This window comes from Hydractinia symbiolongicarpus, chromosome 3, assembly GCF_029227915.1.
Source record: "Hydractinia symbiolongicarpus strain clone_291-10 chromosome 3, HSymV2.1, whole genome shotgun sequence".
Classification (NCBI taxonomy): domain Eukaryota; kingdom Metazoa; phylum Cnidaria; class Hydrozoa; order Anthoathecata; family Hydractiniidae; genus Hydractinia; species Hydractinia symbiolongicarpus.
In genome coordinates, this window is record NC_079877.1 from 19577962 (window position 1) to 19832193 (window position 254232).

The 254232-nt window shown below is 36.1% G+C and overlaps 14 protein-coding genes and 2 long non-coding RNA genes across 24 annotated transcripts; 8 read left to right on the top strand and 8 right to left on the bottom strand.

Annotated features, from left to right (window-relative positions):
- Positions 1-24774: 24774 nt before the first annotated feature.
- On the bottom strand, positions 24775-26369 carry LOC130636121 (cilia- and flagella-associated protein 68-like). Its single transcript, XM_057445745.1, has 3 exons — positions 26058-26369; positions 25054-25144; positions 24775-24978 (listed from the first exon to the last, which is right to left on the bottom strand). The coding sequence occupies exons 1-3, from the start codon at positions 26262-26264 to the stop codon at positions 24845-24847; spliced, it is 432 nt and encodes a 143-aa protein (XP_057301728.1). The 5' UTR covers positions 26265-26369; the 3' UTR covers positions 24775-24844.
- Positions 26370-26383: 14 nt separating this feature from the next.
- On the top strand, positions 26384-71637 carry LOC130636118 (cilia- and flagella-associated protein 91-like). 2 transcript variants are annotated; one of them, XM_057445737.1, is made up of 18 exons: positions 26384-26545; positions 43778-43854; positions 43966-44123; positions 44211-44300; positions 45957-46013; positions 46521-46699; positions 46768-46834; positions 47003-47113; positions 48586-48743; positions 49267-49533; positions 49661-49830; positions 49996-50067; positions 50200-50346; positions 50481-50573; positions 50667-50795; positions 61455-61603; positions 61696-61787; positions 71275-71637. In XM_057445737.1, exons 1-18 carry the CDS (start codon positions 26479-26481, stop codon positions 71373-71375), a joined length of 2184 nt encoding a protein of 727 aa, XP_057301720.1. In that variant the 5' UTR covers positions 26384-26478; the 3' UTR covers positions 71376-71637. The 2 variants fall into 2 exon arrangements, with proteins under 2 accessions (XP_057301720.1, XP_057301721.1); XM_057445738.1 differs by lacking the exon at positions 26384-26545 and adding an exon at positions 42698-42872.
- Positions 32800-35177, bottom strand: LOC130636123 (uncharacterized). The gene is made up of 3 exons (XR_008982221.1): positions 35062-35177; positions 33018-33072; positions 32800-32835 (listed from the first exon to the last, which is right to left on the bottom strand). It is a non-coding gene; the product is annotated as an uncharacterized LOC130636123 (long non-coding RNA).
- Positions 35454-40971, top strand: LOC130636122 (uncharacterized). The gene is made up of 2 exons (XR_008982220.1): positions 35454-37430; positions 39914-40971. It is a non-coding gene; the product is annotated as an uncharacterized LOC130636122 (long non-coding RNA).
- A 5372-nt stretch (positions 71638-77009) lies between the features above and the next one.
- Positions 77010-78893, top strand: LOC130636119 (caspase-7-like). The gene is made up of 2 exons (XM_057445739.1): positions 77010-77166; positions 77512-78893. The coding sequence occupies exon 2, from the start codon at positions 77516-77518 to the stop codon at positions 78767-78769; it is 1254 nt and encodes a 417-aa protein (XP_057301722.1). The 5' UTR covers positions 77010-77166; positions 77512-77515; the 3' UTR covers positions 78770-78893.
- A 1120-nt stretch (positions 78894-80013) lies between these two features.
- Positions 80014-157675, bottom strand: LOC130636120 (mediator of RNA polymerase II transcription subunit 4-like). Of its 4 annotated transcripts, XM_057445741.1 has the most exons (11): positions 153408-153685; positions 151979-152156; positions 146349-146424; positions 137704-137758; positions 137506-137621; positions 137364-137421; positions 136986-137072; positions 109964-110125; positions 109804-109877; positions 86750-86900; positions 80014-80300 (listed from the first exon to the last, which is right to left on the bottom strand). In XM_057445741.1, exons 3-11 carry the CDS (start codon positions 146397-146399, stop codon positions 80149-80151), a joined length of 906 nt encoding a protein of 301 aa, XP_057301724.1. In that variant the 5' UTR covers positions 146400-146424; positions 151979-152156; positions 153408-153685; the 3' UTR covers positions 80014-80148. The 4 variants fall into 4 exon arrangements, with proteins under 4 accessions (XP_057301724.1, XP_057301726.1, XP_057301723.1 ...); XM_057445743.1 differs by lacking the exons at positions 151979-152156; positions 153408-153685 and adding an exon at positions 156792-157675; XM_057445740.1 differs by lacking the exon at positions 151979-152156.
- A 15456-nt stretch (positions 157676-173131) lies between these two features.
- On the top strand, positions 173132-177091 carry LOC130636125 (uncharacterized). 3 transcript variants are annotated; one of them, XM_057445749.1, is made up of 2 exons: positions 173132-175702; positions 175772-177091. In XM_057445749.1, the coding sequence occupies exons 1-2, from the start codon at positions 175480-175482 to the stop codon at positions 176011-176013; spliced, it is 465 nt and encodes a 154-aa protein (XP_057301732.1). In that variant the 5' UTR covers positions 173132-175479; the 3' UTR covers positions 176014-177091. The 3 variants fall into 3 exon arrangements, with proteins under 3 accessions (XP_057301732.1, XP_057301730.1, XP_057301731.1); XM_057445747.1 differs by having other exon boundaries at positions 173160-175702; XM_057445748.1 differs by having other exon boundaries at positions 173160-175665.
- Positions 177092-179550: 2459 nt separating this feature from the next.
- Positions 179551-182804, top strand: LOC130636124 (uncharacterized). Its single transcript, XM_057445746.1, has 2 exons — positions 179551-180524; positions 182736-182804. Exon 1 carries the CDS (start codon positions 179578-179580, stop codon positions 180373-180375), a length of 798 nt encoding a protein of 265 aa, XP_057301729.1. The 5' UTR covers positions 179551-179577; the 3' UTR covers positions 180376-180524; positions 182736-182804.
- Positions 182805-188002: 5198 nt separating this feature from the next.
- LOC130636917 (uncharacterized) lies at positions 188003-188594 on the bottom strand. Its single transcript, XM_057446768.1, has 2 exons — positions 188480-188594; positions 188003-188400 (listed from the first exon to the last, which is right to left on the bottom strand). The coding sequence occupies exons 1-2, from the start codon at positions 188592-188594 to the stop codon at positions 188003-188005; spliced, it is 513 nt and encodes a 170-aa protein (XP_057302751.1).
- A 2954-nt stretch (positions 188595-191548) lies between these two features.
- Positions 191549-192115, bottom strand: LOC130636918 (uncharacterized). The gene has a single exon (XM_057446769.1). It carries the CDS (start codon positions 192113-192115, stop codon positions 191549-191551), a length of 567 nt encoding a protein of 188 aa, XP_057302752.1.
- An 18590-nt stretch (positions 192116-210705) lies between these two features.
- Positions 210706-216881, top strand: LOC130636127 (eukaryotic translation initiation factor 3 subunit F-like). The gene is made up of 8 exons (XM_057445752.1): positions 210706-210937; positions 214594-214673; positions 215229-215366; positions 215483-215574; positions 215671-215746; positions 215822-215882; positions 216243-216356; positions 216779-216881. The coding sequence occupies exons 1-8, from the start codon at positions 210743-210745 to the stop codon at positions 216857-216859; spliced, it is 837 nt and encodes a 278-aa protein (XP_057301735.1). The 5' UTR covers positions 210706-210742; the 3' UTR covers positions 216860-216881.
- A 3902-nt stretch (positions 216882-220783) lies between these two features.
- LOC130636126 (uncharacterized) lies at positions 220784-222247 on the bottom strand. The gene is made up of 2 exons (XM_057445751.1): positions 221350-222247; positions 220784-221204 (listed from the first exon to the last, which is right to left on the bottom strand). Exons 1-2 carry the CDS (start codon positions 222199-222201, stop codon positions 221025-221027), a joined length of 1032 nt encoding a protein of 343 aa, XP_057301734.1. The 5' UTR covers positions 222202-222247; the 3' UTR covers positions 220784-221024.
- A 4568-nt stretch (positions 222248-226815) lies between these two features.
- LOC130636129 (eukaryotic translation initiation factor 3 subunit F-like) lies at positions 226816-234964 on the bottom strand. 2 transcript variants are annotated; one of them, XM_057445755.1, is made up of 9 exons: positions 234835-234964; positions 232808-233011; positions 229024-229103; positions 228331-228468; positions 228123-228214; positions 227951-228026; positions 227815-227875; positions 227341-227454; positions 226816-226918 (listed from the first exon to the last, which is right to left on the bottom strand). In XM_057445755.1, the coding sequence occupies exons 2-9, from the start codon at positions 233000-233002 to the stop codon at positions 226838-226840; spliced, it is 837 nt and encodes a 278-aa protein (XP_057301738.1). In that variant the 5' UTR covers positions 233003-233011; positions 234835-234964; the 3' UTR covers positions 226816-226837. The 2 variants fall into 2 exon arrangements, with proteins under 2 accessions (XP_057301738.1, XP_057301739.1); XM_057445756.1 differs by having other exon boundaries at positions 232808-232871; positions 234873-234960.
- Positions 232813-240917, top strand: LOC130636128 (eukaryotic translation initiation factor 3 subunit F-like). Of its 2 annotated transcripts, none has more exons than XM_057445753.1 (9): positions 232813-232941; positions 234765-234969; positions 238630-238709; positions 239265-239402; positions 239519-239610; positions 239707-239782; positions 239858-239918; positions 240279-240392; positions 240815-240917. In XM_057445753.1, exons 2-9 carry the CDS (start codon positions 234775-234777, stop codon positions 240893-240895), a joined length of 837 nt encoding a protein of 278 aa, XP_057301736.1. In that variant the 5' UTR covers positions 232813-232941; positions 234765-234774; the 3' UTR covers positions 240896-240917. The 2 variants fall into 2 exon arrangements, with proteins under 2 accessions (XP_057301736.1, XP_057301737.1); XM_057445754.1 differs by having other exon boundaries at positions 232829-232871; positions 234873-234969.
- Positions 240918-245927: 5010 nt separating this feature from the next.
- On the bottom strand, positions 245928-248313 carry LOC130635446 (uncharacterized). Its single transcript, XM_057444778.1, has 2 exons — positions 246472-248313; positions 245928-246326 (listed from the first exon to the last, which is right to left on the bottom strand). Exons 1-2 carry the CDS (start codon positions 248257-248259, stop codon positions 246147-246149), a joined length of 1968 nt encoding a protein of 655 aa, XP_057300761.1. The 5' UTR covers positions 248260-248313; the 3' UTR covers positions 245928-246146.
- Positions 248314-248351: 38 nt separating this feature from the next.
- On the top strand, positions 248352-251814 carry LOC130636130 (F-box-like/WD repeat-containing protein TBL1XR1). The gene is made up of 10 exons (XM_057445757.1): positions 248352-248405; positions 248494-248620; positions 248751-248817; positions 249098-249195; positions 249471-249531; positions 249775-249896; positions 249985-250059; positions 250165-250262; positions 250590-250755; positions 250954-251814. Exons 2-10 carry the CDS (start codon positions 248525-248527, stop codon positions 251164-251166), a joined length of 996 nt encoding a protein of 331 aa, XP_057301740.1. The 5' UTR covers positions 248352-248405; positions 248494-248524; the 3' UTR covers positions 251167-251814.
- Positions 251815-254232: the final 2418 nt, after the last annotated feature.

The window sequence follows — 254232 nt, forward strand, 5'->3', positions numbered from 1 at the left end:
AGTCCATTGAGACTAAAAGGTCTAGACCAATGATACCATGAGCAGTCTCGTGGAACTAAGTGATTAACGTGTAAGGCCTTCATTAGGCGGCAAGAGGCCATAGTACGGCTTTTAGAAGGCTATGCTCGTAGTTGACGTTGATATAAGGCAATGGCGCCATGGAAAACGACTTGGGACGTTGTAGATCATTATGACTGCAAGGACTAAACCCATGGCAACCTGTGCGGCCCCTTGCAACGACGTATTTTATGTGTAGGGCCTTAATTATGTCGTAAAAGACCATATTACTGCTTTTAGAAGGTTATGCACGTAGTTGACGGTGATATAAGGGTATGGCGCTAGGGAAAATGACTTTGGACGTTGTAGTCTTTTGAGACTGAGAGAACTAGACCAATAGCAAGCTGCGCGGACATGTGGAACCACGTAATTCACGTGTAAAGCCTTAATTAGGCTGCAAAAGGCCATACTACGGCTTGTCGAAGGCTATGCACGAGGTTGCCGGTGATATGAGAGCATGGCGTCAAGGAAATCGACTTGGGACGTTGTAGTCCATTCAGACTGCAAGAACTAGACCAATGGCACCATGCGCAGACTCGTGGAAATACGTGATTTTCGTGTAAGGCCTTTATTAGGCCGCAAAAAGCCATATTACGACTTTTAGAAGGCTATGCACGTAGTTGACGGTGATATAAGGGTATGGCGCCAGGGAAAATGACTTTGGATGTTGTAGTCTTTTGAGACAGTGAGAACTAGAGCAATGGCACCATGCACAGACTAGTGGAAATACGTGATTTTCGTGTAAGGCTTTAATTAAGCTGCAAAAGGCCATACTACGGCTTGTCGAAGGCTATGCAAGCAGTTGCCGGTGATATAAGGGCATGGCGTCAAGGAAAACGACTTGGGACGTTGTAGTCCATTGGGACTGCAAGGACAAGACCAATGGCAAGCTGCGCAAACACATGGAACCACGTAATTCACGTGTAAAGCCTTAATTAGGCCGCAAAAAGCCATAATACGGCTTTTAGAAAGCTTTGCACGTAGTTGATGGTGATACAAGGCCATGACGCCAAGGAAACCGACTTGGAACGTTGTAGTCCATTAAGACTGAAAGGTCTAGACCAATGATACCATGAGCAGTCTCGTGGAACTAAGTGATTAACGTGTAAGGCCTTCATTAGGCGGCAAGAGGCCATAGTACGGCTTTTAGAAAGCTATGCTCGTAGTTGACGTTGATATAAGGCAATGGCGTCATGGAAGACGACTTGGGACGTTGTAGATCATTGTGACTGCTAGAAGGCTATGCACGTAGTTGACGGTGATATAAAGGTATGGCGCCAGGGAAAATGACTTTGGATGTTGTAGTCTTTTGAGACAGTGAGAACTAGAGCAATGGCACCATGCACAGACTAGTGGAAATACGTGATTTTCGTGTAAGGCTTTAATTAGGCTGCAAAAGGCCATACTACGGCTTGTCGAAGGCTATGCAAGCAGTTGCCGGTGATATAAGGGCATGGCGTCAAGGAAAACGACTTGAGACGTTGTAGTCCATTGGGACTGCAAGGACTAGACCAATGGCAAGTTGCGCGAACACGTGGAACAACGTAATTCACGTGTAAGGCCTTTATTAGGCCGCAAAAGCCATATTACGGCTTGTCGAAGGTTATGCAAGAAGTTGCCGGTGATATAAGGGCATGGCGTCAAGAAGAACGACTTGGCATGCTTTTAGTCTATTGAGACTGCAAGGACAAGACCAATGCAAAGCTGCGCGAACTCGTGGAACCACGTAATTCACGTGTAAGGCCTTTATTAGGCCGCAAAAGCCATGTTACGGCTTTTAGAAGGCTATCCACGAAGTTAACGGTGATATAAAGGCATGGCGCCAAGAAAAACAACTTAGCACGATGCAGTCTATTGAGAATGAAAAGACTAGACCAATGATACCATGCACAGGCTTGTGGAACCACGTAATTTACGTGTAAGGCCTTAATTAATCTGCAAAAGGCCATACTACGGCTTGTCGAAGGCCATGCAAGCAGTTGACGGTGATATAAGGGCATGGCGCCAAGGAAAACGACTTGGGACGTTGTAGTCCATTGAGACTGCAAGGACTAGACCAATGGCAAGCTGCGCAAACACATGGAACCACGTAATTCACGTGTAAAGCCTTAATTAGGCCGCAAAAAGCCATAATACGGCTTTTAGAAAGCTTTGCACGTAGTTGATGGTGATACAAGGCCTTGACGCCAAGGAAACCGACTTGGAACGTTGTAGTCCATTGAGACTGAAAGGTCTAAACCAATGATACCATGAGCAGTCTCGTGGAACTAAGTGATTAACGTGTAAGGCCTTCATTAGGCAGCAAGAGGCCATAGTACGGCTTTTAGAAGGCTATGCTCGTAGTTGACGTTGATATAAGGGTATGGCGCCAGGGAAAATGACTTTGGACGTTGTAGTCCTTTAAGACAGAGAAAACTAGACCAATGGTACCATGCGCAAACTCGTGGAAATACGTGATTTTCGTGTAAGGCCTTAGTTAGGCTGCAAAAGGCCATACTACGGCTTGTCGAAGGCTATGCACGAGGTTGCCGGTGATATGAGAGCATGGCGTCAAGGAAATCGACTTGGGACGCTGTAGTCCATTCAGACTGCAAGGACTAGAGCCATGGCAACCTGTGCGGACACGTGGAACCACGTAATTTAAGTGTAGGGTCTTTATTAGGCCGCAAAAGCCATGTTACGGCTTTTAGAAGGCTATCCACGAAGTTAACGGTGATATAAAGGCATGGCGCCAAGAAAAACGACTTGGCACGATGCAGTCTATTGAGAATGAAAGGACTAGACCAATGATACCAAGCACAGGCTTGTGGAACCACGTAATTTACGTGTAAGGCCTTAATTAGTCTGCAAAAGGCCATACTACGGCTTGTCGAAGGCCATGCAAGCAGTTGACGGTGATATAAGGGCATGGCGCCAAGGAAAACGACTTGGGACGTTGTAGTCCATTAAGACTGCAAGGACTAGACCAATGGCAAGCTGCGCAAACACATGGAACCACGTAATTCACGTGTAAGGACTTTATTGAGTCGCAAAAGCCATATTACGGCTTTTAGAAGGCTTTGCACGTAGTTGACGGTGATATAAGGGCATGCCGCCAAGGAAAATGACTTTGGACGATGTAGTCCTCTGAGACTGAGATAACTAGACCAATGGCACCATGCGCAGACTCGTGGAAATACGTGATTTTGTGTAAGGCCTTTATTAGGCGGCAAGAGGCCATATTACGGCTTTTAGAAGGCTATGCATGTAGTTGACGGTGATATAAGGGCATGGCGCCAAGGCAAATGACTTTGGACGATGTAGTCCTTTGAGACTAAGAGAACTAGACCAATAGCAAGCTGCACGGACATGTGGAACCACGTAATTCACGTGTAAAGCCTTAATTAGGCCGCAAAAAGCCATAATACGGCTTTTAGAAAGCTTTGCACGTAGTTGATGGTGATACAAGGCCATGACGCCAAGGAAACCGACTTGGAACGTTGTAGTCCATTGAGACTGAAAGGTCTAGACCAATGATACCATGAGCAGTTTCGTGGAACTAAGTGATTAACATGTAAGGCCTTCATTAGGCAGCAAGAGGCCATAGTACGGCTTTTAGAAGGCTATGCTCGTAGTTGACGTTGATATAAGGCCATGACGCCAAGGAAAACGACTTGGCACGTTGTAGTCCATTCAGACTGCAAGGACTAAACCCATGGCAACCTGTGCGGACCCGTGCAACGACGTATTTTATGTGTAGGGCCTTAATTATGTCGTAAAAGACCATATTACTGCTTTTAGAAGGTTATGCACGTATTTGACGGTGATATAAGGGTATGGCGCCAGGGAAAATGACTTTGGACGTTGTAGTCCTTTAGGACAGAGAGAACTAGACCAATGGTACCATGCGCAAACTACGTGATTTTCGTGTAAGGCCTTAGTTAGGCTGCAAAAGGCCATACTACGGCTTGTCGAAGGCTATGCACGCAGTTGCCGGTGATATAAGAGCATGGCGTCAAGGAAAACGACTTGGGACGTTGTAGTCCATTCAGACTGCAACGACTAGAGCCATGGAAACCCTTGCGGACACGTGGAACCACGTAATTTAAGTGTAGGGCCTTTATTAGGCCGCAAAAACAATATTACGCCTTTTAGAAGGCTATGCACGTAGTTGACGGTGATATAAGGGCATGGCGCCAAGGCAAATGACTTGGCACGTTGTAGTCCTTTGAGACTGAGAGAACTAGACCAATGGCACCATGCGCAGTCTCGTGGAAATACGTGATTTTCGTGTAAGGCCTTTATTAGGCCGCAAAAAGCCATATTACGACTTTTAGAAGGCTATGCACGTAGTTGACGGTGATATAAGGGCATGGCGCCAGGGAAAATGACTTTGGATGTTGTAGTCTTTTGAGACAGTGAGAACTAGAGCAATGGCACCATGCACAGACTAGTGGAAATGCGTGATTTTCGTGTAAGGCTTTAATTAGGCTGCAAAAGGCCATACTACGGCTTGTCGAAGGCTATGCAAGCAGTTGCCGGTGATATAAGGGCATGGCGTCAAGGAAAACGACTTGGGACGTTGTAGTCCATTGGGACTGCAAGGACTAGACCAATGGCAAGTTGCGCGAACACGTGGAACAACGTAATTCACGTGTAAGGCCTTTATTAGGCCGCAAAGCCATATTAAGGCTTGTGGAAGGCTATGCCAGCAGTTGCCGGTGATATAAGGGCATGGCGTCAAGAAGAACGACTTGGCACGTTTCTAGTCCATTGAGACTGCAAGGACAAGACCAATGCCAAGCTGCGCGAACTCGTGGAATCAAGTAATTCACGTGTAAGGCCTTTATTAGGCCGCAAAAGCCATGTTACGGCTTTTAGAAGGCTATCCACGAAGTTAACGGTGATATAAGGGCATGGCGCCAAGAAAAACGACTTAGCAAGATGCAGTCTATTGAGAATGAAAGGACTATACCAATGGCACCATGCACAGACTAGTGGAAATGCGTGATTTTCGTGTAAGGCTTTAATTAGGCTGCAAAAGGCCATACTACGGCTTGTCGAAGGCTATGCAAGCAGTTGCCGGTGATATAAGGGCATGGCGTCAAGGAAAACGACTTGGGACGTTGTAGTCCATTGGGACTGCAAGGACTAGACCAATGGCAAGTTGCGCGAACACGTGGAACAACGTAATTCACGTGTAAGGCCTTTATTAGGCCGCAAAGCCATATTAAGGCTTGTGGAAGGCTATGCCAGCAGTTGCCGGTGATATAAGGGCATGGCGTCAAGAAGAACGACTTGGCACGTTTCTAGTCCATTGAGACTGCAAGGACAAGACCAATGCCAAGCTGCGCGAACTCGTGGAATCAAGTAATTCACGTGTAAGGCCTTTATTAGGCCGCAAAAGCCATGTTACGGCTTTTAGAAGGCTATCCACGAAGTTAACGGTGATATAAGGGCATGGCGCCAAGAAAAACGACTTAGCAAGATGCAGTCTATTGAGAATGAAAGGACTATACCAATGATACCATGCACAGGCTTGTGGAACCACGTAATTTACGTGTAAGGCCTTAATTAGTCTGCAAAAGGCCATACTACGGCTTGTCGAAGGCCATGCAAGCAGTTGACGGTGATATAAGGGCATGGCGCCAAGGAAAACGATTTGGGACGTTGTAGTCCATTGAGACTGCAAGGACTAGACCAATGGCAAGCTGCGCAAACACATGGAACCACGTAATTCACGTGTAAGGACTTTATTGAGCCGCAAAAGCCATATTACGGCTTTTAGAAGGCTTTGCACGTAGTTGCCGGTGATATAAGGGCATGCCGCCAAGGAAAATGACTTTGAACGATGTAGTCCTCTGAGACTGAGATAACTAGACCAATGCGCAGACTCGTGGAAATACGTGATTTCGTGTAAGGCCTTTATTAGGCGGCAAGAGGCCATATTACGGCTTTTAGAAGGCTATGCACGTAGTTGACGGTGATATAAGGGCATGGCGCCAAGGCAAATGACTTTGGACGATGTAGTCCTTTGAGACTGAGAGAACTAGACCAATAGCAAGCTGCACGGACATGTGGAACCACGTAATTCACGTGTAAAGCCTTAATTAGGCCGCAAAAAGCCATAATACGGCTTTTAGAAAGCTTTGCACGTAGTTGATGGTGATACAACGCCATGACGCCAAGAAAACCGAATTGGAACGTTGTAGTCCATTGAGACTGAAAGGTCTAGACCAATGATACCATGAGCAGTCTCGTGGAACTAAGTGATTAACGTGTAAGGCCTTCATTAGGCAGCAAGAGGCCATAGTACGGCTTTTAGAAGGCTATGCTCGTAGTTGACGTTGATATAAGGCCATGACGCCAAGGAAAACGACTTGGCACGTTGTAGTCCATTCAGACTGCAAGGACTAAACCCATGGCAACCTGTGCGGACCCGTGCAACGACGTATTTTATGTGTAGGGCCTTAATTATGTCGTAAAAGACCATATTACTGCTTTTAGAAGGTTATGCACGTAGTTGACGGTGATATAAGGGTATGGCGCCAGGGAAAATGACTTTGGACGTTGTAGTCCTTTAAGACAGAGAGAACTAGACCAATGGTACCATGCGCAAACTACGTGATTTTCGTGTAAGGCCTTAGTTAGGCTGCAAAAGGCCATACTACGGCTTGTCGAAGGCTATGCACGCAGTTGCCGGTGATATAAGAGCATGGCGTCAAGGAAAACGACTTGGGACGTTGTAGTCCATTCAGACTGCAACGACTAGAGCCATGGCAACCCTTGCGGACACGTGGAACCACGTAATTTAAGTGTAGGGCCTTTATTAGGCCGCAAAAACAATATTACGCCTTTTAGAAGGCTATGCACGTAGTTGACGGTGATATAAGGGCATGGCGCCAAGGCAAATGACTTGGCACGTTGTAGTCCTTTGAGACTGAGAGAACTAGACCAATGGCACCATGCGCAGTCTCGTGGAAATACGTGATTTTCGTGTAAGGCCTTTATTAGGCCGCAAAAAGCCATATTACGACTTTTAGAAGGCTATGCACGTAGTTGACGGTGATATAAGGGCATGGCGCCAGGGAAAATGACTTTGGATGTTGTAGTCTTTTGAGACAGTGAGAACTAGAGCAATGGCACCATGCACAGACTAGTGGAAATGCGTGATTTTCGTGTAAGGCTTTAATTAGGCTGCAAAAGGCCATACTACGGCTTGTCGAAGGCTATGCAAGCAGTTGCCGGTGATATAAGGGCATGGCGTCAAGGAAAACGACTTGGGACGTTGTAGTCCATTGGGACTGCAAGGACTAGACCAATGGCAAGTTGCGCGAACACGTGGAACAACGTAATTCACGTGTAAGGCCTTTATTAGGCCGCAAAAGCCATATTAAGGCTTGTGGAAGGCTATGCCAGCAGTTGCCGGTGATATAAGGGCATGGCGTCAAGAAGAACGACTTGGCACGTTTCTAGTCCATTGAGACTGCAAGGACAAGACCAATGCCAAGCTGCGCGAACTCGTGGAATCAAGTAATTCACGTGTAAGGCCTTTATTAGGCCGCAAAAGCCATGTTACGGCTTTTAGAAGGCTATCCACGAAGTTAACGGTGATATAAAGGCATGGCGCCAAGAAAAACGACTTAGCAAGATGCAGTCTATTGAGAATGAAAGGACTATACCAATGATACCATGCACAGGCTTGTGGAACCACGTAATTTACGTGTAAGGCCTTAATTAGTCTGCAAAAGGCCATACTACGGCTTGTCGAAGGCCATGCAAGCAGTTGACGGTGATATAAGGGCATGGCGCCAAGGAAAACGATTTGGGACGTTGTAGTCCATTGAGACTGCAAGGACTAGACCAATGGCAAGCTGCGCAAACACATGGAACCACGTAATTCACGTGTAAGGACTTTATTGAGCCGCAAAAGCCATATTACGGCTTTTAGAAGGCTTTGCACGTAGTTGCCGGTGATATAAGGGCATGCCGCCAAGGAAAATGACTTTGAACGATGTAGTCCTCTGAGACTGAGATAACTAGACCAATGCGCAGACTCGTGGAAATACGTGATTTCGTGTAAGGCCTTTATTAGGCGGCAAGAGGCCATATTACGGCTTTTAGAAGGCTATGCACGTAGTTGACGGTGATATAAGGGCATGGCGCCAAGGCAAATGACTTTGGACGATGTAGTCCTTTGAGACTGAGAGAACTAGACCAATAGCAAGCTGCACGGACATGTGGAACCACGTAATTCACGTGTAAAGCCTTAATTAGGCCGCAAAAAGCCATAATACGGCTTTTAGAAAGCTTTGCACGTAGTTGATGGTGATACAACGCCATGACGCCAAGAAAACCGAATTGGAACGTTGTAGTCCATTGAGACTGAAAGGTCTAGACCAATGATACCATGAGCAGTCTCGTGGAACTAAGTGATTAACGTGTAAGGCCTTCATTAGGCGGCAAGAGGCCATAGTACGGATTTTAGAAGGCTATGCTCGTAGTTGAAGTTGATGTAAGGCCATGACGCCAAGGAAAACGACTTGGCACGTTGTAGTCCATTCAGACTTCAAGGACTAAACCCATGGCAACCTGTGCAGACCCGTGCAACGACGTATTTTATGTGTAGGGCCCTAATTATGTCGTAAAAGACCATATTACTGCTTTTAGAAGGTTATGCACGTAGTTGACGGTGATATAAGGGCATGGCGCCAAGGCAAATGACTTGGCACGTTGTAGTCCTTTGAGACTGAGAGAACTAGACCAATGGCACCTTGCGCAGACTCGTGGAAATACGTGATTTTTGTGTAAGGCCTTTATTAGGCCGCAAAAAGCCATATTACGACTTTCAGAAGGCTATGCACGTAGTTGACGGTGATATAAGGGCATGGCGTCAAGAAGAACGACTTGGCACGTTTCTAGTCCATTGAGACTGCAAGGACAAGACCAATGCCAAGCTGCGCGAACTCGTGGAACCAAGTAATTCACGTGTAAGGCCTTTATTAGGCCGCAAAAGCCATGTTACGGCTTTTAGAAGGCTATCCACGAAGTTAACGGTGATATAAAGGCATGGCGCCAAGAAAAACGACTTAGCACGATGCAGTCTATTGAGAATGAAAGGACTATACCAATGATACCATGCACAGGCTTGTGGAACCACGTAATTTACGTGTAAGGCCTTAATTAGTCTGCAAAAGGCCATACTACGGCTTGTCGAAGGCCATGCAAGCAGTTGACGGTGATATAAGGGCATGGCGTCAAAGAAAACGACTTGGGACGTTGTAGTCAATTGAGACTGCAACGACTAGACCAATGGCAAGCTGTGCTAACACGTGGAACCACGTAATTCACATGTAAGGCCTTTATTAGGCCGCAAAAGCCATTATACGACTTTTAGAAGGCTATGCACGTAGTTGACGGTGATATAAGGGCATGGCGCCAAAAAATATGTCTTGGCACGTTGGAGTCCATTTAGACTGCAAGGTCTAGACCAATGGCACGTAATTCACGTGTAAGGCCTTTATTAGGCGGCAAAACGCCATAGTACGGTTTTTAGAAGGTTATGCACGCAGTTGACGGTGATAAAAGGCCATGGCGCCAGGGAAAACGACTTGGTGCGTTGCAGTCCATTGAGAATGAGAGAACCAGATCAATGGCACCATGCGCAGACTCGTGGAAATACGTGATTTTCGTGTAAGGCCTTACTTAGGCTGCAAAAGGCCATACTACGGCTTGTCGAAGACTACGCAAGCTGTTGCCGGTGATATAAGGGCATGGCGTCAAGGAAAACGACTTGGGACGTTGTAGTCCATTAAGACTGCAAGGAGTAGACCAATGGCAAGCTGTGCAGACACGTGGAACCACGTAATTCACGTGTAAAGCCTTAATTAGGCCGCAAAAAGCCATTATACGGCTTTTAGAAAGCTATGCACGTAGTTGATGGTGATATTAGGCCATGACGCCAAGGAAACCGACTTGGAAGGTTGTAGTCCATTAAGACCGAAAGATCTAGACCAATGATACCATGAGCAAGATCATGGAATTACGTGATTTGCGTGTAAGGCCTTTATTAGGCGACAAGAGGCCATAGTACGGCTTTTAGAAGGCTATGCACGTAGTTGACGGTGATAAAAGGCCATGGCGCCAAGGAAAACGACTTAGCACGTTGTAGTCCATTGAGAATGAAAGGACTAGACCAATGATACTATTCGCAGACTTGTGGAACCACGTAATTTACTTGCAAAGCCTTAAATAGGCCGCAGGAGGCCTTTTTTGGCTTTTATAAGGCTATGCATGTAGTTGACGTTGATATAAGGTCATGGCGCCAAAGTAAACGACTTAGCGCGTTCTATTCCATTTAGACTGCAAGGAGTAGACCATTGGTAAGCTGCCGGAAATGTGGACCACGTAATTCCGTGTAAAGCCTTAATTACGCCGCAAAAGCCATAGTACGGCTTTTAGAAGGCTATGCACGTAGTTAACGGTGATATAAGGGCATGGAGCCAAGGAAAATGACTTTGGACGATGTAGTCCATTGAGACGGAGAGAACTAGACCAATGGCACCATGCCCAGACCCGTGGAAATACGTGACTTTCGTGTAAGGCCTATATTAGGCGGCAAAAAGCCATATTACGGCTTTTAAAAGGCTATGCTCGTAGTTGTCGTTAATATAAGGTAATGGCGCCATGGAAAACGACTTGGGACGTTGTAGATCTTTGAGACTGCAAGGACTAGACCCATGGCAACCTGTGCAGACACGTGGAACCACGTAATTTAAATGTAGGACCTTAATTATGTTGTAAAAGACCATATTGCGGCTTTTAGAAGGCTATGCACATAGTTGACGCTGATAAAAGGCCATGGCGCCAGGGAAAACGACTTGGCACGTTGCAGTCCATTGACAATGAAAGGACTAGACCAATGATACCATGCGCAGGCTTGTGGAACCACGTAATTTACGTGTAAGGCCTTAATTAGGCGACAAGAGGCCATAGTACGGCTTTTTCCATTAAGACTACAAGGACTAGACCAATGGCAAGCTGCGCGGACACGTGAAACCACGTGGCTATGCTCCAGTTGACGTTGATATCAGGCAATGGCGCCATGGAAAACGTCTTGGGACGTTGTAGATCATTGAAACTGCAAGGAATAGACCGATGGCAACCTGTGCGGACACGTGGAACCACGTAATTTAAGTGTAGGGCCTTAATTATGTCGTAAAAAACTATATTACGGCTTATAGAAGTCTATGCACGCAGTTCATGCTGATATAAAGCCATGACGCCAAGGAAACCGACTTGGCATTATGCAGTCCATTGAGAATGAAAGGACTAGACCAATGGCAAGATGCGCGAACACGTGGAACCACGTAATTCACGTGTAAGGATTTTATTAGGCCGCATAAGCCATAATACGGCTTTTAGAAGGCTATGCACGTAGTTGACGGTGATATAAGGGCATGGCGCCAAGGAAAATGACTTTGGACGATGTAGTCCATTGAGAATGAGAGAACCAGATCAATGGCACCATGCGCAGACTCGTGGAAATACGTGATTTTCGTGTAAGGCCTTACTTAGGCTGCAAAAGGCCATACTACGGCTTGTCGAAGACTACGCAAGCAGTTGCCGGTGATATAAGGGCATGGCGTCAAGGAAAACGACTTGGGACGTTGTAGTCCATTAAGACTGCAAGGAGTAGACCAATGGCAAACTGTGCAGACATGTGGAACCACGTAATTCACGTGTAAAGCCTTAATTAGGCCGCAAAAAGCCATTATACGGCTTTTAGAAAGCTATGCACGTAGTTGATGGTGATATAAGGCCATGACGCCAAGGAAACCGACTTGGAAGGTTGTAGTCCTTTAAGACTGAAAGATCTAGACCAATGATACCATGAACAAGATCGTGGAATTACGTGATTTGCGTGTAAGGCCTTTATTAGGCGACAAGAAGCCATAGTACGGGTTTTAGAAGGCTATGCACGTAGTTGACGGTGATAAAAGGCCATGGCGCCAAGGAAAACGACTTAGCACGTTGTAGTCCATTGAGAATGAAAGGACTAGACCAATGATACCATTCGCAGACTTGTGGAACCACGTAATTTACTTGCAAGGCCTTAAATAGGCCGCAGGAGGCCTTTTTTGGCTTTTATAAGGCTATGCATGTAGTTGACGTTGATATAAGGTCATGGCGCCAAAGTAAACGACTTAGCGCGTTCTATTTCATTTAGACTGCAAGGAGTAGACCATTGGTAAGCTGCGCGGAAACGTGGACCACGTAATTCCGTGTAAAGCCTTAATTAGGCCGCAAAAGCCATAGTACGGATTTTAGAAGGCTATGCACGTAGTTGACGGTGATATAAGGGCATGGCTCCAAGGAAAATGACTTTGTACGATGTAGTCCAGTGAGACGGAGAGAACTAGACCAATGGCAAGCTGCGCAGACACGTGGAACCACGTAATTCACATGTAAAGACTTAATTAGGCCGCAAAAAGCCATAATACGGCTTTTAGAAGGCTATGCACGTAGTTGATGGTGATATAAGGCCATGACGCTAAGGAAACCGACTTGGCACGTTGCAGTCCATTGAGAATGAAAGGACTAGACCAATGATACCATGCGCAGGCTTGTGGAACCACGTATTTTACGTGTAAGGCCTTAATTAGGCGACAAGAGGCCATAGTACGGCTTTTTCCATTGAGACTGCAAGGACTAGACCAATGGCAAGCTGGGCGGACACGTGGAACCACGTGGCTATGCTCTAGTTGACGTTGATATCAGGCAATGGCGCCATGGAAAACGTCTTGGGACGTTGTAGATCATTGAAACTGCAAGGACTAGTTCGATGACAATCTGTGCAGACACGTGGAACCACGTAATTTAAGTGTAGGTCCTTAATTATGTCGTAAAAGACCATATTACGGCTTTTAGAAGGCCATGCACGTAGTTGACGATGATAAAAGGCCATGGCGCCAAGGAAAACGACTTGGCATGATGCAGTCCATTGATAATGAAAGGACTAGACCAATGATACCATTCGGAGGCTTGTGGAACCACGTAATTTACGTGTAAGGCCTTAATTAGGCTGCAAAAGCCATAATACGGCTTTTAGAAGGCTATGCACGTAGTTGACGTTGATATAAGGCCATGGCGCCAAAGTAAACGACTTGGCACGTTGTATTCCATTTAGACTGCAAGGAGTAGACCAATGGTAAGCTGCGCGGAAACATATACCACGTAATTCCGTGTAAAGCCTTTATTAGGCGGCAAAAGGCCATAGTACGGCTTTTAGAAGGCTATGCACGTAGTTGACGGTGATAAAAGGCCATGGCGCCAAGGAAAACGACTTGGCACGTTGCAGTCTATTGAGAATGAAAGGACCAGACCAATGATACCTTGCGCAGGCTTGTGGAACCACGTAATTTACGTGCAAGGCTTTAATTAGGCTGCAAAAGGCCATACTACGGCTTGTCGAAGGCTATGCACGTAGTTGACGGTGATATAAGGCCATAGCGCGAAGGAGAATGACTTTGGACGATGTAGTCCTTTGAGACTGAGAGAACTAGACCAATGATACCATGAGCAGGATCGTGGAATTACGTGATTTACGTGTAAGGTCTTTATTAGGCGACAAGAGGCCATACTACGGCTTGTCGAAGACTACGCAAGCAGTTGCCGGTGATATAAAGGCATGGCGTCAAGGAAAACGAATTGGGACGTTGTAGTTCATTAAGACTGCAAGGAGTAGACCAATGGCAAGCTGTGCAGACACGTGGAACCACGTAATTCACGTGTAAAGCCTTAATTAGGCCGCAAAAAGCCATTATACGGCTTTTAGAAAGCTATGCACGTAGTTGATGGTGATATAAGGCCATGACGCCAAGGAAACCGACTTGGAAGGTTGTAGTCCATTAAGACTGAAAGATCTAGATCAATGATACCATGAACAAGATCGTGGAATTACGTGATTTGCGTGTAAGGCCTTTATTAGGCGACAAGAAGCCATAGTACGGCTTTTAGAAGGCTATGCACGTAGTTGACGGTGATAAAAGGCCATGGTGCCAAGGAAAACGACTTAGCACGTTGTAGTCCATTGAGAATGAAAGGACTAGACCAATGATACCATTCGCAGACTTGTGGAACCACGTAATTTACTTGCAAGGCCTTAAATAGGCCGCAGGAGGCCTTTTTTGGCTTTTATATGGCTATGCATGTAGTTGACGTTGATATAAGGTCATGGCGCCAAAGTAAACGACTTAGCGCGTTCTATTTCATTTAGACTGCAAGGAGTAGACCATTGGTAAGCTGCGCGGAAACGTGGACCACGTATTTTACGTGTAAGGCCTTAATTAGGCGACAAGAGGCCATAGTACGGCTTTTTCCATTGAGACTGCAAGGACTAGACCAATGGCAAGCTGGGCGGACACGTGGAACCACGTGGCTATGCTCTAGTTGACGTTGATATCAGGCAATGGCGCCATGGAAAACGTCTTGGGACGTTGTAGATCATTGAAACTGCAAGGACTAGTTCGATGACAATCTGTGCAGACACGTGGAACCACGTAATTTAAGTGTAGGTCCTTAATTATGTCGCAAAAGACCATATTACGGCTTTTAGAAGGCCATGCACGTAGTTGACGATGATAAAAGGCCATGGCGCCAAGGAAAACGACTTGGCATGATGCAGTCTATTGAGAATGAAAGGACCAGACCAATGATACCTTGCGCAGGCTTGTGGAACCACGTAATTTACGTGTAAGGCTTTAATTAGGCTGCAAAATGCTATACTACGGCTTGTCGAAGGCTATGCACGTAGTTGACGGTGATATAAGGCCATAGCGCGAAGGAGAATGACTTTGGACGATGTAGTCCTTTGAGACTGAGAGAACTAGACCAATCATACCATGAGCAGGATCGTGGAATTACGTGATTTACGTGTAAGGCCTTTATTAGGCGACAAGAGGCCATAGTACGGCTTTTAAAAGGCTATGCTCGTAGTTGACGGTGATATAAGGGCATGGCGTCAAGAAAAACGACTTGGGAGGTTGTAGTCCAGTGAGACGGAGAGAACTAGACCAATGGCAAGCTGCGCAGACATGTGGAACCACGTAATTCACATACAAAGACTTAATTAGGCCGCAAAAAGCCATAAAACGGCTTTTAGAAGGCTATGCACGTAGTTGACGGTGATAAAAGGCCATGGCGCCAAGGAAAACGACTTGGCACGTTGCAGTCCATTGAGAATGAAAGGACCAGACCAATGATACCATGCGCAGGCTTGTGGAACCACGTAATTTTCGTGTAAGGCCTTAATTAGGCTGCAAAAGGCCATACTACGGCTTGTCGAAGGCTATGCACGTAGTTGACGGTGATATAAGGCCATAGCACCAAGGAGAATGACTTTGGACGATATAGTCCTTTGAGACTGAGAGAACTAGACCAATGGCACCATGCCCAGACTCGTGGAAGTACGTGACTTTCGTGTAAGGCCTTTAATAGGCGGCAAAAAGCCATATTACGGCTTTTAGAAAGCTATGCACGTAGTTGATGGTGATATAAGGCCATGACGCCAAGGAAACCGACTTGGAACGTTGTAGTCCATTGAAACTGAAAGGTCTAGACCAATGATACCATGAACACGGTAGTGGAACTACGTGATTTACGTGTAAGGCCTTTATTAGGCGTCAAGCGGCCATATTACGGCTTTTAGAAGGCTATGCACGTAGTTGACGGTGATATAAGGCCATAGCACCAAGGAGAATGACTTTGGACGATATAGTCTTTTGAGACTGAGAGAACTAGACCAATGGCACCATGCCCAGACTCGTGGATATACGTGACTTTCGTGTAAGGCCTATATTAGGCGGCAAAAAGCCATATTACGGCTTTTAGAAGGCTATGCACGTAGTTGACAGTGATATAAAGCCATGGCGCGAAAGAAAATAACTTGGCACGTTGTAGATCATTTAGACTGCAAGGACTAGACCAATGGCTAGCTGCGCGGACACGTAGAACCACCTAATTCACGTGTAAAGTTTAAATTAGGCCGCAAAAACCATAATACGGTTTTTAAAAGGCTATGCTCGTAGTTGTCGTTAATATAAGGCAATGGCGCCATGGAAAACGACTTGGGACGTTGTAGATCTTTAAGACTGCAAAGACTAGACCCATGGCAACATGTGCAGACACGTTGAACCACGTAATTTAAATGTAGGACCTTAATTATGTTGTAAATGACCATATTGCGGCTTTTAGAAGGCTATGCACGTAGTTGACGGTGATAAAAAGCCATGGCGCCAGGGAAAACGACTGGGCACGTTACAGTCCATTGACAATGAAAGGACTAGACCAATGACAGCATGCGCAGGCTTGTGGAACCACGTAATTTACGTGTAAGGCCTTAATTAGGCGACAAGAGGCCGTAGTACGGCTTTTTCCATTGAGACTGCAAGGACTAGACCAATGGCAAGCTGCGCGGACACGTGAAACCACGTGGCTATGCTCCAGTTGACGTTGACATCAGGCAATGGCGCCATGGAAAACGTCTTGGGACGTTGTAGATCATTGAAACTGCAAGGAATAGACCGATGGCAACCTGTGCGGACACGTGGAACCACGTAATTTAAGTGTAGGGCCTTAATTATGTCGTAAAAAGCTATATTACGGCTTATAGAAGTCTATGCACGCAGTTCATGCTGATATAAAGCCATGACACCAAGGAAACCGACTTGGCATGATGCATTCCATTGAGAATGAAAGGACTAGACCAATGGCAAGATGCGCGAACACGTGGAACCACGTAATTCACGTGTAAGGCTTTTATTAGGCAGCAAAAGCCATAGTACGGCTTTTAAAAGGCTATGCACGTAGTTGATGGTGATATAAGGCCATGACGCCAAGGAAACCGACTTGGCACGTTGCAGTCCATTGAGAATGAAAGGACTAGACCAATGATACCATGAGCAGACTTGTGGAACCACGTAATTTACGTGTAAGGCCTTAATTAGGCCGCAAAAGCCATAATACGGCTTTTAGAAGGCTATGCACGTAGTTGACGTTGATATAAGGCCATGGCGCCAAAGTAAACGACTTGGCACGTTGTATTCCATTCAGACTGCAAGGAGTAGACCAATGGTAAGCTGCGCGGAAACGTGGACCACGTAATTCCGTGTAAAGCCTTAATTAGGCCGCAAAAAGCCATAATACGGCTTTTAGACAACTATGCACGTAGTTGACGGTGATATAAAGGCATGACGCCAAAGAAAACGACTTGGAACGTTGTAGTCCAGTTAGATTGAAAGTTTCAGACCAATAAAATCATATGAGGCTCGTGGAACTACGTGACTTACGTGTAAGGCCTTTATTAGGCGGCAAAAGGCCATAGTACAGCTTGTTGAAGGCTATGCACGTAGTTGACGGTGATATAAGGCCATAGCGCGAAGGAGAATGACTTTGGACGATGTAGTCCTTTGAGACTGAGAGAACTAGACCAATGATACCATGAGCAGGATCGTGGAATTACGTGATTTACGTGTAAGGCCTTTATTAGGCGACAAGAGGCCATAGTACGGCTTTTAGAAGGCTATGCTCGTAGTTGACGGTGATATAAGGGCATGGCGTCAAGAAAAACGACTTGGGAGGTTGTAGTCCAGTGAGACGGAGAGAAGTAGACCAATGGCAAGCTGCGCAGACATGTGGAACCACGTAATTCACATACAAAGACTTAATTAGGCCGCAAAAAGCCATAAAACGGCTTTTAGAAGGCTATGCACGTAGTTGACGGTGATAAAAGGCCATGGCGCCAAGGAAAACGACTTGGCACGTTGCAGTCCATTGAGAATGAAAGGACCAGACCAATGATACCATGCGCAGGCTTGTGGAACCACGTAATTTTCGTGTAAGGCCTTAATTAGGCTGCAAAAGGCCATACTACGGCTTGTCGAAGGCTATGCACGTAGTTGACGGTGATATAAGGCCATAGCACCAAGGAGAATGACTTTGGACGATATAGTCCTTTGAGACTGAGAGAGCTACACCAATGGCACCATGCCCAGACTCGTGGAAGTACGTGACTTTCGTGTAAGGCCTTTAATAGGCGGCAAAAAGCCATATTACGGCTTTTAGAAAGATATGCACGTAGTTGATGGTGATATAAGGCCATGACGCCAAGGAAACCGACTTGGAACGTTGTAGTCCATTGAAACTGAAAGGTCTAGACCAATGATACCATGAAGACGGTCGTGGAACTACGTGATTTACGTGTAAGGCCTTTATTAGGCGTCAAGCGGCCATATTACGGCTTTTAGAAGGCTATGCACGTAGTTGACGGTGATATAAGGCCATACCACCAAGGAGAATGACTTTGGACGATATAGTCCTTTGAGACTGAGAGAACTAGACCAATGGCACCATGCCCAGACTCGTGGATATACGTGACTTTCGTGTAAGGCCTATATTAGGCGGCAAAAAGCCATATTACGGCTTTTAGAAGGCTATGCACGTAGTTGACAGTGATATAAAGCCATGGCGCGAGAGAAAATAACTTGGCACATTGTAGATCATTTAGACTGCAAGGACTAGACCAATGGCTAGCTGCGCAGACACGTAGAACCACCTAATTCACGTGTAAAGTTTAAATTAGGCCGCAAAAACCATAATATGGTTTTTAAAAGGCTATGCTCGTAGTTGTCGTTAATATAAGGCAATGGCGCTATGGAAAACGACTTGGGACGTTGTAGATCTTTAAGACTGCAAAGACTAGACCCATGGCAACATGTGCAGACACGTTGAACCACGTAATTTAAATGTAGGACCTTAATTATGTTGTAAATGACCATATTGCGGCTTTTAGAAGGCTATGCACGTAGTTGACGGTGATAAAAAGCCATGGCGTCAGGGAAAACGACTTGGCACGTTACAGTCCATTGACAATGAAAGGACTAGACCAATGACAGCATGCGCAGGCTTGTGGAACCACGTAATTTACGTGTAAGGCCTTAATTAGGCGACAAGAGGCCGTAGTACGGCTTTTTCCATTGAGACTGCAAGGACTAGACCAATGGCAAGCTGCGCGGACACGTGAAACCACGTGGCTATGCTCCAGTTGACGTTGATATCAGGCAATGGCGCCATGGAAAACGTCTTGGGACGTTGTAGATCATTGAAACTGCAAGGAATAGACCGATGGCAACCTGTGCGGACACGTGGAACCACGTAATTTAAGTGTAGGGCCTTAATTATGTCGTAAAAAGCTATATTACGGTTTATAGAAGTCTATGCACGCAGTTCATGCTGATATAAAGCCATGACACCAAGGAAACCGACTTGGCATGATGCATTCCATTGAGAATGAAAGGACTAGACCAATGGCAAGATGCGCGAACACGTGGAACCACGTAATTCACGTGTAAGGCTTTTATTAGGCCGCAAAAGCCATAGTACGGCTTTTAGAAGGCTATGCACGTAGTTGACGGTGATATAAGGGCATGGCGTCAAGGAAAACGATTTGGGACGTTGTAGTCCATTAAGACTGCAAAGATCTAGACCAATGACACCATGAGCAGGATCGTGGAATTACGTGATTTAATTGTAAGGCCTTTATTAGGCGACAAGAGGCCATAGTACGGCTTTTAGAAGGCTATGCTCGTAGTTGACGGTGATATAAGGGCATGGCATCAAGAGAAACACCTTGGGAGGTTGTGGTCCAGTGAGACGGAGAGAAGTAGACCAATGGCAAGCTGCGCAGACACGTGGAACCACGTAATTCACATGTAAAGACTTAATTAGGCCGCAAAATGCCATAATACGGCTTTTAGAAGGCTATGCACGTAGTTGATGGTGATATAAGGCCATGACGCCAAGGAAACCGACTTGGCACGTTGCAGTCCATTGAGAATGAAAGGACTAGACCAATGATACCATGAGCAGACTTGTGGAACCACGTAATTTACGTGTAAGGCCTTAATTAGGCCGCAAAAGCCATAATACGGCTTTTAGAAGGCTATGCACGTAGTTGACGTTGATATAAGGCCATGGCGCCAAAGTAAACGACTTGGCACGTTGTATTACATTCAGACTGCAAGGAGTAGACCAATGGTAAGCTGCGCGGAAACGTGGACCACGTAATTCCGTGTAAAGCCTTAATTAGGCCGCAAAAAGCCATAATACGGCTTTTAGACAGCTATGCACGTAGTTGACGGTGATATAAAAGCATGACGCCAAAGAAAACGACTTGGAACGTTGTAGTCCAGTTAGACTGAAAGTTTCAGACCAATAAAATCATATGAGGCTCGTGGAACTACGTGACTTACGTGCAAGGCCTTTATTAGGCGGCAAAAGGCCATAGTACGGCTTTTAGAAGGCTATGCACGTAGTTGAGGTGATAAAAGGCCATGGCGCCAAGGAAAACGACTTGGCACGTTGCAGTCCATTGAGACAGCAAGGACTAGACCAATGGCAACCTGCGCGGACACGTGGAACGCCTTGATTTAAGTGTAAGGCCTTTATTAGGCGGCAAAACGCCATATTACAGCCTTCAGAAGGCTATGCGCGTTCTTGAAGGTGATATCCGGTCATGGCCCCAAGGAAAAGGAGTTTGGACGTGGTAGTCTGCTAAGACTGAAAGGACTAAACCAATGGCAACCTGCGCGAACACGTGGAACCACTAGACCAATGGCAACCTGCGCGAACACGTGGAACCACTAGACCAATGGCAACATGCGCGGACACGTAGAATCACGTGATTTACGTGCAAGGCCTAAAGTAGGCCGCAAAAGGCCATATTACGGCTAGTAGAAGGCTATGCGCGTAGGTAACGGTGATATAAGGCTATGACGTCAAGGAAACCGCTTTGGGACGTTGTAGTCCTTTGAGACTGAAAGGACTAGACCAATGGCAACCCCCACAGACAAGTGGAATCACGTAATTTACGTGTAAGGCCTTAATTAGAACGCTAAAGGCCATGTTACGGCTTTTAGAAGGCTATTCACGTAGTTGACGGTGATATAAGGCCATGGTGCCAAAGACAACACTTGGCACGCTGAAGTCCATTGAGACAGCAAGGACTAGACCAATGGCAACCTGCGCGGACACGTGGAACTATGTGATTTAGGTGTAAGGCCTTTATTAGGCGGCAAAACGCCATATTACAGCCTTTAGAAGGCTATGCGCGTAATTGAAGGTGATATGCAGTCATGGCGTCAAGTAAAAGAACTTTGGACGTGGTAGTCTATTAAAACTGAAAGGACTAGACTAATGGTAACATGCGCAAGCACGCGGAATCACGTGATTTACGTGCGAGGCCTTAATTAGAAGACGAAAGGTCATACTACTGTTTTTGAAAGGTTATGCACGTGGTTGGCGTTGATATAAGGCCATGACGCCAAGGAAAACGAATTGGGACGTTGTATTCCATTGAGAAAGCAAGGACTAGAACAATGGCAACCTGCGCTGACACGTGGAACCACGTGATTAACGTGCAAGGCCTTAATTAGGCCGCAAAAGGCCATATTACGGCTTTCAGAAGGCTATGCACGTAGTTGACGGTGATATAAGGCCATGGTGCCAAGGAAAACACTTGGCACGCTGAAGTCCATTGAGACACCAAGGACTAGACCAATGGCAACCTGCGCGGACACGTGGAACGCCGTGATTTAGGTGTAAGGCCTTTATTAGGCGGCAAAACGCCATATTACAGCCTTCAAAAGGCTATGCGCGTTCTTGAAGGTGATATCCGGTCATGGCCGTAAGGAAAAGGAGTTTGGACGTGGTAGTCTACTAAGACTGAAAGGACTAGACCAATGGCAACCTGCGCGAACACGTGGAACCACTAGACCAATGGCAACATGCGCGGACAAGTAGAATCACGTGATTTACGTGTAAGGCCTAAAGTAGGCCGAAAAAGGCCATATTACGTCTATTAGAAGGCTATGCGCGTAGGTAACGGTGATATAAGGCTATGACGTCAAGGAAACCGCTTTGGGACGTTGTAGTCCTTTGAGACTGAAAGGACTAGACTAATGGCAACCCCCACGGACACATGGAATCACGTAATTTACGTGTAAGGCCTTAATTAGAACGCGAAAGGCCATGTTACGGCTTTTAGAAAGCTATGCACGTAGTTAATGGTAATATAAGGCTATGACGCCAAGGAAAACGACTTGGGACGTTGTAGTCCATTGAGACTGCAAGGACGAGACCAATGGCAACCTGTGCGGACACGTGGAACCACTAGACCAATGGCAACATGCGCGGACACGTGTAAGCACGTGATTTACGTGTAAGGCCAAAAGTAGGCCGTAAAAGGCCATATTACGGCTATTAGAAGGCTATTCACGTAGTTGACGGTGATATATGGCCATGGTGCCAAGGAAAACACTTGGCACGCTGAAGTCCATTGAGAATGAAAGGGCTAGACCAATGATACCATGCGCAGGCTTGTGGAACCACGTAATTTACGTGTAAGGACTTAATTAGAACGCGAAAGTCCATGTTATGGCTTTCAGAAGGCTATGCACGTAGTTGACGGTGATATAAGGCCATGATGCCAAGGACAACACTTGGCACGCTGAAGTCCATTGAGACAGCAAGGACTAGACCAATGGCAACCTGCGCGGACACCTGGAACTATGTGATTTAGGTGTAAGGCTTTTATTATGCGGCAAAACGCCATATTACAGCCTTTAGAAGGCTATGCGCGTAATTGAAGGTGATATGCAGTCATGGCGTCAAGTAAAAGAACTTTGGACGTGGTAGTCTATTAAAACTGAAAGGACTAGACTAATGGTAACATGCGCAAGCACGCGGAATCACGGGATTTACGTGCGAGGCCTTAATTAAAAGACGAAAGGTCATACTACTGCTTTTGAAAGGTAATGCACGTGGTTGGCGTTGATATAAGGCCATGACGCCAAGGAAAACGAATTGGGACGTTGTATTCCATTGAGAAAGCAAGGACTAGAACAATGGCAACCTGCGCTGACACGTGGAACCACGTGATTAACGTGCAAGGCCTTAATTAGGCCGCAAAAGGCCATATTACGGCTTTTAGAAGACTATGCACGTAGTTGACGGCGATATAAGGCCATGGTGACAAGGAAAAAATTTGGCTCTTTGTAGTCCATTGAGATAGCATGGATTAGACCAATGGCAACCTGCACGGACACGTAGAACGACGTGATTTTCGTGTAAGGCCTAGAGTAGGCCGCAAAAGGCCATATTACGGCTATTAGAAGGCTATGCACGCAGTTGGCGATGATATAAGGACATGGCGTCAAGGAAACCGTTGTGGGACGTTGTAGTCCTTTGAGAATGAAAGGACTAGACCAATGGCAACCTCCACGGACACGTGGAATCACGTAATTTACGTGTAAGGCCTTAATTAGAACGCGAAAAGCCATGTTATGGCTTTCAGAAGGCTATGCACGTAGTTGACGGTGATATAAGGCCATGGTGCCAAGGAAAGCACTTGGCACGCTGAAGTCCATTGAGACAGCAAGAACTAGACCAATGGCAACCTGCGCGGACACGTGGAACGCCGTGATTTAGGTGTAAGGCCTTTATTAGGCGGCAAAACGCCATTTTACAGCCTTCAGAAGGCTATGCGCGTTCTTGAAGGTGATATCCGGTCATGGCCCCAAGGAAGAGGAGTTTGGACGTGGTAGTCTACTAAGACTGAAAGGACTAGACCAATGGCAACCTGCGCGAACACGTGGAACCACTAGACCAATGGCAACATGCGCGGACACGTAGAATCACGTGATTTACGTGTAAGGCCTAAAGTAGGCCGCAAAGGACATATTACGGCTATTAGAAGGCTATGCGCGTAGGTAACGGTGATATAAGGCTATGACGTCAAGGAAACCGCTTTGGAACGTTGTAGTCCTTTGAGACTGAAAGGACTAGACCAATGGCAACCCCCACGGACACGTGGAATCACGTAATTTACGTGTAAGGCCTTAATTAGAACGCGAAAGGCCATGTTACGGCTTTTAGAAGGCTATGCACGTAGTTAATGGTAATATAAGGCCATGACGCCAAGGAGAACGATTTGGGACGTTGTAGTCCATTGAGACTGCAAGGACTAGACCAATGGCAACCTGTGCGGACACGTGGAACCACTAGACCAATGGCAACCTGCGCGGACACGTGTAACCACGTGATTTACGTGTAAGGCCTAAAGTAGGCCGTAATAGGCCATATTACGGCTATTAGAAGGCTATTCACGTAGTTGACGGTGATATAAGGCCATGGCGTCTAGGAAACCTATTTGGGACGTTGTAGTCCTTTAAGACTGAAAGGACTAAACCAATGGTAACATGCGCAAGCTCGCGGAATCACGTGATTTACGTGCAAGGCCTTAATTAGAAGACAAAAGGCCATATTACACACTGTTTGTAAACTGAATAAATAACCTTATTTTGCAGTTTAAAATTGTTTTTAAGGAAAATGTATTATGGGCCCGAGAAATTTGTCGCACAGTGCAGAAGGTCCCCGTAGCGTTAGTTCGCAACGCACAGAAAGTCCTCATAAGTCGTAAACACAAACACACACATACACACACTCACACACTCACACACGCACACACCCACACACACACTAGGCGTATTAATATATAGATGTACAGTGATGACCCAGCGGCTTAAAATACTGTATTGGTAAAATCCATAGATCCGAAGATGTTGTAGACTAGAAAAACTCATTTCTGCCCTCGATAGTTGGAACGAGTGTTAAAACCACGAATAAAGTTTATAAAAAATTTTATAGTGTGTTATTAAAAATTGTATACACTCGTTTGGTTCGAAACATTACGCTAGCTGCTCATTACTCTGGGATCTTTATAAGCAGCCATGGAGGTACTTTCGAAGGTATTGTAGTGTTGTTTAAAATGTAGCGGATCGAGTTCTGGTTGATGACGGGGGAATGTGCGAGGCTCACAAGGAGCTTCTAAAGAATAATAAAATTGGGTAACGTGTCTGTTTTTTGTGCCTCAGCATGCTACAATAAGCCAGTTTATATTACCTCCAAGTAGCTTGACTTGTGTCGGCACTTGTTCGATGTTTTTATCAGCTTTGAAATCTGATTTATTTGTTGAAACAAAGTAATGGCTGAACTAAAATAAAATTAGAATAAATGCAAAATCATACGGCATGAAGACTTAAAATTACTTTCCTCGAACTATGGTTTTCACCAGTTTAAATTTCATAATATTCAAATGGTAAAATCATTGTGGCGAGTGAACATACCAGTGTTTGTTAAACCAACAACATATCATTATTTACTTCAGAAATTAATTAATCAGACAGATCCGAACTACGGAAAGGAAGACATAATATCCCATTAATACCTGACATGAAATATGTTTTAATGCAGTTTTATAAATTGGAGTCTTGCATATCCCCGTTCACACCAATGTAAAACATGTTTAGTTGGAAATAGTGTTATAACCTACAAAGATGGAGGGACACGCTGCAAAGCGAAATAAAACCAGAAAGAAAAAAAGCAAACTTTCCAGAACCCTTCCAGAAACCTGTCATAACAATGTGGCCTGGACCAGACAAACGACGTTAGAGATAATTAAAATTATCATATTCTTTACATCCCAAACTAATTTTTATCGTAATTTCGCTTATACTGAACGATTTTTATAAAGTACAGGATAACTAGGCCTTAAGTTGTTAAGGTACTTTTTGGCCTTCAAGTTGTTTAACTGGTTGCTTAGCAACTGCTTTACCGACGACCAAGGGGTGGATATTACATTTTAAATTTTTTAGATTGCCGGAAAATGATTTTAAAAGCTTTTCTTCATCTGTTTTTCGCCACACATCCTTAGGGAATGAATACAAGGCCTGATTTTCGGCACAATTTAAGGCCTAGCCTTAAATTGTGGCGAAACTTGTAATCTTGCACGCATGTAATTTCAGAACATTTGTTTGTGCGAACAATACGCCTTCAGGAAAACTAAGCTCAGACAGAAATCGTGATAACTAAAGTCAAGTGACTCAGACTAAAATATTGGCTGTTACCTGCGAAGGAATAGTTTTATTTTTGGCTAAATATTTGACATCATATCTTTCTTCGTTCCAATTTCCAATCAAAGTATCTGATTTGAATCCTGTTTCATTTGTTGTACATCTCCAACCAAATTGCTCAAATTTATTTGCATCAAATAAATCATACACCTCTCCATTTCCTGATGCAGACATATGGGTAAATGGTGGAGGTTTTGCCATTTTAAAACTGGGCTATATAGCTATAGTATCTATGTTGTCACTTTCTTGTTGTTAGAAAAAATTGCGACCATGTTTGTTTGTTTACACGGTACCATTATAGATTGTTCTACGCCACCATAACAACATGTTCCTCATGTAATGGCGTAGCCAGAGGACTGAGGGTAAACAAATTGTAGCCAACATTTAGTTTTTTAACACATAACTTTATACCAAAATGTTTGTGACCAGAACAATTACAAAGCCTCCAGCTCAATCATCAAGGGCGCATGATTATCTTTACGGTATGTTTCTTCATTTTTAAAAGTTATAATACTCAACGTTACAATTTTTACTTTAATGTTGTTAAAGCTCGTCTTAACATCAAGTGGAAGGAACGTTAACTTTAGTTGTGCAGTCACTAAAGCAAAAATCAACAGCTTGTCTTGTAACCCCTTTAATGAAAAAATTGAATTGTTTGCCTTAAATTCCTGGTTTTGTAATCAAGCTAGCTAGCGATGTACTTGTTATTCATTCAGTGTTATATTATAGAACACAAACAAGATTGATTTTTATTGCACAAAGTGAAATTGTATTAAATATAAATCAGTAAACTAAAACGTTTGGCAGGGTTGTCACACCTTCTTAATACTCCGCAATTCTCCTCAGTCTTAAAAAGTCTCCCCAAATTTCAACAAGTCTCCAAAAGTAGATGTTCAAAAAATCTTTAAAAATAGTAGTTTTTAACAATTTTTTCCTCAATTCTCCTCAATTTACCTTTATAAAACTAATACAGAGCTAGCTAGAAAGTCTAGTTACATAGACCTTTTTTAATGTTAGATCCAGAGGGGTTTACCGCGGTAAGCCCCTTTGGATCTAACAACCGCGTGGCAGGCAGAAAGATTTTGGCAAAAAACTGCCACAATCATCAAAAAAAAGGAGCTTTGAAAAACAGATTCACACTGCCCTTGGTCAACACGGGATTTGGCAAAAAATCCCTTCCGTTTAGAGCTGCAAAAGTGTAGAATAATCTTCCAGACCAAGTGACTTGTAATGGAATTCTGCTTTCGTTTAAGGCTTCCATCTCTAATGTATTTGGAAAATTCTAATGGAGATCACTTTTCAATTTTTTTTTTTAATTCTTTTTTTTTTTAATTTTCACAGATTATAAAATATGGTTCTACGTTTGATTGAGCTGAGGCAGTCTAAGGTTTATAATTTTTTTTGTTTCTTTTTTGTTCTAGTCGCCTCCAGTAGAAACAACCAATTTTCTATGCTAGCCACTTTAAATGTTTATTATTATTATTATTATTATTATTATTGTTGTTGTTGTTGTTGTTGTTGTTTTCACACCTGAGCACTTAGCGGGACATGCATGTGTATTTTGGAACACTTAGCGGGACACGTTCATTTGCCGGGACATTTTTTGTCCCGCTAAATGTCTTAGGCTAAAACAACGTAGTTTAGTCTAATTAACACGTTTTCATAGCTTAGACGATGTCCCCCTATGTAGCAAATTTCGCTACAACAGACTTTGTAATTTGAAGCACTTAGCGGGACACAAAGTACAGTACAGTCCAGATGTAAGCGTACGCGTACGCTCAACTTGCAAAAATAATTGCTTTCATTAAAAAAAACAATAGGATAGCGAGTTCCTTTCAAATTGCGCGAAAATAATTGCTTCGTGTTAAAAACAAAAGCATAGCAAGAAACATTGTTTAGAAACAATACTCTGCGCGAGAATAAATTAAACGCGAAGGCCATTAAATTTTAATTTTTTTTAACAACGAAACTAATTATAGTAACGCGATTTTAATCTTATATATTTAAAATCACAAGCTTTTACTTTCAAAATGCGATCTAAAAAAACATTTCTATCGCAGTTTTTCGTTTTTAAACTTTTAAAATGCGATCTAAAAAAACATTTCTATCGCAGTTTTTCGTTTTTAAACTTTTAAAATGCGATCTAAAAAAAAATTTCTATCGCCGTTTTTTGTTTTTAAACTTTTAAAATGCGATCTAAAAAAAAAAAATTTTATCGCTGTTTTCCGTTTTAAAACTTTTATAATGCGATTTAAAAAAACATTTCTATCGCCGTTTTTCGTTTTTAAACTTTTAAAATGCGATCTAAAAAAAAAAAATTTCTATCGCCGTTTTCCCTTTTAAAACTTTTAAAATGCGATTTAAAAAAATATTTCTATCGCCGTTTTTCGTTTTTAAACTTTTAAAATGCATTCTAAAAAACATTTCTATCTCAGTTTTTCGTTTTAAAACTTTTAACATGCGATCTAAAAAAACATTTCTATCGCCGTTTTTTGTTTTAAAACTTTTAAAATGCGATCTAAAAAAAAATATCTATCACTGTTTTCCGTTTTAAAACTTTTAAAATGCGATCTAAAAAAACATTTCTATCGCCGTTTTTCGTTTTTAAACTTTTAAAATGTAATCTAAAATAAAATTTCTATCGCCGTTTTCCGTTTTAAAACTTTTAAAATGCGATCTAAAAAAACATTTCTATCGTCGTTTGTCGTTTTTAAAGTTTTAAAATGCAATCTAAAAAAACATTTCTATCGCCATTTTTCGTTTTTAAAGTTTTAAAATGCAATCTGAAAAAATTTTCAATCTTTGTTAAAATAAAATAATTTCTATCACGTAAAGGCTTTATTTAACCCGCGCAACCAACAATGCCTTGTCGCTAGTCTATTTAGTTTCCACGCAAAACCTTTGTTTAATAAAAATATTAAACAATGGCTCTTCGTGTCACATTGATAGAGTTGATAACATTTGCAATTATGCTATTGGGAATAGTTATGTTAATACTATTTAACAATAGTTAAGCGCAGTTATAATAAGCTATTTTTTCTTCAATAATCTTTTGTTTATTACGCGCAAGTTAATGACTTACAAGACTCGCAAGATAATTAATAAGAACAAAAGACAAACAACTACCGCCTCCGAGAAAAAGGTGTGAAACTTGAGCGTAGGCGTACGCTTACATCTGGACTGTACTGTAGGTCGCCCAAAAATCAAAGATGTTGATCAAAATGTGTTATATCTGGTATAAAATGGTTGTCATTGATAAAAGTAAAATTTGTATTGCAGCAACATTAGTTAAAACAGCTTTAAATATTTTACAACAAATGCCGGTATATCACGCACATATCGGGACATCTTATGCACTTCGTCATGAAAGCACTTAGCGGGACACAAAATTTAATATTTACATTTGAACTAGTAGAATAATAGCTGCAATATTTCACACTGAATTTAATTAGTTCCAAGCAATCTAGGCCTATTGTCACCGTTTTTAACATAATAAGTATTATTTATATTTATAATACATGTCATGGCTTGAGCCAGAACTTTCTTTGAGTGGAGCAACCTAAGTTCTCAAGTATTTAATTTCAACCCTATTTTATCTGGGGGTGTTAAAACATATTATGACATTAAGAATTTTCGAAAGAGATTGATACCTTAGACAAACTTAAAACAATTATCAAGAAGTATAAAAGATATTATTATTTTTACGCTAACAGCGGCGCTCATGGAATGTGTGAAAAACTTACCCCTGATGTTTAAATTCTCTTTATTTCATTTTAGTTCTGCTCAGATGTAAAACGTTTTTATTGCCATCTCGCTAGCGAGGATAGTATTGCTTTCCCACTCCTAACTAACTAACAATATGGGTGACTACGTCATCATCAGGCTTTTTTACACAAATTTTCTTTTAGAGAAAGTACCTTCTGGGGATTCGAACCCACGACCTATTAGCCAACTGAGCCATTACATCTTTAGTAATAAACTTTAATACGACGGCTTTACATTTATCGTTTGCAAAACCGGTTCGACGGCTGGCAAACTATGCCGCTAAATGCAAAGTTTTTTTGGATTTTTTTGGGCAAAATGATTTCTCTTAACGAAAAATATTGGGGTGTGTATCAAAATTTCTAAGAATAATTCTAATGAATTTCCTTATTATGAAATTTTATAAGACCATTCATTTCATGAGAATATTCATAAGAATGGCCAAAGGCTCTCAGAGGTATGACGCCTAAAAATTTTACATGCAGGTGCCTAACAGATAAATATAAAAAGTCAGTAAGTATCCTTTGTTTAATGAACAAGAATTTATTATTGTACTTTTTTATTATATATTTTGACATACTTTACAACAACTGAAGTATACACAATGCTAAAGTTTCTTGTCATTGCTATATTACAATCCTTCTTTCCCTTTACTCACTTTAGGTAAATTTGCATTCTTTTCCGAGTTCTTATAGAATATTACGATACATTATCATTAAGCAGAACATTATATCGCATTGTTTTATAAAATTTCCTGTGTCCCGCTAAATGACCATTTTGACATAATTTACAACAACTGAAGTATACCCAATGTTAAAGTTGCTTGACACTGCTACATTACAATCCTTCTGTCCCTTCATTCGAATTAGGCAAATTTGCATTCTTTTCCGAGTTCTTATAGAATATTACGATACATTATGATTAAGCAGAACATTATATCGCATTGTTTTATAAAATTTCCTTTGTCCCGCTAAGTGATCATTTTCACACACTTTACAACAACTGTAGTATACCGAATGTTAGAGTTTCTTGACACTGCTATATTAAAATCCTTCATTCCCTTCACTCGCTTTAGGTAAATTTGCATTCTTTTCCGAATATCACGATACATTATGATTCAGCATAATATTTTATCGCATTGTTTTATAAAATTTGCTGTGTCCCGCTAAATGACCATTTTGACATACTTTACAACAACTGAAGTATACCCAATGATAAAGTTTCTTGACACTGCTATATTACAATCTTTCTTCCCTTAATTCGAATTAGGAAAATTTGCGTCCTTTTCCGAGTCCTTCTAACATAAGACGATATATTATCATTACGCAGAATAATATATCGCTATGTTTAACAAAATAAGATGTGTCCCGCTAAATGATCATTTTGACATACTTTACAACAACTGAAGTATACCCAATGTTAAAGTGTCTTGACACTGCTACATTACAATCTTTCTTCCCTTCAATCCCTTTAGGTAAATTTGCGTCCTATTTTGAGTCCTCGTAAAATAGGATGATAGATTTTAATATTGTTAACTGAAATATTCTGAATGTCAAATTTTTTAACACTGCTTAATTGTAATCTGTCTGTCAAAGGCTTGGCTGTTTGTGCATTAATTCCGTTTACGTGCGCCGTTAACTTTGAAACACAATGAAACGGACATCCTTCTACAATCGAGAATAGGCTAAAATAACAGTATAAACATCGTACAAAACAGCTGTTAACGGAATGAATGCAGTGTATTAAAAAAACAGTCGACGAAAGTAGGAAAATTAATAAGGTTTTAGGTATACCACATTCATGGTAAACCACAAATTTTACCTTATGTTTGCCACAGAATATTACCTCTTTAAGTAAACCACATTTTCTCATTTTTTTCTTATTTTAATCAGGAATGGTATAACTTACTACTTGCAAAGTTTCATGAAGTAAATCACGTTTTTGCCATTTTTATGAAGAAAAAGGTAAACAAATTTCAAAACCTAACAAAATGGCATGTATATTTGTAATTGATCGCTATTTTGAAAGAAATATTGACTTTGTTTATTTGGATAATCAAGTTTAAGACCTTGTGGCAAGCTAACACTGTTTATCTCAATTAATCAGTATTATTAAAATGGTATATCTTGAAGATTTCAGCTATCAACAGAGATAATAAATATGAGAGTAAAATATAACGTGCAGTATGAGGCTATCCTCAGAAACCAAAAACGCGATGCCTGTTATCTGGAACAAAGTCTAATAAGTTTAAAAAAACAACAACAATAAAGTAAGCCCAATAAATATATTTCGTTCTAAGAACAAAATCCATTTAAATTACCCCTTTTAGAAGGTTTTGTAAACATCTATGTTACAGAAAGTTTAGCTTGACTGCATTATGATCACTGAAATAGACATTAACGATAAGGTCTCGACGTCAAAGGTGTTTAGAACACGGATATAGATATTCTGAAATAACGTGATTTTTTCTATTGTATACAAAAATAAAAATCCAACGTGGCAAAAAAACGCAATAATTTGCAGGAATGTGCCGCGCCGCAGGAAACTGCGTTTTTAGTGTGAATTTTTCTTAATCACCTGACAATGGTGGGCGTCATTTTTTTATGTTCGAAATTGTTTTTTAGGCTTCCTAAAACAAACTATATAAGAACATAAGTGCCCAAATTTAAGAACATGGTAAGATTATTATAAGGCTTTATGAAGCTCGACTACAATTTTTTTTTAATAAAAATATAACCAAAATGTAAATCCAAGTACTACACCTATGTAGCAATTATCACCGAATTACGGTAATACCCTGAATTACAAAAACCTTGCCTCCTGCTAAATAAGCACCCCTGTGTAATTAGGCGCCCCCTTTAATGGCTTAAATTAAATAAGCTCTCTACCCGCTTATTCGTCATTTACGGTAAATTAAGAACGTCTAAACAACATTTATAGGCTGCATTTTGAAAACGTAAAAAACATTACAAACCTTTCTTCCATTTCAATGTCCGTATAACAAGAATGTCTAAAGTAAAAAAATAAAAACATTTTAAATCAGTTTTCTGAAAAGAAAGAAGCTTTAAGTCGATGTCTTCGAGATTGATCTACAAAATTTGGAAATTCTATGATATATACAAATCTTTTTATTTAAAATTGAACTTCTGAAAAAGTTTATTGAATGTTTTAGTATTTGGGCGTTATACGTACCTTTTCGCTCAATTTTTTGAAAATGCCGACAGTGGATGTTTTGATAAAGGCTGATCTAAAAAAGAAAAAACATTCAAAAAATGAGTAACAATACAAATGTAGCACAAACTGAGTTAACACCAGGTTATTCAATCATTGTCTCTTTAATGATTTAAAAAGAGCATTCATGAAAAAGAGACAAAACAATACTTTATGTGATGTAGAACGTATATAATTCTTTATTTAACAAGATAATTATAAAATATAGTAATTATGTACCAGACATAATTATTTTAGCATTTTGAGTAAAACATTGATAGGAATAGTAAAATTTGGTTTTAATAGGATATTTTACAGTATTTAAGCATGTATAATTCAATTTGCGTTAGTGTCAATCTTTTGCGTAGCGTGAAACTTATTAATACAAATTGCCATTTTGGGATGTTTGTGCGAAATAATTAATGCGATTCACACATAATTTCCACCCTTTTTTATTCTACACTCTTTTGTTCTCATACTTTTTTTATATCTGTAAAAGTTGACAATGGACATATTTTCAAGAGTCTTTGCCAGGGACGGTGGTTGGAGAAGCCCCCTGTTCACATGAATCAATATTTATTGAAACTCTAAAGGGCAAAAAGTGTATTTTTTGCCTGGTAAGTTTGTCCATACACAGCATATTTATCCCTTATTCATCCCTCCATCCAATTTAAAACCATCAAGAAAGAAAAGTATATAGTGTTTACAACATATTTCACAAGCAAGAAAGACTAATACAAATTATGATTACTTCAGAAAATATTTGATTTTTTTAGTTATACTCCTTTAAATATATTTTCTTGCAAGTTTAAATCTGCTTTCATTTTAATAGGGTCATGTTTTTTTATAAGAACGTCTAAATTTCAGCAGATGTTTATGTTCTTATTTTTACGCTTTTTCGGCGTCAAATGTTCCTTAATTGTAATATATTTAGCAATTGTAGACTCATTATTTTATTCTTATAGTCTATGAAGTTATTCAGGTTGAGTACTTTATATGCTCTTAATTTTTGGCAAAATCTCAGCCTAAACGTTCTTATAAACCGGGTTCTTATAAAAAACGTGTACGAAAACAAACCCTAAATATATAAAGTCAAACATCAATCTTTCTAATTTAATGTATTTTCTGTCGGCGAAAAAATTGCAACGTGAACTAGCATTTGCTTGCTCTAAGTTAGCAAACTTGTGTTTCATGTCGCCAATTTACATCATGTCTGTGATAATATGCTACTCTATACACGAATACCAGATAAAATCAAAGATAAATTTATTAGAAATTGAAAACAAAACTTTCGTAGATTTAAGTCACATCCAACTTCAATAAATAATAAATTGTGAATACATATCGACGTGAATCAAGTGGTTTTGTTAACACCTTGGCATTAGCCGCGGCCAATTGCAGAGTGTCGACGTGAATTAGAAAGGCTAACCTTATATATATGTGGTCTGGATTTTATCAGCTTATGGAAAAACATATATGTACGTTAGGGTTATTCCTCTAGGTTTACAATTTGGAAGGTTATAAAATTTAAATTAGCCAGTAAAGACAGTTCAATAAAAATAGTCGTATCTAAAATAGCAACAAAAATTTGGGTAAAAAATAGCGGGACATGACATAACAACAATTACCTGTAGGAAACATAGCGGGACACGCTATAGCGACATGTTTTATCATTCTTTATGCCGAAAACTGATTTTGTTCGTAATTGCGAACAGCCCACTGTATAGTTATTTAAGATATCTCCAATAGAAAATGTGTCCCGCTATGTGTTTGAAAAACACATCACACATTATGTCCCGGTAAGTGCCTTCGTGCATGTATTTTTGTTGTTGTTGTTGTTGTTGTTGTTGCTGTTGTTGTTGTTGTTGTTGGACGTGGTGGAATAATTCTGACATTATGCATATGTATTTCAATTATTAGCTTTTTGATGGAATATTTCGGACTTTTTAAGTTAGATTAAATAATTTATTTTGTAGATGATCGCTTATGTTTACCACAAAAAAAAGCAAAATTTATTATTACATACAGTACAGTCCAGATGTAAGCGTACGCGTACGCTCAAGTTTCACACCTTTTTCTCGGAGGCGGTAGTTGTTTGTCTTTTGTTCTTATTAATTATCTTGCGAGTCTTGTAAGTCATTAACTTGCGCGTAATAAACAAAAGATTATCGAAGAAAAAATAGCTTATTATAACTGCGCGTAACTATTGTTAAATAGTGTTAACATAACTATTCCCAATAGCATAATTGCAAATGTTATCAACTTTATCAATGTGACACGAAGAGCCATTGTTTCATATTTTTATTAAACAAATGTTTTGCGTGGAAACTAAATAAACTAGCGAGAAGGCATTGTTGGTTGCGCGGGTTAAATAAAGCTTTTAAGAGATAGAAATTATTATATTTTAACAAAGAAGGAAACTTTAATTTTAATAGAAATGTTTTTTAGATCGCATTTTAAAAGTTTAAAAACGAAAAACGGCGATAGAAATGTTTTTTTAGATCGCATTTTTAAAGTTTAAAAACTAAAAACGGCGATAGAAATGTTTTTTTAGATCGCATTTTAAAAGTTTAAAACGAAAAACGGCGATAGAAATGTTTTTTTAGATCGCATTTTAAAAGTTTAAAAATCGAAAAACGGCGATAGAAATGTTTTTTTAAATCGCATTTTAAAAGTTTAAATCGAAAAACCACTATAGAAAAGCTTTTTTAGATTGCTTTTTAAAAGTTTTAAAACGAAAAACGGCGATAGAAATGTTTTTTTTAGATCGCATTTTTTTTAAAAAACCATAGCAGCATCTAATTATAAAAACTCAAACGAATTTTATTTTAAAACTCATATACGAATTTAATACAATGTCAAACGATTTTCTTTTTTTTTAAACCATACGCATCTAATTAAAATCTCATACGAATTTTTTGTTAAACTCGTACGAATTTAACTCATACGAATTTAATTTAAAACTTATACGAATTTAATTTAAAACTCATACAAATTTTTTTAAACTCATACGAATTTAATTTAAAACTCATACGAATTTAATTTAAAACTCATACGAATTTAATTTAAAACTCATACGAATTTAATTAAAAACTCATACGAATTTTATACGATTTTAGAAAAATTTCATACGAATTTAATTACTGTATGGCAAAAGAAAATTCGTATAGCATATACGAATTTTTTTGATACGAATTGCTACGAATTTTGTAGATGACCCCTAACTCTAGTATAGCAGGATCACGCATCCAAGGTGCTGGCGCTGGAGTGATTGTGTTTCAAATAAGTGGAACATGTCTGTCAATACATTCTTTCGTTAAATCGTTAAAAATGGAGAGTTTTTCTTCTGAAGCATAGACGACATTAAATCTTTCACATACAAATTTGCATCAAATGTTTTAATATTACGGATATACCTATAGCACTTTTTGAACCAGTCTGGTCTAACGTTAATAAAGATATACGTTCCATCGTGGTCACTCACTTCGTCTGCCGGTAACACGTCTTGTACTTTAACTTTGCTAGGGTTATTTGTCCAAATATGGTCAATACACGCTTTTTGTCTTGTAGGTTTCGTTATATGTTGATGTAAGTCCTAAGACTGCAACATGTCCAAGTACTGTTGACTTATATTTTGTTCTTTAAATAAGTCAATGTTCATATCTCCAGTCAAGATTATTTGTCCCTGTCACATGTAACTTACTTTACTTAGTAGACTATTACCTTTTCTAACCACAGTTCTTGTTCGTGAATCAAAAACTTGGGTTGGTATATTACTCCAACTAATATATTGCTCTGACTGTTTCGACCTTTGACCTTAAGTGCTTTTTTAATAAATCTGAGCCAGCTTAGACTTAAAAACGTTTGGATTTCTTTTTGTGAGTCCAGTGAATTGTTACCTTTAAACTCCTTTTTTAATTTTACATTCTTTAGTACCTACAATGCTAGAAAACTATAACACCAAGTTAACTATGTAACATGTCAAAACTTCGCAAAATATTCTTGCCATGTCTGTATAATGCATAACTGCTTTTGTGAATTGATATTATTTTTTTCAAGGTAGTAACTCATAAGCATCTGCTATTGTGCTGGTATTTAAAAGCCGAAGCCTACCAGTTAAGTTCGTAACTATTTAAAAATTTGTAGAGTCCACCATATTTCTCATTTTTCTTTCGTTCATAATAAATTAAAACAGCAAGTTTGAGTAGACATATATATTCGATTGAAAATAATGAACAAAGGATATATAACATATTTTAGAAAGAAACAATCTTTCTTTATAAAATGTACTTTAGTGTTGCCGTAATTGACCCGTAACTATGAATAACCGCTTACGCTTGAAGAAAGTCCAGGGTGTACATTCATAAAAAGATAAAGCTAAAATTAGACTTAAAGGTACTGTCCGATTAAAAATCAACTAAAATTTTGACAAAAAATTCTTATTTGGAACTAATTTCTATAAAATAATTAAATAATTATTTGTTTTCTTTCCTAACACTAACTGAACAACATCTCATTCTTGTTTACAAAAAAGCATGCGGTCTCTCACTTCGATTGTTTATATGGATGGCGGATGATAGGCACTAAAGCGAGGCTGAAATAATATGTCGCGTGTGACGTATTTACCTGGAGCGCGCCGAACTGACCAAAATAGATAAAACGTGGGCCAGGGCTGATATTTTATTATATGTTTAAAAATTTTGGTAATTTTACCCCCTGAATTGTGAAAGACCGCTTTTTATGAATTATTCATATGGAATTAAAAAATCGAAGGCGAGAGATGTGTCTAGACCTTAAGGTAAACACACACTGTGCTAATTCTGTACGAACCTAAGTAAGAAGCTTTCGCTAATAAAACTTGAAGTTCAATATGACTTTAGCCTTAGGGTTGCATAGTTGTTTCAGCTACTCTAAAGACAACCAATCAATAATCAAAAATTAGTTTCCTCTTCGCTAGATGTCCCGCCACAGAGAGATTAGACTCAGATCGCACATTCAGTAAGGTTGAGAGGCAGAATAATGTCGTGGTGCGCTGTTGTGAATTGCACTAACAACAGTCGAAAAAAACAGGATAAAATTTTTTTTTCGCTGCTCAAGGATCCAAAAAAAAATCTTCCGTATAAGGAAAAACCAAAAGTCAGAGAAATATCTGAACGGAGGAAAGAAAAGGATGTTAAGGAGGTGAGTGGGGGCTGGTAACTAGGTGGTCGTTCGAAACTCTCTGTCATGGAGTGCCACCAAAGATGTTCACAGCGTACTCTTCAATAAAACCACCGCTCGGAATTCTTCGTGTTCCGTAATACATTTTTTATCTGAAAAATATTACAATATTACTCAATCACACTCGCATCTAAGAATTACTCATGAAGGAGTAGAAACTTTTATACCATGTAATTGAAAATATTTAATAGAGTCCAGTCTTTTTCAGGAGAGGCGTGCGATCGCACGCGCACGCCTTGGCACACGCCTAAATCGTTTAAGGCGTGTGATTAATCGCACGCCTGAAAAATAAATATTGAGTTTTCAAAATCAACCTATAAAATCCATAGATCTCAGAAATTATTGAATAGTCCTGGTCCTTTTAATCCACGAGCAAGCCTATTCATAGCCAACCTGACCATCCTAGCTAATTCACCGACTCCTGACTTAGTTAAAAGAACTACGTAGACATAAATCTCTTTTGCCTGGCCCCTTCGTCGTTGGTAACCAGGTCTTACACAAGAAATCCAGCCATGCGGTTCTTAACTAATGCGGAGGTGAACGCCGACGGAGCACGGATGAAGCAAGTCTGCAAAACTGCACTTACAGGCGGAATAGACATTTTATCATGGATTTAATTGTAGATAATTTTTTCATTTGACAAAATAATTGGAAACCATAGCAGGTCCGAATTTAATGGATTTTTTCTTTATGCCTGTAAAACCGAAACCCACGGACGGTATAAATTTTTTTCTGTAAAAATTTTGTTTAAGTGTAGCTGAACTTTTTGAATGAATTTTGAAGTTTTATTTAAGCCACATGGATAAAGATTTTTTTTAATTTGAAAACAAAGCATATTTTTGCCTATTTGCTTGTGAAAAATAAACAATAAATATAAAAATGACAGTATAGTCATGCATACTATTTCGGACATGTAGAAAAGGAAGTTAGGATTGAGAGAGTCGCTATACCAGTACACGCTCGATCATCGTGTTTGGGGTTCACGATTTAAAACGTCCCCCACTTTTCTACCGCAAAATGAATGCGCAACAAAAATAACCTCGGAGCCCGTATCGCAGGCGTAACATTCTTTGCACGTGCGTTTTACATCGCACGCGTTACTTGATTTACACGTGCGAATCATCGCACACCTACTCAAATATTCCTGAAAAAGACTGAGAGTCTGTCTCGTGACAGCAAAAACATTCTACACTTCAGAGGGCATCCTCTCACATTTAGGAGTAGGAGCAACAAGGTTTCCAATATTATGTTCGTCTACGTCTTGAAAAGTCGGAACTAGCTCATCATTCGCTGTTCTTTCCGGCTCGAATTGAAATCTTAGAACCTGCGAATTATTTTCATTCATTGCTATCTTCATGAAGAACTTTTTTAAACAAAGGAAAAAAATTATAAATAAACATTTAGTCGTTCGCCTAATAAGAAGCCAGGTAACTACGTCACAAGCAAAAATGTGCTGAATAATGAATTGACCCAGTCCTTTTGCCGCGTTCGAAAGTTCATGAAGATGGTAGGCTAGTGCAGCAAGATTAAAACAAACAAACGATGGTGTTAAGTATTGGATAAATCTTTGTTGTTTAAGAGTGCAATCTTCGTTATTTTTGATACTTAATAAAATAAAAGAAAAGATATTGTTTTTTAATCGGACAGTACCTTTAAAGCGAAAGAAACGCAACTAGTAATCCCAATGTAATATTTAATCGTTGTTTCAATAAACACCCATTACGTTTAATTGGTCATTTACTGCACTTAATATATAATATTGAATAAAGGATAATATTATTTCCACTTCTTTCGCCTTATTGGCTTATTGATTTGCTTCGGCATCTCCCACAGTGGCATCATCCTAAAGTAAAAGTGAATGAATGAATGAATTAATGAATACCTGAATTACGCTTGATTATAAGAGAAAGGGATATAACATTCCAAACTATACTCACGAGCATCTCCAAAGTAAATGGTCTTTTATAGTTGTTCTAAACACAAATTACCATATGTTTAACCAAATTTATTACAGAGGATGCTACGCACTTTCTCAAAACAGTATAATTTTATGACATAATGGTGCAGTACAACGTCAATGAATTGATCATTGCGTTAGATATGGAGTGCTAAAAATTTACCGTGTTCAAATATAACTTTGAAATCAGAAAATTATAAAGAAATTAAGATATCTGGCAATAAATTAAAAAATTCTTAAACAACCTACCAATTTCCTCCAACTAAGCCTTTATTATTTTTCCATAGCTATACCTATGAAAAAATAATAAGAAGAAAACAATAATAACTAATTCTTTACAAAACAAACAACTGAGCGAGAACTAGGGAGGAGTATTTTCCAGTCTCATTTTTATTGCTCAGCTCTGATTGCATTCAAGCATCACAAATGTTTTTTATCTGTAATGAAAGTTTGTTGTGTGATTTTATATGAGTTTAAAAATGATATTATGTCGCACAAAGAAAAGTTTGTGGACTTAATTGTTGTTGGTATTATGTGGAGACACAAACATGTGTTTAAGCGGGAATAAAAGTTTACACGTTACTAATGTTCAAAGTTAATCTAAAGTGTTAAAAAAATGTGCTCCTGACCAATAATCCTTAAAATTCCCTAATTTGATACCTGAATTTAGAGTACGTATGCAAAGAAAGATAAAGCTAAATAAAGGGATTAGTGCTTTATATAAACCGGTTGTCTTGGGTGGATCATTAGAAATGCAAATGAATAAATAAATACCTTATTTCTGTACCAATATCTATTTTCTTATTTGCAAAAAGACAAAGGTAAGGACTTCCTGCAAAGTATTTTACTCTCACTGTACTATTTGCATAAGACTTTCCACTGTCGTTGACATATTTGCCATAGCGTGTATGCTCGTTTGTAGCATCAACACTAAAATAAATAGTTTCGTTTTTAAGCATACAGACTCATGTTGAATTTTATCTTGATTGTTTTATTGAAATTAAAAAATCAGATTTTATCATACCTTTTTAAATTAAATTTGTTTAATTTTAATAATTAAATGTATTTATGTTTTTTTATAAGCATAATAAATTTTTAGATGAGGCTCGGCAATGCTTAAGTAAAGGCTGAAGATATGCTTGCGGTATTCTTATTACGATAAAATCTGTATTTCCGAAAATGTGAAAATCCTTTACAATAATGGACGAGTTCACAGTTTCAGTTAAACATTGTTTAAATAGATTATTCTTTTGTTACAATGCAGAATTTAAAAAAGGAAGTAAACTGTTATGAATTACAAAGATTCTGAGTGAAGAAAAATAAACTAACTTTTTGTAAAAAGTTAAAATTTCTTTGCAAATATTATGAATATGGTTACTACTAGCAACATACTTAATTTTCTTCCCCTGAAATTATTTCTTTATAAAACGAAAAAATTTTGATATCGGAAACATGCAGAGATTGAGCACAAGCAGACAGGAGGCCGAGACGGTACTATAATAAAATAAGTGAAGAAGAACAAAAACAGGAGGAGAGAGTCATTACGAAACCACCAAAGCATCCGGGAAGGGTTGCACAGGGACACAAGTTGGCGGCACTGATGAAGAAGAGGAAGGAAGAAATGAAGAGCCTATTGTCAAAACCTCTTCTGCGGCCAGTTCCGTACAGTCGATGGTTAATGTCTACATATATAGTGTAGGGACCCTGGCCGTGCTTGCCATAGGAGTGGGCGTCTGGTATTATGGTGATTAGTAAACACGCCTCCATTTTATTCCCCTGTGGGATAATGGCCCTTTGGCAAGTGTTGTAATTTGATCGGGCTGCACAAGCCTTTTATCGTCCTCCCTTTTGAGTGCTAACTTATTCACCTCCTGGGTGTATACCGCATGGTTCTTGTTTTGAATCAGCACTTGGCTCTCGTAGACGTCAACGCCCTCTTCCAGACACCGTTGATAGTCATCAAAGGTGATGGATTTTTTGGTTATGCATCTCTTCACGCCCTTCGCTTTGCGATCACCGCCTTCTTTGGTAGGGCTCTTGTAGGCATATAGCTTGACCCTCAGGGTGACGAATTCGGGCATGATTTTCCCTGCTAATTCATCCTTCATGAGGCCTACAACCTTCTTATTTTTCCCTATAGGGAGAGGCTTACCATCATCTGGATTATAGTCTTGAGCCGGTCTGGCACATACTTCAGCAGCCAGGGCTTCTTTTCAATGGCCCTGTTGCACATGTCTTGCGTCTTGAAACAACTCATTTATATATACAGATTTCAACAAAGACAGAGGATTATTGGACGCATGTCCCATGTCTTGAACTGGTCTGGGATAAACCAGAATATGTTGGGTATGCTTTTCAACAGCCTTATTGCACATGTCCCGAAGGGCAATATCAGAAAATTACTCATTTTCTGTATGATATGGCACTGATTATTAGGGACTAGGTCTTAGCTATGCACTGATTATTAGGGAATAACCTTTGATAGGCATGGCTCAACACCGCATGGTAGTGGATTGGCGTTGATCAGTTATGCTTAACTGTGGCGTGCACGTATGTGCGACTGTGCTTGGAGGAACGTTTCCCTATCTCTGTGGCAATTGTTGAAGGCATGGTCAATGTAAATTCAACAGACAAATTTTACTGAATAAGCAGTACATAAGGTAAATTTTTGTTAAAATTTAATGAAAATCATCAGATGCGTTTCTGTTCTGTAATCTGTTTCTGTTTCATGAAATTACCCGCAATGGATTCTTTCTAACCACCTAAATTTTGTAGAGAGAAAACGTTTTAGCTAACTGATTTTTAATTGAATTTTCCACACATCACACTTGCAAAATTTTCAATCCTTGAACTACTGCACATGCGAAGCAAGAAAAATAAATAAGTAACTTATATACATTGCTTTATTCTAGAAAGAAACTCATTCTTTTTGCAAAATCAGTAATTTTAATACCATTTGAAGGGTTTCTTGAATAATGTAGAAGCTTAATTGGCTGATTTGTTATTGCTTTTTGTTGACATATTTAACAATGCACTACAACATTACCGATTACAACATTTTGCGTGTTAAAATACCTACCATTTTCAAAATATATCTAAATAATATTTTTATTGGTAATTTGGTAATTATTTTTGTGGTCAATTATGAGAATTTTAATAACTGGCAATTCATCAAATACTATTCACAAATATTTTTGAAAGTATACACTTTTACATCATTCTGGAAAATCAAATCCTGCAAACAAAATTTTATGCAACCAATGCAACATACAAAATTAGGAGCATGCGAAAATTAATACCATTAAAGGTAAGTTCAAGTGTAAAGTTTTGCACAAGTGATATAGCTTTCTCTGCTGGACTAAAACCTTGACAATATTATTAGTGTAAAAAGTGTTGTTTATTTGTTCATAATAACTCTAGGAAATAATGGTGCTGTAAAAGTGGTAAAAGAAGTATCTTGTTATCAGCGAGATGTATCTATTGCTTATAATATGCCAAGTGGCTACTGTTGTCACCACAATTACCATGACTTAATTATTTGTTTTACTTCCTTTTAAATATTTAGATCCTCTGTATACATTATCAAGTGAACGTGATCATGCCCGCACAACTTTTAGAGCGAACAGAAATATTGCTCGCATCGTAAGTCTATTACACAAACTCATTCCTTCTTAGTCTGAAATGATAAAATTTCCGTTGTTACTCTTTATCTAGAAAACCAATGCCTTAAAATGTTTTATTGTTATTTTGCAGCGACGTATTCCAGAATTTACCGATATGTTCAGTGTTCTACCTCATTATCCAAGTAGTCAAGTCCGAATCGATACTACTGATCCTGTTCCAAGTTTTATTCCCAGGCAATGGAGAGGATACAGTGAACAAGCCAGAGAGGCTCTTATTAGATATAAAAAGTAATGTTAAAGATCAAATACTTTTTGTTGAAAGACCGTTTTCATAGACCAATGATCTTACCTTTGATTGTACAAACCTAAATTTAGATTTAACTATGATCCTAGCATAAAGGTCCCACTTAAAATGTATGAGAAGGCAGATGTGTCAGGAAAAGACAGATACAAGTTTTTCAGAAGGTAAGTATTACAGAAAATATGTATGTGCATTTCTTTTTTTTATCAGAAACAAATTAATGCTTACTACTGGACAAAGCCTGTGGAAAAATCCACTTGGGCAGAAGAACATTAGAAAAGAAACGACCTGACATCAGCAATAAAATTTGTTTACCCGCTACCTAAAGGCTGATCAAGAAAATGTATAGGATCGTGTGCTTTTGGCGAAGAAGAGATATAAAGGTTTAAAGAGATATTAAGGTCTAAAGGTCTTTTTGATTACGTCATCACCTGTCTGTTTCAAGTCGAACGTATGTTTGTTGGTATCGATTCTGACATAAATAAAAAATTTTTAAAAGGTGAAGACACCACTAAACATGCTGCTGTTTTTACGGAAAACGGAAACAGAGCAAGATTAGGCATCTATCAACTATTTTGATAATGACAGTGGTAAACTTCTAAGGTTGTGTAGGTTATCCTCAGAATTCACTTTTTAGTTAAAAGCCGTTTATATACCTTGAGTGTACAAATTTCACGAGGATTTATTTTCGCGAGCTAAAAAAACTGCATTTTGTGAGGATTTATTTTCGCGAATAAATGGTTTTCGAAAGTTTCGCAAGGATTTATTTTCGCGAATTGAGGATTTATTTTTGCGTAACAAGCAAAATATGGTATAAAATATATGTCAAATGCGCCTGGAATGAATGAAACTCATCCTCGTCCCCAGAGCTTGTTGCCTATCCTAAAGTCGCTGGCGCTTATTTTGACGGCTTAACAAGACCCTGGCACCGCTGCTTTTCATAAGCAGTATATTGGCTACTATAAATAATTAATTAGTTGCTCGATGCTACAAATTTTCAGCCCAGAAAAACAATTTAATCGAATCCTCATTCTTTACGTGCACACGGCGAGGACGATGGATCTTGGTTGTTGATGTTTTTCAGTGCTTGATTTTGGGAAGTTTTATTTCAAACCAAGTTACAAGTTATCTGTTCACCTTAAAACTAAATTTGTATAGCGATGAAATCTTTAAAGAAGCATTATTTATGAAAATATGTGGTAAATGTGTGATTTTTATAATTATTTTGATATTATACTTTGGAAAAAAATGGTGAAAAGCAAAAGAAAAAGGATTTTTAAGGAAAATTTTGCGAAGATTTATTTTTGCGAATCAAGGCTTTTCAAAAATTTCGAGAGGACTTATTTTCGCGAATTCCCCATTTGGTAATACTTCGCGAGGATTTAATTTCACGAATTTGGGCAAAATTAGCGAAAATCACGAAAATTTCATCTCGCGAAAATATGTACACTTACGGCATTTAAAACTTTCCTAACTTTCTAGGCCATCTTAATTAAGTTATTATGGTAAATCGATTAAGTATCAAACATAATGTTGCCTAGCTTAACGGATCAACTATGTTATTGGATTCCAACAATATGAGGCTCAAATAATTCATGACTAGCTTATTTACAATTCTCTTAGCGTTTAAAGGAATCAGTTTCCCCCAAAAATGCCTATTTATTATTATTCGATTGTTTTGTGTTTTAAAGTTATGAATACTTTTGAAATGTAGAAATATCTTTTTTTTAAAGTGTGAACGTTTCGCATATTATACTCTCTGATGGTTACAGTTCCGTGTTTTGTTAGTTTTTGTTAAGTAATTTTTCTTTTTCTTTTAGACCGATTATACCATTCTTGCAACAAGTTACTCCCAATGTAGTTCTTCATGCGGACAGGTATATATATACATGTAAAGCTGGCAGAGTGGCTTCCCTAAGATATAAATAATTATTTAGAGTCACAAAATTTCGCAGTTTTGGGGGAAAAATTTTACTCTCATGAAATAAAAAATTTATTCATTGACAAAGAAGAGGAGGAGAAAGAGAAATATATATATATATATGATTAAAGCCTGGCGGGAATGGCAGTTTTGACTCTGCCTTGGGAGGGGGGGGGGGGTATGTTAGCTTGGGGGAGCATTGTATCCTTCAGTTTTGCAAATTTGTCATGATTGGTGCAGCAAGTTTTTTAGACCAGTGATTAAAAATTCTTAGATATTGTCAGGGGAAATTGATTATTGGCTTGATTGCCTGGTAAAAATTGTTCAACGGGACCGAGGGGTGCAAGAAACTATGGGGGGGGGGGGGGGGAGGGCAAGCCAGTTTAATTGGAGGGGGTTTTACCTGGGGGGGATTGAGGGGATGGAGGAAACTATGTATTTTATTCTTTTATATTTTTTATAGCGATCCATTTAGCAGGACAGATGTTATTGCGGAGAGAGGAACAACACCACTTACTAAGAATAGGCATGTGCAAACAGATTACAGAGATAATGAAACACAGACAGATGCTTACACTCCAGAATATGTTATTCGACCAGGATCGAAACCAGAACTTTTAACCCTAGCTACGTTATCTTATGGTGAGGTTTGACTTTTACATTAGGATCACATAATTTACTTTTCTTCGTTTTAACGCGATTTTATGTAGGTCATGGCTTGCCAGCTGGCTTAGCAGAAGTTGAAATGATTGAAAGAGCACGTGCAAAGAGGGCTTGGTATATTATTATTGTTGCTTTTTCTACTCACCTTCATCCTCCTTTTCTTCATCATCATTCTCTTCCTCCTCCTCTTCTTTGTCAATGAATAAAATTTTTATTTCATGAGAGTAAAATTTTTCCCCCAAAACTGCGAAATTTTGTGACTCTAAATTACTTATATCTTAGGGAAGCCACTCTGCCAGCTTTAAATGATCTGGAAAACTTAAAATTAAGAAGAAAAATGATGGACGAACAAGAGCGAAAGGAATGGGCGTTTAGAGAAAAAGAAATTGAAAAGTTAGCTTCCATCAATTATAATTATATAGTACATGCTGTATGTCTTGTTACTTTTGTCATTTGAAGGAAAATTACATGTTCGCGTTTTTCCCCTTTTCTTTTTCATTTTATTAATAGGCTAATTCCGTTGATTTGTCTTTCAAATCGCCGAAAACTGCATGTATCAAATGCCAATCGTCATTCTTTGAGGCCAAATAGCTTTGAAACGACTTTATATCTTGCATGGGTACCTAGGAACAACCTGGGTCCAAAATAGGACTAATTTTCTAAGGCTGGGTCAAACTACCCGCTTGGGAACAGACAGGTTGTTGACGTCGGCAAAAAAGCCTTTAAATTTCAATATCTTCGCAACCCTTCGTCAAAAGGACACAATTCTATACATTTTCTTGATAAGCGTTTCAAGCTCTACACAATGAAGGCAATGCATAAACAATTTAGTGAATTTTGACGTCATCAAAATTCGAATGAATACTCGAGAACGCGAACATCTCGTTAGGTCTTACAAATGCTGTATCAAAGGAAACCATCATTAACTGTTTCAAAGAAAGCAAAGAGTGAAGATGACACAGATGAACAAGATGCGGGTGAAAGTACGGCACCAACGGGTTCTTTAACAAATAAAATCAGAGATGCGCTGGAAACGATGAAAGACCTCTCTATTTTCAGTATACATGGCTCTCTTGTATTGAAAGTGGAAAGCTTGTTAGTCCGCGAGCAGGTTAAAAACCTTAACCAAAGCTTTGAGCGAATTTTTTCTTTAGAAAATAATAAAAAATGCAAAAAGCTTCCAAATTCACCTGCCTCTGTTTTCCCGTTTTCTTAATTTTTTTGAAAAATCGAACTCTCGATAGGTTGAACTTTTTTTTAAGGTCTCGTGTGTAAGGTTCGAATTATCGAGAGTCAACTGTAGTTTTTTATTATTTCCCTCGAAGTTTAACTCTTTTCAAAATGGTATTTTTGTGTTATTATTGACTTGATTACCTTTTACCATGAAAGTATGATACTCGAATTGTATGTGTGTTTATTTAATTAAAACTAGTAATAGCGCGGATTAGTGTTTACTCTTACCGTAATGCTTCGAATAAACACCCGAGGCGTTTATTAAATTTTTCGATTTTAAGAGGGGCGTCTTTTCGAGGGAGGCGCTTAAAAGGGGGACATGTTTAATATTTTTTTTTCTTCTCTTTTGTGGATGGAATACATATACATCAATAACGTCGTCTTCGATTATAGTAAGAGCTAGTACTGCGTTGACCATATGTTCTATTTATATTTCATATGGGTATTTTTGAAGATCCTTGCAGCAAGAGTTTCATATATTTAAATAATTGATTTTTAAGCTAGAAAGCCGTTTGCTCTAATATGTTGTGATACTGCTATTCTTTTTTTTCTTCTTGATGCTTCAATTGATACCTGCATTCGCTCTTTCATGTTTCGTTTCCAGTTTTTCAACTTTTGATATTCTTTTGTAGACTGCAAGAAGCTAAACTGAACCTTTTGGAAAGTCTATTACAAGAACGCGAGGAAAGATACAACGATTTAAACACGAAAAGGCTTGATAAGCTTTGGTCGGAAAAACAACAAAAAAAAGATACAAAGTTTGATAAAATACGTGCAGAACATATAAAAAGTAAGTGGAAAAGTAAAAGGATAAAAAGGGTGAGAATAATTAATGATCAAAATGTTTAGATCAGGTCGGATTAATCAGTGCGAATCAGCAACATTGCTAGTTAGTTTGGAATCTATTAGTACAAATTGCAATTTTTTTGGCGTTTATGCAATTAGTGCGATTTTCACCCAAATTTGCACTTGTATATGCCGCACGTTTTTATTTTGCACGCCTTAATTTTAGTTTTTATACCATTAAGGTATTTTCGGTAAAATGTTAACTGAAAAGTTTTTCCAAAATAAAGAATTACATTTCAACAAGTAGCTCTCAATGTGATGTTTTTTATTTGAAGTTTTATTTTCTATCTTATTCTTGTACTGTTAACTTTGTGTCTTCTTCTGTCAATTAGATTTGAACGGGCTTTGGTCTTAATCTCCTGTAAAGCCATGTACCCCTTAATCAAATTTACTATTTTGCTATGTAGATATACCACCAAATCGTCTATTATGCTACCAATAAAATAATCTTGCTAATTTCTATTCAGTGATACGAAAATTGCTTCAAAAACGACAAAAAGTCGAGGGAAAATTTGAACGCCGTAATATTTTAAAGGAATATGCTGACCCCGGATCTCAAGCTTATGCACCGTTGTCTCGTATTGGTGTTTTCATGGACCGTGGCTCTGAGAAATACAAGGTCAAAAGTCGTTATTTAACTACATATCAAGGTTTATTAGAGTTGGAAAACTCTTTACCGGATTATATTCTAAGGCCGAGAATACAAGCACCGAAACCAAAATCAGCGAGCAAAGGTATTTAATGATCCTTCGTGATGTTTGAATCTTCTTACGCTATGTTATTCGCCAAATGTTCTCAGTGTTGCAATTGAGGGTTTTGTGTTTTTGGTGCGTAAAAGTAGGAAATAACATTTTCTTATAGGTGCTTATGTAAATCGCAGACAACGGCGCCACCACGAATTGGAAGAGATTGCAAAAGAGCTTGAAAATGCAAAGAGAGAGAAGGAACCCCAAAAGCCACTTCGCTATTTAGAGAAAATAGAAAAACCCATTTCTAGACCTCCCACACCATCTGTTAGTTTACCTAATGAGGTATTTACTTTTCTCTCTGACTTCCTGCAAAGCAACAAACGTCTTTTCTCACGCATGAACAGATATACTTGAAAATGTTTGAGAAAATCTTTAGTCCTATCTATTTTATGTAGTTTATGATTTGTGTTAAATTCTCGCCCTATTTATTACTTTTTATTGTTTTAGAGAGAAGAAAAAATAGAACTTGCTATGATATACTTACAAAAAGTCATTAGAGGACAGGCTGTACAAAATATGGTATGTTAATTGACACTCAAAATATTCCAATTTTAAAGTTTGTCATTGTGCATTTTATTATGTACTTCCACCATTCATTAGATTATCCTAGCTCAATAAATCCATTTTTTTGCTTTTAATTTAAACGTTTAGATGCACGATAATATAGAGAAGCGTGGCGAGTTGATCAATGAACTTCGTAGCACACATGCTTTGCAGCAAGCTGAACAAGCTATAAAAAAACAGGAGAAGAATAAGAAATTGCAAGTACAAAGACAAGAACGGATAGATAATCAACAGGTAAGGTATCTCTGCTCTTAAAAAGTACATTGAGTTCGGTCATAAGCTTGTTCTTGAAGTTATAAGGATTCACTGTTTCTAACCTTCCAACGCGCGTGGAAATCGAAATATTGATGCAATATTGTTTGTTTTAGGAATCGTTTGTGGATGAAATACTGGATCACTTGGAAGGTGCTTGCTTAGGAGACATGCTCGATTTTCTAAGTAAGGAACTAATACGATTTCAGGTAAGATATTGTTCCTGTGTTTCTTTTGCCATGGTACCGTTCAGTTGTTTTGAGATAGCGTTTTCTTGCCCAATTGAGTTGCTTTTGTTGCAGGAGGAGCGTCGAATTCATGCGTTTGCGATGCTAGCAGAAAGACAGAGAAGGTTACGCGAAGCTGAAGAAAGTGGAAGAAGACAAGTCGAGGAGAGAAGAAGAAAAGAAGAAGATGAAGTTTTTAAACAGGTGCATTTTTTTCCATTTAAAACCAAAGCAGAGCATTTCTAAATAATAATTAACCAAACGGACCACCTAGGAGACAACTTAAAGTTACTTTTATGATGTTTCTTCACATGCAGGATTTTAACCTTAAAGCCAGACCAAACGGACCACCTAGAAAGTAAATTAAAGTTACTTTTATGATGTTTCTCCACATGCAGGATTTTAACCTTAAAGCCAGACCAAACGGACCACCTAGAAAGTAAATTAAAGTTACTTTTATGATGTTTCTCCACATGCAGGATTTTAACCTTAAAGCCAGACCAAACGGACCACCTAGAAAGTAAATTAAAGTTACTTTTATGATGTTTCTCCACATGCGGGATTTTAACCTTGAAGCCAGACTAGGTGACCTTAAAAACTGTGAGATATAAATATTTACAACAACATTTCTGTCTGGTTATGATACATTGTCTCTGTTTTCAGGTGAACTTGAATTTGAGTCATTTTTAACAATTTCGGCTAGTTACGAACACCCTATACGAACACCCTATTTCTACTAATCTATTTTGCGCGTGTTTATTTTCGCGCAATAGAGAGGAAAATTCATGGTCTACGCAAAAATTAGTATGTGCAAAGATTAATACGAGTACGGTAGATTATAATTTTGGCGGTTAAATATTGTTATTGAATAACTGGCAACATATCTTACGCATAGAGTTAATGCAGGCTATATCGTTTATGCCAGTGGGATTTAGCTAAGTTAAGCACAAAATGGTATCTCTTTGCAAATTTACGCGATTACAAATCCGTTAGGCGTTTTTTTACTCTTATTTCAATGTGAACAAAACTTTTCGCATATTTACATTTCCGGAATGTCTTATGTATATAAATAAGAATTATTTTTTTACATAAGAATATCGTTATTCGCTTTAATGTGAACCTAGCTCTAGTATACTTAAACCATTTGTGTACCAAATTTGACACAGTAGCAGAGATTAAGCTTGTTTCAATATCGATTTCCATTCCGCAAAATACAAAGCCGGAAAAATCATACAGTGGACCCTCTCTATCTTGACTACACCCTATCTCGAACTTCTCTTCATCTCAAACAAAAAGCTCGGTCTCTTGGAAATTTACGCAGTCTGTGAGCTAATTTTATCTCTTTGTCTCGAACTTCTCTATCTCGAGTTTTTCTCTATCTTGAACAAAGATCTTGGTCCTCTCTCTATCTCGAACTTTTTTCCCGTTTAAGAGTACATTTACACAACAAATAGAACAAAAATGTTTGATACTTGAAAATTCAAATGTAAACAAAATGTTGGAATTTAAAAGTTCGATTGCAATCAAAGTAGTACGAAATGAAATGATTGTGTTTTGAAGCAGGAAAGCTTCGTAAATCCAAGATGTTGGCTGTTAAGAGGAAACTAAAAAGCACAAAAATAATACAATTGAAAAGGAGACGACAAACAAAAAAGCATCCGAGAAGTCTGGAATCCCGAAGAATACAATATCTACCTGGATAAAGAACAAGAAAAAACTGTTCAAAGGGCTAAAGCAAAGCTCTTCCGCAGCAAAGAAAATGCGAGGTTGTGATCATGACCACAAGTGTACCAGGCTTTTTTTTGAAATGGTTTTTACTTTAAAGAAGCCAAATTGTTTTGATTGGTGATCCAATAGTAAAAGAAAAAGCGCTCCAATTTGCAGAAAGTTTTAATTTTCCGACCTTTAAAGCCTTAGATTGATGGCTATAAGGTAAGAAAACAGAATGTACTGTAAAATGTTCTCGTTAAAAATCTTTTTTTTTTTACAAAAATTTAAATTCTTCAGTCATCTTCTGCGGTTTAATATCTCCATCATGGGCTTTTGTCCTGATCAGTGCAGAATACAAGGCACCTGCATTCCATTCCATCAGCTAGATTCACTTCCTAGGGATTAGCACGAAGAAAGTAAAGAACTGTTTTTGTAAACCTTCCATTTTTCCCCTGAAGGTAGATGTCAAACCACTTATTCATCCTTTTGTCACAGCGACAGCATATTTATCGACCGGGTTATCTGATTCAATTTCACCATATACCTGATCTTGTAGAACTGGTGCCCAAACCCTTTTATAAACGTGACAATTTGTTAATATAGGAAACAATATCAGTGGAAGTCACAACGATTATTAGAATATCCTTTGTCTCTGTAATATCTTTCTCAGTTTATATATTCTGTGATTGAAAAACATTCGATTTAAGAAATGACATTCGGACCACGAACGTTTGATTATTAGGGCCGCTTAACACCGGTTTTTATATATTCTTCAGACATAACATTTCGTTGAAAGTCATTGGTGGTGAATCCAAGTCCGTTACACCAGAGGTGACCAGCTCTTGGTATTATGAAACAACATTACCAACAGTTCTTTCAAAATATAAGTTGGAAGATATTTTCAATGCCGACGAGTTCGGCCTTTTTTAACAATCTCTTCCCGATAAAACCTACTGCTTCAAAGGAGAAAAGTGTTCGGGTTGAAAAAGCAAAGTCAGATTTACTGGAATGGCAGCAGCAAGTGCAACAGGACAAAAACTGTCCATGTTTGTGATCAGGAATTGGATGAGTGGTGAGATCTTTGAAGAGTGTGTAAATCGACCGAAAGTTTCGTTCTAATGATCAAAAAATTGCTCTTATCATTAACAATTGTCCAGCCCACCCATCTTCTCAAACTTGACCAACATTTAACTCATATTTTTGCCCCCTAATACGACCTCTATTCATCAACTGCGTCATATGCAGCCTTATCGTGGAAGGGTTGTACGTTTGTTATGTAGAGCCTTGGTGAAAAAAAGAACCATGTCCAAAGATTTTAATTTTGCAAGCAATGAAGATACTGGCTGATTCTTAAGAGATCGTAACCAAAGGAACCATCATCAACTTTTTTAAGAAGGCTTGAGTTATCCCTACTGTTCAAACAGGCTGCCATTAATGATTCAGATGATCCGTTTAAAGATCTTCAAGAGAGCTTATATGAATTGAGAAAAGCAGATTCTTCGATGGTGCCAGATTGAGGTTACAGCCACTGCTCTAATGAGTTTGGACGACGATGTTGTTGCAACTGCACCTGAATTTAGAGATCAACAACAAGGTAATGAGGAAGATAGCGATGATAAAATTTCGGTTAAAGAAATAATAGATACTGTGGTAGAAAAGCCGTCGAGATCGGCTATTGCGTCTGCCATTGACGCCTTGAAAGATACCGCCATGTTCCGCGACGAAGGCGAGCAGATGAAAACACTTATCATAAATTTGGAACGATCATATGAAAAAGAGAAGTTGCCTAAAACAAAGAGACATAACAGACTTTTTAAACATGTTTAAGGTTATCTATATGTAATGTTTCAAAGTTTTGTAACATAAAAATTCTCTTAGCATTTATAACTTGAAGCCTAATACATCTTAAGAAGTCTTTCGTAATCAAACCTGCTTTTTTACTAAAAAATTCGATTTTTGAGTTAACTTTCTTTATCTCGAACTTTCTCTATCTCGAACAAAAATCTTGGTCCCTTGCTATTATGAGATAGAGAAAGTCCAGTGTACTAACATGAGAACGAGGTTAGTTTAGAGACAAATTTACTTTTCCAGAGAAGTGATGCACATATAGTTTGTTTACCTTTCTTAATTCTAAAATTAAAGGGGCTAAGTATAAACTTTTAGTAAACGAAATGGGACACGGCAATTAATTTATACACATTGGGCTTTTTAAAGTTGCTGGTTTACATTCTTTTCTGGTGTTCAGCTAGCTAAATTGATTGATTTGGATTTTTATATTTTAGCTACATTAGCATTGGTTACTAATAGCTAGTTGGAGCTCTAACCAAAATTGTTGACTTATACACTTTGTTTGTTTCTTTGTTATTGAATATCTTTTATTTTAAAAACATTTGTAAATAACATTGTGATCTGGCTATCCTGAGCATATTGGGTTGGTGGTATTAGGTTGAGCATTGGTCTTCATCATGTTATATATTCAACAAAATGTAATAAGAGCAATGCAATCATCCAAAGTAAAAGCATGCTTACTCATAAGTTCCCTTGAGCCTTGATTTTAAAAAAGTATTGCCTGTGAGAAAGTTACAGTTGCAGCTACAGATAATTGTTGCTGTTTTTTAAATTTAAGAAATGTTCTGTCAATAAGTATATAATATTTTTTCTATAAGTATTGCAAGATTGTTATCTCACGTCGGGTATTATTATGTGTATTGTCATTTATTTGTACTTAAAAGCAAAGTTCAACAACTTATGTAAAAATAATTTTTTTACAAATCTGATGGAATTAACATAAAAAATCTTTGTATTATACTTCTTGAGTTTCTGAATTTAAGCATTCTACTGTGAGGGCGATACTGTTTTTATAAAGAAAACTATTTATTTTTATCAAATAAGGCACATGTTGTTTCCATGCAATACCATATTTGGTCAGTTAAACTGGGCAGCACTCCCTAGCATATGTTTAATACTTGATCGATTTACCATAATAACTTAATTAAATGGCCTGAAAAAGTTAGAAAAGTTTAAAATTTATATAAACGGCTTTTAACTAAAAAGAGAGTTTTAATTTTCAGAGGATAACCCAGACTACATAACCTTCGAAGTTTACCACTGTCATTAGCAAATAGTTAATAGGGGCCTAATCTTGCCCTCTCAAGTTAATTCCAAAGAGAATAAGAGTAGTTTTAAGAACATTAAATCTATTTTATTAGATAAGAGAGCTACCACTACACCTACTACATATTTTTATTTATGCAAATGTGTGACCTGTGACAAAAACATTTTCGTACAGCAGCATGTTCAATAGTGTCTTCACCTTCTGAAAATTGACTTATGCCAGAACTGATACCAACAAACAATTTTTAGTTAGTATTGTAGGTTTATTATTCCTTGAACATGTTCAAGAAACGATAAAACTACAATACTAATATGAATCTAAACAGACAAACCGAAACAATAAACAACTTGGGGTTACTAAGTACACTGGCTTGAGCCATACATATGCTTATTATAAAAGTATACTAAATGGAAAGATATTAGCAGGGGAGCAGCACATTCCTGTGTGCATAACTAAGATTCTACCTATATAACATCTGGCTAGAATGAAAAGCTGGGTAACTTTTTTAGTAAAATAATTATAGCCCAAGTAAACGTATTAGATCTTACGAATGCAAACTTTTTGGAGGAGTAAGAAACAAGATGTTTGTTGGCTATATAGCTATATAGCTAGCCAACGTAGCCATAAATACACACTTAATATTAATAAGTATTCATAATATTTGTCACACTACCACTACTAATAACCTCTATGTACTTTTATCCACTACGATTCTTCCCATGTGCCAGATAAAAATTATAAACCAGCATTTGTTGATAACTAAGGTCAGAACAGCAGGTAAACAATTTGGCATCCTCAACTTTATCTAAACTAACCTCGTTTTTATGCAATGTTTTGATTTTTCGCCGCCACAGCTAATCTTGAAAAGGCGATATTGAATAAGGCTTATTCTAACCAAGTATTTGATCTGATTATTTTTAACGACAGCTAGGGAGGTTTGGGAACATTTATTTCTCAAAATTAGATCAAGCATGCTTCAGATTGATATAAGGATGTCCTTATATCAATCTGAAGCATTCTTGGTACAAGAAGTATCTAACTTTATCAAAATTGATATTCTATCAAAAAAGGTTTATCCCAGAAAATGGTTAATTTCCTAAAGTCGGAAACTATTCTTACAATGGAAGTTTGTTTTAGCTTTATTTTATCCAAGCGGTCTTAAAAGGTGTCATACCAAGTTTACTGAAGTCATGGCCTTTAAAAAATTGTCCATTGTAGCCTGACAGTTTAGAATGGTTTTTTCTAATTTTGGTATGTATTCTGCCTACGACAACATATTTCAACGGTTAGCTGGTTAGAAAAAGACACAAAATGGATTTGTTTAGTATTTAAAGGTTTGTCTAAGATGTTCTTACATTTCATGACCTGAACGCGGCAGATATGGACAATTTCCGAAGTGTTAATAGTAGGGAAAGGGGTAGATTTTCGATTTTTAATATTACGGGCTGTAATGATATGAAGTAGGGGTTGGGCGGGGGTGACTTAAGAGTATCAGAAATCAACCACCATCGCGACTACTTGTTTTTAATATCAGATGTCGTCATCTTTCATCTTTTATAATAATACAAAGGCTGTATCTGTGAAACAGACATAGTGGATGTGTACGTTTTCCTTTTATGTAGTCGAAAAAATGATGTCTCAAAAGTTAAATTTTCTGACGTTAAAAACACTAATTAAACGTCAATATCTTATATTAAATTTTAAATTAATAAAGCCAATATACGTTAGGAAGAAGCAATCAAAATGACGAAAACAGAAAAGATTAAGAAAGTCTTTTTAGCTTTTTTTTGTTTGGTAATGTAAATTTAAATTTACGAATAAACCGTTATAAATAATAATAAAAAAGTAAATACAATGCACTTAAAATTTGGAGGCTCAATAACTTGGAAACGATGTGAGTCTACAGGTTTCTTAATTTTTTTTGTACGTTCAGGGGACTTTGCTAATGTTAGCAAAATTTTTAAACCGTTATATCTCCTTAAACGCTTGTCAAAAGTACGTGCTCCTATACATTTTGTTGAACAGCGTTTCCAGCTCTACACAATAGAGGCAACGTGTAAACGAGTTTCCAAATCTTTTTTGTAAATGGACGGTTCATTGCTGACGTCATCAAAATTTAAATCACGGTACTTTTTTCATTGTTATCCTGCCTAAGTGGAATTTTTTACAGGCCTTATCGGCTAGTCTATATATATAATACGAAGCTTCCGTGTGTCTGCCTGTGACTTTTACAAGGTGGATGTCTCAATTGTTTACCGACAAATTAGCTATTTATTGCCGTTAGTACATTAGTTTGACGTCAAAAATTGAATTATCATCAGTGAAGCCATTGCATTGCACTTTTATGTTTAAGGCTTAATAACTTGGAAACGGGTGGAAATAATTGACGTCTTCTCCGGCGTGGGTAACTAGGGACCACCTAAGAACAATTTTAGGCCAATTTTCCAAAGCTGGGTTAACCCACCTGTTTCAGGACCAACGGGTTGTTGATGACGTCATCTAAAAAACCTCAATATCTCTTTAACCGTTCTTCAAAAGGACATGATCCTATACATGTTCTTGAGCAGAGTTTTAGCTCTATACAATGGAATTAACTGTGAATCAAATTTCTAAGAAATTTTTTTATTATTTTGGCGTTTTTTTGCTGACGTCAGCAAAATATTTAAACCCAAAATCTCTTTAAACGTTCATCGAAACCACGTGACCCTGTACATTATTTTAAACAGCGTTTCAAGCCCTTCACAATAGAGGAAACGGGTAAAGAAAATTCTAAAATAAATTTTTTGTGTATTAACGGATCCTTGCGGGACGTCGTTAAACTTTCAGTAATGATTCTCTTTTCCATTGTTCTCCTGCCTAAGTGGATTTTTCCATGAGATTTATCGCCTAGTCTCTTATAATAATAACCGTCTGTCTGTCTGTTTAGGACTTTTGCAAAGTCAATTTTACTTTTTACTTTTAAGTCTATAAAACATTGCCTAAAAAATTGTTCTGCATTTTACCAAACTTGGACGTTAAAACAATAGTTTAATAGAAATTCTCTATAATAATAGACGTCGTCTGTTTGTTCGTGCGAATTATAGCTAACGTTATCCCTTTGATCTTTTTGCGATTTTTAAAAACCAGGGGGTTGTTTAATCGAAAATCTTATTATTGATTAAAATATATTCAAGAAATTAATTTATTTCCTTAAATAATTTAATTACTTTAATTTATTAACCTTAATTAAAAAAAATTAATTAAGTGGTTAAAATGAATGCATTGTTTTAATACGCCATTTTTAATAATAATTACCCCCGTGATCTCAATCGCCAATTCCGGTCAGGAATAGGCGATTGAGATCACAATAAATAGGACAGTTTTACTGACCGTTTGACTTTATTTTGACCGCTCGCACGTAGTATACCAATCAAAATGCCTGATTCTTTAAAAAACCAATCCAAGATTTTCGCGGGCTGAAAATGCCAACGAAGGAACATGATGACGAAGGTCATTTCGGTTTTGAAAAAGCTTTTTATTTTGTAATATTTGTTTTCTATATGTTTTTACATGTTAAGATAAATATATTGTCGCGTTTTTTAGCCATGTACAAATTTTAAACGCACCATTTTTAGGATTTTTGGCTGGGAACGAAGATTTTTAGGGAGCATTCTACAGCCAGCTAGCTAGCTAGCCTTAATTATTACTATTCAGTTAGGTATAACAGCTTTTTATCCTAGCCAATATCATTTATTTTATGTTAAAGTTGTGTCTATCTAACCAGCTCCTTAGCTACCTCTCGATAAAAATTGAAAGTAGCCAAATGTATTTTTTTACCTGTACTAAGCGCTCAGCTCGGAGTGATATATTTTTTGAACATTCACCGGGAACATTCTCCGAAAAATAAAAAAGGTTGGCCAGCTGTTCTTGGTATGACGGGGTAACAACGAATTGCAATCTGTGTTTTTATTATAGCTTAAGTTTTCGAAAGTTATTTTTTTGGAAAATATATTGCACCGGAAACACCATAAAGTTGTGTGCATGTCAATTGACTTACTACATACTATATAGCTGTACTAAAGCGCTTTACCTGAATGTGTGGCATAGTTGAGGGTTCTTATTAATAACTCATCCGGGCGTTCTACGGTGGGTACAGTTACTTGTGGCTTAACCCGGCTTTTCAACGAGTGTATCCTGTGTTTTGTAAACTAAAGCTACAATATAGTTTTTTTGAAAAGCGTATTAAGCCTAAACGCATGTGCGACACGGTTTACCTGTACTAAGCGCTTAGTCCAGTGTCACGATTAATTTGTTACCGTTTACTGACTGTTACTACTGACTTATTTTGCAAAAAAAAAATAATACTGACCGATTGTTTTTGCTAAGACGGGGTAACAATGGGTTGCAAACTGTGTTTTTATTTCAGCTAAATTGAAAAATACATTGCACTCGAAACACTAGAATGTTGTGTGCGCTTTACTCGATTCACTACATACTGCATACCTGTGCTAAAGGTTGCACAGTTACTTGTGGCTCAACCAGGCTTTTCAACGCCGGGTTCCCCGGCTAGTATATGTAGATTAGTGAAGCCATTGTTAAGTTTAACGCTAAATAACTTGTAAACCAGTGGAAATAATTGACGTCATGTTGTGCGTGGGTAGCTAGGGACTACCAAGGCTCAAATTAGGACCAATTTCCTAAAGCTGGATCAACCCACCCGTTTCGGAACAGACACGTTAATGATGTCATCAAAAACCCTTTAAATACCCATATCTCCGTAAAAGTTCGTTGAAAGTACATGATCCTATACATTTTCGTAATGGCTAATCAAAACCGCAGGATCATATACATTATTTTGATCAGCGTTTAAAGCTTCACACAATATATATAACAAATAAAACAATTGTGAAATAACATCTTTGCGCATTGCTGACGTCATCAAACTGACGCATCTTATTTATTTCTTTTTGCCTAAGTGGAATTTTCCTTATCGACTAGTGAAGTTTAATCCTGCGCAAACTTCGAAAATAATAATAAATAATATGTCTTTGTAGACAAGAAGAAGAAGCATATAAAATAAAAAACGTCTATTAGGGTTATTTCATAAATTACGAGGAATAAAATTTTGAAAAGGAGCTGGAGTTATTTCTCATAACTATGAACTTCTTTTTTCAAGAAGAAAAATTGTTTTTTTGAGTTAATTTCTTCGATCATTATAGATTGTTGCTCATATATTTTGTCTGTATGTACGCGTACGTATGTCCATTGTTGAAAAATCACAATGTTACGCCGTAACCCATCTGTACCTAAATAATCTACCTACAATACGACACAAAAATTATGAGACAAACTGATTTTTTTGCAAATTTTTATCCCCCTCCCCCAATTCAAGGTTGAGGGTAGTAGCTGCCTGTGCCGAGCGAGTCTCCAGTAAGGCAACATTGATGCAGGGGGGGGGGAGGGGATGGAGAACCCTTATTTTGACTTATTTTTGGAGTTTCTCAACATATTTTGTGGAGGGTTGTAGCTAGGTAGATTTCTGAATATGCACTGGATGAATACAATTCCATATCTACCACTGGCTAACCCACAACCAACATTTAGAAGTGGTTCTAGCTTGCTATCTGTTTTCACCGTTAGCCATAATAAAACGACAGTGGCTACAAGTCAAAAAGGTTAAACAACTAAATGCGTTTAACTACTTTCACAATTTCGCGAATGGATATTTTCAATAAATTACTAACGATAGTGGTAATTATTTTTATTTCTCTGTTGTTCTGAACAACAGAACTTTTGTTTTTTAAACTCCAGTCTAATATTCTTGTAAACCATAATTTTATAATCGAAAAAGCGTGCAACACAAGATTACCACTATTCATTAAATGGTTGAAAGCATTTCGTCCTTTATCAACATCATAGTCTATGTCCCGAACATATTTATCGGAGTAATCGTTATCTCTGTAATTGACGTAAATGCTCTCAGGAACTGTGCAGGGAGTCACTGACTAATGACTCTCCTCTTCTACAGATAAAGATGTTTTGCTTTAATTATCACCTAGGTGATTGGTGTACACCAAGAAACTGTAGATATTTACCTTACTGATATAATCAACGATGCTATCGAGACTACCGCAGATGAACAAGCAAGACAGGAAGTTAAGCTAATAGCTGAAAAAATAAACCAGATTGCGTATGAAATGGAGACGTCGTAAGTCTGAATATTATGTTTTCTAAAAAGTTTGGTATCATTCGATAACAACGAAAAAACAGCATAATTACTTTCGGCCGTACTTTTCATAGAATGACTCAATTACAAGGCGAAGAGATTGTGGCCGAACTCGTGACGTCATTTTTGCTCCCAGAAGTGGAACGAATCAGCATGCGAGAAAATGGTAATTTTATTTTGCTTTGAAGTTAATTGTTCTGTTGATTGTACGTTGTTTTTCTAATACGAGGGAGCTTTCGCACATCGGTTTTGCGACGGACTGTGTATTCCAATCGATAGGGAATTTCTAATCGATCAGGAAATAGTCGACCCGCGAAATTGACCTGCGCCGTCTTTCTTTTGGCTAGCATTTTAAGACCAAAACAAATTTAGGCTTATATGTTTAATTCAGCAGGTCCAAATATCAATGTAAAATGCGATAAATCTAAATGATACTAAAAAAAGTCTACGTTTTTTTCATTATTTTCTTTAAAAAAAATAAAAATAAAAAGCCAGTGAATTTTTTTTGTGTCTAACTTGACAAAGGAAGTGACAATACATATATACATATCTCTTTAATAATAGCCGTCGCCGGTATGTCTCTGCGCGGACCCTCGCTGAGTTAGCGAATAATGTCAGGGAAACACGAATATCAAATGCAGCGTATTTTTTTATCCACTTTGTTGCGACAGGTAAATTTAAAGGACAGGCAAACCCGTGGATTTTTCCACGGGCCGACGACTAGTCTCTTTAATACTTTAAAGGAAGAAAATTTCGCAGAAGAAACTATTGCTGAAGAATCTTTCGCGAGGCGAAAAAATCGCGAAATCTTTGGAATTTACTTTCCCAAATGACCCATTTGGCTATATTTCGCGAGAATTAACTTTCGCGAATGACCCATTTGACTATGTTTCGCAAGAATTAACTTTCGCAAATAAGGTAAGCTAAAAAAATTTTTTTTTTAATGATTCAAAAAGAAAACTGTTTTTATTCATGTCTATAGATATCGATATTTTTTAGACTACTCCAGGGTGATAATCGATTATAGCTCTGGCTGCCGCTTTAGCCAAAGCTCTTGTTATAAGGGTACCGCGGGAGCTCCTTGACTTGATGTAAGATTGAACCATCGCGTCAAGGTCACCTAAAAGTAAAGGGTGACCTGTTGGCTTGGTGTATCTTTTTAAAGAGTACTGACTTGACGTTTTTCCTTGGTAGCTCTTTTCACTTCACTGATGACTCTTGTTTTAAAAGTACGTACTGTACTCTCTTTTAATTTGGGTTATTTTGATCGAAATTTGCGCAATGCAGCAACAATTCCATTTTTTCGAGCGTTATCACCAATCTCATATCTGCTTTCGTCCGTCCATTAGTTGTATCTCCCTCGACCTTTCAAATTTTCTGTTTCGTTGATGATAGCCTGAACATCGATAGCTCAAGTCCAGTCCCTGATCGTATTTGTGCCATAGCTGAAAAAAAATATAAAATCAAAAAATTATAAAAAAACTGAAAGGCTGTAAATTTATAATTAAAAAAAGCAAAACACCATCCAAGTTTTAAAAAAATTATTCAAACAAACCCGTACATACCTTTCTGGGAAAGGGTATCATCATATTCAGTTGTGCTTTTTTTCCACCAGGTGGCTCGTTTTGTTGTTTTTCAAGTAAAGCTTTCTTTTTCTCAGCCTTTCGAAGAAGCGACATTTTGTTTTGTGTTTTTACTTCTCACTGCATATAATACTGTTTCCACATATAAAGCCAAATTTAAAAAAATAAAAATCCTGAAAAACCTGAAAACGATAACAAATTTGTAAAAAAACACAATGCCCCCGGATTTAAAAGCTCCTTTCCTCTTTGAAATTGACAACAAAGAATCTGAACGTCTGGCTATTCATTTCACAATATAAACAGACACTATAGCCGTCGTCTGTCTGTCTGTCCGCGAAAGCAGCGTCCTGTTACGGAAACACGAAATTTTTAAAATACCAATACCAAATGCAACATGTTTTTATATATTGTCACGTTTTTTTCAAATTTCTTCTGGAAAAATCCGCTTCTAGTTTAAAATAACATGAGAAAAAGAATAGAAAATTAAGCAATTTTCAGAATGCACATGTTTATCTAAAAACATCACAACACATGCTGGAAATTTTAATGACTGATATAGCAAGAAGGTCCGGCACAAACATGGGCTTCGGAAAGATGAATAAAGTTGCCACTCGTATTGTAAGAACCCGGAGAAGTGGAAGTTTTACTAAGTGGAACCATTTACCCCGATCCCTTGGATTTGCCTTATCAAACTCTCCTAATTTCTTTGGGTAAGTGGAACCCCGGATAAGTTGAACATTTGCTACGTGAAACTAGTTTTGCTAGTTCCTTGAGCCAAATTACGCCCTCGTAACTGGAACTTTTGCTCGATTTTAAAAATTCCCACGTTCGAACGTGCTTTTTGTTACATTCAAATTTAAAACTAACGTGTGTTACAAATTACAGCTAATTTTTTGAAGGCAACATGGCTTCCGTACAGGCATCGAAAAGAAAGATGTGATATAAAAGTGTTAGATAAAGCATATTCACTACACAAAAACATTCCTATTTCTGCTATCATCACCAAACTAAAGCTTTTGAGTTCGCAAAAGGTATGGTTGGATCGCTGGAAAGAACGTTTTAACGTTCGCTTCAACACAGTGTTTTTGTGGTTTAAAATCTTGTTTCGCCCCGCCCCCTAAACTTACCCTCAAGGAAGTAAATGTTTGCATGGGTAATTTCGTCAAAAAAGTATACATTCTCCAAAGTCTTTGCTTTGAAAAGTATTTGTTGCTGTCAATAGACTTTACCCCTATTTTTACCAGCATAATTTAAAGTTAAATCCTTAGTCATCGATAAAGGACCTATAACATTACGGACTTTCTGTTGGATTTTTCCCAGAGCTTCTCTTTTAATAGATCTTTCGCAAAAGATCAAGCTTTATGACTTCGTTCTTGTTTGACGGACTGGATTTTTCATGAGGATGGCATCCTTAAGATCACTATCCTTTATAAACGTTTTAAATTGCTCATTAGCAAAGTTCGCCATTTTATCAAGCATATCGAAAAAGTGGGATGCGACATGCGGGCTCAAAAAACATCATCGAAATAAAATAATGACTGCGCCAATGTTATTTTTTCTCGCCATGGATTTAACGCACGAAAAACTCAATAATGAATAAATACATTTTCGTTTATTTTTAACAGACTTAACAAAGTATAACGAAAAATAACAGAACTTTAACAAGTTCAAAAAATGTGAATTATAAAAAACACAAAGGATAAGGCGACTTCGCTTTGAAAAATTTTAAATGTGCAGAGTGGGTAGAAAGTAGAAAGGATATCCTTCGAAAACGGATTACTTTTTGCTGGTATCAATTAGTACGAATAATAACCAAAAATTAATTTCTGCCCTTCTGAAAGGATTTGAATTTTAAAAAAATATTGCGAAAACCTAATCCTCACGAAAATTATTTTCTATATTTCCTTTTGTTTATTTGGTCGTTTGATGGGAAGTCAACCAATAACACCAAAACACCAATGGGAATCCATACTAATCGATATTAACGAAACAGAAAAGTAGATAAAGGTAAATTTACAATCCAACTGACCGCAACAATGTTTTTTGTCTGCTAGTCAGATGTGGCTTCAAGTCTTCTGGAACAGTTATGGAAGTCAAAAAAAAAAATTTGTCATGTTTAGACAGGCACGAGTGGTTGAAATGTTAATATACTTGGTAAAGTCGGGTGATTGTGTCAGTTCCTTCGATTTCGGACTGACGTATATTCTTTTTGTTTTTTGAGACTCTTCAGGTGGACTGTTTGCACAGTACTTCCCACCACAACCGTTACAGCTTGAAACATGTGTTAAAATTTTAACAGCGTCAGTATGTAGCTGTGTGGATTTGGATCAGGGTGTAACAGGTGGTATTAGTTGTAAGTGTGGTGTGTGTATCGTTTGTGTTGAGCTGAAATGAAGTGCTAGTAGTTGTGGTAGTTGAAGAGGACACAGAAGTTCTTGCAATCTGGTTGAATGTTGCCGTAGTTTTTGTTGGTTGTAAAGAAAAAAAAATTTTTATAACCGTGGATATTTTGTTCGCCTTTCCTTTTCTTCGCTGCGTTGCTTTGATTTCGTAAAGAAACTAGAATATTTAATTTTCCCGCAAGTGGTGCAACTTAGACTTTGACCTTCCGTTCTCAGTAGAGAAGCGTACAGACAATGCTAAAATGGAGAGGCTCTTTTAAGAGATTTACAGTTTACCTTGAGATGGTTTTTCTTTTGTTTTATATATCAGTATTGTATTTTAAGCCTGTTAAACTTTGTTTTGTAGCAAAATTATATACCTTAAGGGAATTAATTTTTGCGGGATCTTAATTTCGCGGGGTTTTTTTAGGAAATTTCGCGGAAAAAAGGGAATTTAATTTCGCGGATCAACATGATTTGGAAATTTCGCGGGAATTTAATTTCGCGGATCCAAATTTCGTAAAATTTTAAAAGTAAGAAATACGAATTTTAGTAACTCTTAATATATCTTTTCTTTAACTATCCGCCATATCATCCTCTAAAATAGAAAATATATTCCCAACGTCATCCTCATAATCAGAATCACTATCAAGATTGTTTTCATGTGTGTACATGTCTCTTTCAAGACTATTTTCCTAACGATCTTCATTTTCGAATGAGTCGCACGCTAGGAGGGGATCAATATCATTAAAAGGATCGATGTTGGCCAACTCTCCTAACCCTTTCTTTACAGCAGCTGATATTCCAGTAACTTCCCAGGCTTTTAAACATACAGCTTTTTCAGCAGTTGCAGTCATGTGATCATACATTTCTATAATCCACTTAGCGTGCAGTGGTTTAACGAAGGAAAGTTTCATACTGACATTCATGTTGTTTAATTCATTTCCGTCGTCCAGAGCACGAGTAATCTGGTCTCCATACCATAGCGTGAACTTGTTCTTCATCATTCGTTTCACATAGCCATTGGGTCCTCCTTGCACGTCAAGAGGCTGAAACAGGTAGGTGAGGTTAGCAGGGACCTTCACGAGAAAAATATTGTTTTCTCTCAAGACGTCCTGCACTAATTCTGTCATTTGTCCCTTAAAAACATCCATTATTAAAAGGGCAGGATAGCAAATATGGAGATCAAGGGAACGTCGTTCTTTTTCAACGAAGGTGATGATAATTTTCTCTAGCATATTCAACGATTCTTTCTCATTACTGTAATGTTTCTCGTTTGCACTAAGAAGAAATTCAGGTGGGAAAGCTACAGCAGGAATACTTTTTGAAGTTTTCCCACCATAAATAAGCTGAATCGGGAGGAAATCACCACTCAAAGTAATTGCAAATGTAGCAGTTATCGTTCTTTTGTCTGTTGAGCCAGCGATTGACACGGTCTTACTTGTTACATCCAGGTACAAACTTAGTTGGAGTTTGGTCCAAATTAATTAGAGAGACGGAGGAATTTGGTTTTCTTCGATTTTTTTGACAATAGAATACAAGTATGATTCCTCTATTTCCTTTTTCAACTCCTCCGGTATTGACACTTTGCCGGTCGTTGCTAGCATGCCAGGTTGATAATTTAAGAAAAATAGTTGGACACTTACCTAGAGAGTTCTCACGTGCTACAATATTCCTACTCGATCGAGGTGGAACCGTTAAAGGCGCGTAATTACCCTGTAGGAAACTTTTTTTAGAGGTGCCTATTTTATTGTAAAAATTAAAAGATATACATAAGAAAACATTATCCTGAAGATTTTATTGAAAACTGACAAACAGAACATGTTCAAATGTTTCATAGAAATAACAAACTCACCCCAATTTCTCTTCACCTACAGAACCGCCATTGCATTTCATTGCACGAATCATGCGATAATAAACGCATGGAAAAATCGATCACATGGTTGCTGGATTCATGCCATTACAGAAAAAATATGAATAAAGGAGAGCATCTGTAGCTGTGTTTCCATTGTAATGCTTTTATAAATGTATCCACAAAGTTCCGAACATGATAAATCAGATAAATCAATCGAAGTTTCTGTGTTATTTTCTTTATTATTTATACGTTTTAACTCACTGAAATCAGACTTCTTTGCAACACTGACCACTTCTTGTAGTTGTTTCTGAAGACAGCTTCGCCTCGCTAGCTGTTTTACTTTTTGATTATTTTCCTTTGTTCGAACAGTTAGTTTTTTCCTTATGGAGACATTATCAGATCTAGACAATTAGAATACCTAAATTTTCAGAATTTCCCCTTTCATGCTCTAAATTTAATTATCTCCATAGTGCTTCAATTATCTTCAACTATCACAATGAGCATTCTCCCCCGTTGTTTTTTTTTGGCTTATAATATGCAATAATCCCGGTCATGCTAATAAAAAAAGAAAGAGTGTGATAAGCATTCTTTTAATAATTAATAACCACGAAGCAATGCTGTGATTTCTTCTTTCTGTTTTGTTTTGTGTGGTCTCCAAAAACAATGGCGAAAAGAATAGAAGAAAATTAAATCTAAGTGGAGAAAGTGATCGGATTTTTTTACGCGCGGCCACTTTTTTAAACAGAACCAAAATTTCTTTCCACTTTTTGATGCCATGTTTTACAAAGAAAAACAAGCCAAAAGGAACAGCGTGAACGGAGCCTACCATTATGACAATTTTGTCGAACTCCATCTCAGTGCTCATTTAAAGATAAGGCCGTTCGTTTACCTACGGTTTCACACGAACATTTTGCGACGGCCCGCTTATTAGACGAGAATAAGAGATCAACAAGATCGTCAAATATGGCGACTGGAAAAAAACCCAATAAATTCAAGATATTGAAGTACCATTATTTCCATTTCTAGTAGGTTTTATATCCTCAAATTTTCAGGAAAGTCATAACTCCGTCTGAACTTTGAAATAAATAAAAAAAATGTATATGTTAATTTTTTTCTATAAGGGTGATTACGCGCCTTTAAGCTGAGTAAAAAACATCACTTTGGCAGTTTAGCTGGATGAGAAAATACATGTAGCTAGCTAGCTAATCTTGCCAACATGCACACAGGCAGGCATAATAAACCATTACTTAATAAAAAAAATCTTATTTTTTATTCATTTCTTTACTTAAAAAAAGGTGCTTTTCCAAAAGTATAGTTTTAGTCAGACCAGCTAAATGCATTTTCCAATTATTTTAAACAACTGATGTGACTGCTTAACAAGTTTAAAATTTTGTTAGTCTGTCATAAATGCAAAATTTAGCCACACCATTCATAGGTAGAAAAATGTCATGTTTCGAAACAAATTTTGTGTCTCAAAACACCACAAAGAGGATTTACAGCTGAAAACATATGAACCAAAGAAAAAGAGGGGTCATTCAAAAATTACATAATGCCTGAGGGGTTATCATATTTGTACCGCACTGTTACGAAAATTTTTATGTATGTCAGATATTTTTAGTTATTTTAGTGTACGATCTACATCTTGAATTTGTTTCTTGCCTTTTGATTTACACAAAAGTACCAAAAATGCCATCTTGTGTGTGCTTAATATATATATGATATATCTTCTCATATTAGAGAACTAGTTTGCCTTTGGTATGGAATGAATATGAAAATAAGTAAAAAAAGGTCTTAAAATTTTAAATATTACGTAAAAAGGGGTGTGTGTGGTACTAGATTTGTTAAATTGGGTTACAAGAGAGAGGTGGGTAGTCGTAAAAAATGACTAATTTGGGTGGTAGCTAGGTAATTATTGAATGGCTAATGCTATACAACATATAAAACATTTAAGTGACCACTCATACCGGGATAAAAATATGCTGATTTCATCCCGGGGTGAGGCTCACGTGTAAACACTTTTCGTTTAATCCCGGGATGAAATTTCATCCCGCCTGCGTGTAAACGTGGTCTAAGGCAATTTTTATAATCTGAAGCTGCCTACATATTCCAGAAATTATTCTACCCTTCTCTTCACTCACTTGTTTTTTTTTCAATAGGATTCAGAACGCCACTAAAATAAAACCTTTTTCTTTATAAACTTAATTTGAAATCTAACAATGAACTACACATGTTTTTTTATAAAAAATTTTTTATAAGAAAATGAGCCTTAAAAACCTCAAAATCCCAGGAAAATTTTAAGAAAATGCCCAGACTAAAATAACAAAGGAAGTTTTTTTTTCATTAATAAAAATAGATGCCTTAAAACAAAGGAAATATATTTTGTTTACAAAATGTAGCCAGCGAAACTAAACTATATCAAAGTATTATGTAACCTGCTAATAAAACAGCACAACTTCTTTTACAAACTTTAAAGACGCTGGTTGCAGTTACCAAGATAAAATTTCTTGTATATTTTACTCGTGAAGCAATACAATATGTTGTACGTTTTCTGTTGCTGAGACATAAAATTTCTGGCCGCTAAAGTTCCGCCATTGTTGATCGCATAAATTACCGTATGACGTTTTGCATAATCTGACCATATATTGGCCAAAATCGCTCAACGAGACCAAAGTTTTTTTTTTGCCGTCTGTTCTCATATCAAAAAAGGCCTGGGGACGAGGGTGCCAAAGTTTGGATATATAGTATTTTTGGAAAAGGGTATTACGTATATAGTGGATGTGCGACACGGTATAATTGTACTAAGTGCTCAGCCCAGTGTTAACGTCAGACTTTTCTCTATTTAACGGAAGGTGCAATACAGTTTTTTTTTCGGCAAACATATAACACCCAAAAACCATAATGTTGTGTGCACTTCACTCGATTTAGTTACGACATACTGCATATATATCTGCACCACTAAAGCGCTCCACATAAAGTGCGGCACAGTTTACGGTTCTTATTATTCGCTCCACCGAGTGTTTAACGCTGGGTAACACCGTTACTTGTGCCTTAATCCAGCGATTCGCAGCCGGTTTCCCCGGATAGTAATACAACTACTATTCTCTTATAGCAAGAAAGTTCTTGCAAAAAAGCTCCATTGGCATTATAAAAATCTTACCTGTGTAAACTGTTTTATCCCAGTGCCAGTTGAAAAAGCAACCTCCGCCATGTTATAATTTAAGGTGAACAAACGCATGAAATTGAAACTATTTCGCGACAGCTTCCTCCTATGGCGGTCGAATATGTTTTGGGAATGTGCGGACGCGTGTTTCAGATTGTCTCTAAAATATTATCAAGTTCTTTTAACAAGTTTCAATTCCATCTTTTTATTACTATTTTTACAACTGGGCCACCCCAGTTTTTTGAAGTACTTTTTTATTACATCCCGAAATGGCTGATTACCCAGAGTATTCTTTTTCTTGTGATTATGCTAAAAACAAGCGTTGATTCACGATTTTTTCGTTAAGAGACTATACAAAAGTAGCTCTCATAAATTGAACTCATCCCGTTTTATTTTACCCTTTCTAAAACCTTCTGCGTTTTTTTGATGAAATTAATTTTTTTTCGAAAAACTTCGGATAAGTGGAACATTCGCTAGAGTTAAACCATTTTTTTCGGTCCCTTGAAAGTTCCACTTATCAAATTCCACTTTCAAAAGCGTTGCGTGGGCCCTGTTAAATAATTTATCTTGTGTTATAACCCTTTTTTAAGATGTTTCAACCATTCAAAATGTTGTTTGTTATTAAAGCCCTCTCGAAGGTAATGTAGTGTAAATTTGAAAAATATTGCTTTCAGTTAAACGAAACCAACGCAAGCATCTGCTGGCTGCTCATCGTATCATCTATGACGAAGCAAAACAACTCGAACAACCTGAAACTAAAAGTGTAAACGAATAGCGTGCAGACAACATTGTAGCTATTAGGCATTATTTTTTTTACAAGCTTTTCTTTTACAGAAATGGTAGTGTTTTTTTCTGTCAGTCCGCTTTTTACCGAAGTTAAAAAAATGCACCAATTGATCATATTCCTGTCCGTAGTGTAGTAAGAAATTCTCAATCTTGCTGTTATATCTATCATTTTGATTGGTTACATTTAAACTGTCTATTTTTGATTTAGTCCAATGTATAGTTCGACAAATTTTATTATGCAAAGAATAAAACTTGTGTTATTTCTTAGAAGATCTCTTGTATGAATTCGTGTTTGTTGATTTCCGCCAGCGAAGGCGGAATCTTAAAATCGCCTGAGGAGATAGACAGATTGAGCCAGCGCAGCTAGGCTGGACGCCCGAAACTTATCCAGGCTAAACCCTAAATCCTCGTTTTGACAATTTTTTTTCTGAGAACAGGCTAAAATGAGTTTTAAGCCAATAAGAATCCTAACATTGCAACAAATTGTTTTATTATCCAATGAACAATACTTTATTTTAAAGTTTATATGCTATCGAAAGTTAAAGCTCGGCAGTGTAGCATAATGAAGATCGTCTTATAATGCGTCATCTTTGATGTTATTAACGTTTCCCTTTAATAATTACGTCATTTCCTTCTGTACAATTTTGCAAGCACGTAGACTAAACATAGTCATAAGAAAAAGAGATAGTCTGGAAAAGAGAGCGCTATAACAATAGAAGCATTGTTTTGATCCTTTTGTGGCCGTAATTAAACTAGAACCCAGTTTTCTACAGGCACGGTAAATTAGAAATGGCGGTTTTTCTGGTTCAGATTACTCTTTTTTGTTGTAAACAAAGAATTTAATTTGATTTTTTTATTGATATGCCTGGAGATAATTGTTCAATATTTGGCTGTACAGTATCACGAAGAGCTAAGTACAAGGGAATAGCTATTTTCAAAGTCTTAACTAGTGATAATACGTTCGATTCACAGTGGAGGAAAAAATTGACAGCTATTGTCACCAAAGATCGTGTGGTTGATAAAGCACTTCGTGACAGAATAACAAATAAAAGAATCTTCGTTTGTCAACGGCACTTTAATGAAAATCGATATTATCGTCATGAGAGCAGAGTTACATTGAATCCTGGTGAATTGCCTTGCCTCAATTTACCCATCAAAAGCATTCCTTCTTCTTCAACCATAACAAAACCAAGGGAATCATCACAGTCTACTTTATTAAAGAGAGCTCAACATCCACCTCCAGAAATTAAAACACCTGAATATTTTGAATGATATCAATCATTTTCTGAATTTTCTTCCCGTATTCAAAATCTCAGACTTGCCGAGTATTGCAATGATGATATTCATATGGTACCAAAGTATGAGATTTATGTTGATACAAGTCTTCAGTTTAATGTCCGTGTGCTACTATGGAGTCTTCCTAAACAACATCAACTTTATAATATCTATGACCACTCAGTTAAAAATATCACAATTTCTAATTTGATTAGGTACATTTCGGGTTTCTTTGTTTGTCCTGGTTTGCCAAGATCATTTTCTGGTAGTTGCATTGAACATACTGCACCTAAAAAATTTAACCCAACAATAGACATATTACCAAATCCTCTTTCTCAAACGAAATGGCATCGACCACCTTCCTGCCAATTATTAATTAACACTGAAGACAAATGTGAACCGTGTTTGAAAGCTGAATCTAGGGAAAAACTTAGTCTTCAAAGAAAACAAGACAATTTATCCACACCGGCTCATGATAAAGCTCCTGTTTCCTTAACATCTCCTGATCGTATAAAATTGAAACTTCAAAGTTATAGAATTGAGAACAAACAGTTAAAAGCTGACAAATTAAAGATGATGGAAGAAATCGTACAAAAGGCAGTACCTGTTGATGATAGTTTGAGCAAAGATATGATGAATATCATGTCAAATGCAGATTACGAAAAGATGCCTGAATTTATGCAATTCTTTTGGAGTGAACAACAAAAATATCTTTCTTCATCAAAGACAGCTGTTAGATATCATCCTATGATTATCCGGTATTGTTTGGGTTTAGTCGCAAAATCGCCTTCGTTTTATGATGAAATTCGTTATGACGAGAAAACAAAAAAGGTTTCGTTATTTTGCCCAGTCGTCGCCGATTAAGGGACTATAAAAACTATATACGACCACAGCAAGAATTTAATAAAGATGTCATCTTAGAATTAAAAAAAATAGTGGAGAATTTTTCAGACATAGAACGATATGGTATTGTATTAATAGATGAAATAAAAATACAAGAGAAATTAGTTTGGAATAAGCACACCGGTGACTTAATTGGATATGTGGACTTAGGTGATATGGAACTTAATTTGGCATCCCTTCAAAAATCTGATGACATTGCATCACACATGCTGGTCTTCTTAATTCGAAGTATTGTTAACCCCTTAAAATTCTCCCTTGCCAACTTTGCAACCACAAATGCTACGTCTGTTTAGTTATTTACATTATTTTGGAAAGCTGTTGGCATATTGGAGGATAATTGTGGAATTAAAGTGGTCGGTGTTACAAGTGATGGCGCTTCTCCAAACCGCAGTATGTATCAGATGCATTTTAATATGACAAGAGTGGAAGATGTTAATGGAGACGTTGATGTAACCTATCGTACACTTAATGTGATGGCAACTGAAAGAGATATATATACTTCATATCCGACCCACCACATCTGATTAAAACTGCCAGAAACTGCTTAGCTAATTCAATGGCTGGAAGGTGCACAAGAAGTATGTGGAACAATGGTAAATATCTGACATGGAATCACATATCAAAGCTTTTTTTTGATGATTTGGACCGTGGTCTTGTTCCCAAAATCACAAATAACCATATTTAACTCACACCCTTTTCTGTGATGAATGTCCGACTAGCTGCACATGTGTTAAGTGAATCAGTTTTTCATGCACTCCAAACATATGGACCACCAGAAGCAGAAGCTACTGCCACGTTTTGTATGATGATGGACAAGTTCTTTGATTGTTTGAACATCGGAAATACAAAAGAAGGCATCACTAAAGCAAAATCGTTTCTAAAACCATTCGAATCACAAGATGACGAGCGCTTTACATGGCTACTTGAAACATTTCTAAAATATTTTTTCTGATTGAAAGGACTCAATTGCCAGAAGACCTGGAAATCATCGCAAACATATGAAGGTATTAAAATCACAACATATTCATCGATCGAGCTTATTAAATATCTATTGTCACATGGTGTACCATATGTTCTTACAGAGCGCTTTTGCCAAGATTTGCTGGAAAATTATTTCGGAAGACAACGATCAATGGGGCATAGAAAAGACAATCCTACTGTTAGAGATTTTGGATACAACGATAACACGATTCGTACACAAAAAATATTCAGACCAATAGCTGGTAATTGTATTGACAACGAAGCATTTGCCAAAATTGATGTTGAGTCTATGCCATGTCGTAAAAAAAAGAAATAATGAAGAAAATGATTAAGGCGCCGAGTCATCAACAAATCAAAGAAGAAGCAGCACACAAAAAACGGTTATTTTTATAGCCACACATCTTAAAAAACATTATTACTGGCTTCACCTTACTCTGTTTTTATGGTTCTGATGGTGAGTATGATTAGAAAATTCTGTGGGCCAGTATTCACAAATATAAGTTCCACATAAATTTTTAAGTCCCAATGGGCAAATATTTATCCAGCATTATTCTGAAGGTAGTATTTTGCAGCACACAAAAAACTGAATGTGTATGAAATCATTTTCTGTAAGTTCCATACAAAAATACTTACTTTTAAAGGTTGAATATTTCCGTGTACTTCTTGTTCTTTCCAAAATAATGTTTTTTATAAGTTTGTAGCTATAAAAATAGCTGTTTTAACAAGTTTATAGTCTGTTGTTCAAGACTAATGTCCATGATCCACAGTGCTTGATGCTTTTTTTACTTCATTTCGCAACGATTGTGATTTTTTAGCCTTTGATTTAACATTGTGCCGTTGACATTTATCCTTCACAAGTGAATATACATGAACACGAATATACAACATGATAAGATGTTCCAGTAAATTCAAAGCTATCTCTTTACTAACTTCTTCAGTTGAAGCATTTTTTAACTTGTTGTAATTGCATAAAATTCTTGCATTATTCATGAGATATGATACCATTATTTTACTGTCAATACTTCTATGCGTGGTGCTAGACTCTTGGCGGAAATGGGATTCAACTATGGAAAAAATTTCAAAAACTTCTGATGTTACTGTCCATAAGCCGCCTCGGTCTTTAATACGCACTAGTGCATTGATTTCGGTATCGTGTTGCTGGTCAGTTGATTTACCAGCAATAAGTAGATGTATGCTTTGCAGATTCAAGATATACGACTTTGTTTCGCTCTTCGTATACGTCTGTAAAGTGTTCCAAAAACATATCCTGCAAGATATTTAATAATTTGCTTTTCCTTTGGTGAAAAATTTGTACCTGGAGATACATTTGCAATATTACCATTAACAACTGAACCTGTTAGGTGGGAAAGTACATAGTTCGCTAACTCAAATCCTAGGTTAACTGATGCTCTTTTTGATAAGTTTTTGAAAACAATATTCTCGGAAACACATTTGTAAAAAGAGGCATAACATTTTTCGCTATTGTTTTTAAAACTGTCAACAACATCTTTAATAAATTCAAAGGTGTATCTAGCATCATCTAGTGTTGGCTTTTGAAACATCAAAAACCCCTTTCTCGTTTCTTCACTATAGCACTCATCTAGAGCTAGCTTGGAAGCACATTCTCCGATGTATTTCTTCAAATATAGAGGGTGTAATTTATTTTCAGGCACTTGGTGATGAGGTTCAGCCACAGAAGTGGGGCCATGCTTGCTATTTTTATGTCTGGTTAAACCTCTTGATGTCTTGCATATTTTTTCGCACTGATCACATTTGAAACCCTCTTCTATGGATAAGCAACAACCTCATCAACAATATCTCTTTTTCTTATGACTAAAGCTATATTCAGCAGAACTAATTAATTATTCATGATTTTAATTTAAAGAGGATTTGTTGAGGCTGAATCTTTTTGATGAAAGATAATGTACTATAGCTATAAAATCGTGACAAGTGTGTTATAAAAGAAAAAATAAGAATATGTAGTCTGAAAATAACCTTTCGTAACTGATTATGTAAAAAAAAAATTGCTGCCACCTTTAAAGATATTTTCCAAGTTGTTTTTCAGAGAAAAAGAGAAAATAGATAAATTTTCAGCCTTGGCTGTTGTTTTCATTTTGTTTTTATTGTTCATCAATTTTCAGGTTTATTATTTTTCTTTTAAGATTGTTCTTATAGAGAAATGAAGTTTATGTAAGTTGAGTTAGCTATGATTTACAGTTACAATAATAATCAAAAATTGAATTTTAAAATTTTAGAATATTCAATGATTTTGTTCCTCCATATCACTCAGTCCTCTTTAAAGTTCAATACTTTTTCAGATTATTGCTAATGGCGGGAATCTTTAAGCCGCAGGGCTTCTTGTTTTCTTAGAAATAATATGCAGCATAAGCTGTCAGAACTTGCACGACTCGTTGCTTAGTTGTCGTGATTGAGGCTCGCAGATGGAGAGCTGTTAATTAAAATATGATACGCTTGAATAGAGCAATAACTTTTAGAACAATCACAAAACTAATGCGTTGTTAATAATTCATTACAACAAACCCAGTGTTCAAATTTTGTGTTAAAACTTAACTACATTTTAGACAAGGTGGCAAATTTTTTGAACGACATTAAACAATCAGGTAAAATATTTACTTTGTTCTAATCAGCAAACGTAATATATCTAAACACAATGTCAATGTTTATTAATACAAACTATACTAAAAGAACTTTGGATAATAGTACTGAAAGAACTTTAAAAGAGTTTTTCGTTAGTTTAAGAAACGGAATTAAATTGTGACCTACTCGCGTTGTACTTATTTCCTTTACCAAAATAAAATGAATTAATTCCGCGAAAGTCTCTGAGCCTTTTAAAAAACCTAAAATCTCGTCCCAGTTATTTAGTTTTGTCAGAGGTTTAGAAGTTAACAAATCCTCAATTTGTCTTTTTTTACGAAGATATATTAAATATTCGCTTTACGCTCTAGAAAGATGGATGAAATAGATCGACCGGCAGTGGGACAGTTACCATCTCCAAGAGCACCATTCAATTTAGACAATCGACCAGAACTAAGCGAAGATACGGAGCCTCTAGACGAAGTCGATCGCCCCAGTGTAACAATGGATGTACCAAAGGATCCAGAACGTTTTTTAGCTCAAATTGTTGTCGATAAAAATGAAAGCGAAAAAAGAATTGAGATAAACACTGATTTTAACCACGAGAACATGAATATTGAAACTCAAATTGCGAATGATGAAATAATACATATTGAGTCTTCCGATGGTCCGCCGGTACAGCCAATAGGAAATGTAGATGGACCTTTCAACCAAATGTTCAGAAGACACAGCCCGATTATACAACAACGTACAGAGAGGACAGATAAAGAGGGTATCACCTCCAAACATGTCACACTTTACCCGAAAGAGCCGGATAGCAAAGTTAGTGGTAAAATAAAACATGAAGTCAATTCAGAATATTTTTATAATATGAACAGTTTTCCTAGAGGAAAGCTTACTCTAATAAATGTAAAGTACTTTCAGAAATCATCTGGTATGGGTGAGTATCCACGACATGGAACGGATAAAGACGCCGAAGGCTTATGCTCACTTTTTTTAGACTTAGGCTTCATCGTTGACAGATACGACAACCCGTCTAAAAGAGAGATTCTTAGTATCCTTAAGGGCGCTGCAAACGAAGATTATTCAAAGCTTAGCTGTTGTGCGTGCGCCATGTTAAGCCATGGCGAAGAGGGTATAATTTACGGAACAGATGGCTATGTGAAGATTAAGGAAATTACCAAGCTTTTTCGAAGTCGCTCACTAGCTGGAAAACCGAAGTTCTTTTTATTCCAGGCTTGTCAGGGCTCCGAGTACATGAATCCTTTGGACTCAGTAGATGGTCCTGGTCGTCATCTCATTGACGAAGCCGAAATGTCATTGACACTTCCATCCGAAGCGGATTTTTTGTACGCATATTCCACTGTTCCTGGTTTCTACTCTTGGCGTAACTCGAGACGTGGTTCTTGGTTTATGGAAGCTGTTGTGTCTACTTTTCGTGAGTCGGCACACAAGATGGATGTCGTCCGCATGTTAACCCGTGTTAATGCAATCGTCGCGCATCGTAAGTCGCGAACGGATGATGTGGTGACAGATGACAAGCGTCAAATTGCTTCAATAATCACCCAGATGCGAAAAGAATTCTTTCTCTTTCCGCCTTATGGACCACTACCCAAAGAAGGAAGCTAATGCTTTTGAATGCATATTTTTATATCACACAACACTAGTACGATTGAATAAAGTTAGACTAGGTTAAAAATTTGATTGTATTTTATTGGTTATGTTCATACTAAAAATTATTCATGTTTATTTAGTTATTGAATTATTTCCAAACATCCCCTTTCTTCGAAGTTTGCATGAACATCTATAGAATTGCTTGCTCGTTAACATTGTGTAACTATCGGAAAGTCTAACTGCTCTCTCCACTTGAAGAGGAATCTGATGAAGTCGACATAAACTCTACCTCCTCCACTCCAGCATCCCCATTCGCAGGTAAAGACATCATTGCAGAAACAGGCATCGTAGCTAAGTGCGCCTAAAAATGAGGGGAAAAGTAGAGTAGGCTAATAAATACTAGGCGTAAATTTAAGCACCACAATGTGATATCCGGGTTCATTCATTTTCTTTATGAATTTTGCTTTAAAGGAGATACGAACTACGGCTGCTGAATAAAAGTTTATGATGCAGTGTTGTTTTTGAAGACCAGATTAGATCGACAGGCGTGGTAAACCAAAAGATAAACTAAAACCCCGGACATAAATTAGCGGAAAAATGCAAAAATATGATTCTCCCCCTCTCAACCTTTTCCAATGTTGCAGGTTCCATATGCTAGATTTTGAGCCTAAAAATTGGTTATGTGTCGCGTCAACATTAAATTGGGGGGAAGAGGGTTATAACGTGTGTTTTTGAAAATTCCACTAATATAATGTCCGAGGTTGCAGTCTGTTATCAATAGTAGTTTTTATTACAAAATTTGAAAAGCAAAAAAGCAAATATTATGTGGCGAAGATTATTGCGAAGCAATTGAGCTTTGCGAGCGAAGCGAAATTGTGGAGCACGTTTGCTACACGCGAGGTATACCAAGAGAATTATTGAGATTCTCAAAATTTCGATAGAAAAAAAATCATATAAAATCAGCGTAAAGAAATAGGACTGATATTTTTGCACATAAAGCTAGGGTATTTTTTTTTTCTAATAAAACAAGTAAGTTTGGACCGAGGGGTTAAAGTATAAGTCTAGTAAAAAAATGCAATAACGCGAACGGATGATGTGGTGACAGATGACAAGCGTCAAATTGCTTCAATAATCACCCAGATGCGAAAAGAATTCTTTCTCTTTCCGCCTTATGGACCACTACCCAAAGAAGGAAGCTAATGCTTTTGAATGCATATTTTTATATCACACAACACTAGTACGATTGAATAAAGTTAGACTAGGTTAAAAATTTGATTGTATTTTATTGGTTATGTTCATACTAAAAATTATTCATGTTTATTTAGTTATTGAATTATTTCCAAACATCCCCTTTCTTCGAAGTTTGCATGAACATCTATAGAATTGCTTGCTCGTTAACATTGTGTAACTATCGGAAAGTCTAACTGCTCTCTCCACTTGAAGAGGAATCTGATGAAGTCGACATAAACTCTACCTCCTCCACTCCAGCATCCCCATTCGCAGGTAAAGACATCATTGCAGAAACAGGCATCGTAGCTAAGTGCGCCTAAAAATGAGGGGAAAAGTAGAGTAGGCTAATAAATACTAGGCGTAAATTTAAGCACCACAATGTGATATCCGGGTTCATTCATTTTCTTTATGAATTTTGCTTTAAAGGAGATACGAACTACGGCTGCTGAATAAAAGTTTATGATGCAGTGTTGTTTTTGAAGACCAGATTAGATCGACAGGCGTGGTAAACCAAAAGATAAACTAAAACCCCGGACATAAATTAGCGGAAAAATGCAAAAATATGATTCTCCCCCTCTCAACCTTTTCCAATGTTGCAGGTTCCATATGCTAGATTTTGAGCCTAAAAATTGGTTATGTGTCGCGTCAACATTAAATTGGGGGGAAGAGGGTTATAACGTGTGTTTTTGAAAATTCCACTAATATAATGTCCGAGGTTGCAGTCTGTTATCAATAGTAGTTTTTATTACAAAATTTGAAAAGCAAAAAAGCAAATATTATGTGGCGAAGATTATTGCGAAGCAATTGAGCTTTGCGAGCGAAGCGAAATTGTGGAGCACGTTTGCTACACGCGAGGTATACCAAGAGAATTATTGAGATTCTCAAAATTTCGATAGAAAAAAAATCATATAAAATCAGCGTAAAGAAATAGGACTGATATTTTTGCACATAAAGCTAGGGTATTTTTTTTTTCTAATAAAACAAGTAAGTTTGGACCGAGGGGTTAAAGTATAAGTCTAGTAAAAAAATGCAATAAGTACGGCTCGTACTCCCCCCCCCCCCCCCCCCCCCCCCCCCCGTCTTTTGGTCCGGATTATACGTCCGCCGAACTTGAACACACAAAGAGGAATATGCCGTCAACAATAAACGGTAGTTGGCATTTTAGACACGTATATTTTACGGACCTAAAATATGCTTTATTTCTTTGTATTATAGCTAATTATTTTATAAATAATTAATCAATTATTTTGAAATTTTGCTTCTAATACTATTATAGTTGTATTTTAATGAAACATAATAGTATTAAAACGGTTTTCTTCTTTTGAAAAAACTTATTGCTAGTCCTGTTTCTAATGGACTTTACTTATGTATTTTAAGCTTTTTTGTTGCTGTGCTTTTTCTGGAGAATTGAGTTGGATTGGAAAGCTCCTGTGTACGGTACCCTTTTCTAAAGAAATATTGAAGAAATTTGTACAATTATAACGCGCCGAGCTGTGTGTTATTTTATTGTTTCTAAGAAGATGTAATAATACAATATTATCAATTTTAATTGGTTTTATCCAAATCAAGGTAAGGCTTAATCACACGAAAGGTAGCTAGAGCTCAGTTTTGTATAAAAGAATTAAAAGTAATTTGTAGAATACATATGGAGAAGCTGTATTACTACCTAACTGATAGCCAGATATAGGAAAACCTGTAGCTAGGGCGCAGACAAAACAAATAGCTCTGGGTGCTAGAGTGAGCTGACCAACCGTTTTTTATCACAGTTTTTTATTTATTATATAAGTAACCTGTTACAGTAATTAAAAAATATCCACCTTTGCTATCAAACCAACAGCAATGTAATTGTCAATAGGAATTAGTACACCCTCCCTGAGAACAAGGTTTAAAGCGACATTAAAACAATAAAACTGTCATTAAACAGAACTCCAAGGATGCCCAAGCCGCACACGTCCTCTAAACGGAGTGGGCATCTTTGAAACTGCTTGTAATTTTAGAACAAGGGTGCTGATAAGCTGCATACGTGCAGGCGTTTTTGTGCAAGTTTAGCGTTTAGAAAAAAAATGAAGTATTCACCCGAAAAAACCCGCATCGACCATAAAATAAACTATGTGGTAGCTAAGTTCTTAAAAGAACTGTTTTTGATGGTTTTTGATAAAATTCACTTGATAAATAACTTTTAAACTTTATTAACTCCTTTCTCTTAAAGCATCTTTTTCCAACTATTTTCCACAAGGTATGTTACAGGGAATTGAATTTTGGAAATGCTCCAGGCAAGTTCGGGAAAGTGTGGGCGGTTTTGGAAGACAACCACTAATTTAATTGGAAAAGTTGCCCGAACTCGCCCTTATATATGTGGCCGTTTGCAGCTTATTTTAGAATATTCTCAGGAATAATAGACCAAGAGCAATTACATCACAGTTTCTTGTTCACCGCCCACGTGTGTTTGAGAACAACCCACATAAAAAGTTCATTATTTTTTAAATTATTTGTGTAAAAATTACTATTTCATTCACGATAAACCATTTGTCAGTCATTTTATTCATCCAACAAAGAATCCTATTCAAGGTGCTTTTTTATTAGTGCTGAATTTAATAATTGACATGATTCAGCATAGTTTTTAAAAGGGTCTGATTGAAAAATATGATTGCAAAGTTCAGCACTTGTAATGTTTGTGTATTTGTGTACTCAGCTTCTAAAACACACACAAGAGACATTATATTTTCCTCTGGGTGATTACATTAATGTTGGTTGAAAAAAACCTGAATGATGAGAAGCATATGTTTTTGAATGGGTCTAGGACAATTTAATTTCCCTTGGCCTTGCATCAATAAGCACTTCTAAAATGATTTTGTCGGATTTGGAAACTGTTGGTATGGTTGGAACTTTGCATATAAAATTAGTAAAGTTGCCAAATTGTTTAGTTTTTTTCTTTTATACTTTTCCGAATTAGCCTTAATTATTTATGAGATGAAAAACAGTGCTTTCAATTCCATTGACTTGGCCATCCCTTAAAGGCACTGGAAGCTTCACTATATGAAAATGTTTTCTTTTTCTTTTAGATTGTGTACAATGGGAGTGAGTGATGTAATCTTCCAATGCGTGTGGTGAAAAGAAGGCGAAACCGTTACTGTTTTTCTGCCCAAATTTTAAGCTATTTAATAAATCTTGATAAAGTTAAAAACTGTTTTGATTTGTTTGTTTTTGTTTTAATTGTTTCCCGTGAGTTTTCGAAATTCGTTCCAGCAGATTCTGTGGCTTCTAGTGCCGGTATTTTTACGTGAAAAAAATACTGTTTTGTTTTAAGGTCATTTACGAAATCGTTAATGTTAGGACCAACTTCTGCGGGTTGTACAACTCGATGTATTACATATCTTTCGGAATACTGCTAAAAGTGTAATTTTGTATTGCGCTCTTTACTTTTATCATTCTGTGGGAAAAGGCGGTACAAAATTTTAACACGCGTTATTCGTTTCTGTTAGTTTCGCGTAATCTAATTTTCTCGGACATTTTGAAAAGAATATCCCACGCACATCAAATACTCGCGCAGTCTATTCGCAAAAAAAAAAATGTTTTTGCGCAACGAATTGTTCTGCAGAGCGTTCATTTTCCTACCTCGTCCCCAGGGTTCTTCTATATGATATTCAATTTTGATGTATTTCGGAAGATGTTAGCGCCAAAGAAACAAGAAGCGCTAGGGACAAAGTATTGGATAGTTTAATTTTGCTTGCAACTTGCGAAATGCTTCGCAACCTTTTTTTTAATTTCTAGTTTTATTATTTTCTTGAACTTACTCCGTTTAAGTAAAGATAAAGAAAGTAAAATCTCGTAAATAAAGATGAAGTCACCATGTTGCGCGTTCGATTTGTCGTTAAAGACAATTAATTCTGATATATATAACAAGCAAATCTCGGTATACGGGAAATAGCAAAGCATGGTTTTCCTTTGTTACGTGGTGTCATTCGTAAAGAGTGAACCAATGACATAAATTTTTAGGACTTACGTACAGGGCACTTTGGTTACACTCATAAGCGCAAGAAATTAACACATAAATTTGGTACTTATTACAAAAATACCAATGGGTTTGTTTACAAAAGAGAACAACCTCGATGTTGTTTGATATTGTTCTTACAGGTAGCTTAGCTACTATAGTTACATTTAGGATTAAACTAGCATTTATTACTTAATACTCAGTAAAATAGGTCAAGTTTGAATATTAAACGTTTTCGCTATAGCTAGCTAGACTAAGCATGAAAGGACAAGGCTGAGCTTTTTAGCTGGGTTAAAAGTCAAAACTTAAAGAGGAAAATTACATCACATTTTTTAAGATTATACTACACATATTTTAGAACACCTGCATGAAAATGCATTGTTCATCAAGTTACCCCATATGGCTAATATGGAAGATTTCTTCATAAAAAGCATCAGAAACTTTTTTCATGTGGATTACTTTTACATTAACAAAAATTTGAAGATAAACTTTTGCGATTTTGTCATTCATTAGTTTTCAAATTTCTCGCTGGAAATTTTTAAGGTTTAAAACCCATGTCTCACAGTAACTTTTTCGTTCTTATCCTAATGTTAATACATAAGCTATGCAAGAACTTTTGCAGGAAAATAAAAACCCATCAAGAGAAAAAGTTTGTTATTAAAATATTATAAATAATTTCAAACCGATTAGTCCCTGCAGTCATTTTGGTGTCAGCGGTATGAAAAACTATGCTAAAACTATACTAAGTAAAAGCCCTATTACTTCAGTAAAAAATTGAAATAATGACTTGAAACTTAGTATTATATGTTTTTAGACCAGTTTAATGAAATGAACCCAAATTTTTTTAACTACTATCATAGTTTCTGAGTTTTTAATTTTGGCCATTTTTGGAGACACCGATAAACTTTTCTTGACAGCATATCAATTTTGACAAGCCATGTGTACAGAAAACATTCTAAGTGATTCTCAGGATTAAAAATAATTCAAACAGATAAAATGTGTCCAGGTTTAGGACCAAATACCTTATCCAGCTCAGAGAAAGTGGGAATGTGCTTCTAGAGCACAGTGCTAAATACATAATCTAAATTTTATGCCGTATAAATACAAAGTGGTTAGAAAGTTATTTTTTGTCCACCTGGATCTGCAACACGTTTACTTTGCACTAATCGCCCAGTCTGCTGACACTCACAATTAATTTTTGAATATCCAGAGGAACTTTTTATGCAAAATGAAAAATGCGACACAACTGTATTTGCTTTGCAGAAGTAACAATAGGCTTATCTTTATCATAAGTCCCGTGAATGTTGGTTTATGAAAAAGATATTCTTAATGCTATAAGCGCTCCACTGGATTTGTAACACATTACACTAAGTGTCCTCCATGTGAAACAGTTTACACTTTACTAAGTCTTAACCTGAAGACCACATCAAGCGAATATTACTTCTGGCTATACTTTCCCAATTTTTGTTATTTCATAAAAGAAAACTGAAAATCTACATAATTTATTTATGAAATATAGGTTTCAGTTTGTCGTGGAAACATGTTTACCAACATGCAATGTGTTGCATACCTAACTAGCTATATACTTAAGTCTTGAATGTTCACTGCTATGGGAGGTCCAAATAACTACCTAGCTATTTTTATTTAAAATGACAGAATGCCTTGAAAAATCTTTTGTGCAGCTAGATATACTAAAGTAATATATTTAGCTCTTGTACTTTATCACTTAATTATTTAATAACAAATGTGACCTGGAGTGCTGGCGTGGTACTGGCTAGGTAGCTTAAAATCACAAAATAAATATTATCCAGATGTGACCTTCCCTCATCATCAGACATCGGAAAGGCGTTCCTGTTCTTTTCTTCTCATTGTGGGGTACCTCAAATTCTTGTAAATCCAATGAAAAAAAATACTTAAGAATTCCTTTTCTTTCCCTTGCACTACTCATGGCATTTCTTTGCATGTCTTTAGTTTCAAGCCACGATCCCTGAGCTTCCAACCCCGTCTCAGTCACAAGTTTCAGCGCTAGCCGAAATGACGGACAACGTTGAGGAACTCTAGGTAATTTTGAAAAAATGTGGTTCTGCCTTATGATTTTCAGATATTTGCTGCTGATATCAGCATATTTTGGCCCTCGGGTGCCACACCTCCGTATATATAGGAGTTAATTATCTTTAAATGTTTCCGGTCTGTGTATTTATCATATTTGGTGCCATCTAATCACAACAAACTTCATCGTTTAAAGCTGGAAGTATGTTGGGGAAAAGGGACTCAAAACATGAAAAAACTATTGTTGTTGGTCATAACAGATAGGTTATAAAATGCTGTTGCTACTATAGTACGTCGTAAATATCTAAAACCCGCTTATTTTCACCCCAAGCAGCCATGAAAATTCTGTAAAAATGTTGTTAGAAACATATATAGATACTTAGTTGTGAAATATAGCTATTTATTTGTTATTTTAGTAGTTATCTCAGTAGATTTTAGAATTTAGAAATCTATAATTTTTTTCTCCAGCTTAAAATTTATTTTGTGGCTGCCACAAAATAGTTTTTTGTTCGTCTCTCCTTCGTTTGATGTATTTAATTACTTTGATGAGTCTAGGATAGACTAGGAAAATATTAACAACAAACTCAACTCTGTTGCCTGGGACATGATGTTGAAAGATATGAACCTCGAACAACAACTACAAAATATTATAGATAAAATTTTACTTCTGTCTGAAGAACTAGTTCCTAAAAGGAAAGTGTTTACACAAGATAAACACTACATACCAAGAGATCGTCGTGTACTAATGAGGCAGCGTCGTAAGCTTATAAAGCGACTGTCCAAAACTTTTAAATACAAACAAGTGAAAGAAATAAAAGAACGATTAGTCGACATTGAACTTTCTCTGCAGCAGTCATTTAAAGAAAGCGACAATCTCTAGAAAAGAAAGCAATTTCTTCCATTAAAACAAACCCAAAATATTTTTATTTCTATGCGCAAAAACATAGTAAAACAAGGTCCAGAGTAGGTCCATTATTTAACAAAAGGAAACAGAAGTTTACTGATGATTGCAAAGAAATGGCTGACCTCCTGCAACAACAATACGTGAGTGTATTTAGTAAGCAACATAATTCAACAGCCGATGCTAATGACTTAACTTGTACCATTCCTGTAATGACAGATGTTGCACTTACCACTGATGACATAATTGAAGCAATTAACACTCTATCTGCTAATTCAGCTTCCGGCCCAGATGGTGTCCCTGCTATATTTCTTAAAATTGTAAGAATGCTGTGGCAACTCCACTTCTTATGTTTTGGTCAAACTGTCTCAACACAGGTGTAACACCTCTGCTTTTGAGGACTGCAAACATTGCCCCCATTTTCAAAGGAGATGACAAAGGCGAAGTGGACAACTGTCAACAAGTTGCCTTGACTTCACATGTTAAAATATTTGAAAAAGTTATAAAAAAGAACATAGTTGATCATCTTGTACAGTACAATCTTTTTAACAACTCACAACATGGTTTTAGAGAAGGTCGTTCCTGTTTATCACAGCTACTGACCCATTATGATACAATCCTATCCTTTCTTGAAAGCGGTTCAAATGTAGATACAATTTACTTAGATTTTAGCAAGGCATTTGACAAAGTGGACCACTTTAGCTTATTTGCTAAACTGAAGCAACTTGGTACAAATGACAAACTGATAAAATGGATTAAATCATTCCTTAAAGACAGAATACAACATGTTCATGTCAATGGTGTAAAATCTATACCCGCTAACGTTGGATCAGGGGTTCCACAGGGGTCTGTTCTTGGCCCACTGCTTTTTCTAATCATGGTAGGTGATATCAATCAGAACTTAAAATATTCTTTGGCATCCAGCTTTGCAGACGACACACGAATTCTGAAAAATTCTCATGGACACCTTTAAACTCCAAAGTGATCTAAATATAATTTATAAGTGGAAAAATGAAAATAATATGAAACTCAATGGGTGTAAGTTTGAGCACCTAAGTTATGGAAAGGTTGAGTTTTTGAAACCACTCTCTGTATATCTAAGTAACACGTCAGAAAAGATCAACAAAAAAATCACTGTGAAGGACTTAGGAGTTATAATGTCGAATGATTGCAAATTTAATAACTATATCTCAAACCTTATATCAAAGGCAAACAGGATAATTGGATGGATATTACGAACATTAGAGAGCAGAGAAAAAAACGTGATGTTGACTCTTTGGAAATCATTAGTTATTCCCCCACCTTGACTATTGTTCCCAGTTATGGTCTCCACTAATGAAAGGACAAATACAAGACATAGAAATGGTGCAAAGAACCTTTACTAGAAGAATCCTTGGAACTCAAGGTTTTTCGTACTGGGACGAACTAAAAAGATTGAATCTGTATTATCTGGAGAGAAGAAGAGAACGGTATGCCATAATTTACATCTAAAAAGTGATTGAAAGAATAGTACCAAACTTTGGTCAGGAAACTGTGAAAGGAGGCAGGCATCACATGGTACACGAATGATCGTTTGGGTCGAAAATGTGTTGTTCTTGTAGTGAAGAAAGGACCATTTTATAAGATTCGCTGTGTTAGCTTGGCTGTTCAAGGAGTACGATTGTTCAATGGTCTACCAAAAGCAATACACAACCATCTGAAGTTGAATTGCTTTCTTGCTACTGTTCCTGATGAGCCACCGATACCAAATTATGTTCAGTTTCGAAAGGCCAACACGAACAGCATCATTGACATGATGAGCATTGGACTCGCCGAGTTGGATGCGTGAAGATCTCACAAAATCTACTTCAAAGTATTCAAAGTATAAGTATTAAAGGCGAATTAACGAAAAAAACTGCATGTATGTTTTTATGCAATAAAAATATACTTACATATCGCAAAAACAACATGGCATTAAAAATTTGAAATTTTGGCATTTTAATACAGTCGACGCTCGTTATCTTGCCCTTCCACGGGACTGGTGAAAAATGTCGAGATAACAAAAGTTCGAGAAAGTGGATAGTCGAGATGAGCGTCGATCGTGAAAAAGGTCGAGATAAGGAAAGTTTGTCAATATCATGCACACATTAGGAAAAAAAAAAATTAAATTTTAAACCTGGTCAGGGATGGACTATTAATCAGAAAAATTAATTATTCTTCTGCTTCGAAATCTTGATTTTGAGAAAGTTCGAGAAATTCGAACGTTCGAATGTTTTCCTGATCATAATTTTTTGTGTGATGAAATTCAAAAAATTACAGAAAAAGTCGAGATACGTGATAAAATGTACTCAAGGGACCGTAAAAATAGGTCGAGATAAGGAAAGTTTGAGATAACGGGTAGTCGAGATATTGGACTTGTTTTAGCCTACGTGAGGTTGAAATGCTGAAGGGACCCATAAAAATTGGTCGAGATACGGAAAGATCGAGATAACGAGTAGTCGGGATCTGTATGTGCAAATTTAGTCCACAAAAGCCATTAACGATCGCCGCCATTATTGAACAAAAGCCAACTTGGTTCGTATATATTTTGTTGATTTGTGACGTTAGACGGCGCACATAGCTTAGCCAGGACTTGTGAGAATCCACTCACTTCTTAGTCTTCCAAGAAGAGATTTAAAAATAATCTTCCACGATTTAAAAACATGCAAAAGAACGTAAACAAAGAAAAACTTTGAGACTATTTTTGTTCGATTTGCTATTACAAAATCACTTCCAGTACATTTTATTGCGCATAATCATTTGAAGTTTTAGGCCTAGATTAGACGCCTCATTTTTGCCGTGCGAAACTTAATTAAAATGCGTAAAAAAATCTATGTTTAATTAGTTCGACAAAAAGACGACATCTAATTCAAAAAAGTAATGCAGAATTTGCCGATTCAATCGGCAAAAGTGAGGCACGGGATTAGATGGCTAGTTTTTGTCGAGCTAAACTAAAAAAAGTCGGGTTTTTATTTTTCGAGTGAAAACTACGCATGCGCAGTAATATCACTCGACTCAATTTTAAACGTCCCGCGCAAATTTGTTTGAATCACGAGGAGAGCATACTGTATGAACGTAAACAAACTAACTTAAAATGTCTGAAGAATTGGTGAGTTAGAATTTATAACCAGTAAAAACACTTTCTAACCTAATCATTATTATATATATTTTTTTATTTTGCAGAATTTGCCATTATTATCAACAATAATACACGACAATCCAATGTCATCAGATAAAAGTGAAGAGGATGCTAATCATTTTGAAGTATTTATGAAAAAACACACAAAGAAAAGAGGTAGTAAAACTGAACGAAAATCTCATTGGCCAACAGATATGGTTTATGATTTAGTAGGTATCATCATTGAGGATGAAAAGTTAAAAAAAAAGCTACTATTAACCAATATAAAAACGTTAAAAACAGTGATTACTATAAGCTGATAATTGAAGAGCTAAAAGGAAGGTGTTGAATTTCCTTTTGACATTAATCAAACAAGGCAAAAATTCAAACGTTGCATGACAGCTTGTAGCGAAGCTGCCCTAAAAATTAAAACGGCTTTAGGAATCCAAAGATTTCAAGAAGACAAGAATTTTGGCACATGGTTCAACAAACTATTTGCAGTCGTAAAATCCATGGACAGTTGTCAACACGAAAAATCAATGGAGCCAAATTGTGCACAAGCTGGTGTGCCAAGTGGTAGCGAAACAACACCGCCTTCCAGTAATGAAACTGACATCTGTCCTGGTAATAATAAAAAAAGAAAGCTATTCGTACCAATTCACGAAACAACAAAAAAAGCAAAAACGCGAAGGGAGGAAAATATTACTCAAAGTTTATGTGATATTAACAATGCACTTTCAAATGATCCTAAAGAAAAATTATTAGATTTTTTAAAAGAAGAAAGCGACACTTTTAGAACGCGTGGTGACAATGCCTGTCCAGCAGCCAATTGTTCAACAACCAGTACACCAGGCATATACACCATGGAATTTCATGAATTCCCCACCCACTCATCCACAACATGCTAGATATGGTATGAGCAACCAACGTTTAAATATGGATAAAGAAGGACTAGTGTATGAAAATTTATAAAGGTTTTCAGTTGTTGTAAAATATTATTTTAGACATTGAAAAAGTTTACAATGTATCCTCATATACTGTCTTTTAATTAAAAAAACTATTTGCTATTTTATCCCTTATCAATTTTGAATTCAAGGGACTATCTCTCAAATTTCTTTGGTTCGTGCTTGTCATTTGCAGCAAATCTCGTAGTTCCGATTGCGAGAAAAAGTTGAATACACGTAATACTTATTTTTTTCTTGATACAAAAATAACAAGAAAATTTCCTAGAGTTGAATACACGTAATACTTTTTTTTCTAAGTGATAACTCATATCTAAAAATGTAAAACTATTTTAAACAGTGAAATATTATTTTATTCTATAAAGATTTATTTCAAAATATGATTACACACATTTGAAATTTTTATTTCGAAACTGTATGAAATATTTATTTTAAAAATATTTGGAAATATTTTAAAACATTTCGAAAGCTTTTTAAAGAACTTGGAATTGCTATGCAATTAAATTCCAGACAGGTGTGAAATTTTCAGAGGTATTTCAGAATTAGAAAATTCTGCAAATCGATTTGTAGAATTTCCATTTCGAAAAAATTTCAAAGGCGCCGACAACAAAATAACGTGGCTGAACTACCATGTTACAATTTATTAGGTCTTAAACGAAGTCGTACCATGTGGTTCAAAAGCTCCTTTTTTTGCCAGCCTAATTTGCCGTGTGCGGGGGAATATGTATCGAGTTTACATTCCACAGCTAAATCATTATATACCTCGAAACGCTCCAGGCTCAAATTAAGGTAGAACAGTAGACCATTGCCTGTTGTCATTTTGAACCTTCAGGAAGCCGTTTAGCACTATTTTCCTAGCTAGTTATAATCAGGGACGGTTTCAGTGTACGTCAGCGCCGTCACGCGACTAACATAATTTTTACTAAGAACCGTAAAATATAATAGGGTCCTCTGATCCCGCAGGCCCTGCGACCGTTGAGCTTTATTTTACGGACCTTCCTCTTCTGTGGCTGCGTAGATAAATACGGTAAAAAGCGACTGACATCCGAAGGATTTTCCTGCAAATTGATTGGCTTGCCGGCGGAATTAACGTATTCTGATTGGTTTACAAAAACCTGACTGCTTTGACCCATATTTATGGTATTCGAGGTGCCTGTATTTTTTTATAATTATTAAAACTTTCAACCGATACCGTGTAATTAAAATTTCGGACCAAATGAAAGCAATGAAAGGCTTTTCGGACCAAATGAAAGCAATAATTAACAAGGCATGGTGACTCCCGACATGTGTGCTGCAATGAGATGCAATAATTTTTTTAATGTGCAATAAATATACGTAAAGTTATTATGTTCGATCCGAAGTGTGCAGCTATGTATAGAATACTCCGTATGGCATAGTCCGTATAGCATACTCCGTATGGCATACGGATAAGGATATAGCAAATTCTGCATACTCCACATAGCGAATTCTGCATAAATACTCTCGGTATCTCACAATCTGTATGCCATAATCCTTTTTTTGTAATCAAACTAATGTTCCCACACTCCGTATAACTACAATATACCTCGTATGTTTACGACGGATAAAAAGTAAGGAACGTGCTTGTCTTTTTAACTTGTTTTTTTGGTGATTATTTTTTATTTTTTTCGAAAACAGTTACAGTCATATATTGCAATATTTCACTTTAAGAACATTCGTTGGCAGACCCCGTATAGCTAAACCAAACTCCGTATAGCAGCTATACGGAGTATTACTCCGTACAGAAACCACACTCCGTTAGTCACAATTACATTAAATTAAGTCTTGTCAAAAAAAAATTCCCATAATTCCTAACCGATTAGTCTAAGTGTCAAGTTTATGTGGGTAGTATAAAGAAGCATACTTTTCGCTAATGGTAAGAGTCCAATAACTTGTGCAAAAATTAAAACAATGGCTTAAAATTTGATATGGTATAGTTTTAGACCAGATTGATGAAAGAGAGCCCAATATACATTGTTCTTAAGTTTTTTAATTTAGGCATTCTCGGGGACGCCGATAAGGCATTTTTTACAGCATATCTGTTTTAACACAGTTACAAGTTTAAAAACCGTTAAAAGCAATTTTTGTGGTTGAAATAAGTTACATAGGAATTGATAAAACTAGTTTAAGCCCAAATTTTTTAACCAGTTCGAAGAAATTGTAAAGTACCGGAATGTTCAACTTAAATTATGTTGGTACAAAGGCTTAATCATGATTACGACTACAGTTTAATTGATAAAATTTTTGTTTGTCCTTTATTTATGATGTTATCAATTGAATATTATTTGAGCAAACACATTTTGCAGAATAGGCAGTGACCAACCAAAAGGTACATATATGTTTTATTCTGTAGCGCTACATCTGACATGTTGTATAATATAGAAGTTAGTTTCGACAATTTACTTATTTCCTGGGATAATTATTTTTAGCTCTTAAAATCACTGGAAATTTGTTTGCACAGCTACATGTCCTAGCTACATGTTGGTGACAATACACTGGCTGATGTGCTGCAACATTTCATAATTATATGGTATATATATAGGTAGGTATATATATAGTAAGAATTCTGTTTTACTTTCTTGCTAAGAAAAAACATCAAAGTAAGTCATTTATTTATTACATATGATGACGCCTCTTCGTACAATTAAACTGGTGTATCACAATAGAATTTGTGGGGAATGAAGCTGTTTTTACTTGTACTATCAGTTTTAGTTTGTTTTGGTAGACTAGTTGCGGTAGCATGGTTATTACTCTGAACACAGAAACTTTTGCGACCTTTCGCCAAATACTTTAACATCAAAAACCAAATTTCCTATTCTCTTAACTGTGGTGCAAAGTGCTAAGTTGAACCTGTATTTGCATCGTTAAATGCTAAAAATACTTATGCTCAGGTTCTTATTCCGTTTTGTCTGCAAGGTGTTGATGAAGGATGTGATGATAATTTTAAAGCCAACCATTTTTGTAATCCCGGTTAAAACAATTCAAAAAAGTAAAAGTAAAACACCTTTTTTTGAATCAGCTTACAGCGCATAAATGTCTTTTTCTTGCAGAATAATTTTCGGCTTGCAGATATGAGTACGTGCCGAGTGGCGTAGTGAAGTATTTTGTAGAAGCTTGAAGCATTGCTGTTAAAGCGGCGATAACATTTTTCACTCTTTAAGGCCGCAATTAATACTTGATTAATACTTGCCATGATTTGATAATTCTGACCCATAGTAGATTATTTGGTCAGACTAAGGAAAAGCAACCTTATGATTTCGTATGAGCGTATGAGAAAAGATTTTGGAACAGTATAAAAAACTATTGTTGGACAACGTTTGCAAAACTAGCAGAAGTATACAGTTTTCCATTTTTTTCCATTTGTTTTTATTAAAAAATGTACAGTTGCGTCGCAATATTTCTAGGGAGTTTTGTTTTCCTCACATACTCCACTACGTCACATACCAAAAGTTAGTTAAATTAAATGTAGCTAGTGATTGATTGATCAAAAAAACAGACAAACTCTGATTATTTACAGAGTAAAAGTACACATTTTACAAAAGGAATGATAGACAGACCAACTAACTGAATCATATTTTAGGTTGCTTGAACCCCGAACAGAGAACATATGCAACGTCTGCTGCTAAATTTTAACGATGTCTAGTAGTTAAGCATCTAATGTACATCCTATTCAAGCAGCAATTTACACAAAGGTGACTTCAATACTCATGTTGCCATACAAAATGTTATTTTCATAAAAACAAACAAAACAATTCCCGGCACAACACTTTCTCTAATGAGCTGATTCTGAAACTGAGCAGTGCTGTGTTTTGTTTATATAGATGGGCTGTCGATATATTGCTAGTAATCAATAGTTTACTCTTGGTCTTTACCATCGAAAGAGAAGTTTAGATGCTTTCGTGAGAATTGCTTTTTTCCATTTAATTGAAAAAATTGTTTAAATAGATTGTATCTGCAACTGCAATATGCATGTTGTTGTTTTGATTTTTTTTGGTTTTTATTTATAATTGTTTCTTTATAACATAAGCTTGAAATTTTTAAATTGTTTTCAGATTATTAGAATTCCAATACAAAACTATAGTGCTTGTCTGTAAAATCCTGTCTTAAGGTCCTTTTAGACGATAAATTATTCGTGTAAAGTTTCTACAAATGGTAACAGAAATCTCTATAATAATACAAAGACTGTGTGGCTCTCTGTAACAGGCAAAGTGGATTGTTTATTTTCCTTTGATGTAGCCGAAAAAGTCATGTCTTAAATGTTAAATGTCGGAACAACATGGGTGTCCGAATCCGTTTCGGAATAGACGGGATGATGATCTTATCAAAAACCCTTAAACCCTAATATCTCTTCAACCGTTAATCAAAAGTACATGATCCTATACATTTTCTTGATCAGAGTTTTAAGATCTATACGATGAAGGTATTAGGTATACAAAATTCTAAAAACAATTTTTGTGTGTTTTGACGGGTCTTTGGTGACGTGAGCAATTTTTTTAAACCCTTATATCTCATTAACCGTTCATCAAAAGCACATGCTCATATACATTTTCTTGATCAGCGCTTTAAGCTCAACCCAATAGAAGATATGTGAAAACAAGGTTCCAAAAATATTTTTTTTGTGGATGGGTTGCTGACGTCATAAAAATCCAAATGACGCTTCCTTTTTTACTTTTATCCTACCCCAGTGAATTTTTTCACAGGCTTTACTTATGTCTCAAATGTTACATTTCTGACGTTACAGTGCGATTTTTCCACGGGCCACCAACTAGTATGTTAAATTTTCCGACGTCAATAACACTACTTCAACGTCAATATCTCACTTTAAATTAATGAAACCATTACAATGCACTAAAACTTTGAGGCCAAATAACTTGGAAACGAGGTAGTGACGTCAGTCATTTTTTAATGCGTTGGTAACTAGGGACTTCCTGGGACCAAATTGTGTAAGTTTCCCAAATCTGAGTCCCCAAATCCGTTTCGGAATAAACGGGTTGATGACGTCATCAAAGAACGTTTAAACCCTAATATCTCTGCAACCGTTTGTCAAAGATACATGATCCCATATTGATCAGCGTTTAAAGATGTATACGATGAAGGCAACAGGTATAGCAATTTTTAGAAAGGAAATTTTGTGTTTCAGCGTGTCTTTGCTAAAGTCAACAAAATTTTTTAACCCTTAAATCTCTTTAGGCGTCCGTCGAAAACATATGCTCCTATACATTATTTTGATTAGCGTTTCAACCTCAACACATTACCGGCAACGAATAAACTAAATTTTGCCTATTTTATTTGTATATGCACCTATTTTTCCATTGTCCTTCTGCCTAAGTGGATTTTCAACAGGCCTTATCGACTAGATTGTAATAATTTAATTTACGTTCAAATACAGTTATTCAATAAGTTATTCCTCATGCGTTGAATTTGTTACATCAAAGCTTCAATCATTCTCACTCATTCTATTATCCAGGAGAACCAGCATAATTTTGCTTTCCACCAGGAAATCGGGATTTTTAAGGTTAATTCTATCGTTCTTTGCCCACGTGGTCAATATCAGGAAATCCTTTGTTTTGAGCGCAAATGGTCTCAATCACCCGAACAAATATAATTAATTCTTGAATTTTTTAAAAGGGTAAGACGTGACCAGCCCAGTTTTGTGCTAATTGGTTGATTGTAATTCGGAGTTTGCTATAAGGTGGATTTGAAATTTAGGGATTTGCTCTGACATTTGTTTGCGTCTAAGCTTTCTTTTAGAGAAACTGGATTTGATATCCTCGGAGAAAGCTAAGTTAACTATCATTCAATTCAAAAGTGAAACTTTACAGCATGATAATTCTGCACAAGTTGCTACATTTGGAGTCACATATACTATCGGATGTCGGTATTCTTTGATCTTTGCTTAACTATTGCTGAATAAAATCAATACATTTTGATTTTATTTACCTTAAGGGAAGAAATTATTTGCGGAAGAAATTTTTGCGAATAGCGACCTGAAAAGAGATATTGCGGAAGAAATTTTTGCGGAAGCAAGAAATTTGGTAAATCGAAAGTCGGGAAAAACCGAATTTGGTACCTAAGTGTATAAAAAACATCCGATTTGTGGAATATCATCTCTCTATTTTTCATCAAAATATCAAAAAAGAATACTAAGCTGTAACAAATGTAGATCAAATATCGTCACTAAAAATATCGAAAATATTTCGACATAGATCGTCAAGCTAAAGAGGCCTTTAAACGCAAAGAAAAGTCAACAGATTGATTTTTAACGCATGAAGTATTTTGAAAAATTTGCGCAATTAATTTTTGCGGATGAAAAATTTCAAAAGTTTTGCGGAATTTATTTTTGCGGATGATCAAAATTTCTTAACTTCTGCGGAATTAATTTTTGCGAATTTGGGTAAAAGTCCGCAAAAATTAATTCCGCAAAAGAAAGTTCCGCACTTATTTCTTCCGCAAATAATTTCTTCTGTTATGGTAGCTAAACTATTTTGTTTGCTTCTGTTAAAAAATTTTTAATATTTTCGGTACAATACGCTATTAATTATTCCGTTAAAGGCCGATATACACAGAAGAATAATTAGAAGAATAACTTGAGTATATTAATATTCTTCCATTATTTCCCCGTGTATCTTGTAGAAAAATAAAATTTTCGAATATTTTTTCGTTATTCTTTGATTATACTCAGCGAAGAACTAATATTCAAACAATGAGTTGTGTACAGCATTAGCATACTTCTATTGAAATATGACGTCATTGACACTTTTTCTTTTAAAACTGCGCTTTTACCCACATGAAATGAGTAGCTGTGAAAGTAAATAAAAAATAAAACAAACAAATAAACAAGTACTTTGTGCAGACGAAGCATGTTCTTGAAATGGTTAATTTCATAACAGGGTCCAAATGGGAACTTCAGTTATTGTTGAGCAAAGCCGTCGTAAACATACCGTTTTTTTTTTAATAATAATTTAGCCTCTGATCTAAGTATTTAAGCGAGATTCGGTTGTCGTAAAATTCCTCTTTCAATTTCGTGAGCTGCTACGAAAAGAGGTGCAAAAACAACAGGTATCAATATTTTTTACAATTACGTATTACTTTTATTTCTTCATTGTTTGTTACCACTTAACCACACAAGGTTATGACGGATGGTCAAAACAATGAATTGTTGTTAATGACAATATAGCTGAATCTGCAAGTAACACTATTGATTGCAAGGACCTTATAAACTATGTCAAAGCTGCTGCAAAGCAGGATATGTCTATTATCAATAATGTACTGTCGAAACAACAAATACAAATAGACAGCTTAGTAGAGTCAGTGAAAACTCTTGTGGGTGCAATTTCGAACCCAACTTATTTGCCTAATGCTCCAGATGGAACTCAGCAATCAAGCACGGACAACCTGCTAAAAGAAAACCTGCCACCTCTTTCGATGAAGGTGGCACGTTGATGAAACTGTCCTTACGCAAGCAGCAGAGGTAAGCAAAAAAGACTTTGTTTCTATTCAAGGTTCCAACCTTTGGTTTGGAAATAATGACAAAGCAACAAGCAACCAGAGTGATGGGGATGAGGACCAGACAAGCGGTAGAATGGAGGAAACTATTCAAAGTGACCAATCTTATTGGCAACACACCCTAGATGAGTACGAGGATGACTCAAAGGCTACTGGAAAAGAAATATCCTCGACTATAGCATCTGCTGCCAAAATATATTGGCAGAAGTCAATGAAGGTGTGCAAGAAAAAGATGGAAGGGTCCAAGATACCCTCTAACTGCCCTTTTTTAATCCCAAAGAGACATTCACTCGCTTAACGGATGTAAAGATCCAGGGATATTAAGCCAACACTCGGCGTCAGTGACAATGCTGTTGAGTGCAGTTTCTGACCTTTCCGAGTCAAAAAGCTTGAGTACAAAAGAGCCAATGTTGGCTTTAAAAGAGGCCCTTTCTTTGGCCGGCAGAGTCTCCCAGTCTATAAACACTCCGGAGAGACTTGATGAAGCCTGCCTCCCTAAGGGATATTCAAAGCTGGCCTCTGAGGCTTCTGAGTCCTCCGAACTCCTCTTTGGGGAGTCCATTTGCGAGAGACTTAAGCAACTTAAAAAGAAGAATAAATTAAAAGAGATTCTCAGTAATAAGGACAAAAGACCAAAAAGAAAATTTGAAACCTCGTCAAACGAGAGCCTTTCCTACAATTTCCTTGGGGAGGGTAGAGAACAGAAACCTGGGCCAGAGAGATTACATCAACAACAACAGCAATAAGAGTTTCAACAACAACAGAAACTTTAACAACAACAACAACAACAACAAGCAATTTTAAAAGCCTTTCCAAAAGAATGGTCCACTATACACGAAGAAACCCTAAAGTTAAATGGGGAGATTCCCCCGGTATGGGATATTTTGAAATTAAAAAATTTCCTAAATAAGAAAGTTTCAGCGTTTAAGGGTGGACGCTTGAACGGTGGGAAAGTATAACTAGCGATCAAGAAATCTTGGAAACGATTAGTGGCATAAAAATATCAACACTAAATTTCCCCACAATAAATCACAGAAATTATCCAGAATACAATAGGGGTAGAAGATTTATTGATGAAGAAATTATTAAATTGCTCATTAAGGGAGCAATAATAGAATGTGATCATGAAGAGGGAGAATATATCTCACCAATATTTATAACTGAGAAGAGTGATGGTGGCTTCAGGCTTATCCTGAATTTTAAAGAATTAAATAAGTCTGTTGAAAAGAAGAAATTTAAAATGCAAACGCTAACTTCTATACTTTGCTTGATTAGACCAAACATATACTTGGCCAAGTTAGATATCAAAGATGCATACTATAGTATACCTATTCACCCAGATCACCAAAAACTGCTAAAATTTAAACATAATGATAAGATTTTCAAATTTTTGGTGTTGCCAAACGGATATACGGAAGGCCCTAGAAAATTTACTAAGGTGATGAAGCCACCCTTGGCCATTCTCAGAAAGAACTACTCAATATTGTTGGCAGACTACATTGATGATAAAATTACCATGAATACAATTAAAGAAAGGTGTCTTGATGATATCGATAAAATAATTAATTTGCTAAATCGCCTAGGTTTTGTTCTTCACCCAGAAAAGTCCAAATTTGAACCAGGCCAGGTACTGGAATTTTTGGGTGTCATGATTGATACAAGGAGAATGATTATTTACTTGACAGATGAGAAAAAGGGAATATAAATTTACTATGTAGAGAAATACTCACAATTAGAAAATTAGCTAAAATCATTGGAAAAGTTAATAGCTGTTTCATAGCAGTTCCACATGGGAAACTCCATTATAGAGTTACTAGTCGATAAGGCCCGTGGAAAAATCCACTAAGACGCAGAAGAACAATGGAAATATAGATTGCTTTAGATTTTTGCTGACGTCAGCAGTGCATATACAAAAAGAAAATTGGTGAAACTTAGTCATTTGTTGTCTGTAATGTGTAGAGGTTGAAACGCTGATCGAAATAATGTATAGTATCGTATGTTTTTGACAAACGCCTAAGGAGATATAAGGGTTTAAAAATTTTGCTGACGTCAGCAAAATCCCTACCAAAAGTTTCAAAACAAATTTCTTCACAAATTCGTACACCCGTTGCATTCATCGTATAGATCTTGAAATGCTAATCAAGAAAATGTATAGGATTATGTACTTTTGACAAACGGTTGCAGAGATATTGGGGTTTGTAGGTTTTGTGATGACGTCATCAACCCGTCATTTCCGAAACGGATTCGGGAACCAAGTTTGGGAAACTTACCCAAATTGGTCCCAGGTGGTCCCTAGTTACTCACGCGGTGAAAAATCATTGACGTCACCACCTCGTTTCCAAGTTATTTGGCCTCAAATTTTTAAGTGCACTGTAACAGCTTCATTAATTTAATATAGGATATTGACGTTAAAGTAGTGTTATTGACGTCGCGCCGTAACGTCAGAAAATTTAACATATTAGGCATGCCTTTTTTGGTTACTTCAGAGAAAATTTCGGTAAGATCAAAGGAAAATGAACATATCCACTTTGCCTGTTACAGACACACAGAACAGGCGTATTATTATAGAGTTATGGAGAGGTTTAAGACAGCGTGTCTTAGGAAACATTTTGGAAAGTTTGACATTAGTTTCTCACCCGTAAAAGAGGAAATAAGCTGGTTGCTAAACAACTTGAGAAACAGTTTAGCACCAATTGCCAGGGGTAACCCAAAATTTTATATTACTACTGACGCCTGCAAGACAGGATAGGGAACTCGTAGAAATGAAACCCGTACGAGAGGTCACTTCACTCTAGAAGAAACAAAGCTGCTCTCCTTGTTATGATATATTCAGTGGCAGGAATAAACAAAATGGAAAGCACAAAATCTTTAGGAATGGATTAAGTAGTCCATGAAATTTGGGATTGGGCAATGGCAAGAAAAAGCTGGATTACAGCAAATGTAAGATGTTGAGGCGGATAGAGAATCCCGAGAAACAGAAAACCGAACAGAATGGATGCTCCATAGAGAGATCTTCAGGAGAGCAGTAAATGCCTTAAATTTCACTCCAAAAATAGACTTGTTTGCAACCCGCATTATTAATCAACTGGATCGGTATGTTTCTTTCAGGCCTGATTCAAATTGTATAGCAGTAAATGCTTTTACTATTGATTGAAAGCATTTAGAGTTCTATGCCTTCCCACCGTTCATTTGCTTGCCAAAAGCTATCCAAAAAATATGCAATGATGAGGCTACAGGGATTCTGGTAGTGCCTGACTGGCCAAACCAACCCTGGTACTCTCAATTCATGAACATTGTTGTGATTAAGATATACATTTGGAACCAAACCATTGGAGTCCTACAACTCGATTTTTGTCAACGTTCTACATTCCAACAATCGTTAAGACTACACGCCCAGGAAAACACCAAGAGCCCTTAACTTTCCAGAAATTCGAAACACCAAAAATATGCGTACTTTGGTGTTTTGAAGAATCTCCCAGGCCAACCAAAGAACTTGATTCTCTCATATACTTATCCACATCATCCAGTGAAGACAGCTACGCTAACAAGATATGTGAAGACATTCTTAGGATTAGCAGGCATAGACATTACAGTATTCACATGCCACTCAACTCGGAAAGCCTCCACAAGCAAAGCTAATAACTTAGGTCTTTCACTGAAAGATATTAACAAAGCGGCAGGATGGTTCTCAGAGAGTATTTTCTTAAAACACTATAAATTGAATATTGTGGCTTGGTTTCTGAAAACCCTACAACAAGGTTGCTAAATTTAGTGCTCCTTAAACTCAAACATGTACATATTATTTGCTTTTAGAACATCAAAGTTGTTTGTATTATGTTATATAAAAGGAAAAAAGAAAGTTGACATTGTTACGGTATACATCTGTACACATAATCAAGTTACCAACAGTAATTTCATTTTATTGGTATTTTTCAGGCAAAAAATCAAATAAAAAGTTCGAAATTGTCATTTCTTTTCTCTTCAAAATGTGGCTTTTAAAATTTCCCTTGAATACTTAGATCAGAGGCTAAATTATTATTTCCTAAAATTAAACAAATAAAATGCAGTTTAATTGTAATAATAATTTACCTCTGATAAGTATTCAAGTGCCCTACCCACACCTTCCTTTAAAATGGTGATACATTTTGAAGCTCTGTCTTTGAAAGTAGGAATTTTACGACAACCGAATCTCACTTGAGTACTGATCAGAGGTAAATTATTATTACAATTAAACAGTATTTTACTTGTTTAATTTTAGGAAAAAATGACGAGCAATGGTAATCCAAACTCATAACCTACAAGTGCCAATAACACTATAGAAAAAAAACTTTTAAAAAACTCTTAAAAAAATCAGATCCACTGTCACCTGGATGAATAATAGCAACATGTTCGCCGTCAGTTACACCTAAGCAATCTGGAAACTACCAGCGTCGCATTGTTTCATGTTCGTACTCCTCTCACTCTTTCCTGGTACTTGGAACTTTCAAGTAGATTTCTCTCAACGTATTATATATCTCTGCACAACAACAGGTATTAACTGTGACAGTTGTTTTATGGATCCGAAATTGAACCATTAGGCTTTCATGCAACTCGCCAGTGGCGAAGAAACTAAGAGTAACAGCTAATTTTTCTTCAGGGGGGATTGGCGTTCTCATCATTGTTGTTTGCTTGTCCAACTTCGGCCCAACCAATTCCGCAAGAAGAGGGTGAACATGTCTGTTAGTTATAGCATAATAGAGTTATAGCATAGCTATTTTATCTCATTTTACCCCCTGCAGGGATGTACACCCTTGAAACCCACGATGTAACCTCGTTCCCACGGTCATCCAAGAGCTATACAGCCCTGTGTTCGAGGTTGCCAACAACACGCATACCCATAATGGAACATAGAGAAACATGGATTCGAGATTGATAAAAAAGTACTATGCGTCTGAAATATGCTTACCTCAAAAGCTGCTGTATTCATTCTTAAATAACGCCGAAAACTTTCAAAATCTCTGAGCAATTAAGCTATGATAAGCGCCACTATCTCTTCTTAAAGGTACTGTCCGATTAAAAAACAATATCTTTTCTTTTATTTTATTAAGTATCAAAAATAACGAAGATTGCACTCTTAAACAACAAAGATTTATCCAATACTTAACACCATCGTTTGTTTGTTTTAATCTTGCTGCACTAGCCTACCATCTTCGGAAGATGCTTTATCCAAAATGCGATTCCGTGGTTTTAAATTTAAATTATTATTAGAATTACGTCATTCAAATATGACGTATTGTTGCGTAATACCGAAATGCATTGGGTGCGCATTTAGCAGGGGTTCGCGGAAAAAGCCTGGGACACACACGCACGTGTTTTTGAGATTTTGTATACCGTTGAAGTTTTTAACTAAAATAAAACCTTTCAAACTGTAATTATCGTTCAATAATCGAAATAAATAAAACGAATAATGAAATTCTAGATGGTAAGTTGTCGAAGTTTTTTTTTATTATTCTTGGATATTATAAAGAAAAAATAAAAGCTAGAAATAAATCAAAATCGAAAATTTTTTTCCACTGGATACTTTGTAGATTGTAAAAAGAAAAACAGAAATATATATTCGAATCCATGGAAGATGTCAATGTAGCAGTTAGAAATCTCGAGATAAAATCATTATCCCATTTCTCTGTTTATCAAAAAGATAAATCATTCGGAGTTTTAAGTTATAATAAAAAAGGTTGATCTTTTGACCAAGAGAAACAAAAAGCAGTAGTCTTCTTTAAAAAAGAAAATTTTTGTGTGTGTTACCAACTTAATTTTTTAGATATTAATTTAAAAAATCACAAGATTCTCTTCGAAGATATCAAGAACAAGGAGTCACCCCAACAAATCCTTTGGTCCGGAACTCCTTTTGTGATTGTTGGAAAAAAACCTTTTTGGTACGAAGTTCTGTCCCGGCTGATAACTACGCGGTTTTTTTGGGTAACCGAAACAACTATTCGCCATGTACTTGCTTGGATTGTCGTAAAACCTTGTTGCCCTGTAACCATATCCTATCCGTCATTAGTGGCAATGTCGCAGATGTATCCTGGAAATCTTTATCGTCGCGATACACTTTATCTCCTTTTTTCATCCTTGGATCATGAAGTTATTAGCAAGGAGGTTACTTTAGAAGATAACCAAATGTAGAACGATTTTATTGACATTAATGATGTCGAAACCGAGTCCGTTTTAATAGATTCTATTCCTAAAATATGTTTCCCAAATAGGTTTAAGGCCTCGTGTTGCAGAGAAATTTTAAACCAAATCAAGAGCTTGTCATTCATAGTGTATAATAATGATGCACTAGACCATCTTCATGAAACCTTGACTCAGGCTTTAAATGACCTATCATTTCATGCTCCTAAGGAAGGCAATTTGGTTGTGGAAAGACCAAAAGTTATAGGATTAACATATTTAAGTAAAAAATTCCAACCTCTTCCAAAACCAAAACCAAAAAAATCGGCGTTTTCGGGAAGAGTCGGTTTGGCTGATGAAAAAAAAAGTTTTCATCCATAATCAACATTGTCTCTAAAAAAGAAGAAAATCATGCGACGTCTGTGGTTGAAGAGTTCCCTGAATACGATCCATCTGTCATTTATGATGTACCAACGGAGCAGGAGCAGTTTAATGACACTGCTGGCTCAATTACCAATAAAATCTGGGTAAATCGGGGATCTGGGTAATAAGTGCGACTAAAGGAAGCCATATTTAATGCCGAAGTATTTTAAAAGAGTTAATTTTAAAATTTTAAACCACGGAATGGCATTTTGGATAAAGCATCTTCCACCATCTTCATGAACTTTCGAACGCGGCAAAAGGACTGGGTCAATTCATTATTCAGCACATTTTTGCTTGTGACGTAGTTACCTGGCTTCTTATTAGGCGAACGACTAAATGTTTATTTATAATTTTTTTCCTTTGTTTAAAAAAGTTCTTCATGAAGATAGCAATGAATGAAAATAATTCGCAGGTTCTAAGATTTCAATTCGAGCCGGAAAGAACAGCGAATGATGAGCTAGTTCCGACTTTTCAAGACGTAGACGAACATAATATTGGAAACCTTGTTGCTCCTACTCCTAAATGTGAGAGGATGCCCTCTGAAGTGTAGAATGTTTTTGCTGTCACGAGACAGACTCTCAGTCTTTTTCAGGAATATTTGAGTAGGTGTGCGATGATTCGCACGTGTAAATCAAGTAACGCGTGCGATGTAAAACGCACGTGCAAAGAATGTTACGCCTGCGATACGGGCTCCGAGGTTATTTTTGTTGCGCATTCATTTTGCGGTAGAAAAGTGGGGGACGTTTTAAATCGTGAACCCCAAACACGATGATCGAGCGTGTACTGGTATAGCGACTCTCTCAATCCTAACTTCCTTTTCTACATGTCCGAAATAGTATGCATGACTATACTGTCATTTTTATATTTATTGTTTATTTTTCACAAGCAAATAGGCAAAAATATGCTTTGTTTTCAAATTAAAAAAAATCTTTATCCACGTGGCTTAAATAAAACTTCAAAATTCATTCAAAAAGTTCAGCTACACTTAAACAAAATTTTTACAGAAAAAAATTTATACCGTCCGTGGGTTTCGGTTTTACAGGCATAAAGAAAAAATCCATTAAATTCGGACCTGCTATGGTTTCCAATTATTTTGTCAAATGAAAAAATTATCTACAATTAAATCCATGATAAAATGTCTATTCCGCCTGTAAGTGCAGTTTTGCAGACTTGCTTCATCCGTGCTCCGTCGGCGTTCACCTCCGCATTAGTTAAGAACCGCATGGCTGGATTTCTTGTGTAAGACCTGGTTACCAACGACGAAGGGGCCAGGCAAAAGAGATTTATGTCTACGTAGTTCTTTTAACTAAGTCAGGAGTCGGTGAATTAGCTAGGATGGTCAGGTTGGCTATGAATAGGCTTGCTCGTGGATTAAAAGGACCAGGACTATTCAATAATTTCTGAGATCTATGGATTTTATAGGTTGATTTTGAAAACTCAATATTTATTTTTCAGGCGTGCGATTAATCACACGCCTTAAACGATTTAGGCGTGTGCCAAGGCGTGCGCGTGCGATCGCACGCCTCTCCTGAAAAAGACTGGACTCTATTAAATATTTTCAATTACATGGTATAAAAGTTTCTACTCCTTCATGAGTAATTCTTAGATGCGAGTGTGATTGAGTAATATTGTAATATTTTTCAGATAAAAAATGTATTACGGAACACGAAGAATTCCGAGCGGTGGTTTTATTGAAGAGTACGCTGTGAACATCTTTGGTGGCACTCCATGACAGAGAGTTTCGAACGACCACCTAGTTACCAGCCCCCACTCACCTCCTTAACATCCTTTTCTTTCCTCCGTTCAGATATTTCTCTGACTTTTGGTTTTTCCTTATACGGAAGATTTTTTTTTGGATCCTTGAGCAGCGAAAAAAAAATTTTATCCTGTTTTTTTCGACTGTTGTTAGTGCAATTCACAACAGCGCACCACGACATTATTCTGCCTCTCAACCTTACTGAATGTGCGATCTGAGTCTAATCTCTCTGTGGCGGGACATCTAGCGAAGAGGAAACTAATTTTTGATTATTGATTGGTTGTCTTTAGAGTAGCTGAAACAACTATGCAACCCTAAGGCTAAAGTCATATTGAACTTCAAGTTTTATTAGCGAAAGCTTCTTACTTAGGTTCGTACAGAATTAGCACAGTGTGTGTTTACCTTAAGGTCTAGACACATCTCTCGCCTTCGATTTTTTAATTCCATATGAATAATTCATAAAAAGCGGTCTTTCACAATTCAGGGGGTAAAATTACCAAAATTTTTAAACATATAATAAAATATCAGCCCTGGCCCACGTTTTATCTATTTTGGTCAGTTCGGCGCGCTCCAGGTAAATACGTCACACGCGACATATTATTTCAGCCTCGCTTTAGTGCCTATCATCCGCCATCCATATAAACAATCGAAGTGAGAGACCGCATGCTTTTTTGTAAACAAGAATGAGATGTTGTTCAGTTAGTGTTAGGAAAGAAAACAAATAATTATTTAATTATTTTATAGAAATTAGTTCCAAATAAGAATTTTTTGTCAAAATTTTAGTTGATTTTTAATCGGACAGTACCTTTAACCATTTTTTAACCCAAACTATGCGCATTTCAAGAGGCCTTTTTCTTTCACTATTTTTAATAACGCTATTGCTAGTAGCAATGATAATAAGCAGCTCCTTCCTCGAAGTTATCCATAGTTGCACTCTGACTGTAATAATCTTCCGTGTATATGTTTGAGAAATAACGAAAGAATATGAAATTAGTAGGCAGGTGTTACAATATTCCTTTGATATTTTTACGTGTATTCTTTCTTAGTAAATTCTGCTTCATGAGCGTTGAATCTGTGAACTCTTTACTCTTTGAGGATATCTAATTCAGTTTCTCTCAAACAAAAGCTTAGACGCAAACAAATTTCAGAGCAAATCCCTAAAATTCAAATCCACCTCACAGCAAACCCCGAATTACAATAAACCAATGAGTACAAAACTGACGTGGTCACATGTTACCCTCTTAAACAATGCAAAAATTAATTATATTTATTCAGGTGAGTGAACCCATTGTCAGTTAAACCAAAGGTTTCCCGACCATGTGAGCAAAGAACAATAGAATTAACCAATAAAAAAGAGCGCAAAAATTCGTTTGAGACCCAGCGTAATTTTTTCCACCTCAACTATTTCCTGTTGGAAGAAAGAATATGCTGGGTCTTCTGGCTAGATGTGGGCGAAACTTCATTCATCTACAAATCTTTTTAAACTATGTACGCCGTGTAACGACACAAAACAGCAAAATAAATACGAACCAAGTTGGCTTTTGTTCGATAATGGCGACGACCGTAGATGCAATCGCTTATCGCTTTTGGAAACAAATTTATGGACATAAAAAAAGAGAAATTTAAAGAAATTGATGCCATGTTGTGAGAATGTTAGAATGTCATAATGTTTTTATTACATAAAATGTAGTTTTTTTCGTTACTTCTCCTTTAAATTTTTTTTCTTTTTTTTTCTTTTACGGAAATGCAAGTATCAACTGCTTTCTTTTATTGATATAGTACTAAAAGTTGGTTGCTATCCAATCTTTAAGATCAGAAATTCAACTCTGAAATTAAAAAAGCTACTTCTTTCACTTTCGACAAAATTTAATTTTTGAACATCCGCGAAAACCATTGATCTTGGCAAACCGCCAAAACACTATGGAGTTATTTGTTGGATAATATTTGTGTGTGCTTTTCGTAGCGTTGTGACTTTTCTTCTAGCATGGTTTTCATTGTCTCGTAGTGCTTTGCGTCGTGGTGAATAATTCTTTAGGCCGTGGTTTTTGTCGCGTCGTAGTGTTTTTCGTCGTGGCGTATCATTGTGCATTGTGTGATTTTACGTTTTGTCGAGTCGTATAATCCTTCGTATTGTGTTCGTTGCATTGTACTTCAATTCATGCTCTTTCACATGGAATAAAGAATTTCGTGAACTAATTTCAAGAAATCACCGCAGAAGCTCCATAAAGTAGAAAGAATATTAATACATGGCTTCAAAATCTTTCTTTCTTTAAGCAACTTAAGATCTAGATATTAGCCGAAAAACAGTATAAAAAAATCGTGTATGATGCTAAAAAACCCAGCAAAACGCAATGTATTTTGCAATCATGCTCAACATAAAAGAAAACAATTACCCTGAGCTAGCTACCACGAAAATGAAAATGTCCACTTTTACTTTCCTCTGGTGTCTGGTTCTGCCCAATACAATACAATGAACAGTAATCAACCAGAATTAAAACTCATATCAAATATTTTTCCAGTTTTCCTTCGTTTCGTTAAACTCCATAAAAAATAGGCAGCAGGAATTGTGATTTCATATTAAATTTGTACCATTACGATACCGCAACGAAGAGAGAAATGTCACGACAAAGACTATTACGATAAAAGTAAAGTACGACAATAACACGCTGTGGCGAAAACTGTTCGCCGCGACGAAGAGTATTACGACGAAACGTAAAACCAAATAACGAATGCTTTACGACACAACAAGACCAAACACGAATTTTATCCCACAAATAACTCCATACAAATCTAAGTCCCGCGTAAATTTCTGATAATTAAAAGTAGTTAAATATTTTAATTTAGCTGTACTTTAACAATTTTGAAAAAACTTGTCAAACTTGTACGTTAATATTTCACTCTTAAGGTAGTTAAATCACACTTACCACATCTTCAGATGGAGCTTGCCAAATACCACTATTTCTTGAAGTAGTTGATTCATTTCGAGATGGGAGAGAGTCTAGGGAGCAAGCAAGAACTTTATTTTACTTTATTGTCGAAAATTATTAAATTTAGTTCATTAAATAAACAGCGGTTTGAACCTACCTTGACGTTCTAGGAGGCTTTCGCTTTTAAAATCATCGGTCATGTCTATTGGATTTGAGATGAAGTTGCTTTTGCCATTCGAAGGAGGAATTTTTTGGGACATTTGACCCAATGCCCCACAGCGCATTTCAATATCCAAAGGATAGGGTCGTCTTGGATCGCCTACAAATAAATACTTTTTCACTCAGAGCAGGATTTACGCTTTTATTGGTATATATTTTAACGTTTAAACAGATTTTCTAAAATTTAATTTGCTTGTACTGAAAATGAGCCTTTTAACATACCTAAAGCAGGCACTTTGAGAGGAAATTTGTTTTGGTTTTAGACTGGTGTCCGCTTTGATCTTACATTTCTTCATATGTATGAACTTATTACAGAAAATTTATGTTTTCAAAAATTCCTCAAACTATAGATCAATGAAATTAACGCGGTAAAACAATCGGAAACTCTTGCGCCAATTAAATTATTGTTGTTTTTCAAGTAGTTAACACCAATTGAATTAACGCCATCGGTGGCCAGTATTGTAAAACAGAGTGTGATAAAAAGAACTTGTACAGGAATAGGAAATAGACTTCACAAGATAAACAATACGCTTATAATAACGAATACGTAATTCTTGCATTGCGCATTGTTATTAGATATTGCTGACAATTAAAAAGACTATTAAGCAAACACTTTAAACCCTTCAGGTCTTAATTTTACGATTAGAAAAAAATATTGCAGCCCAGGGCTTTTAATAACCTGGATAATTTTAAAATTAAATCAGATCTGACGTATTACCACAGTATGGTGGCAAAGAGCTGCCAAAAAAAAAAGAAAGCATTTAATAAAAAAAGTAAAATTAAATCCAAATTGGTTGTGAAAACAGTTTAAATTGTTTTAAATTTTTAAATCTAAATAATTTTTAAAACCTTTTTTAAAAATTAATTTTGTTTTGTGACCTGACCGGGAACTGCCATTATATAAATACACTCCCCCGCAGAGCTTGCGCGGGAAAAGTGTAAACAAACATGGCGGTTGTAACAAATGGTTGGCGTTTCAACAACGAGTTGAAAAAAGTCCTTAGCACTTATGTGTTGCAAGGCATGCAGCGAGTCGAGATAATAGACTATATGATGAGAGATTTCTCTAATTACAATCGGAGTCTTAGAACTGTAGATAGACGTTTAACACTTCAATATTTATTACACTGACTATGGAGTTGGCATAAGCAAGGTGACGGCTGCAGTGGAGAATGAGAAGAATGGACCAGGGAAATTGCTAGGATATAGGGCAATTCAAAATAAAATGCGACAAAAATATGATATAAAGGTACCTAGAGAGTTTATGACAAGATGTATGCTATATACCCAGAGAAAGATTGAAAGCTCGTCAACCTGGGTTTAAAATAAAGCGTGCCAAAATATGCTTTACCACCAAATTTACAAATTCCAAACCTAAAATCATAGGCAGTTGGTTTTTGGAATATCTATACGAGACAAGAATGTTACTACCATATTTAAGAATGGATAGAGGTACAGAAACTGGAGTGATGGCAGGCATATCTACGTAATAATAAGGGCGATCTTGCTGACCCAACTGATTCTGTTTACTATGGTCCTTCAACTTCGAACCAGGTATAATTATTTATTTTAAGGTCTAAGAATTTGTAAATTGAGCGCTGGTAGAAAGAGCTGCACGAAAGACTCGAAAAGTACTTCAAGGAGGGAGGGCTTAAACTGGCTTATCACAGAAAATCATTATGATTCCAATAACTCTTGTGACAGACAAATCTTTTAAAAAAATTATTCTCAAAAATGGAACTATAAAGTTATTCTAGAACTATAAAAAGGTGCGTTTATACAGCATTTTTTTAGAGAGCTGCTGGCTTTTATCATGATTCCACTTGTATAAAAAGAATTAGACGATTTTAAGGAAATAGTGTGAAATACCCATCACATACGATGTCAGCAAAATACAATGTTGCCTGAAGAAAAACCTAACCACATTTACGATTTTCCAGAGAGATATGGGTTAGAAGAATGTGGTAAGAACTTTCTCTGTTAACATAAATTGTACACTTTGAAAAAGAACATAATTTTTATATACTATACTATCATTTAACTAGAGGCCCTTAGGCCTTGAGGTCACCGCGACTGAGCTTCCGCTTCAAGATAATAAAATTTACCCACTTTCCTCTGAATAACGATATTAGTTCAAATATCGTCTCACTTCTTATGCTTGGTTTCCACTGCGAGATAGCGTGAGATCATTGGCATATTACTGGGCACGGAGAAAGGAAGTACTATTTCTCAAAAGTTCAAATAAATAGGTATTTGACTTTTCAATTTGAACATTCCCGTTTTCAATTGCGATTGAATTGGGCAGTTCGTCTAAAGCAAGATATTGACTGGTGTAACATAAAGGCTGACGTAAAGATCATTCCCTAGTGTCAAATTACGATCAAGATCCCATTCAGTCCAGTAACGCACAGACGCAATAGAAGGGTAACAGATAGCCCACAAAGCATTGCACACGCATTGGCTACCCGCTGATTCTCCAAATCTAGAATGACCTTGATGAAATAAGCCCATTACTATTTTATCTGGGTTGACAGGCCCGGGGTTGGACTAAACGTCACTAGCCATTAGAAAAGCCAAAGTAATATTTACACAAAAATTGAACAGAATGGAGCTGGCCTTAATATGAGCGAGAAAATTTCTTCAGAAACAGTAGTTCTGAACTGAGCTGAGTGGTTGAACTGAAAGTTCCAATAGCAATGCGATATGCCTAGATCGTAAAAATACAACAAAGTAGAACAGTAAAATTATATAGCTAGCTATATATATTTTTTATATATATTATTTTTTATTGTAAAAAAAATCTATTCTATAAGTTATAAATATGTAAAAGTATATTGTAAGATCAAGGTAGTGTCCAAGTCTGACAAGAGATTAATAAGTAACAAAGTAAACGTGTGTAAACAAGTAACCAAGTAAACCGTTGTTCTTTCGCTTGACCTATAAGAAAAGAAGAAAAAAAATTACACAATACTTTGTAAACAAAGGGAAGAAACTTTTGCAAGAAGGAAAATTTGCGAAAATTAGGGACCATCAAACGCTCCATTTTCGATTTCACAATCCAAATTAATGCCCCATAAAGTAAATTATGAGGATAATGCTACTAAATATATCAAGACCGTATTCAAGAGAAAAAATACTCATACTAAAGAAGAACTACTTTGTTCATCACTAACATACTGCCAAGCGGCTCCCAGTTCTGGGGACCGCGGATGGAATCCCGCTCACTGCTTGGCAGTATGTTAGTGATGAACAAAGTAGTTCTTCTTCAATATGACTTACACGCATTATACATTGTATTAGGAGCGAAGCAGATTTTCACCAAGAACTTCATTATTTTGAAAATGACAGACAAAAAGTCTGATGGCTGATAATGTATTTTTACCGATAAATTCTACGGTCCTGTACCAAAATTTTAAATCTGCTATGAAAAACTGTGTTTTTGAAATATCCACCATCTTTGAAAGTCTTTTTGTAAATTGGGACAAAAACTCGAAATTGGCAAATATATAATATTTAAAATCTTAAAAATGGAATTATTTTTGCCAAAGGCCAATTTTCAATTTTTTGACAGAAATTAATTTTTGCGGATCGGTCACTTTTAGATTCTAAAGTTGCAAAATCCGCCACAATTTATTCCTGCGGTAATTGCAGGAAACATGCCCAGTTATTTCAGCGTGAATATATATATATATATATATATATATATATATATATATATATATATATATATATATATATATATATATATATATATATATATATATATATATATATATATATATATATATATATATATATATATATATATATATATATATATATATATATATATATATATATATATATATATATATATATATATATATATATATATATATATATATATATATATATATATATATATATATATATATATATATATATATATATATATATATATATATATATATATATATATATATATATATATATATATATATATATATATATATATATATATATATATATATATATATATATATATATATATATATATATATATATATATATATATATATATATATATATATATATATATATATATATATATATATATATATATATATATATATATATATATATATATATATATATATATATATATATATATATATATATATATATATATTATATATATTTATATATATATTTAAAGTGATTACTAGCAGTTTATATAAAACGTTTGTAAAAGTTTTTTATACTTTATATGTATACCTGATGATCGCATGATGCGTGAAACTTTAAGTTGTATACAAGTCGTATTTACTTTTTAACCTTACCAATATTATATATATATATATATATATATATATATATATATATATATATATATATATATATATATATATATATATATATATATATATATATTATATATATATATATATATATATATATATATATATATATATATATATATATATATATATATATATATATATATATATATATATACTACTAATAGCATCATTTGGTCGCAAAGTCCAAAAATGAAGCATTTGGTAGACAATACATATTTCTAAAAATTTACGTCACTTATAAGTAAATAATTTTGCGCATCACCTCAAAAACTTTCATTTTGCATGGGGTACGTAAAGGTCTTACCGAGATTAAAAAATACATTGTCATGTCCACCAAATAACGTTGCCTTTCCTAAGAGGCTCATTTGGTAGACACCACCATATATATTATCACTTATAGCATCATTTGGTAGACATGTCTACCAAATGCCTCTATAGTAGTAAATGTATATATTTTGCATAAGTTGTGTCAAATTTAAAAAACAGACTTTTTATGCCAACCAGGCTTTTTATTGCACATGTCAGCACTTTTTGCATTTTGTAGGCTACCTCATTTAACTTAACAAGATTTAGGTGTTTTACTGTCAAAATTTCAAAACCCTTGCAAGGTTACTATTTAATTAATTAATTAATTAACTAACTTTTTTTTATTTATGTTTTTGTAAATTCATCTAATTTTGTAGAAAACTCCCTAAATTGAAACACAGGAAACTTATAACATATATGCGTAATTCAAGTTTGATACGTTTTTGTACATTTATTTTAGTCCAAACATGTTCTTTTATGATGTTTCTTGCTAATAATAACATTCTTCTATAGTAAGAAATTTTTGTTATTTTTAAAATTGTGTTTGTGTTTTACTTTAGAGAGCAAGTTTATTCTTGTAGCTAATGAAAAGAGGCGTGGAAAGGGGTCAGTTTAAAGATGAATATTAAGGAATTCCATGATAATTCACCGGCTCTTTTACTTATCCATCCAGAAAAATACATTTTTTTTGAGTTCTCAAAATTCTCGAGCAAACATAACTAACTGCTTGACCTTTCAGCCTTATCGTGTGAATATGAATCAAATTATCATAATAAACTCACATTTGAACACCTTTAAGCCATTTTTGGCATTTTTTGTTACTAAGAAAGAATTCTAATCTGAAGAAGCATTAATACCATTTTAAAAAAATTGAAACATGAGGAATTACAGCGTGTTTTTTTGTGTTTGCTTGTGGAGTTACTTTTTTTAACTTTTGGAGCAAAAAGAAATTTCAATTTTGCTGGTATAAGTAATAGAATACAAATGTCTCATTATTTTGTATTGTAGCAATAACAAGAGGAATGTGCAATTATTCTTTATTAGTGACTAAATTCAAAAACTTACTCGGCAAAAACTGACTAAATTAAAAAATTTAGTCGGCAAAAAGTGACTTTTTATTTTTGCCGACTAATGTTTTTCCAACTTTTTTGTTCCTGATAAGGTACCCTTGGTTGAACCTTTATCGTAATAATGTTCTTAGTGGAAAATATTTCACTCTTACAAAATAAAATGGAAATGTTAAAATGTTTTTCTTTGTGTTTGTAAGCCATCAGCCGAATTAAGCTTGTGGAATCAGCGCCAAAAGATTGTAAAACTTCATAGTAATCCCTAAGATTAGCAAAGATCACTGGTGCAAAAGTTCCACTAATTAGAGGTATCCCCGTTTTAGAAAGTATATTATTTTCAGGACATTTTTTTGTTAAATAAATTAAAGTTCCCAACTCTACCTCAAACCTCATTTTAAAGTGAATAAAACGGTAGGCCACGATGAGGGACATAAGCTACAAACTAAGGTATTTGGTATAGTAGCTGTGAAATAACTTCATGCTTGTGTTGAGATGAATTGAAATTTCATCTTTAGTTCCATTGATTAGATAGATTAAAAATTAGTTGGGTATATTATAAATAGATCTAAAAAATGTGTCCGCTAAATAAAAACAAACTTGAAGAAGTCCATTTGGTGAATGAAATGGACGGATAATAGTGTGCTCTTTTACAAAATTTTCTTTGAGACGTTGACCGGAGTTTCGCTGGCGTAACCAAGTCTATCCGTGAAAAAGCGCCCGGCTTTTGTAGTGTCCGTTAATTATAAAGAAGCTACAATCAGTAAAGAAAATGCGGTACTTTATTGTCAAAAATCTAAACGGTAAGTTTTTGCGGGGCCAATTTTTAAGGGACTTTATTTTCACGGATAAAATTCACCGGAATGAAAAAATTAACTTTTTGATAATTTCAATATTTGAGTTCGTCATTGTGAGCAATGACCTTAAAAAGGTTGTTCAAAGGTTGTTCATGTAAGACCCCTTTTACGTGACGTCACGCTCGGTTGAGTCCTCACTTCTTTCAAGCTCCTGAAACGCAATGCATATAGCAATTCTCTTTGCCGGCGGGCTGCAACTCTTTGGGGTCGCACTTTTCAAAGCTTTGGCAACTGCACGCGATTCTTTTGTTCGGCGGTATAATAAATAGTTTCGATTTGATACTTTTAAAATATAAATGGCAGTGTCCGCAAACGCGGCTTGTGATTTTGTCCTTGTTACTTCATCTAATGCATCAATTTTGCGTTTCCGTTCATTTTAGTACTTTTTTGGCGTTGTCGGTTTAACTTTAGTTCTCCCAGCTTCTTCTTGAAGCTGTCAAGGTTTTCTTTATGTGTTTTTGTTCCACTTTAAGCATTTTTGGTCAACTGATTGAGTTCTCTCTTCTGATACAATACAACCAACATCTCATTTTCTATGTTAATTTGATTGTTCAGCTTTTTTTGTTTTGTTCGGACGGAGTTTTTTCTGCCAACCTATAATTCTCTCCCTCATCAATTGTGAAAGTTTCCTTAACTTTAGAAGCGGGAGAAGAGGTGGGAGCCGGAACCGGAGTTTTTGATAAATCCGCTGCACCTAAAAAAGCAAAGAAAAGAGGTCCAAATAATATTATTATTCTTATGAAAGATTGTTAATTTAATTCATTGTGAATACAAATGAAATTCGCTTACTTTTCTTTGAAGAGTGTTTCCAAGGCGATAGAATAGTGCCTTTTATAGGCTAAGCAGCATTTCTTTCATGCCTCCATGTTTTAATTAGAGCAATGACTTGAGATATCAGCTCAGGGAAAGATTCCTTTCTCATGTTTTGCCACACACTTTACAATAACAACGTGTTTGTTTTGACAAGCAAATCTGCCTTTATACGCTGTGGAAAATGAAGGCAAATGAAGTCGCCATTTTTACTCCCGAATAAACAGTATGTTCAAAGCCAAAACTATACTGAAATGCATGTTTACAAACGTTCGAATTCTAAACTAAAACACTAATTATTACTATTCCCTATCGACCCCTTATTTACCGTCACGCTACGTCATGAAAAAACGGGAAGATCTATCTACCCGCTAGCATGAAGTAATTATTAAATGGCCCAAAACAGTATCTTAATGTCCACGATATTGCAATTTTTCTTAAGTTCGTTTTTCTTTTCCTTTTTGGCGCTTCCATTTCGCAGCTGCACATGATACAACAAATAATAAATTTTTTATAAATAGTTGATTTGCGAATTTTACAAGTTTCTCCACATGAGAACCTTGTAAAATTTGTTTGTTTTCCTGTTCATTTGTTTCATTTTACGGTTAAAAATAATCTAAGATCAGTTAATTGCACTACTGTAGGCTGTCAAATTCTAACCTTGACCCCAGAGCCTGTTGTCTTCTTTTATATCTGGAAAGCTAGATAAACCATCCCAATAATAATCTTCAGTGAGAAGTTACGCACGATGATAACGATAATTTTGTAAGCTCAGATTAACCAATAAAACATTACATTGTCTTTGTCAGGAAACTTAGACCACGTTTATACGCATACAGGACAAAATCTCTTCCCGGGATGGAACTCGTCCCGGCGTGAAACGAAAAGTGTTTACACGTGAGCCTCAACGAGGGATGAAATCAGCATATTTTCATCTCGGGATGAGTAATCACATCCCGGGATGAAACATTAATTTTGCTAACTTTGCGTATGATAATTTGAAGTGATATTTTTTAATTTGTGAGTAGAAAGGTCAAACGAGAAACCTAGAACGATGGCGCCTGAGAGAAGTAGTGTAATATCACAAATATATCAACAATTTTAACTATAACATCCCTTCTGTTACAGTTGCATATAGTATTATTAATACAACTAGCAGAGTAATATAGAAACAATGTAATTCTTCTGAGGGAAGCTGTTTAGTAGAAACAAAGCATTGACTAGATGTCGAAGAGCAAGATTGAGGTTGGTGGCTCGCCGTTGGCCGTGTAATCCTCACTATTTTCAATCGGCAAAGTTTCCTCCACTTCATTTTCCTTTGCGTCGCTATCAATCAGTACACTCTTTTTTTTTTTTTAACATTTCCTATAAAAAATCAATAATTACCAATTTAAACAGACACCATCATTTTAGCATACAGCAGGCATAACATTAAAATGGCGTGCATTTTTAAAACACTTTCTCGTACAAACACATGAGAACCATAATTAATGCTGGAATAATATTTGAACTCGTATAAATTTAGGATGGAATTTCGTTATTTCATATATAAATTAACGAAGAAAGTTACAACCAACCTCTTCATAATTTTTTCCAAATGCTTTCTTTACTTCTTTGCGTCGATTGTCACAAAAAGAATGATCGGATTCATTTTATAGTTCTTATATTTAAAATGATGTTCAAAAAGTGTGAAAAGTGTACATTCAGCATTCTCATCCCGGAATGAAAAGAATTATTGTGTTTACACTTATTTTTTTACACTTATTCTTAATCTCATCACGAGACACGATTTTACCCTGTCTTTAGGATAGGGATGAAATTTAACGTGATGATCTCATCCCGGGATAAAATTTTATTCCGCTTTAAACATGTGAACATTGTGAAAAGAATTATTGTGTTTACACTTGTTTTTTTTCTTAATCTCATCCCGAGACACGATTTTACCCTGTCTTTAGGATAGGGATGAAATTTAACGTGATGATCTCATCCCGGGATAAAATTTTATTCCGCTTTAAACATGTAAACATTGTGAGGACTTTCAGTAGACACAGAGATGAACTCATCCGCGTACGAAACTCATCCTGGGATGAAATTTAACGTGTGAGCGGCCTCTCAGGAAAGCCATAATTGAACACTTAAAATGTGATGTAGGTCCAGGGATGAAGCAACATTGCGGCTTAAAGTAGTGATTGCCTTCTCGTGTCCAGTGCTATTCTTTCAAAGACCACGAGGCCTAGAGGAGAGAATAACGCAAAATAGTTGATACGATGACAAGAATTTACGATGATGAGAAACTACACGGAATACACACTTTTTTATAAAGACACGAGCCTCAGATGTCAAATTAACCAAAATAAAAAAAGCCTCAATCTTTAAATATTGCTTCTAAAACTGAAACAACCCGAGTCTAAATATTGCCATGAAATGAGGACATTCCAGGATACGAATTTCTTTACAATGATTTTTAAAACGAAATTCCTCTTGAAATGTAATCCAGGAATAAGAATATATAGAATTATTGCACAAAAATAGTACTCATTTTGTATCTCTTACGTACCGCGTTGTTGTTATTATTAAACATCTACTGTTGATATTGGTGGATCTAAAAAAATAGTTATAATTTCTTCTCCGATTTTTTAATTCGAGAAAGTAAAAAAGATGAAAGTGTTTTTCTTTCGCACCTATTAGGCATATCTTCCGTCTGCGTAGTCGTAACTTGCATTACATTAGCAATTCCGCCATTTTAAAGGCAACGTTTTCAAAAAAGCGTGGACATGTGATGAGAAAATTTATATTTTAATAAAATGTTTTGACTTCTTTCGGAGATACGAGGTCAAACACAAACTAACACATGATGAATTTATTATTCACACTAGATGGAAGGTCCTCTATACGCTCAGGGGACACATTTGCAGTTGCCTTATTTTGATTTCCATTTCCGCGAAAGTTTCTTACATAACACATTCAATATTCTAATGACTTGAAATGCGTGTATTTAATGCAAAAATGTATTTTATTAATACACAACGTTTGTCTGTTTTCTTTCTTCCAAGTTATGACTGAAAATACTGAACTAGACCAAAATTCGGACTTACAAAAGAGAAGGTTTTCTCAAAATTGCTGAAATTCGAAAGAAAGTACAAAGGTAAAAAAAATGTTTATCTGTCTGTGACAACCAAAGTGAAAATGTTCTTTTTCCTTTGAAGTTTCCAAAAAATACATGTCTCAAATTTTAATCGACAAAGAAAACGTTGCCACGTGAATAACAGTAAGTCAAAGATAAATTTTAGGACTCCACTAGTTTTCCAGAAAATGTTCACAAATTTGTTTCACTAAACAATGCGCGTTACTTGCAACAACAGCAATCCCCGTCAAGAAGAAGCAAATTGGCCGTTACAGGCGAGCAAACCACGAAACAGACTAGCTCTATTTATAAGGAAAATGCAAATTTAAACTCATTGTAAACTTTTATTTATTCATAAGTAAAGCTATATAATAATAGTTGCATTCTGTTTGTGTCACATAAAAGGGTCATAAAACAGCAATCTCATGATAGGTGAAAATCTGAGCACAGGCTCATACCGGCGCACCCGTGGGTTCTTCCACAGGCTAACGAATAGTTCTATTTATATTAAACATAACCTTCCGATTCAACAGATAATTTTCCAAAGTAAAACTTGGCACTAACTGGATAGCTACTTAATCAAATAATTCGAAACTTTAAAGTTGGACGATTAACTCTTTGCTTATTGTAAGTATATTTCATATGCATAGATATGTTACATTGATAATGCGTTGCATTAATATTTTAAGTGTCATTGATAATTAAATATAGCTTGGTTTCCAATAAAAGTTATAACTTGTGGTGAACTGCACGCGTTTTCAATTTAGTCGTAACAATGACAGTTGTAAGTATTAGATTATACCGCAACATGCAATTTTTGTCTGATTGTCCACCAAATGCTGCATTTTTTAGCCTATAATATTTGATATTGTGCAATAAAAGCGCATTATTTCACTTATTGACCACCAAATGCTCAATTTTTGTATATATAGATGTTTTAAATATCAAAAAATCCCGTCAAAATACACTATTTCACTTAGTGTCCACCAAATGCTGCATTTTTGTTGATATAAATTTTAAGTTATTAGATAGTACAGCAAAATGTAATTTTCCTCTGATTGTCTACCAAATGCTCCATTTTTCAGCCTATAATATTTGATATTGTGCAATAAAAGCGCATTATTTCACTTATTGCCCACCAAATGCTCAATTTTTGTATATATAGATGTTTTAAATATCAAAAAATCCCGTCAAAATACACTATTTCACTTTGTTTACATAAATTTTGAAGTATTAGATTATACCGCAACATGCAATTTTCGTCTGATTATCCACCAAATAATGCATTTTTGTGCCTATAGTTTTCAAAATTGTGTTATAACGCCGCAATTGTCCACCAAATGCTGCATTTTTGTTCATATTAATTTTAAGTTATTAGATAGTATGGCAAAATGTAATTTTTCTCAGATTGTCTACCAAATGCTTTAATTTTGTGCCTATAATTTTTGATTCTGTAACAAAACCACATTTTTTCACTTAGTGTCCACCAAATGCTGCATTTTTGTTTAAATAAATTTTGGAGTATTAGATTATACCGCAACATGCAATTTTTGTCTGATTTTCCACCAAATGCTGCATTTTTGTGCCTATAATTTTTGATTCTATGTAATGAAACCACATTTTTTCACTTAGTGTCCACCAAATGCTGCATTTTTGTTTATATAAATTTTGAAATGTTAGATTATACCGCAACATGCAACTTTTTTCTGATTGTCCACCAAATGCTGCATTTTTATGCCTATAATTTTTAAAATTGTCTTATAACGCCACAATCTATTATCCATTGTCCACCAAATGCTGCATTTTTGTTTATATATAATTTTGAAGTATTAGATTATACCGCAACATGCAATTTTTTTCTGATTGTCCACCAAATGCTGCATTTTTATGCCTATAATTTTTGAAATTGTCTTATAACGCCACAATCTATTATCCATTGTCCACCAAATGCTGCATTTTTGTTTATATATAAATTTTGAAGTATTAGATTATACCGCAACATGCAACTTTTTTCTGATTGTCCACCAAATGCTGCATTTTTTAGCCTATAATATTTGATATTGAGCAATAAAAGCGCATTATTTCACTTATTGACCACCAAATGCTCAATTTTTGTATATATAGATGTTTTAAATATCAAAAAATCCCGTCAAAATACACTATTTCACTTAGTGTCCACCAAATGCTGCATTTTTGTTGATATAAATTTTAAGTTATTAGATAGTACAGCAAAATGTAATTTTCCTCTGATTGTCTACCAAATGCTCCATTTTTCAGCCTATAATATTTGATATTGTGCAATAAAAGCGCATTATTTCACTTATTGCCCACCAAATGCTCAATTTTTGTATATGTAGATGTTTCAAATATCAAAAAATCCCGTCAAAATACACTATTTCACTTTGTTTACATAAATTTTGAAGTATTAGATTATACCGCAACATGCAATTTTCGTCTGATTATCCACCAAATAATGCATTTTTGTGCCTATAGTTTTCAAAATTGTGTTATAACGCCGCAATTGTCCACCAAATGCTGCATTTTTGTTTAAATAAATTTTGGAGTATTAGATTATACCGCAACATGCAATTTTTGTCTGATTGTCCACCAAATGCTGCATTTTTGTGCCTATAATTTTTAAAATTGTCTTATAACGCCACAATCTATTATCCATTGTCCACCAAATGCTGCATTTTTGTTTATATATAATTTTGAAGTATTAGATTATACCGCAACATGCAATTTTTTTCTGATTGTCCACCAAATGCTGCATTTTTGTGCCTATAATTTTTGATTCTATGTAATGAAACCACATTTTTTCACTTAGTGTCCACCAAATGCTGCATTTTTGTTTATATAAATTTTGAAATGTTAGATTATACCGCAACATGCAACTTTTTTCTGATTGTCCACCAAATGCTGCATTTTTATGCCTATAATTTTTAAAATTGTCTTATAACGCCACAATCTATTATCCATTGTCCACCAAATGCTGCATTTTTGTTTATATATAATTTTGAAGTATTAGATTATACCGCAACATGCAATTTTTTTCTGATTGTCCACCAAATGCTGCATTTTTATGCCTATAATTTTTGAAATTGTCTTATAACGCCACAATCTATTATCCATTGTCCACCAAATGCTGCATTTTTGTTTATATATAAATTTTGAAGTATTAGATTATACCGCAACATGCAACTTTTTTCTGATTGTCCACCAAATGCTGCATTTTTTAGCCTATAATATTTGATATTGAGCAATAAAAGCGCATTATTTCACTTATTGACCACCAAATGCTCAATTTTTGTATATATAGATGTTTTAAATATCAAAAAATCCCGTCAAAATACACTATTTCACTTAGTGTCCACCAAATGCTGCATTTTTGTTGATATAAATTTTAAGTTATTAGATAGTACAGCAAAATGTAATTTTCCTCTGATTGTCTACCAAATGCTCCATTTTTCAGCCTATAATATTTGATATTGTGCAATAAAAGCGCATTATTTCACTTATTGCCCACCAAATGCTCAATTTTTGTATATGTAGATGTTTCAAATATCAAAAAATCCCGTCAAAATACACTATTTCACTTTGTTTACATAAATTTTGGAGTATTAGATTCTACCAAAACAATCAATTTTCGTCTGATTGTCCACCAAATGCTGCATTTTTGGGCCTTTATTTTTTAAAATTGTGTTATAACGTTGCAATTGTCCACCAAATACTGCATTTTTGTTCATAAAAATTTTAAAATATTATATAGTACCGCAAAGGGTAATTTTCCTCCAATTGTCTTCCAAATGCTCCATTTTTCAGCCTATCATATTTGATATTGTGCAATAAAAGCGCATTATTTCACTTATTGCCCACCAAATGCTCAATTTTTGTATATATAGATGTTTTAAATATCAAAAAATCCCGTCAAAATACACTATTTCACTTAGTGTCCACTAAATGCTGCATTTTTGTTTACATATATTTTGGAGTATTAGATTATACCGCAACATGCAATTTTTTTCTGATTGTCCACCAAATGCTGCATTTTTGTGCCTATAATTTTTAAAATTGTCTTATAATGCCACAATCTATTATCCATTGTCCACCAAATGCTGCATTTTTGTTTATATATGATTTTGAAGTATTAGATTATACCGCAACATGCAATTTTTTTCTGATTGTCCACCAAATGCTGCATTTTTATGCCTATAATTTTTAAAATTGTCTTATAACGCCACAATCTATCATCCATTGTCCACCAAATGCTGCATTTTTGTTGATATAAATTTTAAGTTAGATAGTACGGCAAAATGTAATTTTCCTCAGATTGTCTACCAAATGCTTCATTTTTGTCCCTATAGTTTTTGATTCTATGTAATAAAACCACATTTTTACTTAGTGTCCACCAAATGCTGCAGTTTTGTTCATATAAATTTTAAAATGTTAGATAATACGGCATAATATAATTTTCCTCTGATTGTCTACCAAGGCTCCATTTTGGAGCCTATACTTTCTGACACATCTGACAAATTAACCATACTTATAATTTTTGACTTTGTGTAAAAATTATGGTTTTATTACACAATGTCAGAAGATTTAACCAGGAAATGTGCAAAATAAAAACACGTAGAGCTAAAGGACTACAAACCACTCACCACAACTACCATAAGCAGCACAAACTGAAAATACTTCCTATTTTACGACACTAGGCATTAGTCCAATTAGTGAAAAGAGTGGTGTTCTCAGCAAGAAAACAACTTACTATAATAAATCACAACTGGGAAGAGATCCCAATGCTCACTCCAATGTGTTGCCTACGAACAGCAATAACATTATGGCTTCCTTCGAAATGTCTTCTGTGCATCTAAGGTACATGAACTCCTGCACAGAGTTAATGCATAAAAAGTTAAAGAAGACTATTTTTCTTGGTTCGCTGGGGCATTATCCTTCACTAACATCAACAAGTAAAACCAATTTGAAATAGAGTGTTCGTTGCCCATTACAATTTCTCATCATTATAGTTTGTTCAATTATCGTAAGAAAAGATAACATGTACATCTTCCAATCTCCGATACCAACACAACATCATCAACCTTGAAGGAGCGTTTATAGTTCCGAATATTTTTTCCTTGTCCTAAAATTTGTAAATAGCCGTTTCGCCGTGGAAAACAATAAATGCTGTATGCATGGCTTTTTGAAAATGTGGAAATTCGACAATAACACGCATTTATTAATCGTCTTTGTGCGCGTTTAAATTTATTTGTTGAGGCAATGGTGAGAAGTTCCAGATTGGCAGATATTTTTTACCTAGGCAACCGATACTTTATTGGGAACACAAATTTGGAGTTCAGCCTAGGTGAAAATATCTGGCAATCTGGAACTTCTCACCATTGCTCGCTTAGTGTCTTGTTTTTTTTCCATTATGATGTTCTATTTTTCTGTCCATAATATTTAGTTTGAAAAGAGAGAAAACTGTCATTTAGTTAACATTTGTCAAGATCCAGTTTAAGACCGTGCTGAAATATTAATTGTATATTACAAAAATTAGAAAGCAATTCAACGCGACAGCAAGATCTCTGTCATTTGTTACTTGTAGCTTGAAGATTTAGTACGTGGTTTAGTCTAATCCAGTTTTGACCGACAGACGGACAATGACAATTATTATAGAAACTAAACCAGTGAATCGGCGGTATATGCCAGATTGAGCGCTTTAATTAAAATAACTCCAATGATATAAGCAATAGACTGTGGCTACGCCTTTAAACTAAAGCAGTGACAAAACAGTTTTATTAAGTTTAATTTTTAAAAATTAATAGACACTGACCTTATTTTTATATTTATTCTCTCTGTTATATCCCAGTTTTTTTAAAAGTATTTAACAGTAAAATGGATAAAATATTTGAGATCCTCACCAAAATTATAATAAAGTGTGAAATTTTCAAGACAATAATGCATATAAATAATCTGTTATAGCAGTTTGTTTGATAATTTTGAAGTTACGCTCGTAAGCGTTTAAAAGTTATGCTCGTAAGCGGTTTGACTGTGACAATAACGTCGCCAAAGTAGGAAATTTTGAATATCAAACAAGTTACTGCATTTTAATTTACCTATACTGAGTTGTAGATAAGAAAAATATTGGTAAATTAAAGTTTTAAAAACATGAAATTAGGAATTATTTATCGTATATATACAACCTTGTTTTTAATAAAAGCACAGGCTACGCAGCTAGTGTTGTTACTCCGTTTAGATTTATTTCGTGGAAAAGTTTGAATGTTTAAAGCCATGGCCTATTTAAATAAAAATATAGACTAGCTACGTTACAAAATTAACTGTAGAATCTGCATTCAACAAGTTTGGTTAATAAAAAGTGAATGTATTTTAGTAGAGTTTACCATAGATAGCGCGTCATTTAAAAATAATCAAAAAAGAAACAATAAAATTGGTTAGAACAACATAGTACAGTTGGCTTAGTTAGTTGAATATTTTCTGCTTCCGCATGATCAACGTTTTAAACCAAAATCTTATATTTGATTTGATTTGCTTAAGATTTATACATGATTTAAAAAACCGTGATGAAACGCTGAACATGTCAAATTTATCAAAAACAAATATTACAAAAGTAAAGGTCTTGAAACGTAAAAAGGTCAAAACAAGGATATATGTCCTCTTCAAATGGTTCTATAGAAGAGTTGCTTTTTCCGGACGTTTATTTAAGTAACTGAAATGTATTAAGTTCAGTTCAAGTTGCTTAATTTATTTCTGTGACTAAAACAAAAGTGAGATCTTCGAAGCTAGTTGAAAAAATTTAGGTCAGGTTAGGTTTTTATAAAGGCATCTTTCTGAGCTAGAAATATTTGTACTTAAAACATTAACGGCAAATTAAGTATTAAGTAGAGAGCTAAAAATTAAAAGTAGTGACGATGTCCTGACCCATCTTCTACTTTGAATTCATTTATTCAAAAACTCGCATAACGACAATGGTTAACAGTTAAAATTTGTGACCCTTTTTCAAACAACGGGCGCACGCGCTTATAGTTAGGCTGTCCAATCTTTTAATGCTCTGGTCCACCTTTCAAGGCAGCGATCTGTTTACAAACGGGAGGACCAATCGTTAAGCTAGCCTATACAGAGTCTCGGAAGGATCCATAGGTGATATTGTATTTAAGCAATTTTATCGATAAATGTCCGAATAAAAAAATAAAAAAATTACAAACTAACAATAATTCCCTAAAGAATAAAGTAATTTAAATGCAAGTTCGATTTTTGCAGTTAAGGGGGCAATTTAACACTATTCAGTCTGGGAATATTTCAATCATGTTATGACTAGGAAGAGTCAAATTAAATCCCATTTGGCACATAGTGTACGTCAGGAAAGGAACAAAATAGGAGCAAAACTTTGTTACTTATGTGAGCACATTTTTTGTGAAGCATGAAATACCAAATACAAAATTGCACGAAAATCCGATTTTCCAGGATTTTGGGTTAAATCCAAAAATATTAAAAATTGGATTAAGCACGTCTTCAATATTTTCGGAATATTTTCCCTTGATGAACTAAAGTTGTGATGTAAGTTTCATGTTCTAAGGATTATCCTATCTAAGATTATCAAATTTTCCCGATTATGATCTTAAGGGGTAGTTTTAAGTAATAGACAATATCCAAGGGTTTGAAAGGTCTTAGACCTAACAAAATAGCATGTGATTGCCTAATAGATAAATATAAAAAGACTCAATAAGTATCAGAGCAAAAACGAGTTCTTAGAAAAAACCCAACAGGATGGGGTGGAATACGCCCAGCATAAATGTATAAAGTATATATTTTCAAGTGGAAGCCATAAACAAATAACGGGAATGTTAATATTCTTTTTACCATGCTATAGTATTAAGACACTGTTTAGGGCGAAGTTGATTCCCATTTATAGGTACCAGGCTTCCATGAAAGTTGAAATATATGCCGTGTCTACCAAATGATGACGCATTTGACTTTCGCATATATACAACAACCATTTTTAAAAGTGATATTTCTCAGCAGCCAAAGACCTAATAGAGTTCAAATTTTTGGTGTTAACAGAGTACTTGGTGCAGAAGAAGGTGGCATAAAAGAAAATTGCTTTTTATCAGAGCAAAAACGAGTTATTAAAAAAAACCCAACAGGATGGGGTGGAATACGCCCAGCATAAATGTATAAAGTATATATTTTTAAGTGGAAGCCATAAACAAATAACGGGAATGTTAATATTTTTTTTACCATGTTATAGTATTAAGACACTGTTTAAGGCGAAGTTGATTCCCATTTATAGGTACCAGGCTTCCATGAAAGTCGAAATATATGCCGTGTCTACCAAATGATGACGCATTTGACTTTCGCATATATACAACAACCATTTTTAAAAGTGATATTTCTCAGCAGCCAAAGACCTAATAGAGTTCAAATTTTTGGTGTTAACAGAGTACTTGATGCAGAAGAAGGTGGCATAAAAGAAAATTGCTTTTTTGTCTACCAAATGCTAAATATATATATATAAATATTTTGGTGGACACGAAATTGTCTACCAAATGACCGTGTCTACCAAAGGTTGCATTTTTTGGCACAAATTGTCTACCAAATGCGGCCATTACATATATATATATATATATATATATATATATATATATATATATATATATATATATATATATATATATATATATATATATATATATATATATATATATATATATATATATATATATATATATATATATATATATATATATATATATATATATATATATATATATATATATATATATATATATATATATATATATATATATATATATATATATATATATATTGTGCAATATTATGCGATTTTTACATGTATGGCAACAGGGGCACGAAGGCATTAGTGTCTACTGAATCAAAATGTATTCATTCAAGATGACGGAGAGAGTTGTGTGCACTACTACGAGCTTTGAAAGCAGTTTCACAAATAAAATAAATAATCACAGATGCAAAACTTGCTACACAAATATCAGGGTGCGAAATTGGCCAGACAACTTCGATTTTAACTGTAAAATACGATCGTTATCTCTCCTGTCTCTGGGCCCAAAGCGATATTTTTTTTTGTCATGCATATTAACGTCGAAAAGATCAACCCCCACCCTCCTAACGTCGAATCGATACAGGAGAGATATATTTGATAAAACGATCGTATTTTACAGTGCTCGGATCTTGTCTGTTTACGAGCAGAAGAGAGAGGGACCTTCCATGTAGCATCAAACAAACTATATTTGGTCAGAATGTACTTCCGTCATCATGATGGCAGAGCGTGCTGGTGGGGGTTTTTAAAGTAACGTCGAATCAACGCTTAGTTTGGCAATATGAGCATATGGATGCCTACCCTAAACGAAGATGGCAATTTTTTTGCCCGCCCATCACATTTTCATATGCAAAAATGACACGAACCGAACATTTTATTGATGTCGGCTTTAGCAGTTAGGACAGTAGGTCATTAACTAGCTATATTTTAGTTAATATATAGCTAGCTAGCTTATTATATGCAGCACGACTGGCAAAAATTAGAAACCTGTTGAGGTTTGGGAATACTTAAATGCATTAACGGTAGCTACCTAATAGCTAGCTAGCTATAAAACAATAAATAGATAAGTAGAATAACTTGCCTTGAAAATGGTCAGCGAACAACAAAACCAGTGAGATCTTCAGTGTACGGAGACGTAACTACCAGTCGGACAGCCAAAACCAGAAATATATTTTGTTTTATTTATATTTTAGCTGTATTTCAGATCTGATCAGATCAGTTTCTTTCTTTTAAAATGTCGTTTGGTTCTGGTAACTCATGATTCCAGCATCCTGATTGGCTGATGAGTGGAAAACGGCCTTTGGATTAAGTAGGCGGTAATAAGGTGATCGGGAAGCTGACTAGGGACGGACAGAATTAATTAATTAATCTGTCTTTTAGGTTTTCAAGTAACAGAAGAGGAGCAAAAGAATGTTGCAGAATTGTCAAATGTATTGCAGTATGGCAATGATTACTTGCATCCTGACTTTTGGAAACAATGTGAACAGATTTTGATTTGATTAGACCCCACAGACTATGTAAAAGCATATCTATTTATTAAGTATGAATATAACAAAAAAACTAACTAAAAATGTTGACTAGTATTTATTTATAAGAAATCCCTAGCTGATGCTTTCTGTATCTCTAAAATTAAGACTCTTTGATACTCCAAATGCAATCTCAGTTAAGTCATATTTAACTGCGGTCAGTTACAGTGCTAACATAACAAAGATATGAAACATAAAATATAAAAATAAGTTACTGTAATTATTCCAGTCCAAGTGCTCTACAATATTCATTGCAGGTGTGATAAGCCACAGAATTTACACATGCATGAACGCATAGGTTGCCCATGCAAAATACAAGTTCTTTTTGCTCAATATAATCTACGGCTGTCGCTATTTCTGGATCAAAAAGTGTATGCCCTGATCCTTGAATATCAAGTAAGATTAATTGTTTTTTTAGACTTTTAGAAAAATGGGCCAAGCATTCTGCTTTGCGAACCAACTCGTCCTTTTCTTCATCAATACTACCATCATTAGTCCACATATAAAGTCTTCAATCATTAGAAACTTATTATCACTAATCTTTTTTCCTAGCTTGGCTTTGTTGTAGGAAAGCGTTTTTCCAAAAATTTTATGTATTTCAGGACTTAAGCTCAATCTTAGCTGGTCAGCAAAATTATATGCTAATTCATGCTTTTGAATAGATTTTCTTGCTAATGTTTCAGGAGATTCTTTTACTTCCAAATGTTCATTAAGTTCATCCATGGATTTAATAGTAACTCCAAAAATCTCTTTAAAACATACTCTTTCCCTTCACACCTGCATTTATAAACCTTTCGAAAACCTCCCTGCCCAAGTGGTGTTTCTTCAATACAGAAGTGGGATATTTTGAGTGCGCTCCATGACATTTTGTGTATGTCAGATTCATACACAAACTTTTTGGTGCCGTATGTTTTGTGTTGGATTTCGTCTTGTGTGTTAATGCCACTGATTTTGCTGGCATTCTGCTTGTGGCGTTTACACTTATAGCTTTAAACGGACTTCGTTGATATACTGCACTAGAGAATAACTTTGAAGTAGATGAAAATGCACCATAACTTCTTTCTGAACTATCCTTCACAAATCGTACAAAAAGTTTTTGAAAGTCTGTGAAATGGGACAATTTTGTGCATGAGGGCCCATTCTGTGATGCTAGGATATCACATGACATTCCTGTAGGTAATTCACTATAAAAATGCTTGTGACAAGCCTTCTTAATATTATCAAGACTAATTTCGTCGTAATCATATTCCACAAACACTTGGGGCCCAACTTTCCTGTATTTTTTTATGGCAACATCAGACGGATGGCTATCAAGTTGCTGCACAATCATTTCCTTAAATCTGATAATGTTAGCTCCTAGATCAACCTTTTTCTCCTCTCGTTCATTGCTAGTTCGCTTTAATCTTTTACCCTTCATCATAGCTGCAAAGTTTGCCCAATCTTCTCCCATTCTTCGCATAACGTTTGTTGTTGTTTTCGGCCATGTTTTGTTATCCTTGTTACATCGGATTAAACACCTTATACCTAAACCCTATTTTGGCAATGCCTGGCCACGAGTCAAATCAATTTAATGTTTTTAAAACATGATTTCAAATCAATTAAAAACAAATTCGATATTAATTAGCTTTGACAGCTCTCGGCCAAGGGTGAAGATTCAATTTAAAGTAAATTTGTTTTTATTTTTCAAATTATATTGAATTTTTATTTTAATTTTAAAATTACATTTAAAATTGAATTGTTTTGAATATTTAATTTTTTTTTTATTAATGGCAACTCTCGGCCACCACAGTATTATTGGGAAAATCAATGCTGAAGGAAATTCCAAAACAAAAACCTCGAATATTATGGTAGCTAACCTGTATTTTCAATTTATTACTTTTTTAAATTACATATCACTAAATCAAAATTACAAATTTTACATAATAGTACTCAAATAAGGAAAAAGCGTTCACACTGTTTTTACCAGCAACGCTGTTGTTAACGCACAGCGCTGAAATATTCAACCTACATTTTAAAATTGAGCCTGCTTTCGAGTAAGAAATTGTAGGCAACTAGATTGTTTTTTTCTGAATTTTCAAGCATCCAAGATTTTAAAGCTGTTATGGGTTATTAAAAAAATTATCCAGGTTTGAGCCTACTAACGAATTCCGAGACAAGTTATATTTTAAGGCAGTTACGGTGCCTTTCCAAGGACCAAGGTATCCCCGTAGTATAAAAAACTCAGACAAAATTACGGCTACAACATTTTCAAACTTGACTTCAGTCTCCGACCACAGGCAATGAACAACTGGGATTTTGTGAAAAGTCTCCAGCCTGGGTGAAGCAAGGAGCTAAGAAAACTAGGAAAACAAAACACTCTCCTAGTCCTCATTCTGACAAGTCTTGAGATGACGTCAGCGAAAGCTTTTCATCATCATTCCCGGCTTAACGTCCGTTTTCCATGCTAGCATGGGTTGGACGGGGAATATTAATGACACTCTTGCAATCTGATCTAGACTGTGTTAGATCTAAACTCAACTTCCTCTGTATCAAGTCTGTCCTTATAACCTCCTGCCAAGTCTTTCTCGGTCTGTCTGTGGGCTTTGCCCCAGGAACTATAAAGTCTCTACACTTTCTTACCCAATTATCTCCCTCTATTCTTTCCAAGTGCCCCAGCCAATTCAATCTTCTTATCTGGATAACATCCTTAATTCTACGGATACTTAGCTTGCTTCTTAGCTCTGAACTCTTTCTGTCTCTCAGACTGGCATTACACATCCACCTAACCATTGTCATATCATTCCTTTCTAAACGGTCAAGATCTTCCTGCTTCACTGCCCATGTCTCACTACCGTACAACATAACACTTCTTACACAGGCCTCATACAACCTACCTTTTACCTTAATTGACAAGACTCTGCTAGTCAACAAAGGAAGTAACTCTCTGAACTTTTTCCAAGCAGAACCTATCCTGCAAGTAACACTTCTTCCAACACCCCCTTCACTGCCCAACATATCACCTAAGTAACAGAAGTTCTCAACTATCTCTAACGAGCCACTGTTGTACATCATTGAAGCTGGAAATACTTCATTCTCTACAATCTCACCTTTGCAACGCTTGCATACAAACTGAATGTCAGCTCTTAACCTTCCAACAATACTACTGCACTTCTTATGTACCCAATGCTTGCAAGTCTGACAAAAAATTGAGTTACTACCAACCCTTTTCCTGCAAGCTCCACAAAGCCACTTTCCAACTACAAGGTCACACTTCCAGCTTAGAATCAAGTTCTTCTGAAGAAGAATCCCAGCATGATGATAGTGACGAGGAACAGGAAAAATCTGCTAAAATTCCTCGTTTTCGAGCAACATCGTCGGAAAAAAAAAGTGAAAATTACCATAAAATATGGCTAGGTATGTAAACAAACACTTCAATAAATACATACCTGAAAAGGATCTGGAGGACTCCATTATGGATCAGAATCCAGTCCCTAGCAATGCCAGACATAAAATTCCGCTAGATGACTCTTTAATAGATGTAATGATTGACGAAAACAAAGTCAAGGATTTGAATCAAACTTACAGAAAATCTAGTGTCTTACAATCTATGGGACCGCTGACAAGTTTGGTACGTTTTAGAATCTGCTAATATGTCATCTGGGGATAATAAAGCTATTCCTCTAGAAAAACTTATTACAGGTGTTGAAAAATCTATTTTGTTGGTTGGACAAGCTGTCCAAGGAATATCCAATGCCAGAAGACAAAACGTCTTGGGCAGTGTTTTAAATGACCCACGCAAAGCCAAACAAACTCTCAATGAACATGCAACGCTATTACGAAAAGAAAAGATTAATGTATTTGGCTCAAAATTCCAAAAGCGTGTTATTCTAGCAGGAAAATCAAGGCACAATCATGGCTTAAAGGGTCAATGATATAATTGTCCAAAGATGCAGATATCAAAGGAACAACAATGACTCAAGAAGAGGTTACAAAAATCAATTAAACAACAGAGGAACGTATCAGAACGCCTATAAATACCAAAAGCAAAATTCAGCAGGTATTCCTATACTACTGCATTCCTGCTACAGCATAATACCGAATCTCCTGGCGGAAAAAGGACTTTCCAAGAGTTCATTAAGCCAAAAGAAAAGTTATTTTGTTGTCAAATGATTCAAAAAGTTCCTCTGGCAGGACGACTGCGTCATTTTCTAGGAAACTGGAAAAAATTTACATAAGACAAAAATATTTTAAAAATTGTCCAAGCATACAAAATTCCTTTTCTTTCCCAACCAACTCAGAGACGGACTCCTGGTCAAGTAGTACCAGGAGATCAATTACATCTTGTAGATCAGGAGATTTTAAGTATGTTGGAAAAGGGAGCGATTCAACAAGTTTTTTCTGCATGCAATCAATTTCTAAGTAGTCTATTTCTAGTGGGGAAAAGGATAGGGGATACAGACCGGTCATAAATCTAAAGGATCTAAACACCTTCATACCATACAAGCACCCCAAAATGGAAAACTGGTTTGTTGTGAAAGAAATAATGCAAAAAGGGGACTTCATGTGCAAATTGGACATAAAGGATGCTTACTTCTCGGTTCCTCTAGACAAGCAGTCTCAAAAATATGTTCGTTTTCAATGAAACTTACATTGTACATTCTTCTATTTTGTTTTTCCTGTGTCAGAATAATGTTATCCAATAAAAATATATATTAACGTCCCTATTCAAACTGGGTTTTAGTGATATGCGATGAGGGTTAAGAGAATACAGTATTAGATCTTACTTCGATTTAATTCATAAAATCCGAATTACATTTTAGGCCTTTCAGGCCCCTTAAGTAATTCTCTAATTATCAAAATAAATACAGGAATCAGAAATTTTGGAGTGTTGTTACAACTTTCACATCATCGTTTTTTTCACAAGAACTTTTAAAGGTTTTTGCTTGATGAAATCTCCTTCGCCTTTTAGTTTATTCTTTAGAATAGTTTAACAACAGGTTTCATAGTTGCAGTTCATTGTAGTTTTCGTGATTAAAACAAGGTTAAAAGTTCCTATCTAGAATCAATTAAACACATTACCATTCCTTCCCCTAAAGCAAAAGATATAAAAACTTGCCTAGAAGCTATAAAGCAGCTAGCTAAAATTACTCTTACGAAAAATATCAGAAAAGGCAAGACAACTTTTAAAATATTTGCCATGTAACGAGAACAGCATCAACTGAAGAACTCAAATGTTACAGATCCTCGCTACTTTAACATCCTATCAGGGAAGACTGTTATAAGACATTAACAATATTTTTTTGCTAACTAGCTATAAAAAGATTAAATAGAGCATATTCTCACCTCGAACTCAGACGGTTCAGATTTGTCTTGTTTTTTCCTTGATTTTTTTGAATAAAACCTGGCCTTATAGCAAATAATACAAATCAAAATTTTCAGGAAAGTACTTTAATTGGATAAATTTTCGCGGGATTAAATTTTGCGGTTTAGCTCATCCGTGAAATTTTAGCATTTCGCAGGGACTTATTTTCGCGGATGAGAGAGGATGTAATTTTTTGCGTGGACTTAATTTCGCGGATGAGGTCATAATAGCATTTTTGAAGAAAGTAATATAAGTTGTCTAAAGGGTTTGGGCCGAATGGCACTATCTCATCAACCCTCGTTACACCGGTAATTCTATACCGACCGAGACAAAATGTAGTTTTGCATTTTAGTTCAAAGCTCTTTCAACACAACTATAACGTCAGGTAGAATAAGCACAACTTATTAGTGAAAAAAAAAACATTAAAAGTCTCGTATCGCTTTAAAATTGACGTATTGGATTGTTAAATACATGTGTAGACGAAAAATAGCCAAATGAAATTCATGCCAAATTAAGTTAAATTTTTGATTCGATAAATTTAATCAACTTCAAAAATTCCATCTCAGCAAATAGGTAAATTAAATTCATGCAAAATGTTTTCCTCTTAAGATAATAAAATGGAGAAAATTTTAATTTTAATATTTTGATCTAGGAAAAACAACAGCTGTAAGATACAGGAAAGAACTATCAGGGAATAGAATCGTTAAAAACTCTAATTTACTTTATAGGAATGCAATGACACATAATTTATTCAGCTAAACAGCCACTACATACACTTAGCCCTTCTATTCTTTCCCTACTACCCAGTAAGGTGTTGGGGGTATGTTACCTTAAAAATTAAAGACCATGTCACTATAACACCTAGCAATATGCATCAACATGATCAGGGTATAATTAACCAGTACAAGCCAGGTAAAATCAACTTGCACTGGGTTACGCTGAGACTTGGTTTGGGACAGTAGTTACACATATACACAGAATTGTTGTTTTAAAATAATATTTTACCTGGAAGCCAATCAGGAGGTGCTTCAACAGAATTTCCGCTACTAATTCGAAATGCAAATTTTATCAATTCCTCACAAGACACTGATGCTAAAAATAAATACACAACAAAATAAGCAAAAATTTCCATTCTCAATTAAAAGAACAGCATCTTTAATATCTGACTTAGTATTAAGTATTGACAGGTCAGGTATAACATTTAATCTAGTCAAGAAGTAACCTCAAATGGATATAAGTTGATTCCCAGAGTGGTTAAGATGGTTTTCCTGTAACTTGTGTTGAGAAACTGATGTCCTGTTCATTTTTAAAGGTTACTCGAGTTCACTATAAAAACTAACAATTGAGTATTAAATTAGACAATACGAAATGAAAAATGTAAACCTTCTTTAGCTTGCTCAGTTGCTTCAAGTTTTTTATCAGCTTGAAAGAGAGCCGTTGCCTAAAATAAAAAAGAAACAGCGTCATTATGCAGATGGCTATTTCAATATATCACCGCATTGCAGTATAGTCAAAGTATTCTTACCAGGACAGTTTCAGCTTCTTTTAATTGACTTTGCAACAGCAAAATGTCATGGTCTTTCTTTTCAATGTCATCTTTAATTTGCTTGATTCTTTTGTACTTTTCAAGTTGTTGAAGTGCTATTTTAGAAATGTCATAATAAATTCCACGTAGAAACAAAGTTCTTTTTTAACTTTAAAATTTTAGATAATTAAAATATACCTGTGTTTAAGATCATTTTAATTTGCTTGTCCCTACCAATGAGCTGATCAACCAACTAAAATAATTAAACAAAAGATTAAAATATTAGGAGCAATTTTGAAAAACAACTTAATATATATAACAAAAGAAAACAAAAAGATATGTAAGAAAAAATTGCTTGCATCAAGCACAATTCTTTCACATCATTTTTGGACTAAATTACTCAGTTATAAGTTGTGTCTACATAAAAATAATTTAGTCTTGTATTTAAGTAAATTGAATCAATAAAAGAAACAAGCAGTAACTTTTTCATTAACTTTTGCTTATTCAAAAATTCTTTAACATTCCTGTTAAAAGCAGCAAAAGAACTTGAAATTTAGGAAACATCAACCAAAATCAAGAAATACTTAAACACAGTTTGAGAAAATCTGGAAATTATGCCTTTGAAATTCAGTAGCATTTAGTTCTGAAATCCGAAGCCTCAGACAGCCAATTTTTGAATGAAAATTCCAATTTAGTGTGCTCCACGTAATTAAGTGTGCACCTAACTTAAAAAATTTAGGGTGGCCAGACATTTTTAATGTTCGTTTTCTTTGAACTATTCATGCGCACACTCTTGTTAACATTAACATTTTCAAATTTAGTGCACACTTGATACTAAAAAGTAAGAGATGACGGATTTTTAAAAATAAGTAGTGTAAAGAACAAACTAAAAGATAAAGTAGGATGATAAAAATCTTTTTTTTCAATTTTATAAGAACATGTTCAAATGAGCCTCCCTTTCCATCCTTGTTACAGATCTACAAATAGTGTAAAGTATTTTTTAAGGATGTTTTAGTAACAAAAATTTTTTGGATTGTGTTCGTACAAAATCAAAATCGATTTCATTTAATCAAAATTCAATTATTTTTTTCCTGTAAAGGGAAACAATAAAATATACACTTTGTGAAATTTTGATTTAATTTTTTTTTTTTTTGATGCAATGTCATGCAAGCATTTGTTTGCAACTGGTCCCATATTTGTTAGTTTTAGTTACAGGCAAAGTATTAACATGCAATCCAGAAATATAAAATTTATACCAGTGTATTTATATCACTTTTCTATGCACATTCAAAATACTTTTTACTTGCACATTTGTAATTAAACATCTCCTAATTTACTATAGTATTCATGACAACACAATGCATGATAAGAAATAAAAAAACAAACTTGGATTACTAAAATGTCTATTTTAACCTTACTTGGTCCAGGGGTTGAGCGCAGATTTCCTTCCTCTTATGAACTTATCAGCGATTGAGGAAGGAGCTCTTTAGTGATTTTATTAGTTAAGTTTTTATCTACGTTAATCTAATTCATCACCAGTTCTTTATTGTTCTCATAAACGATACCTCAGGCATCATATTGATAATCCGACTGAAAAAAAATGAAAATCAAATCGTCTGACTGCCTGTAGGGGAGTCAGTTGTCAGATTATAACTGTTTCAATACTACTAGGGAAGAGGACACATATAAATGCTCCCTCCCTGATGACCTAGCTTTATACGCTAACTGCAAATTACAAGAAAAGATTTTGCTCAAGCTACCAAGACCAAGTAATCTGAACCCTGTAAAAAATTCGGACAAATCTTCAGTGAATATTATGAAGAAATACCATCCCCAACGTTTGGATATGGACAAAATGTTGAAAAACAAGGAGAAGGAGAATGTATTAACAACTCTAGCAGATTCTGAAGCTGAAATTAAGCTGACTTTGTTGTCCTAGCACCAACTTTATTGAAGCAGCTAGCTAATACCAGTATAACAAACAAGTTTCAAAAACCCTTTCATTGGGGCTCCTCCCTCGCAAAAGTGAGGAGCATGTATACTCGAACCAATATAACAAACAAGGTTAACTGTTTTTTTAAGGTTAAAAAGAGTTCCTTTTCTTTGCAAAATTCTATCACTTTAAAAAACACATCAAACATTCCTTTCAAAAAATTAAAATTGGGTGGACGTGGAGAAGCATTTCCATATCCATCCAACAGTAAAGAACATGTTTTCATGTTGGGACATTCCAAACATGCCCATGGCAGGAAGGTTAAATTACTTTTGCTCCGTATGGGAAAAGTTGAAACGAGACAGGAATTTTCTCTGCATTGTTCAGGGTTCCAAAACACTTTTTTTTCAGAAATCAAGAAAAAGTTCCACATGCTTAATTTTAAATTCAGTAAAACAAACTTTGATAAATTCAGAAGTGGAAAGAATATTGCGAAAAGGATCTCTTTTAGCTACCTCTCACATGAATGAAGCAAGCTATTTTTAGTAGGATAAAGGATGGTGGCAATCGTGATAAATCTAAAGGAATTGAACAGGTTTGTCCCATACGAACACTACAAAATGGATAATTTACATTCCTGAAATTTCTTCTTTAAAAGACTGGATTTGAAAGAGTAGATTTGAAAGATGCCTACTTCAGTATCCCACTACACAAAACTTCTCAAACGTTTGCGAGGTTGGAATGGAAAGGCAACCTGTATTAATTCCTATGCCTTTGGTTTGCCTTGGGCCGAACAACAAGGATTTTTACAAAATTATTAAACATTCCTATATTTCATTTTCATTTACATAGTCTGGAGATAAGAATTTTTATTTTCGTCGGATAACATGATTGTACTTGGGAAATCCAGATCAGAGACCCTTATGGCAGGGGACACTTTGATTTATTTGCTACAGAATTTTATCATAAACTGATAAAAATCTGTACTGGAACCTACTCAAAAAATAAAATTCTTGGGGATGATTCAGGCGACTGACTTAAGAGAAAGTGACGAAAGTGGAAGATCAATGTTTAAATTTGTACAAGGTGAAACAGACCATTTTTTGGAACTGACACAGTTAATAGGAGTTTCATCTTCCACAGTACACGCAGTACTGCCTGCTCAGTGGGAGTTTCATTTTCTTCAACAACACCAGATCAATCACAAAATGTTATTTCATGACAGTGTTTTTGAACAAAAAGTCATTGGAAGAACTGTCATGGTGGATGAACAATCTATGTCCCCATAATGGTCTTTGTCAAGTATAATCTCAAACAGGGGTATTAATACAAGCTGATGGTTCCCTCGAAGGTTGTGGGCAGTGTGTCAAGGAAGGAACAGGAGGCAAGGTTACATATCAATGTTTTGGAACTTTTGGCAATCAAACGTGCTTTCCACTCTTTTCACAAAACAATTTTTAGGCCATACGTGTACAAACTGACACCAAGACTAATGTCCTACTTAATAAAAATGGGATGCAAAATCTGATCACAATTACTGCAAAATATCTTCCAGAAACTCTGAATATATAAGCAAATTGGGAATCCAGACACACAACTGAATCATGTGATTTTATGCCAAGGTTATGCTAAAAAAATATGCCTACTGGAGATAGATCTTTTTGCCTCTCGTCTCTCCAACCTTCTCCAATACTTGCAAAATATTATTCTTGGAAACTGGATCCCCACAGACTAGGAACACATTCCCTCTATTTTGTCTGATTTTCAGAGCTTTTGTGCAAAGTAGAATACAAAGAAGTACCTCTTTTGATTCTCATCATACCATCCTGGCAAGCACAAACGTGGTATCCAGAAGTAGTTTGTCTGTCTGTAAAAAGGCCGATTTTACTTCCTCTAGTAGAAAAACTACTTACAAATCCAAGAGAGGAAAGTCATCCCTGATTGATTCGAACAAAAGCCATGCGATTAGTTGCCTGGATACTTTAGGAAAAAGCTCATTAAAGAGGGAATTTCAGCAAAAGCATTCCTGCATTCCATGAGACAGTTAATGGAAGTTTGATAGATAAACATTCACACGTAAGTGCACTTTATCTTAGGAGATTTCAATAAGAAGCCTCCCCAAACAAAATATGTAATTGTTTGGGATGTTCAACTAGTTTTAAATTATATCAAACAAAATCTCTTATTTCTGCCTCTAGAGTTTTAGTATTCATAGTTTATATACAAAAACAAAAAATTTGTTTTCAAAGAGACAGGGACATCAATTGTATTTGAGGCTTAGTATCTAATGACAAGGAGTTATATGTGGTCACTGATGTTTATTAGCGACCTTGCGAAATAAGGATAGGGCCATTCATGACAGAGAAATTTTATTTTACATGGTACAGATTGGGTAAATCCCAAAAAACAAAGTTTCTTTTCTACCTTTTACTCAAAAAATGCTATTTTGAGGTTGTGGGTAGAACATCGAATATTTTACCAATGTAAAAATGTCATATGGAAAAACTATTGATAAAAGCAAGCAGAAAAAGCAAATGTAATTCGTGGTTAAGGTTTGTTGCAAGATTCTTTGTCAGTTTCTCCTTTACTTTTCAATTTTGCCAGTAACCATAATTATTTTGATTTTATTTCACGTTATCGCTTTCATCCAATTTTTTGTAATCTTCATAATTGTTTTTTTAGTTGACAGGCATTCACTGAAACTTATTGACAACTTGGTCTGAAGTTAGAGATTTTGGAACAGGGTTTTGGTCTAAAAAATGCAATGTCAACGTTTTTATAGAACAGAAATCTGTTTGAATTCAAAGGCCAAGGAGTTTGCGAATTCTATGTTTACTGGGAGCGCTACAAACTGGGGAAGGAGAGCTGTGCTCTACTAGTGGAATACAGTAAGGTTGATTAGGTTGTTAGATTTTAGTACTAGATCGTAGAGATTTTATAAAATTAAATTGAGAAATTACAAAAGGGCGCGAAATGCTCATACTGTAATTTGCATTTAAAGGGATCCCAAAGTACTTTTACAAGTTGGACTTACCTGAAAAATTTTCATAAGAAATTCCCAATGACATATTCAATTTTTATTAAAAGTTCATGTAACCCCAGATATCGATCTTTAAATATTTTTTTTTCTTGCCGCCTTGATGGCCGCTTCGATCTTCTTGTTCGTTAAAAATTTCAGGCTAGCTCCAGTCCCTTCTAGTGGCACGTGAGCCTATTACGTAGTATTTCAGTAGCGCTCACAAATTAATAACTTTTACTCGCTATTATTAATGACTTTCATAGCCAAAATCAATTAATAACTGTCGCAACAAAGTTAAAAAAATTCAACGTACTTTCCACATCGATCTCTGTACTAATGATTGTTTTTTTTAAAAAAAAATTCAACAAATATACTAGCCATCTAAGCAATAAAACAAAAAAATAATATATTAGCAGCAGGTGTGTGTGCATGATTTCTTTTATTTCAAATTTAAAAGAATTCAGGTTGTAAAAATTACTGATCTATAACCTGTTGACCTAGGCGGATACCTCACCCCGATGCTCAAGTGCGTATATTGCCAACCCTGTTCTCAACAATCCTTGGGGACGAGGTTGCCTACGTTACTTAGTAGATGGATATATTTTTTATTAAAAAATATTAAAAAATCAATAGAAAAGAATACTACTTTAATTCATCCCACGATACAGAAAGAGCCAGAAATTACTGTCTAATTAAAGTTTGTTTTTATGATATTCTTCCAATATGTAGTGCAAACATCAACGTAGTCTAGTAAACTAAACTCATCGTTTTTCCCTTTTGCGATAGCACGCTGAAATAAGCAGGGTTACAAAAGCAGGCAGACATAGAAGCGCGAGAGCAGAAAAGAGAGACAGGTATCCTGTCTTCGACAACGCTGCTCTGCACCTCCATGATTAGACAAGCCCTCATAATTCGCCATTTTTAGCGTCGATATATATATAGCTATATTCACACTTATTATAATACTTGTGGCAGCTTTTAAATTTAACAAAACACAAAAAATGTTTTAGCCACCTCCTAAAAAAGAATATTATTTTTGCTGGAGAAAAGCAAAGAAAAATAAGAAATAAAATAATGGTTAATTGCGTAAATATTAAAGTTCAACGCAGAAAAAATGGCATTTTATTAAATATATTTTAGCGTCTTCTGCAATGATTTAATCAAACTACATTGGTGACAAACTGTTTTTAATGATGCAGTTGAAGCGCAAAAACTAACTGTTTTTTTGCTAAGTTTGTTGTTTGTGCATTACCGTAGAAGGCAACTGAACTATGCTCTGGAAAAACAAATACTTTTTTCCGCTGTTATATCTTCAGCTATTTTTTACACGTCTAATCCAGCAATGCCTAGGGTCTTTTATGTGCGATTTTACCACGTCAAATAATTGCCAACGCAAAGGTAATTGGTTTGAAAATATGTCGCTAATTACCTCAGCAAATGCTAAGTGCCGTATCAAATTACAAAGGTTGTTACCGCCCTTAATCCTATTCGTGCTTGAGGGGGAGGGGTGATGCAGCCCCCTCTCCCTTCCCTCTTCAACTTTTCCCATAACTTTATATGGGCTTATAGTCACACCTTGATATTTTATTTGCCTTCCAAAATATATCCTTTTGAAATAAAAACCATATACAAATGTGTGACATGTTGAATAATCAGTAACTTTCACAACCTGTGTCTCAAATAAAAGTCCTTTGAAATAAAAATTATGCACAACTTGCATTCCAAATAAAAAGTCCTTTGAAATAAAAATCATGCACAACTTGCGTCTCAAATAAAAAGTCCTTTAAAATAAAAACTATGTATATTTTATTTTTCGTTTGATTGCTCCGCTATGTGAGAGCATATGCAGAATTATTTCTTTTTTTTTTTTAAAAAAAATCGTTTATAAAGAACTTTATGCAGAATTATTTTAATTTTTTTTAAAAAAAATAATTGTTCGTAGAGAGCTTATGTTTCACTTTGCCGCACGAAGGTATATGTTCTGGCTATGCAGTTAGTAATAATTAAAGCGCTACCGAAATAATACGTAACAGGGTCACATGCCACGAAAAAAGACTGGACCTAGAATGAAAATTTTTAACAAAGAAGAAGGTCGAATGTAATGGTGGTCGAGCGACAAGAAAAATAAATATTTAAAAAGCTATATCTGGAGTTACATGAAGTTTTAACAAAAAGTAAATATATCATTTACCATTTCTCATGCAAATCTTTCAGATGATTCCAACTTGTAAAAGTGCCTTTGGATCCCTTTAATACTGCCCTCCTACCCGCACCAAGTGTAAAAAACCGTTTATTCAGACTCTTCACTCGTAACAGCAACAACCATACTATCAACATATAACTAATGGTCCAATGGTCAACGAAAATGGTCTAATTGGTGTTTTTGTAATCAGATTATTATATTGAAGGTGTGAATTGCAACAATTCTTTAAAACTGCCAGTTTCTATTGAGCATGTTCATAAAAGGTTGTAGCTAATATTATTAGCCTAGATGTTCCACAAAAATTATGCTGTAGTGATAACTCCCTTGAATTCTAATTCTTCTCTATCTTGCTTTCCTGATCCTTTTTTTTTTCTACAGAGTCCCTAATTAACATGTGTGCACCTTTTTTAGGAAAAAAATTCAGCTGGTCCTAAATTTGTTAACAATTTTTTTCCCTAACCTATAATGTGCATCATTGAAAAGAAATACTTTTCCATATGCACCAAATTAGGGTTATTACAGGGGTAGACTAGTCATCGGCCCATAAATCCACAGAAATTTGCCTGCTTTTTTTTCTGAGATAATACAGAATGTTTCCCTCACAAAATGTGACTGTTCACAGGAATTTGATAACAAACAAATTAGCATTAAATTTTAACGCTACAGTACGGTCTGAATGTAATCTACCGCAAACACGCTAACGTCACACCTTTGCGTGGAAGACGGCAGTCGTTTTTCTTTTGTTAAAATTAAATCCCTTAAGGATTTTGCGAGTATATATTTGCGTGTTAAAAAAAATGCGCTCGCGAAGAAATATCGTAGCAATTATATTTCTTGTAATGGCGAGATGCATTGTGTAAATGTGGTTTCCAATTGTTTTGTCAAATGACGAAATTATCTACAATTAAATCCCTGATAAAATGTCTGTTCCGCCTGCAAGTGCAGTTTTGCAGACTTGCTTTATCCGTGCTCCGTCGGCGTTCACCTCTGCATTAGTTAAAAACCGCATGGCTTGATTTCTTATGTAAGACCTGGTTACCAACGACGAAGGGGCCAGGCAAAAGAGATTTATGTCTACGTAGTTCTTTTAACTAAGTCAGGAGTCGGTGAATTAGCTAGGATGGTCAGGTCGGCTATGAATAGGCTTGATCGTGGAATAAAAAGACCAGGACTATTCCATAATTCTCAGATCTAAGTGTCTGACCAAGACGAAAATCTATCGGACGTTTTGTCCGACGAAAGTTTGTAACGAGCTACGGGGGAGCCAGTCGAGCAGGAAAGGTCTCAGTCCTGTTCGCATTATTTGACATGGCTAAATAACCAACTTTGCCAGCACACGAAAAATCAAAATGGCGTAATCATGCTTTTTAACGTTAATAGTATTAATATAACGCTAAATATTATTATCGTCTTAAAGCTATTAACATTACAAAAACATTTGTATTAGCGTTATTAACGTTATAGCTTTAAATGTTAGAGCTGAAGCGGAAATATTAGCGCTTTAAACGCTAATTAACGCTAAGTTTTTGTTACCATTTTCCCTGAACAGTCACAATTAGGGTTCAATCTTTTTTCTTGATATAAAAAAATACCACTATTACCACCAACACATTAAAAGTATTGAGAAGCCCGAAGAGCCTCAGCTCAATAAAAATAAAAAATTCTTAAAATTAAAATAAAATACTCACTTTTGTAATGGGCTCTGTTAAATTAATGAGACCATTTTTTTGTGTATACATCTTTGCCACATTGTCAAATAACTCTCTATAATAAACGAAAAAAGAAATTTTGGCAGGAGGAAAATTTGGCGGAAGGAAAATCTGGTGAATTTGATTTGATAATAACGGAAATAAATAACGGATAATAACTGATAAAAAATTAAAAATTGGTGAGTATTTATTTTATTGGACTATTGTTTTACTTCATCAGATCATGAAACAAACCATTTACTGTCTAACCTGTTTAAGACGGTCACTCCAGGAAGAAGAAAGTAGCCATTTTATACATGTGACTTATAAAGAATCTTAATGTACCAAAGAGTCTAAATCTTGCATTATTGGCTATCTTGAGAAGTGTACTTTTATTCCCATACATCAAAATAATTTATTTAACAATAAATAAAAGTCATTGGTAAGTAGATCAACTAATTTCCATATAATTATAGTGTGTCAGCCTTGGAAACCTAAATTTAGTTTGGCTGCATGCATAGATTGTTTGGTAAAAAATTATGGTGTTTGTACAACATCTGCATTTTTGACTCTCTATATGGGTATTTTTTTATTTTGTGCTACAACATCAAAGGAAAGAGGGAATCAGCTGTGGCCTTGAGGTTGTAAGAATACCAGGGTAAGGTTTTAGGATAAAAACAAATAGCATTAGACAATTTAAGGGCAGCAAGGCAGCCCAAAGTTTTTCATGTGGAAGAACAAAAATGGCCACTATTATAAACTGCATAGGACAACATTTCAAACCGAGTTGGTCAGTGATACATAATGACGTTGAATTTATTTAGTTTGATCGTTGATGGGAGCAACAATGCAGGGCTGGAGAAAATGTTTCCGATAAGCGTAAGAATATTCTATATAACTTTTGGCAGAATAATGACCGCATAACTTTATGTTTAACAGCATTGACAACCAACATGTAAAACACGGAATATCCTGAGATATGGTTAGCGCAATGGGCGTTGATAATACTAATTCAAACATTGGCTCTAATAACTCTATTACAGTACAGTCCAGATGTAAGCGTACGCGTACGCTAAGTTTCACTTCTTTTTTTCGGAGGAGGAAGTTGTTTGTCTTTTGTTCTTATTAATTATTTTGCGAGTCTTGTAAGTGATTAACTTGCGCGTAATAAACAAAAGATTATTGAAGAAAAAATAGCTTATTATAACTGCGCGTAACTATTGTTAAATAGTGTTAACATAACTATTCCCAATAGCATAATTGCAAATGTTATCAACTCTATCAATGTGACACGAAGAGCCATTTTTTAATAGTTTTCTTAAATAAAAGTATCGCGTGGAAACTAAATAAACTAGCGAGAAAGCATTGTTGGTTGCGCGGGTTAAATAAAGCTTTTAAGCGATAAAAATTATTATATTTTAACAAAGATTGAAACTTTAATTTTGATGAAAAAGCTTTTTTAGATCGCTTTTTAAAAGTTTAAAAATGAATAGCGGCTATAGAAAAGCTTTTTTAGATCGCATTTAAAAGTTTAAAAACGAATAGCGGCAATAGAAATGTTTTTTTAGATCGCTTTTTAAAAGTTTAAAAACAAAAAACGGCGATAGAAATGTTTTTTTAGATCGATTTTTAAAGTTTAAAAACGAAAACCGCTATAGAAAAGCTTTTTTCGATCGTGTTTTAAAAGTTTAAAAAAGGAAAACTGCTATAGAAAAGCTTTTTTTGATCGTGTTTTAAAAGTTTAAAAACAAAAATCGGGGAGAGAAATGTTTTTTTAGATCGCATTTTAAAAGTTTAAAAACGAAAAGCGTGGATAGAAATGTTTTTTAGATCGATTTTTAAAAGTTTTAAACGAAAAATGGTGATAGAAATGTTTTTGCGAAGATTCTCTTTTAAACCTTATGCTTATTTTTTTTTTAAATATTTAGATCATTGGATCTGTCCTTCGCGTTCAATTTTTTATCGCGCAGAGTATTGTTTATAAACAATGTTTCTTGCTATGCTTTTGTTTTGAACACAAGCAATTATTTTCGCGCAATTTGAAAGGAACTCGCTATCCTATTGTTTTTTAGAATGAAAGCAATTATTTTTGCAAGTTAAGCGTACGCGTACGCTTACATCTGGACTGTACTGTAAATCAAGTGATTGCTGGTTGCCCATGCCACATACTACACAATGCTGCTAGTACAGCTTCTGATGCTTTTTTAACCATCGCCAGTTTTGATCTGGAAGATCACTGTGTGGACCTGTTTTATTAGTTCGACAAGTCGTCTAAACGAAAGTCTATTTTAAAAGAATATTATGACTTTTGTGGTGGAAAATATCAAGAGGTAATAAAGCATATTTCCACCAGACGGTTATGCACAGAAAGATGTGTCAACAGGGAGGTAAGAAACTATGCTGGCTTAAAATCTTATTTTCTATCAGAAGGTCTGCATAATAAAGGTTTTCTTCAACTTTCCGACTCATTTAGTAAATCAATGACAAAAGTTGTTTTCCAGTCAATCTTGCCTACATTTACAGCACCGCTCGAATGTAACTTTACATGCACGCAATAGTTATCACCTTTGCATAAGCTTTCGGTAGCGTCAGAACCTTCATTGTTATTGTTAACCTATTGTTAAATACATGAGTATTTTTGCATGTTGAAAACAATAAAGTTTATGGCATGTTTACGAAATTTAATTAGCTCATGTGAACTTTGTGTGTCCCATTGTTGTATTTAATTGCTATAGTACTCAAGAGATCAACGAAAGAAGATCGTGTTTTAAAAGTTTAAGAACGAAGAACAACGATAGAAAAGCTTTTTTAGATCGCATTTTAAAGTTTAAGAACGAAAAGCAGTGATAGAAATGCTTCTTTAGATCGCATCGCAAAAACAAAATGTTCTCACAATAAGTGTTTTCATCTATCAAGAACGTCAAAAGTTAGATTTTTTGGTTTTTTCTTTCTTTGGTATTGAAATTTAAGTCCTGAACGTAGAGTTTTTCCGTAAACGTTGCTTTTTATAAAAAGAACTTTTAGAAGTTTAGCATATTAAAAATATGCTTCAATGATAAAGAAATATTACTAAAAGGTTTAAATATATTTATATTGGTTATTAAATAAATATATTTATAAATATATTTATATTGGTTCTTATATATTTATTGGTTCTTGGTTATTGGTTCTTATATATTCTTATATATTTATATTGGTTCTTATTCTTATATTGGTTCTTTAAAAAGTGGCAAGGCTTGTCCAGAGGGAGACATACCTGCAGATCTTCTCAAAGCTCACGCAAATGTTTTTATTAAGCAGTTGAGTCACTGTTTTAATGACTCAGTAGATAGGTGCATCTTTCCTGTGTCTCCACTCTACAAAGCAAAGTCTAGGGTCTGCAAAGAAAATTATCGACCAGTTAGTAAACTGCCAAACATGGCTAAGGTGTTTGAAAAAATCTTATTTGAACAGATAAGTGAGTTCATGGAGGGGAAAATGTCCCCTATCTTGTCTGGATTCAGGAAAGGATACAGTAGCCAACATGCTCTTTTTAATCTAATGTGCTTTCTTCAAAAAAGTTAGACTCTAAAAAGTGTGTTGCTGCCTTGCTCATGGATCTAAGCAAGGCTTTTGACTGTATTAACCACAAGCTACTTATTGCTAAGCTTCATGCCGTTACTGTTTAACATATTTTTAAATGATTTTCTTTTTCAATATGACGTGAATATGCCGCCCTGCTCTGATATTCTAGTGTGTAACTATGCTGACGATAATACGTTTTGTGCATCAGCTGAAACCTTTCACAAAGTAAAATATATGTTAGAACAACTTTTTAGGTCAGCAGCTTTATGGTTTTCCGATAATGGCTTGCAATTAAACGCAAGCAAATGCGATTTTATAATATTCGGAAAGCCAGAAAGTCCACAAATCCGGCATTTAAATTTAAATGGAGCAATTTTATCTGCATCCAAATGTGTAAAGCTTCTTGGTATTAAATTTGACAGTCAACTTACTTTTTCAGATCATATAAACACACTGTGCAAAAGAGCTAGCTGTAAATCTAATGCCCTGAAGAGAATTTCCTGGATTGTTGATAATAAACAGAAAAGTTTATTATATGCAACATTCATAGCATCTGAGTTCAATTACTGTCCTTTAGTCTGGGGATTTAATAGCAGGAAATCTATTTCAAAGGTGGATAGAGTTTTAAAAAGGGCAAGGTCTCAGTCTAAAGTGGAATCCATTTCTTCTACGAAAAGAATTCATATGCAACATTATAGACAATTACTAAAAGAGGTCTACAAGACGAAATGGAAATTGAATCCTTCCTACATGGAAGGTGTGTTTCAGTTTAGAAATGATACTGGATATAATTTAAGGTCATCAAGTGCTTTAGTTAGACCTAGAATAAAATCTTCAAAATATGGGCTGCAAACATTTGGATATATAGCCTCCCAATTATGGAATTCTCTTCCTGATGAAATCAAATCTGCAGAGTCTTTGGTTAAATTCTGTAGAGTTATGGGCGAATTTTCTTCTTTCCAATGCAAATGTCGGATCTGTGCAGAATACATAATTAATTTAGGAATTATTTAATTTTTCGTTTAAACAGTCGATTTTAATTAGTCTTAATAGACTAACCATCTTCTCCAGTAGAGTCTTTCATGTTTTTCAGCCAAAAAGCTTCCGGATTGATTCTACTAGAGAAATGGTATTTTATTATTATATATTATTAGTTGTTTTATTAGTATATTTTATTAGTATATTGTAAATATTTGTACATTATCGACTATAAATAAAGCAATCTAATCTAATCTAATCTAAAAAGGCTTTTAAATATTAAGACCTCTGGATTTCAATAACACAAAATCAATTTAATGATTTAAGTTTAACGTGTTATGTTCGTTTATTATTCTAAAATAATTATTTCAATAGCCTTCGTGATCTTTAACACTTTTAAACAATAACATGTATGTTACATGTGACAACAAAAGGATTCATCAAATCTTATTGGTATGACTCGCGCACAACGATAACAATAAAAAGCACTTAATTGGGTGTGTAAAAAAATATGTGAAGGTTCTTTATGTAGACGCGACATCATTACACGAGGTCGTAAAACTCGCGTACACATAAAGTTACATTCAAGCGGTACTGTACCAATTCCATCAAATTTTTATAAACAGAAGAGTCATTAATTCAATGCTTGTACGATGAGATGCAGCAATTTATGAACAAACTTGCTTCCAAATTTGTTAAGCCAGAGGTAATTCGAAACCTGAAAGCTGAAGAACTCTTGTTTGCAAAATTAAACATCTGCTTGGAAAACCAAAAAGATGATGCATCGTTGACAATATTGGTATTCTTACTAGGACAACAATCCCTAAAGCTTTAGATGATGGTTATCGACGAAGGCAAAGCAGATCGTTTCTCAGATGCAGTGAGACAGCTTACGACTACTGTGTTAAATGGGTTCTGCTTGATGCTCCTCTTTATAAAGGTAGCAAATTTATTGAATTTTAAAATAGAGCATCAAGTAATTTTGATGAACTAACCGACCAAATTTTACGAAATTTCCATTCAGATTTATTTATTTAATTAGTGATCCTGTACAACTAGATCTGTTAGAAGAAGAAGTACAACTGTACCAGTCTATGTCTGAGACAGAAGTTCCGAGGAATGTCCGGGAGGAATCAGTAGTGCAAACCAGTGAGGAAAGATTGATCATAGAATTGATATGGTGTGGAACCATCTTCGGAAGTCTTTGCCAAAATTATCCGGTAATACATTGTTTCTTCTGACGATACCTCACAGAAGGAATCTTTTCTATGAAAGGTAAAAAGAATGCAAAATTTAGATCAAGTCTAGACCACTCAACATCGTTGAATTCCATAATGCTCATAAAAATAAATCAACCAGAACATCTCCAACCTTGTTACTGCTGGAAAATACCTGATGATTTATTAAAACAATGTAAACCTGCATGTAGACAATTATTTATTTAAGGAATAACATCATTTGTTACTTTTAATTTATGTTAACTATTTCATTGCTTACTGCGAAAAATAAAGTTAATTTCATATGAAAGAAAAAGGTTATGTCTAGAAATTTGAATTTTTTTTTTTCAAAATATATACTTGATTGGTTCTTAAGAATTTGGACTATAGAAGATTCACTAATATGCATGATGTCATAAACTAGCTCTGCGAGGGTATTATATATTTAACATCATTTCTTGACATTTTGAACATTTTACATAAATTCAAATATTAAGTTATATACGATAATTACGCTCAATAAAAGAAAATACATGTTTTAGAGCTAGTTCATGACGTCATACTTTCGCATAATAAGCACAACTTTAAAGACAAATATCAAAGAATTTTCAAAAAACATAAAAAGATTTCTTGAGAACTTTCAAAGATCTTTCATATGTGCTCAACTTGATTTTTGGGGGAGGTAACCTTTAATGTTGTAAAGTGGTTGCAAACTATACAGCAGTATCAATTATAGCAGGATTTTATTAATATGTATTTACACTATAAAATTCGTCAGGTGGAAATAGCCTTAAACCTCGTACTGCCGTAGTTTTTTACTGAAATTGCGTAGAAATTGGTGGTAAATTGTTCACTGGTATTTGTGCAAAGTTGTTTCTAGGGATGGCTTATAGTCAAAAGCATATTATGTGGTGAGAGGAGTTGCAAGATTGTTGCTAGAGCTGCTTAGATATTCAAGTAATTAAAAGATGGTATATGCTAGCTAGCTATATGTGCAGGCTTTAAGAAATTAGCTACATCTATTTCTTTGTTATTTAGTCAAAATCCATTTTCTTTAAAAAGTCTTCTCGTGACAAGAGATGACATTTATATTTCTTTTTAAAAAATGTTTTACATCTAGCTAGCTAGCTACCTAATTTTACAAGATTTTGGCATCCTTATTGTATAGCACCAAAAAAGCAGAGAAGGCTAGGCTGAAAATCCAAATTATATCTGAAAGTGCATATATTTAAAGTATATTCAGTTTTGGATATTGACTAAACGGTATCGTCTAATATTAGCTAGCTAACAACATGCTTACTTGGTAATATTTTCAAAATCTTCTAATTGACCAAAAAGAATTTGCTTTGTATTCAAGTTGAATGTTTTACCAATATCTTCAACAGACGCCATTTTTTGCGATTGTATGTTCTTCTGTTTGGAAAAAGACAGATTTTTTTGTTTACAAGTTTACAAGACGTAGAAAAAGAAGAGGATTAGCTATAGCTAGTAGCTAGTCTTCCATTATGGTCAACCTGTTTATCTGTCCTGGTTTGAAAACCCTTCTTTTTTTAACCATAGTCATAAGAAAAAGAGATAGTCTGGAAAAGAGAGCGCTATAACAATAGAAGCATTGTTTTGATCCTTTTGTGGCCGTAATTAAACTAGAACCCAGTTTTCTACAGGCACGGTAAATTAGAAATGGCGGTTTTTCTGGTTCAGATTACTCTTTTTTGTTGTAAACAAAGAATTTAATTTGATTTTTTTATTGATATGCCTGGAGATAATTGTTCAATATTTGGCTGTACAGTATCACGAAGAGCTAAGTACAAGGGAATAGCTATTTTTAAAGTCCCAACTAGTGATAATACGTTCGATTCCCAGTGGAGGAAAAAATTGATAGCTATTGTCACCAAAGATCGTGTGGTTGATAAAGCACTTCGTGACAGAATAGCAAATAAAAGGATCTTCATTTGTCAACGGCACTTTAATGAAAATCAATATTATCGTCATGAGAGCAGAGTTACATTGAATCCTGGTGAATTGCCTTGCCTCAATTTACCCATCAAAAGCATTCCTTCTTCTTCAACCATAACAAAACCAAGGGAATCATCACAGTCAACTTTATTAAAGAGAGCTCAACATCCACCTCCAGAAATTAAAACACCTGAATATTTTGAATGTTATCAATCATTTTCTGAATTTTCTTCCCGTATAATTATTCAGAGAACAGTGTTCAATTTTATTGCAATGATGATATTCATATGGTACCAAAGTATGAGATTTATGTTGATACAAGTCTTCAGTTTAATGTCCGTGTGCTACTATGGAGTCTTCCTAAACAACATCAAATTTATAACATCTATGACCACTCAGTTAAAAATATCACAATTTCTAATTTGATTAGATACATTTCGGGTTCCTTTGTTTGTCCTGGTTTGCCAAGATCATTTTCTGGTAGTTGCATTGAACATACTGCACCTAAAAAATTTAACCCAACAATAGACATATTACCAAATCCTCTTTCTCAAACGAAATGGCATCGACCACCTTCCTGCCAATTATTAATTAACACTGAAGACAAATGTGAACCGTGTTTGAAAGCTGAATCTAGGGAAAAACTTAGTCTTCAAAGAAAACAAGACAATTTATCCACACCGGCTCATGATAAAGCTCCTGTTTCCTTAACATCTCCTGATCGTATAAAATTGAAACTTCGAAGTTATAGAATTGAGAACAAACAGTTAAAAGCTGACAAATTAAAGATGATGGAAGAAATCGTACAAAAGGCAGTACCTGTTGATGATAGTTTGAGCAAAGATATGATGAATATCATGTCAAATGCAGATTACGAAAAGATGCTTGAATTTATGCAATTCTTTTGGAGTGAACAACAAAAATATCTTTCTTCATCAAAGACAGCTGTTAGATATCATCCTATGATTATCCGGTATTGTTTGGGTTTAGCTGCAAAATCGCCTTCGTTTTATTTTGCCCAGTCGTCGCCGATTAAGGGACTACAAAAACTATATACGACTACAACAAGGATTTAATAAAGATGTCATCTTAGAATTAAAAAAAATAGTGGAGAATTTTTCAGACATAGAACGATATGGTATTGTATTAATGGATGAAATAAAAATACAAGAGAAATTAGTTTGGGATAAGCACACCGGTGACTTAATTGGATATGTGGACTTAGGTGATATGGAACTTAATTTGGCATCCCTTCAAAAATCTGATGACATTGCATCACACATGCTAGTCTTTTTAATTCGAAGTATTGTTAACCCCTTAAACTTCTCCCTTGCCAACTTTGCAACCACAAATGCTACGTCTGTTCAGTTATTTACATTATTTTGGAAAGCTGTTGGCATATTGGAGGATAATTGTGGAATTAAAGTGGTCGGTGTTACAAGTGATGGCGCTTCTCCAAACCGCAGTATGTATCGGATTCATTTTAATATGACAAGAGTGGAAGATGTTAATGGAGACGTTGATGTAACCTATCGTACACTTAATGTGATGGCAACTGAAAAGAGATATATTTACTTCATATCCGACCCACCACATCTGATTAAAACTGCCAGAAACTGCTTAGCTAATTCAATGGCTGGAAGGTGCACAAGAAGTATGTGGAACAATAGTAAATATCTGACATGGAATCACATATCAAAGCTTTTTTTTGATGATTTGGACTGTCGTCTCCACCTTGTTCCCAAAATCACAAATAACCATATTAAACTCACACCCTTTTCTGTGATGAATGTCTGACTAGCTGCACAGGTGTTAAGTGAATCAGTTTTTCATGCACTCCAAACATATGGACCACCAGAAGCAGAAGCTACTGCCACGTTTTGTATGATGATGGACAAGTTCTTTGATTGTTTGAACATCAGAAATACAAAAGAAGGCATCACTAAAGCAAAATCGTTTCTAAAACCATTCGAATCACAAGATGACGAGCGCTTTACATGGCTACTTGAAACATTTCTAAAATATTTTTCTGATTGGAAGGACTCAATTGCCACAAGACCTGGAAATTTCACTGATAATGCCAAATCTAACATGTTCATCTCATGGCAAACATATGAAGGTATTAAAATCACAACATATTCATCGATCGAGCTTATTAAATATCTATTGTCACATGGTGTACCATATGTTCCTACAGAGCGCTTTTGCTAAGATCCACTGGAAAATTATTTCGGAAGACAACGATCAATGGGGCATAGAAAAGACAATCCTACTGTTAGAGATTTTGGATACAACGATAACACGATTCGTACACAAAAAATATTCAGACCAATAGCTGGTAATTGTATTGACAACGAAGCATTTGCCGAAATTGATGTTGAGTCTATGCCATGTCGTAAAAAAAAGAAATAATGAAGAAAATAATTAAGGCGCCGAGTCATCAACAAATCAAAGAAGAAACAGCACACAAAAACGGTTATTTTTATAGCCACACATCTTAAAAAACATTATTACTGGCTTCACCTTACTCTGTTTTTATGGTTATGATGGTGAGTATGATTAGAAAATTCTGTGGGCCAGTATTCACAAATATAAGTTCCACATAAATTTTTGAGTCCCAATGGGCAAATATTTATCCAGCATTATTCTGAAGGTAGTATTTTGCAGCACACAATAAACTGAATGTGTATGAAATCATTTTCTGTAAGTTCCATACAAAAATACTTACTTTTAAAGGTTGAATATTTCCGTGTACTTCTCGTTCTTTCCAAAATAATGTTTTTTATAAGTTTGTAGCTATAAAAATAGCTGTTTTAACAAGTTTATAGTCTGTTGTTCAAGACTAATGTCCATGATCCAAAGTGCTTGATGCTTTTTTTACTTCAGTTCGCAACGATCGTGATTTTTTAGCCTTTGATTTAACATTGTGTCGTTGACATTTATCCTTCACAAGTGAATATACACGAACACGAATATACAACATGAAAAGATGTTCCAGTAAATTCAAAGCTATCTCTTTACTAACTTCTTCAGTTGAAGCATTTTTTAATTTGTTGTAATTGCATAAAATTCTTGCATTATTCAAGAGATATGATACCATTTTTTTACTGTCAATACTTCTATGCGTGGTGCTAGACTCTTGGCGGAAATGGGATTCAACTATGGAAAAAATTTCAAAAACTTCTGATGTTACTGTCCATAAGCCGCCTCGGTCTTTAATGCGAACTAGTGTATTGATTTCGGTATCGTGTTCCTGGTCAGTTGATTTACCAGCAATAAGTAGATGTATGCTTTGCAGATTCAAGATACTACGACTTTGTTTCGATCTACGTATACGTCTGTAAAGTGTTCCAAAAACATATCCTGCAAGATATTTAATAATTTGCTTTTCCTTTGGTGAAAAATTTGTACCTGGAGATACATTTGCAATATCACCATTAACAACTGAACCTGTTAGGTGGGCAAGTACATAGTTCGCTAACTCAAATCCTAGGATAACTGATGCTCTTTTTGATAAGTTTTTGAAAACAATATTCTCGGAAACACATTTGTAAAAAGAGGCATAAAATTTTTCGCTATTGTTTTTAAAACTGGCTACAACATCTTTAATAAATTTAAAGGTGTATCTAGCATCATCTAGTGTTGGCTTTTGAAACATCAAAAACCCCTTTCTCGTTTCTTCACTATAGCACTCATCTAGAGCTAGATTTCTTCAAGTATAGAGGGTGTAATTTATTTTCAGGCTTTTGGTGATGAGGTTCAGCCACAGAAGTAGGGCCATGCTTGCTATTTTTATGTCTGGTTAAACCTCTTGATGTCTTGCATATTTTTTCGCACTGATCACATTTAAAATCCTCTTCTATGGAATCAGCAACAACCTCATCAACAATATCTGTTACAGGAACAGATAATTCTTTATCTTCCTCTAAAAGGTTGTCTTCGATAACTGCAAGAATAGCATCGAAGTCATCACCATAAATAAAAGCGTCCGCTTCAGCCATCTTGTTCAAAATACGTCCCTGGTTGCTCCGGCCACCCCAATAATTTCATCATTGCGCCGTAAAACAAAACAAACGTAAATAAACGGCCCGGGTACCCAGACTATCTCTTTTTCTTATGACTATGTTTTAACTAACCAAGCTTTCTTCGGGAGTCAACCTCATCCCCAGGGTTCTTTTTCTTTTTCAGACAATCTTAGTCAAAACTTCTCTTCTTTCCTCGGAACTCTTCTCTTCTGATCAAAACACTTCCCTTCCAAAGTGAGAAGCACTTCTCTTCCATGAACTCAAAAAATTTCCAGACCTTTTCTGGTCCGGAATATTAATTGAGCCGGATTTTGATAAATCAAGTTTTTGAATAAATGACAACCCTCGTCCCCAGGCATTTTTGCCTTTTCGAAGTATGATGGGTGACGGCGAAAATCCCTAGGAGCAAGGATGAATAAATGACATACAGGCTCCCGGCCGTGAAAAAGAGCAAGTGTTCTTAGTAATTAATAACTCTCCAAAAATTTTGTGTGTGGTGGACCACTACACATACTTTAGATAAAAATATATTGTAGTATTCCGTTGAGGCATTTCTTTATCTTTTTCAATACACACACTAAATTCTATCCAGGCTGGTCAGTATTCTTATTTTTCTATTGTTCTCAACAAAAGAACTATTGTTTTTAACCTAGAATCCTAGCCTAATATTCTTATAAAGCATATTCATTAAATTAAGAAAACATGTGATTTGCTTGGTTGGCACTACCTACCATGACTTTGAGGACTCTGGGCAGCCATTTATTGTGTCTATTGATAAACAAAATTAATTACTCTCCTACTAATTTGTGTTTTGAACATATTAACCGACCGACGTATCGTATTGTATTTTACCGCCCCGTGTCTTCGCATAGTTGCATCTGCTTTCCTGTGTACCGTCTGCACACAAAACATTTCATAGTATGTCCTACGTCATTTCATAGTATGTCATACGGATCTTCATCGTTTATATGTTCAAAACACTCCCCACCAGTGAGTACTCGTATACGAACGAATTTCGATAAGTTTTAATTTTGTCTATCTAGTAACGCTTTATTTGATATAATTGATAATCTTACTTACGTCGGACTCGTTGAAGAAAGATCGTATATCATGGAATGTATTTACGTCGTGTATGTTCGTCATTTCGTTTTCTTCATCATCGCTTTGTGATAACGTCGTTGTTGTTTGTTCACGAATTATGTACACCTATAAAGAACACAATTCGCCGTCGTATGCAAAGCATAGTTCATGTGACATTTTCATTTAGCACTGCGTTCCAGTAACGCAAGTCATTAATATTGTCGCCCGTGTTTTCTGTCCAAACGAAAAGAAGACCGTCTTGCTCTATCCTTGATACTTTGACCTGATGAAACATTTTTTCGATGTCAGCCATAATTGCGTAACGATTGGTACGGAATGTAAGTAATACAGATACTAGATTGTTCAGCAAGTGTGGGCCGGGTAACAAGTTGCCGTTTAATGAGATACCTTTGTACTTTGCTGTGCGTCAAAGACTACACGAACTTTTCCGGGCTTGCTAGGATGAACAACACCATAATGTGGTATATAGTTGGTGATATCGGATGTTTGGTTCTTCTCAAAGTCTAAAAGCTTTCTCGCATGTCTATAATCTATAATCGTTCTGTTTGCTTTTATAAATTCCCAAAAGGGAATTTTGTTTTTGAAATTGCCTTTTACACTTTCAAATTTATTATTGGATTTTGATTTACATGTTTCAGACGAAATTAAAGGAAATATTAACTTATCTTTAAATGTACTTTAATCTTTTAGCTTCCGGGCAGTATTTTCGCCAGTGTCCGTTTTTTTCCGCAGCTGGGGCAAGTTCCTGTTGGCTTGAAGCTTTTCTTACTGGGGTGAACAACTCGTCTGAAGTCTGATTTAGCATTCCGAAACTGGATTTTATCTGGAGCTTTGGAGATTGTTGACAATACATTCGACAACTTTGATTTCCTGCTGCGATTAAATGTGTTTTGCTTTTTTTTGATGGCACGATTTTCAGCAGCTTTAATTTTTCGCTCGTCTGCGGAGTCGCGATATATTCGTACTTCCTACAATAGATCTGTCAGCAATTTTAATTAATTTGTTCCTTTTTTCAATATTAGAAACTATTTCCTGTAACATTTTTGTAGATCTGTGCTTTGAGCCTTGCTTTATCAGATCTCTCAACGTCTCAAGGAAACGTCGAATAGATTCATTAAACTCGTATTGTTTTTTGTTCCCCTTAAACTTCTAAGAAAATATTCGTTTCTTCATCGATCAGTTTCATATCTGACCGTCATGGGGTACCACATGAAGAGCTGTTTCTTCTGCCTTCTCAAATTTTTCGGCAAAGCAGTATACGATTGGGTTAGTAGCCACAGGCTATGCTTGCGATGCCTACCTGAAATAGCTAATTCAAGTAAGGGTTGACGTTTTTTGTCGAGGTTTTCATCAGACATCATGTCGTCGATAATGAACAACGTCTCTTCACCCGCCAGCAACGACGACAATTTTTGAATCCATTCGAAAAGTTGATTCTTAGGGTTTATCAGGAACACGTAATCATCGTAAGTCCTGTTCCATTGTATAGTCGGACATAGTATAACTATGTTGTAGTAGTGTCGCTTATACTCATTTTCAAACAGGTCCAGGACACGTTGCGTTTTCCTGCAACTTGTAGGACCTGTGAAGATAGCCGTCTGTGGTGCCTTGACAACGTCTAGCATTTTATTAAACGCCCTGTTTTTTTATGTATTTTTGGATACGTAGAAAGGTAATCGGAACAAATCCACGCACCGGCGTGGTTGTTGACAAGAGACCCCTTACAGGCGGGGCAGTACGTGGTCTTGTATACAAGGGGTAGAAGATTAAGCATTATCTTACCCTCTAGGTAACGCAATACCTTGCGATATCTCTCGACGAGCCGCGCCTTTTCCTGAGAGACGGGGCAGGGCCCGCGGTTAAAGAATGGTATCTTGATTGGTGTTTTCAAAAGCTCGATGTACCGAGGTACAATGTCGTGGGAAAACAAGGTGTAGAGGCGCAGGTAGAACTCGTCTTGTTGGGACCCTCTAATTTCCTTATCAATTCTGGCTACATCAATCATTTATTTTCCGGAACGATGCTTGCTGGGATGCACCCTTTCTTCACAGCCATCTTGCGGCTTGCTCTGCGCGCGGCAAAATAGGCCGTCATTTTCATGACATCGTTCGTATCCATTTTTGCAGAGGGTCTCGTAATCCCTAGGAATTTCTTACCCGCAAGGGCATATGCAAGGTGAAAGTTAGATCGACCACGGTCTCGTAGAGCATGTCCAAAATTTCCTTTTCCTGCGGAGTTATGTTGCTCATGTAAGGTGTTGCTTTGCTTGTAGTCATTTATTTAATGCGTTTCTTGAAAAAAATTTAACGCATCTTGAAGATATCAATTTGAGGTTTATCCTTTTGTTGGACCTCGGCGGGGCGGGGGGCGTGGGCTTGTAAGGTTCTCCACCATTTTTCCCTCCAAATTTATACCATACTCCAACCCCTATCGCGAACACGGCAAGCGTACCCACGCCGTAGATGTAGACGTTTCAGTGTACGAAACAGGCTCCAGAAAAAGTTTTGACTGTAGATTCTACGGTACCCTCTTGTTGTTTCATTTCTTCCTTCCTTTTCTTCATCAGTGTCGCCAACTTGTGCCCTTGGGCAACCCTTCCTGGATGCTTTACTGGTCTCGTAATGACTTTCTCTTTTTGTCTCGATTCTTCAGCCATTTATTTTAAGTCCTAAAACTTAAGATAAATTTTGCCATAATCCCTGAGCCTCAAGGATCTTTCTCGTTAGCCTAGTACACAAGGATCCCGAGATCCGCCATTGCATCTCTGATGATGGGGTCTTCCTCTATATCTTGGCGGAGGTCCTCGACGCTGTCGATGTCCACAAAGTTTCCAACAAGGTTCGCGTACAGGTTGACTACGTGAGTAGTTAACGCCTTGGTCGTCTTTTCACCCTTCTCCTGGACCTCTCGTTGAACATACTCAGTATGTACCTTTTCGATTGCCTCATCAGGGGTCTTGTCAAAAAACCCTTCTGTACATTTCTTCGGCAAGAGATGCCCTTAGCCTTTGCGCAAAGTTTCCCTCAGGACCTGGCGTTTATCGATAGGTTTTTCGACATGTTCAAAAAATTCCGCTGAGGCTTGGTCAAATATATTCGCGAGCTGACTCATTTTCTTTATTGTATTACGGTATCGCAAAAAACAAAACGCGATCAGGGCATAATTTCAGGGTCGACGGTAGTGTCCGCGGGCTAGTGTTATAATCTGTTCCCGTTGTACGAGCCTCTTGTCATCCTCTCTGTTAAGTGCCAATTTGTTCACCTTTTGGGTGTGGATTTGATGGTTCTTGTGTTGAATTAGCACCTGACTTTTATAAATGTCAACGCCTTCCTCCAGGCATCTTCTATGTCTATAATCGTTGAATGTGGTAGACTTCTTGGTAACACATCTCTTCACGCCCTTTGCCTTCCTGTCACCACCCTCTTTCGTTAGACTCTCGTAAGCAAATAGTTTTGTTCTCAATGTTATAAACTCCGTCATAATTTTTTCACCTAGTTTGTCCTTCATCAAGCCAACAACTTTCCTGATTTTACCGATAGGAAGGGGTCTATTATCTTCCGCGTTGTAGGTGCTTCTATCGAAATGTTTCTCGACATCTTGCGCAATGTCGCGATAAAAGTATTCTGTTCGAATATGAAGATGTCCGTGTCCATGTAACATATCCGCAGCTTACTACCATACCTTGGCTGCATATAGTCGAATTCGCACATTATTAGTTTTGACATGTTCAGGATCGCCTGACCTATATACACTGGTTTGTTCATCTTGACCTCTGTCTTGCCCATCTCTACACCTAGGGAGTGTTTACTGAACCTGAGACCACCTTTGAAATTGGACTTCATTACGAGCTTCATATATTTCTTCTCGCTGTTAACAAGTTAAAATTCCGTTGCTTCCTGATATTTTGCATAGTCTTGCCGAACACCGACAGATTCATGAGTTTGTAAAAATCCTTCTCGAAGTCATTTTTAGCAGCAGTTCTTAGCCTCGTGTTGTGATCGATGTATCCCCTAAGGCATGGTTTTTGGTTAAATTGAATGACCCTATGTACTTTCTCCAGCTCAAGCCCATGCCTTATGACCTCGTGAAGGGCTCTGATATGCACAACGTACTTACACTTGTCCTTTCCTCATCCGTTCGCGTAAAAATGGTAACTCGTTATGTGTATCATGAAACACCTCGGGGTAGTCGATGTCAACCTCGAGCAAATATCCATACATGTTCTTCTTAACAAGTTTCGCGATTCGCGTTTCGGAAAATTCCTCGATATTAGATATCCACCTGAAGCCATCCGTTGGCAGATCTTGACACATGGCCTATCCGTACAGGTTGTTGGCATCAAGATACTGCTGGTACGAAGATTCAACACCCGGGTTATACTGTTCTCCCATATACTTGTTGTTTGCCTTTGCATACCGCCTGAGTTATACCTCCTCGGATACCTTTTTCAAACATGAGAAGCATGTCAGGATCCGTGAGGGGCTCCAACTTAATTCCGGTATACTTGAGTGCCGCCTTCCATGCCAGGCCGGGTGCTGAGTAAAAATGTGCAGGGTCAAGCCTATAGTTTGTTAGACACACGTCTCGAAACGTTTCAAAAACATCGGTCAATAGTAAGACATCTGTGGTGAGATATATATCGTGGTAGTCAACCATGGTAACCTCATCACGCTCTGGAGTGATGCCATTCCATATCTTTCTCGCATGTTTATATTCGTTATCGCTAATCCCTTTCATATTCAGATTGCTGTAAAATACTTCGTTAGGTGGTAGCTCCAACTCTTCAAATCGTTGCCAATCATCCATGTACTCGTACGGGTACACACCTTTTCGAAGCACTAGTCGAAATGTATCATCTTTGTCGATGAATTTTGCCATTGATGGTACGTTCGCTTTTAATTTTTCTTGACTCAATTGCTTTATAGTTTCCAACTTGCAATTTTTACAAAAAAAATCTTGCGATATACTCGGCATTTATACTCTGAATTTCTAGACATTTGTCCGCACAATGTTGACATTTTATGTCACCAGCGTTTGTCCCAATTAGGTTGCTTGCCAATTTGTCTAGGCTTGACGCCATAAATCTGTCGATGTCAATGTCGATGAACCTTATCTCTATACTCTTATACGCTTCCCCATCACCATAACCCATACCTGCAAGTGGTACCTTGATTTTAACATTGAAACGGATATACTTTTCTGAGTTCTCCGCGATGCAACCAATGTCCTGTGTGTCGTATTTTTCCTCTAATTCCCGGATAAACAGGTGCGCGACGTATCCACTTAGATTGTGGAATATAACAGGTATATGACTAGATATTTTAAATTTGAGGTTACAGTTGTTATGCGCCGCGCCCCTATACAGCCTAGTATAGTGGCAATGGTCCCGAACCTTGCAGTTATTCTCATCGTTAAACGGCTTCATGCATATATGACATTCTGTGGCCTCATCATGTTCTCCTTTTAATACCCCTGCTAGTTCCACCATTGATTGTCTTCCAGGTGGTTCACGAACCGCGTGACACAATCCTTACCACGATAAACTGTTAGTGGATCTGGTACATCTCCATATGCAAATTTAGTGTATGTACACCAGCCTAATGGTACATGCTTACTCAGCTTTTTCGTCTTCATACCCCTGGCATCCTCCACTGGTATTAGTAGGCTCTCAAAGTCCGCGTATATTGCAAAAGGAACCTTGAATTGCATCTGACCATCCCTGTATTTTAACCATTTTTCACCTTCTTTTGGCATCGTGATTTTAACCGCCTCGTGGTCCCTGCAGTAGTGATAATGCTTGTCCCTCGATTCAACTGTGCTAAAGGCCTGCAGGCAGTTCAGGCAGAAATGCATCGCATTCCTATTCTTTGATGTCTCCTTGCCTAATAGTCGCGATAGACTCTTGACGGCTGTGTAGTGGGTCTTTTTACCATCCGTGATAAGCAGCAGATTCACCTGCCTGTTACGCTTAATGTTGTGCTCGGATCGCCGCAGGATGTTTATATTCTTTCCCATTACATACAAAACGTTTACCGCAATGTCCGTGTGGTTCTTCTCAAACTTGGAGACGTCTTTGATGCTTGTCGGAAACTCTATATCCAGTCAATTGTAGAGATCTACGTAGGGTCTCAGCTTATATATCCTTTGCATGTCTTTTCCAAACTCTGCATGGTGTAGGGATGCTATGACGCCCCGATGAAGCATGTTTCATCTTCATTTTTAGGGTTAATGATGGCCTGTTTCAAGGCTATCCATTTGGGGAGCTCTATGTAATAGGAATCCCTCGTTAGTTGTAGTTTATGAAAGTCTACATCTAGATGCAGGATTCTATCAACAGTAAATCCACTTTGGGGTAATGCCAGATGTTCTACGTGTGTTTTGATTGACATAAACATTTTATCTAGTACATCATCGACGTCGCTACCCTGAAAAACTTCTGTTATATTGCTATTAAAAGGTTTCTTTACCCTGATATACTCGTCATCGGCTTCTTCAGGTTCCTCCGAGGCTGGCACGATTTCCTTCTTCCACATGATCCACAGGGACAGCTGTACCTTTGCCGAGTCCATATCTCTTACCAGCTCTTCAACCAAGATATTCACATTGTGTCTCACCATCTCTTTATATCCGTCAACATCGGCCTACACCAGAAATGCGAAAACTTCGAAATGTCTTGTGCAGCGTATGCTTATGTTCATGAGGCGTAAAATCTTGGCCTTGCTGATCATATAGATTTTGAATATCTTCGAGGTAGTCTTCTTCAGCCTCTTCTTCCACTTCATCATGAAGCGAAGCGTAGCGATGATGTTAGTCGCACTATTATAGAGATTCATAACTTTACGTATGAAGGCCGCGTAGGTTCTCTTGACTCCCTCTTTTATAGGTTTGGGAACAGCGTCCGCTAACCAGTTGAACCATCCTCGCATCTTGGTTTTCACGATCGAACGATTTTTTTGACATCTCCTGTTTTTCAAATACATCCATGGCCTCCGGTGTTGGTGTTACTGTTACAGGCCTGTGGTAAATCCTCCAGTACAGCAACCAGTTCAGCCTTGCGTAGCCTGTAGTAACCGGTCAGCCCACGGCTTTTCGCAATATCACGTAATTACTGTACAGTTCTCGCGTTCATCTTTATTAAAGATTTTTGCAATGGATTTTTCAATCCTATTCTCGTTTCTGACGCACTCATTTTTGTTATACGAATTCCAACAAGCTCCAAAGATTGCTTCGAAGTTAAATAGGGATTTCCTAATTGCTGATGTCAGCAGTGTGGGGGGGAATTTACCTCGATGTGCGCTAGAATTTTTTTTTTACCTCGTTATAAGCACAGCCATCCATCCATCCATCCATCCATCCATCCATCCATCCATCCATCCATCCATCCATCCATCCATCCATCCATCCATCCATCCATCCATCCATCCATCCATCCATCCATCCATCCATCCATCCATCCATCCATCCATCCATCCATCCATCCATCCATCCATCCATCCATCCATCCATCCATCCATCCATCCATCCATCCATCCATCCATCCATCCATCCATCCATCCATCCATCCATCCATCCATCCATCCATCCATCCATCCATCCATCCATCCATCCATCCATCCATCCATCCATCCATCCATCCATCCATCCATCCATCCATCCATCCATCCATCCATCCATCCATCCATCCATCCATCCATCCATCCATCCATCCATCCATCCATCCATCCATCCATCCATCCATCCATCCATCCATCCATCCATCCATCCATCCATCCATCCATCCATCCATCCATCCATCCATCCATCCATCCATCCATCCATCCATCCATCCATCCATCCATCCATCCATCCATCCATCCATCCATCCATCCATCCATCCATCCATCCATCCATCCATCCATCCATCCATCCATCCATCCATCCATCCATCCATCCATCCATCCATCCATCCATCCATCCATCCATCCATCCATCCATCCATCCATCCATCCATCCATCCATCCATCCATCCATCCATCCATCCATCCATCCATCCATCCATCCATCCATCCATCCATCCATCCATCCATCCATCCATCCATCCATCCATCCATCCATCCATCCATCCATCCATCCATCCATCCATCCATCCATCCATCCATCCATCCATCCATCCATCCATCCATCCATCCATCCATCCATCCATCCATCCATCCATCCATCCATCCATCCATCCATCCATCCATCCATCCATCCATCCATCCATCCATCCATCCATCCATCCATCCATCCATCCATCCATCCATCCATCCATCCATCCATCCATCCATCCATCCATCCATCCATCCATCCATCCATCCATCCATCCATCCATCCATCCATCCATCCATCCATCCATCCATCCATCCATCCATCCATCCATCCATCCATCCATCCATCCATCCATCCATCCATCCATCCATCCATCCATCCATCCATCCATCCATCCATCCATCCATCCATCCATCCATCCATCCATCCATCCATCCATCCATCCATCCATCCATCCATCCATCCATCCATCCATCCATCCATCCATCCATCCATCCATCCATCCATCCATCCATCCATCCATCCATCCATCCATCCATCCATCCATCCATCCATCCATCCATCCATCCATCCATCCATCCATCCATCCATCCATCCATCCATCCATCCTTCCATCCATCCATCCATCCATCCATCCATTCATCAATCCATCCATCCATCCATCCATCCATCCATCCATCCATCCATCCATCCATCCATCCATCCTTCCATCCATCCATCCATCTATCTATCTATCTACTTCAGCCCCACTAGCAATACCGCAATACCGCTTCCCTTTGTTCCATCTTCTTGATTTTGCTGCTTCATGTATTCTGCTATTTCTAATCTTATCGTATGCCTCAGCATATTATCCATAACAACACACATTAGCCAAATATCTGCTTTTTTATCATATATGATTCTAGCTATGAGAAAGTGTAACATAAAAATCGGCTGTAGCTGTCAAAAAAAAAAGATCAAAGTAACAACCAACCCCCAAACACTGCTAGAAAATTTATTTTACTAAATAAATATGTTCTTCCACATAGTGTATAATAGCTGTATACATTCAAAGAAAAAAAAACACAACGCTTTGAGAGGAGCGCACCACACTTGGCATTCTCAAATGCGCCATGTTTAACTTACCCTAGCACAAGACGATGTATAATACAGAACAGAATTTTAAAAAAGCAGAAAAGTTTTAAAAAAGCAAAAAAGTTTTTTAAAAAAACAGAAAAGTTTAAAAAAAAACAGAAAAGTTTGAAAAAAAACAGAAAAGTTTAAAAAAAAAACAGAAAAGTTTGAAAAAAAAACAGAAAAGTTTAAAAAAAAACAGAAAAGTTTGAAAAAAAACAGAAAAGTTTGAAAAAAAACTGAAAAGTTTGGAAAAAACAGAAAAGTTTGGAAAAAACAGAAAAGTTTAAAAAAAAAACAGAAAAGTTAAAAAAAAACAGAAAAGTTTGGAAAAAAAACAGAAAAGTTTAAAAAAAACAGAAAAGTTTAAAAAAAAACAGAAAAGTTTAAAAAAAAAACAGAAAAGTTTGAAAAAAAAACAGAAAAGTTTGAAAAAAAAAGAGAAAAGTTTGAAAAAAAACAGAATCAAGCCCTTCACTGAGAGATACAAGGTAGTAAAATTGAATACCGAAAGGTAGTCTTTTTACAGTGCCTATCGGGACTACCTTTCATGAGTTTTATTACTACCTTTCGGAAAAGAGCCTTATAGAGGATACTTCCTTTACCGAAGCCTTAGACGAACGTGAAAGAAGGGGGTTTTAGCGCGATCTTCAGACTCTCAGCGGTAAACTAAAGAGGTTAAAGACAAAGAAAGCTACACCAGATGTATCCGAGGAGCAACAAAAAATTTGGGATAAGGATATCCACAATCAGCTGAAGGCGATTAACGAGACCCTCATGAAAATAGCTGGAGATGACACATCCCTACGGGAGCAATTGACCATTTTGTTCAAAGAGCAGGAGCTCACTGTCGCGAGCATCGTCTCAGCTGTTGGTCTACTGGTCTCTACCATCGTTCTGGCGCTCACAGGTGGTAGTGGGGCAGCAGGAGCTGGTGCTGGAGGAACCGGTGCTGCAGGCAAAGTGTTTGTTCAAAAGCAACTGGAGAGACTCGGGAAATTTTTAAAGTATCTAGCAGGTAAGGCTGGGGCCGCATTACCAGGGATCATTGGCAGCGTGGTGTTGTTCTTTTTCAGAGTTGCAGCGAGAGTTGTCGAATTCGCAGCAAAGCACTTGTATATGGCCTTGACTGCCGCCGTGGGTATCGTTGTTGCGTATGTAAGTAACAGGAGGAATAGATGAAGAGTCTAGTATGTTGTTCAACACATTAGACCAATTTCTTCATCCAGATGAAAGCGAGGATAAGTCCTACTCCTACCATAACCAGCGTGGTTTTGGTATCCTCATGCTGCCTAAGGTCTTCCTTGGTATCAGGCGTGGTTTTCTTGATATGTTGCCTATGAGGTATAGTAAAGGATGCATTATGTTTGACAACCATGGTATTCAGGTCTAGCTCCACACCGACACCGACATTAGAAGGAGCAATTAAAACGTTGTTGTTATACCGTACAATCTTTCCAATGCGAAGATCCATATTCGAGGGAAGCATTTATACGCTGGACATTAGAGCAAAATTTACTGGTGTTCTGGCATACTGCAGCACCTTTTTAAACTCGGTGATGTCTTGACCTACGTTCTCGTCGCGTAAAACCATGTCCTCGAATTTCTGCAATAATATTTGCCTCGCTGTATAGTTATCGGCATTAGATCCTAGGATTGATGCCTTTGCACTCGCTTGAGATCCTAGTAGCAAGATCACGTAAACGCGTATACTTTCGCTAAGCTTCGTCAGGCCCTCCGATGTCAGACCCTGGGAGGTTGGTATTATGAATTTGGCCCAATCCCCATTAACCTGTTGCCACCAACGGCCGTTGGTGAGTGACGACATGACTGCTTTGAACTTGTACAAAGCGTTGGGATCCGCACCATATTCGCAACATACTCGCGCGTATCCCGAGGTAGAGTAAGGGTTCTCGTACTGAGAAAAGCCTCCTTCGTATGGCATGGGTACCTTCATTCTTGCGAGAATACGACGCATGTGGTAATATACGTGAAATTTAAAGATCGAGTTAACGAGGGGTACGGAGCCAGTCATGTGTTTGGCAGAGATCCCTAACGCCGTTGTAGCGCAATGACAAGCGAAATTCACCTGGATGTTCCAATAGTTCAAGGCTCGCCCCTCCCAATTTACATTCACGGGATCGTTCAACAGATTAGTGGGAACTTTGATGAGGTATTTGGTGAATTGTGGGAATGCCATGGAAATGTGCTAAGTCGTAGACACGTAGAGATGCTGATGCTCCAAGTTAGTTATACCTAAGGGCCACGAGCCTCTGTTGGACTTGTATTTTGCTGTAGGATTATAGCTATAAATATTCATTCTTTATTAAAAGAAAGATGGGACAACTGTATATTACTGATATAGAGAAACCTACGATTTTTGAAGACTACCTTGGGCAGGACACGATGATATCCCTGAAATCCATCAGCATTCGACCTACTTGATTGAACCTCTATAGCAATAACGATTTTACTATCCGTAAGGCAGGGCCTGATCAAACGGTTACTAGAATTGAAATCATGAACGGCCTGTATAAGATTGAAGATATCGCGGCCATCGTCAACAGTCAGGCAGAGAGCAAGATTAAGCTGTTTGTCATGAAAAATGGACTATCCAGGCTCCGTGTCAGTAATGGATATACGGTAGTGATTCATAGAGAACTGCAAGAGCTTTTGGGTCTACCCTACGATCCTGCGAAAAAATACTACACCGTCGGTGATTACGATTTTTTCTACAAAACTGATGTTTATCAACGACTGAGGCTTGTTTGCCCTCAGCTAGATAAGAATGACTGCCTGATGGACGGTAAAAAGTCGAAGATATTGGCAATGCTTCCCATCAAAGAGAACGCATGGGGAGATATGTTGACATGGACTTTTGACACTCCTGTTTATCTTCCTTTGAAAGGATCCACGGATCGTCTCGAGTTCATGCTGACGGACGAACATCATCATGATAAGGACGTATCATTTGTTGGAATTACTATACACCTACTGATAGAATAAATGAACAACGATGATGTTATGAAGCTATACCCTAGCTTACCGCCTAGTGCTCCAGATCATAAGAATAACGAGGGGCATGTGTATCGATTGAAGAAAATAGAGGAAATAGAACATTTTCTACGAAATGAAGTAAAGCAGCGAGAAAAATTCAGTAAGAAATTTGGGATGCACGGGACTTGGTACACTACATGGACCACGGATTGCTCGCCATAAGCGTGATAACATCAGGCGTAGGTATCACTAGTATGCTTAGCGACATCGGAGTTCCTCTAGCTGTGGCAATGGGTGGGATCAGCTTAGCCGTTGGATTAGGACAAACAGCATTAAAACAAGGTGGGAAGAAACTGAATTATAAACGCAAAAATCATGAATCAATAAGACTCCTTGCAGAGACTAAGCTGAATAGTATTGTCGATTTGATCTCGAAAGCCATCGAGAATGGAGTTATTAGTGACTACGAATTTACCCTTATTATGCAAGAGAAGCAAAAATATCTCCTATTGAAAGAGAAAATCCGTCAGCGTATTAAAAGGATTGTGGAGACGATTAATGAACAAGAAAGGCAGCAATTAGTCGCGCAAGGTCGTGAAGAAGGTAAAAATGAGCTTCTTAAAAAACTACAGTCTGTGAATTATGCCAACGGTACCTAGAGGCACCACCTGAATATTCATGATGTATTAGAGCAACCAATTCGGCCTTACGTAGCTTGTAATACCCGGTTAAGCCACGGGTTTTTGCAATATCACGTAATTGTTTCACGGTATATGAATCCATTTCTTTATTGTATGGATTTTAACGTCGTCGGAAGATTTCATTTTGCTCAAAACTAACACAGTTATTCCCCTCCTTATTGCGCATGCATTGATTTTTGATGACGTCAACATTTTATAGGGAATTCCCATTTCTACTCATTTTTATATGTTAGGGACTTACCCCTGATATGCGTAGACTTTTAGGGAATTGTGCTAGAAAAATTTCGAACTTCTATTCTGTATACTTTGAATACGTCATAACATTGTACTGATTATTAGGGATAACTCCTTTGAATTCCATAGCTCAATATGGTATAGTACCGCATGGTGCTGGATTTGTTGTGACGTCACTGTTGTACGCGCACGCGACTGTGCTAGAACATACATTTCCCTATCTCTTAAGTCTCCCTTTCCAAAAATTCTCAATATTTTAGAACCTGTACATGTAGTGTGGTGACAAAGTGTTACGACAAAACGTAAAATGAAAAGGAAATACAGTAGACTCTCGATATAACAAACCCCCGATATAACTAACACCTCGATTTAACAAACCAAATGTTCCATCCCCTGAACCAATAAAACCTCTATATAACGAACTCAAAGTACTGTTCTGCCCAATCTTGTAACGCGCCCCGTCTTCCGACAGTGACAAATGGGTGGCCAGTCTTAAGACTGGACTGCCCAATCTATGGACGTACATGCCCAATCTTAGAACAATTGTGAAAGACAAACAGAACAATAAATGTTTTAGAATTTACCTCTTAATAGGAACTTTAAATTGAAACTTTTCTTGGAAAATCAAAAGGCCAAAAATTTATATATACCATGTATTTTATGTATAAAAGATTGAAACTACTCTACCATATTAGCATAGTCTATAAGGTTTTTCTTTTATAGACTATGATATTAGCTAGCTGGCTACAGCTCGCTAGCTGGCTAAACATCTCATCCAATGAAATTAACAGCTAGCTAACTAATGATGTTTTAATGTGCCTGAGAGTGTTTGTTGGGACTTGCAAAAAACAGAGCTCGTGTGGTACATCCCTTCTTTAAAATCTAAAAGGCGCCAAAGATGGGCCTAACATGGTCTTTTGCCCAATCTTGTGACGCCCTGCCCAGTCTTAAGACTGGCCGGCCAGTCTTAAGACTGGGCAATTTTATGTCCAAAGATTGGGCAGCGTCCTAAGATTGGGCAGAACAGACAAAATACGACAAACAAAACCAAAACACATGCACTGTTTTCAATATTTTTACACCACGTAGATAGCACATTACGTACAGAAAACGCAATGCATTGTCATCCAAATTGAATGATTCGAACCATAACATTCGACGTTTAAATCTAAACACTATGTGTAAACAAAACGTAAAATAAACATTCAAAATTTTAAGGTGAAGAAGGCAAATTAAAACAGCAAGTGAATGAAAATGTAGTGAGTAAATATCTCTATAATTGAAAAATATAAAGCGCTGCAGAAAATTGCACAGGGCAAAAGTACAAACAAAAGCATCGCCCTGGATTGCAAATAAAATAAAAGAAAAATAATTGAAGCTTATCAATCAGGTCAAATCAATTCCAGTCGAAAAAAATAAAAAAGAGTACCAACAACGATCGTGATGAAGCTGTTTTCTATGGTCTAAAAACGCGCGTTCACAAAATATTCCTGTCAACAAAATTATTATCAAGGAAAAAGCTATTTCTCTTTCCAAAAGCCTGGACCTTCCGGATTTCAAAGCTTCCGAGGGTTGGTTGCAGAGACACAATGTAACTTCAAAGCTGTTTCGAGAGAAGAGAATAGTGTTAACCCTTGAAATGACAGCAAGCTGGAAAGAGACATACCTCCCAACAATTTTGTCAAGGTACGAGTTAAAAGATATATACAACGCTGACGAATTTGGTCTTTTCTACCAAGCACTCCCAGATAAATCTTTTCAATTCAAAGGAAACCGTTGCAGTGGTGGTAAGGTTTATAATAAGCATATGAACAACACACAGGAGTACAGTTATTTTAATATTTTTTTACAATTGTATTAAGACAGACATATTTTCTTATATTTTCAGATTCAGCCAGCATTATTCTAACCGAGGATGATATACCTGACCCTCATGTCAAAATTGATATTGAAAACCTGCCAAAGTACAAAGTCGAGCACTTGAAAAGCTGTGTAATATTTCGTGGCGATACGTTACATGGGATTGATACACTCAAGGACGCACAAGTTCGAGTTTTGCACTAGATCGAAAGTAAAACCAGCAGTATGAATGTAGATCCAACTCCAGAAAAAGTAGCTTAGGATAAAAGCAGAAAAAATGGGGATGCTATTGAAACCTTTGTGGAAGGAAGGAACTATGCCAGCTGTGCCTGTCGAACTGAAGGCAGATATATTAAATCGATTAGACTTAACACGATGGTCAAAATCGTTTACAGAAATGCCAAGCTTCACTGTAGAAAATATTAACATTTAAAATAAAAAATTCAACGAGGCATATTGTAAAAATTCTACTGCAATAAAAGGACATTTCATACGTGGTGATCAATTTATTGAAGAAAATTTTCTTGATTCGACCAACATGTATGCGAAACACAGTGACTCATTATTTTTTGGAAAGGTGCGGCAGCTGCTAGTTTAAAGAAAGCAAACAGATGGGTATTTTTAGCTTTAAACAAAATCACAAGTGAAATTCGATATGCCTATTGTCAATGCCCAGCTGGGAGTGTTGGAACATGCTCTGGTAGACAGACTATCAATGATTTCCGATGCGAAAGCTTTTACCTCGAAACCTTGTGTTTGGAATGTACCACAGTCTAGAGACATTATTGAGAAAATACCTGTGATGGAATTGACAATAAAATCACTTAATGCAAAAAAAATTAAAATAGAGAAAAATAATGATACTAACTGTACACCGAAAGAAAAAAAGGAATTGTTTCTTCCTTATATGAGTCACGTGTTTCTTCACATACTACTGATGAGGATTTGACGTTCCTATTATCACACATGCAAAATACGAAAACCAACATTTGTGCCACAAAACTGATTAACCCAAATCCTGTTCACTTTAAACAAACTCAGTTTGGTACAATGGCCCTGAAGGCTCACATTGTGCGCATTGTTCTTGGTTCTGTGCGAGCTCTTCTTAGCACATTGCGCGGTGTTCAACGACCCAATGCGCTCTTCTTGGCTTACTTCGCGCTGTTCTCCATATAAAATTTCGAGAGTTGTTCTTCTGAACCTGACTTTTCATAATTAGACTGGGGCAGAGTTATGAAGCCAGCGGGTCAGTAGTTTATATTAACTTTTTATCTTATAAAGGAATACTTTTATTTCTAGCGCTTCTTTTAGTTTAGACATGATGGAGGAACTAATCGAGTCGTACTTTTTAGATAGATATACAAATGTTGAAATTTTGGGTTTCTTAGCCATTCAACACAATATTTACATAAGTGTATCAACACTTAAAAGAAGACTGAAGGAAAAAAATTTGCGTAGGCGTATCTCAAAACAGAACGAAGACAGAGCTGCAATAGGAGCAGAGGTAGCAAGACATCTTTTTGGCAGCGGCAGTAATTTGGGTATGCAACTGTATGGAAGTTCAATATATTATCTTTTGTTACATTTGATAATGACTATGTTTCATTTAGGATACAGAAAGATATGTAGTATCTTGAAAAAAATGGGTATTGCTGTTAACCGTAACACAGTTATGGAAATTGTCAGGGAATTGGACCCAGAAGGAGTGTCAACAAGGAAGAAGAAAAGACTTCGCCGACGAATATACTCAGTACCTGGTCCAGACTTTCTGTGGCACATTGATGGCTATGATAAGTTGAAGCCATATGGATTTTCGATACACGGGTGCATTGACGGATTTTCCGCAAAATAATTTGGATGAAAGTTTCTCCAAGCAACAAAGATCCAAACATAATTGTAGCCTACTTTCTCTCGGCAGTTAAGGAAAACGCAGCGGTGCCTACTAAAATCAGGTCAGATGATGGCACTGAAAACAGTTTGATCGAGCCTATACAAATAACACTGAGGGCCGAACATGATGACGAATTTGCAGGCCTTGCAAGTTATGCTATTGGTACATCTCCATCCAATCAACGCATAGAAAGTTTATGGTCTCAATTTACGAAAGACCGTCCAATGTGGTGGAGACAATTTTTCTCTGAACTTTCATCGTTTGGTTTTGTAAATAGCTCAAGCTATGTTGTGAAAGAATGCCTGCGATTTTGTTTCATGCACATACTAAGAAAAGAACTGGATGAATTTAAAGAGCGTTGGAATCGACATCTTATTGCAAAGTCTAAAGGTGCATCACTACCTACTGGTAGACCAAATTCATTGTATCATCTACCACAATTGTATGGGACCAAGTCGTACACAATGTCGGTTGATTTGGCAGATGAGGAGTTCGACAATCCTAATTTTGCTCAAAATAGACCAGACAATTGCTAAGGGTTTTGTGAGTTTGCAGACGCTGTTTTGCAAATAAGGGGCTTGTCGAGAGAAAGACCTTCAAGTGTAAATCAAGCTTTAAAAATATATTTTGCACTATTAGAGGATATTGTAACATATTCTTAACATTTTTATTTCTCATTATAAACAAATACTTTTTTTATATGTTTTTCTGTCCATTCGACAGCTTTTCAGCACCAATGAAATTTCTAGTCTTTTTTTGTTATGAATAATGCTTTTTGCCCAAATACATAGTCTCTTAATTTACAATTCCCGTGCGTGAAGTAAAGGGTGAAAAAACCTTTTCCAGTCAATGTAATAAACAGAATTAAAAATATATGTAAAAAATACTACTGCAATATAAAAAGTCCAGGTAAATAAATAATATAATATCAACAGCTGAAATCCAAAGCATAACATGGAGCTTACAATGCTTCATAAAGATATGTAAAATATACTATTTCAATATACAAAGTCTAGGTAAATAAATAACATAATATCAACAGCTGAAATCCTTAGTTTCATGCAACTCTCCAAGGAGGTTTAACTCTCCAAGAATAAAAATAACATGGAGCTCAAACTTTTCCATAACACTCTCCGTTTATGATATCTTCTATTATGTTTTTACTGAAGTTTTCACTATTATATCTAGATGTGACTGGGAATGTCAACTTCATTACGCATGTTGATACTATCATTCTTCCCTCACTGCTATGATCAAAATAAACGTCCACTTTCGGTGGTGGAAGAGACAAACAATATTGTCCTGTTAGAAACATGACAATGTCCTCAAGTGTGAGGGTTTTTGCTTTTTTGACGGATTCGTCTACCTTGCCATCTTCAACGTCATTCAACGTGAAGGCAAGGACACTCTGCGTCTTCTTTTGGCCGGTTTCGTCGATGAAATTGTGCCAATTATACCAAATATCTTCCTCCACCTCCATTCCCTCACCACTTGAGAAGTGAGGGACAAAGATGGCTTTGATATCTTAAGGACAAATGCAATTTTCTCTGTACGTAAAAAACTTCTTTGACACTTCTGGGTACTTCTGGAGAAGCGAAAGAACGTTGTTAGTTTTCAAACCATTCTGAAATTGTTGAATTTCTTCCAGTTGCAAGGATATAATAAAATGGTGTGCAACTGTTTTTAAAAATTCGGGTTTATCATCATAAGAAGGAAATTTATATATTGTACCCATACTCTACTCGCCCTGGGAAATTTCGCACCAGAGTATTATAAGCTACTTCGTCAGTACATTCATTGATTTCAATCAATTTCTGCTTGACATCATAATCTGGTATATCCAAATGGAATAAATACAACTGATGGCCTTAAATTACAGTACAAAATCATATTTGCTAAAGGTGTAACACTGGCTATAGCATGGCAATGTATCTAGAATTTTACAATATTGTCTTTATTCTGGTTGGATTAATCCTCCATAAAAAATAACTATATAGCAAAAAGTATAATACTATTCATGAATTTTTTTATATTATATACTCACCGAGAATGTAACAACATAGACCAGGACACAAATTTGGTGTTGGGTAATTATACAAAACTGCTGCAGCTACCAACTTTCCAAAATAATAGTACAATCTATCACCGGTTTTTGCTATATCGTGCATGAAGACTGCATTATTTTCTAATCCGTACAGCAGCTTCCTCTTGGCCTGACTGCAAAACAATGACATCATCTCTCTTCCTGGGCCAACACCAACACCACCTTCAATCATACCAAATCTTGTAAATTCCACAGAAATTTTTGTAAGATCTTTGTTTTCAAAGAACAACTTCATTTTCTTCAACATATCAGAAAATACATGTCGTCTTCTGATGGTGAATGTATGGGATTTTGTATTCTCATATATTTCTCTCAACTGTTGTAAATCATCTTCAAAAGAGGAAGGTTCAAATATTTCTCTGCGCCGTTTACGTAGTCCAATTAGGTCAGGCTTTTCTTCTTCAGTATCTGATAAAATTTCAATTTTCTCAGTGTCAATTTTTAAGGAATCCTCAAAATCTTTGTTTTGTTCACAAATCAAACAAGTGTCTGTATACGAATGGCTACAGTCGGAACAAATTTTCCTTTTTTCAGCTACTTTCAGTGGGGAAAGTTCCAGTTGATCATCAATATCCTCAAAATACGACCTTGTTTTGAGTACAAAGTAAGTTTTCGACGGGTAGAGGCCATTGCTCTTAAAATAATTTGGTAAATTTTCATTGGTAAAAATTTCTTCACCAAAACTATCACATATTGTAGCTACTACATCAGATTCTTCTTCATTGTAGCTATTTCTTCCAAGTTTGTTGAAGAATATTTTCAAGGCCTTCTCTTTCAACTTATCAAATGTTTGCTCTTCATCAGCCTCAAAAAATACAAAACGATGGCCACCTCCATCACACTGCTTCACAATTTCCCAAGTACCCTCCTTCTGTCCACCAACACAAAGAAATCTACTATATCTGATTTGAACCTTCAACTTCTGTGTTTTTAAACCTTTCTTTTTATTTTTAACATAGTCATAAGAAAAAGAGATAGTCTGGGTACCCGGGCCGTTTATTTACGTTTGTTTCGTTTTACGGCGCAATGATGAAATTATTGGGGTGGCCGGAGCAACCAGGGACGTATTTTGAACAAGATGGCTGAAGCGGACGCTTTTATTTATGGTGATGACTTCGATGCTATTCTTGCAGCTATCGAAGACAACCTTTTAGAGGAAGATAAAGAATTATCTGTTCCTGTAACAGATATTGTTGATGAGGTTGTTGCTGATTCCATAGAAGAGGATTTTAAATGTGATCAGTGCGAAAAAATATGCAAGACATCAAGAGGTTTAACCAGACATAAAAATAGCAAGCATGGCCCTACTTCTGTGGCTGAACCTCATCACCAAAAGCCTGAAAATAAATTACACCCTCTATACTTGAAGAAATCTAGCTCTAGATGAGTGCTATAGTGAAGAAACGAGAAAGGGGTTTTTGATGTTTCAAAAGCCAACACTAGATGATGCTAGATACACCTTTGAATTTATTAAAGATGTTGTAGCCAGTTTTAAAAACAATAGCGAAAAATTTTATGCCTCTTTTTACAAATGTGTTTCCGAGAATATTGTTTTCAAAAACTTATCAAAAAGAGCATCAGTTATCCTAGGATTTGAGTTAGCGAACTATGTACTTGCCCACCTAACAGGTTCAGTTGTTAATGGTGATATTGCAAATGTATCTCCAGGTACAAATTTTTCACCAAAGGAAAAGCAAATTATTAAATATCTTGCAGGATATGTTTTTGGAACACTTTACAGACGTATACGTAGATCGAAACAAAGTCGTAGTATCTTGAATCTGCAAAGCATACATCTACTTATTGCTGGTAAATCAACTGACCAGGAACACTATACCGAAATCAATACACTAGTTCGCATTAAAGACCGAGGCGGCTTATGGACAGTAACATCAGAAGTTTTTGAAATTTTTTCCATAGTTGAATCCCATTTCCGCCAAGAGTTTAGCACCACGCATAGAAGTATTGACAGTAAAAAAATGGTATCATATCTCATGAATAATGCAAGAATTTTATGCAATTACAACAAATTAAAAAATGCTTCAACTGAAGAAGTTAGTAAAGAGATAGCTTTGAATTTACTGGAACATCTTTTTATGTTGTATATTCGTGTTCGTGTATATTCACTTGTGAAGGATAAATGTCAACGGCACAATGTTAAATCAAAGGCTAAAAAATCACGATCGTTGCGAACTGAAGTAAAAAAGCATCTGAAGTAAAAAAAGCATCAAGCACTTTGAATCATGGACATTAGTCTTGAACAACAGACTATAAACTTGTTAAAACAGCTATTTTTATAGCTACAAACTTATAAAAAACATTATTTTGGAAAGAACGAGAAGTACACGGAAATATTCAACCTTTAAAAGTAAGTATTTTTGTATGGAACTTACAGAAAATGATTTCATACACATTCAGTTTATTGTGTGCTGCAAAATACTACCTTCAGAATAATGCTGGATAAATATTTGCCCATTGGGACTCAAAAATTTATGTGGAACTTATATTTGTGAATACTGGCCCACAGAATTTTCTAATCATACTCACCATCAGAACCATAAAAACAGAGTAAGGTGAAGCCAGTAATAATGTTTTTTAAGATGTGTGGCTATAAAAATAACCGTTTTTTGTGTGCTGCTTCTTCTGATTTGTTGATGACTCGGCGCCTTAATCATTTTCTTCATTATTTCTTTTTTTTACGACATGGCATAGACTCAACATCAATTTCGGCAAATGCTTCGTTGTCAATACAATTACCAGCTATTGGTCTGAATATTTTTTGTGTACGAATCGTGTTATCGTTGTATCCAAAATCTCTAACAGTAGGATTGTCTTTTCTATGCCCCATTGATCGTTGTCTTCCGAAATAATTTTCCAGTGGATCTTAGCAAAAGCGCTCTGTAGGAACATATGGTACACCATGTGACAATAGATATTTAATAAGCTCGATCGATGAATATGTTGTGATTTTAATACCTTCATATGTTTGCCATGAGATGAACATGTTAGATTTGGCATTATCAGTGAAATTTCCAGGTCTTGTGGCAATTGAGTCCTTCCAATCAGAAAAATATTTTAGAAATGTTTCAAGTAGCCATGTAAAGCGCTCGTCATCTTGTGATTCGAATGGTTTTAGAAACGATTTTGCTTTAGTGATGCCTTCTTTTGTTCAAATAATCAAAGAACTTGTCCATCATCATACAAAACGTGGCAGTAGCTTCTGCTTCTGGTGGTCCATATGTTTGGAGTGCATGAAAAACTGATTCACTTAACACCTGTGCAGCTAGTCAGACATTCATCACAGAAAAGGGTGTGAGTTTAATATGGTTATTTGTGATTTTGGGAACAAGGTGGAGACCACAGTCCAAATCATCAAAAAAAAGCTTTGATATGTGATTCCATGTCAGATATTTACTATTGTTCCACATACTTCTTGTGCACCTTCCAGCCATTGAATTAGCTAAGCAGTTTCTGGCAGTTTTAATCAGATGTGGTGGGTCGGATATGAAGTAAATATATCTCTTTTCAGTTGCCATCACATTAAGTGTACGATAGGTTACATCAACGTCTCCATTAACATCTTCCACTCTTGTCATATTAAAATGCATCCGATACATACTGCGGTTTGGAGAAGCGCCATCACTTGTAACACCGACCACTTTAATTCCACAATTATCCTCCAATATGCCAACAGCTTTCCAAAATAATGTAAATAACTGAACAGACGTAGCATTTGTGGTTGCAAAGTTGGCAAGGGAGAAGTTTAAGGGGTTAACAATACTTCGAATTAAAAAGACCAGCATGTGTGATGCAATGTCATCAGATTTTTGAAGGGATGCCAAATTAAGTTCCATATCACCTAAGTCCACATATCCATATAAGTCACCGGTGTGCTTATCCCAAACTAATTTCTCTTGTATTTTTATTTCATCCATTAACACAATACCATATCGTTCTATGTCTGAAAAATTCTCCACTATTTTTTTTAATTCTAAGATGACATCTTTATTAAATCCTTGTTGTGGTCGTATATAGTTTTTGTAGTCCCTTAATCGGCGACGACTGGGCAAAATAAAACGAAGGCGATTTTGCAGCTAAACCCAAACAATACCGGATTACATAGGATGATATCTAACAGCTGTCTTTGATATAGAAAGATATTTTTGTTGTTCACTCCAAAAGAATTGCATAAATTCAAGCATCTTTTCGTAATCTGCATTTGACATGATATTCATCATATCTTTGCTCAAACTATCATCAACAGGTACTGCCTTTTGTACGATTTCTTCCATCATCTTTAATTTGTCAGCTTTTAACTGTTTGTTCTCAATTCTATAACTTCGAAGTTTCAATTTTATACGATCAGGAGATGTTAAGGAAACAGGAGCTTTATCATGAGCCGGTGTGGATAAATTGTCTTGTTTTCTTTGAAGACTAAGTTTTTCCCTAGATTCAGCTTTCAAACACGGTTCACATTTGTCTTCAGTGTTAATTAATAATTGGCAGGAAGGTGGTCGATGCCATTTCGTTTGAGAAAGAGGATTTGGTAATATGTCTATTGTTGGGTTAAATTTTTTAGGTGCAGTATGTTCAATGCAACTACCAGAAAATGATCTTGGCAAACCAGGACAAACAAAGAAACCCGAAATGTATCTAATCAAATTAGAAATTGTGATATTTTTAACTGAGTGGTCATAGATGTTATAAATTTGATGTTGTTTAGGAAGACTCCATAGTAGCACACGGACATTAAACTGAAGACTTGTATCAACATAAATCTCATACTTTGGTACCATATGAATATCATCATTGCAATAAAATTGAACACTGTTCTCTGAATAATTATACGGGAAGAAAATTCAGAAAATGATTGATAACATTCAAAATATTCAGGTGTTTTAATTTCTGGAGGTGGATGTTGAGCTCTCTTTAATAAAGTTGACTGTGATGATTCCCTTGGTTTTGTTATGGTTGAAGAAGAAGGAATGCTTTTGATGGGTAAATTGAGGCAAGGCAATTCACCAGGATTCAATGTAACTCTGCTCTCATGACGATAATATTGATTTTCATTAAAGTGCTGTTGACAAATGAAGATCCTTTTATTTGCTATTCTGTCACGAAGTGCTTTATCAACCACACGATCTTTGGTGACAATAGCTATCAATTTTTTCCTCCACTGGGAATCGAACGTATTATCACTAGTTGGGACTTTAAAAATAGCTATTCCCTTGTACTTAGCTCTTCGTGATACTGTACAGCCAAATATTGAACAATTATCTCCAGGCATATCAATAAAAAAATCAAATTAAATTCTTTGTTTACAACAAAAAAGAGTAATCTGAACCAGAAAAACCGCCATTTCTAATTTACCGTGCCTGTAGAAAACTGGGTTCTAGTTTAATTACGGCCACAAAAGGATCAAAACAATGCTTCTATTGTTATAGCGCTCTCTTTTCCAGACTATCTCTTTTTCTTATGACTATGTTTTTAACATCCACTTTCTCTGTCGTTTTATGTCCTGCTTGAGTTATCAAGTTGTTTAACCTTCTATAAATATTCCCTTGACGTTTGGTTGCCGAATTTGAACATTCAGATTGGTGACTGGCTGGCTGATTATCATCTTTCAGCTTTCCAATTTGATTTTTTACTTCTTCCCTGATGATTTCTTTTAGTACTCCCTCTATTTTTTTTATTTTGTGTTTACCTTGTAACATGCGCATGAAATGTACAAAAAACAGACCACGAGACCCACGTGGTCATTTGATTAACGTCCCTCGACCCGGTCTTTTTGGCACAGCGCGCAAAAACTGTAGCAGTAACAGTGTGCACTGCAAACAAAGGAAGAGCGCGCACTAACCAAAGAAGAGCGCACACTGACCAAAGAAGAGCGTGCACTAATCAAAGAAGAGCGCGCACTGACTAAAGAAGAGCGCGCACTAAGCAATGCAAGGCGTAAATGATTGAGAACACCGCGCGCAATGTGAGCCTTCAGGGCCATCGTAGTTTGGAAATGTACCATCAGGTTCATTGCAAAGCTACCAATGCCCTATGATGCCTCCTGGTTTTAAAGTTTATTGTTCTATTCCTAATTCATCACCAGTATGTCAAGATGGTTTTAGTTTTCGACAATATCCATCGTTTCCATTTCAGCAAGTACAAAATAATATTGATGAATATATACAAAAAATTCACATCGTTGAAATAAAAAAAATGCAAAAGCTCGAAGCTATGAAAGATCATGCAAACGATGTTGAAAAGATCGAATCAAGTACAAAAAACCAAGCTGATGATCCAAACTGGTCGTAAAAATAGATTCACCGCCTCGTTATGCAACAAACTTGGAAAAACTGCACTAAAAACAGAAAGAGAGTTAAAAACTTTAGCTCGTGATATTGTAGCTGGTGACCCAGCAAAGCTCAATAAGATTGTAAAAATGAAAATAGCGTAAGGGCGGTTTTATGAACCAATAGCAATTCAACATTATGAAAGATACATGACACTTCAAAAGTTCAATATAAGGGTTGAACAATGTGGCTTGGTCATTGACAGAGTAAATTACGTGTTAGGCGCTACACCTGATGGCAAAGTAACCTGTGATGGTTCATTTGGCGTATTAGAAGTAAAGTGTAGCGAACAGTATAAGGATATTGATTCCAAGACAATTTGTCACATATCACCCAATCTCTGTGTTGTTCTTGATAAAGATAGGGGTTTAATCAATATTAACAAAAAGCATTCATACTATCGACAGGTGCAGATGCAGTTAGCTATCACTTGTCGTACGTACTCATAAATCCCTGGCTATTTATGAGGGAATCTGTTCTTGTGAAGAGAAGTATATTGGCGAAACCAAACGTAATATTTGTGTTAGATGTGTGGAGCATGAAAAACCTTAGGGGAAATCTGAACCAGCGAGGCACATGGTGCTTCAAGCTTGACATGCTTTTTCTTGGAGGGTGTTAAGCATGGCTCCATCTGACAGTAGAAAACGTAAAATATTGGAGGAAACTTCACATCTCCGATCAATGATCAATTTGATATTAAGTTTACGCTTATTTAGAAATGGTGTAACATGAGCTTTTCTCAAAACCTTTTTAACTGTACGTGTGTAAATTTGATTTTAGTTGTTTATATAGTCTGAAGATATGCTTAGTGTACGAAAAGCTTAGCTAATAAATACTTTTTAACTTTCAAACTCGTTTTATTTTTTCTTAGTTAATAAATTATGGCTGTTATTTTTACCTTACATAGATTCAAATTTCAATCCAAGATTAAACAACATTCTTTATCAAAATGAACCTAATAATAACCAGCCAGGTACAATTGAAGAAATTCTTCAAAGTTTATCCATTACAAAAGAAGAATATGAAAATGCACTGAGCATATCTCCTGATAATGGATTTCAAATTCTCTTTCGAAGGCTTCCAGATTCCTTTTTTATAAATAGTTATTTTACCGAAGCCTTGATGGCATGGGAAGCCAATATAGACATTCAGCCTGCTCTTGATTATTATAAAGAAGTGTCTTAGATGTGTGCTCATCTACCTAAAGCTGAAGACAAATCTTCAGAACCGATGAAAAAAGCAGCATCGCAAGCATTAGAAACTGGCAATTCGTGATTTGTGCAAATTAAATCAATTGTAAATGCGCATCGAAATCATCGCGAAATGTCAGTTCAAGAAGCAGTTGCTATTATAATGCCAGAAATATTGTTACGAAAGACATTTACTGTTGACGTTTTTACAAACAGTAACATTCCTGTGAATAGATATAGGGTATGTCATAACAAAGAACAGATTTTAGGTTTGCCACCAGACAGTACTGATATTTTTAAGCGAAATATGTTGGATAGATACATCGATAGACAATATCCAGAATTTAAAAAAAGGAGATACCCTATGTTGGAACAAATGTGTTATACTGAGTTCTTGTCTAGCTACTTTATGAAAATAAAACCGAAACCAAAAGATAAAAATGACAGTCAACCAGAAGTACTTGAAGAAATAATACCTGATACTCATATGGAATCCTTCGCTGAACAAGAAAATGACGTTTTTGATGAGATGAGCAATATAAATTACCATAGCAATAACAAGGTTCTTAATGAAACCGAGAACGTCCCAGTTATTGGGAACCCTTTTTATCGGTTAGTAAACCTGGAATTTCTTATGATGAACTCCATGAGAAAATTTGAACATTAAACAAAACTCAAAGGCAAGTTTTTGAAGTCGTGCATGATTGGGTTAGAATTTACACAAACAGCTTGGCATGTAACGCACACCATAAAGTTGAGCCAATTTACATTTTTCTAACAGGAAGTGCAGGTTGTGGAAAGTCACATTTGATAAAAACAATTTCTGACATGCTAAATAAAGCACTTTCTTATCGTGCAGGAGAAAAAGATAAAATCTTATTCTGGCACCCACTGGTGTTGCTGCCATCAATGTAGAGGGGAATACAATACATTCAGCCTTGGGCATACCAGTTGATAGAAGTTTTACTAAAAACATTTCTAAGTTGAGTGATAAAAAGGGATGCATGTTTCGATATAAGCATTGTTGTAATCGACGAAATCTCAATTGTTTTAAACGAGCTGCTTTTGCATATTCACCAAGGCTAACTAAAACATTTGGTTGCGCAGATGGCATTGCATTTACAGGTATATCTGTTATAGCATGTTGGAATTTCTACCAACTTCCACAAATTCAAGCAAGACCTATTTATGCAGACTACAAAGATGTACTGTTAAATCTTTCGCATTGTTGGCAATAATTTAGGATTGCTGAACTAACAGAAGTTATGAGGCAGCGTGATGAACAATGTTTAATTGAATTATTAAACAATATCAGAGTGCCAAACTTAGAATCGCAACACGAAGCTTTACTTAAATCTAAATTCATTTTTCAAAATGACCCAAACTACCCCAAAGATGCGATTCATATATTTGCTGAAAACCAACCTGCCTCTGAACACAACTAAACAGTAAGGCATCGGATAAAATAAATATCAAGGCCATTGACAAAATTCCAGAAAATATTCCTGTGTCAATGGTGCAAAAACTCCATCCCTGTCTCCATCAAATGGAGACAGGTGGACTAGATCAAAACCTTTTTTTAAAACTTGACGCGAAAGTCATGCTGACATCAAATATCGACATATCAGATAAACTTATTAATGGACAGATTGGGACTGTTCATGGTATAAAAACCTATGGATTAGGAAAAGTAACAAAAATATATTGGGTGGTTTTTGATCCAAAATGATCCGAGATTGTTTCAAAACCGAAAGGAGTTGAAAAAGTTTAAACTTTTTTCTGATCCAAGTATGGATCAATACCGGATCGTTTTTTTTAACCAATGAATGTTCTGACATGTTTGATCACGTGATGTAAATTCAAAAGGATAGCCAAAGCTTTATGACTGCCGTAAAAACAACACCAAAGCAACATGGAACAACAGCATGAAGACGCACATGCACATGCAGATGTTAATATTGATACATCCTATGTTGATAGTGGTAGTTTAATTCAGCAACAAAACCCAGATATAAGACATCAGTTTTAATCCCTTCATATCCAACTCTCTGGAAGCCTAATTTAAGGGCTTACAAGGATTTAAATACGCAGTGGCTATGTGACCGTACTTTAATATTTTTTTTCTATTCGTACGTGACTCTCACGTACTTAATTATTTTTTTTCTAATCGTACATGACATTCGTGTACTTTGTTTATTTTCTTTACATTCGTACGGGACACTCACGTACTTTATTTATTTAAAATGAATTTGGGGGAATTAAAAGAAATTTAGAGAAATTCACAGTATGTATATATTTACAAAAGAAAATCCTTAACAATCTTTTTCATGTTTATCTGATTTTATGGCTGCGGTGTGTCGTACGGAGCAAGGTTTGCAGAACCAGATCCTAGCTGCTGGCATTTTTGTTCTGCCAATACAAGATAGATGGCACCAGCACAGACAACCATCACATCCCACAGACGTTTCCTCGGAAAGGTCGTTGTTGCAAACTTCGCAAAACCACTTCTTAATTTTTGTGTTTTTTATAACATGCTTCCACGCAGCTTTACCACACAAGTGTTGGATCATCGATAAATCGATGTTGTCTTGATCAGACAGTTTTGGATGAAATTCTGTCTGCATAATTTCCAGGGTAATTGTTTTCTTTCCAGATAATATGACTGGAATGTCTGCGGTAGTCTTTTCTTTTAGTACCCATTCTAACATTACTAAAAATAGAGAAATATAAAATGATAAATAAAGAATATACACAAAAAAGCTTAGTAAAATGAAGTTTCTACAACTAACATTTAATTTTATCATTGGTCGGCAAATTAACGAATGGTACCATCTTTTCTTTTGTTTTTCTGTTGGACAGGCCAATAGCCGTATAAAACCCTTTCGGTCTTCCTTTTTTGCACATTTTTGGGGCAATTTGATGAGGGAGAACCCTAAATTAAGAATTATTCTTTATATAACAATACGCTGAAATTAGAAAATTGCAGAGAATTATAGACTATAGTACTTACGGTTAAAATTCGAATCGTTATTATCCTCAATGGCTTTGATTCAACAAGGCTTTTTACACCTTTCACCTCACAAAAGGTGTTTGAAATAGTTGGAGCTGAATAAAAAACAAGTAACAGTGGTGCTCTCAACCAATTAAAATCTCACCATTACAGGTGCCTTTCACCTACCAATTATATTTACCCATAAGATCACGTGACTTAGTCTTCTTTAGCAACAAGATAGCACATTTTTTCCCTTTCCTTTTTCTTCTCGCTAATAATCGCACGTGGTTTGTTATCAATCACTAATCAAATCTGTTAAACATGGCCAACAAACAAACCGAGAAAGAATTATATAGAAGTAACCCATTCGTTATAAACAGACCCTTCATAATGATCGACCGCTTACGCCAGGTCGGTGGTTTTGATTCTATCATGGATCAATTTCACTACTCGAGCAGAAAGCGGTATAAGAAACAAGGCCTGTCCGTCTGATGAAGCCCTTGTTTCTTAGGTCATCCCTTTACCCACACAACATCCTTTCTCTATATACGATACTTCGAATCCTCCACTGGAGAGTAGGGACACCCAATCAAAAACAAACTTACGTTTTTTAGAAACCAGTAAAGAAGAAGTTATAATACCGCAGTTACGTACAACTGCTGACGAAGATGTTGTTGATATCAAGTTAGCTAAATAATAGATAAATGTTATGTAAACGAAATATATTTTTTTAATTTTACTACGAAACGAAAATCATCGACTATCATCGAGATACCCATCTTAAAAAATAGAACTTGATTACGACGCATATAGATTCAGTTCTATAATACTCACGAATGCTTTGGACGTTTTCCAGTTGAAATGGATAAAAAATTCTTGCCACCATTAATACACCAATAATCAATCTATTAGATTTTTGTATTAGACTTTTTTTTCGTTGCACGTTTAGCTGCACTCTCTATAGAAGAGAACTCCTGACATAAAGTTGAATATAATTAGATTTTTCATGACTACAAATTGCTTCATTTAACTGCTCGAAGCTCGAAAAACTCTGTCCGACCTCCATCTTCTTCCTTCAGCATACAAGTCCTATTCGCGCCTTTTTGCAATTGAAATTGTAATGAAGTTGAAAAGGCTGGTTTCTACTACTAAAACTTTCCCCATAACAAATTGAAATTTCATGCTAAGTATAAAAATCTTTTTTTTATGAAACGAGAAAGAAAAGATTTTACGTACGAAGAAAAGATATAGAAAATCGCAGATATAGAAAAAAATAAAATAATAATAAATTACGTGAGTACGTGAGTGTCACGTACGAATAGAAAAAAAATAATAAAATACGTGAGAGTCACGTACGAATAGAAAAAAAATATTAAAGTACGGTCACGTATGAATAGCCACTGCGATTTAAATAACAAAGATGCATGTTGGAGGGAGATAAGCATCAAAATGAATGTGACAGGTATGTAGCTTGCTGAGTCAGTGACTAGATAGTTTTTTATTCATATATGCTAAGAATTATTCAGTCAATTTTATTAATGGAAAGTTTTTTTTCTGCAAGATTGGGAAAAGCTAGCTAATACATTTATTTATATTTTATTCTTAGTGGACACCTTGAAAAAAGAAATGGAACAACGTAAGAGATAATTATCAAAAAAGTTTGTCAAAAAGAGAGAAAGCAACAAGATCTGGTTCTGCTAAAAAAACATTACCAACTTGCAACTTTTTTGAGGAACTATCATTTTTAAGAGACAGCCTTACCAATAGAATACAACTTTCAAACATACCGTCATCAATATTAAGCCAAAGAATTGATGAAGAAAATAATTCCACTTCCTCTAATTATAATGTGTCATCCCATGAAAGTGAGATAAGCGATCCACCTGCTGAAACACCACCTGCCAAGCATAGAAAAAGAAGTAATGTTTCGAGTCAAGAAAATGATATTGATTTCTTGTTAATGAGAATGCTTGATAGGCATTTAAATGAAACAGACAAACAACAACCATTACAAAAAGAAGAGCCAGTGGAAGACGGAAATAAATTATTTTGTTTAAGTTTACTGGAGACGCTGAGAGGTTTAGACGAGAGAAAAAATACGTTGGCACAAATTAAAATCCAACAAGTGTTGTTTGACATAAAATTTGAAAAGTAAAAACAATTTATATAATATATACTGCAACTCGTTTTCTTTAAAATTTTGTTGATATTACGTATAGACTTGTTTGTTATATAACAAAGACAAAGTTTCGTAAACATAACATCTGAGTAGGATACCACTACCAACAAAATCAAAAGAGCATTGTTTAGTAATAAAGTATTAAAAGATTCAAGAATTATCGAGGACTGTGCTCTATGAGAAAGATGTTTTATGCTACTTTGTATTTTCTAAATATAAATATAAAAATTATTTACTTATGATTCAAATATGTCTGCAGTGGAGTTCACTGCATTTTGTGTCCAGGAAACACATCCAATGTCAGTCATAAAGTACTCGCAAAAACTATCACGAACTTCCTTAGCCTCCAATGTAAAATTGTTAGAAGACACTCTTTTAATGTCTAATAACGCTCCTTGAAAATTCTCTTCATCTCTCCAACTACTCTCTTTCAGCATACCATTTGTAACACAATCACCAAATCCAGACGGGCAGTACATTTTCCTATCATCCATTAAAAAATTATGCAAGGCTACTGCTGCTTTTGTTATTTCTGTAACGTGTTTTACAGTGCCAATTATGGACCTGCGAAAGATTCGAAATCTGGATGCGCATATGCCAAATGTATTTTCTATTACTCGCCTAGCTCTTGATAGCCTGTAGTTGAATATGCGCCTTCCATCATTTAATAAATTACGAGGATAAGGTTTAACCAAGTTGATTTTTTAAAGGAAATGCTTCATCTCCAACGAAAACATAAGGGAAATTCACCTTATCATATCCACGAAAATATCTTGGTTGGGGGAGCTGAAAGAGATTTTCATTGATTGCATACCTAATATTTCCGCTTGAAAATACACCTGCGTCACTTTGGTGGCCACTATCACCAATATCAACTAATAAAAACTTGTAGTCTGCATCGCATACTGCCATTAACACTATGCTGTGGGTCTTTTTATAATTAAAAAAAGAGGAACCTCCACGTGCTGGGGCTTGCATTACCACATGCTTTCCATCAATTGCCCCAATACAGTTAGGGAACAGCCAAAGTTTCTCAAAATTTGCAGCTATTTTTTTCCCTTCTGCTTGCGTTGATGGACGTTTTAACTGTCCTGCTCCCAACAATTTTTCCCATATGGCATTGCATGTTTCGCTTATAATTCTACCAACTGTTGTAGGTCCCACGCGATAGCTGCTTGCTATGGTAGATTTTGCATCTCCAGTCACTAGATATCTTAAAGTTATGCACAAACGTTGATCAGCAGATACACTCATTATTTTTTATAAGCATAAAGTTTATAAGCATACTTAAGCTCACATGCTTAAAAAAATAAGCATATACTAAGCATATTTCCCAGCCTCGGAATTATTTTCCCTCACTTCAATTTCTGCCCAAATCAAGTGTAAAAAATAGTATCACACAAAGGACGAGGTTAAGTGATAGGAAACAACATTTTTGCATGAAATAATCTTTTGAACTAAACTTTGTACAAATAAATGGAATAAAATGTTTTACTCAGTCCGGAGCTAGCAAGACAGGTAAAACCTGAAAGTCATTCAAGTATCAGACTATGAAATGAGTTTTGAAATTAAGCATACGTTAAGCATAATTTCAGGCTCAAATTGGGAAAATCCTAAGCATATTGAGCTTAAGCCCAATTTACCCGTATGCTTATAAAAAATATTGAGTGTATGCTTTCACGTTTTAGATTCGATTTAGAAATCAATGGTGCCACATAAGATAGAAGTTTTTCGTATTTTTCAGGTAACATGCAAAATTGTTTAAAGAAATACTCGTGATCAAAGAGACGTAAGTAGTAGTAGGGAGTGAATATAACCAGGTTTTCGCTCCTCCTACACCTTTACCCCCAAAAACACCGCTTTCACCATTTCCACCACCATTTCATCCCAAAAAACAAGTAAAAACGAAATCATATGCTGATAATAACACATAATAATATTAAATGTAAGATACATGACGTCATCTGCCAATCACCAACACAAAATAATATTAAACATTAAATACTAACACAAAATAATATTAATGAAATCATATGACGTCATGCGCAATAGCGTATATTCATATTATACAGAATATGAGTAAAATTATTCAACTGTCCTAGAAAAATTGTTAGTTGGAATCAAAAAAAATATAAAGATGAGTTGGAGGCAAAAAAGATGGGAAAAATTGGTTGAAGAGGATCCACCAGTGGTAAGGTATGTACCGGACCAATTCAAGACCCAGGAAATGTGCAACTAGGTTGTTCAAAAGAACCCCTGGTATTCAAGTATTCCCCCGACAGGTTCAAGACCTGGAAAATGTGCACTATGGCGGTTGGAGAGCATCCAGGGATGCTCAGACATGTTCCGGATCATTTCAAGACTCAAGAAATGTGTACAAATGCGGCACAGAAAGCACCCAGTACCCTCGCGTATGTTCCTGATGCTTATCGTCAGCGGAAAGTGGAGAAGGATACTTCCTATAGTGATACTTCCTATTGCGTGGCATCCCGATAGAGCCGTTGATTGGTGTTTTTCTGAGGATGAAAAGGCAGACCTTGAGCTTTTGTGGGGTAAATAAACGATGAATGAACAATGTGATGAAACTGGAATTAATCTCGATCAATATGACAGATGTGATAAGTGTGAACGGAGGCTAATAATTAAAGGAAGAATGCTCTGTTGGCAACCCAATATGATGTATATAACGTATAATGGAGGTTGCTGTGTTTGTAAAATTTCTAGTTGAGGGTTCAATTTCCATAAATAAATGTTTAAATTTTATGGAAATAATATTGAAACCAGAGATTTTTACAGTGAACCAACTGTGCTCTATATTGACGATGTTCAAATTGAGAATATCGTGCTTAGTGATCCAATTAAAGCCAACAAAGGCAAGGATGAGCGCTTTGTCGTTGGTTATAAACATGACAGCAAAATATCGTCACTATTGATCATAACACCAAAAGGGCTGTATTCAAACAGTGCATCCAGATATGATGATGGCTCGTCGCTCACCATGTCATTTGATATACATCAACATCCAGAATGCTTCAGAATACCAAAGCATATTGACATGGATTGAGAAATTATATGGTAGTAAGTTCGCAAACTCACCTATTAAAAATGGTAGATATATTAGTACCAAGGTCAAGGAATGGGATAGCAAAATAACCACTGATTTTTACAACAAACTAGTACCTAAAAAGCAGCCGTGCGAATATACGGCTATCATCAAGCTATCCAGCATTTATCGACAGGGATCTAAAAATTATTTGCAGGTCCTTTTGGAGGAGTGTAAATACAAGCCTGTTCAACAACCCTTAAGGACACGACATCTTATTGATTCAGATGACGAAGAACCATTTGTTGTGGTATAGTTAAAAGTCGATAGATTTTGTATACAACTGCATACAAAATAAACAATGAACGAATTGAAAAAAGAAGCCCGAGCATTGGGTATTAAAGGTTACTCAGCCCTCAAGAGGGCTGATCTTCTCGCTGCAATACACCAAGTTAAATATATCGGTAATACAACACAAACCGATGGTCCTTATTGCAAGCAATGTGTTGATATTGTATCAATAAAGATCCTAGAAGACTACATCAGAGGCTTGGAAGCGAAACAAAGGCGAAATATCATCTATGACGGTGATTTTATGATCGATAAAGATACTGGTGAAGTGCTTGGTGTTGTCTAATGTTTTATACAAAATATTATACTATGAATACGCCGGCGGTGCCTCTAAATACCGCTGACATACTGCGCAGATTGAAGTTTTTTGAGCAGTTCATCTTTCGCCTCCTCACGCCCTTTCGCGACAAGCTGCTGTCGCTCCCGTTCATTTATAGATTCCACGATTTTGCGTGTCCGTTGCCTGACTTGCTCCTTTAGCAGCATATACTTCTGTTTCTCCTGCATGATTGAGCTAAACTCATGGTCGCTAATAACACCATTCTCCACAGCTTTAGAGATTAGGTCAACGATAGAGTTCAACTTGGTTTCCGCTAGTAGCCTGATGCTTTCATGCTTCTTACTATTGACACCTAACCTCTTTCCCGCATTCCGCAGACTGGCTTGTCCTAATCCCACAGCTATAGTGATGCCTCCCATTGCCACGGCGAATGGTACACCGATACCCGAGAGCATGCTACCAATACCAACGCCTGAAGTTATCACACTTACCGCTAGCAGCCCGTGATCCATGTATCTAACCCACGTATCATGCATTTTAAACTTTTTAGCGAGCTTGTCCCGCTCATTAATCTCAGCCCGCAGGTATTGTTCCACTTCTTCTATTTTCTTCAGTCTATATACTTGTGAACTGTCCTTCTCCGTACTCTCCAAAGGTGCAGAATGTAAGCTCGGATAAAGCTTTGTAATATCTGTCATTTATTGTATCAGAATATGCATGGTTATACCCACAAACGAAACGTTTTTATCATGGTGATATTCATCCGTTAACATAAAATTTAGCTGATCGGTCGAGCCCTTTAAAGGAAGGTAAACAGGGTTTTCGAAACTCCATCTCACCTCATCTCCCCAAGCAGTAAGCTCTTTAAGTGAAAGTATTGATAATATAGGTGATTTTCTACCATTAAGTAGGCAGACATCTTCATCGAGTTGGTGATAGGTCTCAGCCTCTGGTATACATCGGTCTTGTATAAGCTATCGTGATCGCCCTCAGTGAACATTGATTTGGTATCAAAATTATATCCCATAAGATCCGTCAGTGATTTGTCAACTATCGCAACATATCCTTTGCTAACTCTGACTTTACATACTCCATTTCTGAGTACAAAAAGTTTAATCCTTCCTCCCGCATGTTCGTTTACTATAGCAGCTAGATCTTCTATTCTATATAGGTCTTTTTCGATCCCAATAAGGGATTCAAAAGCCCCTACGCTAAAATCTCCATCATTGGTCGATCCGGGCGTCGCTTTGTAAATCTTAATATCATTATTTTTTTCGAAAAGATTTAACCACGTACCGCGGATACTGATGGATTTCAGGGCTATCCTCGTGTCCTGCCCTAAGTAGTCCTCAAATATCGTACGTTTCTCTATATCTATAACATATAGTTGCTTCATCTTTTTTTAAAGAAAAGACGAACATTTACTCGTATAATCCTAGAGTAAAGTACAAATCCAACAGAGGCGAGTGCCCTCTCGGCGTAAATAACTTGGAGCATCAGGACCTCTACGTAAGTACGACTGAACACATTTCCGTGGCATTTCCACAGTTCACAAAGTACCCCATCAAAGTTGCCACTAACCTGTTGAACGATCCTGTGAGTGTAAATTGAGAGGGACAAGCTCTGAATTATTGGAACATCCAAGTAAATTTCGCTTGCCATTGCGCTACAACGGCGTTAGGCATCTCTGCCAAGCACATGACTAGTTCCGTACCCCTCGTTAACTCAATTTTTAAATTTCATGTATACTACCATATGCGTCGTATCCTAGCGAGAATGAAGGTACCCATGCCATACAAAGGAGGCTTTTCCCAGTACGATAACCCCTAATCTACTTCTGGGTATGCTCAATTATGTCGCGAATACGGTGCGGATCCCAATGCTTTATACAAATTCAAAGCCCTGATATCATCGTAGACAAACGGTAGATGGTGGCCACAGGTTGATGGTGATTGGGCCAAGTTTATCATCCCCACTAGCCAAGGTCTGACATCGAAGGGCCTAACAAAGCAAGTGAAAGTATCCGAGTTTACGTGGTCCTATTGCTAGGGTCTCAAGTAGAGGCTAAAGCATCCCTTCTAGGGTCTGGTGCGGACAACTACACAGCTAGACAGATCCTCCTGCAAAAATTCGAAGCCATGGTTCAACGCGATGAAAATGTAGGTCAAGATATCACCGAGTATCAAAAAGTACTCCAGTATGCACGGACTCCAGTAAATTTCGCCGTGATGTCCAGCGTCTACATGCTCCCTTCAAATATGAACCTCCGCATTGGTAAAATTGTAGGGTATAACAACAACGTTTTTATCGCACCTTCTAATATAGGCGTAGGTGTGGAGATAGATCTGAATACCATGGTTGTCAAACATAAAGCATCCTTCACCATACTTCCGAGACAACATATAAAGAAAACCACGACGGATACCAAGGAAGACCATAGGCAGCATCCACCATCCTCCGAGGAAGCTGCTGTTCACGAGGATACCAAAGCCACGCTGGTTATGGTAGGAGTAGGGGTCATTCTAGCATATATTTGGCTACAAAAATAGATGTAATAGTTGTCTGGTAAGCCACTAGCTTACCAGAACGTTCCATACTTACTATCTCTTCCCAGCCTTATTCATCCTATTACTCACATAAGCCACTACGATCCCTACAGCTCCTGCAATTGCTAAATACTGATGCTCCGCTATAACTTCAACGACTTTGGCAGCTACCTTGAAAAAGAACGATACGATCGTACCAATGATTCCAGGAAGAGCTGCTCCCCCCCCTTGCCTGCTAAATATTTAAGGAACCGTCCGAGACGCTCCAGCTGCTTTCTCACAAACCCTTTGTCATCGGCACCTTCTTCTGTACTTTCTACGGCGCCTGCACTTCCTCCAGTGACGGCGAGCACGATGGTAGAGACCAGTAAACCAACAGCAGAAACGATTCTCGCGATAGTTATTCCCTGCTCTTTGAACAGGATCCTGAGTTTTTGGACCAAGGTTTTATCATCCCCCGCGATTTTCATGAGTGTATCTTTAATCGCCTTGAGCTGGGTATTGATTCCAGAGAGACAATTTTTTTCTATTATCGCCTTTCGATCATCCTTTATCTTTTCACGATCTTTCTTTTCTTTATCGAGGTCCTCATCCCAGATATTTTGCTGTTCCTCGGATACGTCGGACCCAGCTTTCTTTGCCTCAAGCCTCTTGATCTTGTCATCTGCCTTGGAAAGCTCGCTATCGTAAAATATCATCTTAATTTTCACTTAATTCAAGTCGTCCTGAAGCGTTCTAACATAGAAATGAAGCCTCCGTCTTTCGCGTTCGTCGAAAGCTTCAGTAAATGAAGTATCCTCCATCAAACTCTTTGTTTCATCTATAACATTCTCGAGTAGCGGCAACATTTCGATGTCATCAGCCTTCTCTTCAACGTGAACAATCTCGTTAAGAAGTCCCTGCGCCATATTTTTACTGCTTTTGTTTGGTGTCTGATAGTCATCAAACCCTATCGCTTTCATGCGTGTACTACCCAACAACTTCCGCAGCTGTCCAATAGTAGGAAAATTACCATCTTGCAACGTGAGTACTACTTCCGGTAGTGATCTTTTTCCCGTCACAACCCTCTTTACCACAAGCTGGCCATCCTTTCTTAATCTGAACCTATCGTAATGTGTCGCATCGGGCATAAACCCAATCCCATCCCTAAGATTCGTGTACAGGCTATCAACCTTTGATTTAAAAAGTAGTGTATCGGTCGACTCCGTACTCAACTCCAATCACCTACGCGCACCTCCCTGCTGTTGTCTTAGGCTGACATCAGTCTCGGGCCGAAGGGTCTCGCTGTCACTGCTGAACTCCTCAGGCTCGTCTGGAATGCCTTCCTCTGGCGTAAAGTCTCCTTTGTATATTGGATTAATAGGCATTTCTTTCAACAACCAGCCTACCTAAATAAATGAGTGTTTTTGGAAGACTAAACCCTTATCAAGTTATCAAGTCAAGACTATGCTCGCTGTCAAAGGCAAGAGGCAGCGGGTTAAAGTGAGTCATGTACCGTCCACGATTGGCCAGAATGAGGATCTCTATGTGGAAATACCAAACATGGGTCGAGACGATGTTATATTTCCTGGGAGTATTCGGCTACTATTTGATATGGAACTGACCGGCACGAATACTAAGCGTACTATTGTTAACAACATCGGAAAAGCCCTTGTGAGGGACCTTCGTATTACGCTGAATGTGAATGAGATCCAGCATATTGCGGATTATAATGTATTCAGTGTCTACCGTGATCTCTGGATTACGAAAATTAATAGGGAGAACAATCTGATTTTGGAGGGAATCAATCCAAATGACGGGACAATTCGCGCTTTACAGGTAAAAGCGTCTGACCATGTAGGAACAAATGAGGAGCGTGCTATAGCCGCGGCATACAGAAACACCTTTTGTATTCCGTTGGGGAAAATGTTCGCGTTGACGAGAGATCTTTCGTTTTATCAACATGGACTCTACGATAGGCTACAGTTCGTTCTACATTTCGCTTCATACGATCAAGTCATCAAGGATGCCAGTACACCAGCCGCGGCCTCAACGGCAGCCAAGGCAGCTGACGCTACATTTAAAATCTCTAACATTTCGCTCGAGTTTGAAAATTTAGTAAATGAGGATCTGGCGAGCGCTATGATGTCGCGAAACAGCCGCCTCGCCCTACCATAAGAACGAGTATTGAGGAGTAAAGTGGTGACTATGAAGAAAAGTGATACATCCTACAATCTCCAAGTCAATATCCCTGCTAAATCCTTGGTGGATATATTACTACTATTCGTCGATCCTGGAGTATCCAAGGCTTATGCGGGTGTCAATGAGCAATTCTACAATCCCAAAATTGAGAAGATTTCTGTCACGGTGGAGGGTGAGCCCAATGAGTTCTATTCACATGCTATGCTCCCTCGAGATCATTTGCAGCAGACCGTTTAATTATTTGGATGCCATGATAGTGAAGTGACTATAGGGCAGTTTTTCATCAAGCGCTATGCGCTATTCATTGATTTCAGGGCAACACCTGATCGCGGCCTACATGGTAGTGGGCGCCCCCTGCAGAGATTATCGGACGGTATAACCCTCCATATGACAAAAAAGGCAGATGGTACGGGGGACATCCGCTGCTACGTCTTTTTTATTATGGACGGCCAATTGAACGTCCTCGACGGTCAATTCCATAAGTCTCACGACTTATAAAATCACTTCCCTAACCACGAGGAACCTGTGGCAACACATACAAATCTGATGGAAGACAGCAGCTGGTTGTTCCAACCATGATCCACGTACTGGCATAGTGTAATCTCATATTCATCATCGTCACCATTAAACCGGATTGCTATTTTATAGTCTGAATTATCAAATGAGATAACCTCCGGATTAGAATTTTGCACCTTGGTGCGTGATATGATTTGACCCAGTTTGGGAATAACATGTTTCAATATAAAATACACGCTGGCCATACACTCGCCATCGCTGGGGTCAATAGTAACGTCTCCAATATCCACATCTGAAATGCTCAATCCAATGCCTAGGATGTGGGAAGATGTGTCTATATACATTTGCCTTAGCCTGGTATAAACATTTCCTCTTATGTCGCCAAGACCTGATGGTGGAATGACAATCTCTTCGAAAAGCCTTGTTTCCAATTCGTCAAACATTCCTTTCTTTCTCTATTTCTTCCTTTTCATCAATGGACTGTGAAAGGGCGCTAAAAATTTGCCAAATGCTGTATAAACGAGGATTCCAAGATCGGTCATGCTCTCCCTGATAATAGAATCATTTTCTAAGTCATGACTTATCAAGTGGTATAAGGTTACCGATAGTTTTGCTATATAGCCCAAGGGCGTGAGTGCTGATGGCTCTGGCTGTTGTTTCTCCCTTTTCCACCAGCTTATATTCATCATATATTTTCTCGATTACATCTCCCGTGGCTTTATCGATGAACACCTCAGTACATTTTTTAGGCAGCAAGTGTGGTTTTGACTTTCGAGCATCCTTGAGAGCTTGACGTTTTTCTATAGGTTTTTGCTCAAACGCTTCTGCCGGTGTATCTACAACATCCAATATTTCTGCTAAATTGTGAGCCATATTTATTAGACGTCTGTACCGATAGAAACAAGCAATGATTACTACGTATGGGAGGAGTATAGATATCAGTAACAATAAATACATTTATTTGCAGCTTTGTGTATAAAGGTGTCGGGAGACAACACCTTTGGATTAAACTCTAAATTACTCTGATATGCATCGATAGCCTTTCGACTGATTTTCATTTTTCCACATGGTTTGCATGTTGGTATAATGTAACGGCGCGAGCTGTATCTCCCCACTAGGAGGAACACCATTTTCTTGATATTTAATAGGGATTTTGTGATCGAATTCCCATTGACCTCGGTTTCCTCAGCACACCCAATCTCTAAATTGAGCTTGGATATGTCCAATAAATGTGCAGATACCACACCCTAGGTACTCTGTGGACGCTATCTCAGTGTCTCTGTTTAGAGCAACGCGAATCCTATTTAGAATGAGGGGATGCATATATCCAAGGAAATCGCATTCCTTACAATGGCCATGCTGTTTCCCATGGTAGCCTTTATTGCGTTCCCTTGTCGCCTTCATACCGTCAAGGCATTTGATTCACCATTTTGTCCATTCGCTATTCCGTTGGGTCTTAAAATTATCAAAAGAACAAGGTTTTTTACAGCTTGTACAGCATTTGGTCTCCTCCATTTTTTGTTGTATATACTATTAATACATACAAACTTTGGGACAATAGTCATCACTTATAATTCTAATGGCTTTGTATGAACACCATCCTCGAGCACTACCCTTTTATCATAGAACGCTGATAGCCCTAGTTTGTTTTGCTGATACGTTACCATTCCCTGGTTATGAACCCGGAAGCCCACATTTTTTGCATTATCCAGCTCTCCCTTCAGTGCTTTTATATATCTAGACCACGTCACTTCATTCTGTCTTTTGGACATACCTTTGCAGGAAAATTTAGTGCCATCTTTACCTTCGACGAAATAACACTTTGCGGTCAATGCAATCATCCTCGAACCAATGAATTCTTCTTTGAACAGCCTCCGGTTCTGCTTGAATATTTATCGGTGACTAGCCAGTTTTTAACATCCTCATCATACTGCTTGATTATATCAGGACGAACAACATCCCGTAAGTTATCTCCAGAGATTGCAAAATAAGCACTATCGGTATCCATGTACACATATTCATAGTTTTGTCGATCTACGTACCTATCCAGAAAGTCATAGTAATATTCGAGCATCCGCAGCTTGGCCAATTGATATACATTTATCCCGCATTGGTACGCTCCATTAATGGAAACGCCTTGTTTACTCCGTCTTACTTCATATGCGTCTCCAATTTCTTCAAGATCGTCCAGGTATGGGCTCCTCATTGCCGCATCTATTACCTTTTCATCCTTTGTAAATGTGGTATTGTTATGTCTCGCCAAGTCCTCTATCATTTTCCCATAAAACGAGTTCCCTTTTAATTTAGCAGTATCGCCAGCGATGCGCTTATCAGGGTCGTTATCTGCTTGGCGACGCGCATCCACGATTTCCTCAGGAAACCAAGCGAATGGTTTACCACGTGAGTACTTGAGTATTTGATAACAAGTATTTGATAATCTTCAACCCATGCTCTAGGTACCATATAACCAGGTCAGTACAAAGCAGGATCTTCTTAGCTCTCATCACTCCCAACAGCTTCTTGGTACCCGGAATACGTTTTCGTCCGGTCTTGGTCAAATACGCCCGCATGTGATCTGGAATGGCTTCATCGGATATCTCTTTGACCACAAATAACGGTGACATTTCGCTAAATTTGTCGTACAGCTCGGTGGGGACTTCGATATCAACTTGGGTAAACCCGAATAGCGATCCATCTAGAATGTCTCGCACCAGATCATCTATTTTTTCAGCAGGGTCTGCCATTTTTATTACCTTGTCTTTATCACAAGGGAAGTCCTGCAGTCTTTTTTGTATTGGCCTTGTCCATATACAAGACGCCAAGGGGCCTTATTGTTGTTATCTTTTGGTTCAAATACCCTTATGTTAATCTTGAATCGTTTGGCAATACCCTCCAAATCCACTAGCCTCGTGGCACGTACTTTTTACCTCTTTAATTTAGGTTTGTCATAGTATTCACGAGCTAATTTTAGGGCCGTTTTTGTGAGGAACTCTGTCCCTCTTTTTACATCTGCTCTCTCCCTTACAGCTAAGCATCTCCAAAAGCATAGATTGTCCGTTCTAGCATCCTCACCGTCCATGGCATAGATACATCTTTTTCCGCGCAACCAATCAGGTAGGGGTCCACATCCAAGTAGTGGTTCCCTCGTAGAAATTATTTTGATCTGAACGTGCTTGAATATTATTTTACTTTCATATGCACTTGGTGTTTCAATAGTTCTATCTGGTGGCAAGTAGGCTTTCGTCCAAAATTCGGCATCTTCCAGATCCAGGCGCTTCATCTCGCATTCATCCATAAAAGCCTCGATTTCAGCCATGCTTGATATTGACTTTGAGCTCTTTGCCTTGTGGTAATTGGACACATCGCCACCGCCCCTGTAAATCTCACAGCTAAAGCTGTATATTACCTTCACGCGCGTATCCACGTGTGATGTTATTTTTCGCATAATGGTATCTGTCAATGGCTGGTTAAGGTTTTTGTTGAACCGCCATGTCTTGATGCGGTTCCGCTCTTCTATCATTTCCGGGTCATCATCAAAAATGTTCTGAATATCCTCGATTACCTCTGAGTTCGTGGCCTGCTTCGATTCTTTCCCGAACATGTGTTTGAGGTCCTCAATTCCTTGATATTCATCTTCGATGGTGACCCGTTGGATCTCATCGTGGAGAGTTGGTGTTCCTGAAAATTGATCCCTGACTCTGTTATAATAGTAGCTAACGGTATCCCGAACGCTCCTTAGTTGCTTAGCGAGAGCTTCACGAGTTGCCGCTACTAGTGCCGACACGGTATTATATAGTTTACTTATTGCATTTTTGAACCAACTCATGCTTTATTATATACAGATTTTCTTTTCAAACAGAAAATTATGTTTGGTCAAGGATTGAATATTTTGGGAATTTCCCTTAACTCATATTCTGTATAATATCAGTATATACATTTAATATTATTATGTGTTGGTTATTGGCATTTATATTCTGTATTGTTATGATTTCACGTATGACGTCATATGATTTCGTTTTTACTTGTTTTTTAGGATGAAATGGTGGTGGAAATGGTGAAAGCGGGGTTTTTGGGGGTGAAGGTGTAGGAGGAGCGAAAACCTGGTTATATTCACTCCCTACTACTACTACGTAGATCTTTAATTAATAGATGGTATTCTCCTTTCTGTTTTCTTTCTTGGAAAATTTTTCTTACCCACCATCTTTTTTTGTATTTATTCCTTAACTTTCTTCTTTGTATGCGTCTCTTTAAAACTATCAAAAGTAGCAAAGTTCTAATGTTTATTGCAGCCATTTTGTTTACAATTTTTTTGAATGAAAATTCGCGCTCTCTTAGAAGTGGAAATCTTCACTTGGATGTGGATCGGATTATAATTTGATCCCATCCTGGTCTGATCCGGTCCGATCCAGACAAGTGGAAACCAGCCTTTTCAATTTCCAATGAATGAAATTTTGAAATGGGAAGAAAAAACGCCTAAAACGTCCGTGGGTTTTTAAGTTTAAACGCCTAAAACGACCACGGGTATGGTTACATGGACGACAAGTGGACGCTTCTTTTTCAACATGGTTAGCTGGATCAGAAGCACCTCAAGTGGCTAGAATAAATCAAAGCAATTGTATGCTAGCTAAGTTAAATGAAGAAGTTTTGAGTTTGGAAAGCCTTTCAGATATTAAAAGGATTAGAAATGCTGGAGGGAAGTATTGTTGCCACGTGCGCCATGTTGTTGTCTTAAACAAAACCTTCATCCTGCCTCTGCAAAAGACAATAAATACATTGCTTTAAAGTAAGTAATACTTCATATCTTTTAGTTTTTACTGCTGCTGGATTTAAGGCACTTTTGTGTCAAGAACTATTCTTAAAAGTGGTAAAGCACCAGATGTTCTTACAAAACGTGTGATTTAAAAAATCCCTTTCTTATCAAAACAAAAGGTTTTAACTTGACCTCGATCAAATGGATTGTTTGTTTATTAAAGCCCAATGCTAAACGAGATAACTGAGGCAATTTATGTAAACACTGTCTTGGCGGTCAAAAAATGTTTGGAGGTGTATGTTAAGTTTGGTATAGAGTATGGTAGTGGCTAGATGCAGCGCTTTTATCAATGCGGACATTTTATTTATTTGTATACACGTACTTGTGAGATTTTCAAATTTGTAATTAATTTTTTACAAAAATTTAGTGAATAACGTATGTAACTTTTTAGTGGTCGTTGTTCGTTTAGTGTCTCAAATGAAATCCGAATCAGTATTACTTTATGTTGTATCGTTTCCATATCTTGCAACATCGCGTAAACAAAACTGTCATTCATTGTTCTACTTAAGGCTTAAGCATTTTTAGATTCCAAAAACACGTAAAACGGCTATACCTTGGATTTCTGGAAAGCTGGATAACATCACTTTTCATGCAGTGATGAAGACACATATTGGCAGAAAATAAAAAAATTATACTTAACAAAAAAGTGTGGGGGGAGGGCTGAAGCCCCCTTAGTGTCGCCGACCCTGGGCTATTCAAATCGTAGTTTTTTTGCAACGTAGTCTAGGTTAATCTTCAGAAATATGTTAACTCTAGAGGCCGCTGAAGCGCTTTTTTTCAGGGACAGTCAGAGTTTGATTATGCGACAATATTCGGGAACTTCGGTAATAGACGAAGTCTAAAAATTTGCACGCTTGATGTTTAAATTTTCTATCTTTCGGTAATTATCATGGACACCTGTATATAATTTAACACACAATAATCGACTTAACTCGAACAGTGCGAATTTTCTTCATTCGTTTTTATAAAAGTAAAAGCTGTCAGATCTATACAACTTTGCAGACCATGCCGTGTATTATACTTGCAAGGAGATCCACTGTTGCCATTTTCACAAGTACATGCACCCCGTCTTCATGTTTAGAAGAAAGGTTTTATTTGCGACGCTATATTTTCGAGCACTAAATGACATCCATAATCAAACATTTTTGCCCATTCGAACACATTTCTGTCGAAAGCAGCGATATGATATTAAATTTTCGGATATTTTGTTGCAAGTCTACTCACAATTATTGAGAACATGCAAAAACTCAACAATTAATGTCGCAAAAGTTGGAGAAAAAAGGATTTTTACTCCATTATTTGTAAAAAATATCGTTTGCGTGGTCAATTTTTGCCGAGTTAGTTAAACTCGTATATACTTAAATGCATGGGTAGTCATAAAAAATATTTTTATTGAGAAAAAAACGTCATGGAAATTAATAAAATCCCAACGATCATCAAATTATTGTCAAAACGCAATAATTTTTGTTCGCAACAATTTTTGTCCTAAATTTATTATCTTCAAACATTGATTTTTTTTCCGCGAATACCGACTCTTGCTAGTCAATTTTCGGAAGTTAAATATTAGCAGTGTCTCGTTACACTGAACGAACGAAGCAACTTCATCTTCATCTTGCACTTTGTATTGCAACGCAACTTTGAACAAGAAGCTCCCTTTCACAGCGGTATTTCACAGTACGTTTATACCTTTTGACAAGGGCATGAACAAAGTCACTAATGGGTCAATTCCAAATATGCACGTCTTAATGTCATATTTTTTCCCACCGCCATCTTGTTTGTTAACTGTTAGGAAAAACCCCGCCTTTTTCAATTTACTTATTGTGTTCTCTGACCATCTCAAATATTTTCAATGAAACTATCGTCAATGAAACTACCAACCATCTCAATGAAACTACCGACTATCTCTATGAATCTTCCAACCATCCTAATGAAACTACCGACCATCTCAATGAAATCACCGACCATCTTAATGAAACTACCAACCACCTCAATGAAACTATCTTCAACTCAATGAAAACCACCGACCATCTCATTGAAGCTACCGACCACCTTAATAAAACTACCAACCACCTCAATGAAACTACCCACTATCTCAATAAAACTACCGCCATCTCTATAAAACTTCCAACTGCTAAACAACTTCAGGTGGGTGGAGTTGACGTTTTTAAGATGTGAATGTTTATCAATTTCGTTTAAAATATGCCAGTTACCTTCTAAAACTAAGGTCATCAGGCATTGCAAGAATTCGTCTTTCTCGGTTTCGGTTTTTATTAGATCCAGAGTGATCGCGTTGGGTGTGGATATATCGGAGATAAAATTTACCTATCTCTCATTTTTTTCGGACGGAAGACTTTTCGAGACAGGGTGACGGCTACAATAATCCGAGATGTTGTCTTCGCTCTTGACGTATTTTAAATCGAATGGTAACCTTGGATACTCAGAAGCATGTTTTCGATGCGTAGTGGTAGAGTGGACAGCGGTTTTTGTAGTAAGGTTACAATCGGTTTATGATCGTTGTAGATAACGAATTTTCTCCCCAGCAGGTAAAGGCGATTGCGTTCACATTTGCGAATATTTTTGTTCTGTTTCCGTGAGTGATCTTGATGAATAGCTGATAACTTTAGCATATTTGTGCCCAGGCGTTTTTTGTAATAAAATTGCTGAAACTCCCACTTTGCTTGCATCACAATAAATAATAGTTTCTTTTTCGTTATTAAAATAAGTTACACACGAGTCGGTTGTGATGGCGCTTTTGAGAGCCTGGAATGAGCTTTCGCAGTCTTCGGTCCAAATAAATTCGGCGTGTTGTTTGAGCAATTTTCTTAGCGGGTGAGTTTTTGTGCTAAAGTTTGGAAATAAAACGTTTCAATTAATTACATAATCCAAGAAAGCTGCGTACGATTTTTTGATTCTCAGGTTTTAAGTTTTGAAGGGAATCTACCTTAGAGGGGACTGGGCTTCCTGCCATTCGCATTAAAAATAAAGCTGTAAAATTCAATGTTTTCTTTCGAAAAAATACATTTTTGTAAGTTGTTAATCTATCTAGAATGGCTTTTTAATTGCTGTCGTGTTCTTCAATGTTTGTTCCGAAAACGATGATGTCATCAGCAATGTTGGCGACTCCTTTCAGGTCAGATAGAATTGTACGCAGGGCATGCTGAAGCTCTTCTGATGCTGAATTGGCACCGAACATGAGTCGTTTGTATCTTTTTATTTTGTCTTCTGTTTGAAATGAGGTAATGTATCTTCAGTCTTCATTTAAGGTCAGCTGATGAAACGCTGCATTCATGTCTAGCTTGGTAAAACATGTGGCTCCTTCAAGCTGTACGAGCAAATCATCGACCGTTGGTGCAGGGTATCTTGTGCGGGTTATCGCGGTATTACCCTTTCGCATATCTAGACATGGCCTAACGTCGCTGGTATTGGCTTTCGGTACTACTACTAACTGGCTCAACCACGGGGTGGGCTTGCCAGTTACGTCTTCTATGATGTCTAACCCTTCGAGTCGTTCAATTTCCTGTTGAACTTTCCACTAACATCGTGACAACGCCTTTCAGCGATATTAATGGTTCTTCCGCCCCGTATGTTATAATTTTCGTATCTGTTTTTCTCAATCTCAACTTTCCGTTGAACTGTCTATTAATAGCGTTAAAAGTAGTCATGTTTAAAACATTTATTGCAGACCCGGAATCGATCAGAACACTGACAGGAAATTTTTCGATTTTTACACGGCAATGGAACTTGGCAATGCTGAAAACAGGAGAGTGGATTGAAAACAACCGCGCGACTTGCTCTTCGTCGAACGTATCGACATCGACGTTTTTAGTGGCCTGGGGTTGCGTCTATAATAGCTGCGGTACGAGCTTGCGCTTGTGGAACGACACACTCTCGCAAAATGTCCGATTTCGTGGCAATTATTACAGGTTTTACTAGTTGCTGGGCATTTATTTTGGTGTGGATATTCGCCACCGCAGTAAAAGCATATTTTTGAAGATTTTTTATGCAGATTAAAGTTTTTCTTACCCGGGTGTGGTTTCCTTTGATCGGTCGATGCGGTTGAGTTCTTCCTGTTTGATTTGTGTAATATCCTTTTGGTCGCTTTTTTCCACTAAAATAGCTTGGGTGTTTGTGTCTTCTAATGTTTTTGCGTAAACTAGGAACTGTGCTAGAGTTAAGGTAGGATTTCTGAATTTTCTCAGTTTGTTACTTGTCGTTGAGAGTTCGAGTTGACGTTTTAGCTCGGTATCGAGTGCTGCTCCAAATTCACATTTTTGGGCTTGTTGCTTCAGTCTGATAAAATATTGTTGGATAGTTTCTTCTTCACGCTGTATCATTGATCTATACATATAAATTTCATAGTTTACGTTCGTTTTCGGATTGACATGTGTGTCAAATAATTCAAATGCGTTATCTAGTGTTTCATCGGTGCCAGAAACTAATAAACTATCGTAAATATCGTATACTTCTTCCCCAACGTAATTTAATAACATAGCCAGTTTTTGCTTGTCATCCTTAACATTGAGCGCCACACATAAATTCTTGAATATTTTTTTATATTTTAGCCATCTTGTTGCGATTGTGGTAACGTCGTTGGTATCGAAAAAATTAGGAATAGTTAGATTAGCAACTGCCATAATGTAAATTATACTGCTTGAATACTCGTCGCCAGTTTTATATTCAGAGCGTAATCTTCTCTAACTCAATATTTACAAAAGTGTGCTCTTATTGTTCATAGTGTGCATACCAAGTTGGCCACTTGGTATGCACCAGGTTGACAATATGACACTACCGACCATCTCAATGAAACCACCGACCATCTCAATGAAACCACCGTCTACCTTATTGAAACTACCGACTGTCTCTAAGGAAAATGTGCGCCGCCGAAGCTTAACGTAATTTAAAGGCGTGTTTCCACTCACACGAAGAACAATGCATAATATTCTTCGATCGACGTCGTCCTCGTGGCGGTCGAATTAGATCGAATTCAAAAGTAGGATTTTTGTCGATCAATTGAAATTTATCCAATGAAATCATTGATTTATACCTAAGCGCTGTAAACAAATGTAAACATGAAGCAAAGAGTTTGGAGGCAAATGGCTGGGAAATTTGGGAAGAATTGTACGAAAATATTTTTGTTTTAAGTGCAGAAACTTTTCCAAATTTTGGCTAAACTCGCAAAAGTTAATGTCGCGAAATTTTAAGTTTGCGAAAGATTCTGTCTGCTGTGGTGCAAAGAGCCTTTGCAACGGAGAGAATCTACCTCTTACAAAAGTTAGCCTATACTTTAAAGGAAGAAACTTTCGCGGAAGAAACTTTCGCGAGTTCGCGATTCTTCGGCAAAATCGCGAAAGTAAAATCCCGCGAAAAATACTGAAAGTCTTCATTCGCGAAAGTTAATTCCCGCGAAATATCTGGTTTTGAGCCATTCGCGAAAGTTAATTCCCGCGAAAAATGTTATTTTTTCACAAAATTTTCAAAAAATTAGTGTTTTTTTTTTTTTTGTTTGGGGTGGGGGTCACACTACAAAAATATAACATGCTTTTTTAAGGGTTTTCCTTTGAGTATCGTTTGAAATGATTAGGTATGCTTGTAAAACAAAAGTCACGAAAGAACTCTCTTTATTTTTAAAGCATGCTATATAAAGTGTGACCCCTTTAATAATGTTCAAGACAATAATAAAATGACGTACAAATGGAAGCAAAGATTATTACGTAAATAACAGTTTTTTTATCTTTAAAATATAATAGCTCTACATCAATCAATTACAACGATTTTAGTGTCCTTCTTCATTTTTTTTTATATTGCCTTATTCGCGAAAGTTAATTCTCGCGAAATATAGCCAAATGGGTCATCCGCGAAAGCAAATTCAAAAAATTTCGCGACTTTTTCGCCTCGCGAAAGTTGCTTCCTTTAAAGTATACCCAGTGCCAGATACCAATCGCATACCATAGATAGTGCTCGAGAAGTGCAACCTCGATGGCAGGGCCTGTAGCGTTATTTGACATGAGGTTAAAACGCGCACGCGTACGCGTTTCATCCTCATATCAAAAACGCTTCTGGCCCTGGGATCAAAGTTGCAGGAAGTGATCCGGGAAACAAAACGAAAGTCCGTCTGCTGTCCTGCACGTAGCGCATTTCTTTTTCCTAATACAAAATGGCGGCCAGTTTAACTACATGTGTCACTAAAGTTTATATTCACCCAGTTGCTGTATTTGCGATTGTGGACAGTTATGAAAGGAGAAATGAAGAAGCAAAGCGCGTAGTTGGAACTTTACTTGGCACTTTAAACAATGGTGTAGTAGAAGTGACAAATTGCTTTACAGTTCCCCATGTGGAAACGCAGGAAGAGGTAGCTAGCTAAACAAAAAAGATGTATATTTGCCTTTTATTTCAGCCAGTCTTATGTACAAGTTACAGGTTAATTAAGCATATATATGAACTTAATAATCCATTTCTAACTAAATCAGCAACATTTAATTACATGTTTTTTGTCGTGTGTTATAGCTTCTTTTGGAGTAGTAGCTAGAAGCATATACCATCCTCTAATTATGTGATTATCTAAACAAACAACTACAGCGACAGTCTGGCAACTCTGCTCACCACTTTATGGTTTTGACTATAAGCCATATATATGAAACATCTTTTCAGCAGATTTTACATTGTCTCCCCTTAGCTTGGAATTAGTATTGACATCTTTAAAACTTCACAAATTATCTTGAGAAAACCAATCTGGACTGTACTTTGTTTGTATTTGAGAGATCCTTTTAACATTGTCTTCGTAAGTACAGTCAAACGTTCGGACGAGTCAGCCATATCGTTTATTATGTTAAAAAAGAATTATTTACCATAATAAACTAAATTATATGTAGCATACATTATCACTGAATAATTTAAATTGTCTGGCATCTTAAATAGCATCAGTCACTGGAGAGATAAAAAGGAGAAATGCGTAAGAATTGCCAAATATTTAAAATGTGAGCAGGAGATAGCATTTCTTTTCGAAACGCGGGAGACTTGACAGGTCTGGATCTGTGAAGGAGAGTGCACGTTGTGTTACTAAAATTTTCTTAAAAATATTTTCAAGCCTATCTAGTTTTATAAAAATATAGGTTTGTTTGGTGTTTAATGAATGATTACAAAGATAACAATAGATTAAAATGTCACACCCTACTGCGCAACATTTTTCTCATCTGTGATGTGTGAGCCCAGTGATGTTTGGGCTGTGTGTTCTGTAAGGTGCACAAGTTTGGGTAGCAATAAAATAGTCATATGGTACATCTTAAATGTAAGGCTCAGGATATCATGTCATAGCCTTCAATTGTTGCCGGTGAAAAGAGAAAGTTACTGATAAAAGTGAAATCACAGAATTAGACGTTCACATAATAACATTATACGCTAGTGATTTATATTTTATGTGGATTTTTAGTAAATAGACAAAGGTAAACTTTTAGTTGCTTTTGACAGTTACCATTTAATTTCTGGTAAATATGACAGTTAAATCAGTGGGATACTTTAATGGGATAAATTTTCGCAGGGATTAATTTTGCAGTTGAGCTTATCCGTGAAATTTTAGCATTTTGCGGAGACTTATTTTCGCGGATGAAGGATGTTCTAATATTTCACGGGGACTTAATTTCGCGAATGAGGTCATAATAGCAATTTTTAAAAAAGTTGTCAAAAGGGTGTGGGGCCGAATGGCACTGTCTCATCGACCCTTGTTACACTGGTCACTTCTACACCAACACAAAATGTAATTTTGCATTTTAGTTCAAAGCTCTTTCAACACAACTATAACATCAGGTATAATAAACACAACTAAATAAAAAACGAAACGAACCTTAATTGTTAATCAAAAGCGTCAAACGCAGTACAAGAGAAGTTAACATCATCTTCATCTCCAGAGATTGGTTCATATTTTGATTCTTCATCTGATTCATCCACTACTATTTCACTTCGTGGGATATAAGCAACTTTCAATTGTTTATCCGTAGGGCTGGGAAGAGAACTCAAATTCGGTTGATCATCTGCATTAGCTGAGAGCAAAGGATCGATATCCTGAAAAGGGTCAAGTGATTCGAGACCTTCTACACGAGCTTCAAGCGCTTTAGTGATACCTGCTGCTTTCCAGGCGTTTTTAATAACATTCTTGCCACCTTTTTTGGTCATATCATTGTATAAAACCACCATCCATTGAGCTTCAAGCGGGTAAGTTGCAATGGGTTATGTCTTGCAGCGATTTACCTTCATGTGGTTGCAGACCAATCTGAGCGGTATACCAAACGTAAAACTTTTTAGGTGTGTGCTTCTTTGCATAACCATTTACGGTCAAATCCAGAGGTTGGAGTAAATACGTCATATTAGTAGGAATGCAGACTATTTCAATATTTTTTCTTTCTCATACAGATCCAAGACTTCTTTGTCATTTGTCCAGTAAAGACATCCATATTGACTAAGGTTTTTTGATCAAGTGGTAAATTTAATAATTTTTCTTGTTCTTTAATAACTTTTTCTATGTACGGCTTGAGAACTTCTTTGATCATTTTGCAAGCTTTATCTGCGTTACTGTAGTTGCCGTAGTGGGTTTGTGGCGCTGTAGATTAGTGGTTATAGCTCTCGTACTCTGTGCAGGAGACTGGGGTTCAATTCCTCTTGACGGTGATTCAACATGGGCGAGTGAATGTTACCATAGCCCCTGGTTAACCCAAGCCATGCGAGAGAAATTGGAGAGATGGCACACTGTAGAAAGATGTGCATATTTTACATGGCTAGCCTCACAAATATCGAGGGATATACCCTGTCTATTATTTCCAGGAGGGGCCATGGCGTAGATGGAGAGTCCTAGAGTATTTAATGCTCATTTTGAGCTACGCAGACCCAATTAGAGCCCGCGCTCTACTAGACAACTCCCGGCAACTCAAAATGGGCATTAAATACTCTAGGACTCTCCATCTAAGCCATGGCCCCTCCTGGAAATAATAGACAGGGTATATCCCTCAATATTTGTGAGGCTAGCCATGTAAAATATGCACATCTATCTATCTATCTATCTATCTATCTATCTATCTCTAGTTTTGTTGAAACTCAAAGATTCTTGGATCATTTTTGATTAAATCTTGCGATGCGGGTTCCCTATCAAAAGCTAAAAAAAAGGAAAAGAGTAAACATTCGTCTGCTTTTCCATCCAAGAAACCGCGACGAGATGGTGACATCAGAATGATGTTTTTAAACGGTGCTGTCAGAACCAGACCTACGTGTGAAGACAGTCGGAAAAAAACAAGCGAAACCAGCTGAAATTATATCTATTGTACTTCATTAAGTAGTTTTTAAACTTGTTTTATTTCTAGAATCATTAGAAAATATAACACCTGCTAAAACTAGATATTTGAAACAACTTTCTTGACATTTTAGTCTTATTTTTTCATCTTCAGTACTCAGTTAAAAAAATTAGGCCTACAAGAAGAAAGCCTCAGACTTTGAAAACAAAGGAAAACAAAAATTTAAAATTTCGCGAATCGAGCAATTTTTTCAAATTTTCGCAGGGACAAATTTTTAAAGGGACATATTTAATCCCAGCGAAAAATTTATCCCAATAAAGTATAAAGGAACTCTTTAATCTTTATGAAGTAAACTTGGACCAATATTAGGTTGGGTCTTGTGAATAATGTTTGTTTACCATTTATTAAATGCTCCCTCTAAGAATAACATTTCGCCCAGCAACACATATTTTTCTAAGTCTGAGTCAAAACTGACATTCCTCAAGATTCTTTAATACTAACCAATTCCTCACCCCATCCACCCCTTCCTCCCCAAAAATCTAGCACAATATACTGATGGTTGCTTTCTCCAAACAAACACCAACACAACAAACACCACCTGCAAGATTTAAGCTTTCCTTCAAGGTTAAAGCTATCTTGCTATAAACATTAAGGAAATCTTAATCTATTTGCTTTCCTGTAACTATTTGAATACTTGTCCATGATCAAGTTCCTGTATCCCTTCTTCTAGGTTGCCTTTGATAAAGAATATGCCAGTTCCATGCTGGAATTGTATAAATATGCTTCTCCAGCAGAGGATATTGTTGGATGGTATGTCACATGTTTTATACACTTTTTAGTATTAAAAACCAGGGTATATAATCTGATCAACAAGTAACAATTGAAGCTTCGAGCCCAATCTTGGTGCCAATTTTATCTTTTGGTTTGAATGTTGTGGTTTTTTTACATGTGTCAAATCACAGCCATCAGATAGTCTTACCACCAATCAATTTTCAATGGCACCTAAATGTGTGCCTGGAGCTCTTCTACACCTGTATAGCACAGCAGTTGAAGAAGCAACTTAAGTGACACTAAGTTGTTTTTGATTCTGGAAAAGAATTTACTTTTGCTGATAAGAAAATTCCAGGGAAAAAATACTGACTGACTGACTTATTTTTTCAAGGACTTTAGGTTGTGAACATTTTTGATGATAGCCATGGGAGTGCAAGATTAGCAAAAATCGTTTAAAAAAGATATTAGGTGTATTAAACATTTATATTTTGTCATCCCTTCACTCACGACTAAGTATAACAATCCATACAGTTATTTAATCTGTTAATGGATGTAGTATTTAAGTAAAGTGTAAGCTCTATCCACTTTATTCAGGTTTGCCACTAGTCACGATGTCACAGGACATTCAACCCTCATTCATGATTATTACTCCATCGAATGTGCAAACCCAATTCATTTTACGCTGGATACTCAACTTAAAACGGGACACATGACAACAAAAGCCTATGTCAGGTATATGAAAATTATTTCTATGGAAATATCTAGTTAAATATTTGCTTCAAGACATGCAAAAATTAATAATGGTTTTGTGAGTTGTGTCTCTGGATTATTTTTTTTTCATGAGATAGCTCTCTAATGGGTGTACCTGGTGGCACGAGAGGAAGTATTTTTACACCAGTGCCATGTGAAATCAAGTCCTACGAACCCGAAGCTATTGCAAGTAGGTTGTCGTTTTTCTATATGCTTGTCTCATTTGTTTTGTCTTTTAAACAGACTTCTTTGCAGGCATCAATTTGGGTTTCTTTGCTTTGTTTAGTTCAAACATTTGCCAGGAATAAGGGTGGTTCAAAAAAACCGACCAGCTTGCTCAGTGGTGTGCAGCATGTTTCAAGGTGAAATGTTTGAATATCATCTCATGCTGGTAAAGTCCTATATTCAATCAATTAATTTACTAATTCCTATTGTAGGTCAGCCAACGACTTAGTGGATCGATTAAAGAATGTTTTGCAGTATGTAAAAGACGTTATTGTAAGTAGCGTCTAATTTGTCAAATGTGCATGATAGGGTGTGCACCAGGAATGTGAAGAATTATTTTTAGTTTCAAATATTTAATTGGAACTATTTTTATTCTTACAATATTGTCAGGATTAAATATCAAAATTTTTCTTACAATATTTTTAGTCATTCCATATGCTCGTCATTATATTTACAACATTTAGGGTAACGTTCCAATAAGTGAAATTTTAGGCGAAAATAGCTAAAAAATGAAAATGTCTGGAATTTTAGTGAAAAAAAAGTCAGGAAAATGTTTGTTGAGAATGCGTTTTGTTTTAAAATTCATTACACTGTAAAAATGTCAATATTGTTACATGCTTGTTACAATTGCAGAACGATACAACACCAGCCAATAATGAAGTTGGACAAAAATTGATGGCTATGCTTGGTCAAGTACCGCAGATGGATTCGAAACAAATCGAAAAAATGATGAACAACAATATGCAGGTATAATTCATCCCGTATCATTTATGGTGGCACACAATTATAAGGGTAGGTTAATGTTGAGGAAAGGAAGAAAACATCAGCTTATTATAAGCCTTGTACACAAGGAGAAATCCCACGCTGCCGTGTGATGTATAATGGTTCACTTTGTTTTGAATTTAATCTAAATTTAAATTTAAGCAAATCTATTGTCTTTGTCACTTTCAATCGTGCGCACTAATTGAAAACCGCATTTCACTCCAGGTGTTTACATGAAAACCTTGTATGCATTCAGAAGTGAGCTTCACTTTACCTGAAGGGATAAAAAAGCATGTAAACATTCCTAAGAAACACACCATGCACCAAAGTGGCTCAAACCGGTTTGAGTCTACTCCGGGTCTTACATAAACTACATCTTACATGTAAAATGTTTTTTCTTTTTTTAGGATTTGTTGATGGTACTGTACTTAGCCAGCCTAACAAAGACACAATTATCTGTTGGGACAAAAATAAACAGCATTATATAATTTATTAAAAAGCATTCACAAATTTAGGTTTATTCTTTGATGATATGCTTAAAAAAAACTTTTTCCGGTATAGATCTTTTCAGAGGCAATAAAAGTACGTTACGTTTCGAGCATATAAAGAAGATGCCCGTAGCATTCAACAAGGAAGATAATCGTTTTTAGAAAGTCCCTTATGTAGTTCTTTAGGGGTTCTGATAACAGTTTTGGTAGGGATTTCTAATAAGGCCAAAAAAGATAACAAGAACACAATTCTAGCTGTTGAGATGGCTGATTTACTTACATCACTATTAGTTGCGTATTTTACGATTAGAGTAACAGAACAGTTCAAGTGAAATGTTAAGTCTATCAAAAAACTCGGTATAAAGGTACACTACTTGTAATGTGGGAAGTGGATCTTCAGTCTAAGGTCCTAGATGTAGCGGTAGTGGAGGGAATGAGAAATTTTTGAATTTTTCTATTCAAAGTGCATTTATTGAATACGAAAGGAAGTCCCGGGGGAACGAGATCGTATTTTCTGGTATTTATTGTCGCATATAAAGGCGGTGATGCGATGAGCAAGGAAAAATTTCGATTTTTTCCATATTGTTATTGTTAGTCTTAATGTGCCAAAATAAAAATGGTAGATCTTTACCATATCACTAAAGGACATCGTTTCGCGTGTAGAGCGATCGGAATTTTAAATTCCGAACATTCCCACATGTCTGTTTTCATTGGTTGAAACAACATCGATCCTGATAATTTATTGGCTGAAAGATAAGACACTTTTCGTCGTGTCGTATTTTTCTTCGTGGTGTGGTTTTCTTTGACTCGTAATAGTTCTCGTCGTGTATCTTTCTTCGTGGTGGGGTTCGCAGCGTATTGGTTTTTGTCGTGGCGAATTACTCTTGTTCGTGTGAACTCATGTTTCGTCGTGCCGTATGTCACTTCGTGGGGTATTTCACTTTGTGGCAAAATAGTTATGCTTTTTTTAACACGGAATTACTAATTTCTTGAAGCTGTTATTTTTGTCATTTTTTTTAATAAACCATACATTCTTAGCTATAGATTTAGCTAGCTATACATATTAGCATGCCATAATCTATTATCTATTTTGTAGTTTAAATGGATTCTGATGAAAATATCAAAGATCAAGTAAACTAACTACACAAACATAAATTATTACATAAAACTCTTACACAATACATGATATTTCTTTATAATCACAAATGTAATACTAACTTGAAAATAGAATATAATTTTTAGCACTAAAAATTTTGTTTATTTTACCGCACTTTATTCATGTGACTTGGATTTCTTGTGAGCGCTACATAAATTAAGTAATTTTGTGTTAAAAAAGCATAAAAATGTTTCACTACGAAGTGAAATACCCCGCAAAGTGAAAAACGCCGCGACTAACACAAATACGTTTTGACGAAACGTAAAACCACCCCACAAAGAAAGATACAATGTGACAAAAACCACACCATGAAGAAAAATATGACACGACGAAAAGCATTTACGACGCGACGAAAACCATATACAAATATTGTCGCACCTTAACTAAAGCTTTAAATGATAACATGTGCTGATAACTTAGCGTACTGCTCATTCCACACTTTGAACATTTTAAAGGAATAAAGCGGGCAAAAAAGTAGTTTTTGAATCAAATGTTATAACTTCGTTTAAGACCGAATAAACTGTAAAATGGTAAGTTCAGCCGCGGCACAACCTTTGATTTTTCGTCGTGGTTACTAATTGAAGTCATAACCAAATCAAGGGTATTTCAAACCATCTGCGCTTTCGCGCGCAGATGGAACAATTATTATATCAAACGTTTTTCCTTGAACCTTGTGAACAGTATAGGCCCGTGACAATATTAGTGGGAGTTGCATTCGTTTCATAGTAGGTGAAGTGAGATTATCAGGGGCGGATCTAGGATTTTTTTCTGGTTAGGCAAAATTTGACAGATTTTTTGGCAAAGTAATATCAAGTGTTGTGGTGTTGTACAAGGTAAAGCAGGCGATTTGTGTTTTTATTATAAAAGGAGCTAAAATCTTTTCAAAAGTGAGGCTTTTAGTTATTAAAGATCCTTCCTAGATTAGAAACGAAAGTGTCTTTATAGCCCAATAAATTAAAGTAACCTCCGTAGTTTAACACTGGTATCCTCGCTAAAACATGCGGATGGAAAGCTCCGTTTGGTAAATTAGACTCGAAACAGGGTTAGCGTTGCCATAGTTCCTTTGAATGACATACCACACTGCTATCATCTAAGCATCTTTTTTACGTTTTACGCATTTAATACGAGTACAAGTAATCGCCAAGTTACAAATTTGGGGAGTTACTTTATTTCAAAATATGCAATAAGTCTAAAAGCTAATAATACAACAAAAAATTACATTACAAGACAATTTTATGAATAGATAGTCAACAGCAGTGCAACGTAAAATTATTGTTTGGAAAATTACAGCTTGTGTTAACAACCTGCAAATTCAAAAACAAAAGCAGCATGTGTAAGATAGCAACGCATAATAAACGACTACAAAAAGTATATAGTAGTTACCCCTTTATGAAGTTAATATAGTTTAATATTAAGGTTACTGGTGTAGTTTTGCACCAATTTCTATTAAGCATTAATTTTATTGTTAAAAAATTTCCACAAAAGTTAAGTAGTTTAATAAGCCAGAAAAGAGTTAGAAATCAGAAAAATAACATCAAAACATTTAACATGTCTGCATATTATTTACCCTCACATGCCCCTGTCAACTATGTTTAAAAGTATTTTAATAATTTGAAATCTTTAAAAAAGTTTTAGTAACTAGGTCAATTCTGAAGATTCTCATATAAAAAGCAACATATATACAAATTCTACTCACATGCATAAGTTAACATGACATTTTCATTGGTTTGCAGTCTGTAGCAGAACCTCCTTTAACATGCAATTCTTGTTTCGATCTGTATCATTTTACGTGAAAATCGTTTCTATCAGTACAAGTTATATTGATATCATATTCATCCATTTGATATATAGATATATACCCATTGTTAACAGTTTTCCAATATTATAAGGATTCATAATGAATCTCCTGTGTTCTTTAATTGATGGTGATTTTCATTGTCAGAAGAATATTCATCATGGCTGACATCAATATATCTATTCCTAAAACAAAATTATATATGTTGTATTGGTCAACAAAAAATAAGAAATATTATACAACAAACTTGGACTATTCTTAGATTAGGTATTGTTTCATTCTTTTGTTTTTAGCAATTTTATCACAATTAAAAGCAGCATGGGAAAGTTAAGGATCTCCTTGTGTTCTTAAAAGTTTTTAAAATGAGCAGTGGGATGTTATATATAAAATCTACTGTTTAAAAGTTCCAACGAAGTCAAAGTTCTTAGGGACACTCACAATCGAAAAGTATATGCTAAACATAAATTTGCATTGGGACGAGGTATAATCCTTTGACGTTCAAGTATATCACATACTGTAAACATCGATTTTTAGACAACAGAAAGTATTTTGAACTTGTTGTCGTCTACCTGCTTAAAAGGAGCACATATCCGAGTGCGTATGATTTCAGGGACTAACAACATTCGAATATTACCTATCTGTAAATCCCCAGGGAAAGGATCTACAGACCTATTTACATTTAGCTTACACTTTTGCGTTTATGAAAGAGCTGTCCCTTAGCTATCTTACAAGAATTATTCCTTTTCCACACGGACACAAAGATACACAGTTGCATAAACGGCTACACGAAGCCTGTGACCTTAAGACAATAACAAAAAACTAACAAATTTCCAACTAATACACATGCAGTTTAGCAATACTCTATATGGTAGTGGCTAGATGCAGCGCGACTCAGAACCATCATATTTTTTTCAAATACACTTCATCTCGGAGGTCACCCTCCATCAAAGTTTTTGTGGAGAAGTTCGAGCGGATAGATGAAACTTAAATTAAATCATCATTTTATCTTTTTTTTTTAAAAAAAAGTATGTAAAATGTAAATAAAAAAACAATATATAAAAAACGCTTAGTAAAATCATAATGATAAGAAAGAGAAATACACTGTTTTAAATAAACATTAACACTTTCCACACTTCCATTTAACAGCCTCGTCATCGTTTTTAAATACTTTTAAAGGAATGGACACACACTTTCTGTGATACCATTCCTCGCATTTACTGCAAAAAGCCATGAACATGAGCTACGGCAAAAACTCCACAATCAATAGAGTTTTTTTGTTGATGGACAGGAGAAATGTTAACAGATAAGGTGCTTTCTGAAGTGAATGCGATATCGGCTATCTGCTTCCATACCGCTTCAGCAATTCTTCCAGCAAGTGAGTCGCAATAATATATCTAAGTTAAGAAGAATAAAGAAACGTCTGCAATCCTTCTGGGGAAGTGATTGTTTTTCATTCTATTTTTTTTTCATAATAGTTGAGAACGTTAGACCAAACAGAACAGTAGTAGCAAGTTGGTTCTAAGCATAAAATTTGCTCACCTCTTTATCATCCAAGGAAAACACAGCAGTCCAGTGATCTGCATGAAATAGTATCTGTGCAAAATTTTCTTTGTGATGACTGAACCATCCCTTTTCACCAGAATCGGTATCTTCGAACCCGTTCACTAAAGGGAACTGCAACTTCAATATTTTCTGGCATAAATTGATTGCATCATCTCGCAGTCTATGACCATTTAAAATATCATTCTTGATTTCTTCTGACATTCTTGCTGACATCCTGCATCTTTCTCTTCGATTTCTGTTTGGCGGAACGAAATGCGTTTCTACAAGATCATGATCAGTAGAACCAGCGGTCACCTGTTCATCATGAACCGCTCTATCTTGTAAATCACATACAACCGTTGTCTTTACACCGACAGTATTCTTATCTGTGATGAAAATCTTTGCCCTGTAAAGTTGACGCATCATCTTGGCCCTCTGACCAATTCTATGTGAGTATGGGAGTTTTTTGTTTATCGAAAATGACTTTTTAAACTTTTTCGGAGCAATTGATGGTCTGGAGATAGATGCACTGGCTCTCCTTTTCAAATTAGGCGAACTTTGTATTAAATTTGCCTTTTGTGCTGTTTGAAGAGTTGTTTTTGCGGAATTCAATAATGCTGTAATTTCAGTGGTGTATGATCTCAACAGCTCCTCGTCCTTCACAAGATATGTTAAGTTGTAAAATTCTTTTAATTTTACTCTCAAACTTATTTGACTTTCTTTGAGACTGTTTCTGTATGTGTGTATATTATGATTAGCTGTAATAATCACAGGGGTCTCAAATTTACTTACTTTACTACTATAATCATTCTCCTGCTGCGGTACGTCTGTATGTTCGGTACTGTCCATTGGTGTTGGCGACTTGGTTGTTAGCGGCGAGTTTTCTGTTGGTGAAGAGTTGGTTGTTATTGTTCAGTCATCACAAAGAAAATTTTGCACAGATACTATTTCATGCAGATCACTGGACTGCTGTGTTTTCCTTGGATGATAAAGAGGTGAGCAAATTTTATGCTTAGAACCAACTTGCTACTACTGTTCTGTTTGGTCTAACGTTCTCAACTATTATGAAAAAAAAATAGAATGAAAAACAATCACTTCCCCAGAAGGATTGCAGACGTTTCTTTATTCTTCTTAACTTAGATATATTATTGCGACTCACTTGCTGGAAGAATTGCTGAAGCGGTATGGAAGCAGATAGCCGATATCGCATTCACTTCAGAAAGCACCTTATCTGTTAACATTTCTCCTGTCCATCAACAAAAAAACTCTATTGATTGTGGAGTTTTTGCCGTAGCTCATGTTCATGGCTTTTTGCAGTAAATGCGAGGAATGGTATCACAGAAAGTGTGTGTCCATTCCTTTAAAAGTATTTAAAAACGATGACGAGGCTGTTAAATGGAAGTGTGGAAAGTGTTAATGTTTATTTAAAACAGTGTATTTCTCTTTCTTATCATTATGATTTTACTAAGCGTTTTTTATATATTGTTTTTTTATTTACATTTTACATACTTTTTTTTAAAAAAAAAAGATAAAATGATGATTTAATTTAAGTTTCATCTATCCGCTCGAACTTCTCCACAAAAACTTTGATGGAGGGTGACCTCCGAGATGAAGTGTATTTGAAAAAAATATGATGGTTCTGAGTCGCGCTGCATCTAGCCACTACCATATAGAGTATTGCTAAACTGCATGTGTATTAGTTGGAAATTTGTTAGTTTTTTGTTATTGTCTTAAGGTCACAGGCTTCGTGTAGCCGTTTATGCAACTGTGTATCTTTGTGTCCGTGTGGAAAAGGAATAATTCTTGTAAGATAGCTAAGGGACAGCTCTTTCATAAACGCAAAAGTGTAAGCTAAATGTAAATAGGTCTGTAGATCCTTTCCCTGGGGATTTACAGATAGGTAATATTCGAATGTTGTTAGTCCCTGAAATCATACGCACTCGGATATGTGCTCCTTTTAAGCAGGTAGACGACAACAAGTTCAAAATACTTTCTGTTGTCTAAAAATCGATGTTTACAGTATGTGATATACTTGAACGTCAAAGGATTATACCTCGTCCCAATGCAAATTTATGTTTAGCATATACTTTTCGATTGTGAGTGTCCCTAAGAACTTTGACTTCGTTGGAACTTTTAAACAGTAGATTTTATATATAACATCCCACTGCTCATTTTAAAAACTTTTAAGAACACAAGGAGATCCTTAACTTTCCCATGCTGCTTTTAATTGTGATAAAATTGCTAAAAACAAAAGAATGAAACAATACCTAATCTAAGAATAGTCCAAGTTTGTTGTATAATATTTCTTATTTTTTGTTGACCAATACAACATATATAATTTTGTTTTAGGAATAGATATATTGATGTCAGCCATGATGAATATTCTTCTGACAATGAAAATCACCATCAATTAAAGAACACAGGAGATTCATTATGAATCCTTATAATATTGGAAAACTGTTAACAATGGGTATATATCTATATATCAAATGGATGAATATGATATCAATATAACTTGTACTGATAGAAACGATTTTCACGTAAAATGATACAGATCGAAACAAGAATTGCATGTTAAAGGAGGTTCTGCTACAGACTGCAAACCAATGAAAATGTCATGTTAACTTATGCATGTGAGTAGAATTTGTATATATGTTGCTTTTTATATGAGAATCTTCAGAATTGACCTAGTTACTAAAACTTTTTTAAAGATTTCAAATTATTAAAATACTTTTAAACATAGTTGACAGGGGCATGTGAGGGTAAATAATATGCAGACATGTTAAATGTTTTGATGTTATTTTTCTGATTTCTAACTCTTTTCTGGCTTATTAAACTACTTAACTTTTGTGGAAATTTTTTAACAATAAAATTAATGCTTAATAGAAATTGGTGCAAAACTACACCAGTAACCTTAATATTAAACTATATTAACTTCATAAAGGGGTAACTACTATATACTTTTTGTAGTCGTTTATTATGCGTTGCTATCTTACACATGCTGCTTTTGTTTTTGAATTTGCAGGTTGTTAACACAAGCTGTAATTTTCCAAACAATAATTTTACGTTGCACTGCTGTTGACTATCTATTCATAAAATTGTCTTGTAATGTAATTTTTTGTTGTATTATTAGCTTTTAGACTTATTGCATATTTTGAAATAAAGTAACTCCCCAAATTTGTAACTTGGCGATTACTTGTACTCGTATTAAATGCGTAAAACGTAAAAAAGATGCTTAGATGATAGCAGTGTGGTATGTCATTCAAAGGAACTATGGCAACGCTAACCCTGTTTCGAGTCTAATTTACCAAACGGAGCTTTCCATCCGCATGTTTTAGCGAGGATACCAGTGTTAAACTACGGAGGTTACTTTAATTTATTGGGCTATAAAGACACTTTCGTTTCTAATCTAGGAAGGATCTTTAATAACTAAAAGCCTCACTTTTGAAAAGATTTTAGCTCCTTTTATAATAAAAACACAAATCGCCTGCTTTACCTTGTACAACACCACAACACTTGATATTACTTTGCCAAAAAATCTGTCAAATTTTGCCTAACCAGAAAAAAATCCTAGATCCGCCCCTGATAATCTCACTTCACCTACTATGAAACGAATGCAACTCCCACTAATATTGTCACGGGCCTATACTGTTCACAAGGTTCAAGGAAAAACGTTTGATATAATAATTGTTCCATCTGCGCGCGAAAGCGCAGATGGTTTGAAATACCCTTGATTTGGTTATGACTTCAATTAGTAACCACGACGAAAAATCAAAGGTTGTGCCGCGGCTGAACTTACCATTTTACAGTTTATTCGGTCTTAAACGAAGTTATAACATTTGATTCAAAAACTACTTTTTTGCCCGCTTTATTCCTTTAAAATGTTCAAAGTGTGGAATGAGCAGTACGCTAAGTTATCAGCACATGTTATCATTTAAAGCTTTAGTTAAGGTGCGACAATATTTGTATATGGTTTTCGTCGCGTCGTAAATGCTTTTCGTCGTGTCATATTTTTCTTCATGGTGTGGTTTTTGTCACATTGTATCTTTCTTTGTGGGGTGGTTTTACGTTTCGTCAAAACGTATTTGTGTTAGTCGCGGCGTTTTTCACTTTGCGGGGTATTTCACTTCGTAGTGAAACATTTTTATGCTTTTTTAACACAAAATTACTTAATTTATGTAGCGCTCACAAGAAATCCAAGTCACATGAATAAAGTGCGGTAAAATAAACAAAATTTTTAGTGCTAAAAATTATATTCTATTTTCAAGTTAGTATTACATTTGTGATTATAAAGAAATATCATGTATTGTGTAAGAGTTTTATGTAATAATTTATGTTTGTGTAGTTAGTTTACTTGATCTTTGATATTTTCATCAGAATCCATTTAAACTACAAAATAGATAATAGATTATGGCATGCTAATATGTATAGCTAGCTAAATCTATAGCTAAGAATGTATGGTTTATTAAAAAAAATGACAAAAATAACAGCTTCAAGAAATTAGTAATTCCGTGTTAAAAAAAGCATAACTATTTTGCCACAAAGTGAAATACCCCACGAAGTGACATACGGCACGACGAAACATGAGTTCACACGAACAAGAGTAATTCGCCACGACAAAAACCAATACGCTGCGAACCCCACCACGAAGAAAGATACACGACGAGAACTATTACGAGTCAAAGAAAACCACACCACGAAGAAAAATACGACACGACGAAAAGTGTCTTATCTTTCAGCCAATAAATTATCAGGATCGATGTTGTTTCAACCAATGAAAACAGACATGTGGGAATGTTCGGAATTTAAAATTCCGATCGCTCTACACGCGAAACGATGTCCTTTAGTGATATGGTAAAGATCTACCATTTTTATTTTGGCACATTAAGACTAACAATAACAATATGGAAAAAATCGAAATTTTTCCTTGCTCATCGCATCACCGCCTTTATATGCGACAATAAATACCAGAAAATACGATCTCGTTCCCCCGGGACTTCCTTTCGTATTCAATAAATGCACTTTGAATAGAAAAATTCAAAAATTTCTCATTCCCTCCACTACCGCTACATCTAGGACCTTAGACTGAAGATCCACTTCCCACATTACAAGTAGTGTACCTTTATACCGAGTTTTTTGATAGACTTAACATTTCACTTGAACTGTTCTGTTACTCTAATCGTAAAATACGCAACTAATAGTGATGTAAGTAAATCAGCCATCTCAACAGCTAGAATTGTGTTCTTGTTATCTTTTTTGGCCTTATTAGAAATCCCTACCAAAACTGTTATCAGAACCCCTAAAGAACTACATAAGGGACTTTCTAAAAACGATTATCTTCCTTGTTGAATGCTACGGGCATCTTCTTTATATGCTCGAAACGTAACGTACTTTTATTGCCTCTGAAAAGATCTATACCGGAAAAAGTTTTTTTTAAGCATATCATCAAAGAATAAACCTAAATTTGTGAATGCTTTTTAATAAATTATATAATGCTGTTTATTTTTGTCCCAACAGATAATTGTGTCTTTGTTAGGCTGGCTAAGTACAGTACCATCAACAAATCCTAAAAAAAGAAAAAACATTTTACATGTAAGATGTAGTTTATGTAAGACCCGGAGTAGACTCAAACCGGTTTGAGCCACTTTGGTGCATGGTGTGTTTCTTAGGAATGTTTACATGCTTTTTTATCCCTTCAGGTAAAGTGAAGCTCACTTCTGAATGCATACAAGGTTTTCATGTAAACACCTGGAGTGAAATGCGGTTTTCAATTAGTGCGCACGATTGAAAGTGACAAAGACAATAGATTTGCTTAAATTTAAATTTAGATTAAATTCAAAACAAAGTGAACCATTATACATCACACGGCAGCGTGGGATTTCTCCTTGTGTACAAGGCTTATAATAAGCTGATGTTTTCTTCCTTTCCTCAACATTAACCTACCCTTATAATTGTGTGCCACCATAAATGATACGGGATGAATTATACCTGCATATTGTTGTTCATCATTTTTTCGATTTGTTTCGAATCCATCTGCGGTACTTGACCAAGCATAGCCATCAATTTTTGTCCAACTTCATTATTGGCTGGTGTTGTATCGTTCTGCAATTGTAACAAGCATGTAACAATATTGACATTTTTACAGTGTAATGAATTTTAAAACAAAACGCATTCTCAACAAACATTTTCCTGACTTTTTTTTCACTAAAATTCCAGACATTTTCATTTTTTAGCTATTTTCGCCTAAAATTTCACTTATTGGAACGTTACCCTAAATGTTGTAAATATAATGACGAGCATATGGAATGACTAAAAATATTGTAAGAAAAATTTTGATATTTAATCCTGACAATATTGTAAGAATAAAAATAGTTCCAATTAAATATTTGAAACTAAAAATAATTCTTCACATTCCTGGTGCACACCCTATCATGCACATTTGACAAATTAGACGCTACTTACAATAACGTCTTTTACATACTGCAAAACATTCTTTAATCGATCCACTAAGTCGTTGGCTGACCTACAATAGGAATTAGTAAATTAATTGATTGAATATAGGACTTTACCAGCATGAGATGATATTCAAACATTTCACCTTGAAACATGCTGCACACCACTGAGCAAGCTGGTCGGTTTTTTTGAACCACCCTTATTCCTGGCAAATGTTTGAACTAAACAAAGCAAAGAAACCCAAATTGATGCCTGCAAAGAAGTCTGTTTAAAAGACAAAACAAATGAGACAAGCATATAGAAAAACGACAACCTACTTGCAATAGCTTCGGGTTCGTAGGACTTGATTTCACATGGCACTGGTGTAAAAATACTTCCTCTCGTGCCACCAGGTACACCCATTAGAGAGCTATCTCATGAAAAAAAAATAATCCAGAGACACAACTCACAAAACCATTATTAATTTTTGCATGTCTTGAAGCAAATATTTAACTAGATATTTCCATAGAAATAATTTTCATATACCTGACATAGGCTTTTGTTGTCATGTGTCCCGTTTTAAGTTGAGTATCCAGCGTAAAATGAATTGGGTTTGCACATTCGATGGAGTAATAATCATGAATGAGGGTTGAATGTCCTGTGACATCGTGACTAGTGGCAAACCTGAATAAAGTGGATAGAGCTTACACTTTACTTAAATACTACATCCATTAACAGATTAAATAACTGTATGGATTGTTATACTTAGTCGTGAGTGAAGGGATGACAAAATATAAATGTTTAATACACCTAATATCTTTTTTAAACGATTTTTGCTAATCTTGCACTCCCATGGCTATCATCAAAAATGTTCACAACCTAAAGTCCTTGAAAAAATAAGTCAGTCAGTCAGTATTTTTTCCCTGGAATTTTCTTATCAGCAAAAGTAAATTCTTTTCCAGAATCAAAAACAACTTAGTGTCACTTAAGTTGCTTCTTCAACTGCTGTGCTATACAGGTGTAGAAGAGCTCCAGGCACACATTTAGGTGCCATTGAAAATTGATTGGTGGTAAGACTATCTGATGGCTGTGATTTGACACATGTAAAAAAACCACAACATTCAAACCAAAAGATAAAATTGGCACCAAGATTGGGCTCGAAGCTTCAATTGTTACTTGTTGATCAGATTATATACCCTGGTTTTTAATACTAAAAAGTGTATAAAACATGTGACATACCATCCAACAATATCCTCTGCTGGAGAAGCATATTTATACAATTCCAGCATGGAACTGGCATATTCTTTATCAAAGGCAACCTAGAAGAAGGGATACAGGAACTTGATCATGGACAAGTATTCAAATAGTTACAGGAAAGCAAATAGATTAAGATTTCCTTAATGTTTATAGCAAGATAGCTTTAACCTTGAAGGAAAGCTTAAATCTTGCAGGTGGTGTTTGTTGTGTTGGTGTTTGTTTGGAGAAAGCAACCATCAGTATATTGTGCTAGATTTTTGGGGAGGAAGGGGTGGATGGGGTGAGGAATTGGTTAGTATTAAAGAATCTTGAGGAATGTCAGTTTTGACTCAGACTTAGAAAAATATGTGTTGCTGGGCGAAATGTTATTCTTAGAGGGAGCATTTAATAAATGGTAAACAAACATTATTCACAAGACCCAACCTAATATTGGTCCAAGTTTACTTCATAAAGATTAAAGAGTTCCTTTATACTTTATTGGGATAAATTTTTCGCTGGGATTAAATATGTCCCTTTAAAAATTTGTCCCTGCGAAAATTTGAAAAAATTGCTCGATTCGCGAAATTTTAAATTTTTGTTTTCCTTTGTTTTCAAAGTCTGAGGCTTTCTTCTTGTAGGCCTAATTTTTTTAACTGAGTACTGAAGATGAAAAAATAAGACTAAAATGTCAAGAAAGTTGTTTCAAATATCTAGTTTTAGCAGGTGTTATATTTTCTAATGATTCTAGAAATAAAACAAGTTTAAAAACTACTTAATGAAGTACAATAGATATAATTTCAGCTGGTTTCGCTTGTTTTTTTCCGACTGTCTTCACACGTAGGTCTGGTTCTGACAGCACCGTTTAAAAACATCATTCTGATGTCACCATCTCGTCGCGGTTTCTTGGATGGAAAAGCAGACGAATGTTTACTCTTTTCCTTTTTTTTAGCTTTTGATAGGGAACCCGCATCGCAAGATTTAATCAAAAATGATCCAAGAATCTTTGAGTTTCAACAAAACTAGAGATAGATAGATAGATAGATAGATAGATAGATAGATAGATAGATAGATAGATAGATAGATAGATAGATAGATAGATAGATAGATGTGCATATTTTACATGGCTAGCCTCACAAATATTGAGGGATATACCCTGTCTATTATTTCCAGGAGGGGCCATGGCTTAGATGGAGAGTCCTAGAGTATTTAATGCCCATTTTGAGTTGCCGGGAGTTGTCTAGTAGAGCGCGGGCTCTAATTGGGTCTGCGTAGCTCAAAATGAGCATTAAATACTCTAGGACTCTCCATCTACGCCATGGCCCCTCCTGGAAATAATAGACAGGGTATATCCCTCGATATTTGTGAGGCTAGCCATGTAAAATATGCACATCTTTCTACAGTGTGCCATCTCTCCAATTTCTCTCGCATGGCTTGGGTTAACCAGGGGCTATGGTAACATTCACTCGCCCATGTTGAATCACCGTCAAGAGGAATTGAACCCCAGTCTCCTGCACAGAGTACGAGAGCTATAACCACTAATCTACAGCGCCACAAACCCACTACGGCAACTACAGTAACGCAGATAAAGCTTGCAAAATGATCAAAGAAGTTCTCAAGCCGTACATAGAAAAAGTTATTAAAGAACAAGAAAAATTATTAAATTTACCACTTGATCAAAAAACCTTAGTCAATATGGATGTCTTTACTGGACAAATGACAAAGAAGTCTTGGATCTGTATGAGAAAGAAAAAATATTGAAATAGTCTGCATTCCTACTAATATGACGTATTTACTCCAACCTCTGGATTTGACCGTAAATGGTTATGCAAAGAAGCACACACCTAAAAAGTTTTACGTTTGGTATACCGCTCAGATTGGTCTGCAACCACATGAAGGTAAATCGCTGCAAGACATAACCCATTGCAACTTACCCGCTTGAAGCTCAATGGATGGTGGTTTTATACAATGATATGACCAAAAAAGGTGGCAAGAATGTTATTAAAAACGCCTGGAAAGCAGCAGGTATCACTAAAGCGCTTGAAGCTCGTGTAGAAGGTCTCGAATCACTTGACCCTTTTCAGGATATCGATCCTTTGCTCTCAGCTAATGCAGATGATCAACCGAATTTGAGTTCTCTTCCCAGCCCTACGGATAAACAATTGAAAGTTGCTTATATCCCACGAAGTGAAATAGTAGTGGATGAATCAGATGAAGAATCAAAATATGAACCAATCTCTGGAGATGAAGATGATGTTAACTTCTCTTGTACTGCGTTTGACGCTTTTGATTAACAATTAAGGTTCGTTTCGTTTTTTATTTAGTTGTGTTTATTATACCTGATGTTATAGTTGTGTTGAAAGAGCTTTGAACTAAAATGCAAAATTACATTTTGTGTTGGTGTAGAAGTGACCAGTGTAACAAGGGTCGATGAGACAGTGCCATTCGGCCCCACACCCTTTTGACAACTTTTTTAAAAATTGCTATTATGACCTCATTCGCGAAATTAAGTCCCCGTGAAATATTAGAACATCCTTCATCCGCGAAAATAAGTCTCCGCAAAATGCTAAAATTTCACGGATAAGCTCAACTGCAAAATTAATCCCTGCGAAAATTTATCCCATTAAAGTATCCCACTGATTTAACTGTCATATTTACCAGAAATTAAATGGTAACTGTCAAAAGCAACTAAAAGTTTACCTTTGTCTATTTACTAAAAATCCACATAAAATATAAATCACTAGCGTATAATGTTATTATGTGAACGTCTAATTCTGTGATTTCACTTTTATCAGTAACTTTCTCTTTTCACCGGCAACAATTGAAGGCTATGACATGATATCCTGAGCCTTACATTTAAGATGTACCATATGACTATTTTATTGCTACCCAAACTTGTGCACCTTACAGAACACACAGCCCAAACATCACTGGGCTCACACATCACAGATGAGAAAAATGTTGCGCAGTAGGGTGTGACATTTTAATCTATTGTTATCTTTGTAATCATTCATTAAACACCAAACAAACCTATATTTTTATAAAACTAGATAGGCTTGAAAATATTTTTAAGAAAATTTTAGTAACACAACGTGCACTCTCCTTCACAGATCCAGACCTGTCAAGTCTCCCGCGTTTCGAAAAGAAATGCTATCTCCTGCTCACATTTTAAATATTTGGCAATTCTTACGCATTTCTCCTTTTTATCTCTCCAGTGACTGATGCTATTTAAGATGCCAGACAATTTAAATTATTCAGTGATAATGTATGCTACATATAATTTAGTTTATTATGGTAAATAATTCTTTTTTAACATAATAAACGATATGGCTGACTCGTCCGAACGTTTGACTGTACTTACGAAGACAATGTTAAAAGGATCTCTCAAATACAAACAAAGTACAGTCCAGATTGGTTTTCTCAAGATAATTTGTGAAGTTTTAAAGATGTCAATACTAATTCCAAGCTAAGGGGAGACAATGTAAAATCTGCTGAAAAGATGTTTCATATATATGGCTTATAGTCAAAACCATAAAGTGGTGAGCAGAGTTGCCAGACTGTCGCTGTAGTTGTTTGTTTAGATAATCACATAATTAGAGGATGGTATATGCTTCTAGCTACTACTCCAAAAGAAGCTATAACACACGACAAAAAACATGTAATTAAATGTTGCTGATTTAGTTAGAAATGGATTATTAAGTTCATATATATGCTTAATTAACCTGTAACTTGTACATAAGACTGGCTGAAATAAAAGGCAAATATACATCTTTTTTGTTTAGCTAGCTACCTCTTCCTGCGTTTCCACATGGGGAACTGTAAAGCAATTTGTCACTTCTACTACACCATTGTTTAAAGTGCCAAGTAAAGTTCCAACTACGCGCTTTGCTTCTTCATTTCTCCTTTCATAACTGTCCACAATCGCAAATACAGCAACTGGGTGAATATAAACTTTAGTGACACATGTAGTTAAACTGGCCGCCATTTTGTATTAGGAAAAAGAAATGCGCTACGTGCAGGACAGCAGACGGACTTTCGTTTTGTTTCCCGGATCACTTCCTGCAACTTTGATCCCAGGGCCAGAAGCGTTTTTGATATGAGGATGAAACGCGTACGCGTGCGCGTTTTAACCTCATGTCAAATAACGCTACAGGCCCTGCCATCGAGGTTGCACTTCTCGAGCACTATCTATGGTATGCGATTGGTATCTGGCACTGGGTATACTTTAAAGGAAGCAACTTTCGCGAGGCGAAAAAGTCGCGAAATTTTTTGAATTTGCTTTCGCGGATGACCCATTTGGCTATATTTCGCGAGAATTAACTTTCGCGAATAAGGCAATATAAAAAAAAATGAAGAAGGACACTAAAATCGTTGTAATTGATTGATGTAGAGCTATTATATTTTAAAGATAAAAAAACTGTTATTTACGTAATAATCTTTGCTTCCATTTGTACGTCATTTTATTATTGTCTTGAACATTATTAAAGGGGTCACACTTTATATAGCATGCTTTAAAAATAAAGAGAGTTCTTTCGTGACTTTTGTTTTACAAGCATACCTATTCATTTCAAACGATACTCAAAGGAAAACCCTTAAAAAAGCATGTTATATTTTTGTAGTGTGACCCCCACCCCAAACAAAAAAAAAAAAACACTAATTTTTTGAAAATTTTGTGAAAAAATAACATTTTTCGCGGGAATTAACTTTCGCGAATGGCTCAAAACCAGATATTTCGCGGGAATTAACTTTCGCGAATGAAGACTTTCAGTATTTTTCGCGGGATTTTACTTTCGCGATTTTGCCGAAGAATCGCGAACTCGCGAAAGTTTCTTCCGCGAAAGTTTCTTCCTTTAAAGTATAGGCTAACTTTTGTAAGAGGTAGATTCTCTCCGTTGCAAAGGCTCTTTGCACCACAGCAGACAGAATCTTTCGCAAACTTAAAATTTCGCGACCAAACCAAAACCACTGAAAAATACTGAAAGTCTTCATTCGCGAAAGTTAATTCCCGCGAAATATCTGGTTTTGAGCCATTCGCGAAAGTTAATTCCCGCGAAAAATGTTATTTTTTCACAAAATTTTCAAAAAATTAGTGTTTTTTTTTTTTGTTTGGGGTGGGGGTCACACTACAAAAATATAACATGCTTTTTTAAGGGTTTTCCTTTGAGTATCGTTTGAAATGAATAGGTATGCTTGTAAAACAAAAGTCACGAAAGAACTCTCTTTATTTTTAAAGCATGCTATATAAAGTGTGACCCCTTTAATAATGTTCAAGACAATAATAAAATGACGTACAAATGGAAGCAAAGATTATTACGTAAATAACAGTTTTTTTATCTTTAAAATATAATAGCTCTACATCAATCAATTACAACGATTTTAGTGTCCTTCTTCATTTTTTTTTATATTGCCTTATTCGCGAAAGTTAATTCTCGCGAAATATAGCCAAATGGGTCATCCGCGAAAGCAAATTCAAAAAATTTCGCGACTTTTTCGCCTCGCGAAAGTTGCTTCCTTTAAAGTATACCCAGTGCCAGATACCAATCGCATACCATAGATAGTGCTCGAGAAGTGCAACCTCGATGGCAGGGCCTGTAGCGTTATTTGACATGAGGTTAAAACGCGCACGCGTACGCGTTTCATCCTCATATCAAAAACGCTTCTGGCCCTGGGATCAAAGTTGCAGGAAGTGATCCGGGAAACAAAACGAAAGTCCGTCTGCTGTCCTGCACGTAGCGCATTTCTTTTTCCTAATACAAAATGGCGGCCAGTTTAACTACATGTGTCACTAAAGTTTATATTCACCCAGTTGCTGTATTTGCGATTGTGGACAGTTATGAAAGGAGAAATGAAGAAGCAAAGCGCGTAGTTGGAACTTTACTTGGCACTTTAAACAATGGTGTAGTAGAAGTGACAAATTGCTTTACAGTTCCCCATGTGGAAACGCAGGAAGAGGTAGCTAGCTAAACAAAAAAGATGTATATTTGCCTTTTATTTCAGCCAGTCTTATGTACAAGTTACAGGTTAATTAAGCATATATATGAACTTAATAATCCATTTCTAACTAAATCAGCAACATTTAATTACATGTTTTTTGTCGTGTGTTATAGCTTCTTTTGGAGTAGTAGCTAGAAGCATATACCATCCTCTAATTATGTGATTATCTAAACAAACAACTACAGCGACAGTCTGGCAACTCTGCTCACCACTTTATGGTTTTGACTATAAGCCATATATATGAAACATCTTTTCAGCAGATTTTACATTGTCTCCCCTTAGCTTGGAATTAGTATTGACATCTTTAAAACTTCACAAATTATCTTGAGAAAACCAATCTGGACTGTACTTTGTTTGTATTTGAGAGATCCTTTTAACATTGTCTTCGTAAGTACAGTCAAACGTTCGGACGAGTCAGCCATATCGTTTATTATGTTAAAAAAGAATTATTTACCATAATAAACTAAATTATATGTAGCATACATTATCACTGAATAATTTAAATTGTCTGGCATCTTAAATAGCATCAGTCACTGGAGAGATAAAAAGGAGAAATGCGTAAGAATTGCCAAATATTTAAAATGTGAGCAGGAGATAGCATTTCTTTTCGAAACGCGGGAGACTTGACAGGTCTGGATCTGTGAAGGAGAGTGCACGTTGTGTTACTAAAATTTTCTTAAAAATATTTTCAAGCCTATCTAGTTTTATAAAAATATAGGTTTGTTTGGTGTTTAATGAATGATTACAAAGATAACAATAGATTAAAATGTCACACCCTACTGCGCAACATTTTTCTCATCTGTGATGTGTGAGCCCAGTGATGTTTGGGCTGTGTGTTCTGTAAGGTGCACAAGTTTGGGTAGCAATAAAATAGTCATATGGTACATCTTAAATGTAAGGCTCAGGATATCATGTCATAGCCTTCAATTGTTGCCGGTGAAAAGAGAAAGTTACTGATAAAAGTGAAATCACAGAATTAGACGTTCACATAATAACATTATACGCTAGTGATTTATATTTTATGTGGATTTTTAGTAAATAGACAAAGGTAAACTTTTAGTTGCTTTTGACAGTTACCATTTAATTTCTGGTAAATATGACAGTTAAATCAGTGGGATACTTTAATGGGATAAATTTTCGCAGGGATTAATTTTGCAGTTGAGCTTATCCGTGAAATTTTAGCATTTTGCGGAGACTTATTTTCGCGGATGAAGGATGTTCTAATATTTCACGGGGACTTAATTTCGCGAATGAGGTCATAATAGCAATTTTTAAAAAAGTTGTCAAAAGGGTGTGGGGCCGAATGGCACTGTCTCATCGACCCTTGTTACACTGGTCACTTCTACACCAACACAAAATGTAATTTTGCATTTTAGTTCAAAGCTCTTTCAACACAACTATAACATCAGGTATAATAAACACAACTAAATAAAAAACGAAACGAACCTTAATTGTTAATCAAAAGCGTCAAACGCAGTACAAGAGAAGTTAACATCATCTTCATCTCCAGAGATTGGTTCATATTTTGATTCTTCATCTGATTCATCCACTACTATTTCACTTCGTGGGATATAAGCAACTTTCAATTGTTTATCCGTAGGGCTGGGAAGAGAACTCAAATTCGGTTGATCATCTGCATTAGCTGAGAGCAAAGGATCGATATCCTGAAAAGGGTCAAGTGATTCGAGACCTTCTACACGAGCTTCAAGCGCTTTAGTGATACCTGCTGCTTTCCAGGCGTTTTTAATAACATTCTTGCCACCTTTTTTGGTCATATCATTGTATAAAACCACCATCCATTGAGCTTCAAGCGGGTAAGTTGCAATGGGTTATGTCTTGCAGCGATTTACCTTCATGTGGTTGCAGACCAATCTGAGCGGTATACCAAACGTAAAACTTTTTAGGTGTGTGCTTCTTTGCATAACCATTTACGGTCAAATCCAGAGGTTGGAGTAAATACGTCATATTAGTAGGAATGCAGACTATTTCAATATTTTTTCTTTCTCATACAGATCCAAGACTTCTTTGTCATTTGTCCAGTAAAGACATCCATATTGACTAAGGTTTTTTGATCAAGTGGTAAATTTAATAATTTTTCTTGTTCTTTAATAACTTTTTCTATGTACGGCTTGAGAACTTCTTTGATCATTTTGCAAGCTTTATCTGCGTTACTGTAGTTGCCGTAGTGGGTTTGTGGCGCTGTAGATTAGTGGTTATAGCTCTCGTACTCTGTGCAGGAGACTGGGGTTCAATTCCTCTTGACGGTGATTCAACATGGGCGAGTGAATGTTACCATAGCCCCTGGTTAACCCAAGCCATGCGAGAGAAATTGGAGAGATGGCACACTGTAGAAAGATGTGCATATTTTACATGGCTAGCCTCACAAATATCGAGGGATATACCCTGTCTATTATTTCCAGGAGGGGCCATGGCGTAGATGGAGAGTCCTAGAGTATTTAATGCTCATTTTGAGCTACGCAGACCCAATTAGAGCCCGCGCTCTACTAGACAACTCCCGGCAACTCAAAATGGGCATTAAATACTCTAGGACTCTCCATCTAAGCCATGGCCCCTCCTGGAAATAATAGACAGGGTATATCCCTCAATATTTGTGAGGCTAGCCATGTAAAATATGCACATCTATCTATCTATCTATCTATCTATCTATCTATCTATCTCTAGTTTTGTTGAAACTCAAAGATTCTTGGATCATTTTTGATTAAATCTTGCGATGCGGGTTCCCTATCAAAAGCTAAAAAAAAGGAAAAGAGTAAACATTCGTCTGCTTTTCCATCCAAGAAACCGCGACGAGATGGTGACATCAGAATGATGTTTTTAAACGGTGCTGTCAGAACCAGACCTACGTGTGAAGACAGTCGGAAAAAAACAAGCGAAACCAGCTGAAATTATATCTATTGTACTTCATTAAGTAGTTTTTAAACTTGTTTTATTTCTAGAATCATTAGAAAATATAACACCTGCTAAAACTAGATATTTGAAACAACTTTCTTGACATTTTAGTCTTATTTTTTCATCTTCAGTACTCAGTTAAAAAAATTAGGCCTACAAGAAGAAAGCCTCAGACTTTGAAAACAAAGGAAAACAAAAATTTAAAATTTCGCGAATCGAGCAATTTTTTCAAATTTTCGCAGGGACAAATTTTTAAAGGGACATATTTAATCCCAGCGAAAAATTTATCCCAATAAAGTATAAAGGAACTCTTTAATCTTTATGAAGTAAACTTGGACCAATATTAGGTTGGGTCTTGTGAATAATGTTTGTTTACCATTTATTAAATGCTCCCTCTAAGAATAACATTTCGCCCAGCAACACATATTTTTCTAAGTCTGAGTCAAAACTGACATTCCTCAAGATTCTTTAATACTAACCAATTCCTCACCCCATCCACCCCTTCCTCCCCAAAAATCTAGCACAATATACTGATGGTTGCTTTCTCCAAACAAACACCAACACAACAAACACCACCTGCAAGATTTAAGCTTTCCTTCAAGGTTAAAGCTATCTTGCTATAAACATTAAGGAAATCTTAATCTATTTGCTTTCCTGTAACTATTTGAATACTTGTCCATGATCAAGTTCCTGTATCCCTTCTTCTAGGTTGCCTTTGATAAAGAATATGCCAGTTCCATGCTGGAATTGTATAAATATGCTTCTCCAGCAGAGGATATTGTTGGATGGTATGTCACATGTTTTATACACTTTTTAGTATTAAAAACCAGGGTATATAATCTGATCAACAAGTAACAATTGAAGCTTCGAGCCCAATCTTGGTGCCAATTTTATCTTTTGGTTTGAATGTTGTGGTTTTTTTACATGTGTCAAATCACAGCCATCAGATAGTCTTACCACCAATCAATTTTCAATGGCACCTAAATGTGTGCCTGGAGCTCTTCTACACCTGTATAGCACAGCAGTTGAAGAAGCAACTTAAGTGACACTAAGTTGTTTTTGATTCTGGAAAAGAATTTACTTTTGCTGATAAGAAAATTCCAGGGAAAAAATACTGACTGACTGACTTATTTTTTCAAGGACTTTAGGTTGTGAACATTTTTGATGATAGCCATGGGAGTGCAAGATTAGCAAAAATCGTTTAAAAAAGATATTAGGTGTATTAAACATTTATATTTTGTCATCCCTTCACTCACGACTAAGTATAACAATCCATACAGTTATTTAATCTGTTAATGGATGTAGTATTTAAGTAAAGTGTAAGCTCTATCCACTTTATTCAGGTTTGCCACTAGTCACGATGTCACAGGACATTCAACCCTCATTCATGATTATTACTCCATCGAATGTGCAAACCCAATTCATTTTACGCTGGATACTCAACTTAAAACGGGACACATGACAACAAAAGCCTATGTCAGGTATATGAAAATTATTTCTATGGAAATATCTAGTTAAATATTTGCTTCAAGACATGCAAAAATTAATAATGGTTTTGTGAGTTGTGTCTCTGGATTATTTTTTTTTCATGAGATAGCTCTCTAATGGGTGTACCTGGTGGCACGAGAGGAAGTATTTTTACACCAGTGCCATGTGAAATCAAGTCCTACGAACCCGAAGCTATTGCAAGTAGGTTGTCGTTTTTCTATATGCTTGTCTCATTTGTTTTGTCTTTTAAACAGACTTCTTTGCAGGCATCAATTTGGGTTTCTTTGCTTTGTTTAGTTCAAACATTTGCCAGGAATAAGGGTGGTTCAAAAAAACCGACCAGCTTGCTCAGTGGTGTGCAGCATGTTTCAAGGTGAAATGTTTGAATATCATCTCATGCTGGTAAAGTCCTATATTCAATCAATTAATTTACTAATTCCTATTGTAGGTCAGCCAACGACTTAGTGGATCGATTAAAGAATGTTTTGCAGTATGTAAAAGACGTTATTGTAAGTAGCGTCTAATTTGTCAAATGTGCATGATAGGGTGTGCACCAGGAATGTGAAGAATTATTTTTAGTTTCAAATATTTAATTGGAACTATTTTTATTCTTACAATATTGTCAGGATTAAATATCAAAATTTTTCTTACAATATTTTTAGTCATTCCATATGCTCGTCATTATATTTACAACATTTAGGGTAACGTTCCAATAAGTGAAATTTTAGGCGAAAATAGCTAAAAAATGAAAATGTCTGGAATTTTAGTGAAAAAAAAGTCAGGAAAATGTTTGTTGAGAATGCGTTTTGTTTTAAAATTCATTACACTGTAAAAATGTCAATATTGTTACATGCTTGTTACAATTGCAGAACGATACAACACCAGCCAATAATGAAGTTGGACAAAAATTGATGGCTATGCTTGGTCAAGTACCGCAGATGGATTCGAAACAAATCGAAAAAATGATGAACAACAATATGCAGGTATAATTCATCCCGTATCATTTATGGTGGCACACAATTATAAGGGTAGGTTAATGTTGAGGAAAGGAAGAAAACATCAGCTTATTATAAGCCTTGTACACAAGGAGAAATCCCACGCTGCCGTGTGATGTATAATGGTTCACTTTGTTTTGAATTTAATCTAAATTTAAATTTAAGCAAATCTATTGTCTTTGTCACTTTCAATCGTGCGCACTAATTGAAAACCGCATTTCACTCCAGGTGTTTACATGAAAACCTTGTATGCATTCAGAAGTGAGCTTCACTTTACCTGAAGGGATAAAAAAGCATGTAAACATTCCTAAGAAACACACCATGCACCAAAGTGGCTCAAACCGGTTTGAGTCTACTCCGGGTCTTACATAAACTACATCTTACATGTAAAATGTTTTTTCTTTTTTTAGGATTTGTTGATGGTACTGTACTTAGCCAGCCTAACAAAGACACAATTATCTGTTGGGACAAAAATAAACAGCATTATATAATTTATTAAAAAGCATTCACAAATTTAGGTTTATTCTTTGATGATATGCTTAAAAAAAACTTTTTCCGGTATAGATCTTTTCAGAGGCAATAAAAGTACGTTACGTTTCGAGCATATAAAGAAGATGCCCGTAGCATTCAACAAGGAAGATAATCGTTTTTAGAAAGTCCCTTATGTAGTTCTTTAGGGGTTCTGATAACAGTTTTGGTAGGGATTTCTAATAAGGCCAAAAAAGATAACAAGAACACAATTCTAGCTGTTGAGATGGCTGATTTACTTACATCACTATTAGTTGCGTATTTTACGATTAGAGTAACAGAACAGTTCAAGTGAAATGTTAAGTCTATCAAAAAACTCGGTATAAAGGTACACTACTTGTAATGTGGGAAGTGGATCTTCAGTCTAAGGTCCTAGATGTAGCGGTAGTGGAGGGAATGAGAAATTTTTGAATTTTTCTATTCAAAGTGCATTTATTGAATACGAAAGGAAGTCCCGGGGGAACGAGATCGTATTTTCTGGTATTTATTGTCGCATATAAAGGCGGTGATGCGATGAGCAAGGAAAAATTTCGATTTTTTCCATATTGTTATTGTTAGTCTTAATGTGCCAAAATAAAAATGGTAGATCTTTACCATATCACTAAAGGACATCGTTTCGCGTGTAGAGCGATCGGAATTTTAAATTCCGAACATTCCCACATGTCTGTTTTCATTGGTTGAAACAACATCGATCCTGATAATTTATTGGCTGAAAGATAAGACACTTTTCGTCGTGTCGTATTTTTCTTCGTGGTGTGGTTTTCTTTGACTCGTAATAGTTCTCGTCGTGTATCTTTCTTCGTGGTGGGGTTCGCAGCGTATTGGTTTTTGTCGTGGCGAATTACTCTTGTTCGTGTGAACTCATGTTTCGTCGTGCCGTATGTCACTTCGTGGGGTATTTCACTTTGTGGCAAAATAGTTATGCCATAAACTACATCTTACATGTAAAATGTTTTTTCTTTTTTTAGGATTTGTTGATGGTACTGTACTTAGCCAGCCTAACAAAGACACAATTATCTGTTGGGACAAAAATAAACAGCATTATATAATTTATTAAAAAGCATTCACAAATTTAGGTTTATTCTTTGATGATATGCTTAAAAAAAACTTTTTCCGGTATAGATCTTTTCAGAGGCAATAAAAGTACGTTACGTTTCGAGCATATAAAGAAGATGCCCGTAGCATTCAACAAGGAAGATAATCGTTTTTAGAAAGTCCCTTATGTAGTTCTTTAGGGGTTCTGATAACAGTTTTGGTAGGGATTTCTAATAAGGCCAAAAAAGATAACAAGAACACAATTCTAGCTGTTGAGATGGCTGATTTACTTACATCACTATTAGTTGCGTATTTTACGATTAGAGTAACAGAACAGTTCAAGTGAAATGTTAAGTCTATCAAAAAACTCGGTATAAAGGTACACTACTTGTAATGTGGGAAGTGGATCTTCAGTCTAAGGTCCTAGATGTAGCGGTAGTGGAGGGAATGAGAAATTTTTGAATTTTTCTATTCAAAGTGCATTTATTGAATACGAAAGGAAGTCGCGGGGGAACGAGATCGTATTTTCTGGTATTTATTGTCGCATATAAAGGCGGTGATGCGATGAGCAAGGAAAAATTTCGATTTTTTCCATATTGTTATTGTTAGTCTTAATGTGCCAAAATAAAAATGGTAGATCTTTACCATATCACTAAAGGACATCGTTTCGCGTGTAGAGCGATCGGAATTTTAAATTCCGAACATTCCCACATGTCTGTTTTCATTGGTTGAAACAACATCGATCCTGATAATTTATTGGCTGAAAGATAAGACACTTTTCGTCGTGTCGTATTTTTCTTCGTGGTGTGGTTTTCTTTGACTCGTAATAGTTCTCGTCGTGTATCTTTCTTCGTGGTGGGGTTCGCAGCGTATTGGTTTTTGTCGTGGCGAATTACTCTTGTTCGTGTGAACTCATGTTTCGTCGTGCCGTATGTCACTTCGTGGGGTATTTCACTTTGTGGCAAAATAGTTATGCTTTTTTTAACACGGAATTACTAATTTCTTGAAGCTGTTATTTTTGTCATTTTTTTTAATAAACCATACATTCTTAGCTATAGATTTAGCTAGCTATACATATTAGCATGCCATAATCTATTATCTATTTTGTAGTTTAAATGGATTCTGATGAAAATATCAAAGATCAAGTAAACTAACTACACAAACATAAATTATTACATAAAACTCTTACACAATACATGATATTTCTTTATAATCACAAATGTAATACTAACTTGAAAATAGAATATAATTTTTAGCACTAAAAATTTTGTTTATTTTACCGCACTTTATTCATGTGACTTGGATTTCTTGTGAGCGCTACATAAATTAAGTAATTTTGTGTTAAAAAAGCATAAAAATGTTTCACTACGAAGTGAAATACCCCGCAAAGTGAAAAACGCCGCGACTAACACAAATACGTTTTGACGAAACGTAAAACCACCCCACAAAGAAAGATACAATGTGACAAAAACCACACCATGAAGAAAAATATGACACGACGAAAAGCATTTACGACGCGACGAAAACCATATACAAATATTGTCGCACCTTAACTAAAGCTTTAAATGATAACATGTGCTGATAACTTAGCGTACTGCTCATTCCACACTTTGAACATTTTAAAGGAATAAAGCGGGCAAAAAAGTAGTTTTTGAATCAAATGTTATAACTTCGTTTAAGACCGAATAAACTGTAAAATGGTAAGTTCAGCCGCGGCACAACCTTTGATTTTTCGTCGTGGTTACTAATTGAAGTCATAACCAAATCAAGGGTATTTCAAACCATCTGCGCTTTCGCGCGCAGATGGAACAATTATTATATCAAACGTTTTTCCTTGAACCTTGTGAACAGTATAGGCCCGTGACAATATTAGTGGGAGTTGCATTCGTTTCATAGTAGGTGAAGTGAGATTATCAGGGGCGGATCTAGGATTTTTTTCTGGTTAGGCAAAATTTGACAGATTTTTTGGCAAAGTAATATCAAGTGTTGTGGTGTTGTACAAGGTAAAGCAGGCGATTTGTGTTTTTATTATAAAAGGAGCTAAAATCTTTTCAAAAGTGAGGCTTTTAGTTATTAAAGATCCTTCCTAGATTAGAAACGAAAGTGTCTTTATAGCCCAATAAATTAAAGTAACCTCCGTAGTTTAACACTGGTATCCTCGCTAAAACATGCGGATGGAAAGCTCCGTTTGGTAAATTAGACTCGAAACAGGGTTAGCGTTGCCATAGTTCCTTTGAATGACATACCACACTGCTATCATCTAAGCATCTTTTTTACGTTTTACGCATTTAATACGAGTACAAGTAATCGCCAAGTTACAAATTTGGGGAGTTACTTTATTTCAAAATATGCAATAAGTCTAAAAGCTAATAATACAACAAAAAATTACATTACAAGACAATTTTATGAATAGATAGTCAACAGCAGTGCAACGTAAAATTATTGTTTGGAAAATTACAGCTTGTGTTAACAACCTGCAAATTCAAAAACAAAAGCAGCATGTGTAAGATAGCAACGCATAATAAACGACTACAAAAAGTATATAGTAGTTACCCCTTTATGAAGTTAATATAGTTTAATATTAAGGTTACTGGTGTAGTTTTGCACCAATTTCTATTAAGCATTAATTTTATTGTTAAAAAATTTCCACAAAAGTTAAGTAGTTTAATAAGCCAGAAAAGAGTTAGAAATCAGAAAAATAACATCAAAACATTTAACATGTCTGCATATTATTTACCCTCACATGCCCCTGTCAACTATGTTTAAAAGTATTTTAATAATTTGAAATCTTTAAAAAAGTTTTAGTAACTAGGTCAATTCTGAAGATTCTCATATAAAAAGCAACATATATACAAATTCTACTCACATGCATAAGTTAACATGACATTTTCATTGGTTTGCAGTCTGTAGCAGAACCTCCTTTAACATGCAATTCTTGTTTCGATCTGTATCATTTTACGTGAAAATCGTTTCTATCAGTACAAGTTATATTGATATCATATTCATCCATTTGATATATAGATATATACCCATTGTTAACAGTTTTCCAATATTATAAGGATTCATAATGAATCTCCTGTGTTCTTTAATTGATGGTGATTTTCATTGTCAGAAGAATATTCATCATGGCTGACATCAATATATCTATTCCTAAAACAAAATTATATATGTTGTATTGGTCAACAAAAAATAAGAAATATTATACAACAAACTTGGACTATTCTTAGATTAGGTATTGTTTCATTCTTTTGTTTTTAGCAATTTTATCACAATTAAAAGCAGCATGGGAAAGTTAAGGATCTCCTTGTGTTCTTAAAAGTTTTTAAAATGAGCAGTGGGATGTTATATATAAAATCTACTGTTTAAAAGTTCCAACGAAGTCAAAGTTCTTAGGGACACTCACAATCGAAAAGTATATGCTAAACATAAATTTGCATTGGGACGAGGTATAATCCTTTGACGTTCAAGTATATCACATACTGTAAACATCGATTTTTAGACAACAGAAAGTATTTTGAACTTGTTGTCGTCTACCTGCTTAAAAGGAGCACATATCCGAGTGCGTATGATTTCAGGGACTAACAACATTCGAATATTACCTATCTGTAAATCCCCAGGGAAAGGATCTACAGACCTATTTACATTTAGCTTACACTTTTGCGTTTATGAAAGAGCTGTCCCTTAGCTATCTTACAAGAATTATTCCTTTTCCACACGGACACAAAGATACACAGTTGCATAAACGGCTACACGAAGCCTGTGACCTTAAGACAATAACAAAAAACTAACAAATTTCCAACTAATACACATGCAGTTTAGCAATACTCTATATGGTAGTGGCTAGATGCAGCGCGACTCAGAACCATCATATTTTTTTCAAATACACTTCATCTCGGAGGTCACCCTCCATCAAAGTTTTTGTGGAGAAGTTCGAGCGGATAGATGAAACTTAAATTAAATCATCATTTTATCTTTTTTTTTTAAAAAAAAGTATGTAAAATGTAAATAAAAAAACAATATATAAAAAACGCTTAGTAAAATCATAATGATAAGAAAGAGAAATACACTGTTTTAAATAAACATTAACACTTTCCACACTTCCATTTAACAGCCTCGTCATCGTTTTTAAATACTTTTAAAGGAATGGACACACACTTTCTGTGATACCATTCCTCGCATTTACTGCAAAAAGCCATGAACATGAGCTACGGCAAAAACTCCACAATCAATAGAGTTTTTTTGTTGATGGACAGGAGAAATGTTAACAGATAAGGTGCTTTCTGAAGTGAATGCGATATCGGCTATCTGCTTCCATACCGCTTCAGCAATTCTTCCAGCAAGTGAGTCGCAATAATATATCTAAGTTAAGAAGAATAAAGAAACGTCTGCAATCCTTCTGGGGAAGTGATTGTTTTTCATTCTATTTTTTTTTCATAATAGTTGAGAACGTTAGACCAAACAGAACAGTAGTAGCAAGTTGGTTCTAAGCATAAAATTTGCTCACCTCTTTATCATCCAAGGAAAACACAGCAGTCCAGTGATCTGCATGAAATAGTATCTGTGCAAAATTTTCTTTGTGATGACTGAACCATCCCTTTTCACCAGAATCGGTATCTTCGAACCCGTTCACTAAAGGGAACTGCAACTTCAATATTTTCTGGCATAAATTGATTGCATCATCTCGCAGTCTATGACCATTTAAAATATCATTCTTGATTTCTTCTGACATTCTTGCTGACATCCTGCATCTTTCTCTTCGATTTCTGTTTGGCGGAACGAAATGCGTTTCTACAAGATCATGATCAGTAGAACCAGCGGTCACCTGTTCATCATGAACCGCTCTATCTTGTAAATCACATACAACCGTTGTCTTTACACCGACAGTATTCTTATCTGTGATGAAAATCTTTGCCCTGTAAAGTTGACGCATCATCTTGGCCCTCTGACCAATTCTATGTGAGTATGGGAGTTTTTTGTTTATCGAAAATGACTTTTTAAACTTTTTCGGAGCAATTGATGGTCTGGAGATAGATGCACTGGCTCTCCTTTTCAAATTAGGCGAACTTTGTATTAAATTTGCCTTTTGTGCTGTTTGAAGAGTTGTTTTTGCGGAATTCAATAATGCTGTAATTTCAGTGGTGTATGATCTCAACAGCTCCTCGTCCTTCACAAGATATGTTAAGTTGTAAAATTCTTTTAATTTTACTCTCAAACTTATTTGACTTTCTTTGAGACTGTTTCTGTATGTGTGTATATTATGATTAGCTGTAATAATCACAGGGGTCTCAAATTTACTTACTTTACTACTATAATCATTCTCCTGCTGCGGTACGTCTGTATGTTCGGTACTGTCCATTGGTGTTGGCGACTTGGTTGTTAGCGGCGAGTTTTCTGTTGGTGAAGAGTTGGTTGTTATTGTGATAGTAGATGTGCATTGAAATAACTCTTCATCCAGGGTTGTCCAGACATGTTTGGAAAAGAGTGGTGATAAATCTTCGAATTGTCTTTTACCAGATTTTATAACACTGCAGAAATGTTTGCAGAGCATGCGATTACGTTTGAAGTCCGGACAAGTGCAGCTACATGTTGTGTTTTCGTCACCGAAATCTACTCGATAGGTTTTCTTCTCGACAGTATATTGCACAGAGCTTTGCACTGTAAAAACGCTGTTACTTACATGACATACTGATTCGACCATTTCTTGATCCACAGCCCCCTGACGAGCCAAGATGTGGTTGACGATATTCTTTGGCCGATTTTCTAAATAAGCCGGCAATCCAGTAACGTACTTTTTGTGTTTATTCGAGTAGCGTACGTTCAATTCCACATATCGGTTATACAAATCTGGCAAGAAATCATCAATGACGACAGTCAGCATTTCGCTTAAAGAACACTTTCTATAATCATTTAGCTGTTCAGATTTCAGTTCTCGATTCAATCTCTCTGTCCCGTTGTTAGTATTTGTTAACATTAAGTCAATTGGTCTGTAGTAAACAGCCCATCTTTTGATTTCTGGTCGCCACGTGTTCGAAAACCAATTGCGCAATTTTCCTGTGTACCGTTCCCACCGCATAAAATCCGATAAAGCTGTTTCTATTTCATTTTTTTCGGATGCGTGATCAATGCGTCTTAAACGGACTTTCACATCGTCGGCGTACGCAGCCACACCGTTGTCTGCTTTCGACGTCCATCGTGTCCATGCTTGCTCACGATGGAAATCACAGAGGAATACACTTGTTCCAGGAAAGACCTCTTCCAGAGCTGTGATTTCTTTTTCGTCAAAATCGACCATACAGTATTTCGGCCGTACATTTGGTGACCAGGATTGTAAAATTTTCGGGCCTTTTTTAATCATTTCTTTTGAAAAAACACTAGAAAAATTTTTATTTAGGTGTTTAGTTGTTCTTGGCATCCATCATGCACATATTTAGCTACTGGGTAAGTAACATTTCAAAATATTTTTTGCATAGGTTGCCTATTTAAATTCAAAAAATTTAAATATCAGTCATAATAATGACTTTTTTAGAGCTGCAGATGGTATTGTTGGTGTTTGGTCCATGGATACTGATCATAGTGACATGATGGTGCTGGACCATAGCTTGGATGTGGGTGTTAAGAATCAATCTGCTGATATAACTAGCATATGTTGGCATGTAAGAATTTTATATTTTGTTTTCAAGAAAAGAACTTTGATGTGCCTTATATCTGTGTTTGTCAGACAAACGTGTTAATGAAATTGTTCGTATGATTTAAATGTAACTTATTTTACCTATACCACTATAGCCAGATGGACATTATCTTGCCACAACATCAGCATTAGATTATAGTGTAAGAATCTGGGAAAAAGCTGGTAATTCTTTATTAATTTTTTATGTCATTGTCGTGAAAGTGCTATTGAAGTGGCGCAAATACACTTATTCTTAGGTATGGTTAATGTTACTAATGCATATGTTTTCCCATTTTTAAGTGCATTTTTTCTTTTCGCTGCTTTTTTTTCGCGTAATTAATTTACCGCTTATATAAAAAGCACACATGTTGTTTTGTTTGATAATTTTATGTTGTAGTGCAGTTACTTCAATTAGGGCCTGTCTTACAGGACTTTTTTTCATATTATTATTTTTATTTCTAAGGGAACTTTGTCACATCATTGGCAGGACACAATGATTTGGTACTAACATTAAAGTGGAACAAGGCAGGAAACTTTCTGCTTAGTGCAAGTTTGGATAAGGTGAGCGTTTCTTGAATATCTTGTTCTTTCAGCAAAACAGCACTTTTTTAAATTTTCACGATGGAAAAAAGAAGATTATGATCTAACATGCTCCAATATTTTAAGTTATTGTTGACACGTAAGATATCGAATGCAACTTTTGTCATTTAATTTTTCTTATTCATAGCTTTTTTCGTTTTTTTCTTTATAATCTATTGCGTTACAACAAGTACATCAAATTCCTTTTAAATTGCTTTTAAATTGAATTCCTTTTTTCTAAAACAATCTTAATCTAGAAATGTATCACATGGAAAACTGAAAACTGGCAAAATCTCCAAGAATTTCAGTGCCATACAGGTGACTTTTTACATGGTAGCAGCTTTCTTAGAATTGTTAAATCTTGACTATGAACGTGAAAAGTTTTTCTGAACTTTTACTGGCGGACCCTAAATAAGTAGAACTTGTGCTAAATGGCACCTAATATTTTCGATTCTTGGAACTTACTTGCTAAATAAAACCAGCGAAACTTTGCTTAATTCGGACCCTGGATAAGTGGGACGTCACATCATTGGTTTCTTATCTATGCATGTTGTCGTCTAGGTCCAATTGTAGACACTGACTGGCAAAGCAACGTAATTTTTGCCAGTTGTTCGACTGATGGCACGATATGTGTTTCCCAAGTTGGTAGTGAAGATGCTGTCAAAAATTATATTGGACACACAGTAATTATACTTTTTTCTATTTCTATTTCACCTCTATACTTGCTTTTTAAAACAACACGTTTCTTACACTCATTATTATTTTATTTAGGACGTAATCAATAGTATAGAGTGGGATCCTTCTGGTACAATTCTTGCTTCCTGTTCTGATGATAGATTGATAAAAGTACGTCTAGGTCAAGTGTGTTGGTATTGAACGTACAATTAATGAATACGGTTGTATCATTTTAGAAGCTACTTGCGTAAAGCTTTTTTTATATTCTGTTTACAGCTTTGGAACCTGAAACAGACTAGGGCGCTTTGTGATTTATCTGGACATACTAAAGAAGTAACTCAAGTTAGATGGAGCTCAAAGCGGCTTTTAGCGAGGTAAGTCGTTATTAAAAGGAGTGGCACAACTGACGACTGAAAGAAAATATTAGAGAGAAAACAATAGTTTTTAAGAGAAGAAAAAAGACTATGCATGTAATTTTTTTGTGCACACTCGCTCTGGTGGTTTATTTCTTTTGTTTCTGCTTCCTTACATTTAGGCTCAAATAAAAACACACATTTCAATTCAAAGTCAAGTTTCTTTTTTAAGGCGAGTCCTGCCTGCCCTGTCAAATGAGATCAGATATTTAAATTACCAATAAACTCGCTGAAAGACGACAACCTTTTCCAAGATTTCCGGTTTAGCACTTTTTTTCTTTTCCATAGTGCGAGCTATGATACAAGTGTTAGAGTTTGGGATGCTGAGCACGCAGTATGCTTGTATACGTTGACGCGGCATGTAGAACCCGTTAACTCGATATCCTTTCATCCGGATGGAACCTATTTAGTATCCGCATCTCTAGACGGCTATATAAATATATGGGAATTACAGGTATGTCGTATAGTTGTTATTTTCTATTTAACCGAAGAGAAGCGAGTTGCTGTTTTACCGAAATCAATTTTAGGGTACTATAAAAATATTTATTTTAAAAAAAAGTTTCACTTGTCGAAAAATACTAGATATTCCTGTCTCTTATCAGTTCTTCGTATTGCAGATATAGGCCGTTTTACTACCCCTTTCTTTTTTTAGACTGGAAATTTTATAGTTTCCAAAGCGAGCAGTGCAGGTGTATTTGAAGCTTGTTGGAGTCCAAATGGTTTATATATAAGTATGTGTATGGCAGACAAAGCTGTGAGTAATATTTGGATATTTGGACACTATATTTTGAAAAGAAAATCTATTAAAAGAGTGATCAATACGAAAAGTGTAGAGTTGATATTCATTCGTTTATTTACAAGATAAAAATATGTACATAACTCTGAGTTTCACGCTGAGCGATCATCAGACGTACACTAACTTAAAAAAATATATCAATGTCTTATACGAAAGTAATAAAATAAAATCTAATTAAGTCAAGTCTGGTGGGATCGTTATAATGTTTTTCAAGAAGTACTTGTTTACATGACGGCAAGTAGAAACCAGTTCCGTTCTTTTATTTAATAGTTTTAAGTTAGATGTGATGATATGGTACTTCTCCGTAAGACAAAGGTTGCATGTGTTTCCACCATTTTTATAAGGAGAGGCATAGTTTCTTCAAATGCCACACGTGTTTAGACAGTTCTGTGAAGTTTGCCTTCTTTTCGTATCTAAATGTGTGTATATGTGGTTGTAACAGGACTTGAATGTACTTGAATGTATTCTATACTGGGAGTCATGTACTTATTTTAATTTTTATCTTGTAAATAAACGATTGTATATTTGGACACTACAATGTTTAGTTGGCGTTTAGAACAAGCAAAAAGTGTTTAAGATCGACGCCTTTTCTACTACTGCTACTCTGAGAAACCAAGGTTCCTTAAGTCATAACTTGCAACCACAATTCCATTTGTCTCAGTCTTACATTTGAAAAAAGTTGTGGGCATTATTACGGTGAATCAAAACAACATGCTGGACATCGTTATGTTTTTCCACGAAGCACCATTTTGGTTTGGTTTTTGTCTAAAAATCGATGTTTACAGTATGTGATATACTTGAACGTCAAAGGATTATACCTCGTCCCAATGCAAATTTATGTTTAGCATATACTTTTCGATTGTGAGTGTCCCTAAGAACTTTGACTTCGTTGGAACTTTTAAACAGTAGATTTTATATATAACATCCCACTGCTCATTTTAAAAACTTTTAAGAACACAAGGAGATCCTTAACTTTCCCATGCTGCTTTTAATTGTGATAAAATTGCTAAAAACAAAAGAATGAAACAATACCTAATCTAAGAATAGTCCAAGTTTGTTGTATAATATTTCTTATTTTTTGTTGACCAATACAACATATATAATTTTGTTTTAGGAATAGATATATTGATGTCAGCCATGATGAATATTCTTCTGACAATGAAAATCACCATCAATTAAAGAACACAGGAGATTCATTATGAATCCTTATAATATTGGAAAACTGTTAACAATGGGTATATATCTATATATCAAATGGATGAATATGATATCAATATAACTTGTACTGATAGAAACGATTTTCACGTAAAATGATACAGATCGAAACAAGAATTGCATGTTAAAGGAGGTTCTGCTACAGACTGCAAACCAATGAAAATGTCATGTTAACTTATGCATGTGAGTAGAATTTGTATATATGTTGCTTTTTATATGAGAATCTTCAGAATTGACCTAGTTACTAAAACTTTTTTAAAGATTTCAAATTATTAAAATACTTTTAAACATAGTTGACAGGGGCATGTGAGGGTAAATAATATGCAGACATGTTAAATGTTTTGATGTTATTTTTCTGATTTCTAACTCTTTTCTGGCTTATTAAACTACTTAACTTTTGTGGAAATTTTTTAACAATAAAATTAATGCTTAATAGAAATTGGTGCAAAACTACACCAGTAACCTTAATATTAAACTATATTAACTTCATAAAGGGGTAACTACTATATACTTTTTGTAGTCGTTTATTATGCGTTGCTATCTTACACATGCTGCTTTTGTTTTTGAATTTGCAGGTTGTTAACACAAGCTGTAATTTTCCAAACAATAATTTTACGTTGCACTGCTGTTGACTATCTATTCATAAAATTGTCTTGTAATGTAATTTTTTGTTGTATTATTAGCTTTTAGACTTATTGCATATTTTGAAATAAAGTAACTCCCCAAATTTGTAACTTGGCGATTACTTGTACTCGTATTAAATGCGTAAAACGTAAAAAAGATGCTTAGATGATAGCAGTGTGGTATGTCATTCAAAGGAACTATGGCAACGCTAACCCTGTTTCGAGTCTAATTTACCAAACGGAGCTTTCCATCCGCATGTTTTAGCGAGGATACCAGTGTTAAACTACGGAGGTTACTTTAATTTATTGGGCTATAAAGACACTTTCGTTTCTAATCTAGGAAGGATCTTTAATAACTAAAAGCCTCACTTTTGAAAAGATTTTAGCTCCTTTTATAATAAAAACACAAATCGCCTGCTTTACCTTGTACAACACCACAACACTTGATATTACTTTGCCAAAAAATCTGTCAAATTTTGCCTAACCAGAAAAAAATCCTAGATCCGCCCCTGATAATCTCACTTCACCTACTATGAAACGAATGCAACTCCCACTAATATTGTCACGGGCCTATACTGTTCACAAGGTTCAAGGAAAAACGTTTGATATAATAATTGTTCCATCTGCGCGCGAAAGCGCAGATGGTTTGAAATACCCTTGATTTGGTTATGACTTCAATTAGTAACCACGACGAAAAATCAAAGGTTGTGCCGCGGCTGAACTTACCATTTTACAGTTTATTCGGTCTTAAACGAAGTTATAACATTTGATTCAAAAACTACTTTTTTGCCCGCTTTATTCCTTTAAAATGTTCAAAGTGTGGAATGAGCAGTACGCTAAGTTATCAGCACATGTTATCATTTAAAGCTTTAGTTAAGGTGCGACAATATTTGTATATGGTTTTCGTCGCGTCGTAAATGCTTTTCGTCGTGTCATATTTTTCTTCATGGTGTGGTTTTTGTCACATTGTATCTTTCTTTGTGGGGTGGTTTTACGTTTCGTCAAAACGTATTTGTGTTAGTCGCGGCGTTTTTCACTTTGCGGGGTATTTCACTTCGTAGTGAAACATTTTTATGCTTTTTTAACACAAAATTACTTAATTTATGTAGCGCTCACAAGAAATCCAAGTCACATGAATAAAGTGCGGTAAAATAAACAAAATTTTTAGTGCTAAAAATTATATTCTATTTTCAAGTTAGTATTACATTTGTGATTATAAAGAAATATCATGTATTGTGTAAGAGTTTTATGTAATAATTTATGTTTGTGTAGTTAGTTTACTTGATCTTTGATATTT

Coding starts and splice junctions, on each gene's coding strand:
- LOC130636917 (XM_057446768.1), bottom strand. CDS start 188,594: ATGTGCAAAAAAGGAAGACCGAAAGGGTTTTATACGGCTATTGGCCTG. Junction 188,401..188,479: donor GACCAATGATAAAATTAAAT/GTTAGTTGTAGA, acceptor CTCTATTTTTAG/TAATGTTAGAATGGGTACTA.
- LOC130636918 (XM_057446769.1), bottom strand. CDS start 192,115: ATGAGTGTATCTGCTGATCAACGTTTGTGCATAACTTTAAGATATCTA.
- LOC130636120 (XM_057445740.1), bottom strand. CDS start 153,499: ATGGCGTCTGTTGAAGATATTGGTAAAACATTCAACTTGAATACAAAG. Junction 146,425..153,407: donor GATTTTGAAAATATTACCAA/GTAAGCATGTTG, acceptor CGTTTATTATAG/AGAGTTATTTGACAATGTGG. Junction 137,622..137,703: donor TAAAATGATCTTAAACACAG/GTATATTTTAAT, acceptor TTTCTAAAATAG/CACTTCAACAACTTGAAAAG.
- LOC130636118 (XM_057445737.1), top strand. CDS start 26,479: ATGTTTGTGACCAGAACAATTACAAAGCCTCCAGCTCAATCATCAAGG. Junction 44,124..44,210: donor GCTCTTATTAGATATAAAAA/GTAATGTTAAAG, acceptor ACCTAAATTTAG/ATTTAACTATGATCCTAGCA. Junction 50,796..61,454: donor AAGATGAAGTTTTTAAACAG/GTGCATTTTTTT, acceptor ATTATCACCTAG/GTGATTGGTGTACACCAAGA.
- LOC130636121 (XM_057445745.1), bottom strand. CDS start 26,264: ATGGCAAAACCTCCACCATTTACCCATATGTCTGCATCAGGAAATGGA. Junction 25,145..26,057: donor ATAAAACTATTCCTTCGCAG/GTAACAGCCAAT, acceptor ATTTTATTTTAG/TTCAGCCATTACTTTGTTTC. Junction 24,979..25,053: donor ACAAGTCAAGCTACTTGGAG/GTAATATAAACT, acceptor ATTATTCTTTAG/AAGCTCCTTGTGAGCCTCGC.
- LOC130636127 (XM_057445752.1), top strand. CDS start 210,743: ATGGCGGCCAGTTTAACTACATGTGTCACTAAAGTTTATATTCACCCA. Junction 214,674..215,228: donor GCAGAGGATATTGTTGGATG/GTATGTCACATG, acceptor CACTTTATTCAG/GTTTGCCACTAGTCACGATG. Junction 215,367..215,482: donor ACAACAAAAGCCTATGTCAG/GTATATGAAAAT, acceptor TTCATGAGATAG/CTCTCTAATGGGTGTACCTG.
- LOC130636119 (XM_057445739.1), top strand. CDS start 77,516: ATGGATGAAATAGATCGACCGGCAGTGGGACAGTTACCATCTCCAAGA.
- LOC130635446 (XM_057444778.1), bottom strand. CDS start 248,259: ATGGTCGATTTTGACGAAAAAGAAATCACAGCTCTGGAAGAGGTCTTT. Junction 246,327..246,471: donor TTTCCTTGGATGATAAAGAG/GTGAGCAAATTT, acceptor TTCTTAACTTAG/ATATATTATTGCGACTCACT.
- LOC130636128 (XM_057445753.1), top strand. CDS start 234,775: ATGGCGGCCAGTTTAACTACATGTGTCACTAAAGTTTATATTCACCCA. Junction 234,970..238,629: donor ATGTGGAAACGCAGGAAGAG/GTAGCTAGCTAA, acceptor CCCTTCTTCTAG/GTTGCCTTTGATAAAGAATA. Junction 239,611..239,706: donor CGAACCCGAAGCTATTGCAA/GTAGGTTGTCGT, acceptor TGCTTTGTTTAG/TTCAAACATTTGCCAGGAAT.
- LOC130636125 (XM_057445747.1), top strand. CDS start 176,019: ATGAAAGTTTCTCCAAGCAACAAAGATCCAAACATAATTGTAGCCTAC.
- LOC130636130 (XM_057445757.1), top strand. CDS start 248,525: ATGGATACTGATCATAGTGACATGATGGTGCTGGACCATAGCTTGGAT. Junction 250,060..250,164: donor CTGATGATAGATTGATAAAA/GTACGTCTAGGT, acceptor TTCTGTTTACAG/CTTTGGAACCTGAAACAGAC. Junction 250,263..250,589: donor TCAAAGCGGCTTTTAGCGAG/GTAAGTCGTTAT, acceptor TCTTTTCCATAG/TGCGAGCTATGATACAAGTG.
- LOC130636124 (XM_057445746.1), top strand. CDS start 179,578: ATGTTTCAAAAGCCAACACTAGATGATGCTAGATACACCTTTGAATTT.
- LOC130636126 (XM_057445751.1), bottom strand. CDS start 222,201: ATGGACAGTACCGAACATACAGACGTACCGCAGCAGGAGAATGATTAT. Junction 221,205..221,349: donor TTTCCTTGGATGATAAAGAG/GTGAGCAAATTT, acceptor TTCTTAACTTAG/ATATATTATTGCGACTCACT.
- LOC130636129 (XM_057445755.1), bottom strand. CDS start 233,002: ATGGCGGCCAGTTTAACTACATGTGTCACTAAAGTTTATATTCACCCA. Junction 229,104..232,807: donor ATGTGGAAACGCAGGAAGAG/GTAGCTAGCTAA, acceptor CCCTTCTTCTAG/GTTGCCTTTGATAAAGAATA. Junction 226,919..227,340: donor TGATGAACAACAATATGCAG/GTATAATTCATC, acceptor TTCTTTTTTTAG/GATTTGTTGATGGTACTGTA.